The 231,570-nt window shown below is 40.6% G+C and overlaps 3 protein-coding genes, 1 non-coding gene and 2 pseudogenes across 25 annotated transcripts; 4 read left to right on the top strand and 2 right to left on the bottom strand.

Moving 5' to 3' along the window:
* The first annotated feature begins 32,063 nt into the window (after positions 1–32,063).
* PRXL2C (peroxiredoxin like 2C) lies at positions 32,064–42,130 on the top strand. The gene is made up of 6 exons (XM_025984232.2): positions 32,064–32,362; positions 32,692–32,760; positions 33,833–33,886; positions 34,046–34,151; positions 38,118–38,249; positions 40,943–42,130. Exons 1-6 carry the CDS (start codon positions 32,165–32,167, stop codon positions 41,068–41,070), a joined length of 687 nt encoding a protein of 228 aa, XP_025840017.1. The 5' UTR covers positions 32,064–32,164; the 3' UTR covers positions 41,071–42,130.
* A 17,398-nt stretch (positions 42,131–59,528) lies between these two features.
* On the top strand, positions 59,529–160,227 carry CDC14B (cell division cycle 14B). Of its 21 annotated transcripts, none has more exons than XR_012002633.1 (16): positions 60,368–60,660; positions 68,791–68,817; positions 106,564–106,654; positions 107,230–107,305; positions 109,768–109,860; positions 124,312–124,388; positions 130,231–130,297; positions 133,070–133,132; positions 135,935–136,022; positions 136,321–136,551; positions 140,677–140,815; positions 141,192–141,351; positions 142,057–142,154; positions 146,908–147,053; positions 151,673–151,789; positions 156,511–160,227. XR_012002633.1 is itself a non-coding variant. In XM_072764008.1 (16 exons), exons 1-16 carry the CDS (start codon positions 60,501–60,503, stop codon positions 156,545–156,547), a joined length of 1,590 nt encoding a protein of 529 aa, XP_072620109.1. In that variant the 5' UTR covers positions 60,370–60,500; the 3' UTR covers positions 156,548–160,227. The 21 variants fall into 21 exon arrangements, 17 of the variants coding, with proteins under 17 accessions (XP_025840051.1, XP_072620100.1, XP_072620150.1 ...); XR_012002634.1 differs by lacking the exon at positions 156,511–160,227 and adding an exon at positions 156,157–156,222; XM_072764008.1 differs by lacking the exon at positions 146,908–147,053 and adding an exon at positions 156,157–156,222 and having other exon boundaries at positions 60,370–60,660.
* A 7,000-nt stretch (positions 160,228–167,227) lies between these two features.
* HABP4 (hyaluronan binding protein 4) lies at positions 167,228–209,201 on the bottom strand. 2 transcript variants are annotated; one of them, XM_025984221.2, is made up of 8 exons: positions 208,698–209,201; positions 203,820–203,985; positions 196,488–196,628; positions 196,209–196,277; positions 185,947–186,030; positions 172,992–173,163; positions 170,091–170,276; positions 167,228–168,643 (listed from the first exon to the last, which is right to left on the bottom strand). In XM_025984221.2, the coding sequence occupies exons 1-8, from the start codon at positions 209,053–209,055 to the stop codon at positions 168,587–168,589; spliced, it is 1,233 nt and encodes a 410-aa protein (XP_025840006.1). In that variant the 5' UTR covers positions 209,056–209,201; the 3' UTR covers positions 167,228–168,586. The 2 variants fall into 2 exon arrangements, with proteins under 2 accessions (XP_025840006.1, XP_025840007.1); XM_025984222.2 differs by having other exon boundaries at positions 203,820–203,982.
* A 1,528-nt stretch (positions 209,202–210,729) lies between these two features.
* On the top strand, positions 210,730–212,584 carry LOC140595480 (ATP synthase subunit ATP5MPL, mitochondrial-like; annotated as a pseudogene).
* A 7,862-nt stretch (positions 212,585–220,446) lies between these two features.
* LOC112908725 (histone H3.3C-like) lies at positions 220,447–225,291 on the top strand (annotated as a pseudogene).
* Positions 225,292–226,336: 1,045 nt separating this feature from the next.
* On the bottom strand, positions 226,337–226,443 carry LOC112908743 (U6 spliceosomal RNA). Its single transcript, XR_003232977.1, has one exon. It is a non-coding gene; the product is annotated as a U6 spliceosomal RNA (small nuclear RNA).
* Between the last annotated feature and the right edge of the window lie 5,127 nt (positions 226,444–231,570).

Raw genomic sequence — 231,570 nt, 5'->3', positions numbered from 1 at the left:
TAGAAGCAGTCATCAAAAACCTCCCAAGACACAAGAGTCCAGGGCCAGATGGCTTCCCAGGGGAATTCTATCAAACGTTTAAAGAAGAAATCATACCTATTCTACTAAAGCTGTTTGGAAAGATAGAAAGAGATGGAGTACTTCCAAATTCGTTCTATGAGGCCAGCATCACCTTAATTCCGAAACCAGACAAAGACCCCACCAAAAAGGAGATTACAGACCAATATCCCTGATGAACATGGATGTAAAAATTCTCAACAAGATACTAGCCAATAGGATCCAACAACACATTAAGAAAATTATTCACCATGACCAAGTAGGATTCATCCCCGGGACACAAGGCTGGTTCAACACTCGTAAAACCATCAATGTGATTCACCATATCAGCAAGAGAAAAACCAAGAACCATATGATCCTCTCATTAGATGCAGAGAAAGCATTTGACAAAATACAGCATCCATTCCTGATCAAAACCCTTCAGAGTGTTGGGATAGAGGGAACTTTCCTCGACATCTTAAAAGCCATTTACGAAAAGCCCACAGCAAATATCATTCTCAATGGGGAAGCACTGGGGCCTTTCCCCTAAGATCAGGAACAAGACAGGGATGTCCACTCTCACCACTGCTATTCAACATAGTACTGGAAGTCCTAGCCTCAGCAATCAGACAACAAAAAGACATTAAAGGCATTCAAATTGGCAAAGAAGAAGTCAAACTCTCCCTCTTCGCCGATGACATGATACTCTACATAGAAAACCCAAAAGCCTCCACCCCAAGATGGCTAGAACTCATACAGCAATTTGGTAGCGTGGCAGGATACAAAATCAATGCCCAGAAATCAATGGCATTTCTATACACTAACGATGAGACTGAAGAAAGAGAAATTAAGGAGTCAATCCCATTTACAATTGCACCCAAAAGCATAAGATACCTAGGAATAAACCTAAAGAAAGAGGTAAAAGATCTATACCCTAAAAACTATAGAACACTTCTGAAAGAAATTGAGGAAGACACAAAGAGATGGAAAAATATTCCATGCTCATGGATTGGCAGAATTAATATTGTGAAAATGTCAATGTTACCCAGGGCAATTTACACGTTTAATGCAATCCCTATCAAAATACCATGGACTTTCTTCAGAGAGTTAGAACAAATTATTTTAAGATTTGTGTGGAATCAGAAAAGACCCCGAATAGCCAGGGGAATTTTAAAAAAGAAAACCATAGCCGGGGGCATCACAATGCCAGATTTCAGGTTGTACTACAAAGCTGTGGTCATCAAGACAGTGTGGTACTGGCACAAAAACAGACACATAGATCAATGGAACAGAATAGAGAACCCAGAAGTGGACCCTGAAATGTACGGTCATCTAATATTCGATAAAGGAGGAAAGACTATCCATTGGAAGAAAGACAGTCTCTTCAATAAATGGTGCTGGGAAAATTGGACATCCACATGCAGAAGAATGAAACTGGACCACTCTCTTTCACCATACACAAAGATAAACTCAAAATGGATGAGAGATCTAAATGTGAGACAAGAGTCCATCAAAATCATAGAAGAGAACACAGGCAACACCCTTTTTGGACTTGGCCACAGTAACTTCTTGCAAGATACATCCACAAAGGCATAAGAAACAAAAGCAAAAATGAACTATTGGGACTTCATCAAGATAAGAAGCTTTTGCACAGCAAAGGATACAGTCAACAAAACTAAAAGACAACCTGCAGAATGGGAGAAGATATTTGCAAATGACATATCAGATAAAGGGCTAGTTTCCAAAATCTATAAAGAACTTATTAAACTCAACACCAAAGAAACAAACAATCCAATCATGAAATGGGCAAAAGACATGAAGAGAAATCTCACCGAGGAAGCATGGACATGGCCAACATGCACATGAGAAAATGCTCTGCATCACTTGCCATCAGGGAAATACAAATCAAAACCACAATGAGATACCACCTCACACCAGTGAGAATGGGGAAAATTAACAAGGCAGGAAACAACAAATGTTGGAGAGGATGTGGAGAAAAGGGAACCCTCTTACACTGTTGGTGGGAATGTGAACTGGTGCAGCCACTCTGGAAAACTGTGTGGAGGTTCCTCAAAGAGTTAAAATTAGACCTGCCCTACGACCCAGCAATTGCACTTTTGGGGATTTACCCCAAAGATTCAGATGCAATGAAACGTCGGGACACCTGCACCCCGATGTTTCTATCAGCAATGGCCACAATAGCCAAACTGTGGAAGGAGCCTCGGTGTCCATCGAAAGATGAATGGATAAAGAAGATGTGGTCTATGTATACAATGGAACATTACTCAGCCATTAGAAACGACAAATACCCACCATTTGCTTCAATGTGGATGGAACTGGAGGGTATTATGCTGAGTGAAATAAGTCAATCGGAGAAGGACAAACAGTGTATGTTCTCATTCATTTGGGGAATATAAATAATAGTGAAAGGGAATATAAAGGAAGGGAAAAGAAATGTTGGGAAATATCAGGAAGGGAGACAGAACATAAAGACTCCTAACTCGGGGAAACGAACTAGGGGTGGTGGAAGGGGAGGAGGGCGGGTGTTGGAGGGGAATGGGTGACGGGCACTGAGGTGGACACTTGACGGGATGAGCACTGGGTGTTTTTCTGTATGTTGGTAAATTGAACACCAATAAAAATTAATTTAAAAAAAAGAAAAAGAAAAGAAAAGGAAATAAATGTCTAAAGTATTGCAACCCAATTAATCTGACTTATATGTTAATTTTCTCATCTTCAGTGCACACTTTACCAGGGGGGAGACCTCTCGTTCTAGTTCTGGGACAGCCCTCACAAAAGGGATAATATTTAGCCCCCTCACCTACAAACTTTTTGCTGGACATCTCGACCCCTAATGTCCAGGCCCAAGAAAAAGTAGCAGAAAGAGTGTCCCTTGTCTGAGCTAGTGCTAGGAAGAAAGAATTTCCAAGACTGTAAGACTCTCTTTCAGTCTCAGTAATAATACCAGTAGTCACCCTTTCTGAAGGTTCTTCCATGCCTGGCAAGACCTCACTCTTCTAAGTGTGGTCTTCACAGTCTCAAAAGTCCCCAAAATTCCAGGAAACACCTCCCCAGTCAGAGTGTAATCAGTAAGCAGAGGCCAATCCTGTGGGGAGTCCAATGTGGGACTCGATACTGTCATAGGACAGGATATGTCCCTGGGGCCCAGTACTTCCTATTTCTGTCTTCTCACCTCTCCTTGTTGAGAGGATTTCCAGTCAGGAGCATGCATTCCAGGAGCATGTTATGGCATATGAAAAGGACCGTTGGTGGTTCAGCATGGTGAGCCACTATTCTGAGCAAATATGGTTTACAAGAGGTATGCAAGTCTATCAGTAATGTTTATAACTAGAATCTGGCCTGGAATGGCTGAGTCCCACATGATACTATCTGAATCATGATGTCTAGGAATGACAACAGACTGTTAGGCACTATCAAATATGGGGGGGGGGGGACTAGTAACAGATTGGAGTGCCTGGAGTGGCTTAGTTGATAAAGGATGCAACTCTTGATCTCAGGATGGTCAGTTTGAGCCCCACATTGGGTATAGAAATTACTTTTAAAAAAAAACTGGTAACATCATTTTGCTACCAGGTCTGAGTGAAGATTTAGACATATATATTTTCCAAGATAAGAATAATTAACAGAACCAAGGAAGTAGGTCTTCTCAAGAGTGCACTTTTGAATTTCCTTCTACCAAAAACAAAATGCAACTGAATCTGAATTGTCTTTCTGTTTACAATATACACAAGCAAACAGTGCCACCCAGGCACACTATTCTTGAGATTTCATCCAATAAAATTCTTTGCAAAATATTTATTTGCCAGTTTTAGTAGATCAAAGTTGATTCTTTAGCATATATGCTTTTTATCTTCTTGTTTAATGAACCAACTGATATATGAAACATAAGAATTTTAACTCATTGGGAAATATCAGAAAGGGAGACAGAACATGAGAGACTCCTAACTCTGGGAAACGAACTAGGGGTGGTGGAAGGGGAGGTGGGAGGTGGGCGGGGGGTGGGGGGTGACTGGGTGACAGGCACTGAGGGGGGCACTTGATGGGATGAGCACTGGGTGTTATTCTGTATGTTGGCAAATTGAACACCAATAAAAAATAAATTTATAAAATATATATATTAAATTTGTTATTTCTGCAATAATAATAAAAGCATTTGTTGAACACACACACAAAAAAAGAATTTTAACTCATTTTTTCTAATCTGACAGAATAATTCAGATAAATTCACGAAAACTTAGGTTTGATTTTACTTTTGAGCTATTTCCATTCTATGTTTTCAACAGCAAGCAAAAGAGATGGTGACTTGTAACTTCACTTTGTCTTAACATATGTCAGCTATCTGCAGAAAGAAAAATTCAGTTATAGGTGCTGGGGTTACAGAGAACAATATATATGAACTAAATCTTCTAGAGAATTCGTTCTCGACAACCAAAATCACCATCATTCATAGGGTCAGTAGAATTTCTACAGTGAGTTGCAATAGTTTTAGTTACAAGTTGGAAAACAGTATAGAATCAGCTTAAGTCACAGAGATATTTGTTATCAGGATTGAAGGTGACTCACAGAACCTAGGACTGAGATGCAGCCCATGCTTCAGTAATGAACTGAAGCCAAAGATTCATTTGTGCCAGCAAATTTTTATCTTTCACACAGTCTGTCTGCATGAGTGCTCTGCTCTCTTTCTCAGCACACTGGACTTCTATACAACTTAGGCAACAGAGCAGAACATGTCTTTTCAAAGGTACACATTCACATATGTCCTGTTTGAGAGACCAGCCAGACTAAAATTGGAAGGAGTGGAAAGACTGGGGAACCAGACCATGAGCTCAGGTTTCCTACAACTAGCATTTTAGAGAAAATTTAGTCTAAGAGTCTCTCTCTCTCTCTCTCTCTCTCTCTCTCTCTCTCTCAGTTTTTAAGTATTACACAGACATACTCTTGTGGTCATTCACACCATACGTAAGCATACACAGGAAAACACCAAAATCTCCTCATAACTCCAATTCTCCTTTCTGCATCAAAGATAACCACTGTTCACGGTTAAATATTGCTTCCAGTTTGCTACCCATATCTGTACCTATATCTGTATCTGTATCTCTATCAACTCAATACACTTAGAATAAAGCAGAGTATCCTCTATAATATGATATATGCCTCATCTAATCAACTGAGGCTCTTAACAATGTCAGGTTTCTTGAGGAGGAAGCAATTCTGCGTCAAGATTGCAGCATACGGGATGCCTGGGTGGTTCAGCGGTTGAGCGTCTTGGTTCAGGGCGTGATCCTGGGTCCTGGGATCGAGTCCCACATTGGGCTCCCCACAGGGAGCCTGCTTCTCCCTCTGCCTGTCTCTGCCTCTCTCTCTCATGAATAAATAAATAAAAACCTTTAAGAAAAAAAAAGATTACAATATAAAAACCCTGCTTGAGTTTCTAGCCTGCATATCTCAGACTCAAGACTGCAACACCAATTCATCCCTGAATTTTCAGCCTGCTGGCATGCTATATAGATTTCAAACCTGCCAACCCCCATATCCTATTGGTTTTACTTCTCTAGAGAACACCAAATAATACAAATTTTGGTACTGAGAATGGTTTTAGAGGAACACAATCTCAAAGTTGAGCTTCTTGAATTGATTCTGGGGTTTCTGGAATTGGTTCTCTTAATCTAATTACATTTAAAGGCACTAATAACTCCATTTTCAGTAGGAAAGAGAACACTGATGGTCCATACCATGATGTGGTAATAGAGATAAATATTACCACTGAATATTCCTAATCAATATTAATAAGACGAATGGTCCTGGGTGACCATGTATTTGATACCTCAGAACATTTTGTCAAACTAACAAATATACAAAGATTGGCTGGTTACTCCAAATTGCACTGGACAGAGTGAGGAAAGATAAGAAGAGCTCAGCAATTTGAAGTCCCAGATGAGTGCAGAACAAATTACTTGAAGTTTTCTTTTTTTAAAATATTTTTATTTATTCATGAGAGACACACAGAGAGAAGCAGAGAGAGAGGCAGAGACACAGGTAAAGGGAGAAGGAGGCTCCCTGCAGGGAGCCCGATGCTAGACTTGATCCCAGGACCCTAGGATCATGACCTGAGCCAAAGGCAGATGCTCAACCACTGAGCCACCCAGGTGCCCTACTTAAAGTTTTATACGTCCTGAAGATTCCTTATCTCCTGTAGCTGCAGAGCTGAGATGGCTGAAAAACAAACCTAGAGTTTTGTTCTGAAATAACTGAATCACAACACAAATGGAATTCTCAATCTCACAGGATATCTACTGTTAAAATGAAGCATTGATTGGAAAAAATGGGATCCTGAAAATTGGAATGGAGACATATAGGAAGATCCTGATGGGATGGAATATAACACCTAAATTTTGAGGAGTCTTCTTTGCCAGTAGAAACACCACTCAACCCATATCTGAGATCAATCCTGCATTTGCTGAGGAACTCATAATGACTTCCTTTAAGGTAGTCACCTTGCAAGACAATGCTGATTCTCCTCAAGACCAACACTTACTACCTGTCTTTGCCTCTAGACCTATAACTAGACTCAATTTCCACCAAGCCCCTATAGGTGAGCTGTGAAGTGTGACTCATGAGGTGGTGTTACCTTCCAAAAGAATTACATTATTTTTCCAGTGTAAACAGGCAGAAATCCAGGGTATCCTAACAGAAATTAAGAGTATGAGATAATGGTGGAAGATTAGATCAGCTAAATTTATGGATATGTGCCCTCATAGCAAAGATTCCAGATTTAATGCTGCAGCTCAAGGGGTTAAAATGATCTCTAATATGTTTGGTTGTTTGCACCAAAAATGTGGCCTAAACTAAAAGATTGAAATGCCAGAACTTCCTTGGAATACTTAGAGAAAGATAGCCAAAGGCCTAAGGCAATTGGGGTGTTAGAGTACATTTATCATTTAAGTCCTGCTCAACAACCCTACGAGCATACAGAAGATACGCCACCTTTCAATATGAGAAATAAATTTGTGAGAGGGAGCCCCCAGCATCCTTGAAGAGCTCTGCGCTCACTTTTCTCTGTAGGTTAGCAATCACAGTGGGAACTGTTGCCACTAAATTGGGAAACCCAAAAGCAATGGGAGTATTGATTGGGTCTCAAGGGGCAGGGTCAAGTGGTGGCCCTTAATCACCAAAAGCAAGGTAGTCATTGTTGCTGTCTTCAGAGACTTATGGCATTAACTCGTTGATCATGGTGTCACCCACACATGAAATAGATGGGCAATCTATTAAACTTTTACTTGATCTGTGTAAGTGGAAGCCTTCTCGGTCAAATGAACAAAAGCCTAGCTTGTACAGAGTCATGATCCCTCAACCAATTCCCCAGATTTGAGCCTGTTTCAGTCTCAAAATCCCTTCAATGAAGAAGAGGCTAGGTCCCCTTGACCCTAGTATATTGACAAAAATTTATACTGTTAATCTTTTCCCCCACTTTCCCCAAAGAGCCCAATGGCCTAGAATCAGGGTGACTAAATTAGGAAAAAGGAAATAATCAGACTTCTTGTGGACTACTGGACACCAGCTCTAACTTAAAATGATTCCAAGGGACCCAAAATGTCACTGTGGTCTACTCGCCACAGTAGGAGCTAATGGAGGTCAAGTGATTATTTTTTTAAGTTTTTGTTTTAATTCCAGTTAGTAAACATACAGTATTATATAAGTTTCAGGTCTATGATGTAGTGACTCAACATTGCCATACATCACCTGGTGCTCTTCAGGACAAATGCACCCCTTCATCCCCATCTCCTATTTCTCCCATCCACCCAACCACCTCCTCTCTGGTAACCATCGGTTTGTTCTCTACAGTTAAGAGTCTGTTTCTTGGTTTGTCTCTCTCTCTCTCTCTATTTGCTTGTTTGTTTTGTTTTTTAAATTCCACATATAAACAAAATCATATGGTATTTGTCTTTCTCTGACTGGCTTATTTTACTTAGCATTATATTCTCTAGCTCCATCCATGTTGTTGAAAATGGCAAGATGTCACTCGTTTTATGGTACCACATCTTCTTTATCCATTCATTAGGCAATGGGCACTTGAGTTGCTTCCATATCTTGGCTATTATAAGTAATGCTGCTACAAATATGAGGATGCATGTATCCCTTTAAATTAGTGTTTTTGTATTCTTTGGGTAATTATCCAGTCACGTAATTACTAGACCTTTAGGTAGTTCTAATTTAACTTTGAGGAACCTCCATACTGTTTTCCATGGTGGATGTATTAGCAACAGTGCAAGAAGTTTCCTTCTTTCCTTTTTCTCCACATCCTCATCAACACCTGTTATTTCTTGTGGGAGGTCAGGTGATTAATGATGTTTTAGCTCAGCTTCATCCAACAGTGTGGAACACCAAAACCATGTTGGGTTATTTTCCCATGTCCTGAATTCCAATTGGAACAGACCCATTCAGTGACTAGCAGAATTCCCACCCTGGGTCCCAGACCTGTGGAATGAGGGCCAGTATGGGAGGAAAGGAAAGTGGAAACCACAAGAACTGTCTTTACCTAGCAAAATGAAAACCAAAAGCAATGTTGCATTCCTAAAAGTACTGCAGAAATTTGTGCCATGATTAAGGACAAGGAGCAAACAAGGGTGGTGATTCTCCCCATTCAACTTGCCCATGCACAATACATATGGATCTTGGATAACAAAGTGGATTATCACAAACTTAACCAAAACATGACTCCAGTTGCAACTGCTGTACCAGATAGGATTTCATTGCTGCTGCAAATTGATAAGTACATCCCTGTTGCCTGGTATGCAGCTATTGATCTGGTAAATGCTTTTTTTTCTCAACATCTATTAGAAAAGACCACCAGAAGCAGTTTGCTTTCATCTGGCAAAGCCAACAATATAACTTCAATGTCTTACCTCAGGGATATGATAACTATCCAGCCCTATGTCATAATAGTCCACGTGAAACATGATTGCCTTTCCCTTCCGCAAGACCAAGTGATCCATTACATTGACATTAGGTTGACTAGACCTAGGGGTGAGAAGGAGTAACTACCCTAGACATTTGCATGTCAGAGGGTAGGAAAAATATCCAAAATTTGGGGGCCTTCTACCTCAGTAAAATTTCTTAGGGGTTCAGTAGCATGGGGCATGTCATGGTATCTCTTCCAAAGTGGAGAATAAGTTTTTGCATCTGGTCCCTCTTACAACCTAAAAAGAGGCACAACACCTGTAGGACTCTTTTTGGATTTCAGACACATACCCATTTGGGTCATTTGGGACCCATTTAAAGAGTAACTTAAAATCTACTATTTTTGAGTGGGGCCTAGACAAGAAAAGGGTTTGCAATAGATCCAGGCTGCTGTGCCAGCTGCTATGCCACTTAGACCATGTGATCCAGGAGATCCAGTGTGCTTGAGGTGTCCGTGGCTGATAGAGATGCTGTTTGAAGCCTTTGGCAGCCTTTATAGGTGAATCACAGTGCAGAATCTTAGGATTTTAAAGCAAAGCCGCTCCTTCCACTGAGGACAGGTTCTCATTTTGAGAAACAGCTTTTGGCCTGAACTAGGCCTTAGTAGAAACTGAACACCTAATCATGGGCCACCAAGTTAGCATGCACGTGATATTATCTGACCCATCAAGCCAGAAAGTTAGACACTCCATCAGGAGATTTCTTAGGGCATCTAAAAGGAAAACTATTTATTTCTCTATATGTACTTCTGACACCAAATGTATGGATTTTCCACACAAAGCAATTCTGACACTAACTACCCACGGTGCAGACCCCGCAGGTTAAAGCTCAGTCACCCAAGACCTTCTCCCCTCCACTTCAGATGCCAGTTTTAAGTCTCAGGTTATCCTCTGTAATTTTGACCAACTGAATATAAGTCAAGGATTCCCAAAACACCTTCCTCCGCTTTGATAATTTGCTAGATAATTTGCTCACAAAAGTTTTTTTTTTTAAGATTTTATTTATTTATTCATGAGAGACAGAGAGAGAGAGAGAGACACACACAGGCAGAGGGAGAAGCAGGCTCCATGCAGGGAGCCCGACATGGGCCGCCATCCCGGGTCCCCAGGATTAGCCCTGGGCTGAAGGGGGTGCTAAACCACTGAGCCACCCGGGCCTGCCCTGCTCACAAAAGTTAAGAAAACAAGTCACTTACCATTGCTGGTTTAGTATAAGGGAAACAATTCTGAAACAGTCCAATGGAAGAGATGCGTAGGGCAAGGTGTGGATGCAGGGCTGGGGAGTGCACTACCTCCCCAGTATCTCAATGTATTCATCTACCCAGAAGCTCTCCAAACTCTATTGTGTAAGGTTTTTTGGAGTGCCCATTATATTGGCATTATTAGGTCATTGGCCATCAGTGATTATCTCAATCTCAATCCCCCCCTTCCCAAAGGTTGAGGGGTAGTGCCCAAACTTCTAACTCTCTAATCACACGGTTGGTTCCTCTGGTAACCAGCCCCCATTCTCCAGGAGTCACATGTCCTTAGCATAACTGAGTATGCTCATGTTATGCTGAATTATAAACTGTTTCAAAGGGGCTTATTATGAACAAAAAAGATGCTCCTCTCTTATCACTCAGGAAATTACAAAGGTCTTAGTATCTCTGTATCAGGAATCAGAAATAAAACCCAAAACATATATTTCTTATTATTTCACAGTATCACAGTGTCTCTAAGTCTTACCAATCCCTGTGACTGAGTGAATGGAAAACTGTAACATCCCAATTCAGATGAGACTACTAACGGCCCAAACCCTTCAGAAATGACCATTTCATTTATCCACCTGATAAAGAGCTACAACAAGCTGCTGAGGGTAAAAGCATAGGGAACATGTTGCAGAAGTTAGTTATAAATGCCAGCTATAATCAGTAACAAGTTGCAGAAATATATCTTCTTTATTTTGTTATCAACGTTTGTGTGTAGGTATATAGGAGTGTATACGTGTATGTGTACGTATATCTATCTTTGTTTTCTTCTCTCTCTTATGCCCTTAGCATGCAACATAAGATACATTAATTTTACATAATAGTGTTTAAGTTATAGATATCAAAGAAGAGAGTGAATATCACCCAGGGATGTTGCATTCTTTTCTGGGAAAAGGGTAGTTTATTTTCGGTTATAGATAGAATAGTTGTATGGTGTTTGGCAGAAGCTTGACTTTGAGACATGAGTGTGCAGGAGTGGCAACAGGGCTGGGCAGCCCCAGTGGCTTAGCGGTTTAGCGCCGCCTTCAGCCCAGAGTGTGATCCTAGAGATCTGGGATCGAGTCCCACGTCGGGCTCCCTGCATGGAGCCTGCTTCTCCCTGTATCTCTGTCTCTGTCTCTCTCTCTCTCTCTCTCTCTCTCTCTCTCTCTCTCATTCTCTGTGTCTCTAATAAATAAATAAAATCTTAAAAAAAAAAAAAAAAGGAGTGGCCAGGGCTGCAGGGAGGCCATGTGCAGGCCTGCAGAGAAGTGGCTAGACAGGAGCTCCCTGTCGTACAGGTGAGGAATTGGGCCACTGGTGAAGGCAGGAGGGCTTCTGGCAGTTTCCACATCAAGCAAGGTGCAGGAAGATTAACAGTGGATCAGGCCATGAATGCAAGATTGCTGAAGAAATGCACAGCCTGGGCACCTGACTGGGCAGAGATCCACCCAGTGTCTTCGTTGACCCAACATGCAGCAGCTGGAAACAGCATGAGAACCCCTTCTTCCTGCAGCCACACATGTCCACCCCCACCCACTCCGCCATGCCCTCTACTGAAAATGCTTAACATTGTGTTTACTGTAAATGAGAGAGATGCTTGAAGGCAATCCATCCAGGATCACTGAAGGATTTATTCAGAGCTGGGAGGTAATATATTTGGAACTGTCACAGGAGTTTTATGCCTCAGAGTCTCATTCATTCACTCATGTTCTGATGCTCCCTCCACAAGCCTTTCTAATTTCTGCATTTGTGCCTGGTTACTATCCCTACTATCCTCACTACAAAATTATTTTGTAATGATGCCTGAGTTCATTGCGCTGCTAAAATAACAATGACTGGGGCAGCCCCGGTGGCGCAGCGGTTTGGCGCAGCGGTTTAGCGCCGCCTGCAGCCCGGGGTGTGATCCTGCAGACCCGGAATTGAGTCCCACGTCGGGCCTCCTGCATGGAGCCTGCTTCTCCCTCTGCCTGTGTCTCTGCCGCTCTCTCTGAATAAATAAATAAATCTTTAAAAAAAAAAAAATAACAATGACTAAATCCTATGTCTCTTTATATTTGAAAATAAATTGTCGGAGGCAGCCCCGGTGGCTCAACGGTTTAACGCCACCTTCAGCCCAGGGCCTGATCCTGGAGACCCAGGATAGAGTCCCACGTCAGACTTCCTGCATGGAGCCCGCTTCTCCCTCTGCCTGTATCTCTGCCTCTCTCTCTCTCTCTCTCCCTCTGTGTGTGTGTGTGTGTGTGTGTCTCATGAATAAATAAATAAAATCTTTAAAAAATAGTCTAATCCATAATCCTTATTTCACATGAAATAGAACCATAAGAGCAATAATGTCAAAGAAAATTTTAAATCTATTGATATTAGTAATTAATTAGAGCTGTCAAAACAGGAGCAACCGTTTTTAGTATTTACAAACCTACGTCTGCTTGCAGAACTCTGCTAGTAATAAATGCAGTCACATCTTTCTCTGGCAACTTGCCTATTGTCAGTGTTGTCCATCTGCCTTTTACTCTCCTCCAGTCATACATTCATTACCAGAAAGTCAAGAAGCTCCCTCTCTATAGGCCAGAAGCTTTTGGTACTGAATTGCCCCTGGCTAGAGGTCTTTAATGTAAACACATGTTCTCTTTCCTTGATGTCTCAAATTGATGATTCCCAAACAAGAAAGAGGATGGAGATATCAATTTTAAATCCCACATAAACCCTACAGGGAATTAGAAGTTTAGAAATAACCTCACTCTTCGCAAACATTTTAAATTATCTTAATTAATTCGCTAATACTCAGTGCTGGAAAGAGGATGGGGAAGTAGGGATGCTGGAGATCACCTCTGCCATGATAAACTTGGCAATAACCTTCATGTAAAATGAATACATCTTCTCATTCAGAAATTCCACTTCTAGCAATTTATCCTAGGCATATACTCTCCCAATTTAAAACTGGTATTTGCAAAAGGATGTGACTCAAATGTTATTTCTAATAGTCAAAAGAAAAAAGAAAGAAAGAAATTTTCTACATCTGTATCACTAGGAAACCAGCTAACTATACTTCTTATCAGCCTGAGGACAAACTATGCAGCAATATTTTAAAATATTATATTTTTATATTTTAAAACGATTTATTGATTTGTTATAGAGAGAGTGAGAGTACATTCAGAGGGACAGAAGCAGACTCACTACTGAGCATGTAGCCCAACTCCACATGATCTCACAATCCTGAGATCATGACCTGAGCCCAAATCAAGAGTTGGGCATTTACCCATCTAAGCCACCCAGGCAACCCCATATTTCAATTTAATATGAAAAATCTCAACTATACGAAATAGAAGAAAGAATAGTATAATGAATCTTCATTGAACCATCATGCACCTTCAAAAAGTATCATTGGACCATGTAATGAACCAACGTGAGTTCGCTTCTGGGGGAGTCAGAAAGTGCAGCAGGTGGAGTTGTTGCACAAAGAAAACTTTATTTGCAGCATATGAGGAGATGATGGGGAATAACTTTGAAAGCCATGACTCCCCAAGCAAGGGTAATGGGCAGCTTTTGTTTATGGTTAGGATGAATATTTAGGCAGGAAAGCCTTGTCATCACATGTACAGGTGGACAAAAGGTCACACATACACCTTAAGGAAACAGGCCTACACACACTGCATGTTAAGTACGTGAAGATTGTGCTCCTCCTTGGGCTCAGATTTTGGTATTATAATGAGGTGAAGGTAGCTGTGGGTGACTCCATGGCCTAACTGCCCAGAAGCAGGTCATGGATAAGCTCAAACTGGTCTGGGTGGTCTGGGCTGCCTGGAGGTCTTATCAGGGCTGCTGCTATCTCTCCGGGTGGTTTCAGTTCCCAGCTGCCAGTGCTCGCTTCGACAGCACATATACTAAAATCAGTTCCCACCTGCCTGAGATAAGAGATAAACTGGGAAGAAAAGCTGAAGTGAAAACGTAGGACAAGGTTTGGTGAGCACCAGCAGGCAGGCAGTAAAGATCAGGTCTTGGGGTCTAGCCGGTGTCGGCTAACCATGTTTCATCTATTCTTCTTTCATCTTTTCTGTTTTTGGTGGGAGCCTGGAATAATTTGAAGCAAATAGCAAATTACACCTTTATATTGTTTTACCTATGAAAAGTATGTATCGCTAACAGAGAAGGACCTTTAAAAATACATAATAACATTGACATGATCACATCTAACAAAAGTTATGATAGTTCCTTATTATCACCTAAAACCCAATTTATGGTTTCCAGTTATCTAAAAAGTGTGGGGTTTTTAAGTATATTTGACTATAACATTGTGTAAATTGAAGGTGTACAACATGTTGATTTGATACATTTATTATTGCATTATGATTGCCAATGTAGTGTTAGGTAGCACATCTATCACCTCACATAATTATCATTTCTTCTCTGTGGTAATTGGAATAATTAAGATCTAGTCTCTTAGCAAATTTGATGTTTATAACACAATATTGTCATCTATAATCACCAAACTGTGCATTAGATCTCAAAGACTTATTTATCAGGTTTATATCCTTAAATAATTTCTCCTATCTCCACCCTCCAGACCTTGGTAACTGATGGAATAGGCAGTTAGCTAGATAAGAACAGGGAACAAATGCTTTCAGACTAATAAAAAGGGCAGAAACCAAGTTCCAAACAGCCAGGAAAGACCCTGGAGAATATGCATGCATTTTCCATATAACAGGCTGCCCTACAGTAACCTATAGCCTCATGATAATACATTCCCATTGCCGTTTTGATCTCCACCTCTTGGGGGAAGGCTGCCATGACATTACCAATAAGGACCAAATAGGGCCAGAAGCTCCGCCTTCCAACCAGTGGGCAGCAGTCCCTTACATATTTGGAGTGAACCTCAGTTCTAGACCACCTTCCCTATGATCAATAACTCATGCAAGCATAAAAAACAAGATAGCCTTGACCCCCAGCAGAGTGACCACCTCTGGGCCTGCCTGTTCTCCCATCTTGAGAATATTTTTTCTCCTTAAAAAAATTTTAAGGGACCCCTGGGTGGCTCAGCAGTTGAGTATCTGCCTTCAGCTCAGGGGTTGATCCTGGTGACCCGGGATCAAGTCCCACATTGGGCTCCTTGCAGGGAGCCGCTTCTCCCTTTGCCTGTGTCTCTGCCTCTTCTTCTTATGTCTATCATGAATAAATAAATTAATTAAATATTTTAAAAGATTTTTTTAAGATTAATTTTAGAGAGAGAAAGTGCATGTGCAAGAGTGGAGGTGGGGTAGAAGGAGAGAAAGGGAATCTCAGAGTCCATGCTAAACACGGAGCCCAGCGTGGGGCTCCATTCTCACCACCCTGAGATCGTGACCTGAGCTGAAACCAAGAGTTAGATGCCCAATCAACTGAGCCATGCAAGTGCTCCAAGAGTATTCTTTCTCTTTAACGGCTATTAAACTCTTCCTTACTTGAGACTTTGGCCCTGAATTCTTTCTTGGCTGAACTCAATAACTGAGGTTGGTGCAGAGGCAGGAAAGGGAACTGCAGATGACAGTAACCACCATTTTACTGTTTCTACAAGTTTAGTATTTTTTAGGTTCCCCTATAAGTGCTATCAACATAGAATTTGTCTTTCTCTGGCTTACTTCACTTAGCATAATATCCTCTAGGTCCATCCACTTTGTCACAATGGCAGCATTTCCTTCTTTCTCATGGCTGAATAATATTTCATTATATATATAATATATTAAATATATATAATATATAATACATAATATAAATATATATTTAATATAATATATATGACACCCTATTTTTGTTCATTCATCCATTGATGGACATTTAAGTTGTTTCCATATTTTGGCAAACGCAAATACTGCTACAATAAACATGGAAGTACATATATATTGTTTCAATATCCTGTTTTCATTTTTTTTGGTTATATACCAGAAGTGGAGTTGCTGGATCATATGGTTGTTTTAATTTTTTGAGGAACCTCCATTAATGCTCTTTACAGTGGCTGTGCATTCCCACCAACAGTGATTAGGGGTTCCTTTTTCTCCACATCCTCACCAACAGCTGTTATTTCTTGTCTTCCTGATGATAGCCATTCTAACAGATGTGAGGTGATAGCTACTTGTGGCTTTGATTTGCATTTGGCTAGTGATGGTTAGTGATGTTGAGCATCTTTGCTTGTACCCAGTGGCCATTTGGATGTCTTCTTTGGAAAACTGTCCATTTAGTTCCTCTGCCTATTTTTTAAAGTTGGATTGTTTTTGTTCATGAGTTCTGAGTTCTTTATATATTTCAGATAGGTACCCCTTATCCAATATATTATTTGCAAATATTTTCTCCCCTTCTGTAGATTGCCTTTTCATTTTGTTGTTTCTATTGCTTTGCAGAGACTTAAATTTGATGGAGTCCCACATACTAATTTTTGCTTTTGTTGTTTGAATCAAGGTTTTCTTTTACTTGAAACCAAAAGCAAAAAAAAAAAAAACAAACAAACAAACAAAAAGAAACCAAAAGCATTGTAACTGATATGTTCTCGCTATACTTATTCATATTTCTCCTGTACTATCTATTGCTTTTCATCACAACTATTTATTTAGAGCTTATCTTCCCAACTAGACTATTAGCTCATCTCCTTAGGTTTGTCTTATTTATCTTAATCTTTCTAGTTTCAAACAATGCCTGACACAGGGAAGTAGATGTTTGTTGACTGTGTGACTAGTTCTGCCTGTTATATATCCTGAGTGCAGGAATTAAGGGCCTTCTGTGAAACACAGTTTAGAGGCACCTGGGTGGTTTAGTTGGTTAATCATCTGCCTTTGGCTCAGGTCACAATTCTGAGGTCCTAGGATCGAGCCCTGCTTTGGGTCCCCTGCTCAATGGAGAGCCTGCTTTTCCCTCTGCATTTGCCCACGTCCTCACTCATGCTCTCTCTCTCTCTAATAAATAAATACAATCTTTAAAAAAACCCACAGTTTGTATCCTTAAAATATGAAGGAAACTACATTGTTGTAGTTAATACTCTGAAAAAAATACATTTGAGAATAAGACATATTCTGTGGTGATCATTTGTGGCTATGCCCATGCTTTTTTCCTGATCACTTAGACTCTAGACCATTTTAAAAAACTTTTTGTTTTGATCTAATTTTAGGTGTATGGATGAATTTCAAAACAGTGCAGAGCTCCTATTTTCCTTTACTCACCTCTGTTAAAATCTTACATGACTATGATACATTTGCCAAACTAAAATATTAACATTGGTACAATCCAACTCATTAAAGTACAGACTTTATTTGGATTTCCCCAGTTTTTCCACTAATGTTCTCTTTCTGTTCCAGAATCCAATTCAAGATACCATTTTGTCTTTAGTTGTCATGATTCCTTATCTCTCATCTGTGATGGTTTCTTGATTTTTGACTTATATGAATATTAACATATAAGAGTTTGGCCAGGTATTTATAGAATGTCCCCCAATTTTTGTTTATCTAGAGATTTTTTTCACTTCCCCATTTATTCTTGATTTTTAAAGCTTTCCAGAAATTATTATTTTTTATTTTTTTAAGTAAACTCTACCCCCAACATGGGGCTTGAACTCATCACCCCAAGATCAAGAATCACATTTCTCTACTGACTAAGCCAGCCAGCACCATCTAGAATTCTTCTGTAGTAATAATAATGCCTTACAAGTGTATTACATTATATGGTTTACAAACCAACATCAGTACATTCCTTTGGTGATTCTCACCTCCACCTGTAGAAGTGACTCAGAAAGAATGTTTCTCCAGATATACAAGAAGGCCTTCATGGAAGGAGCAGCACTATTAGCACCTGCTGGAATGAAGCTTGGACACACGGTCAGTGAACTGGAGCAGGCAGGCCCAAAAGGAACTGGCTTGAACTTGTGAGGTACCCCCACAGGGTCAGATTCCTGACCTCCCTGGGTCCACATGGTTCCTCAAATCTTCCATTAGCTGTGTATTTTATTTACCTCACTAATATTGCACTGTATTCACACTAAGACTTAACAGCTAATTACAAAGCCCAAAAATTGCCTTTCAGAGATAGCTTTTTTAAAAAAAGATTTATTTATTTTAGAGAGTGACAGAGTGTGTATAAGCACATGAATGGGGGAGGGGCAGAGGGAAAGGGAGAGGGAAAGAATCTCAAGCAGACTCCCCTCTGTGCACAGAGCCCAACATGGGGCTTGATGTCATGACCCTGAGATCATGACCTGAGCTGAAATCAAGAGTTAGTTATGCTTAACCAACTGAGTCACCCAGGAGCCCCTCAAAGATACCTTCTTTTTACTACACTTTTCTCTTTCTTAGGAGCATATAGACAAAGGCAGCAAAACGAAGCCCTTTACGTTTGCCTTTCTCTGGGCAAGGTCCTCTTCAAAAGGCTGATGGAGCATATTGGCACCAACTTGTCCCTTCAGCCTAAGTGACTTCTTTTTTCTTTTCTTAAAGTTCTGTTTTTTGTTTTGTTTGTTTTTTGGGTGGGTTTTTTTTTTTTTTTTTGGTAATCTCTACACCCATCGTGGGGCTCGAAACCATGACCCCAAGATCAAAAGTTGCATGCTCCTCCAACTGAGCCAGCCAGGTGCCCCCTGCCTAAGTTACCCCTTGATAAATTAATCTTTTGAGGGCTACATTCCTTGCTTCAGGAAAACCGAGGTGCATTAGTGACAGCAGCAGAGAAGAATAAACCAGTAATGCACTATTTTCAGACCAAGGTACAGTTACAGCACTCAGCCAGATATGTTTGGGGAGAAGGGAGAGGAGAGGCTGAGGGAGGTAGGTAGAAGGAGACATAAGTACAAGAGGAAAGCTTAAGGACAAGCAAAAGAAGTTCACCCATTCATGAATATTTAATGGGTATTTTTTATGTATCCGGCTCTGTGATAGATTTTGGAGATAGAATAAGGGAGACATGGACTTCGTTTTTAGGGAGTTTATAGTCCACCTAAGAAATGGACAACAAACAAAGCATTGTTTAATCATAATTGCAACAAATGCTTAAAAATAATAAGGTGTGCGGTGCACCAAACAGCCAGAAGGTATCAGGACAGGGTTCTGCAGCTGGGCTAGAATGGTTGATGAATTATAACAGATACCTGGGTTTGAACCAGGCAGTTTTGGGGAGTTTTGACTAGCTGTTGGGAGACTGGTGTGAAAATTGTTGTTAGGGTCAGTGGTTAGAGACAAAGCCAAGGAAATCTGAATATCTACAGTCAGGTGAGGCTCGTCTGAATGGAATAGTCTGAATGGAGCAGAACCGTCTGGGTGTTAGGTTGGCTGGCTTCTGTGGACTAGGCTTCTGTGGATGGGCCTCTGTTTCAACCAGTGGAAATGGCAGTCCTGCTCCTATTCATACTCTATCCACACTGGCGGGTGACAGCTGTCCTTGTACCAGCATTCCTCACGTATCCCATGCATGCGGCAAGCCTCACTGTCTGTGAAGACAGTACAATGCTGCACAAGGCTAGGAGCTTACCATCTCATTTAGAGCTTACCAAACATTCTTGGTTCACAGCACCCTTAGGCCAAAAGAAATTCCTATCAGTTCCCTTTGTTTAGAAAAACTTAATAGCTATTTATATCTGAACAGCTTAATACCTGCTTGAAGATATGCCTATAAAGTAAAAGAAAATGCAATATTAAAAAAAAGAAAATGCAATATTTTTATTTCAGTCTAGGATGTATGTGCCTGTCGGGCACTACAGAAGTTCTCAAACCTTGAAATCAGATTGGACACCACCCCTCATTTCCTGTTCCACAGTGACTTTTGTGTGGTTCTAGCTTTTTACCAAACTGTTGAAACCCAGCTTTGCAAAGATATGTAGAAGAAAGAAATGTCAAATCTTGAACTATCCCTATGTACAGGCAAGATGTCAGACAGATACCTCTGTTTCCTCAAATATTTAAAATATCTTGCTGTAAATATCCTATAAAGGCACCATGGCACCTCAATACCTATATCCTGATTTAGCAATAGATCTGTGCTTTAAAATGCCTAAACCCACCACAGGGCTTCTCACACTGAGAGCACTTAAATATGTGTCCAATAATGTACACATCTTTACACAGATTAAAGCCAAGGGGCTTCAGAATCAGTTTCTTCTGCACCTTGTGGCAGACATTGCCATATATACCTCACCAGCACTCTGCCCTCCATATGAGTGATTCTAAAGGGCTTCAACTAGACAAATACAACAGAGGATCGTATTTTCTGAACTGCAAATCCAGATACAAAGGTGGGTGAACTTATAAAGATGAAGATTGTTATATGGCCCTGCCCTAGGAGTTCTGGACTCTGGACACATGGTCACCACATAAGAAAGCCCAGTCCAGAGCCAGCTCTGTCTCCTAGAGGCTGCAGGAATTCCTAGTATCCCCTCTGCCTGTCTGCCTTCCCGCAGCCTGCCTTAGGAGAAATTAAGGTAGAACTGAAAGCATGCCTCAAAGACTACCTGACCTCACCCTCCAAAATAAAACAACCAGTCATTTTACCAGCAAAATGAGCTTCCTTGGCAATAGCAGAGGAACTGCAATTTGGAACAAACTATGGAAAACCACAGTCAAGCCTAAGGAAACAAAGGGAAGTTCAGCTCTTATTAGGTTTTAGGGGAAATCTGGGAGGTTTGTTTTAAACAAAAGTTCACGGGCAGCCCCGGTGAGGCAGCGGTTTAGCGCCGCCTACAGCCCAGGGCGTGATCCTGGAGACCCTGGATTGAGTCCCATGTTGGGCTCTCTGCATGGTGCCAGCTTGTTTCTGCCTCTCTCTCTGTGTGTGTCTCTATGAATAAATAAAGTCTTAAAAAAAAAAAAAAGTTCACTGGAGAGGAGTCCGAGGTTGTCGGGGTTTCTCATTTGCTGCGAGCAGTGGTTAGGACATTGCAGTGGTTAGGACATTCCTAGGGCGGAGAGAGATCTTCCTTTCTCTTACAAGAGATAAACTCCTTTGTGCCTCTCTTTTCAAGAGGATTCTTATTTTTCTTCTTCCCACTTGTTATACAGGCTGCAAGGAGTGCTACCTGCATGAAAGCTTTACCTTCAGGTCTTCTGGACTTCATTTTAAATGAGGTGCACATTTTCACACTGGTAGAGACTTCTCCAAAATTGATGCTGAGCCATCTAACTCCATTGTCCCTCCCAGCCCACCTTTTACACACACACAGATGGGTTATCTCACCTGAAGAGTGTGGCAAATAGCTTTAGTTAAAAAACATCTAGGGGGAATAAAAGACTATTGAAACACTCTAGTACATTTCTAAAATAGGTTTATTTATTTATTTATTTTAAGTAGACTCCATGCCCAATATGGAGCCCAGTGTGGGGCTTGAACTTACAATCCTGAGATCAAGACCTGAGCTAGGATCAAGAGTCAGATGTTCAATTGACTGAGCCACCCAGGTGCTCCTAAAATAGCTTTATTATACTGACTCTTGAAAAGTGGACCGAGCAGTTAAGTGTTCAACTCTTGATTTCAGTCAGGTCTTGAGAAATCATGAGACCGAGGCCTGCATTGGGGGGGGTGGGGGGGTGGTCCATACTCAGCAGGGATTCTGCTTGAGATTCTCTCTCCATTCCCCCTTTCCCCTCCCTCCTAGAAAATTAATCTTTAAAAAAACAGAAGAGGAAACTGAGGATAGAAGCAATTTAAGAGTTTATTGATAGGCAAATGGATAAGGAAGATGTGGTGTACACACACACACACACGGGAATACTATCTAGCCATAAAAAAGGACACGATCATGCCATTTGTGACAACATGGATGGATCTAAAGAGTATTATGCTAAATGAAATAAGTCAGACTGAGAAAGAAAAATACCATACAATTTCATTCATATGTGGACTCTAAATAATAAAACAAATAGGCATATAAAAAAGCAGAATCAGACCCATAAACACAGAGAAAAAACTTATGGTTACCAGAGGGGTAGGGAGTAGGTAAGCAAAATGGGTGAAGTGGGAGATACTGGTTTCCAGCTATAAAAGTGAATTAAGTCACGGGAATAAAAGGCACAACATAAGGAATATAGTCAATGATGGGATGCCTGGGTGGCTCAGCAGTTGAGTGTCTGCCTTCGGCCCAGGGCGTGATCCTGAAGTCCCGGAATCGAGTCCCACATCAGGCTCCCTGTATGGAGCCTGCTTCTGCCTCTGCCTGTGTCTCTGCCTCTCTCTCTGTCTCTCATGAATAAATAAAATCTTAAAAAAGAAAAGGAATACAGTCTGATATTATAATAGTGTTGTATGGTAACAGATGGTAGCTACACTTGTGGTGAGCAGAGCATGTTTAAACATGTTGAATCACTAGGTTGTACACCTGAAATGAATGTAACATTGTATGTCAATACAACACTCAAATACAAAATTAATTAATCAGTTGTCTTGCTCAAAGAGGTTGAAATTATGCTTCTTAGCTTTTTGTTGTCTGTGATACTTGCATCAACTTCTGCAATCCTACTTTGTTGCAAGACTTATACAAAAATATTTAAAACACTGTCTCTCTCTTTCTCTTTCTCTCTCTCTCTCACACACACACACACACAGAGTCGAACTAAATAAGTTTTCTCCAGTGTTGTAAATGTCCCATATTTTCATAGGGGTGTGAACAACAGAGGTGTACAATCAGGAAAAACTCATTCAACTGTAGAGAAATGCATAGAAAAATGACAGAGTGAAAATTATCAGTAAAAACTAAATGGCCAATACAGAGTTCTCACATGTTTTAAAATGTCTATGACACATACACCTGAAACTAGTATAACACTGTATGTTAACTATACTGGAATTAAAATTGAAAACTTGATAAAGGGATCCCTGGGTGGCGCAGCGGTTTGGCGCCTGCCTTTGGCCCAGGGCACGATCCTGGAGACCCGGGATCGAATCCCACGTCGGGCTCCCGGTGCATGGAGCCTGCTTCTCCCTCTGCCTGTGTCTCTGCCTCTCTCTATCTCTCTGCGACTATCATAAAAAAATAAAAATAAAAAACCATTTTGAAAACTTGATAAAAAATAAAAATGAAAAATAAAAACTCCTTGCTTTATCAAGATAAAAAACGCACATCCAGTGGCCCATTCACTATTGTCCTGAGTATATACTCAACAGAAATGAATAAACATAAATCAGGAGACATGTATTTTAAATCTTACAGTGGCATCACTCATACTGAGCAGAATTCTATTGGCAAAATGAGTAATATTTATTCACAGGTACAAGAATTGGAGGTAAAGTGTGTTGATGTCCTTAAGAAACAAATATCATAGATAATTTTGCTTTTTATGTTTAATAATTGTACATCAAGTTATGTAATGACTTATGTTTTGATCATTTCCCAATTCAGGAGGAAAGAACATTTTTAAACAAAAAATAAAAATTAAATGAAAATTTAAAAGTAAAGAATAAAAAATAAAAAAAATAAAGAAGTGAAATGTCCATGATAAAATGTCAGAAAATTTTTAATTAAAAAATAAATATTTATTTTATTTTTAAAGATTTTACTTTGAGGAGGGGCAAGATGGCGAAAGAGTAGGGTCCCCAAGTCACATGTCCCCACCAAATTACCTAGATAACCTTCAAATCATCCTGAAAATCTACGAATTCGGCCTGAGATTTAAAGAGAGAACAGCTGGAATGCTACAGTGAGAAGGGTTCCCGCTTCTATCAAGGTAGGAAGACGGGGAAAAAGAAATAAAGAAACAAAAGGCCTCCAAGGGGGAGGGGCCCCGCGAGGAGCCGGGCTGAGGCCGGGGCTAGTGTCCCCAGGGCAGGAGAGCCCCGTCCCGGAGAAGCAGGAGCTGCACCATCTTCCCGGTCAGAAAGGGGCTTGCAGGGAGTTAGAGCAGGACCCAGGAGGGCGGGGATGCCCTCGGGCTCCCTGGGACACTAACAGAGACCTGCCCCCGGGGGAGAGTGCAACGAGCTCCCTAAGGGCTGCAGCGCGCACGGCGGGACCCGGAGCAGCTCAGAGGGGCTCGGGCGGCGGCTCCGCGGAGGGGGCTGCGGGGCGGGAGCGCGAATCCAACAGCGCAGGCCCCGGAGCACAGGGCGCCGGGACACAGCCCAGGATCAGGCCTCCCCCCGGGACAGGCAGAGGCCGGGAGGGCCCAGGACCGCAAGGACGCTCCTGCCCCGAGCTGAGCAGATCAGCGGCCCCGCCCTGGAGCCTCCAGGCCCTGCGGACAAAGAGCTCCGGAGTTACTGCAGGAGCGGACTCCAAGGCTCTAGACCTGGCCCCACCACTGTGGTTGTTCCTCCTGGGGCCTCACGGGGTAAACATGATAAACAACTTTCACAGAGCCCTGCACCAGGCAGGAGGTGGAGTAGCTCCCCCAAGTGCTAACACCTGAAAATCAGCACAGCAGCCCCCTCCCGCAGAAGACCAGCTAGACAGACAGGGAAAAAACAAATTATTGACCAAGCAGCACTGGAAAGTTCCAGGTGAAGTGAATGGACTTACAGTATACAGAATCATAGGATACTCCCCTGTGTTTGTTTGTTTGTTTTTTCTGGTTTGTTTTTTGTTTTGTTCTTTGTTTGTTTTTGCTTTTTGATTTCTGTTTGCTTCCCCTACCCCCTTTTTTCCCTTTCTTTCTCTTTTTCCTCTTTTTCTCTTTTTTCTTCCTTTTTTTTTCTTTTTCTCTTTTCTTTCCTTCTTTCTCTCCTTTTCCCAATACAACTTGTTTTTGGCCACTCTGCACTGAGCAAAATGACAAGAAGGAAAACCTCACCTTAAAAGAAAGAATCAGAAACAGTCCTCTCTCCCACAGAGTTACAAAATTTGGATTACAATTCAATGTCAGAAAGCCAATTCAGAAGCACTATTATAAAGCTACTGGCGGCTCTAGAGAAAAGCATAAAGGACTCAAGAGACTTCATGACTGCAGAATTTAAATCTAATCAGGCAGAAATTAAAAATCAATTAAATGAGATGCAATGTAAACTAGAGGTCCTAACGAGGAGGGTTAACGAGGTGGAAGAACCAGGGAGTGACATAGAAGACAAGTTGATGGCAAAGAGGGAAACTGAGGAAAAAAGAGACAAACCATTAAAAGACCATGAGATTACATTAAGGGAAATAAATGAAAGCCTCAGGAAGAAAAACCTACGTTTAATTGGGGTTCTCGAGGGCGCCGAAAAGGACAGAGGGCCAGAATATGTATTTGAACAAATCATACCTGAAAACGTTCCTAATCTGGGAAGGGAAACAGGCATTCAGATCCAGGAAATAGAGAGATCCCCCCCCTAAAATCAATAAAAAACGTTCAACCCCTCGACATTTAATAGTTAAGCTTGCAAATTCCAAAGATAAAGAGAAGATCCTTAAAACAGCAGGAGACAAGAAATCCCTGACTTTTTTTTTTAATTTTTTTTAATTTTATTTATAATAGTCACATAGAGAGCGAGAGAGAGAGAGAGGCAGAGACACAGGCAGAGGGAGAAGCAGGCTCCATGCACCGGGAGCCCGATGTGGGATTCGATCCCAGGTCTCCAGGATCGCGCCCCGGGCCAAAGGCAGGCGCCAAACTGCTGCGCCACCCAGGGATCCCGAAATCCCTGACTTTTATGGGGAGGAGAATTAGGATAACAGCAGACCTCTCCACAGAGACCTGGCAGGCCAGAAAGGGCTGGCAGGATATATTCAGGACACTAAATGAGAAAAACATGCAACCAAGAATACTTTATCCAGCAAGGCTCTCATTCAGAATGGAAGGAGAGATAAAGAGCTTCCAAGACAGGCAGGAACTGAAAGAATATGTGACCTCCAAACCAGCTCTGCAAGAAATTTTAAGGGGGACTCTTAAAATTCCCCTTTAAGAAGAAGTCCAATGGAACAATCCACAAAAACAGGGACTGAATAGTTATCATGATGACACTAAACTCATATCTTTCAATAGTAATTCTGAACGTGAACGGGTTTAATGACCCCATCAAAAGGTGCAGGGTGTCAGACTGGATAAAAAAGCAGGACCCATCTATTTGCTGTCTACAAGAGACTCATTTTAGACAGAAGGACACCAGCAGCCTGAAAATAAAACGTTGGAGAACCATTTACCATTCAAATGGTCCTCAAAAGAAAGCAGGGGTAGCCATCCTTATATCAGATAAACTAAAATTTACCCCGAAGACTGTAGTGACAGATGAAGAGGGACACTATATCATACTTAAAGGATCTATCCAACAAGAGGACTTAACAATCCTCAATATATACGCCCCGAATGTGGGAGCTGCCAAATATATCAATCAATTAATAACCAAAATTAAGACATACTTAGATAATGATACACTTATACTTGGTGACTTCAATCTAGCACTTTCTACACTCAATAGGTCTTCTAAACACAACATCTCCAAAGAAACGTGAGCTTTAAATGATACACTGGACCAGATGGATTCCGCAAAATTTACATCCAAACTCAACTGAATACACATTCTTCTCAAGTGCACATGGAACTTTCTCCAGAATAGACCACATACTGGGTCACAAATCAGGTCTTAACCAATACCAAAATATTGGGATCGTCCCCTGCATATTCTCAGACCATAATGCCTTGAAATTAGAACTAAATCACAATAAGAAGTTTGGAAGGACTTCAAACACATGGAGGTTAAGGACCATCTTGCTAAAAGATGAAAGGGTCAACCAGGAAATTAAGGAAGAATTAAAAAGATTCATGGAAACTAATGAGAATGAAGACACAACTGTTCAAAATCTTTGGGATACAGCAAAAGCAGTCCTGAGGGGGAAATACATCTCAATACAAGCATCCATCCAAAAAATGGAAAGAACTCAAACACAAAAGCTAACCTTACACCTAAAGGAGCTAGAGAAAAAAAGCAAATAGATCCTACACCCAGCAGAAGAAGAGAGTTAATAAAGATTCGAGCAGATCAATGAATTCGAGACCAGAAGAACTGTGGAACAGATCAACAAAACCAGGAGGTTCTTTGGTTCTTTGAATGAATTAATAAGATAGATAAACCATTATCCAGCCTTATTAAAAAGAAGAGAGAGAAGACTCAAATTAATAAAATCATGAACGAGAAAGGAGAGATCACTACCAACACCAAGGAAATACAAACGATTTTAAAAACATATTATGATCAGCTATACGCCAATAAATTAGGCAATCTAGAAGAAATGGACGCATTCCTGGAAAGCCACAAACTACCAAAGCTGGAACAGGAAGAAATAGAAAACCTGAACAGGCCAATAACCAGGGAGGAAATTGAAGCCGTCATCAAAAACCTTCCAAGACACAAAAGTCCAGGGCCAGATGGCTTCCCTGGGGGAATTCTATCAAACGTTTAAAGAAGAAACCATACCTATTCTACTAAAGCTGTTTGGAAAGATAGAAAGAGATGGAGTACTTCCAAACTCGTTCTATGAGGCCAGCATCACCTTAATTCCAAAACCAGACAAAGATCACACAAAAAGGAGAATTACAGACCAATATCCCTGATGAACATGGATGCAAAAATTCTCAACAAGATACTAGCCAATAGGATCCAACAGTACATTCAGATAATTATTCACCATGACCAAGTAGGATTTATCCCCGGGACACAAGGCTGTTTCAACACTCATAAAACAATCAATGTGATTCATCATATCAGCAAGAGAAAAACCAAGAACCATATGATCCTCTCATTAGATGCAGAGAAAGCATTTGACAAAATACAGCATCCATTCCTGATCAAAACTCTACAGAGTGTAGGGTTAGAGGGAACATTCCTCAACATCTTAAAAGCCATCTATGAAAAACCCACAGCAAATATAATTCTCAATGGGGAAGCACTGGGAGCCTTTCCCCTAAGATCAGGAACAAGACAGGGATGTCCACTCTCACCACTGCTATTCAACACAATAATCAAAGTCCTAGCCTCAGCAATCAGACAACAAAAAGACATTAAAGGCATTCAAATTGGCAAAGAAGAAGTCAAACTCTCCCTCTTCACAGATGACATGATACTCTACATAGAAAACCCAAAAGAATCCACCCCAAGATTGCTAGAACTCATACAGCAATTTGGCATTGTAGCAGGATACAAAATCAATGCCCAGAAGTCAGTGGCATTTCTATACACTAACAATGAGACTGAAGAAAGAGAAATTAAGGAGTCAATCCCATTTACAATTGCACCCAAAAGCATAAGATACCAAGGAATAAACCTAACTCAAGAGGTAAAGGATCTATACCCTAAAAACTATAGAACACTTCTGAACGAAACTGAGGAAGACACAAAGAGATGGAAAAATATTCCCTGCTCATGGATTGGAAGAATTAATATTGTGAAAATGTCAATGTTACCCAGGGCAATTTACACGTTTAATGCAATCCCTATCAAAATACCATGGACTTTCTTCAGAGAGTTAGAACAAATTATTTTAAGATTTGTGTGAAATCAGAAAAGACCCCGAATAGCCAGGGGAATATTAAAAAAGAAAACCATAGCTGGGGGCATCACAATGCCAGATTTCAGGTTGTACTACAAAGCTGTGGTCATCAAGACAGTGTGGTACAGGCACAAAAACAGACACATAGATCAATGGAACAGAATAGAGAACCCAGAAGTGGACCCTCAACTTTATGGTCAACTAATATTTGATAAAGGAGGAAAGACTATCCACTGGAAGAAAGACAGTCTCTTCAATAAATGGTGCTGGGAAAATTGGACATCCACATGCAGAAGAATGAAACTAGACCACTCTCTTTCACCATACACAAAGATAAACTCAAAATGGATGAGAGATCTAAATGTGAGACAAGATTCCATAAAAATCCTAGAGGAGAACACAGGCAACACCCTTTTTGAACTCGGTCACAGTAACTTCTTGCAAGATACATCCACGAAGGCAAAAGAAAAAAAGCAAAAATGAACTATTGGGATTTCATCCAGATAAGAAGCTTTTGCACAGCAAAGGATACAGTCAACAAAACTAAAAGACAACCTACAGAATGGGAGAAGATATTTGCAAATGACCTATCAGATAAAAGGCTAGTATCCAAGATCTATAAAGAACTTATTAAACTCAACAGCAAAGAAACAAACAATCCAATCATGAAATGGGCAAAAGACATGAACAGAAATCTCACAGAGGAAGACATAGACATGGCCAACACTCACATGAGAAAATGTTCTGCATCACTTGCCATCAGGGAAATACAAATCAAAACTACAATGAGATACCAACTCACACCAGTGAGAATGGGGAAAATTATCAAAGCGGTAAACCACAAATGTTGGAGAGGATGTGGAAAAACGGGAACCCTCTTGCACTGTTGGTGGGAATGTGAAATGGTGCAGCCACTCTGGAAAACTGTGTGGAGGTTCCTCAGAGAGTTAAAAATAGACCTGCCCTACGACCCAGCAATTGCACTGTTGGGGATTTACCCCAAAAATGCAGATGCAATGAAATCTGGGACACCTGCACCCCGATGTTTCTAGCAGCAATGTCCACAATAGCCAAACTGTGGAAGGAGACTCGGTGTCCATCGAAAGATGAATGGATAAAGAAGATGTGGTTTATATATACAATGGAATATTACTCAGCTTTAGAAATGACAAATACTCACCATTTGCTTCGTCATGGATGGAACTGGAGGGTATTATCCTGAGTGAAATAAGTCAATCGGAGAAGGACAAACATTATATGGTCTCATTCATTTGGGGAATATAAATAATACTGAAAGGGAATAGAAAGGAAGGAAGGAGAAATGGTTAGGAAATATCAGAAAGGGAGACAGAACATGAGAGACTCCTAACTCTGGGAAACGAACTAGGATGGTGGAAAGGGAAGAGGATGGGGGCGTGGGGGTGAATGGGTGACAGGCACTTAGGGGGGCACTTGATGGGATGAGCACTGGGTGTTATTCAGTATGTTGGCAAATTGAACACCAATAAAAAAATAATAAATTCATTATTAAAAAAGATTTTACTTATTTATTCATGAGAGACACAGGGAGAGAGAGGCAGAGACACAGGCAGAGGGAGAAGCAGGCACAACGCAGCGAGCCTGATGTGGGACTCCAAGATAATGCCCTGAACTGAAGGCAGACACTCAACCACTGAACCACTCAGGCGTCCCTAAAGTTTTATTTTAAAAATAAATTTAACTTGGAGCACCTGGGTGGTTCAACCAATTAAGCCTCTGAATATTTTATTTATTTTATTTTATTTATTTTATTTTATTTTATTTTATTTTATTTTTTTATTTATTTTATTTTATTTTATTTTATTTTATGTTATTTTATTTTATTTTATTTTATTATTTATTTATTAATGAGAGCTACAGAGAGAGAGAGAGGCAGAGACACATGCAGGGTCCATGCAGGGAGCCGGACATCAGGCCCTGGGCCAAAGACGGCGCTAAACCACTGAGCTACCAGGGCTGCCAGAGCCTTTGACTCTTGATCTCAGCTCAGGTCTTCCTCTGTAGTTGGTGAGTTCAAGCCCTGCATGGGAGTGAAGTATACTTCTAAACAAAAAGTGTTTTTTTTTTTTTTTTTTAAGATTTTATTTATTTGAGAGAGGGTTGGGGGAGAGCACTGAGGGAGAGTGAGAGGAAGAAGCAGTCTCCAGTGAGCAGAGAGCCCTAAATGGGGCTCCATCCCAGGACCCTGAGATCATGACCTTAACAGAAGGCACACACTTAACCCTCTGAGCTATCCAGGCGCCCCCAAATAAGTGTTTCTTTTTTAAAAAGATTTTATTTATTTATTCATGAGAGACAGACAGAGAGAGAGAGAGGCAGAGATACAGGCAGAGGGAGAAGCAGGCTCCATGCAGGGAACCCGACGTGGGACTCGATCCCCCATCTCCAGGATCACGCCCTGGGCCAAAGGCAGGCGCTCAACCGCTGAGCCATCAGGGCTGCCCTAAATAAGTGTTTCTTTACTTAAATTATTATTTATTTGAAAGAGCGAGAAAGCACACACGCTCCCGGGGGGACAGGGGCAGAGAGACAGTCCTAAGCAGACGCTGGGTTCAGGGGGAGCTGAGGTGGGGCTCAATCTCAGGACCCTGAGATCAAGACAGGAGCGAAAACGAAGAGTCCCACTGTGTTTAACCCATTTTGTCACCCAGAAGCTCTCCCGCAAAAATCCTTTAGAAATAAAATAAAAAGAAATAAAATTTAATTCTACACCTAAGATGTGTTCGCTACATGGTATATTAATGATACCTTAAAACAAAAACAAAACACCAGAAGAACTAAGGAGGGGATGGGTTAAAAACGGAATAGAAGTAAAATAGAACAAATCTGTTGGTTCATTGATTTGGCTGTTCTGAGTAGAAAATTCTTTAAGTTGGTAACTGCTTCTGCAGGAGAGCTGAGAACACTCCAGCCCAGGCAGCTACGGAAGGAGGAGCCTGCTTCCTTCCTCAACTACCTTTTCTCGCCTCGGAGGCGGAGTCAGAAAACGCGCAGGAGGTTTAAACCTCACTTGTTGGGCAGCCCGGGTGGCTCAGTGGTTTAGCGCCGCCTGCAGCCCGGGGCGTGATCCTGGAGACCGTGGATCGAGTCCCACGTCGGGCTCTGTGCATGGAGCCTGCTTCGCCCTCTGCCTGTGTCTCTGCCTCTCTCTCTCGGTCTGTCATGAATGAATACATAAAATCTTAAAAAAAAAAAAAAAAAAAAAAAAAAACGCACTTTCCTGCGCATCTCGACCCCCGGAGCCTAACCTTCGGGCGGCGGGGGCGCCCCGCGCAGCCCCCGCACCGCCTGCACGGCCGGCACCGCCCCGAAGTGTGCCCCGCGCCTGCCGGGACCCCAGCTCCGCCCTCGGCGTCCCGCCCCGCCCCTGGCCCTGCGGCCTTCCCGGTCCTCCCGCCACGCCCGGTGCGCCCAGCTCGGCCGCCACCCGACTCTCCTCGCGGCTGTATCCGCCCAGGCCCGGTGGCGCGAGCCCGGCGGGTCAGGTGCAGGGCGCCATGGCCGAGCCCGCCCCCGGCCCGGTCACGCAGCAGGTCAGCGGCCGCGCCGTCCCAGCCGCGGCCCCGAGCGGTCCCGAGCGCGGGCAGCCCCTGTCCGCCGCGGTGGCCGAGCTACCGGTGCTGGACGCCTCCGGGAGGCGGGTGCCGTTCGGCGCGCTGTTCCGGGAGCGTCGGGCGGTGGTGGTGTTCGTGCGGGTGAGCGCAGGGCCGGGCCGAGGCTGCCCTCCAGCCGGGGCGGGGGGCCGTCGGGGCCTGCGGGAGCCGGGGCCGGGCGCCCCCCTGCGGCTTCCTGGGGCTCCCGGGCGATCTGCGGCTGCGCTCGCGAGCTCCCGGGGGCCTGCGAGCCGTGCGCAGCCGAGGCCTCGCCCCGCAGCGGAGGCCCGGGGGAGTGGCCGCGCCCCGGTTCTGAGGCGCTCGGGCGCCCTCCACACTTCCCGACCAGCCGGGAGGGGCGTTCGTCCGCGTCACGCCGAATCGAGGGCTCGGGTCGCTAACTTGTCCTTTGTGCCGTGTTGGGATTTCAGCATTTCCTGTGTTACATTTGCAAGGAATACGTAGAAGATCTGGCCAAAATCCCCAAGAGTTTTTTACAGGTAAGTTTCCTGAGAGCCGCAGCGCGCCCAGCTTCAAAGTCGTCTTACAAGAAGCGCGGTGGGGTGGGGTGAGGTGCAGGCTACGACCCCTCCCCGCCGCGGGCCCTCACACCCTCCCGCGCATCTCTCCAACACCTTCAGGAAAGAGAGGGAGACCTTCGAGGTCTTTTCTCTCCTCCTTTATTAGCTACTACCTGCTTCTTAACATACCAACCATAAAAATTTTGATGTTAGTAACCTATTTGCAAATGTTGAATGATAATAACCAAAAACGCAAGTGCTAGAAATTATTGATATTTTATTCCCTTTATTTATTTTTAAATAAGAGCACTCCAAATAGGGGCGCCTGGGTGGCTCAGTGGGTTGAGTCCACCGTCCGCCCAGGTCCTGATCCCAGGGTCCTGGGGTCCAGGCAAATCGGGCTCCTTGCTCAGTGGGGGAGCCTGTTTCCCAGCTAGTTCGCTCTGGGTCTCTCTCTCTCTCTCTCTCTCTCTCTCTAGCTCACTCTCTCAAATAAATAAAACCTTTAAAAATAAACCCACTCGCAATAGTTGTTTAGGAAAATACTAAAATATCTTAAAGGTTAAAATTTGTATTTGTTAGGATGTGCCTTCCACATTCCTGTGACAACCACATATATATGTTATTTCTGAGGCACATATACATTTGTCCCCAGATGAGCTTTTGAGTGAAAGAATTGGACAACCGTGGTAAAACTAAGATCTGTTGTCATCAGGCCCTACTAATTGGGATGTGAAAATATAAAACCTGTCTGATTAAGCCTACTTCAATAATTTTTATTCTTTTTTAGTGTATGCCTTTGGGTGGAGCATTGAGATTTTTTTTTGGAGATATTGACTATAATATCTTGAAGTTCTTAACAAGAGATCGACTGAATGAACATTTTGGCAGACATTGCTTTGCTTTGACTCGCACAATTTTGCTGTTTATTCCATTCTTCTAGAAGCCTATAGGTGGCATTCGAATGGAACAGAAGAGTTGGATAAGGGGAGGTTTTATAAAATATATATAATTTCTGGTAATATGTACCTGCCCCTTTTTTCTCCTAAAGGAAGCAGATATCACCCTTATAGTAATTGGACAGTCATCCTACCATCATATTGAGGTAAATATATCAGAAATTGAAAAACTAACAAATCTGTTTCAGACATTAAAATTATTTTATTTGAACCGCTAACTGTAGATTGCATTGCTAAAATAAAGATAGGTTATCATTACTTTTCTCTCACTTTTATTTATACAAATTCCAAACATCTTTTTTTAGCCTTTCTGCAAACTGACTGGGTATTCTCATGAAATCTATGTTGATCCTGAGAGAGAAATTTATAAAAGATTGGGAATGAAAAGAGGTGAAGGAATTGCCTCCTCAGGTAAGACATGAAACATCTCATCAGAAAACATTGATGGTGCATTTTCACACTTGTGCACAGGAAAACAAATGGTAAATTCACAAATCAGGCTGCTTTTTATGATTCTAGTAAGTGGGCCCGATACACCGGAGTCTCAAAGATTCGTTTCCTGGGTATAATGACATAGACAGCTGTTTGTGAAGTACTAAATGAGTGAAGAAAGCAAGTTGGAGAACAGTGTTTTCAGTATGATTCAATTTTTGTGGAAATAAAAAACTTTATTTTCATAAAGATGGAGAGTACATATGTGTGTATGTGTCATGAGAAAGGTTTTAAAAGATACTGCCATGCTTACCCCAAAATATGGAAGTTAGAAAAGTGGCTTTTGTATTTTTAACAACAAGTACATTTTACTTCTGCCATTAAATGAAAAGTAATGTTGATTGAGTTGTTATATTTTCTTAACACCGTGGCTTTTAAAGCTGCATGTTTTGTAACTGATGAAATCTTAGTTTTCATTTGAAGCCCACCTCCAAGCCGAAGCTGTTTCCCTCATTGAACTTGAATAGCACCTTGTACTGTGTCATATGCCCTATTAATGCACTTTAAGGTGGCCAGATAGTAGAGTTAGTCGAAGTTTGAGATTTTGTCTTCACAAGGTCCACATTCCCTGCCTTTAACGCAGTTCTTTGTAATTAACAGAGCTTCATCAGCCTTAGGTGAACTATTTCTGTGTGTATTAGGTAGAAAGAATGGCTTCTGAAATGCCAGTTGAGAGAACTCAGACTCAAATTCTTCCTCAGCAAATATTGTTGAGCTTTTGTCCTTAATCTCCACCTTGTGGAAGCTCCCAGGAGGACAGTGATAAACAGACCCTACCATCCTGAAACTCATACTCTCTTCTGGGAGACAGAGGCAAACAGCTGATTACAATTTAAGGGTTTGTAATAGAGAACATGTACTGGGAATACCGATGCCAGAAATATGAGGGGAGAGAAGAATCTGGGAAGGCTTCTCAGAGGAGGTGTCATCTAAGCCCTCTCTTAAAGGAGTTAGCTGGGTGAAGTGAGACTGGGGAAGGGTGTTGCTGGCGGAAAGTAGCACATGCAAAGGCAGATAGGGATGAAAAACTGACTCTTGGAGAAGTGGGGGTCCCTACGTCAGGCCAGAATTTAGGAGCCAGTTTGGGAATTGGTGTGAGCCAAGGGACAGGTTGTGGCTAATTCAGGCCGAGTCTGGGGTGACCTGCCAAGGAGCTTGGATTTGTTCTGGAGGCAGTGGGGGCACCATCAGGCATTTGAGGTGGAGAAGTGATAGTTCTGTGTCCACTGTGGATGAGTAGTTGGAACTTGCCAGATCAGAGCGAGTAGTAGGGGGTAGTAATAGGCTGGAAAGAAATGACAGGGCAGGAAGTAGAGATGGAGAGGAGGGGATGGGTTGGGAACTGTCACGTCATAGAGTTGACATGATGCCTTTACTGATGTTTTTGAGAAAAGCAACCTAAACTTTATTAAAACTAACGATGAACTAGCATACACGTAGAGTGTACCAAGAGTGTTTCTCCTCAGTGTAGGAAATGGCAATGTATAGATTGAGAGCCTTACTTACCGGCAGACTGTTTTCTGTGTTCTAACAGTCCCAGCGTAAGTTATCATTTAGCACTCCAGATCTAAACTGTGAGTTTCACCTTAGTAACACCACACCATTCATTGACACAATAAAAATACAGAATTGTAAAAATGGATTCTAAACAAAATATATGCTTATAATTATTAGAGAAGTTATATTCACATCTTTTAAAGTCCTGTGACCTGTGTTAAAGTGCTATATTTCCAACCAGGAAATAGTATTCTCTCATAAAATCATCTTTTAGGGGATCCCTGGGTGGCTTAGCAGTTTGGTGCCTGCCTTTGGCCCAGGATTGAGTCCCGCATCAGTCCCCTTGCATGGAGCCTGCTTCTCCCTCTGCCTGTGTCTCTGCCTCTCTCTAAGTGTCTATCATGAATAAATAAATAAAATCATTTAAAAAATAATCTCTTAAAGTTTCTCTCTGAATAAGCAGAAATCTCAGAATCAATCTGAGAATAGTCCTACTTGAAGATTAAGGAACTAAAGTATATAATAACTTTAAATTAATGGAAATTTTATAAAGACAAAGAATAAGAAAATAAAACCCTTAAATACCAGGGAGTAATGGGTTTGTAGAAGACTGGAAAACAGGAGTTTTGTACATAAGGACTAAATTTAACTGGGCAAAATTAGATTGTGTTTGAAGCAAAGACTGTTAAACTTTAGGTCATGGAATCTCCTTCAATTGAATTTCTAATATTTTGGAAATATTAAATGACCCCTTCTTAGGATATTTGGATTTTTAAATGTTTTAGATATAAAATCCTAGGGAACAGGAAAATTTAGTCTTTTACTCAGGTCTCTAAGCTACTGGGCCGTATTTGTTTCTTGGTAAGATGACTGTGCATCATCATGGAAATAGAAGACTCAGAGAGAGGAAAGAAAAGGATAGATATCTGGAAGTACTTAAGGATTCAGGCAGGTCAAAGGCAGCATAACCATCAAAACAAAAAGCCAAAAAAAAAAAAAAAGTATGACATAAAAGGCAGGGATAGGAGAAAGATAAATTATAAGAAAGGTAAAGAGACTGGTTCCCTTTGCTCAGAGGAAGAGAAAGTGCAGTATTAGTCACTGTGGGAAAGGAGTTAGAAAAGTTGACAGCCATGGGAAGATGGAGAGGCAGCTGGACTATCTGTCGTTACAGACAACTCCCGAGGTCTTGGTAGCCCAGCCTGGGAGAGGCCATTTCCTTCTCTGTTCATTTCAAGACGGGTGTATCTATTGAGATGCCTTTCCTCCAAGCAGCCGGGACACAGGGAGAAGGACCTGGGCCTCTCTCATCTCGTGGCTCTGGCATTTTCAACCCAAGGCCTCCAAGAATGTAGAAGGAACATGAAAGTTTTGAGGAGCTGACCAGGAAAAGACCCACATCATTTTACCCATGAGTTAGAACATAGTCACCTGGCTGCACCAAACTGCCAGGAAGACTGGAAATGCAGTTTAGCTGTGGGCCCCGAAAGAGCAAGTGGGTTTTGATGAGCCTATACCAGTCTGTGCCACAGTGTCTCTTGAAAAGGAGTGTAGACACATAGTAGTAGGTGAGAGATTAAACAGATAAGAAATGGGGTATGAAAAGGGAAAGCATTAAGGGCACCTGGCTGTTTCAGTCAGTAGAGCATGGGACTCTTGATCTTGGGGTTGAGAGTTTGAGCCCCATGGTAGGCATGGAGATTACTTAAAATTTGTATAAAAGAAAAAGTAGGGGGAAGCACTGCCAGTTTGAGGAGCCTACAGCTGACATTTTTCTGTGGCAGATGACTGGGATATCTCATCACTTCTTCCTTCAACATAGTAGTTCTCAACCAAGGGGACATTTGGTGTTATCTGCAGACATTTGTAGTTTGTCAGAACTTCAGTGAATGGTACTGTGGCGTCTAGTGGATACACAGGCAGTGATGCTGCTCAGCAGCCTACATGGCACTGGACAAAGACGTGGTCAAGAATGTCAACAGTGAAAGGCTGAGAAACCTTTCTTTGAAGGAAGAAGACAAGTTGAAAGTAAGATAACACAAAAAAGAGAATATTTCAAGGGGATGGGCAAAAATGGGTGAAGGAGGGGGAGGTACAGGCTTCCAGTGATGGAATGAAGAAATCATGGGGATGAAAGGTACAGCATAGGGAATGTAGTCAGTGGTATTGTACCAGTGTTGTGTGGTGACATATGGCAGCTACACTTGTGGGGAGCCTCACCCAACCATAGAGCTGTGCAATCACTACATCGTATGCTCAAAACTAATGTCCATTCTGTGTCAACTGTGCTTCAAAACAAGAATGTTTTACAGGAGCACTACCATTATCTTCTGATATCTGATTGAATATAAAATGATAAGTATCTAAAGACACTTCCCAATATTTCAGGAAAGAGCCCTCACATAAAATCAAATATACTCTCAGGAAGCATTCGGAGCCTGTGCAGGGCAGTGACTGGCCCTCTGTTTGATTTTCAAGGAGACCCTGCTCAGCAAGGTGGAACCCTCATCCTAGGTCCAGGTAAGCAGCAAAGTCCAAAGCCAGCACTCTTTTTGTGCATTTCTTCATAAAATAGATACTATGTAAAAATAGCAATTTGACATTGTAACAGTCATGATTCTGTGCTTGTAGGGGTCACCTCTGTTTTCAAAGGCATCTGTGTATTTTTACTGGTTGTAATGTGCCTATCGTTCTGTGCCTGAATGATCTCAGGTATTTGGGGTAGAAAAATCCGTAGTGGTTTGGTGAATTATATATGTCTGTAAAACTATTTAAACAGTTCATGGATGGGGGCAGCCCTGGTGGCTCAGCGGTTTAGCCCCGCCTGCAGCCCGAGGTGTGATCCTGGAGACCCAGGATCGAGTCCCACGTCCGGCTCCCTGCATGGAGCCTGCTTCTCCCTCTGTCTGTGTCTCTGCCTCTCTCTCTCTCACTCTATATGTGTCTCTATGAATAAATACATAAAATCTTTAAAAAAACCAAACAGTTCATGAAAGTGGGGTGCCTGGGGGGCTCAGTAGGTTAGGCATCAGATAATTGATTTCAGCTCAGGTCATGATTTCAAGGTTGTGGGATCAAGCCCTGCATGAGCTGTAATCAGCGGGGACCGCGCTCGAGATTTTCTCTTTCTCTACCTCCCCCACTTCTCTACACTCGCATGCTTTGTCTCTAAAATAAATAAATCTTCAGATGCCTAGATGGCTCAGGGGTTGAGCATCTGCCTTTGGCTCAGGTCGTGATCCTGGGGTCCTGGGATCGAGTTCCACATCAGGCTCTGCACAGGGAGCTTGCTTCTCCCTCTGCCTGTGTCTCTGCCTCTCTCTCTCTCTCTCTTTCTCTCTCTGTCTCTCATGAATAAATAAATAAAATCTTTAAAAAAATTAATCTTAAAAAAAGTTCATGGAAGTTAACATTTTCACAGAGAGTAAACCATCAAGCCTTTCTTCTTCTTCTTCTTCTTTTTTTTTTTTTTCTCTTTTTTTTGCTCAATAGCAGAAATCAGTCCAGTTACTTCTATCTAACAAGATTCCAGAACTTGCTCAGTGTCAGGGAACTCTGCTCCAGGGACAGCTCATTTGGTAACAATTACTATAAGCCACATAGTTTTAGTAGCCTTTTGATCACTTTGGACCACCTGGAATTTCTTTGGCTACATGGTTGAGTGTTGGATCTCTACCATGATCAAGTATTGTAGTCAGGGACAGGCACTCACATATAACAGTGTGAATCACTAAATTGTGAATACATTTTTCTGTTGTTCTTCTTCTTTAAAATTGTCCACATTAGTGAATGTAGCTTCTAGAAGTTAAAAAATTAACATTTACTTTAATAAACTCCACATGTCTGAAGTCTTTAGAAGGAGGCTTTTGACCACACATTATGGCTTTTGGGCTTTCTGCAGCTGGAGCACTGTGGCTAGCTAAAACCTATAATTTTATCTATCCTTCTCTTGTGGATTTATACCAGTTAGACTAGAAAAGAAAAAGAGGCCCTGTTTTATGAGAATAAGTCCTCTAGATTAGCCCTGAATGATATTGAGCCATATTTTTGGATGGCTTGTTTCCATCTTCAGACCTATTTTGAGTCCCTAATCTCCATGTCTCAGCATCATTTAACCACATGTTCAGGTGTGTAAGTGACGAGCACACAGAGACCATCATTTGTGTGCCAAGTTGGGAACATAATAAGGAGAATATCTTGATACTGCCTGCTGGAAGAAATGTAGTTCCTCTAAGTAAAGAGCTGGGTATACATATTTATACAAACTTTTCATGGTTAAACCTATATTTCATTTTGCCTTATTTGATAATCAGCCAATTTATGATATTAAATTTATAGTGATTACTATAAATACCACAGGTAAGTACAATGCAGAAAACATACCTCTTATGATATTTACTTAATTGTATGTTTTACATTAAAATTGTAGTCTTGAGTCCAAAAATTAAAGTAAAAAAGACCCTAGACCTATAAATTATGAATTTGTTATTTAAACGGATAAAAGGATTGTGGACATCTAAGTGTATTATAACTGACTTTGTCAATGTCCTGATTTTTCAGCCTCTTTTGGTCTATGGTTGTAATGCAGATAGCCTATTAAATCAGTGTTTGGGAGTGAATTTTTTTTTGAAGTGAGTGATTTATTCCATTATTACATTTGAGAAACAGATGTGATTTTCCAGCTTGATATCTATATTAGTTCCATATTCTGCCTGTTTGACAGGACATTTTATTTAATTACATCTAATAAAACCTAACAGAGGTTATAATTTAAGAATCTTTCCCCTTGGATCTCATAAAACATTAAGTATCACTCATTTAAACCATAATCCTTGTTATGCTTTATTACCTTAATTAAAAATTATTAGGGCATTATATAGAGAATATTATGAACTTCAGGCAATTAATTTTTCCCTTTAGACTAATTAAAAGTTGAAAGGCTTCCTTGATTCTAATAAGCAATAAATATAATGAATAATACTATATGCTGGGACGCCTGGTTGGCTCAGTGGTTGAGCGTCTGCCTTTGGCTCAGGTTGTGATCTTGGGGTCCTGGGATTGAGTGGCGCATCTGTCTCCCCACAGGGAGCCTGCTTTCCCTCTGCTTATGCCTCTGCCTCTCTCTCTGTGTCTCTCATGAGTAAATAAGTAAAATCTAAAAAAAAGAATAATACTATATGTCAACTTCTGCCTTTTATTCTATTCTCTTTTAGGTAACAACATCCATTTTATACACCGTGATAGAAATAGAATGGATCACAAACCCATCAACTCTGTTTTACAGCTTGTAGGAGTTCAGCACGTGGACTTCACAAGCAGACCTTCAATTATCCATGTGTGATGGTATAGACACTTGTCACTTTCAAACGGACCCTTGAGATATGACCTGAAATGTTCAGAGCGTGGTATCCTTGAGCAGTGTCTAACTTGTTGGCTTTTGCCAGCCTTTAAGGAGTTATGAAAACATGAAGAGACCATGTACTATTTATTGCATTCTGGGAGGCATTAGTTGTCAAAAATGTGACATATATTTATAATTCTATAGCTTTTAAAATTTTACATAAAAATTTTATTTATATAAAATTAAAGCTATAAAATTAGAAATACCATTCTTTATTTTATATTATGGTATATCCATTCAATGAAAGTTTCTATTGGCCATTAAAAAAATAAATTCTTGGGGATCCCTGGGTGGCGCAGTGGTTTGGCGCTTGCCTTTGGCCCAGGGCGCGATCCTGGAGACCTGGGATCGAATCCCACATCAGGCTCCCGGTGCATGGAGCCTGCTTCTCCCTCTGCCTATGTCTCTGCCTCTCTCTCTCTCTGTCTCTCTGTGACTATCATAAATAAATAAAAATTAAAAAAAATTTAAAAAAATAAAAAATAAAAAAAAAATAAATTCTTTCAAAGAACATATAAAGGGAAAGGTAAGCAACTCACTACCATTTTACCCAGTGGAAAAAGCAGGATATTTAATTCTGTAAATAATACAATATGTTTATATTTTTGTTTGCTTAGGGAAAAAAATATGGGAAATCAACACACCAGAATATTGTCAGTAGGTACCTCTATGTGGTAGAGGTGTCTTTATTTTCTTTTCCATACTTTTATCTCTGAACTGTCCTATAATGAGCATGATTCATTTTTTTGGCTAGGAGAAGTTCTTTAAAAATTATATGAAGAATATATTACTACATAGCAAGCTCCACAAAGTTGCACTTATGTAGGTTGCTGTCCACATGTTTCTATCTTCATTGCTTTACTCAGAGGAAATAGAGCAAACCAGACCTTCTGCATAGCCTGTGTTCAAAGCACCTTGTACCAGCACACTCACTATCCATTTCTCTAGGATTTTTGCAAGGAGCAGTAAAAGGAGAAAAAAAGTCTTATATATTTTAAAATATGGTTCAGTATATTTTCTGAAAGGATTTTAAGAATTGTTTAAACTAAAAAAAAAATTTGTAATTTAAATGTATACTGCTTTGATTGCCAGATGGCTTTTATTTAGTGTATTGTTGTCCTCTTTAATTTCTCTAGTAGGTTTAGTTGGGAAGTTTCTGAGAAATTCTTTTTTTTTTAATTTATTTTTTATTGGTGTTCAATTTGCCGACATATAGAGTAACACCCAGTGCTCATCCCATCAAGTGCCCCCCTCAGTGCCCATCACCCAGTCACCCCCACCCCCACCACCTCCCTTTCTACCACCCCTAGTTTGTTTCCCAGAGTTAGGAGTCTCTCATGTTCTGTCTCCCTTTCTGATATTTCCCACTCATTTTTTTTCCTTTCCCCTTTATTCCCTTTCACTATTTTTTATATTCCCCAAATGAATGAGACCATATAATGTTTGTCCTTCTCTGATTGACTTACTTCATTCAGCATAATACCCTCCAGTTCCATCCATGTCGAAGCAAATGGTGGGTATTTGTCATTTCTAATGGCTGAGTAATATTCCATTGTATACATAGACCACCTCTTCTTTATCTATTCATCTTTCGATGGACACCGAGGCTCCTTCCACAGTTTGGCTATTGTGGACATTGCTGCTAGAAATATCGGGGTAGGGGGATCCCTGGGAGGCTTAGTGGTTTAGAGCATGCCTTTGGCCCAGGGCATGATCCTGGAGACTAGGGATCAAGTCCCACATCAGGCTCCCTGCATGGAACCGGTTTCTCCTTCTGCCTGTGTCTCTGCCTCTCTCTCTCTCTCTCTCTCTCTCTCTCTGTGTGTGTGTGTGTATGTATGTGTGTGTGTGTCAGGAATAAATAAATAAAATCTTAAAAATAAAAAAAAAAACAAAATCTTTAAAAAATAAATAAATAAAAAGTAAACATCGGGGTGCAGGTGTCCCGGTGTTTCACTGCATCTGAATCTTTGGGGTAAATCCCCAGCAGTGCAATTGCTGGTTCGTAGGGCAGATCTATTTTTAACTCTTTGAGGAACCTCCACCAGTTTTCCAGAGTGGCTGCACCAATTTACATTCCCACCAACAGTGCAAGAGGGTTCCCTTTTCTCCGCATCCTCTCCAACATTTGTTGTTTCCTGCCTTGTTAATTTTCCCCATTCTCACTGGTGTGAGGTGGTATCTCATTGTGGTTTTGATTTGTATTTCCCTGATGGCAAGTGATGCGGAGCATTTTCTTTCTGAGAAATTCTGACGAAAATACAGTAAGATCAAACTCTTGGTAATTATTAGCAAGTGTATACTGCTTTGAATTTTTATAAGCTTTTATATCAAGCATATGAGGTCACATGCAAAAAATATATTTTAAGTTTCCAAATATTTTAATGTATGTTTGTGTATATACACATAGACAATCATGTTTTTAATCAATAAAAATGAAATTTCTCATGAAATTTAAAATTAAGCAGTTTTGTGCTATTTTTTATACTGAGGAAACACTGGTGACCCAGATCCCTCTGCTGATTTTAGTCTTAACACTGCTGAATCATAGCTTACACAAAACTTTATATGTTTGTAAACGTATAGCACATTTCCCTAAGATACATAAATGTTCTTTGTGTGGCTTCAGGGAGATAGTTATACAAACACGGTGCAGTGGTTTGCTGACCCAAACAAACATATTTAGTACCAAAATATTTTTTTTAAAGATTTTATTTTTTTGAGGGTGAGGAGGAGCAGAGGGAGAGGTACAAGAGCAAATTCTGTGCTGAGCACAGAGCCCAAAGCAGGGCTCAGTCCCACAACCCAGGGATCATGACCTGAGCAGAGACCAAAGTTGGACACCTAACCAGCTGAGCCACCCAGGCATTCCAAAACAAAAATTTCTCATAGGTACTGTGAAATCTATAAACATGCTCTGTACCCAATAATGTACTAGACTCAAAATTTTGAAAAACCTTCCTAAAGTGAATACAAAGAAATACTAGTAGAAGAATATGATCTAGCACTTTTATGCTAATTATTTATCAAGTAGTATGCCAAGTGTTCTACATACATTAGCTCTATAGAATTGGCATCATCATCATGCCCGTTTCACAGAGAAGAAACATTTTTTTTTTTAAACTGCTTTTAATAAGAAAGTGAGGAAATGGAAATCACCAGGGCCAAAAGCAGAAGCAGAAACAAGGCTGATGACCATGCCCTGAAGCCGTGGCCTGCTCTGGAGTTTGTGCTCATCCCAGGAATGTTTCTTTGCCAACTCAAAGGCCTTGTGCAGTACAGAGTTAAAACCAAGACTAGTGCATAAACTGTGGCCTGAGACCTATGCCTGAGACCTGGGGCTTCTAAGGGCTACAACTCTATAGACAAAGAGGCCAGTGAGGAAGTGTTGTAAGACTTCTACAATGAATCACTAAGGCAACAAAAATTTTAATAAGATGAAAGTGCATGTTTAATTTAAAAAGCAAATATTTTTCAAGAAGATTGATAATAAGCTAGTAACCTGCATAAAATGCTTATTTATGTTACCATCTACCACTGGGGCCAGAGTGATAACATGGACCATGTGAAACTGAGAGACAGACTTTGTAAAGAAGCAACATCATCTACTCCAAAGTTCCTAGTTACTTTAAGAAGAGTGTTCCAGAAAATTAAAGGTGTGTAGTTGCAGAAGGTACATTTACACATCATTATGTGAAAAATTGGTTTTCATTTATTTATTTAAATAGGCTCCATGCCCAACATAGGGCTTGAACTCATGACCCTGAGATCCAGAGACACGCTCTACTGACTGAGCCAGCCAGGTGCTCCTAGTTTTCATTTAGAACAGAGTTCTTTTAAATTAATTTCGCTCATTTTCTTGTACCCAATAAAAAGTAGAGTGGCAGCTATTCATATATACTGGCTCTACTAGCAGAAAACTTTGAAAATAGTTACAAGATGTCAGTTTTATATCAGCATTACATAAATTTGAATGATTACCTATTGTGATAAAAATAATATACTAAATTAAGAAACCTACGGAGCAGAATATACTTGGTATTTGTTTTGATATACATATAATTTGTAATTGTGTCTAAGCTGTCAGTCAAAATAGATATTATAGTTGTTAAAATTTAACAAATTTTTAAAACTTTTTATAGTGGTAAAATATACATAAGATAAAAATTTACCATTTTTAAGTGTCCCCGGTTCAGTGACATTAGGTATATTCACAGTATCATGCAACCATCACCACTACCCACCTCCAGAATTTTGTCATATCTTACTGAAACTCTGTACCCATTAAATAATACCTCTCATTGCTCCCTCCCCCTAGCCCCTGCTAATGACAATTCTAAATTTCTGCCTTTATAAATTTGATGACCCCAGGAACCTCATATAAGTGGAGTCATACAATATTTATCCTTTTATGTCTGTGTTGATTTCACTTAGCATAAAGTCCTCAAGTTTTATCAGTGGTGTAGAGCATGCCTTCATTCCTTTTTAAGGCTAAATTATATTTCATTGTATGTATGTACACATTTTATTCATCCATCCATCCCTCAATATTGAATGTACACCCTGATAAACAACTATCTGTTTGATTCCCTGCCCAGGAGTGGAATTGCTGGATAATATACGCATTTTGTGTTTAAGGAACCACTATACTATTTGTTTTCCACAGCAGCAGCCAGACATACATTTTATGTTCCTCTCAGCAGTGTACAAGGGTTCCAATTTCTCTATATCCTCACCAACACTTGTTTCTATTTTTTTAGATATTGATTGATTGTAATCTCTATATCCAGGGTGAGGCTTGCACTCACAACCCTGAAATCAAGAGTCACATGCTCTACTGAGCCAGCAGGTGCCCCCTTTTTTTTCATAGCAGCCATTCTAATGGGTCTGAAGTGATATCTTATTGCAGTTTTGACAAAATTTACCGATTTATAAACATGTATACACAATAACCCCCCAAAACATTATCTATGAGCAGGTGATGTTGAATAATTATTTTTTATTTTTAAGCCACATGTCTGGCATGGAGCTGCATCACAGAATACTGAGATTGAGACCTGAACCGAGATCAAGACTCTGATGTTTAACTGACTAGCCACACAGGCGTCCTCAAATAATTTTTTTAAAGATTTTATTCATTTATTCATAAAAGACACACACACACACACACACACACACACACACACACACAGAGAGAGACAGAGACACAGGCAGAGGGAGAAGCAGGCTCCAAGCAGGGAGCCCAGCGTGGGACTTGATCCCAGGTCTCCAGGATCACGCCCTGGGCTGAAGGTGGCGCTAAACCACTGAGCCACCCAGGCTACCCAATAATATATTTTTTTAAAAAAAAAAGAAACATGGTACCCTGAACTTTGTTGCCCACTGTTAAGCAGACATTAAAAATGTCTGAAGTAGGGGATCCCTGGGTGGCGCAGCGGTTTGGCGCCTGCCTTTGGCCCAGGGCGCGATCCTGGAGACCTGGGATCAAGTCCCACGCTGGGCTCCCTGCTTGGAGCCTGCTTCTCCCTCTGCCTATGTCTCTGCCTCTCTCTCTCTCTCTCTCTCTCTCTCTGTATGACTACATTAAAAAAAAAAAAAAAATGTCTGAAGTATTAAAGAGCAGCTTTTGTAAATCAACCTGCGTTGTCCCCATTGGTAGTGAACATGTTTTTTATTTTTTATTTATTTATTTATTTTAACTTACTGTTTTTTTTTTTTTTTAAATTTTTATTTATTTATGATAGTCACAGAGAGAGAGAGAGAGGCAGAGACACAGGCAGAGGGAGAAGCAGGCTCTATGCACCGGGAGCCTGACGTGGGATTCGATCCCAGGTCTCCAGGATCGTGCCCCGGGCCAAAGGCAGGCGCCAAACCGCTGCGCCACCCAGGGATCCCTGAACATGTTTTTTAAATGGGTCCTATATGTTTTGATTTCTTTAAGTTGGAAATCTTTAATGATTTTAATGAATGGTGTGCCAAAAAAACTCTCATTTTGAAACTTTTAGCAAATAACAAGCCTTACAAACAGGAAAACATGGAAATCTGACTTTTAATAAGAAGGAAGCTAAACAGGATAAATAATTGAAAGCTCAAATAGGATAAAATATTTAATTTTGAAATTCTGTAATTTTGCTTTACAGTTTATGATGGAGCTCCTATTTTTAATTGGGTAAATAAATGTGAATTCTGTATCAGAAAATAATGAAATGGGGGTACCTGGGTGGCTCAGTAGTTGAGAGTCTGACTTGTGATTTCACAGCATGTCATGATCTCAGGGTCATGAAATCAAGCTCTGCACCCCATGCTCATGGGGAGTCTGCTTCTCTCTTTCTTTCTCCCCTGACTTGCATGTGAGCTTTCTCTAAAATAAATAAATAATTCCTTAAAAAAATGAAATGGAAGGGCACCTGGCTGGCTCACTTGGTAGAGCACACCACTCTTGATCTCAGGATTGTGGGTTTAAGCCCCACATTGGGGGTAGAAATTACTTAAAAAAAAAAAATGAGGGATCCCTGGGTGGCGCAGCAGTTTAGCGCCTGCCTTTGGCCCAGGGCGCGATCCTGGAGACCCGGGATTGAATCCCACATCGGGCTCCCGGTGCATGGAGCCTGCTTCTCCCTCTGCCTATGTCTCTGCCTCTCTCTCTCTCTCTCTCTCTCTCTCTGTGACTATCATAAATAAATAAAAATAAAAATAAAATGAGCCTTTCACGAAGGTGGAGAAGGAAGCCCCTGCCCCTACCAAAGCTGAAGCCAAAGCAAAGGCTTTGAAAGCTAAGAAAGCAGTGCTGAAAGGTGTGCACAGTCACACACACACACAAAAAGATACGCATGTCACCTAGTTCCGATGACCCAAGACCCTGCGTCTCCGAAGGCAGCCCAAATATCCACGAAAGAACGCCCCCAGAAGAAAAAAAGCTTGATCACTATGTCATCATCAAGTTCCCCTGACTACTGAGTCAGCCATAAAGAAAATAGAAGACAACAACACACTCCTGTTCACTGTGGATGTCAAGGCCAATACGCACCAGACCAAACAGGCTGTGAAGAAGCTCTATGACATTGATGTGGCCAAGGTCAACACCTTGATCAGGACTGATGGAGAGAAGAAAGCATATGTTCGACTGGCTCCTGACTATGATGCTCGGGATGTTGCCAACAAAACTGGGATCATCTAAACTGAGTCTAGCCGGCTATAAATCTAAATATAAACTTTTTCATCAAAAAAAAAAAAAAAAAAGAAATGGGAAAAAGGGGAACAAAATTGCCTGTGATTATGTAGCATCAAAATTTGGTGAAATATTGAAGAGAATTATAAGTGGAGAATTTATATGATGAATTTTATCTTGTAAAAGTTATGTATTGAAGAAAAGTGGAAGCAAGAAAGTGGAGACAAAAGACAGTATTTGAAAATGTTAGGGCTAGGACACCTGTGGCTCAGCGGTTGAGCGGTTGAGTGTCTGCCTTTGGCTCAGGTCCTGATCCTGGGGTCCTGGGATCGAGTTCCACATGGGGCTCCCCATAGGAGCCTGCTTCTCCCTCTGCCTGTGTCTCTGCCTCTCTCTCTCTGTGTCTGTCATGAATAAATAAATAAAATCTTAAAAAAAAACACCTTAGGCAATCTAGGAATTAAAGGAAATTATTTCCTTTATCTGATAAAACCTGTCTGCCAAAAAACCTTCAACATTTATCATATTTAATCGAAAAAATGTTACATTTATTTCTTTGAAAAAAGGAAAATGATAAGTGCCCATTAATACTGCTAGTTTTTGACATTATGAGTCCTAGCCAGCACAAAACCACAACAAAACAAATAACAGGTATAAGATTTAGAAGGAAGAAGAACTAAAACCCTCATTGATAAATGATATATAATATATGCTATGGGGGGAATCCCTGGGTGGCTCAGCAGTTTAATGCCCGCCTTCGGTTCAGGGAGTGATCCTGGAGACCCAGAATCGAGTCCCATGTCAGGCTCCTTGCGTGGAGCCTGCTTCTGCCTCTGCCTGTGTCTCTACCTCTCTCTCTCTCTCTCTCTCTCTCTCTCTCTGTGTCTCTTATGAATAAATAAATAAATCTTTAAAAAATAATAATATATGCCATGACTGTCTACATAGAAAACCAAAAAGAATCTAAAGACAAATTCTTAGAATTAATAAAATAAGTAGCTGGATATATCAATATTCAAAATTAGTTTGCATTGCCACAAACCCTTGGTAAACAGGAAATTTGATTTTAAAATCATTTATAAGAGCAATAAAGCTGATAAGGGACCCACAAATAAATCTAACATATTAAGCCTTTATAAGAAAATTACATATCTTTATTAAAGAAATGTTTAAAAGATTTGATAAACGCAGAGATAACATATTTATGAAGAAGAATTCTCATTATCCTAAAAATGTTAGCTGTTCCCAAATTGGTCTACAGATTCCTAATAATCCTTACCAAGTTTTTCATGGAACTTGTACTTCTTTCTAAAATTTATGTAGAAGAGCAAAAACTAAGACATTCCTGAAGAGGCAAGAGGTAGATGGTTCTGTGAGAAATCAAAATGCAGAATAGGGGCACCTGGGTGGCTCAGTCAGCTAAGCATATGCCTTCAGCTCGGGTCATGATCCCAGGATCCTGGGATGGGGCCCCACATCAGGCTCCTGGCTCAGCAGGGAGCCTGCTTCTCCATCTCCCTCTCAAATAAATAAAAATAAATCTTTAAAAAATTGCAGAATAAAGTCATAGCAATTAAGATGGTGTGAAACTGTCAGGACATATGTATAGAGAGGGAGACAAATGGAATAGAATACAAAGCTCAGAAACAGAAAAACACATCTATAGACACTTGACATGCTGCAGATAACTGGAGAAAGGATAGAGTATTAATAAGTGGTGCTGGGATGTTATCTACAGGAAAAGATAAATATATCAGTGCAATATTTGTAAACCACTATTTTTCAAATCACAATATCATCTGGCATGACCTCAGGCAAAGCCACTCTTATCTGCCACTCTTATCAGGAAAGACATTCCAAGGGTTTAGAGATTTATCTCTAAGCAGCTAAGGGCAAAGGCCAGACAGACCTCTTTTGAGGGTACACCACATTTGTTAGTACACAACTACAAATTCATCGGGAAAAATCTCATAAATGGCTAATAAACATGAAAAAAATATCCAACTTCAGGGCAGCCTGGGTGGCTCAGCAGTTTAGTGCTGCCTTCGGCCCAGGGTGTGGTCCTGGATGCCAGGGATCGAGTGCCACATCAGGCTCCCTGCATGGAGCCTGCATCTCCCTCTGCCTGTGTCTCTGCCTCTCGCTCTCTCCTCTCAGTGTTTCTCATGAATAAGTAAATAAAATCTTAAAAAAAAAGAAAAGAAAAAATATCCTACTTCAGTAATAATTTAAGGACTTGCAAATTAAGTCCACAATGACATACTATTTTATATTTAGGAATTTAGCAAGAAATAAAAAGTATGACAAGTTTTGAGGATTGAGCCATGGGTATTCTCACACAATGTAAACTGGAAAATAATTTGCAGAGCAATTTAGTAATACTCAGTAAAATGGAAAATGTGTCTATTACACCAATCTTCTTACATGCCATTTTAAAAAATAGGTAAGCACTCAAAGTATTTTTAAGGTTTCTTTAAAAATCATTTCAGCTCTGTTATTTTAACTTTACTCTGACAGCAGCCTGTAATCACTAACATTTCCAGACTTCCACTCCTAAGGATTTAAAATGCCATATGTGAATGTATTTACTAACTTGGTGTAAATAAAGAATAGCTTCATAATTCTAAGAACATGCATACATCTTTCATAAACACAACATTCATCATTCTTTCTTCTTAAACCAGTACACTTCCTGTTTTTCTAGACTGAAAGCTCACATTTTGGTATTTTGTTGCTCATGTCCGTTTTGGCAAGTATTAGGGCCTCCTGTGAATTAATGCTTTAAAAAATGTTTTGGGAGGATTAACAATTCAGGAAACAATAGATGTTGGCAAGGATGCAGAGAAAGGGGAGCCCTCTTTCACTGTTGGGAATGCAAACTGATGCAGCCACTCTTGAAAACAGTGTAGAGTTACTCAAAACATTAAAAATAGAACTACCCTACAACGAGCAATTGCACTCATTTATCTAAAGGATACAAAAATGGTGATTTGAAGGGGCACCTACACTTCTATGTTTATAGCAGCATTGTCCACAATAACCAAACTGGAAAGAGCCCAGATGTCCATTGATTGATGAATGAATAAAGAGGTGTGTGTGTGTGTCTGTATATATATATAATGTTATGTCAATTATAACTCAATAAAAAAACCATACTGGAAACAATGATCCATGTTTAGTTACAGAAGACTCAACTAAAAATGCAGTACAACACGGAATTTCCTTAGCCTCATTGCTTCATAATGCCAGTTCTTGTGTTCTCTTGAACAGTATTATTTTCTATTTCCCAAACAGAAAGCAATATGCTTACCTTGGTAACCGGCCAAATGTAAATTAAAACAATGAGATGGGTGGAGTGTGTGACTCTTGATCTCAGGGTTGTGAGTTTGAACTCTCACATTGGGTGTAGAGATTACTTAAAAAAAAAAAAAAAAAAAGCTATTTAAAAACAAAACAGGGATGCCTGGGTGGCTCAGCGGTCAAGCGGCTGCCTTCAGCTCAGGGCGTGATCCCAGCATCACTGGATCAAGTCCCACATCGGGCTCCACACAGGGAGCCTGCTTCTGCCTCTGCCTCTGCCTCTCTCTCTGTGTCTCTCATGAATAAATAAATAAAATCTTTAAAAATAAATAAATAAATAAATAATAAAAACAAAACAAAACAAAAAACAACAATGAGATGCTATTTTCCTATGGAGAGAGGATTACAGAGTTAGTGCTGCCAGGAGCACAGGTCACAGGTGGGATTCTAAAGTGGTCAGAGAAAACTACGCATCTGTTAAAACCTGAATGTGGTGACAAAGAGTAAGAATTAGCCACACAAAGAGTGCCTGGGTGGCTCAGTCCGTTAAATGTCTGTCTTGGGCTCAGGTCATGATCCCAGGGTCCTGGGATCAAGCCTCGCATCTGGCTCTGTGCCCCGTGGGGAGCCTGCTTCTCCCTCCCCCTCTGTCTGCACTCCCCTGTGTGCTCTTTCTCTCTCTGTCAAATAAATAAATAAAATCTTAAAAAAAAAAAAAAAAGAATTGGCCACACAGAAAAGTGGCGGTAAGAGCCTCTAGAAAGAGGCCCCAGCATGGACAAGTGCAGGAGGCTAGAGGAGCATGGCACTTGGGGGACATGAGAGGATATGTGAGTGAGCAAAGGAGGCAGCAAAGGAATCACATCAGGAGTAGATGAGGCCAGGATCAGGTCTCAAGAGCCTTGGATACTTTTTAAACACCATGACCTAGTGAAGAGAAGTGGACCTTCCTGAAGGAATAACTGGTTCCCGGGCAGGGGCAGGGAGAGCACAAGGTAAACATGGAACATCTTGTGCCAGAAAGAAAGAAAGCACTAAAACATTGATGGGGACACATCGAAAGGACATGGAAGCTAATATGAAGTGACACCCACTAATCAGATCTGGGACACTTTGAGCATCAAAATATATAGTGACACTCGGATTATAACCCAATATACAAAACAAGAAATGAATAATCCATAATCCACCATCCATCCATCCATCTGCATACATAGATACAAAGAAGAGAAAAGAAAGCCCCTCTTTCTAAAGAATGCCAATTAATAAATGTAGAACATAATTTGAAAATCACCAGTCTATACCATTATAGTAACACCTGATTCAGAATCACCAATGTGTACTAAGTCACTGGGTAGAAGTTCGTGATCTTAAAGTATCTCCCCACAAATTATTAACTATAAAGGGAAAAGTTAGACCTTCATAGTGGAAAAAACTGGCAGGTAGCACCTTAAATGAAGCCAGTGATCAAAGTTCATATTTACCCAGAATACGGCAAACTGTCATCCTGGACCTCCTAACCTGATACATGGAGAATGCACCATCAGGGCAGAGAACTCCTCAAAAATGTTCATCCTCAGGCTGTTAAGGACTGCTTCCTGGGTCAGGGGGGAAAAAAAGGCTATAAAGAATATTGTTAGGACAATTGGCAAATTGTAAAGATGGACTAAATATTTGATAATTGTAGGAATGTTAAGCTTCCTGAATTTGACAATGACATTATGGTTAGGTAGGAAAACATCACTGCCCTGAGGAGATAGAGGTCATGCTGTCTGTAACATTCTCTCAAATGGTTCAAATATTAAACTTTTCCCCCCTAAATTAGCATAGGTTTGAAATTTTTTAACTAAACTAATAATAAACATGACTCTCAGAAATATGTAGGATAGTCCAGGGGCGTCTGGGTGGCTCAGTGGGTTAGTGTCTGCCTTCAGCTTGGGTTGTTATCCGGGTCCTGGGATCCAGCCCTGTGTCAGGCTCCCTGCTTAGTGGGGAGTCTGCTTGTCCCCCTGCCACTCCCCCTGCTGGTGCACACTGTCTCTCTCTCACACATGAATAAATAAAATCTTTGGAGAAAATAAATAAATAACATGTTCCTGACTTAAATCTAGCTCCCAAAATAATGTTACAACGTATTTAGAAGTGAAGAATTTGTGATCAAACTTGTCCTTTGGGCAGCACGTCCATTTCCTGGACCATGTCCCACCCACTCCATAGTAAACTTTCAAAATAGCAAATCTAATCATATAATTTTATCAACTAAAATGTGCTAACAGCACCCTGCCCCATCTAAAGAGTCTTAAATTTATCTTCCAGACCATCCTACATATCTCATTTTTTAAAGATTTTATTTATTTATTCATGAGAGACACATAGAGAGAGGGAGAGACACAGGCAGAGGGAGAAGCAGGCTCCCTGCAGGGAGCCCTATGTGGGACTCGATCCCAGGACCCCGGGATCACACTCTGAGCCAAAGGCAGACGCCTAACTGCTGAGCCACCCAGGTGCCCCCATATTCTTTTTTATATAATGTTTAGTAGTGCATAAACTAAAAGAATTAAGTTAATATATTAAATGTGGAAACATAATTGCTTTTCTTTCCACAAGTATTATTAAATGATAATTCACTGTTATGGACAATATCTAGAAGCTGACTGCCTATATTATGGGTCTTTTTAGTTTTCTGTTTTTGTCTTTTGCACAGCCCCTAACTTTGGATAAAACAATTGTCTGCTCACTCGAATCTGCAATTAAAAATGAAATTAGGGCATCTGGGTGGTAGACTCCTTGTTTCAGCTCAGGTCTGATCTTAGGGTTCTGATCTCAGGGTTGTGCTGCTCAGAGTTGGCTTGAGGCTCTCTCTTCCTTTCCCAATGCCCCTCTCCCCCCCACTTTCTCTCAAATAAATAAATAGATCTGAAAAAAGTGAAATAGAGAACCCAACTTAATCTGCCATTGGTGCTCTGGTATCATTGAAGAGGGAAAAAAAAAGTAGTGGAACCCCCCACCAAGTAAGAATATGTATTTTACTTTTTCCTGTCCTCCCTATTCCTATGGAGAACAGCGGGTGAGAGGGAGAACCAACACTGGGCTAGGATCTCCTCATAGACAAGAAATTTTGTAACAAAAAGACAGAAAAATCATTCAATATATTGGAATCGGTGGCTAGTTCTCTTCTAAAGTCTTTGCAGGGAATATTCTCCCAGCCACAACAGGAGATAAAGAATAAATTGCTTTTACACTTCTATAGCTACAGAAGTGACTTGAAATTGATGCCTTTAGTTTACTTCTGTGTGGATAAGGGCAGAGTCAGACAAGGGATGTCTTTCTTGTCCTGCAACAATTGGAAAGACAAATGTGTGTAGTGAAGGTGAAGGAGGCTATTAGCTACATTACATTACCTGATTATCTCTGCTGATTACCACTTGTAGCATGCTCAGTTCTACTACTACCTAGCACTGATGGGGGAGGTCTGGTGGCAGGTAGGGCCAAATGCAGGAACTTGGGTCTGCAGCAATTTTGTAGCTCAGTGCTATCTGAGGAAGAGGACCAAGATCCCAGCCAGGAGAGCCTGGCCCATTCAGTCAAGGGTGAGTGGGAGGGAAGGTTTAGAAGCTGAGGTGCAGTGCCAAAGGGGTGTCAGAAGTGAGAAGAAGATGGGATACCTGGGTGGCTCAGCGGTTGAGTGTCTGCCTTTAGCCCAGGGCATGATCCTGAAGACCCAGGATTGAGTCCCACATCTGGTTCCCTGTATGGAGCCTGCCTCTCTCTCTCTGTGTCTCTCATGAATAAATAAATACAAACTTTTTTTTTTTTTTTTTAAAGTGAGATGGAGAGCAGCAAGCAGGGACAATGTAAGGGTGGCAGATAGACTGGAATAGCAAGGGGGAAGGTCTGGACATAGGCTTGGCACAGGGAATCATGCTCATGTCTACATGGATGGTATTTCTGTAAGGACCACTGATTCTGTATTTTTTATTTTTGGGTGGTGGTTACAGAGGTGTATATAACTATACAAGTCACTGAATTAACATCCAGATCTTTGCTTTTATTGCTTGTTAAGTATGTCTCAACTTTTAAAAAGTTCATTGAAAGTAAAAACAGCAGGAAATTACTGTAGCTGAAATCATAATCTTATGGTGCCCCCAGAGCTTACTGTGAATATGAGGTTAACAAATCCTTGCAAAAGCCTCCTTGTTACTTACAAAAAATGAGGTGATAAGAGACCGTGCTGCCCAAAACTCCATACTAAAATAAAGAAAAGAATTTAAGTTCAAAGTTCTGTTGGGCCTTGGTGTAAATTTAAGTGTCCCAGATGTAGTGGATTCTGCTTTGGTTATATAGTAATAGGTATAATTTTTTTTGCCCCGGTAGGCCTCTGGGCCTTGTAGGAAGCCAGGAGGAGGAACTGAAATTAATCTGGACAGTAAAATAATATCTCCTTTGTGAACAAAAAAAGCTGAGAAGCCTATGTTTAATGAATAATGTTTGTAAGAAGGCTGTACCTTCTAGTAACAGTGGTAGGATTGAAGAACAATACACAAAATCATGCTTATAATAAACCTATGGTAGTTTACTTACTGAAGTCAGAAAGGACTGAAATTTAAAGGTGAACCTTTTCCTTTAATTAAAGAAAATCAATATTTTAAGAAATTACTGTGAAAGAAATTCAATATTGTAAATATGTCAATTTTCTTCAAGTTAATCTAGAAATTGAATACTACCCTAGGCAAAATCAAGGAAAGAATTTATTTATTTATTTATTTTTAAAAGATTTTATTTATCTATTCATGAGAGACACACAGAGAGAGAGGCAGAGCCAGAGGGAGAAGCAGGCTCCATGCAGGGAGCCTGACGTGGGACTCCATCCCGGGTCTCCAGGATCATGCCCTAGGCTGAAGGTGGCACTAAACTGCTGAGCCACCTGGGCTGCCCAAGAATTTAAAAATATATAAGAATATAGAGGCACCTGCCTGGCTCAGTCAGTGGAGCATGTGATTCTTGATCTTAGAGTTGTAGGTTTGATCATGGGGTTCAAACCTACATGTGCAGAGATTACTTAAAAATAAAGTCTTTAAAATATGTAAGAATATAGAGAAAAATTGACTTTATGAAAATTTTCAAACATAAAAAAGTAGGAAGAATGAAAAAATAACCATTAGCTGTATTCAACAATTTTTTTCCCTGAATTCAACAATTCTTAATACTCTGCTATCGTTGTTTCATAGGTAGATAGATAGGTAAATAGGTAGATAGAACAAGATAGAGAATATGTTTATTGAGCCATTTTTAAGTGTTACACTCTAATACTTTATCCATAAATTCTTTAGTATGAATTTTTATAGATATTATCACTTGTCTTGGGCTGCTATAACAAAGTATCATAGACTGCATGGTTTTGTTTTGTTTTGTTTTAATTTTTTTAATTTTTATTTATTTATGATAGTCACAGAGAGATAGAGAGAGAGGCAGAGACACAGGCAGAGGGAGAAGCAGGCTCCATGCACCGGGAGCCCGACGTGGGATTCAATCCCGGGTCTCTAGGATTGCGCCCTGGGCCAAAGGCAGGCGCCAAACCGCTGGGCCACCCAGGGATCCCTTTGTTTTGTTTTTAAAGATATTTATTTATTTATTTATTTATTTATTTATTTATTTATTTATTTATTTATTTATTTATTTTAGATTTATTTATTTATTTATGAAAGACACACACACACACAGAGGCAAAGACACAGGCAGAGGGAGAAGCAGGCTCCCTGCAAGGAGCCCAACGCGGGATACAATCCCGTGTCTCCAGAATCCACCCTGGGCTGAAGGCAGCGCTAAATCGCTGAGCCACCTAGGCTGCCCAACATTTTAGTTTTAAGTAATCTCTACACCCAACATGGGGCTCAAACTTAAAACTGTGAGATCAAGAGTTGCATGCTCTACACACTGAGCTGGGCTAGTTCTCCATCATTTGAAATTTTAACAATGTATCTATGGATCAGTTTATACTAATTTTAGGGTAAGATTTCAAATTTTCAGAGTATGACTTGTCTGAAATACACATATCAGAAAATGTTCCCCCCCCAAAATAAAAGTAAAGGTTGCATAATCATATTCTTTTCTGGGTGAATTTACCTAGGAGAGAGGAATATTTTAGAGAACTCCTTCCCTCCTTTCTTGCTTTTCACTGTGCTGCTCATAATATTGAGGATCACAACCAGACGCATCTGTTCTCTAAGCTCAGACAGGCCAGGGAAAGCCAGAGTCCTGAAGAGTATTTAGGTTCTTACTCCAGCCCTGCGCCTGTCGCTTCTGTGGATCCCCTTGTCTTCACTGTTTAAGCCTTGGATTAAATATCGTGTAGTGTTTTCAAGCTCTAAAATTTTATGATCAATGGTCAAACAGTAGACAAGAAACTAACCAATCAACCAAGCAAACTAAACTACATTTCCTATGGCCAATTTCTCATAGCCTAGGAATCAGCTTATTGAACAACAGGAAAAGCCAAATTACTCAAGTGCAACACACAAAAAACAAATATCACTAAGAAATAGTGCAACACACAAAAAACAAATATCACTAACAAATATCATTACCTAAACATGACCTAAAAACAAAATATAAATGGAGTTTAAAATTTCGATATGTGTACTTAGCATACGGACTTCCTACTCTCAAGAATGTGAGACATTTCTGCAAAATTACAAGTATAATTATGTATTTTCTCTCTTAATGATGTTATACTAACAAAACCTTAATTCTCTGTTTCTAAAATGTGAAAATGCTCAAACAATATAATTATCTGTGCTTATTTTTATTACACTTTTTTTCTTTTATTGGAATCATAGGTGTTTTGTTAGAATTTCCAGCCTCAATAATAAGTTTGAAGGAGAAAATGTTAAGTATGTAAGTGCAATTTCTGGCACTTCAATCTTAGTTTGACACTTACATAAGGGATCCTTAAATAAACAGTATATGGAGGTATTTGCATTTCTTTCATTCTAGAGATCCAAGACGACAATTCCATGTAATACCTACTCAAAACAAGACCTACTTGGATGTTAACTAGACTGGCTGTGGTGATTATTTTGCAACATGTTGTACACCTGAACCTAATATAACGTTTCATGTCAATTATACCTCAATAAACGAAACAAACGACTTGCTTTTGCAAAATCCCAGATAGTCTGGGCAAAGGTGGCCTTTCCCCTGCTGAGCCCCTAAGGCCAGCAAGGCCTCCTACTTCCGGTTAAAGCGGAGGACGTGGGAGGATAGGTTTCTGCAGAGTTTGCATAGCATTACTCAAGCTCCGAGTTCTTTCCCTTCGTTGCTGCCCCTGCAGACAAACAGGTAGGCCATTTTTATATTTAAGGCCTTCACTGATTTCCTTAGGGGAAAACGGGATGAAAGGACATGATTACTAAGCTTCTGGTCTAAGTGGCTGATCGTAGTTCCAGGCTGTTCAGCTGAGTCAGAATCTTCTTTCCCCAACCCCCTTTCCTTCCTTAATTAGCAGTGCTAAAGGATAAAGGCCTTCAACAATATAAGTCAAATAGTCCCCCGCCCCAGGTACTCCATCAAAATTTGCATTTCTGAGACGCTTCAATGGGGACTGACTCGAATTTACCTTTCTCTTCCAGAGGCTGGCAGTCATTGCGGAACTGCAGGATAAGACGTTAAAATGCTGGTGAAAAATTAGGAATAGACTGCAAGATGTCAAATTCGGGGCTCTGAGGCCTAAAGATTACACTCCAATCTATTCACCTTCTTAGGTGCCACCATGAACATTTGTTTAAAGTGTCTCCAAAATGACAGTTTTGGGTATGTTCCAGAGATACCCAGAAGAAATAAGATAGGAAGCCAGATTGCAAGACTAAAGTTCAAGGATTAAATCCCCTACTTGCTTCCATACTTAAATAATTGGATCTGTCGATACTTTTAAGAAAAATTCAGCAACTGGTGTACACAATTACGGAGTGAAATGCGGGCCCTGGCTTCCAAGGGGAAGGAGGTGGATCGTGTTTGCACGGCGGGCTGACCGACCTCTTAGTCCCCGTTTCGTCCCCGTGAGTGCCGGGCACACCCAGGTCGGGAAGGGGTGGGGGTCAGTTGTGACATCACCTTCACCTTAAGTCTACGAACAGTTTAATCGGTCACTACTCTTTCCCAAGCCAGCAGCCGTGGCACGAACCCTTTCACTGGGCGCGCTTACAAGGAAAGCCCAGAAATATTCTTACAAACGTACACGCCGAAGCCCTGGAGGTCAGTCCCAGGTGGGCTGGAGGGGGCTCCGCGGACGCCCCGAAGGCAGCGCGACCCGGGGTCTCGGCGCTGCAGGAGCACCGGCAGACAAAAGTTGGGGGCAGGCGGTGGGGGGAGGGGGCCCGAGCACACGTTTATATCTGATTGGTGGAACCGCGCAGACTTTTCTTTATGGCGTCACCGGGCACCTGCCTGTAGAAAGGCCCCGTCGGCGTGGCGTCACGTCGCACCGGCCAATGAAAAGCCCAGGTCTGAGGGCCCCGAGGAGGGTTGTGGGCCCTTTTTTGTGAATGAAGCTGCACGGAGCAGCCCTCCTGGGGTCCCCGGGAGCCGCGGCCCGCTGTGCTGCGGCGCCTCGGCAGCAGCGTCCGCGGCCGCAGTGGGCGCGCGCGGTGACCCCGGGCAGCCCCCCCGCCGCAGGCAGCAGCGTCGCCTCGGCCGCGCCGGCGGGCTGCAGACACCTGGGGCCGGGCTGGGGGCGCTGGCGGCGGCGGGAGGGCGCGGGGCAGGCGCGCTGGGCCCGGCCCCTCCTCCGGCTGCACCGCCGCCCGCCGTCCCCGGGCACCCACGCGGGGGGCTGGCGGGGGCCGCGGCGGGCGAGCGGGCGCGCTGGGCCATGGTCGTGGCCCCCTGAAGGGCCGCGGCCGCCTCCATGAAGCGGAAGAGCGAGCGGCGGCCGAACTGGGCCGCCGCGCCCCCCTGCTCGCGGCGCTGCTCGGCGTCCTCGCCCGGAGTGAAGAAGAGTCGCAGCTCCACGTCGCAGGAACGGCACCGCCTGGACCTGCAGGATGACCTGTACCTGGACATCACCGGTGAGCCGGAGAGCGGGCGCGGGCCGGGGCGCCCAGACACGCGGCCCCCCGCGCGGGGCCCGGGGCCCGGGGCCCGAGCCCCTCCTCCGCAGTGCAGGCGCCCCTCGGGGCCGACCCGCACGCCTCCGCCCCCGCCCCCCTCGGAGCCCCACCCGCCACGCCCCTTCCGCGGCCGGGCTCCCCGGGTGCCTCCCCCGACTCTCCCTCCGGGTGTGCCGCAAGCTGTAACTTTATCCGTTTTGCACGCTGCTACCCCAGCAAAAGGCACCGAGGGTCACCTTTCTAAATTGCTGGCGTCAGCTCGGCGCCTCGGGCTCTTCCTAAGTCGGGGTGATCGCGCCTCCCGGGGCTGCAGGCTCCGTGGGCCCACGGAGGGGTCGGAAGCCCTGAATCACCCCGGAGGGTTCCCGAGCCCGCGGAATGCGCAGGCACCGGAGCAGCGGCCGGCTTCACCCGGCGTCCGCCCGGCCTCGGCGGCGTTCCCGCGTCCCCGCTCCGGGCCGCACCGCCCCCGGCCCGCCCCCAGCGCGCGGCACCTGCGGCCCCCGGGGCCACCTCCCCGCCCTCCCCGACCCGGGCCAGCCCCTCCCCCTCCAGGCTAGCGGCCCCCGGGGCCTGCCCCCCGTCCGGGGCCACGTCGTCGCCCCGACAGGCCAGCTCCTCCCCGGGGGCCAGCGCCCCTCCCGCGCTTCCACCAGGCAGGTGTGACACTGACGGCTCCTGAGCCGCGGTGCGTGCCCAGAGCCTGGGGGGGTCCCTTTGGAGAAATCGCAGCCAGCCTGGGCTGGAGAAGAGCAGCCCTTTGGTAGCCGTTTGATTCTCAGTGCTGCTTCTACAGTTCTTGAAGACCAGTAAATCCAGTGTGGCAGCTGTTGGGTTTGCCAGGATTGACACTGAAGTGTGTGAAGGTATTACATGTCACGATGTATGTGGAAACGCTTTGTAAACAGCAGAGCTGGCTACGATTTTGAGGGGATGTGCAGTGTTTTCTGTGGCGCGGAACGGTGTACGCTTTGGCGTGTGGGACTTTCATAAACTGTTTCCCACCCGTCGCCTTTGATAAGCCGGGTGAGCTGGAGTGGTCAGAATATGAATTTGGAAAGTGTCCAGGCAAACGCATATTTAATAGAAATTGTTTCCCAGGTTGATGGACAGTTGGAAAGTTAAGGTCGACTTTAACGAAGCTGTGAGTGGAGGGGAAGGTTTCTGGGCGCGGGGTGGATGCCCCCTGGGAACCGTTCAGGGAGGGAGGGGTCACCTGACGGGCGGGTCCCCGCTGGCACGTGCCCGGCCCCACCGCAGCACGTGGCACTGATGCCGGTGACCTGCTTGGCCGAAGCTGAGAGCGGGTCCCACCCCCCTGGCCTGGCCCAGGAGACCGCCTGGACGACCCCACACATTACTTACGTCTTTGTTATTCATATCTCTTCAAAGGAACTTTGCTACGTAGCATTTAATTTTTAGGGCAAGTAGGGCACTCTTCCTTCGGAAGGTCCACAGGAGTTTATAGTGAAAAGTTGGTGGCACTACCGAGTGTCCTTCCCCAGAGGCAACTGAAGTTCCTAGTTTCCAGTGAACCCTTCCAGAAGGAAACTTGTGTGTGCATACACCTATATGTTATCTGTCCTACTCAAGCATGGTAGCATACATGTTGTTTTGTACATTGTTTTTTCTTCACAGTGTTCTCTCTTAGCAGAAGGATTAGTACATGTGAACCTGCTTTATTTGACTTTGATTACTGCATAGGCCAAAGTAGATATGGTTTTAGAAAATAAAACCATAAAGTACATGTGTATTTAAATATATATGTTTTTTAAGATTTTGTTTTTTTTTAAGTAATCTCTACATTCAATGTGGGGCTGGAATTCACACCCCCAAGATCAAGAGTCTGACGTACTCTCTGCTGAGCCAGCCAGGTGCCCCTAAATACACATATGTTTTATAATTTCTTTAGACAGCTTCCTATTGATGAACATTTAGATTGTCTCCATCAAAAAGAAAGTTTTTGACAGTAAAGTCATTGGGCTAGATCTTCCTCCTTTATGGCTGGCTTTCCTGAACACAATGATTTAACTTCAGAAAATATTGCTAAGCCGAATATTGAGGAAAGAACTGGTGCATTATATAAAATCAGAATTCTGGGGGGCGCCTGGGTGGCTCAGTGGTTGGGCATCTGCCTTTAGCTCAGGTTGTGATTCCGGGGTCCTGGGATCAAGTCCCCTATCATAAAATCTTTTTTTTTTTTTTTTTTAGCCGTTTTGGTATTTGTGTTTATTTCCAACGTTTATCTCTCTCTTCCGGTCACTGATTTATTTAATATAAAAAGCTGTATTTTGAAGAGCTTTATGCATTGAACAGTAAACAAAGCAACCCAAGAAAACATACCACTGTTCAGATTTTATAAATGAGAAAAATCAAGATACAGAGAGGCCAAGGAATTGGAGAACAGATATATTCATTGGTTCTTTCTTGGCCTCTATTTCCATTTAGACCACAAAACTTGACATTTCTAGGTTTGCCAGGCATCTCCTATAGCCTCAAGTACCGAAAAACAAAGTATTTTAATTAAACTCTTCAGCTTGAAATTAAAAGCTTTGAGAGATTTGTTGTATTCAAAAAATCTTTAAAAACAAGTAAAAGCCAGCCTTAGTGCAGTATTTCCCCTTTGAATGTTTAGGTGGTCTACCTCCAAAGCCAGACGCTTCATTGGAAAGTGATGCATTCTTATAAACTGTTCTACCTCAGAGTCCCCAGAAAATGGGAGAAGACACATCTGACCTTGAAATCCCCGACCACCTTCTTAGTCCCTTGGAAGAATTATTCTCCCTCTGCCTGTATCTCTGCCTCTCTCTGTGGTTCTCATGAATAAATAAAATCTTTAAATTAGTTAATTAAAAATGAACTTAAAAAATAAAATCAAAATTCTGTTATTTAGATTACAAACCCAGATTATGAAAAAAAAAAACAAAACAAAACCCAGATTATGGAAAGGTCCAGCCTCAGTGTGTGTGTGTGGGAAATCTAAGGGAGTCAACTTTGCCTGGAATTTGTCCAGGTATCTCTTAGTGACCGTCTTAGTTTCCTAGAAAAATGGTACTGAATTAGTCTGTTTTAGAGTGCAGATTACTTTTTATTGGGCTTGAACCTCAGCAAGTGACAGCCTGGTCCCATCCTCCCCAACTTGTTTTTTTCCTCGGTTTGTTTCCTTAATGTTTTCTAAGTTGAGCATTACCAAAGGAGATATATAAATGTAGTTAATCTCCCCAGTAATATTTTCTTTCCTTTTTCTATGCATGTTTAAGTTTATACAGATTTTGCCATATCAGCAAGAAGAGTCCTTTAAAAAAAAAAAAAGATTTTATTTATTCATGAGAGACACAGAGCCCAATTGGGGACTAGCTCCTAGGACCCCAGGATCACACCCTGAGCCCAAGGCAGATGCCCAACCACTGAGCTACCAGGTGCCCCACGAAGAGTCCTCTTTTGATGGCTGTACGGTATTGCATTATGTGGCTGAATTATGATTTATATAATGGTAATAAATAAATGGTTATGTGGGGGTTTTCAGTCCCTGCAGATGGCAGCTACTGCATCAGTGTATCTACCTACCTACATGTATGATTGTATCTGTAAAGTAGAAGTGAAGAGGCCTGGCCAAAATATATATAGGTTTATCCATTCATTGGTGGACTTTTTTGGCGATTATGAATAATGCTGCTATGAGCATTCATGTACAGGTTTTTGCGTAGAGATGTTTTCTGTTTTGCATATATGCACCTAGGAGGGGAATTGCAGAGTTGCATGGTAAGGCCGTGTTTAACCTGCAGCCTTTTTTCCAAAGCTGCTGTACTACCAGCATTTCCCCCCAGCAATTCATTCCACTTCCTCACTTGCTAACAGGATTGCAGACTTACCAGTGGCGTTGGTTTGTAAAGATTAATGCACATTATCACTTCTGCCCACTCTGCCCTGAAATACACGGATTTTTTTTTTTTAGTCCCTTGTTATTTTTTATTTTTTATTTTTTTTAGTCCCTTGTTATTTTTATTGCAACCTATTTTAATCTGTTAAGTCAAATTTCATTCCCATAGATTGCAAGGTATTTCATGGTTCACATTTTAAAAAAAAGATTTATTTATTTTAGAGAATAAGAGAGTGCTGGTACCTTCGAGGGGTGGGGAAGGACAGAGGGAGTGGGAGAGAGAATCTCAAGCTGACTCCCCACTGAGCAGGCAGCCCACTGGGGCTCCATCCCAGGGCCCCAAGATGTGACCTGAGCCACAATGGAGCCTAGCTCCTGACTCACAGAACCACTGGGGCGCCCCCGTGTATATATTAATGTAAGATGCTGAATGCCTATTTTTGTTTCCTGTAGTCCTTTGTTATGTGGCCACTATTTTCTTAGTGTCTAGCCAGCCCCCTGGCTGCACTGGGCATTTACCAGGAGCTTACCTATGTCTTATTCCCATGTGGTCCCCATCCCCTCTCCTTGATTGTTCACTCAGTTCTTGCCATGTGCAATGACATGAATTTTTACCTAAGCTATATTCATCATGCAGTTCCAGTGCATCATGTTAAAAAAAGATAATGAAAACTATAAACTGTATACATTAATGTGAAAGAGATACTGAGTAAAGACATAATCAGAATGAGTTGTTATCAGTCAGAGAAGCTGGGGAAGAAAGGAAGAGAGGAGGGTTTTTGATTGGCTTTGGAATTAAGTATCATCATTTACAGGTGGGAGAAATACCAAAGGAAAAATGTTGGACGCAGGTTTTTGATTTTCCTATGAACCTCCTTGCAGTCAGAAGTCTGACTCTTTTGATCTCTATATTCCTATCCCTTAAAGAGGGCCATAAATGATAGTGCACATTCTCCTTTCCTCTTTATTAATAAAGGAAAAAAAATTAAGGAGTATGAAATTACTGTATTATCCCTATGCTTGACAATTTGTAGGATTAATAGCTGGTACAGAACTTCAATTTATTTTACTTTTTTATTTTTTAAACTTCTGACTAGTAAAAATAATTGGTAATTATTGGTTAAAAAAGATTTTTTGGGAAAAAAGATTCTTGGTGGTTTGTCTTAAAAATTTTTTTCAGTGTCTGCTATGATAGTTTAAGGCTGTCTATATTATAATGGTAAATAATCTTTTTGGAGAATCTCTAGTTGAGGTCAGGATTGTCATTTAAAAGCACTGATTAATGGTATATCAGATACTCACCAGATTAAACAGATATAGCACTGCCTCCAGCCTCCTTTTCTTTTTAGGATTTAAAAAATTCACACTAGACATGGAAAATTTATTCATTAATTCAAAAAGTATTTATTGAATGCTTAGTATGTAAAATAGTCTTGCATATTCATTGTTTGCAGTGATAGAAGCATTTTTTTTTTTCTTTTTGATAAAAAAGGAATATGGTTACCTGGGCACTGATTCAGGGAGGAAATAAATTCATTTTTCTTCAAGACTTTCATGTAGCAGATTATTGAGTTTCAATAATTGAAGCTCAAAAAAAAATAATTGAAGCTCATCAAAGCATGTAGTGTTCGTTTTCCTTCTTGCTTATGACCTCTTTCTAATTTACTTTCTTGATTTATATGCTTAATTCTTCAACGTCTTTACTTATGATGGTGTCGTGTTAGTTACCTGTTTTAGGTCTAATTCCTTAGGCACTGGGGCACCACACACAAAAAGTTAACATTGTTGGCATTGTTACTGTTTCACTGGACAGAGTGGTTGGGCATGGGGATGAAGGGAAAGTGGAATAACTGGATGACAGAGATGGTACTAATGCTAGGAGTTACCAGTCAGTGCAAACTATAATTTCTCTGTGCCTTGAATGGGAATGAATTGAACCACATTGTAGATTTTTAGAATGGAAGGATGGCATTGGATACATATCAATGACATCTCTTGGAAGTTTCTGCGATGGTCTCTGGGCACCTATGAATTGACAGGACAAGTGTGTCATTACTAAACAGAATTTCAAGAGATCATCTTGAAATACCACAACCATCCACTTTTCCCTCAGAAGCTAAGGCTAGAGAGAAGTAATTTTGGCCAAATTGATGCACTTTCTTTTTGGGAAAACCATATTACCTGGCTTTTATTATTATTTTTTTTTACAACAGATAAAGCTATTTTAGCAGAGTTACAGATAATGATTTGTTGGACGTGTACTATTTAGTCTTGTGCTTACATAGGCTTATAGGTGATGTCCTACTAGATGCTCCATAAGTGGTATCTGCAAAGTTAAATTTAGATAATTACCTAGTGAATTTGGAAATATGAGCAAACTATATACACAATTCACGTCCTCCTGTGCTCATGCTGTTTTCCAAATTGGCTGTCATCACAGCCCAGGTTTTCTGGATATTTCATTCATTCAACCACATGTATAATGAATAACTACTCTGCCAGGTTTTGTTTTGTTTTGTTTTTTCCTTCCTTAGGTGGTAAAAATAGGTCACTGCTGGAGATAATCCCTGGTCTCATAGAGTTTGTCTTGTGTTGAGAAAATGAAACTTGGAGAGTCTGAAGAATAACTAGCATACAGAGAAGCCACCTCATGGTTGAAATCTTTGGGGAAGAAAAACTTTGTTCAGAGGGTATTCAAAGAGTTAGTTCTAGTGGTTAGGTATGAGGACAGCAGAGACACAGCTAGTGTCTGCCCTTAAGCGGATTGAACACAGCTGGATTATTAACCTTTCGGAGCCTCTGTTCTCTCCTCTGTTTGAAAGTAAAAAGTGCACAGTGTTGTTGGGAGGAAGAAGTGATGCAGATGCATGCGAAGTGCCTGGCTTGGTGCCTCCTTGACAGCCAGGGCTCCATAAACGGTTTCTAAGTATGAGAAGTATGCCAGGACTGGGCCTGGATTGCAAAGGCAGACTGAGACAGTCATCTCGGTTGGAAAGACTTCAAGCTCAGAAGCAAACATTTCCCCCATACGTGTAAATACTCCAAAGGTCCAGTGAATCAGCACAGTGAAAATGCAGTGTGTTCCTTTCTCTGCTTCTAAGAGTGATCTTCAGGGCAGAAGAGCTCCAGATGAGGCTGGCTTGGTATTTGTCAGAGCAGTGGAAGAGATTTGGCACTGCCTTGACAATCTTTTCTGCCTTGGGAAAAATGTTACCATTTCTCTTTAAAGATTCCTTGTAAGAGGAAGAATAAAGCAAAGCTATTTCTTCTTTTTGAGGCTGTTATGTATTTTTATTACACTGAAGAGATTGTATATTGCCTTATAAATTGCAGCTAACCTTTGTGGGGAGGGTCTTTGTAAAGATGAAGAGGCCTCATGGGAGAGCTTCAGGTAGAGAGTTATAGAAAATAAAACAAATACATTAAATTCTTTACTGAGAGAATATAAACTTTTCAGAATGGTTAATTTAAAGCATGACTGTGCCCTAGAACATCGTTTTAAAAGTATTTCACAGAGCGGTGTCTATATTATAGACAGACAGGACATTTTTCTGTTGTTATTTTGAATAAAACAAAATTGCCCTTCAGTGGGCCTTTCAGGGGGCATGGAGACCCAATGTATTTGGCAAAGGTGGTAGTTAGATTTGATAAGAAATTATATCTTTAAATCTTTTCCTGTAATTAAACTGAAAACAAAATTCTAGTAGCCAGTATTTTATTTTCCTTCCCATACTAGCCACAGAGTATTATTTTTAATCTTAGTAAATCCTTTAAGGTCCTTCACATTAGAGTTACTTTTACATAATTATCTGTAAGTTGGGTGAAAAGCCTGGATAGACTGATTTCAAACACTTCAGAGCTGTCCCTCGCTTAGGACAGGCACCTTTCTGAGTGAGGTAAGTGGGTGCGGGGGTGCTGGGCAAAGCGCACAGATGGAGACAGAGATGCAGAGGCTGTGTCGGTAGGAGCCAACTGACCTTCAAGTATCATTTCTTTACGTTATTTGGGTTTTAGCTTCTGAGGTTAGTCCCTTTCTAGAAGTGCTGACCACTGTATTAGGGATTACCTTAGAAAACATTTTCTAAAATAAAATTAATTTTAATTTCCTAAATACAAGGGTATTTAACTGGAATGTGTGCGTTTCATCTGGATTCTCTAGTTTATATGAAAGTTTTACGCCCTTCTCTCTCTTTCTCTTTTTTCTATAGCTTTTCATGGATACTGCTCCAACAAAGGTATTCAGACCATTGACTCTACTTTGCAGTGCTTTCTGATGATTTTAAAACTGTAGATTTAATGTTAGTTGTCATTCTTGGTTCCGTCCCTTCCTGTTTGCTTGTCTTAAACTTAGTCTTGGGTAGCAGATTCAGTTTTCTATAACTGTAGAGTATCCTTTGTATGTTTATGACTTAAGTTGAAATTTGTCTTTATATGAACAGTTTTGTTGGTTTCTGTGTATAGATAATGCTGACAGTAGTTTCTGTGATACTTTATTGGTTAATTATTAATGTTATGTTTTCGATAGCAGATATTTTTGGTAATACGAAACTTTTTCTGTTATAATTGAATCTCACTTTTGTAGATTCTTGCTGAAAGGATGCTTAGAATGAGTTGTTATAACAAAACAACTATTCTTGACTTTTTAATTATCTTTTGTGAGGGCCCTTAGTTCTTTCTAGGCATTTCTTTGCTTAATGGACAGACTTATATCTTATTTATTATTTTTGGCAAGAGGCAAATCTCATGAAATGCCAACTTAAACTATGGGAATGGGGAAGCTCTCTCATATTCTATTAAAAATTAAAAGTATTCTGATTCCATTTCATTTTCAAGTACCTCAAATAAGGCCAGTTATGAAAAGAACAAATCCAAATGGCTCCATATGTATAATATTTCTAATTTAAAAAATTTCTGCCTTTATCCTCTTGGTCTTTTATTCAGCTCCTTTAATTCCTAGTATCATTTACATTCTAGAGGAGCAGTTCTCATAGAATTCACCAGTCAGTTCAAAGATTTGGTCCCATTGTCTTTGAGTCTGAAAAGCGACGGAAACTAGGCTGGGTAAATTCATTCTAATTGTGTAATATCATACATTACTTCATTTCTCAGGTAGTTCACTTTTATACTATTACAATTTGGGCAGCAGTGTACTTTTCACAAAAGAAAAACATCTTGTTCCCAATGTGGATGGTATTTGTTGTTCCTTCAAGTTCTAATTTGAAAGTAAAATTACTTTCTTGGCACTGCAGTTTCTGACATTGATCTTTTTATACCCAATCCATAATGCTATAGTATCATTACAGATTCTGAATTCTGCAAAGCCCTTAATTTTAGGATCATCTCAGCTGAATCATTCTCTGCATTTTGCTCATTTATGCTCATTTGTAGTTGTATGAATTGTGTTATGGAATTAATTAGTGTATCCATGTAACAAATATTTATTGAGCAACTACGTTGAACAAGGGATTGAGCCAGGTATTATTGAGGAAGGGAGGAGGAGATATGAAGATTTATAGCAATAACTCTGAAAGAATGAGACTATTAAATCGTCATCTCAGTGAAGACAGGTAATGAAGGAATCAGTCATTATGTAGTTTTGCTCTCTTCATTTACACAATGTCAGTTTGAGAGAATTCTTTGATGGAAATGTCACTCCATAATTCCTACACAAAGTGAATTATTTTTTCCAGTGTGTGATGAAAACGATCTGTCTTAAGGTGTCTTTCTCATGGGACTGGGGGGTGTGGGTGTAGGTTTGTGTTTTAAGCCTTAAAAAGAAGAGGGGAAAAAGCTTAATTGTGGTATATAATGAATCATATCCAATTATGAATGCACTGTATATATGAATACTATATATATACTATATATAAATGCCTATGGTTAATAATATACGTATTTCTATTAAAACACAGCTCAGGGCAGCCCGGGTGGCTCAGCGGTTTAGCGCCGCCTCCAGCCCAGGGCATGATCCTGGAGACCCTGCGAGTCCCACGTCAGGCTCCCTGCATGGAGCCTGCTTCTCTCTCTGCCTGTGTCTCTGCCTCTCTCTCTCTGTGTATTTCTCATGAATAAATAAATAAAATCTTAAAAAAAAATAAAAATAAGACACAGCTCAAGTAAAAGGTCTCCATTCTAGTTAATTCTGTATCTCTAATTTGAATCTCAGGAGCATCCCAGACAATAGAATTTAAAATGAGATACCCTGTTTGTTTATTATTTATTTTTAAAATTTTTAAAAAAGATTTTACTTATTCACTCATGAAAGACACAGAGAGGCAGAGACACAAGCAGAGGGAGACACAGGTGTGTCATGGGGAGCCCGATGTAGGACTTGATCCCAGGACCTCAGGGTCATGCCCTGAGCTGAAGGCAGACTCTCAACCGCTGAGCCACCCAGACATCCCACCCTGTTTATTTTTAAAAATACATTATTTATTGGTAAGAAGTAATTACAGAGCACCTTTTAAGCTGAGTATTGTTTCTTGAATTGAAGGCACTAAAGACGAAAATTGCCAAGTATTTTAAGAACTAGATTTGGTGTGTGTGACTTGAACTAAGAACTGGAAAAACATTCTGACTTTCACATTCTTTTATAGGTGCTGAGGAAGAACTGCTTTGACGTGAATGTATAACAGAATTAATGTTACGGTTTTTACATTTTTCGGAGCTGTTCTCAATCTGCTCTTGGAATTTTTTTATTGTAATACTGTCATTAGATAGCTTGTTGGGTGCACTTTATACATGAAACTGAATCATCTTAACATGCATTTATTTCCTTTTTGACAATAAACTGTCAAATAAGAGCTTAGGATTTAGCTAGCAAATACAATCGAGGTTGGGATTTTAACAACTATTAATATATTCTAATTTTAAAATGTGACTGAAAGAGCTTGAAGCACAAATTTACTGAGGATATATTTGAGTGCATTTTATGGTGTCATCCATGCAGTGGCTGCTGCAAGAGCTGTAACAGATTTCACACTTGACCCAGATCTCTGGGAAGTGTTGGAGCCTGTAGAACAGGGTAATACATCTCTTAAATCTGTCGCATTGAGGGGCTTATCAGTGAATGTTACTGATGCTCCAACAGGGATGTCTCTGAATGAATGTGAAAGGAGCCTTGAGGTTTGTTTTAAAAGATTCCCTTCTCCCCCTCTAGAACCAGCAGGAACCATTCTTGATCACGGTGACACCAGTTTGCTTTTTCTTTCCTGCTGACAGCACCATTGACCCTACTGTGGTGGCAGTTGTCAGGGGTTGGTGATTGCTGGGTTTGGGGGTAGAGTCTACCCCCTGGATATCTTGGGTATATCCTTTTTGTATCCCCTGGACTTGTCTCCCAGCGCTCTTACATTCTGCCAGTAACGAGAATCAAGACATGGTAGTTAACCTAAATTGAATAATAACTCTGCTCCAAAATGAAAAAATACTTTAACGTAATCTCCAGGAAAAGGAACATAAACCTTGAAGAAAGCATCCTTTATCTATTAGAACCTATTCAGATTATTTTGGTCAAATCAATGTTTAGGGGTTAAATGTATAGATTCAGAAGACAACCATTTCTAGGTACAACGGCAAAGGAATGTTTTTCTTTTTCTTTTTAATTTTTTCTTTCTTTTTTACTTGAAGTATAGTTGACCCACAATGTTACATCTGTTTGATGTGCAGGACACATGCAGTGATTCAACAGTTCTCTACCTTGTGCTATACTCCCCACAAGGGTTGCCACCATCTGTCATCATACGAGGCTGTACAGTACCATTGATTGTATTCCCTGTGACGTACCTTTCATCCCTGTGACTTGTTTATTGTTCTGGAACCTGTATTTCACACTCACCTTCACACATTTTGCCCATCCACCTACCTCCCTCCCCATTTCCCTTCTGGCAACCATCACAGTTGTTCTCAGTATTTACAGGTCTAATTCTGCTTTGTGTTTGTTTATTCATTTTGTTTTTCAGATTCCACTTATGAGTGAAATCATATAGTATTCGTCTTTCTCAGTCTGACTTGTTTCACTTAGCATAGTGCCCTCTAGGTCCATCAACATTGTACCAAATGGCACTCTCATTTCTTTTATTTTTATTATTTTTTAAAGATTTTATTTATTCATGAGAGACGGGGTGGGGGGCAGAGGGAGAAGCAGGCTCCATGCAGGGAGCCTGATGCGGGACTCGATCCCAGGATTCCAGGATCACGCCCTGGGCCGAAGGCAGGCACTAAACTGCTGAGCCACCCAGGGATCCCCTCTCTTTTTTATGGCTGTGTAATATTCCACTGTATGTACATGCATATATTTTTACACACACACCCACACCACATCTTCCTTATTTCTTTGTCTATGGATGATGGATGTGCAGGTTGCTTCCGTATCTTTGCTATTGTAAATAATGCTACAGTAAACATAGAGGTGCATATATCTTTTCAAACTCATATTTTCATTTTCTTTGGGTACATATCCAGTATTGGAATTGCTGGATCATATATTCTATTTTTTTTTTTTTTATTTATGATAGTCATACAGAGAGAGAGAGAGAGAGGCAGAGACACAGGCAGAGGGAGAAGCAGGCTCCATGCACCGGGAGCCCGACGTGGGATTCGGTCCCGGGTCTCCAGGATCGCGCCCTGGGCCAAAGGCAGGCGCCAAACCGCTGCGCCACCCAGGGATCCCATATATTCTATTTTTTTTAAAAATATTTTATTTATTTATGAGAGACGCAGAAAGAGTTAGAGGCAGAGACACAGGCAGAGGGAGAAGCAGGCTCCATGCAGGGAGCCTGATGCGGGACCCGATCCCGGGACTTCAGAATCATGCCGTGGGCCAAAAGCAGGCGCCAAACCGCTGAGCCACCCAGGGATCCCCTATTTTTAATTTTTTGAGGAACGTCCATACTGTTTTCTGCAGGGGCTATGCCAATTTACATTCCCACCAGCAATGGGAATTTCCTCCAAAAGAGGAGGAGCCTTTTTTCTTTTGGTAATGTGATACTTTTAGGAATTTCCAAAATAACAGTGTTGGGGTTTTTTGAAGGCTAAGCAATAAGCATTTTTTTCCCCAAATCAAAGCTTTGGATTAAGGGCTTTATTTTATTTTATTTATTTTATTTTTATCTTTTAAAGATTTTACTTATTTATTTTTGAGAGACAGAGAGAGACAGAGGCAGAGACACAGGCAGAGGGAGAAGCAGGCTCCATTTAGGGAGACTGATGTGGGACCCCAGGATCATGCCCCAGGCCGAAGGCAGGCACCAAACTACTGAGCCACCCAGGGATCCCAAGGGCTTTATTTTAAAATGGTCAGAAAACAAATGTTATTCTTATTATATTTATGAATAGGATTACTAAGTTTTGTTGTTTTATGCTCCAAAAGCAATTTTTAAATAATGTCAATTTTTTGTGTACCTATTACACACCTCATTTAACATAACCCTGTGCAATGCTGCTTTTTTGTAATTAGATTGTTTTCAGAATAATTTTACTAAATATATAGGCATATATAAAACTGTGGCCGTTGTCTTGTTTTGGCTTCCCCAGCACAGACTGAATCAAGGATTCCAACGAAGTCCTTTCTTTGGGATAGGATCCCAGAAAACTCTCCAAGGGGAGTGGGACGTGAGAGGGTTATGAGTGAGAAAGGATGCTGATTATGAGGCAGATTACTTCTGTGCTAACTGGAGTTTGATCCCATAGGGGAAATCTGACAGCAGTACATATAGAACAAATGAGGGTTGAGGGGGCTTGGGATATTTTTTAATCAGGAACTCAGGGCTGAGTGAGTGATAGTTTTGAAGTGCTGTGAGGATGGCCAAAATAGGGCCTGTTGTCTAGAGAAAGCCCTCAAAGAGATGTTGGTGCAATTGGAAAGTGCTGCTGGTCAGAAATCTTACAGTGTGCCTCCGAGGCAGTTAGGGTGTTGTTAATTTTTTTCTGTGTGCTCCTTGTGCTATTTTTTTTAAGTTCTTGGCTAGTTAGTGCTCACCTATTATCCTGAGTTGAGTACATTATTGTCACTCTGTTGTGTCTTGGTGGGATATGGGGTATTTTTGATATCAAATGTTGAGAAACCATATGCATGGGACAGGGTGAGTTTGTTAGAAGCAGTGGGAGAGCTGGATGTTTAAAATGTAGCTTAGAGACCTTTGGAAGGAATTGTTTAAGGAAACTAGGTAAAGATCAGCCCGCAGGTAAGGATGATTGGAAGTTGTGACTTTTTTTTTTTTTTTTTTTTTTTTTACGAAAGGCTTTACAAACACTGTAGTTTGGATGTTTGACTAACAACTGTGTGATTAGCACCTAGAAGAATTATGGCCAGAGACAGTTCTGACTTCAGTGAATGTGAAGTAGCTGGAAGAGCTTAGCCGTTGCCAATGTAGAATGCCAGGACTGAATCTCCATGGAGACTCTGCAGTTTCTGTGCAGTTCTGCTTCCAGAAACTCCTCATCCCCAGCTAAATGAAGTTTGTGCAAAAATGTGGAGTCAACTACCTTATGTCATTTGTTTTTTTTTTTTTAAAGTTTCCATTTATTTAAGTAATGTCTACACCTAACTTGGGGCTTGAACTCATGACCCCAACCAAGATCAAGAGTCACATGCTCTTCCAGCTGAGCCAGCAGGTGCCCCTATGTCATTTATTTCTAATAAGGCCAGATAATAAGTATTAGGTTCTTTTGGGAATTTCAAGATGAATAAGTATATACTAATTTAATTGTTCAAGAGTTGGTAACTTGTGTATCATGTGTACAAAATATTACACAGATATAAATTAGAGAAATCACAGTTTACTATATATGGTGTAAGTGTTCTTTTCCTACCTTTTGAGATTCTTTCCCCATTTTTATTTATTTACTAATTAAAGTAATATATGTATGGGAAGTTTATTGTGGTCTTTTTTTTTCCTTGAGAGAAAGAGAGAAATTGAGAGAGGGGCACACAAGCAGGGACGGCGAGAATATTAAGCAGGCTCCATGCCACCCAGGTGATGCTGTCTACAGACCCTGAGGTCGTGACCTGAGCAGAAATCAAGTTGCTTAACAGACTGAGCCATCCAGGCGTTCACTTTTCCCATATTATTAAAGCTTTGTTCAGTACCTTTTGATTTTTCTTTGGAAACAACAATTCAGTCTGTTTTTTTTTTTTTTTTAAGATTTTATTTATTTATTCATGATAGACATACGGGGGCTGGGGGGAGACAGAGACACAGAGGGAGAAGCAGGCTCCATGCCGGGAGCCCGACTCCAGGACGGCGCCCTGGGCCAAAGGCAGGCGCTAAACTCCTGGCCACCCAGGGATCCCCCAGTCTGTTGTTCTTAATGGAGGAGAAAAAATAAGTCATATTGCTAACAATGCTGAAGCTTTCAAATGGGATCGAGATTCAGTAATAAAAGCCTTGAAGCAGTGGAAATAATTTTTCTTCATTTTCTTGAATATCAGTTGGCAGCTCCTAGAACTTATTTGAGAAAGTAGTGCTCGTCATCTTTCTTGCCCTTTAATCATGTTCCGTGCTATTGAGGTGCTTTATGATTCTGGATTCATGATGCATTCATCATTGGTCCATGCGAGCCGCTTTAGTAGGCTTTCTATATTTTTGAAATATGACCCACTAAATAACACTATCTCTTCACTTAGAGTTGCTTGTGTTTTTCTTAAAGCTTTTCTTTTATCTGTTTTTTAAATAGATAGTGCATGCGCATAATTCAGAACTTAAAGTTATAAAAGAGGGGTACCTGGCTGACTCAGTGGAACATGTGACTCGATTGCAGGGTCATGAGTTTGAGCCCCACATGGGCTATAGAGATTACTTAAAAATAAAATACTTAAAAAAATAAAGATACAGGGATACCGGGGTGGCTTAGTGGTTGAGCATCTGCCTTTGGCTCAAGTCGTGATCCTGGGGTCCTGGGATCGAGTCCCACATCGGGCTCCCTGCAGGGAATGTGCTTATGCTTCTCCCTCTGCCTCTGTCTCTGCCTCTCTCTCTGTGTCTCTCATGAATAAATAAATAAAATCTTAAAAAAATAAAAGAATAAATGGCACAGAGTAAGCTCTCACTTTGTCACCTACTTATCTTCTCTTTTCAGAATGAATGGACATAACCTTTTCTAGGTCTTACAGAGATTTTCTGTGTATTCGCAAACATATATATGTGTGTACAGATATATGCATGTTTGTATCCTCTCATGCAAAATACAGCAGTTTATTCTCATGATCTGTTCTTTTTTCACTACTGTTAGATTGCTCAGTGAGCATGGAATGAAACAAAGCTGAAGGATCCTAATGAGGATGCTTTCAGCTTGCTCTAGATTGAGATATGATGATAATAATCTCTGAGTAGTCAGTGTCTGCTTGATGCTCTGGCCCATGCTAAGACCTGTGTCTCTCCTCTATCCCAAAATAAAGTTTCTAAGATACAAGTGCTCATTATTTTTATTATTTTTATTTATTTTTTTAAGATTTTATTTATTTATTCATGAGAGACAGAGAGAGAGGCAGAGACACAGGCAGAGGGAGAAGCAGGCTTCATGCAGGGAGCCCGACGTGGGACTCGATCCTGGGTCTCCAGAATCACGCCCTTGGCTGAAGGCATCGCTAAACCGCTGAGCCACCCAGGCTGCCCTATTTTTATTTTTTTAAAAAAGATTTATGTATTTATTTTAGAGAGAGAGGGAGAGAGCACACATGACCAGGAGTGGGTAGGGGGAGGGGCAGAAGGAGAGGTTGAGAGAGAGACTCCTAAGCAGGATAACCCACTAAGCACAGAGCCCTGCTTGGGGCTCTATCCCAGGACCCTGAGACCGTGACCTGAGGGGAAATCAGTGTTAGAGTTCTGAGGTGCTGGTTATTTTTTAAAAAGATGACACAGAAAATCGTCAGAGATCCTACTTGCAAGGATGTTTTCTCTTTATCAGTTAGTTTAGACTTGGTTTTACTATAATGACAACCCTCCCTCCCCCTCCTTAATCACAGCAGGTTAAAACAAAAATTTAAATCTCTTTCAAATCCACTGTGGGTCAGCAGGGACTTCTGCTTATTGTAAATGCTTGGGGACTTAGGCCTATGAGCAACAATCATCTCTGATATTGTTGGTGCCTATGTTAGAGGAAAAAGTGCCTGTGGAGGGTCTTGAATCCATAATTAATGCTTGTTTCCACTCATAACTCTGTGGCCAGAGTTAATCACAAGTTCCCACCCAACCACAGAGGAGCAGGAATGTGTCTGTTAGGCAGCAAGCCAGAAATATTTGGTGAGGAACAGCATTAATGGTTACCACATTTAGCCTTTTAGATTGTTCAGTGCATATTTATATACATAGACATCTCTATAAAGAGATGTTTTTACATTAACAAAATAAACACTATAAATACTTTTCGTTACTTTTTTCTACTTGATATAGTATACTGGAATCTTTCATTGTCATAAATATGTGTCTAAATGTATATTAAGAGATATATATGGATGCATATTATTCTAGTGTACGGATGGATATATGTCCCTCTACTGAGGAAAATGTCCATGAATTCATTTACATAAAATTGGGTGGAGAATTTTAGATTGTAGACCTTCCACAGCCAAGTCATGGATTCTTGTCATGGCCCCTAGGTTGTAAATATAAGCTCTATTTAGAATAACCTCTTTATCCCCTCTGCCCCTCATATAGTACCTTCTTATGGTTTTTATTTTATTTTAATTTTTTTATTTTTCAGATTTTAATTATTGAGAGAGAGAGAGTGAGCATGCATGCACAAGGAGGCAGAGGGGCAGGGGACAGAGAGAAGCAGACTCCCCACTGAGTAAGGAGCCTGACTCAGGACTGGATCCCAGGACCCTGGGCTCATGACCTGAGCCAAAGGCAGATGCTTAACCCACTGAGCCACCCAGGCACCCTATAGTTTTTATTTTTATTTTTTTCTTGTCGCTGTTACTTTATTAAAATCCGGTAAATACATTTTATGTATTTTTAAAAATTTTAATTTCAGTAGAGTTAACATGCAGTGTTCTACTAGTTTCAGGTGTACAATACAGTGATTGAACAGTTTCATATATTACTCAGGGCTGTACTCTTGGGGTGCTTGGCTGGCTCAGTGGGTAGAACACGCAGCGTTAGATTGTGTGGTTGTGAGTTCAAGGCCATTGTTGGGTGTGTAGCCTAATGAAAAAAATGTTTAAAAAAACCTAAAAACATAAGTATACTCTCAACCTCCTTCACCTATTTTGCCCCCTTCTCTGCACCCCCGCCATCTCCCCTCTGGTAACCACCTGTTTGTTCTCTATAGTTAAGAGTCAGTTTCTTGGTTTGTATCTTTTTTTCTCTTTGTTTGTTTGGTTTCCTAAATTCCACATATGAGTAAAATATGGTGTTTTGTTTTTCTCTGACTTATTTTGCTTAGCCTTATACTCTAGATCCATCCATGTTGTTGCAAATGGCAAGATTTCATTCTTTTTTGTGGCTGAGTAATATTATTCCATCATTCACATATCATATATTCTTTTTCTGTTCATCAGTCAGTGGACACTGAGGCTGCTTCCATCATTTGGCTGTTGTAGATTTTGCTGCAGTAAACACAGGGGTGCATATATCCCTTTGACTTAGTGTTTTATATTCTTTAGGTAGATAGCCAGTAATGTGGTACTTCTGTTTTCAAAAAAATTTTTTTTTAGATTTTATTTATTTATCTGAGAGAGGGGGAGAGAGAGAGGGAAGGAGAGAGAAAGAGTCAGTACACACATGCACAAGAGCAGAAGGAGGGAGAAGCAGACTCCCCACTGAGCTGGGAGCCTGATGTCCACCTGATTCCAGGACCCTGGGATCACGACCTGAGCTGAAGGCAGATGCTTAACCCACTGAACCACCCAGGTGCCCCTTACAATTTTTAAACTTGATACTTGGATAGGTAAATACAGTTACATGGTTCTGACACAAGTATAAAGTGAGCAGTCTTCCACTGGCCCCTCTCTGTGGCTCCTCTCTCTCGGTCTATATTTGTTTACTTCTCACCCTGCCTTTCCCCAGAGGTTTTAGTTTGTTAAGTTTGCCTTGAGTTTTTAAAAATGCAAAAAAATAGATCCCTTTAAAAATTACTATTTCAACAGACTTTTTAAAAAATTTTTTTATTTATTTATGATAGTCACACAGAGTGAGAGAGAGAGAGAGAGAGAGAGAGAGAGAGGCAGAGACATAGGCAGAGGGAGAAGCAGACTCCATGCACCGGGAGCCGGACGTGGGATTCTATCCCGGGTCTCCAGGATCGTGCCCTGGGCCAAAGGCAGGCGCTAAACCGCTGCGCCACCCAGGGATCCCAACAAACTTTTTATGGTGGAATAATTTAAGATTTTAGAAGGCTCCTGTATATGCCTTCCCCATTTCCCTGATGCTACTTTACATTACCCCAGGACATTTGTCAACACCAAGAAATCACCATTGATGTGAACTATTCACTAAACTCCAGACTTTATTTGGATTTCCCCACATAAACATCTTTTTTTTTTTTCTTCTGTTCCAGGCTATAAGCCAGAATACTATATTGCATTTAATAGATTGTTTTTGAACTAAAAGCATATTCTACACATGGTTCTGCACCTTGCTGTTCTCTACTGACACCACATGTCAGTGATTCTAAGACACAAGAGAATATATTAAGTACTTCAAAGAAAGGAGACATGCTGCCAATTATAACCTAAGTCACAGATCTTAAGCTACAGAATAATTTCAGAGATTTTCAAATGTGAAAAAATATACATCTTAGAATTGATGGAATGTGATATATCTTGGAGATCTTTCAATTTTATTTCGTAGAGACTTTCTCATTCATATTTATAGCTGCACAGATTTTCACTTTATAATGCACATAAGGTCTTTAAGCCCTTATTCATACTCATTAGGATTGCTTTCAGTCTTTAGCAATAAAAAATAATGCTGTTTTGAATAACCTGTTACATATGTCATATGAACAGATGTGTATAGAAAGGACTTTTCAAAAGTGAATTGCTGAGTTAGAGGTATATCCATTTGTAATTTTGGTAGAAGCTATACCCATTTATAATCCCACCTTCAGTGTATAAGAGAACTTGTTTAAAAGTTCACCAACAGAGTGGGTTACCAAATTTTTGGATTTTGCCACTCTGAGAGGTGGAAAATTATAGTCTCAATGTAGTTTTTCATTAATGAGCACAGGCTGAATTTCCAAAAACTGGGCATAAATATTCTTCATCCATTTATTTATTGGCTGTTTGCTATTTCCAATTTATATGCATTGCTTTAGGCTCTTTAAACATTAGGGAAGTTATTATGTGTTAGGATTTACAAATGAATTTTCTATTTGTCATTTACTTTTTAATTTCCTTACAGTTGTGGTGATATGTGCTTACCATGCTAAGTTTATAGGTGAACCTGATGCTCTTTTCTCTTAAGGCTTCTGGGTTTTCAGTCATAGCTGGACTCAACAAAGTTATGAAGAAATTCTTATGTGTTTCTATTTCTCCTGTCTTGGCCCTTAAGCTATTGTTCTCGTGCATTCTGCCTGAAGGATTTTTTTTTTTTTTTTGGTAACATTATTTAGTGCAGGTCTGCTAGTGATGAACTCTTTCATCTTTTGAATATCTAAAAATATCTTCATTATGTCTTCATTTTTGATAGATTTTTGCTTAGTATAGATTTCAAGGTCGGCATTTTCTTTTTAATTTCAGTACTTTGAAGATGTTGCTGTCTTGTGTTATCATTTTGTGTGTGTGTGTTATCATTTAAATTGGTTCCAACAAGAAATCTGATATCCTTTTCTTTGTTTCTCTGAGTATTATGTACTTTTTTCTTTGGCTGCTTCAAGATTTTCTCCTTATCACTGCTTTTGGGCAATTTGCTTACAGTGTGGCTTTTTGTTTTTTGTGCTTAGGATTCATTGAATTTGGATCTGTGGGTTTATAGAGTTCATTGATTTAAAAAGTTTTCAGCCATTATTTTTTAAAATATTTTTTCTGCCTGGGCAGTCCGGGTGGCTCAGCAGTTTAGTGCCGCCTTCAGCCCAGGGTGTGATCCTGGAGACCCGGGATCAAGTCCCATATCAGGCTCCCTGCATGAAGCTTGCTTCTCCTTCTGCCTGTGTCTCTGCCTCTCTCTCTGTGTCTCTCATGAATAAATAAGTAAAATCTTTAAAAAAAATTTTTTTTTCTGCCTGCCCCACTTCCATAATATATAATTACTTGTATATTAGGCCATTTACACTGTCCATAGCTCACTGATCTCTTTTTGTTTGGGAGGAATTTTTTTTTCTGTTTCTTTGGGATAGGTTCACTAATGTGCCTTACAATTCACTAATGTTTTCTTCTATTATTTCCCATTAATCCCATCCAGTGTGTTCCTCATTTTATATTGAGGAATATTATAGTCTTTGTCTTCAGAAAAGCTTGAATTGGGCCTTTTTTTCTTTTTTAAGATTTTATTTATTCATGAGAGACACAGAGAAAGGTAGAAACACAAGCAGAGGGTGAAGCAGGCTCCCTGTAGGGAGCCTGATGTGGGACTCGATCCCAAAATCCTGGGATCATGCCCTGAGCCAAAGGCAGATGCTCAACCACTGCAGAGACATGGGCAGAGGGAGAAGCAGGCTCCCTGCAGGGAGCCCAGTGTGGGACTCAATTCCAGGACCCCAGGAGCACAACCTGAGCCAAAGGCAGATGTTCAACCACTGAGCCACCCGGGCATCCCTCTTTTTTTCATTTAAAGATTTTATTTATTTTTTGAGAGAGAGAGAGAGAGGATGAGCACAAACGGGTGGGGGAGAAAGGAGCAGAGGGAGAGGGAGAAGCAGACCTCCTGCTGAGCAGGGAGCCTGACTCAGGGCTCAATCCCTGGACTCCCGGATCATGACCTGAGCCAAAGGCAGACACTTAACCCACTGAGCCACCCAGGTGCCCCAGGAATTGATTGTTCTGATCATGTTGGTATTTTATCTTATAGCTCTTGTAAATGAGACTATTATTAGCCTTACTGACTACCTTTTTTGAACTCTGTTGAGTAAGTTAGTATAACTAATGATGACCATAGATTTCTTTGTTTGATAAATGAATAGGAATTTGCTTGAGAAACAAAATGGCCTTTTAAAAACTTAGTTTTACACTGCTGTAAGAAATTAAAGACACAAAATAAGTGGAAAGACATTCCGTGCTTGTGGATTGGAAGACTTAATATTGTTAAGATGTCCATACTACCCAGAGTGATCTACAGATTTTATACAATGTCTATCAAAATCCCAATGGCATATTTAGCAGAAATAGAAGAAAATTCTAAGATTCCTGTGGAATCTCAAAGGATCTCCATAAAACAATCTTGAGAAAGATGTAGGTTGGAGGCCTCACACTTCTGATTTCAAAACATATTACAAAGCTACAAAACAGTATGGTACTGTCATAAAGAAAGACATACACCAATGGAATAGACTAGAGCTCAACAGACTAAACCCTTATGTATACAGTCAAATGATCTTTGACAAAAGTGCCAGGGCTACAGTATGGTGAAAGGAGAGGCTCTTCAATTAATGATGTTGGGAAAACTATATCCACATGCAAAAGAATGAAGTTGGATTCTTACATTACATCATGTACAAAAATTAACCCAAAATGGATTAAAGATTAAATGTAAAACCAGAAAAGAAAACTCTTAGAGGAAAATACAGGGGAAAAATTTCAAGATACTAGATTTGGCAGTGATTTCATGGATATGGCACCAAAAGCACAGCCAAAAAAAGCAAGAGTAGACAAATGGGAGTATATTAGACATAAAAAATTTTGCACATCAAAGGACTGAAACCTGTGGAATGAGAAAAATGTATGCAAGCCATGTATCTGATAAATTAAGGAGTTGTTTATCTACAGTATATAAAGAACTTCTGTAAAGAATACAATTCAACAATAACAACAAAAAAATCCAGAAAAAAAAATCCAACTAAAATATGGGCAAAAGACTTGCACAGACATTTCTCCAAAGAAGACAAAGAGCCAATAAGCTATATTAGAAAAAGGCCTTTCGGGTTTCCCTCCTGTGTGTTCTTTATATTCTTACGCAGAACATGTTACTTCTGATACTTCTGGTTACCAAGTATGCGGGGATTTCCCCCACACCAAGCAATTCTGTGACACTAGCTGGATGTCCTATAATTTAATTCTTTTTTTTTTTTTTAAGATTTTATTTATTCATTCATGAGAGATACCGAGAGAGAGTGAGAGAGAGGCAGAGACACAGGCAGAAGGAGAAGCAGGCTCCTTGCAGGGAGCCCAATTTGGGACTTGATCCCGGGACTCCAGGATCATGGCCTGGGCCGAAGGCAGGTGCTAAACCCCTGAGTCACCCAGGGATCCCATAATTTAACTTAATTCTGACTCTCTCAACCTGGAGATAGCATCAAATCTCACAGATGAAGGGCTCAGCCCCACATGACTGCCCTCCCCGACTTCAGATACTAATCACAAATCCAAGTTGTTACTTGTACTTTTGATTGATTGTCTGTAAATCAGGTTCTCATGACTCCTGTTCAGGTATGATTACTCGCTAGAAAGGCTTATAGAATTTAGGTAAACAGCTTACTTACTGTTTACCAGTTTATTGTAAAAAAGAATATGATAGGATACAGATGAATATCCAGATGGAAAAAATAGAGCAAGGTATGTGGGATGGGATGGAGCTTCCATGCCTGCTCTGGACCCACTATTCTCCTAGTACCTCTATTTGTTCACCAACCTAGAATCTCCCCAAAACCCATACTACTGAGATTTTTATGCAGGCTTCCTCACGTAGGCATGATCAATTTATCAACTCCCATTTCTAGCTCCTTTCCTCTAGAGAATTCAGGGCAGAGCTGAAAATTCTAAGCTTGTAATATAGCTTGCTCTTTCTGGTGACCAGCCCTGATCCAGGGGCCCACCAGCATCATCTCATAGAACGAAAGACACTCCTATCACCCAGGAAATTTCTAGAAATTCAGAATCAGACCAAATATTAGAACAAAGATATTTCAAGTGTTCCTAGAACTTAGGAAATTACAAAGGTTTTAGGATTCAGGAACTGGGGGCAGAGACCAATATATATATTTTCTGTCATCTCACACAAGCATATGAGAAAATGCTTAACGTCACTAATATTAAAGAAATGTAAATCAAAACCACAATAAGTTGCTACTTTATACCTGCTAGGTTGGGCACTATAAAAAAACAACAACAAAATAAGTGTTGGTGAGACTTGGAGAAATTAGAATCTTTTTTTAAAGAAAAATATTTATTTATTCATGAGAGACCCAGTCAGGGGGAGAAGCAGCATCCACCCCACCCCCACTGCCGCCCTGGGGAGCGCCATGTGGAACTCAATCCCAGGACATGTGATCATGTGGATCATGACCTGAACCAAAGACAGACCCTCAACCGCTGAGCCACCAGGTGTCCCAGAAATTAGAATCTTCTGTGTCTTTTTTTTTTTTTAAGTACGCTTTTTGAGGTCCTCAAAATTTTTTAATGATGAAAATGTTGGTAATGCCCCACCATCCTTTTTCTCTCATAGATGTTTGGTATTTGTTTGCTTTTTAAATGTAGACTCTACACAGGCACGGAGCCCAATGAAGGGCTTGAACTCATGATTCTCAGATCAGCTGAAATCAAGAGTCAGATGTTTAACCAACTGAGCCACCCAGGAATCCCTAGAACCTTTGTGCATCGTTCATGGGAATGTAAAATGCTGCAGCCACTATGAAAAACTATATGACGGCCTTTAAAAAGTGAAATTAGAACTACTATGTGATTGTGTCAGCAATGTCACTTTTGAGTATATATTTAAAAGAACTGAAAACAAGATCTCAAAGAGCTAACATACCTACGTTCACTGCATTTTTCATAGTAGCCATGAGGTGAAAGCAACCTAAGTGTCCGTAACAAGTGAATGGATAAAGAAAATGTGGTGTATACGTAAAGTGGGATATTATTCAGTCTTAAAGGCAATCCAAAAATATTGATGAACTTTGAGGACATTATGCCTAAGTAAAATGAAGCAATCACAAAATGAAAAATATTGTATGATTCTACATAGTATCTAAAGCAGTCAAACTCTTGGAAACAGTAAGTAAATGGTGGTTGCCCTCTGGGGAGGTGGAAGAAGGCAGTTGCTGTTCTAGTAGATACAGAGTTTCAGTTTTTCAAGATGAAAAACTTCTCCAGATCTGTTTTCACCACAATGTATAAATAGGCAACATCACACCTAAAAATGGTTAAGATGGTAAATTTTATGTTGCTTTTTAAAATATATATATTTGATCGATTACAAATATTAATGAGGTCATTTTCAAAATTGTTTAGTTTTAGTAATCTCTACACCCAGTATGGGGATCAAACTCACAACCCTGAGGGCAAGAGACGCATGCTCTTCTGACTGAGCTGGCCAGTGCCCCTAAGTTAAGCTGTTTTTGATCACACACACACACACACACACACACACACACACACACACGGTTCATATCTTTTTGTTGACTGAACTTAATATTATTATTTGTGTGTGTAGTCCTCTGGAATATATTAGGCTCTTGCAGATCAAGAGTACAGATTTCAGAAAATGTTTTACTTGTATCTTAAGCAAATAAGTCCATCTGATAAATATAAGGATTACTTTTAGGCATGGAACAGAATATTTGAAATTAGAATTGTTGAGGAAAATTGAGAATGTGTGATTAAGCATTAACAGAATACACGTATCTATTCAACAAATAAAAAAGATAAAAAATATACCTACCAGGTATAAATTTTATTAACATCTTTATACTTTATGGTTTTTTTTCAACAGGAAATTTCACTTCTGCCTTCAGGCAGTATTTTTCAATTACAAGTATTTAAGTAATATTGTAAAACATAAAGCTGCTTCATAGTTAACAATCTCACATTTTGGAGGCACATGGGTGGCTTAGTTGTTAAGCCACTAACTCTTGTTTTTGGCTTAGGTCCTGATCTCAGGGTTGTGGCCTGCATTATGGCTATTGCTCCATGAGGATTCTGCTTGAGTTTCTCTCCCTCTGCCCCACCTCCTGCTTGCTCTTTCTCTCTCAAATAAATCTTAACAAACAAACAAAAAAAATCACATTGTTGTAAAGCAGATAATAATTATAATTCAGTGTTAACATTAAATTCCTGGATATTTAATGACTTCTAAAACTTCCTTTAAAAAATAAAAGCTTTAAGAACATAGAGAAAACCACCTCAAAATTATGTTAAACTTAGCAAGAGCTATTTCCTCCTCAAATTCAAAGTATAAACAAATTTCTCTTAAAATCTCTGGGTTTACTGTTTCATGTAGGGCTGTTACAGAGAGCTAAATGTTACTGTTGTGAAAATCTGTTGTGTCAAAAAACGACCTGTAAGCAAGATAGAATGCTCTTTTGCTGAATAACATTTTGTGGCTGGGTTAATAGAGGGCTTTCAGTGAACATCCCACATCTCTTTCTTAGATTTCCACAAAGCTGTGCTGCTTCGAGAGCTCCTTCTGGACCCCCCAGTGTGTGTGTTCTGGTGTCATAGCTCCCCTGAAAGAAACAAGCTTTGAAGGGAATTGAGCCTGGAAAAGCTCAAATAAAGTATCTCTATATGATGCAGATTTCAGGGTTTTTGGTCCTTCTTTACTTTTGAGAAAAATATTAAAATACTAAAATTAGAAAGATATCATATAAAATGAGCAGTTTTGGAAGTCATCTACTTGAGCCACTTAATTATTTTTCCATAGACGGAAGCCAGACTGCAATATAATAATGAGAAATAGGAGGTGTTTAAAATAATGCTTATGGCAATTACTGATATATATGTTACTTTATTTTATTTTTTAAAAAGGTTTCATTATTTGACAGAGAGCTAGAGAAAGCTAGAGAGCACAAGCAAAGGGAATGGCTGAAGGAGAAGAAGCAGGGAGCTGGGTGCAGGGCTTGATCCCAGGACCTGAGTCAACGGCAGACGCTTAACTGACTGAGCCACCCAGGCAACCCTGTATGCTACTTTATATATGAATTAAATGGTTATGTTTGTTAAAAGCTTTATTTTACCCCCACTGTCATGAGCTCTGCAAGTTACTTATTCTTCCTAGCACTGGAAGGAAGTGCAAAATGTAAAATGGGGATGACAATCTGTAAAATGGGGATGACAATACCTGTATCATGGACTATGGTGAAAAATAAAGTGAGATAATATGTATAAAGTATGTAGCCAGGATGTAATCAATAAATGACTTTGCTTTGGCCCTGTCTGATCTTCCATTTATTAAATTGGTTTCTTAAACAGGCATTGACTAAGCACAGTGGTAGGCACTGTCCTACTAGGTAGGGTGTGTTTCTGACTGCAGGTGCTCATATTCTCTCCAAACCCCTGAGAAAATCAGAGTTGTGCCCTGAGGATTGGTGTTCAGATGAGGACTCTTGGAAGCAAAGGTCCTAAAAGCAGAAGGAAAGCCATACTTTCCTTGCTTTTGTGGAGGCCTTTTGTTTCTCAGTATCCACTTGTCAGAATGTATAGATTAGAAACTGATGGACTAATTTCCTCTAAGTCTGTGTTATAGTAACCACTAACCATGTTTGTAAATGCCACATGTTTCCATCATTGCAGAAAGTTCTGTTGGGCAGCAATGTTGTAGGTGGTGTAGGAGTGTTGGATCGTTACTGTTCTCCGTATTTTCAATCCAGAGTACTTTAGTAAATAATGTGTTTGATGGAATGTAAAGAATGGCAGATATTCTTTCTATTAAAAGAGAGGCCCTCGGCAGCCCCAGTGGCCCAGCGGTTTAGCGCCACCTTTAGCCCAGGGTGTGATCCTGGAGATCTGGGATGGAGTCCCACGTCAGGCTCCCTGCATGGAGCCTGCTTCTCCCTCTGCCTATGTCTCTGCTTCTCTCTATATATGTCTGTCATGAATAAATAAATAAAATCTTAAAAAAAAAGAGGCCCTGTATCTGTGAATTAGGAAATATAGATTTATAGGAATTATAGATTTTGGGACCTGAGGAACTGCTTAAAATTTTTTTTTTTAATAAAGTCTTTTACAGATTGAGGAAGAATAAAAATATTTACATTTCAACAATCTTTCTACTGGTCACATTATCTTTTCTGGTAGGTTTTTTTTTTTTTTTTTTGCATTGTAATTTGTTATTCATGGTCTAGGCTATACACTTAATTAGGTCAAGGTAATTCTTAATTGTATTCTATACAAAATACTTATTCTGTAATCTTTTCATGAATGTGTACCAGTTAAGATTCTTTTTGCTTCCCCAGTATAACTTATATACGGTAGACTGCACAGACTTATGTGTACAATTTGAAGTTTAACAACTATATACCCCTGTGCACCACTGTTCTCTCTGGGCCCCATTCTAGTCAACTCCCTATTAGCCCAAGTACCCACTGTTCTGGTTTCTGTCAGTGACATTAGTTTCTCTCTGCTCTTGGAATTTACATATCTGGAATCCTGTAGTGTGAACTGTTGTGTCTGTCTTCTTTTGCTCAGCATAGTGCTTCGGAGACACATCCATTTTATTTTGTGTATCAACACTTCATTCTTTTGTTTTTACTGAGTAGCGTTCAGTTGCATGAATATACAGCAATCTGTATATGTGAGTGTTTATCCACTCACCTGTTGGTGGACATTTCTCATTGTTCCAGTTTGGGCCTCTTGTAAAGCTGCTACAGATAATTCCTGTAGTCTTTTTGTAGACACACTGTACTTCTCTTGAATATATGCTTAGAAGTAGGTTGGCTGGGTCATAGGGTAAGTATATGTCCTTTGTCTTACCACCATTTAAAATTCCCATTAGCAGTGTTGGAGAGTTCTAACTGCTCTGTATCTTCCACAGCAATTGGTGTTGTCATCTTTTTTTTTTTTTGACATTTTAGTTTATCTCTACACCCATTGGGGAGCTTGAACTCACAACCCTTATTTTTTTTTTTAAGATTTTATTTATTCATAAGAGACACAGAGGGGTAGAGGCAGAGACACAGGCAAAGGGAGAAGCAGGCCCTATGCAGGGAGCCTGATGTGGGATTTGATCCCAGGACTCCACAACCACGCCCTGGACTAAAGACGGGCAATAAACCGCTGAGCCACTCAGGGATCCCCCTTAGATCAAGATTTGCAGGCTCTACAAATTGAGCCAACCAGGTGCCCCTGGTGGTGCTATTTTAATTGTAGGCATTCTAGTGGGTGTAGGTATTTCAGTATAGTTTCAGTTTGCATTTCCCATATTTGAATGCCTTTTTCATGAGCTTATAGGCCATTCCTGTAACTTCTTTCATAAAATGCCTTCAAATTTTCCTTAAAAAAAATTAATGTGTACTCAGAATCCTCTCTACACCATTTTCATAAAAACCATAGCCAAATTGGCATAAGTTTTAAAGACCTTCCTTTGATGTTTTTCTACAGAAAGAAAAAATTACTTGTTGGTAGGACTAGTGGCCTAGAATTGTGATTTGTCCCAAATATTGTTAGGAGGGTCTTGAAATACTGTTGTAGATAATGAGTATTATGAATAAGAATTTGCTTCTGATAAGATAATTATATTAAAAATACTCATTAAAGTAAGTCTTTTACATTCACTGCCAAGAAATTTGAGATGAGACGGGCTATGGCCGTCTCCCCTCCCCCCTTTGAAATACTTATTTAGGTAAATAAATTAGAATTTATCTATCAGAGTTCTTAGCTGAGGATCCTAGAAAAATATCTGTCTGCTGAAGTTGACTGCTTTATTTCAGTGTGACTCCCTTTCTCTGGCTTGTGTCTTACTTCCATAACTACGATCCAAATGTTTTAGGACACATTAGTGATGCCAGATCTAATCTAACTTTTTTATTGCACTGATGAAAACTGAGCCAGTTTGGTCATGCACAGCTCTTAGGACTTTTTCATATAGAACAATAACTGCAGGAAAACTTGAGGTAGATGGGGTTATAATGAAAGCTAGTTTCAGATAACAATAATTCTACACAACAGTCATTTACTAAGTATTCTTAGCAAGCAGGCATAAATCATGATATACCTTTTCCTATGGGCTTAGCTCCTGAATTTTTAGGTATTCTGAGCCCTGATTTTATGACTGGTTCACTTGAGTCAAATAGGACAATATTCCGGGTATAGGATTCTGTTAACCTTATAGTTGGCACCAGTCAACCAGAAATTCTCACAGCTAGTAGCTGGACATGGGCCACTTTAGACATGTGGATCTTAGTCTTAAGAACTACCCCTAAATAAGAGTCACATTTGATTCTTATAAACTGTCTAAAATATTTTTTTAAAGATTTTATTTATTTATTTTAGAGATAGCGCTAGCAAGGGGAGGAGCAGAGGGAAGAGGGACCTGCAGACTCCCGTGCTGAGCACAGAGAGCCATGGAGATCCATCCCACAACCTCAAGATCATGTCCTGAGCTGAAACAAAGAGTTGGACACTTATGGAGCTACCCAGGTGCCCTGTTTGTCTAAAATATTTTATAGACAGATTATGCAATCTACATATATGGACAGCCATTCATTTAACCAGTGAGAGTCCTTTCTAACAGCTGTGATTTTGATAAGCAAGCTACTGATTTTACCAATAAAAACCACTTGGCATTCAGTATTTTAATTATAAATTCTCCAGATATACGGATAATAGAAAAGCTGTATCATCTCTGGAATGTGATTTTCCTGCTTTAAAGGTGTCCATCTTTGGAGTGTGAGTTTCTTTTTTTTTTTTTTTTTTTAAATTTTTATTTATTTATGATAGTCACACACAGAGAGAGAGAGAGGCAGAGACATAGGCAGAGGGAGAAGCAGGCTCCATGCACTGGGAGCCTGATGTGGGACTCGATCCTGGGTCTCCAGGATCGTGCCCTGGGCCAAAGGCAGGCGCCAAACCGCTGCGCCACCCAGGGATCCCGAGTGTGAGTTTCTGATTGGAGCAATTGCCCCCAGATTAACTGATTGTCCCACAGTGTAGCTTAAACCAAATTGTATACATTTTGACCTTGTCTGTGCAGTTTGAAAGCAAATTTAACATTATTCCAGTGCCATTATAGAAGACAAGAAAAGAATTCATCTGTGTAATGCACCTTCTGATAAATTTAGTAAATACATTAGAAGTGTCATATAAGAGTAATTACACAACATTCAAAGACAAAACTAGTCTAGAACTATTTTGCTTTTTGTCGCATAGCCAGAGAACACATGAGACAGAGGGCTAAAGCTATTCCCCTTCACCTACTCCCTGTCCCCACTCCCAGTGATTTAAATTTCAAGACCAGAGAGAGAGCTGTCTTATCTTTGCCACCCCTTAGTGGTCCCCATAAAGTGCACAGAGAGTCAAACAGTTGTGAATCTCTAGCCCAAGGACAAAGGATAGACTAAGATAAAAAGAGGACAGTGAAAGGCAGCTGGCAGGAGTTATTAACTCTTTCTTCTAGTTAAGAGTGCTAGTTACTAATGCTTTATTTAAACTGATGTCGGCCCTGGGACAGTAGATCTTGTCATGGCTGAAAATAGCTGTTGTTTCATGGCACTTACTACCGGGGAATTAGGCCACACCGGTTGAGAGGAAGGTGATCTGGAAAGATGATGAAAGGTCCCTCCCTCGTCCCTTCCATACTCCCCAGAATACTACATTTTCTTTTTTTTAAAAGATTTATTTATTTATTTATGATAGAGAGAGAGAGGCAGAGACACAGGCAGAGGGAGAAAACAGCTCTGCAGGAAGCCCAACGTGGGACTTGATCCCAGGACCCCAGGATCATACCCCGGGCAGAAGGCAGGTGCTAAACTGCTGAGCCACCCAGGGATCGCCAGTTGCTTTTTTTAAAAATAACTTTTTAGATTTACAGAAACATTGCAAAGATAGTAACAGAGAGTTCCTCTATACTCTTTAGTAGTTTCTGTTTCCTTTAGTGTTACCCTTAGCATTTGTCACCTCAGGCTGCCAAAATAAATACACAGATTGGGTGGTTTGAACAAGAATGTATTTTCTTACAGTTTTGGATGTTGGAAGTTCCAAGATTAAGGTGCCACTAGGATTGTTTTGGGTGAAGCCTCTCCTCCTGGCTTGGTATGACCTCAGGTGGCTTTTACTCTGTGTGTGCACAGGGAGAAAAAAGATCTGGTATTTCTTCCACTTCTCTTTTCTTTTCTTTTCTTTTCTTTTCTTTTCTTTTCTTTTCTTTCTTTTCTTTCTTTTTCTTTCTTTTCTTTCTTTCTTTTTTTTTCTTTTCTTTTCTTTTCCTTTCTTTTCCTTTCTTTTCCTTTCTTTTCCTTTCTTTTCTTTCTTTTCTTTCTGATTTTATTTGAGAGAGAGAGTTGGGAGAGGGGAGGGTGAGAGGGACAATCAGACTTTGCACTGAGCACAGAACCCAACTCTGGGCTCAGTCTCACTACCCTGAGATCATGACCTGAGCTGAAACCAAGAGTCTGATGCTTAACTGATTGAGCCATCCAGGTGCCCCTCTTCTACTTCTTATAAGGACATGAGTTTTATTGCTCATCTCCTTAAAGGCTCTATCCAGTATAGTCAGACCTGTTGGGGGTTAGGGCTTCAAGATACGTCTTTTAGGGGGACACGGTTTAGTCACTATGTCATCCTGAATTACTGTGGTGCAGTAAGACACCAGCACTGGTATATTGCTATTAAGTATACTCTAAACTTGATTCAGGTATCCACAGATTTTCCATTTTCTATTTTAGGATTCATTCTAGGATACCACATTGGTTTTGGTGTCATCCTCTTAGTCATCTAAGGTCGTGGACAGTTTCCTTGACCGTTTTGGGGAATCCTGGCCAGGGATTTAATAGAATGTTTTTAAGTTGTGTTTGATATTTTCTCATGACTAGACTGGGTTTTGGAAATGAATACCACAGTGAAGTGCCCTTCTTATCATATCGGGGGCATATGAAATCCATATGACACCACTGGTTATTCATGACCACTTGGCTTGCAGTAGTGTTGGCCGGGTTTCTCCCCTATAAAGTTGCCATACTGTATTCTTTAGAAGCAAGTCACCAAGTTCAGCACACAGTCAAAGAGGGGAGAGGTTAAGCTCCACCTCTCAGAGGGACGTATCTACATATTTATTTTAAAGGATTTATTTATTTGAGGGGGAGAGCAGAGAGCAAGAGCAGGGACAGGGAGAAGCAGACTCCCCGCCAGGCACAGAGCCCACCAGGCACAGAGCCCGCCGCAGGGCTTGGGTCCAGGATGCTGGGGTCATGACCCCACAGCCAAGGCAGATGCTTAACTGACTGAGCCACCCAGGCGCCCCCTACGTATTTTATTTGGAATTCTTCTGTAAGGAAGGTTTGTCTCTTCTGCGTTTGTTTATTTAATCGCTTATATCAGTATTTGTGCATATTTTATATGCAGGGTGATAATCCAATATTATATACTTAGTTTGTTGAGAGTTTTTTCAGGTTGGCTGTAGTATTCTTCTGTCCCTCTACTCCATTTCTAAAAAATACTGTTAAGGTGTCTTTTTTAAATTTATCAAGTCCTTTCTCTTTATAGCTTTTGCATTTTGTGTTTTAGTTAAACCCTTTCTTACACATCTGAAGATAAGTATCATGATAGGCTAGGTTATGTTGTGATTACAACTCCAAAAATCTTAGTGGAGTGTAACAAGCAAAGGTATATTTTGTGTTCATGACACATAGCCATCACTGGTGAGGTAAAACCTGTTCTAAATCTCCTTGCTCTTGTGACCCAGGCTGGTGGACCACAGTTACTACATTATCACTTTTTATTGAGTATAACATAACTAAACTTATTTAATCATATATACATATTCATGTTATGTATACATATATATGTATATAGTAATACACAGAAACGTGCACAAAATGAATAACTTATAGCTTGTGTACATCATGGGTAAGTAACTAGAACATGGACTGAGAAACAGAACATCACCACACCCTAGAGACTACCCCTTTGTGCCCTTTCCTAATCACTAACCCTTCCAAGGATAAACATCCTAATTTTTTATTGCCAAAGATTTGTCTGGTTTTAAAATCTATATAAATGGAATCATACTATATGTACTCTTTGGTGTCTGACTCCTTTCAGTAAACAGTATGTTTGTGAGGGTCATCTGTGATAATTGTACATGGTCATAGTTCATTCATTCTTATTGCTATTTAATATGCCATTGTGAGCAAGTATCAGTGTTTCTAGTATTTCTGAACATTGGTTTGTTTTCAGTTTTTGGTTTTGGTCATTATTTTCAAATGATTCTATGAACTCTTTTTGGATATTTCTTAGTGAATGTATATGTTTCTGTTATATATATCTAGAAGTGGAAGTACTAAATCATAAAATGTGTGGTGTTCATTTTTTATGGATACTGCCAGTTTTTTTTTTAAGAATTTATTTATCCATTTTAGAGAGAGAGTGCGGGGGAGGGCAGAGGGAAAGAATTTCAAGGACACTCCCTGCAGAGTGTGGAGCCCGATGTGGGGCTCCATCTTAAAACCCTGAGATCTGACCTGAGTGGAAATAAAGACTTAGTTGCTTAATGACTGAGCCACCTAGGTGCCCCATTTTTCTTTTCTTTTTTTGTAAGATTTATTTATTTTGAGAGAAAGAGAGAGAGAGAGAGAGAGAGTGCGGGTAAGAGGGAGAGGGAGGGGAAAGAATCCCAAGCAGACTCCCTACCAAGTGCAGAGCCTGAACATGGGACTCTATCCCGTATGACCCCATGACCACCACCAAGCTGAAACCAAGAGTTGCGGACACCCAACTGACTGAGCCACCCAGGTGCTCCTAGACACTGCCAGTTTTCTAAAATGGTTTGTATTTTTTTAAAAAGATTGTGTTTATTTATTCATGAAAGACACACAGAGTGAGGCAGAAACATAGGCAGAGGGAGAAGCAGGCTCCATGCAGGGAGCCCAATGTGGGACTTGATCCCTGGGCCCTGAGATCATGCCCTGAGCTGAAGGCAGACACCCAAACGCTGAGTCACCCAGGGTCCCTAAAATGGTTTGTATTATGGCTATAATCTTGAATACTTGGAATTTTATTTAACCATATTCCACAGATTTTATTTTTATTTTTTTATTTTTTTAAATTTTTATTTATTTATGATAGTCACAGAGAGAGAGAGAGAGAGAGAGAGAGGCAGAGACACAGGCAGAGGGAGAAGCAGGCTCCACGCACCAGGAGCCCGATGTGGGATTCGATCCGGGTCTCCAGGATCGCGCCCTGGGCCAAAGGCAGGCGCTAAACTGCTGCGCCACCCAGGGATCCCCTTCCACAGATTTTAGTATGAATTCTTACATTAATTTTAAAGTACTTGTGTTGAATTCTGCATTAATTTCTCTATGTTGCAAGTTATTTAGAAATAGATTTTTTTGTGTTATCCTTTCACCAAGAAGTTTCAAATATTATTGTATTCTGGTCATTGTATGGTCTGCATATATGGTTCTTCTTTCCAGAATTTCTTGTGATTTCCTTTTGAGCTTAATATATGATGACTTCAGTGTATATCCTATTTGAAAAGTTTATATTCTCTGTTGAAACAGTATTCTGTATTTACTAGATCAAACTTCTGATTCCTTATTTTATTTTTTGGAGGTATGTTAGTGTTTTATGATTATGGATTTATTCTCCTATTTTCACTAGTTTTGCTTTATAGATTTTATATCTATTTTCATAAGATGTGTGATCATTGTAATCTCTTGGTAGGTTATATCTTTAATCATGAAACATGTTCATCTTTTTATTGCTTTTTGCTATGAATTCTACAAGCATACCACAGACATGTTTGGAGGTATGTTTAGGTTCAGTTCCAGACCACTGCAACCCAGTGAATATCACAATAAAGCAAATCAAATGAACCTTTTGGTTTCCTGTGCATATAAATGTTATGTTAGCACTATAGTCTAGTCTCTTAAATGTACAATATCATTACGTCTAAAAATCCCGATGTGCATACTTTTTTTATTATTTATTTATTTATTTATTTATTTATTTATTTATTTATTTATTTATTTATTTATTTATGATAGTCACAGAGAGAGAGAGAGAGAAGAGAGAGAGAGAGAGAGGCAGAGACACAAGCAGAGGGAGAAGCAGGCTCATGCACCGGGAGCCCGACGTGGGATTCGATCCCGGGTCTCCAGGATCACACCCTGGGCCAAAGGCAGGCGCCAAACCGCTGCACCACCCAGGGATCCCTCGATGTGCATACCTTAATTAAAAAATACTTTATTGCGGGATCCCTGGGTGGCGCAGCGGTTTGGCGCCTGCCTTTGGCCCAGGGCGCGATCCTGGAGACCTGGGATCGAGTCCCACGTCGGGCTCCCGCTGCGTGGAGCCTGCTTCTCCCTCTGCTTGTGTCTCCGCCCCTCTCTCTCTCACTGTGTGCCTATCATAAATAAAAAAAATAAAAATAAATACTTTATTGCTAAAAAATACTATCATCTGAGATTTAAGTGACCCAAAATCTTTTTGATTGTGGAGAATCTTGCCTTAGTGAGGATGGCTGCTGGCTGATGAGGGTGGTGGTTGTGAATGTTGGGTGGCTGGGGCAATTTCTTAAAATAGGACAACAATGAAGTTAATGAATGTTAATGAATGTTAATGATTCTTTCCATGAGTCATAAATGTTCTTAATGGCATCTATAAAGTGAATCCTTCCCAGAAGGTTTTTGACTTACCTTGTCCAAATCCATCAGAGGAACCACTATCTATGGCGGCTATAGTCTTATAAAATGTATTTCTTAATGGATGTTTTGTTACCGGATGTGAACATGTTTATCTCCTTGTACATCTCCACCAGAGGTCTTGAGTGACCCAGAACATTGTCAATGAACAGTAATATTTTTTTTAAAGATTTTTATTTATTTATTCATGAGAGACAGAGAGAGAGGCAGAGACACAGACAGAGGGAGAAGCAGGCTCTTCGCAGGGAGCCTGATGTGGGACTCGATCCCGTGACCGGGATCATGCCCTGAGCCAAAGACAGACACTCGCAGGTGTCCCAATGAGCAGTAATATTTTGAAAGGATCTTTTTTCTGAGCAGTAGGTTTCAAGAGTGGGCTTAAAATATTCAGTAAACCATACTGTAAACATGTGCTGCCATCCGGGCTCTATTGTTCCATTTGTAGAGCACAGAGTAGATTTAGTATATTTCTTAAGGGCCCTTGGATTTTCAGAAAGGTAAAGGAACAGTGGCTTCAACTGAAAATTACCAGCCATGTTAGCCCCTAAGAAGAGAGTCAGCCTGGCCTTTGAAGCCAGGCATTGGCTTTTTCACCAGCTATGAAAGTCCTAAATGACATCCTCCAGTTGAAGGCTATTTCATTTGCATTGAAAGTCTGTTGTTGAGTATAGCCATCTTCATGAATTACCTTAGTTAGATTTCCTGGATCACTTGCTGCTTCACCTTGGACTTGTATGTATGTCATGGAGATGGCTTCTTTCTGTAAACTTTATAAAACAACCTCTGCTAGCTTCAGGAGTTTCTGCTGCAACCTCCTCATCTCTTTCAGCCTTCACAGAATTGGAGAGATAGGGCCTTGCTATGGCTTAGGTGTTGGTCTAAGGGAATGTTATGACTGGTGTGATCTTCTACGGAGTACCACACATACTTTCCCCAAATCCATAATAAGGCTGTCTCACTTTTATTGTCATTAATGTGTTCGGTGGAATAGTGCTTTATATTTTCTTCAAGAACTTTTTCTTTGCATTCACAACTCTGTTGTTTGGTGCAAGAGGCCTAGATTTCAGCCTACCTTAGCTTTTGACATGCCTTCCTCACTAAGCTTAGTAATTTCTACCTTTTGATTTAAAGTAAGGGATGTGTTATTCTTCCTTCCACTTGAACACTTAGAGGCCATTGTGGGGTTATTAATTGGCCTCATTTCAGTATCGTTGTGTCTCAGGCAATAAGGAGGCCTGAGAGAGGTGAGGAGATGGCTAGTTGGTGGAGTAGACAATACACACATTTATTGACTAGGTTCACTGTCTTAGATGGATGTGGTTTGTGGCATCCCGAAACAATTACAGTAGTAACATCAAAGATCACAGATCACCATATCAAATAATAATGAAAATGTTTGAAATAATTGAATACCAAGTTGTGACACTCACACACAAAGTGAGAAAATGCTGTTAGAAAAAATGGCACCAAGAGATTGCTTAAAGCAGCGTTGCCACAAAACTTCAATTTGCAAAAATCATAGTATCTGTCAAGTGCAGTAAAGCAAAGTGTAATAAGATAAGGTACTATATTCTATCCTTTCGTTTAAATTTTTTCTGTAAGGCTTTTAGTAGTCTTTATTAAACATATATTTTTAAACTCAACTGGAAAATCTTAGAGATGAATATAAGTAGTTTACATTTTATTATTAGTAGTAGTACATTTGGACTTACTTCTACCATCTCATTCTGTTTTCTGTTTGCCATGTTTTTCCAAGTTGTTTGGTGCCTTGATTACATTTTCTTAGTTACATTGTCTCTGGCTCTAGTGATTTGGAAGGTGTGAAAACCTTTATAGTTCTTCTAATGGCTTCCCTTAAAAAAATTCACTTATAAAATATTTCAGAAATAATAGGTATGGAGATTAACGTAACATTGGGGGAGGATGTTTGGATCTCTTTAGATAAGATTACTCTTTTCCTTACCTTAGTTCCAGACCAACTGATAGAGGAACACAGGAGTTAAACAGATAAAAAAAATGTAGGCATTATTACTGATAAATTTGTGGGAGTTGATTTATATCTGTTTGCATTTAGGTCTGCAGGCAACTGGAGTTACTTGTGTAAGCAGTCACTGGCACATCAGACAACCAACCACGGGTAAATTCCAGATGGTGAATCTGCTGACTGAATCCTGAATCCTTGCATGAGTCTGTAGAATACAGCCTCTTTCACCCTCCTACTGATGATGGACATGTAGCACCAAGAAGAAATAAGCTTTTGTCGTAGTGAACTAAATCATTAAGATCTCAGGGTTAGTTGTTGCCATAGTTTTTCCTGAACAATTAGCGCACTTCATCACAAGGCATAGCATAGACTAAAACCATCCTCATACTCATACGTCCTAAAAAGAAGATCAGAAAAGGACAGTTTTGTTTCTTCTTTTGTGAATTTCTTACTCTCATCTTCTGCCCATTTATTTATTTGGGTGTTAGCTTTTTTCTCTTTCACTTATATTTGGTTGTAAATTTTAATACTAATCCCTTTTGCTTTTGTGCATTGTACTTGCCTTCTCCTAGTGTGAATTATCTTTTTAAATTTTATTTATGGGGTCTTGTATTGAAGGGACACATTAAATCTTAATGTGACCAAATTTCTTAAATTTTTGCTTTATAGTTGGTACCTTTTATGTCTTGTTTCTTTTTTTTTTTTTATGTCTTGTTTCTTAAAGAAACTCATCCCTTCACTGTTATACTTTTCTATATTCTAAAACTTTTAAAGCTTTCTTTTTGTATCTAGGCTTGTAATCCACCCGAGATTTTTTTCTTTTTGGGGGACTGGTGGCATATGATGCGAGATCAGGATCCGTCTTCTCCTACCATCCCTGGCAATATGCACATCCATTTATCCCCATACTGTGTATTGAGTATTCTTTTTCTAATGATCTGTAATTCCATCTCCACCATATGTGAAGTTTCCATGCATACGTGGCCTCTTACTGGGCCAGTACTGCAGTACCTAAAATTCAGTTTTACTATTTGATAGGGCAAGGACCTCCTTCCTTTTCATTTTCAAAGTGGTTTCAGTTCTTCTTGGCCCTGTGGTCTTCTAGATTAATATTAGGATCAGCTCTATTGAGATTTTAGTAAGAATTGCCTTTAGTTTGAGGGTAATCACCATCTTTGTGATAGTGAGTTTTTTTCAATTATAAACCTGCTTTACCTTTCCATAGGAGATGCACATGGTTTTTTAAATTATATTTCATAATTGGTTATTACAGGTATATAGAAAAACTCTTGGTTTTTGTATGTTAACCATGTATACCTAGAAACTTTGCAAAAGTTTATTAGGTTATTTAGTAGTTTGTCTACAGATTCTCTTGTATTTTGGGGGAAAGATAATCATTGTCTATATATAAGGACAGTTGGTTCCTTTCCAATTCGTCTCTCTCATTTCTTTTTCTTATCTTGGCATCAGCCAGAACTTCCAGTTATTGTAATGATAGGAGTGATTGCTGTGCTAAAATCATATTGTTTTAATTATTCTTGCTTGATATTAGGACTGGGCTCTGAGTCAGGGATTTTAAAAATCTTAGGTTTCAGTCTACTAGTCTGTCCTAATTCTGCTACTTTACTACAGGTTTTGTGACCTTGCTTTTAGGTTAGGCACTTGGCCTCTTTAAGGTTAGGTTTCCTTTCCTGGAACATACACTGTTGGTAGCAGTAGTGTATCTACCACATAGGTTGTAAAGAGCTTATTATTAATGCAGTCTGTGACACTAAATTCTCTATGCTCGCTGTCATTATTTTCTTTATAAACATTTTTAAAAAATATTCCATTTTTAGAGAGCATGAGCAGGAAAGAATGAGAGAGCACGAGCAGGGGGAGGGGGAGAAGTGAACAGGGAGCCCAGTGTGGCTCCATTCCAAGACCCCGGGATCATGACCCCAGCCAAAGGCTGATGGTTCACTGGCTGAGCCACCCAGATGCCTGTTTTCTTTTTTTAAATCAGTACTTTCATGAACATTTCTTCCCCTGCTCCCCTTGGTTACTCCTTCCCTTTATTTATTTAAAAAAAAAAATTTTTTTTTAATTTTTATTTATTTATGATAGTCACAGAGAGAGAGAGAGAGGCAGAGACATAGGCAGAGGGAGAAGCAGGCTCCATTCACCGGGAGCCTGATGTGGGATTTGATCCCGGGTCTCCAGGATCGCGCCCTGGGCCAAAGGCAAGCGCCAAACCACTGCGCCACCCAGGGATCCCATACTCCTTCCCTTTAAAGTTGTGTAACTATCATAATACAGATGAGAGTTTGATGTCTGCTGGTCCTCTCTCAAGGACAATCAGTGTTTAGGTGGAGGCTGTTTGTTTTGTTTTGTTTTGTTTTGTTTTTACCTGTTCTCTTTTGTTGCGTAGGTATATGAATCCTCCTTTCTGCTTGTCTTGTAGGTGAGCTCCCTTATGCTGTAGGAAAGCTGTTCATGTCTCTAGCTGCTCTGCCAGGATCTGTGAAGTGTCAGTACCAGCGGTAAATAGTAGGAAGAGAAATAGTAGGAAGTCCATAGTGTCTATGAGGTCCAAGTAGAAATTGTCATCTTTTCTGTTAAAAAGTGGTATATACCATATTATCAATGCCACCTGACTCCTCCATATACTTCTCACTTGGTTTAGAACATACCCCTCTGTTTGATTAATTATTCCCAAATATCTACAATTTTTTTTAAAGATTTTATTTATTTATTCATGAGAGACACACAGAGAGAGGTAGAGACATAGGGAGAGGGAGAAGCAGGCTCCCTGTGGGGAGCCTGATGTGGGACTCATCCTACCTACAACCCAGGGATCATGACCTGAGCCAGAGGCAGATGCTCAACTGCTGAGCCACCCAGGCGTCCCCAAATATCTACAGCTGTTATGCAGGAAAACGTTTTTTCATTTATTTAACATAGTTATTAAAGGAAGAAGTAGCAAACTGGAGGCTGAAAAGCCAAATCAAGAACGACAACTTTGGCACAAGGATATTGAATGTTTCTGTTAACATTTCCTTCTTTTCTCAGAGAAGCAAGAGAGGCAACATTATGTGACAGATATGTATAATGTATAGACAAGAAGGTTTATTACTTTAAAACTTTAGTTTTCTGTTTTTGACAACAGAGACATTAAATGGAAGATACATGGGTTTACAGTAGGTTTATAAGTTTAATCATGAACCTTTAAGCAAAACTTTGTAAAGATCCCTGTTTCTAGCTCCAGGTTTCGAATAAATAGCTCTCATCATAGCACTCTAGTCTCTGTAGCAGTTAATTACAATATTATTCTAACAATAGAATATTGAGAATATACTCTACAAGGACAATTGCATATCAAAAATCAGCGATTCTTTTTTTCTTCCCTGTAATATATAAAAACCTCTTCCCCACTTCCTTCTAGGTATTCCCAGTTTTATTTGGGTTTGTTAAAAGAAACTGGATTTCAAGATACATATAGGTACAAATCAAAAGAAGTTACTAAACTATTTCTGTTTTTAAAATGTGTGCAAAGTGCTATGCTTACAGTATGCTTTGTATCATGATGAAGAGTTGGCTTTGGAAAAACATTGTCAGCCTGCACGTTCACTTTTCAAAAGCTTCTTAATTTTGAATAGGTAATATATGGTACAAAACCTGTAAGTTCTAAAAGGCATAAATCTCACTTGCCCTTTTGTGTTTCTGGACACCCAGTTTCCCCCTATAAAAGGCATCCACTGCTACCAGTTTCTTGTATATCCTTCCAGAGATTTGCTATGCAGGGTTTCATACACAGTCACACGAATGTGTATATATTCACTCAGATAAACAGTAGAAATGGTAGTATTTAAATAGTAGTCTATCTTGGCACTCTTTTTTAAGGATTTTATTTATTTACCTGAGAGAGCCGAGCCTGCTCACAGGTGCACAAGGCGGAGGGGGGTGGCGGGATGGGACAGAGGCATCCGCAGGCTCCCCACTGAGCAGGAAGCTGGTAATGTGACCCTGAGGTCTGAGCTCCTGACCTGAGCTGAATCAGACAGCCTCTTGCTCTGCTGAGCCACCCAAGTGCGCCCTACCTTGCCAGTCTTCAGTCTTGAAAATTTCTGCCAAGTTGCCCTTCCTTACCCTTCAGGTAAGTTGTCCCAGTTTATATTCGTACCCACAGGAAACGTGAGAGAAAGTGCCTGTTTCTCCACAGACTCACCAACACAATGTCTTATCAAATTCTTTTGATTTTTGCCAGTCTGAAGGTAAACTAGTATCTTGTAGTTTCAGTTTGTATTTTTTAATTTTATTTTGAAGTTCAGTATCAACTTGAGATGAATTTAAAAATATTTTTCCAGGGGACCCTGGGTGGCTCAAGGGGTAAGCATCTGCTAGGTCATGGTCTCAGGGTCCTGGGATAGAGCCCCGAATCTGTGCCGTCCCCTTGATCAACAAGAGCCTGCTTCTTCTGCCTTTGCCTCTCCTCTCAGCTCATGTTCTCTTTCTCTCTTGCAAAGAAAGAAATATTAAAAAAAAGTTTTTTTTTCCATTGTGTCTCTTGATTTATTTGCCATGAAGACCATTTTAAAAATGTGCATTAATAGTCGATTTTCTTATGGCTTTTATATTTTGTTTCATTGAGAAAGGCCAAGTTGAAGAGTACAGAAATAATTCATTTTGTTTTTCACATTTAAAATCTTTGATCCTGGGATCCCTGGGTGGCGCAGCGGTTTGGCGCCTGCCTTTGGCCCAGGGCGCGATCCTGGAGACCCGGGATCGAATCCCACATCAGGCTCCCGGTGCATGGAGCCTGCTTCTCCCTCCGCCTGTGTCTCTGCCTCTCTCTCTCTCTGTGACTATCATAAAAAAAAAAAAAAAAAAAAATTAAAAAAAAAATTTAAAATCTTTGATCCATCTGGAAATTTTAGAATAAGGTTAGGAGGTATGCAGGCTTACTTCTGATAAAAAGATGCATATCCTGTGATATAATGTGCATGTTGTATGGAGATTATAAGTGATTTGGGGGAAAGAGTTGTTACTGTATTGCCTTTCTCTGTAAGGGAGAGTCATTGCAAGTTTTTTGATGGATAAAGAAAGCGACACTTTTCCGTAGGGCAAATGTAAAACACCCACGGCCTCAGCACCAGTATATATAACAAAATCGGGACATTAAGTTTTTTCACTTGAGATTAACACAGTAACACAGACTTAGAAAATACTTTAAATAGATGCTTAGTATTGTGTCCGAGTTTTTGTTTGCGAAATCTAAGGCTTTAGATTTAGAACGCCTGGTCTGTTTGTAGGTTTACCTTTGCGTCCTGAACGGTTTTCGGGAGCCGATTTGAGACGGGACAGAGCTCCCCGAGCGGGCGCCCAGGGGGGTCTGCACCCGGAGGCCCGAGCTGCAGAGCTGCCGAGCTGCCGACTCCTCCCCCCCGCCCCCGCCCGTCCCGTCCCGGCCCGGCCCGGCCTGGCCGTGGTGCCCCCTGGCGGCCGCGGAGCGCGTGGCTGCGGGAGGCCCCCCGCGCCCCCCGCGCCCCCCGCGCCCCAGGCAGGTCCTCGCCCAGTCCCTCTCCGCTGAGAGTCCTCTTAATGGCGGCTGGAGCCCGTCGCCGACGAGGCTGCAGCCCGACCTCGAGACCAGAGCGGCGGGGCCCCACGGCGGCCAAGGCTCAGCCCCAGCCCGGCCCGGCCCGCGCCCCGCCCTGTGCCCTCCGTGTGGTGCCGTCCGAGAGGATCCCTCCGAGGCGGCGGGGTGGGCTGGCCCGAGGAGGGCCCGAGGAGGGCCGGGGCTGTCGCTGTGCTCGCTCTTGGGCGCCGCCCTTCCAACTTTCTGTTTGTTTCACTCCGCGGGTGCGGTCACGGCTGCGCCTCCCCTCCGGGCGGGCGGTCCCGGGTCCTGGGTCGCCGCCCGGGCCTTCCCTCCGCCCCGCCTTCCCCTTCCCGATGCCGCGGAGTCATGAGCCGGGCGGGCGCGGGGATCCCGCTGGTGGTGGAGGTGATCAGAGGTGAGTGCTGGGGCGCGGGGGCGCGACACCCGCACTCCGGCGTTTGGGGGGACGGCTTCGGGGTCTCGACCTGCCCGGGACGCGGCGCGGGGGCGGGGGCGGGGCGGGGCGGCTCCTGCTGCTGCCGTGGGCCCCCACGCCCACCCTCGGGCCAGCCGGTGCTGCCCTCCCAGGACCCCGCCCGGGGAACCCTCCCGGACGTGCGGGGGGCACCCGGTTGTCCTCCTCCGTGGCTGCCACAAAACTGGCCTCTGCTCCCTTGGGGTCAGATCCCAGGTCACTCTGTGCGCGGGGACCAAGGGTCATTCGTGGTGGGGAAGAAGTAAGCTCCGTCAGCTGCTTGAGTGTCTGGTTGCAAGACGTTTCAGTTGAGGAGTTTGCAAGGAAATAAAGACAGCGACGGTGAGAGTTGAATTGCAGACACAAATTGTGTAAATTACCATTTGGGGAAAGGATGCCAGCTGGCATTCTTTGTTCTTTACTATGTTGAAGGCTGCCCTTGACTTTGCTACAATCCGAGTGTGAGTGCTCTGCTAACACACGTATGACCACCACTAGGTACTACAGGTGGGTGACTGCTCCACCTAGGATCTCCAGGCAGCACCTTGGGGTGAGGTGGGGGAAGGGTGCAGCCTCAGAGCACTCTTGCTAAACTCCATGGAGCCCAGCTGCGTTTACGCAACACAAGTCCATCTCTCACTCATCTTGGAGACACCTCTCATTGCTTAGTTCGTAATGGTAATTTGTCTAATTGTAGAAATCACACACACAAAAATAATAATGATTCTGAATTAAGAAGTAGGGACCCCTAAGAACAGTTGAATAAACATATGGTTTGTTTCATTTGTGTTCTATAGCCATAAACATTAATTTTACAGCGATTTTGATAGCGTTCTTTAGCTTCTATTTTAAAAAGCAGAATTTCTTACTGAAGACTTCTTAGGATGACTTGAAAACCTAGCAAAACATACCGCGAGTAATCTAGGTTGATGCCGAACTACCAAATGCATGCTGCCCTTTGCTGAAATTCCTTAGCCCAGGGGAACTAGACTTTTGTAATGAGAGGTTCCTCTAGAAGTTTAGCCATGTTGCTATGTGAAAAATTACTTATTGCTATTGACATTTCTGGTTAAAAACAATTTCTCCCTTAAAAAAAAAATGTTGCTTATGTTACCTACCAAAATAGCAGAACATTTTGAAATTACCCATTGGCACCCTTACTATGCATGGAAAAAACTTAAAAATTGACTTAATCTGAAAAGAGTTGCATCATGATATGTGAAACGTTTTTTTAATAACCTGAAGGAAGGAACATTGCAATTTTTCCATTGCAGATCGCCTTTGTTTTGCCATTCTCTACAGCAGACCAAAGAGTTCATCAAATGTACATTATTTCAGCATAGATAATGAACTTGAATATGAGAAGTAAGTATTGCTTTTTAAAAGATTGTTACTAACTTTTTTATTTTGAAGAATCTAAAGGTATGTTTGTAAATAGAATAGCCTTGGAAAATTAAAAATTTGTTGATGGATAATTGCAGAATGCTTTTTTTTCTTGGTAGTATAGCCCTTGGTAATAGAGTACATCCTTAGGGAAAATATCAAAATGAAGGAACGTCCTAAATTTAACAACTTGTATTTGAAATCCTAACAGTTTAAAGTATAATGAGATATAAACTAGTATATTAATAAGTAAGATGTGGTGTTTTTACCATTGGAAAAACAGCTTCTTCATTCAGATGTTATTGAGGCTAGACTTCAGCATTGTAGCACTTGTCATATTTTTTTTGTCATATTTTTTAATAGGAGTTATTTACCAGAATAGCACTAGTAGTTTGCCTACTAGTTTGCCACTAGTAGGGCAGTATCATTAAGTTGTATGACCAATAACAATTTGGTGTATGCTTTCTTGTCTTAGTTGGATCTTGTAGTTCCAAAAAGACGTTTATATTTAGAGGATCTAGAATGTATATGTATGTTTTTGTTTTTCATTTTTAAAGCTTCTACGCAGATTTTGGACCACTCAATCTGGCAATGGTTTACAGATATTGTTGCAAGATAAATAAGAAATTAAAGGTAAAATCTTTTTTACTTAAGATTTGACTTAGGTAATCATTATTAGCTTGATTCTGATGAGGGAAAATAAAGGAAAATATACCTCTATTTTTTTTTTTATTAAAAAACCAATAACACATAAAACACCTTATTTCTTACTACAGTGGTTTTGGGACATACATGTGATTTTTGTTATATATAGTCATAGTATTTATGTTTGTTTTCCACAGTTTTGGCTGAGTGGTTTAAGATTGATTGGGTCATTTGGTTCTGATTTGGATTGATGATGCTCAGATACTTGAAAAGCCAAAGTAGAAATTGGTTAATGAAATAAAACCTCTTGCTCTCTGATCTAATTGGGACTGAACCCTTGCTTTGGTCATTGTTCTTTCTGCTTCACTTGGACAGAGTGCTAGCAAATTAATAAAAGATACTGGCTCATCTCACTTCCATTCTTTTTTTTTAAAAGATTTTATTTATTTATTTGGGAGAGAATTATGAACCTGCGCTCAAGTAGGAGACAAAGACAGAGGAAGGGTGGGGAGGGGGGCGAGGAGGAGGGGGGAAGAAGGGGGAAAGAAGGGGTAGCGGGAGCGCGCACAACATGGGGCTCAATCCCAGAATCCTGACCTGAGCCGAAGGCAAGCACTTAACCAACTGAGCCACCCAGGTGCCCCAACTTCCATTCTGTCTTTAATCTGTCATGGTATTGTACTACTCGTGACTCTTCACCCCACCTTCCCCTCACCTTCCCCTCACCTTCCCCTCACCAGGGAAGCAGGGGCAAACTGTTTTTTTAAGACCATGTATGAGAGTTGCAAAAGTGTATTTCTATTAGTTTGAATTTAGACACCATTCTTCTATCTTAAAAACTTGTAAGTTATGGTGACATCAATAAAAAGTGTTTATGTGTTTCTAGCAATTCCAAACTTGTCACTGTAAATTCTCAAATAGAAAATTCTGGAAACATTACCCAATTGATTACCTACCATACTAATGATATACAGAAGAAATAATATTTATTTTCAATTAAAAATTAAATCATATTAAAAATTTATGAGTAAGGCAGATTTTTTTCCCTTGAGCCTCAAACCTAAAATTCCCCATTATAAATGTTAGAAGCACTTGTCAAAGGAGTTACTGATCTGCAGAATGGAAGTAGTAGGATTGCCTTTTCTTTTTTGTATTCCATATGTTTGCCCTACAGATTTATGTAGAGATGGAGACTCTTCTTTCTGGACTTTATTTTTCTCTTGAATAAGAGTGTAAGCATTTATAGCTTTGTATATTTATGTCCACACCCTCCTCCTCTTTTCTGGTTGCTAATGGCAGATCTTTTGTTCATACAGGGCTGGGAAGCTAAAAATACCCCCTCCCCCAACTTGTGTTTCTTTGCTTAATTTTGAAAGACTTTATCACCCCTATACTCCACGTTTTATCCTTTGACTGCAACAAGAATGTACTGGTATATTGGCCTTTTTTTTTTTTTTTTTTAACTTTCTATAATTTAGCAAAACAACTTCCAGGGTGTTGACCACCCAGCCTGATGAAATACTACTGCCTGTTTAATTAGTGACAAAAGTGTGCTGAGAGTTTGAATTAAAGTTGTCTTGTACTTGTGTTACTCTATGGCTGGTTGGGTTTGGGTTTTGTTTTTTAAAATCAACTTGATTTCTTACACTGTGTAAACAACTAAAGGAAAATATGTACACGTTCATCATTAAATCACAGAAGCCAAGCAATATGTGCTTTTTGAACTGAATATATCCTTTTCCTTATGCCTACCTGAATCTGTTTCTGCTCACGTTAGTGAAATACAGGTGAGGAGGTGCTAACTAATCATATGCTTTTTTGGTTTTTAAATTCCATATCCTTTTTATTTAACTTTTTATTGAAGTACAATGTATGTAACAGCAATAGGTACAGATCTTGAGTGCACAACTCAATGAATTTTCACAAAGTGAATATAGGTTACCATCCTGGTCATCAAATCAAGAACAGAACATTAACAATGCCACACAAGAGCCCACTTATGCTGTTGTCTTTGCTCCACCCTCACGCTGTCCTCCTACCCCATTCATCATCTTGATTTCTAACAGAATGAATTATTTTTGCCTGTTTTAATATACCCTTTTAATTATAAAGGTTTGGGGAATGTACTTAAGAACAAAAACAGAAAAAGCCTCCCCTATCACTGCCTTTTCCAGCATCTTATGTATTCTTTCAGAGCTTATGCTCCAAGCATATATCTCTTCATGTCCCCTCCCTAACCCCTTAACTGTACTTTCATCCCAGTCCAAGAACATGTCTTTTTTGGGAAAGTACGTGGTATTTTGGGCTATCAAAGTCAATCATTTTCAAGATCTTGCTAAGATGAATGCTTATACATTGTAAGGTTTGGAATTTATCTTCATCACAAAATGAAGTTTTAGAAGACTCAAAATTAAAAGAGAGAATACTAACAGCTGTTTATCTTTATATAGTCCATCACAATGATGAGGAAGAAAATTATTCATTTTACTGGCTCTGATCAGAGAAAACAAGCAAATGCTGCTTTCCTTATTGGATGTTATATGGTGAGTATTTAATGGATTTCCTAACATATTGCATAGTGAACATGCATCCAATGGTGCTACTTCAAAGCAATTGAAATTTTGAAATTACTTTTTCTAAGATAGTATCTTGATTTCTTTCCAGAAGGAACGTGTTTTGCTTTTAAAGATTTGACCAACAGGGAAGCCTGTGCATTTTGGGGGGGATGGGGTGTATGGGAAATTTCTGTACTTTTTACTCAGTTTGCTGTTCTGAACCTAAAACCGCTCTTTAAAAAGTCTATTTTCTAAGAAATTGACCAACTCCCAGGAAGACCTTTGTATATGTTATGGCACTTAAGGTTAGAAAAAACAGCCCCCAAAGCTTTGTTTTATAAACCCATGATCATTTAGTGAGGTTGTGAAAGTAGAACCAGGACCAGTAAATTTTTTCCTAGAGAAACATCAAAGTGCAGCACATGAGGTAAGAGTGCTTTATAATTTGAATATAAGTGATTTTTTCCTAACTAAGATGTGACTCTTAGGTGTATTCTTACAGATTCTTTCCATTTTCATCAATACATCTAGCATGAAGATATGGTGAGTCCGTATTACAGGAAAAAGGGTACATGCTACATAGGCTACACAGGACATCAAGAGGTCTAGTTGAATCATTGGAAAATATGCTTTGGAATAGCCAATATTTATACAAGAGTCATAAACTTCATTTATTTTAAGCATCACAAAATATCTTTGTTTCTTTAGAGTCACATTTTATTACTGCCTAGTACTTTCATCTATGGGAATACTTTAGCAACAGTTTTTCCAGAGTAGGCTGAGAGCTCGTCCAGAATAGTGCCCCTTATCTGTTTGTTGGTGTGGAACCTGGCTGCCCTATTGATGGAAGAAGAATAGCTAGTGGATGTGTCTTCTACTCCCACTCACCATTAGGGGATTGTTTTTGAAATTCTTTAGATAAGTTTTTTTTCTTCCCCAACTTGCTACTTGCTTCTGTCATGCTTTCCTTCCTTTGAAAATTATTTTCTGGTACATAGTTTAATGATTTGGAATATATAGTGATTAAACCATAGGTTGATGGTACTAGCTGAAATTGCACCTAAGCATTTACTAATTTCCTTTCTGTGTTTAAGGTAAATCGTTAACAAATGTAATTAGGGCCTTTTTGCTTTTAACTTCCTCTTCGAGTACTTACAGAAGTATTTGATAGAAATATTTCTGGTCTTTTTAAAAAAAAAAAAAAAGGGCAGCTCTGGCACAGCGGTTTAGCACCACTGCAGCCTGGGGTGTGATCCTGGAGACCCGGGATCGAGTCCCACATCGGGCTCCCGGTGCATGGAGCCTGCTTCTCCCTCCGCCTGTGTCTCTGCCTCTCTCTTTGCTCTCTCTGAATGAATGAATAAATAAATCTTTAAAAAAAAGAAAAAAAAAGAAATATTTCTGGGATACTTCTAAGTTTTCTTATCATCTCTAAATGTGTGAAACACAGGTTTGTAGATTAGGCCTACTAAAATTTGACTTCTTAAGCATACCCAGATGTGGTGCTTTTGTTTGTGTTTTTCCCATCTCTCCTGCTGTGTATTGTGCTTAGGAAAAATTCTTAGGGGTAAAAAGCCTAGACTAGTTCTTAAGAAAAAGAGTATGGAGAGGTGGCTCTTTGAATAACTGGAGCATGTGGTCCCATTACTTAGCCCATCACTGGGAAGAGGACCCCATGGATTAGAATCAACGATGACAGCTTTACAGAAAAAGGGATGCAGCCAGAATTCTTGGGGTTTGTAAAATATTAAAGGGAACCCTGGAGAAATGGCCCTTAGTGTGACAGTGAAAATATTTACCCATCCAGGAGAAAATAGAGGAAGACACTCTGTTTAAGAGAACGTGCTCCTGAGTAGAACACACACAGCTCTATTTGCACTGCTCTTGGCTCAGTCATTCATCCCTGGTCCATGACCTGTTCCCAAGATGGGGCACGGGGAGAAGGCTACAGGGAGCCAGACATGGGGACGTCAGTGAAGAACCCTCAGAGGGTTGTTGCAAGCATGGTGGGAAACAAGGATTTTGTTAAAAACAGTGCTTAATAATTTTATAAATAAGAAATCTCTTTTTAAAAATCTTGTTGCTGTTGGAAAAAAACAATGACCCCTTGGCATATTTACTGAAAATTTGTTGTCATATTTGTTCTAAGTTTGCTGTTGGTCTTTTGACTTTGTTTATGTTTGCATTTTGGCATGTAAAAGTTTATTTTTCTATATTTAACATATTTAGAGTTAGAAATCCTTTCGGGATTTTATACTCTCAGATTGGCACTGATTTGATTGGTTAAGAAAGTGCCAGGTAAGTAATTTGGACATTCACTTGAGTTCATTCCTCTGCTTAGTTAAAAAGCCAGCTTGGCAGGAGGATTACAGCTCTTGGCTGTAGCAAAAGTCTTTGCAGCCATGACTGGCTGGCTAAAGTAGGGGCTTGGAGTTGAAATGATGGTAGGTGGGAAGACAGGAGAAAAACTTCCAAGAAAAGGAAATTTATTTATTTTTAAAGATTTTGTTTCTTTATTAGATAGTGTGTGAAAGAGAGCACGAGCGGGAATTGTAGGGGAGAGGGAGAAGCAGGCTCCCTGCTGAGCAGGGACACCCCCCTCTCCCGACTCTGGGCTGGATCCCAGGACCCTGGGATCATGACCTGAGCCAAAGGCAAGATGGCTTAGCTAACTGAGCCACCCAGGAGCCCTGAGAAAGGAAACTGATCAGTAGCAGAGGAGTGTCAAGATATAATATAGATACCTCAAAACAAATATCAAAGTAAGTAAGTGAAAATTTGATCTGGTTGAAGTCTGTTGAATCCTCTGATTAAAGATTTTTAGAAAGAGTGAAAGTTCCCTAAAATTGATCTGCAGCCTTCATAACCATTTTTTGGGGTTGTTGAGGAATTTGGAGATAGTAGTGATTTTTAGTGATTAACGTGGAAGATGGTGTGGTAATGTTAGAACAAAAAATCTGGAGGAAGAACTGTCAGTAAGAAAGTATTCCCAATAAGCTGACTCTCTATCCATCTTTTTATACTCTGGGCCTCTGAAACGAATGTCTTCTTCATCTTCATGTATTCCAAAGGACCTAATACGGAGTGTGGAGCAGGCTTGTTTTTTTTTTTTTTTTTTTTGTTTTTTTTGTCTTAAAAGCAGAGGAGGTTAAGTTTTGCAAATACTCAACTATTAAAACAGGATTGATACGCTCATCCTTTGTTAGTCCCTTTTGTCAGTTGGTCAGGTGCCACCTGTGGCAGAAGAAGTGAGATTATTGGCTTAACTATTCATTTGTCTTTGTGTATTTCCAAGTATTGCATGTTATGTGGCCTGGTAAATGGTTTTACCAACTATCTGGAATGGTAGGAGCTTTGGTAACAAATTGTGGTGAAGGTAAAATTCTTTTATATAGTTGAAGAATAACAAAGATAACTGAATTTTTCTTCTTACAGAAAGATAAATATCACATCATTTTATGAAGTCATCAGTTTACCCTGTTGTGATAACTCAGTGGTTATTATCTAGCCAGATTTTGGGGGTGGTGGCATTTAAGCTGTCATTTGAAGGAAAGGTGAATTTTTAAAAAAAGATTATATGTATTTATTTGAGGGGGAGGGAGAGGGAGAAGCAGGCTCCCCGCTGAGCAGGGAGCCCAGTGTGGGTCTCGATGTGAGGCTCGATCCCAGGACCCTGGGATTATGATCTGAACCGAAGGCAGATAGATGTTTAACAGACTGAGCCACCCAGGTGCCCCTGAAGTAAAGGTGAAATTTTTTTTTAATTAATTTTTTTTTTATTTATTTATGATAGTCACAGAGAGAGAGAGAGAGAGAGAGAGAGGCAGAGACACAGGCAGAGGGAGAAGCAGGCTCCATGCACCAGGAGCCCAATGTGGGATTTGATCCCGGGTCTCCAGGATCGCGCCCTGGGCCAAAGGCAAGCGCCAAACCACTGCGCCACCCAGGGATCCCCTAAAGGTGAAATTTTAAGTGGAAAAGCAAGTGCGGGGATCCCTGGGTGGCGCAGCGGTTTAGCGCCTGCCTTTGGCCCAGGGCGCGATCCTGGAGACCTGGGATCGAGTCCCACGTCGGGCTCCCGGTGCATGGAGCCTGCTTCTCCCTCTGCCTATGTCTCTGCCTCTCTCTCTCACTGTGTGCCTATCATAAATAAATTAAAAAAAAAATAAAGTTGTTTAAAAAAAAAAAAAAGGAAAAGCAAGTGCCCTTCAAAACAAATTCATGATAGTGAAGAGAGTATTCTGAAAGTAAAAGTTTGAAACTTTGTTTTGTCATTTTGTTGTGAAAATGTCATGTACATTTATACCTTTGAAAATTTAGAAAATTTTCCTTAAAAAGAAACCTTTTATATTTATATAAGTAGGATATGTGTATATGTGTGTGTACTATAACCATATGTTTTATGTTCACCAGTATAGTTTTATCACCTGTTTTTTTTCAGTCAGTGGTCTGTCCTTCCACTTTAGCACATACTCCACCATCTCTGTACCTGGATTATATTCATATTTCCTCCATTGATCTAAAATGTCCAGAGCAATATCTAATCCAGGACCGTGTATTGTGTGTGACTATTGTGCCCTTAATCTCTTTCACACATGCATGGTCCCTTTTTGCTAACACTGATTTATGAGACCAGACCTCTTATGGACTGTTCCACTTTTTGAATTTCTCTGTTTTTTTCCTTGTGGTATTTTTTAACTTGTTTCTCCATTCTCTGTATGTCTTGTGAACCGGAAGTTAAATCTATAGCCTCATGCATTAATAGTATATGTTGCATCGTATCTGAAAACAAATGATACCTAAATTACCGTTATGGATGCTAAAAATGACCACTGGATTTGGTGCTATCAAATTCCTTTAATGTATGGTTTTCTCCTTTATAACTTAGTGGGTTCTGTATGGTATCATTTTGGAACTATTTGTATGTTCAGTACCCTGTCAACTATGAATCTAGTGTTTTATTTTTTTTAAAGGTTTTATTTATTTATTCATGAGAGATACAGAGAGAGAGAGAGAGGCAGAGACATAGGCAAAGAGAGAAGCAGGCTTCCGGGACTCCAGGATCACACCCTGAGCTGAAGGCAGGTGCTTAACTGCTGAGCCACCCAGGCAGCCCAATATTTAGTGTTTTAAAACAACAGTTAATAGTACTTGCCTCAAACATTAAGTATATTTGAGTTTCAGTAAAACCATAATTTCTAATGATTTTATTCATCCTTCACTTATTAGCTGACTTTCTTTTATGGGAATTGAACTTCCCCTCTTCCAGCCGAGGCTCTGGTTATCCTGAAACCAATTTCCTACTAAAAAGGCAGAATGAATGGTCTTCTCCCTTTAAGTGCAGTTTTCAGTCAAGGGTTATATTAATAGCCACAAAAGAAAATGTTATAACCTCTCTTAAAATCATCTAAATGAAGTTTCAGTGGATCTTATACTTATTTGCTAAACATCTAAAAAATGTACAGCACTTTCCCCATTAGTTTTTAACAACATCTGATTAGCATTTAGGAAATTGGGAATTTACTAACCAAATGTCCATCATTGCTAGAGGGAATGAAAGAAAATGAGTGTAATCATTCCCATATTTGCATTTACTTATCATAGTAAAGTTTCTTTTTTAGTCACAGCACCCATTTAAATCAAGAATTGAAACAGCTGTACATGATTTTGTTTATATGAAGCTCTTGGAAAGATGTGTTTGTTCCATAGTGACAGTAAGCATATCAGTGGTTGCCTCAGACTTGTGGGGAAGGGGGAAACATTTGGGATTAACTGAGAAGATCCACAGGAGAGCTTTTGAGGTGATGGACATTTCCTACTTGGATTGTTGTGGTCATATAGCTGTGGACAGTTGAAATCTATTGACCTATATACATTTAAAATGTATGTTTTCGTTGATTGTAAGTTACACTTCCATAAGTTTTGTTTTTTTTTTTTTCCCCCCAAGCAACCAAAAAGAAAGCAAGCAAGGGAGCTGAACTTACAACAAGGCTTTTAAATCAAGATACTTAAAAAATGAAGCATTAACTGTTAAATTTATTAATATTTTATTTTATTTTAAAGCACAATCACTAATCATTTAAGAAATGATTGTCACTTTCTGTTACTATTTATTTTTTTATGTGTATACTTTGTAATAGAAGTGGTGGTGTGTTATTATACTAGTGGGTATAAATGTTAATTTTTATTTTTTTAAAGATTTTATTTATTCATGAGAGACACACAGAGAGAGAGGCAGAGACACAGGCAGAGGGAGAAGTAGGCTCCATACAGGGAGCCTGATATGGGATTCGATCCCTGGTCTACAGGATCAGGCCCTGGGCTGAAGGCGGCGCTAAAACGCTGAGCCACCCGGGCTGCCCTAAATGTTAATTTTTAGTTGCAAAACAGTTTTTTTTTTTAAGTTTTTATTTATTTATTCATGAGAGACACAGGCAGAGAGGCAGAGACACAGGCAGAGGGAGAAGTAGGCTCCATGCAGGGAGCCCGACACAGGACTTGATCCTGGGTCTCCAGGATCACACCCCAGGCCGAAGGCAGCGCTAAACCACTGAGCCACCCGGGCTGCCCGCAAAGCAGTTTTTTGGAAGAGGCCACTGAGCTGGCTTTTAATTTCAATTTATGTAGAGTATCTGGCACCAATTAATAAGCATTCATTAAATGTCTTTCTCTTTCTATTTCCTGTTTCTTTTGACTATTATCATACCTTAAATATTCTTTTTATATTAAAAAACAAGAAAGTTGCCATATTATCTTACTGGTCATCAACTTTGGATAGATCTTATTGACCAGCAGTTATATTTTTCTGCAGATATATAGTATTCAGCTCTTCCACAAGTTAAATGTATTTGAGGGCTAATCTGGGAAATTAACCCTTTTTTCTAACATATTTGTGGCTGTGTTCTGAGTATAAAATAAATGATGCAAGCAAACTCTTGGTACATAGCTTGCAAATTTGCTTTCCTTAATGTTTTAAGAGATTACTTTGGGAGAGCTAATTGTGCTAACATGTAGATTCCTTGTTCAAAATTTATCACTCTGTAAGTAGTATTTTTTATTTCTAAGCAATTTTTGTAACCTTTAGAATGGCTTACCTTATAAACATTTGCATTGAAAATTGTACTCATTAAATCCTAAGAATTTATTAATTCAGCAGTCTGTGAATAGAATCCTAATTGTGTCAGATTTGAGATTATTTCAACAGTCATGATAAGAGCTCAGAGACTTAATTTGTTAGTTAATGATGGTCTTTTGAATCTCTGGTCTACTTCTTAAGGATTTGATGATTTTCAACCCAGAGTAGTCAGTGCTAGGTGAAGGTGGCTACCTGTTGAAGGGATCATGTAAGAAGCTAAGACAAAGGGAGCAGAAAGGATCTGAACGCCACAGGTAAGAATCCAGTTCAGGAAATAGTCTAGCTGGGGCAGCAAAGACTACAGGACCAAGGGGGTGGGAGGGACAGCTCAAGGTTTTTTTTTTTTTTTTTTTTTTAAATTTATTTATTTATTTATGACAGTCTCACACACACACACACACACACACACACACACACACACAGAGAGAGACAGAGACACAAGCAGAGGGAGAAGCAGGCTCCATGCCGGGAGCCCGACGTGCGATTCGATCCTGGGTCTCCAGGATTGCACCCTGGGCCAAAGGCAGGCGCCAAACCGCTGTGCCACCCAGGGATCCCAACAGCTCAAGTTTTTATAAGTACTCATCCTTGGGCAGATACCGTGGTGTCGGTGACAGGCAGGGCAACAGCAACAGGCTGCTGTGAATAGCAACCAGAAGGCAGGTTAGTGTGAGGTGTGCCCAGAAGGGGACAAGGCCATGTGGTGGAGGTAGCTGTGGGTATCCCTGCTGATGTCAGCCTTGCTTCCTTTCTCGCCCTAGTGAGCCTGACCGCAGCTATTAGAGCCACCTGGGACACAATTTGGGGAAAGAGTGAAGATAAATGGCTCTCTCTGTTATAAGCTTTGATTGTAGATCTTTTAAGCTCTCTGGAATGTTGGAATCCTGTCCCTGTTTCAGTACTTGTTTTAGATAGTATGGTTTCTTGTCTATAAATAAGGTCTGAGCAGTAGGCTTTCTCCATCCAGTAACAAGCAGTGTGATTTTGGGTGACCAGCAAATATCACAGGTTGGAAAGTAGTGACCTACTAGATTTATGTAACTATTTATAAATAGTAGTTTGTTTTTGCTAATGTTTAAAAATTAGGTTTCATGCAAAAAGAAAAATTAAGATTTTTGCTTTGTTTTGAAAAAATATCCCTACTGCCCACATAGTATAGCCATGTGCACTAAGACCGAGAGCCCAGTTTCCTCACGTTTATTAGATGTCTGGTCTTGGTAGATATATGATTGCTATGCCAAACTTGCAGTTTCCCTTTATCTAAATTGAGGATCATTATACCAACCTACTATATTTATAAATAACTGAAAAGTTAAAACTACTGAAATATAAGGCCATCTGATTTTTTTTAAGTGATAGAATTTTTTTTTATATTAGTGCAGGAGCTGTGAAAGTGATTTTACCTTGTTTACTTATTTTATCATATAAAATTGTATATTGTATATAGTCTTGTCCCTGCTCATCATTTTTATTCAGCAGTTGGATCTTGAAGCTTATTTCCAACGTGTGCTGGTTCATGAACATTCTGTGTTAGTCTGGAGAGTGATTTTTTTTTTTTTTTAAAGATCATTCAAGTGTTGGCATAAGAAAGACTATGTCATCTGGTTGAAGTGAAAATAGTTAATACTGGAAACATTGTGATATTTCTCCATGAAAAATATTTGAAAATGGCTATGGGTTTATCAGGCTGCCACATTCGTTGTAGAATTTAAACACCCTTTGTTATTCTTCATTCTCATGATGATTGTGTAATATTTTAGTTTTTAAAACTGTACCAAAGGTTCTCTGAGTACATAGCTTAAGCTTCTAAACGTTGTATGTGGGGATCCCTGGGTGGTTAAGTGGTTTAGCGTCTGCCTTCGGCCCAGGGCATGATCCTGGAGTTCCGGGATGAGTCCCACATCAGGCTCCCTGCATGGAGCCTACTTCTCCCTCTGCCTGTGTCTCTGCCTCTCTCTGTGTGTCTCTTGTGAATAAATAAATAAAATCTTTAAAAAACCCAAAATGTTGTATGTAAGAATAAGAAGCATGTGTTAAAATGATTGGGCTTTATTATTTGGGGCCTGAATTGTCAGGATTGAAACCAAATGATCAGGCTGTAATTCTTTTCTTTCAATCCACTGATTTCATTCATCACTGGTCGAGCCCTTCCCAGGTTTCAAAACATATGTCTGTAGTCTAAGGTTCAGAGTCTTTACATGGACTGGGGCATGCAGATGGTAATTTAAAAATACGGACATGGAAGTCCTAGAAATGACTATGGTACTACTCAGCAAAGAAGATCTTTGCACTGTGACTTCAAAAAGCACTACCGACTTATCAGATATTTGTCCCACAATATTTTATTCATCCTGTGAGATTGCCATTTGCTTCTTCAGAGAGATTACTTACCTCAGAGAGAGAGATGACAGCATGCTCCCCCTTCTGATGCTTTCTAAGCCATGGGGCTTGCTTGCGTTTACCTCTGCACTTGTCACCTATTTGCTTATTTATCCTCTCTTAACTGAAGTGACTATTTCCTTACTCACTGTTTATCATGCTACTCTATTACCTATTGCTGCCTGACGAATTACCCCACTGGGCTGCAGTCATCTGAAGGCTTGTCAGTTAACACTGGTTATTGGCATGGGGCTTCTCTTCTTGCCACATGGGCTGCCCGAGTACCCTCACTTAATGACACCTTGAGGTACCCAGAGTGAGAAATCCCAGACAGAAGCCACAGTGTCATTTATGAGTTAGCCTCAGAAGCCACACACTGCCATTTGTGCATTGTTTACACATGGGTGCCCTATTCATTGTGGGAGGGGGCTCCGCAAGGTGAGAATGCCAGGAGGTGAGCATCATGAGGGCTGTTTTGGAAGCTAGCTACCGCAGCTGTTTAATCTCTCTCTTGTTCCTCATTTGTTGCTTCCTATTTTTGGACAGCAATGTGGAATTAGAATGACCATTCTATATTTGTACATAGCTTCTCATGAAAATATACCAAAGGAATTTGAAAAGGACCTAGCTTCCAAATTGCTAGGAACACTGACGGTTCGTAAAATTACACTGATTTAGAGTTTACTAATTTGAGGATTTGTGTTAATATAGGAGCCATTTATAGGGTTTTTCTTATATTTAGAATAATTTCATATGGCAAGGCCTTTTGACTAGGGAAGATGCGTGGGTATACAATTAGAAATGATACTAGCTGCAAATATTTACTTAATAGTTGTGTGTCTTGGTCCTTTTGGGTAGGTATAACAAACTACCAGAGCCTGGGAGGCTTATAAACACACAGAAATTTATTTCTCTTATGGAGGCTGGGAGTTCCAAGATCAGGGTGTGTCAGCAACCTGGTGAGGGCTGTCACATGGCAGAAGGGAGCTAAGGATCTCTGGAGCCTCTTTTATAAGGCACCCCCTCCCATCCATGATGGTTCCACCCTTATGGCTAACTATCTCAGAGCTCCCATCTAATAATACCATCACCTCTTAGGGGTTAGGATTTTAACATAGGAATTTGCAAGGCGGGACACACATTCAGACTATAGCATTATATAAATAGACTCATTCTGAGTCTATAAATTTCCTTTAACTTATCTCATTATACCCAGTATCTATTTATGTACATTATGTACAGTCATTCCACAACTGGGTTTAAAATAATGTTTTTGAAAAGTTTACTACTAGGGATTTAGTTTTTATTCCCCTAAAGGATCGGGCTCCCTATAGGAAGCCTGCTTCTCCTTCTGCCTGTGTCTCTGCCTTTGTCTCTGTGTCTCTCATGAATAAATAAATAAATAAATCTTGTAAAAAATAAAAAATAAATAAAAATTACAAAGGATGCCTCGGTGGCTCAGCAGTTGAATCTCTGCCTTTGGCTCAGGGCATGATAGGGCATCTGGGATCGAGTCCCACATCAGGCTCAGGGAGCCTGCTACTCCCTCTGCCTGTGTCTCTGCCTCTCTCTTTCTGAGTCTCTCATGAATAAATAAATAAATAAATCTTTAAAACAATAATAAAAAATAAATATTCCCCCAAAGGAGAAAATGTTACATTGCCCTTGTGTTCTTTGAATTAAACTTGTGTTCCAAGGCTGACCAACAATTATTTAATGTATGAAGAGGCATTTAGTGTATAAAGAGGAATTATCTTTTTCTTGAGGAAAAATTTATATAATTTTAGAGACAGTCTTGCTAGAAATAGGGAAACCTGAAAGAGGTCTCGATTTCATTTAATTTAAATTCTGTGTACATACACATACATGCATAAATACAAATGAATCAAATCTTGTTCTCCCTCTCATTGGCTTCAAGGTGTTTTTTTATTTGGTTTTTGTTTGTTTTGGTTTCAGGGTGGTCTTTGGAGGGGAGTCTTTATCTACTAGTAAGTCCCAAAATAGAAGAAAGAGAAGAAAAGACTTTTCTGATGCTGTACAGTAAACCTTAGAAGAGAAAAGAAAGATGTTGGAGCCTAACAAAGAATGAGGAAATTTGCAAAGGAGGGGGTTGGATTTAAAATTATTTTTAATGTTTCCTAAAAGAATTATCATGCTGTTTTTCCAAATGAATAATAATAAAATAGAAAGTCATGTGATAAGTTGAAGCCTAAAAGAGAAGTAATGTATAGACAACTAAGACGAGTAAGATTACAAATGATTATGTGTGCTTTAGTTCATGATAAATTGCAATCTTATATGAGTTACGAATACTTTTTTTAAAAGATTTTATTTATTTATTCATGAGAGACACAAGGAGAGAGAGAGAGAGGCAGAGACACAGGCAGGGAGAAGCAGGCTCCATGCAGGGAGCCCGATGTGGGACTCGATCCCGGGCCTCCAGGATCACGGCCTGGGCTGAAGGCAGTGCTAAACCCCTGAGCCTCCTGGGCTGCCCATGAGTTATGAATATTATACTTGAAAATTTGTACTAGGTTCTAGGTAACAAAATATTTATTCTTGGAATTGATGTTTTTTTCTTGTACCTTTTTTGTGGACTTGTATGCTGCCCTAGATAAACGCTACAAGATTCTGTATAGTTAATTGAAGTTTTGTAATTTTTTTTTTAGAGTAAATGGGGTGAAACCATATTGAGAAACAGTGTAGGGGCACCTGGGTGGCTCAGTCAGTTAGGCAGCTGCCTTGGCTCAGTTCATGATCCCAGGGTCCTGAGATCAAGCCCTACATCAGGCTTCCTGCTCCCTGGGGAGTCTGCTTCTCCCTCTGCCCCTCTCCCTCCTTGTGTGTGTGTGCACATTCTCTCTTTCAAATAAATAAAGAAAAGAAAAGAAACAGCATAGACACTGGGAAAAGATTCCATTTATGATTCTTAAAACAGAAAATTGGTAGAATGCCCTTTGGAAGGTGACTCAGCTGTTACGACTAGTTTTGGGATATGTCCTTCTCAGAGTTTTAAAGATCCTTGTTGGATCTGTGATTGTATGATTTCTCTTAATCCAATGATTTTTTAAAATTTACTATTCTAAGTAGATTTAGATTAGTGAATTAAAAATTCAGTAAGAGTCCATGTATAGTATATGAACCAGGAGTTTGAAATGAAGCCTAAGAGATGGGTCCTCACTTCATAGGGCTCACAATTAGGTTGAGGAAACAGCTCATATACGTAAGTGATGGAGATTAGAGGTTTACAATTTTTTTTAGTGATTTAAAAATATATTTATTTATCTGTTTTTTATTTATTTTTATTTATTTATTTTTTCAATGTATTTATTTTAGAGAGAGAGAGCATGCATGAGAGAGACAGAGGGAGAGAATCCTCAAGCAGAATCTCTGCTGATCATGGAGCTCAGCATGGTTCCCGAACCCATAACCCTGAGATCATGACGACCTAAGCTGAAATCAAGAGTCAGACACTTAACCAACTGAGCCATGCAGGGACTTCTTTAGTGATTTCTTTTTACTAGTAAAAAAAAAAATTTTTAGAGGTTTTATTTATTCCTGAGGGACAAAGAGAGAGGCAGACATAGGCAGAGGGAGAAGCAACCTCCCTGTGGGGAGCCTGATGTGGGACTCGATCCCGGATCAGCCCTGAGTTGAAGGCAGATGCTCAACCATTGAGCCACCCAGGTGCCCTACTACTCAAAATTTCAAGTATATTATCCCAAAATAAGCCTTAGCGGGGATCCCTGGGTGGCGTAGCAGTTTGGCGCCTGCCTTTGGCCCAGGGCGCGATCCTGGAGACCCGGGATCGAATCCCACGTCGGGCTTCCGGTGCATGGAGCCTGCTTCTCCCTCTGCCTGTGTCTCTGCCTCTCTCTCTCTCAATCTCTCTGTGACTATCATAAATAAATAAAAATTAAAAAAAAAATAAGCCTTAGCATGGAATCTAATTTATGTAAAAATATATGTGCCAAATCGGATGCTGGTGGCCACCTCTCCTTCCACCATGTATGAGCTGAAAATGTCCTGCCTTATGGGAAGATTCTGAGTTGGAAAAAGACTTGTGCCTTCAGATTGAATGGGGGTCAGGAAGTCTCAGGCAAACTAAATTGGAGATTGAAGATGACTCACTTAGAGGGAGGCCAGTGAAATTCTCAAACTCCAAATTTGTGAAACAGGTTCTTATAAGAGGAAGAGAGGATGAGGCTAGTAAAATATTTCTGCAACACTAGAACTGAGAAGACAGTGGAACAACATGTATGAATTATTGAGAGAAAGGAACTGTCCACCAAAAATCATATGCATAGTAAATGTCAGGGCAGAAAACAAGAAGCTTTTGGACCCGAAATGCTAAAGAATCTACTTGAAGTAATTCTGCCAGATAAGGTGAAAGCCTAATGTAGTTCTGAGGATAAAAGAAGCCAATGAAAATAAGAAGCAAATGCAGTTTTATAGGAAACCTGTTCAGTACTTTTAAGTAGTTAAATTTAAATGGATGGAATTAATCAAACTCTTGCTCTGCCTTATGTCCTCGTCCTCATTCTCAGTCTACCTCCTAGCTCCATCCCCCACACACTTCTTTATAGTCATTTCAGTGGATTTTCAGGAAAGGGATGAGGCTAAAAGCATGTGCTCAGTCTAATATCTTGATTTAGAAAATCTGTTTTTAAAATGCTCTACTTGTTACCACAAAAGGTTGTTGGGGAGTTGTTCAGCGCTCTTAGTGCAAGCAACAGAAAATAGCTACAGCAGATTCCAGCTAAAAAGGAATTGGCTGATAGGGTCCTGGGTGACTCCCAAGGTCCTTGGGAAGGCTGGAGAATCAGGCTCAGTTAATCAGAGAGAAATTATACAAACTTTTGCAGTGACAGCACTGTATCTTCATTTAGAAATAAATTGCTTTTTTCTTCTCTTTTCAAATATAGGTTATATATTTGGGGAGAGCTCCAGAAGAAGCATATAGAATATTAATGTGTGGAGCTACATCCTACATTCCTTTCAGGTAACTATAAGAATGATATGGTAGATTCATTCAATCAGGTACTTGCCAGAAATATCTTACTATAGTTGTTTCTGAAAAAAAGAAGACCTGGTAAATAGTCTTGTTAGAGTGGGTACAAATAACACCATAGATCTGGGCAGCTCAACTACTGACATTTTGTCGTGGGGGCTGTCCTACGTATTGTAGGATGTTTAACAGCATCCCCAGCTTCTGCCTCCTCGTTGTCAGTAACACCTCCACCTCCGTGAAATTAATTGTGGAAAGCAAAATGTCTCTAGACATTGCCAGATGTCCCTCGTGGCAGTGAATCACTTCTATGTGAGAACCTCTGCCACTTATGGAAACTATGCCTTGTAATCAGATGACAGTCCTGGAATTATGGTACTCAGAGCCACCCCTGAGAAATTTGGGTCCTGAAGAGTTAAGAAATAAGTTTTCCGATAAATAGTAGTTAATTTCAGTGGCATAAAGGAATCTCTTTGTCCTAGCGATACGCCCGCAGAGATGGTGGCTGGGTGAGGTTGCCAAGTGTGCTCCACTACTGGAAAAACCAAATGGCTGTGTCATAGAAGTGGTATATAAGTAAAGTCTGTATGTAAATGGGTAACAGCCTCATCCTCATCTCACAACTTACCAGGTGATTGTGTTGAAGATATTTTGAAAAAAACTTGTGTTCTTAAGTTCTAAAAGTTTCTCAAAATCCTTGACGTGGGTACATAATCAAGATATTGTATGGCACTTAAGATGTAATAAACATGAAATAATTTAACTGATTGCATACTGTGTTGATAATTTCAAGTACTGCATTTTCTTCCACTCATAAGTTAGTAATTTTAGTATTGTTGCATATGCCTTGGATGCCTGATTTTGAAGGTATGTCCTTGCTTTTAAAATGTAAGGTTGTGAATTTGACTTCATTGTGGACAGGTTGGGTCTCCCACTGACCTTAGCAGAATCTTCTTCAGTAACTGTAGGACTGTCCATGGACTTACTCCATGAAATAGATAGTTGTTTCATTTCTATATTACCTTAAGACTGTACTAAGTGATTTAGCAAATTAGGAGAATTGCTTTGAACCCAGTACCATCACCTTTCTTTCTAGTGCAAGGATTGTGTTAAGTCTTCTGTTATTTGAGGTGGGTAGGAAGAGATGAAGGTTATTTTCTAAACTGGAGAGTGCTCTATTTCTCAACTTGAAATATAACAGCAGCCATAAATTCCTTGAGAAGAAATGCTTGTATCTGTGGTCTGTGAGTCACAAGAACGTTGGTATACAGTGATAATTTTGTTGTTAGCTTCTTTATATCAGTATTCCTTTATAATAGTGCCATTCTTAAAGTTTATAACTTAAGGTCCTGAAATAGAATAAGCACACACATTTCATATCACCCAGGTAAAGGTCCATGGAAAACTGTTGATGTAAAAGAGAATTTGCATTAATTTAAATGCAAAGGCCAAAATAGAATAAATTTTGCTTTTTTTTGCCATTACCTGTGTTTAAAATTACTGAAGTTTGGCACTGAGAAATGAAGTTTGGCACTCCTGGTCCCAGGAGCAAAGTGAGTAATTCTCTAAAAAATAGGACTTGGCTAGAAGCAGCTCAAGTTTGTAAAATTTGAATCTTTGTAGTCCTAGATGCCAAATATTTGATATATCTAAAGTATTGTTTCTCCAGATATGGTCTGTAAATTAGTGTCAATCTGCGAACTTTTTGTTACCAGCTGTGATGAGAATAAGAATTGCAAGTAGAGGGGATCCCTGGGTGGCTCAGCGGTTTAGTGCCTGCCTTTGGCCCAGGGTGTGATCCTGGAATCCCGGGATCGAGTCCCAGCAGGCTCCCTGCGTGGACCCTGCTTCTCCCTCTACCTGTGTCTCTGCCTCTCTCTCTCTCTCTCTCTCTCTCTCTCTCTCTCTCTCCCTCTCCCCCTCCCACTCTGCGTCTCTAATGAATAAATAAATAAAATCTTAAAAAAAAAAAAAAAAAGAATTGCGAGTAGGATTTTAGAGACTTTTATAATAATTCAATAGAGTATTTTAATGTCTGTGGAATCAAATATTAAGAATTTGGGCTTGTATTTAATGTGTTTTTTCTTTTGCTCTTCTAGTAATTCATTTTTATTTATAAGTAAAACATAAAATACATATGTATTTTTTAGATAGAAAGTTTTGTTTTTTTTTTTAGAAAGTATTTTTTACATGTAGAAATTATAATGTTATTTGGGGTATGTAATAATACAATACTATTGTATTTCACACTTACTGAATTTTACGAAAGTATCAGCAGAGCAGAATAAAAAAACCTGTACTTCACATTTTAGTGTTCTGTTTAACTTACTAATTAGAGAGTAGGTCAATCAGAATTAATAAAGCTTGATATATTTTTTAAGCTTGAATATTTTGAAAGAAATTGCATTATAGTCTTTCATCCTTGCCACTTTAAGTATGTAGAATAAATATATGCACTTTTTAAAAAAATATATGCACTTTAAGTGCACAGTATAAATATAGCTGTAAACAAGAATAGCATTAATTTGCAGTTAAACATTTTATGCTCCATAGCAATATTTAATTAGATTTAATTCAACTAAGATATAATTCTTTAACCACTGAATTTACATATGTTTATATATACATATATATGATTTCTTAATGGATCATATCACGATTTTTCTGCCATTTAAATGAAAATATAGTATAAAATGTAGTTCAGTGTTTTCTTGATACTTTAGGATTATTGTCAGCAATAGCATATACTGCCGTTCTTTGGTATTACCCTTAATACACCTTTGCTTCTTAAATGATTGGGGAAGGGGGTGCTCTGCTTTCTGTTTTCTTCGGAGATAGTGTTGTATAGTTTACTATTGACATCAGACCGAGGAGAGTTTGACTCTTAACTTCTGCCACTTTGGTTCTTTACAAATGTGAGCCTTGGTCTCCTAGTTCATAAATGGGAATGACAGTAGGATCGCTTTAATGGGGTATGAGGATTAAACACCATGATGTATATCTTACTACAGTTAAAACCCCCCACTAGTCTCTCGCGTATATGTAACTACCATCCAGTTCAAGGCACAGAACACTGCCAGCACTCCTGAAGATTCCCTTCACCCCCCCCCCCCCCCCACCTAATATCTCTGTGACTTCCACCACATGTTTTTCATGCCTTTGAACTTGATATGAATGAAGTCATATAGTAGGCATTTTAGAGAGTTGGGACCAAACTTTTTAAATACATAATGCCTGTGAGATTTATCCATGTTGTGGCAGGTATCAGTAGGTATCATGCTTTATCTTTTTACTGCTTTTGTAGCATTCCACTCAGTGTACACATCACAGTTTATTTGTTCTTTGTCCTTTTGATGAATTCTTGGATTATTTGCAGTTTTTGGCTACCAAGCTGCTGCAAAAGCTGTTATTTTAAAACTAGTATTTGACATTGTTTTGCAGTTTCTCAGCAGTACGCTTTCATTGATTCTCATCTGCCTTATTTATCTAAAAGATTTTATTTTTAAGTAATCTCCCTCCACACTCAACTTGGGGCTTGAATCCTGAGACTGAGAGTCACACACTCCACCAACTGAGCCAGCCAGGTGCCCCCTCATTGCTTTTCTAAGTTTGTTGAACGATCTTAGTGACACATCCCTGCCCCAGCCTTATATACAGATTCATAGCTACTTTTCTCCTGTTTGGAATAAGCCTGATTGCTTGGGTAGAAGGAATAATGTGTGGGTGTGTTTAAAGTTGGAGGTATTAAGAAATAAACATGAATGAGTAAAGAAAGATTTTTGTTGTCTAATCAGGTAGTGTGATATGTGAGGCAGAACTTCAGCTAAGCCCAGATTAAAGTTTGTGGAATCCTCATTGACTAAAGCAGGGCTTGGCTTGTAGTAGGTTCTCAAAAATATCCATTGAATAAATGCATCAAGTTATCACAAAGATTGAATCAACATGCCTTTGACTTGGGAAGAATTCTCAGTAGATAAAGAAGATAATAAAAGTAACTGTGGAGACAGGGTTAAAAACATGAGGATGCAACACCATATATCCAGTCATAATTTTTAAAAAGGATTTATTTGAGAGAGAGAGAGAGAGAGAGAGAGAATGTAAGCAGGGGGAGAGGTAGAGGGAGAGAGAAAATCCTTAAGCTGTCTCCCTAGGACCCTGAGATAATGACCTGAGCTGAAATGAAGAGTCAGCCACTTAACCAACTGAGCCAACCAGGCGCCCACCCTTCCACTGATAATTTTTATTTGGGTTTAGATTAAATTACTTCATTTCCCTATCCTAGGTTCTCTATCTAAAATGTTCTTTATTCCATGAAAAAAATTATTCCTACAAAACATATGTTTTGTGTTGATTCTTTAGGTCACTGATTCTTAAACTTGAACATACATCACAATCACCCAGAGGACCTGTAAGAGCAAAAATTCCCTGGCCCACCCATAGAACTTCTGACTCAGTAGGTTTGGGGGGGAGCCTGGGAATTGACATTTCCAACAGGGTTGAGTGATGCTGCTTGACCAGGGACCACACTGCAAACTGCTGTGGGCCGTATTATTTTTCTACTTCCTGAAGATTGCCAATAAACTGTTGGTAAAATCGTTTCCTAGGCTTTGTAGAGAACTTTTCTAGGTTTTAGAAGAGCAGCTTTTTAAATTAAGAGGCCTACAGGACAAAAATGGCCTGTTGTAAGACTGTGTGCAATCCTCTGACGGCTAACATAGAATTTACTTCAGGAATCCGAGCCAGTTCAGACAGTAATGTCAAACTATTCTCAGTGAAAAAGATGTCCTTTTCCACCTTGTTCATGTTGCTATAAGGTTTGTGTAAGTTGAAATTTTTCAGTGTGCAGTTTGAGTTTTCAGCTAAGTGACATTACAGTGTGAAAACCCAACCAAGGCAGGCAGGTAATGATGGCTTCGGCAGCAGTCTGGTTCCAACGAAAGTCCAGATAAGAACCATTTGAGAATCCTAGCTGTTCAGCATTTCTAGAATGATCAAACTTAATGTTGCCTAATTCTGAATGTTTTCATTTCGTAATGGCTCAGGGTAGCTGGAAAGGAGAAGCCAGTGGGAGTAGAGGGTGGCCTTATTTTTCTGGACAAACTCTTAACTGACATTAAGAGATCTGTGGTAAGATTAGTGATAGATGTTGCTGTGGTGTTGGGCGGAGTTGTCTGTAAACTAATTTAAACACCTCCCCAAGAGCACTGTGGTTTTCTAGGTACTCTAATCTTCTAAAAATCAGAAAGAAGTTATTCAGTTCATTTGTTAAAGATTGTGAATGCATAATGAGAAGAGCAGACTGCTTTTTAGCTCACATGTAGTATTACATATTACTGTGATTTCCCATTATCTTTTTTCTATGTGGATGGACACATACTTATATTGCACACATATATGTACGTAAATATGGAGTCAAAAGTAAATCTTTCCTGGTAACAATTTCATGTGGTATCTTCCAGTTTGAAGAAAAAATGCAATGCTTTGCCTTTTTGTGTGTGTGTGTGTGGGGGTACATATTAGATTAGAGCTCAAGAAGATACTTTTGAAGTCTAGCCATCACGGCCAGAAATGATCTTGGGAGATCATTTGAAATTCAGATAGTGGTCATTGATTCACACCTATAAAACAGTATCTACCAGAATAGGTAGAAACTGCAGTGAAATTTATAACAGTGACTTATCCCTGATTAAAACCCAAAAGGCAAGATTTTTTTTTCAAATCCTTGTCCTGAGTTTGTGGTTTGATTTTAAATTCTAGGCAACTTTTTCTTGAGGCAAGCGTACTACAGAAAATTAAATTAACTAAGCTATGTATTTCAATACTTTTGGGATTTCAGAGATGCTGCCTATGGAAGTTGCAATTTCTACATTACACTTCTCGACTGTTTTCATGCAGTAAAGAAGGTAAGTGATTCATAGGATGAGCCCAGTGTTAAATTGGAAAGTTACAGTCCAAGGAAACCTGGTCCTTCTTCCACAAAGATTTTCCAAGATGTGTATGATGTCAGAGATACCCCATTTTCTCCACTAATGTTAGAATGATGTCAAACCAGAAAAGTTTTTCTGAAGCTGAGTGTTTCTCTGAATGAGTTGATAGAAAAGCTACTTGAACAACAGAGGATGATAAGAGAATAGTTACATACTTAGGTGCTAAATCCAGACTTGCTTTGAGTATGTTGTGATTTCAAAGAAAAATAAAAAGTAAATAGATTACTGGTTTCCAAATTCTCTTTGATTTATGTATTTTATGGGTCTAATATCCACCAATCCTATTTACAACGGACATTTCTAGAACACAGTAACTGAAATAAACACTTCATTTTTGTATCTTAAAGTATTCAGTTTTTAGTTCAACAGAAGAATTTGTATAGCCCATTAGTTTGTTACTAGGTTTTATATAAGACTAAGTAGGTCACCACTGCTTTGTCAAAGCTATTTAAAAATAACTCTTGTGTTTTATAACCAGGGCTGCCTGCTGTCTTTGACTCCCAGGGATATTTTTCATATCACATTCTAAATGAATGGGGTTCCCTGGAGTTATGTGACGCAGCAGACTCTGGTTATAACATTCCCTCCCTCAGGTATGTGTCTTGAATGTCAGGGCAGCACAAGAAACAAAGACTATAAATCAGCTGTCCACGCGTCAAATAAGTCTTCAACAACATCTCAACTTTTGTATGACTTGTATTTTCAGAGGCAAAAGGAACCGGGTTTACTTTCTTATGTAATGAAACATGGTGGCTTTCTGAGAATTGTGAGGACTAATTAGTATACAAATTCAGAGATTAATTAGTATGCTTTTTTTCCGGTATTAGGCAACAAAGTATGGAACTTAATGGTTTTTTTTGGGGTTTGAGTCTGTGGACTATGATGGAACTGGTTGAGTTTGTTGCTGTAGGCTTTGAGGCAGCTCCATCAGGTCTCCGATTAGGTAGGTCATAGGCAGAGGGAGTGATCAAGAGATGGAGAGACAGCAGGTATAAATGACCCCTTCCAACTGCAGTTACAGTTCCTGCCAGATGGACCCCTGGGAACTTCTGATGTAGGCAGGCAAACTTGTCTTGATCCTAGAGCTCCCTTCTCTCCTTTAAAAGGAGAAACTTAGCCCTGGAAATGGTCTACTGCAACATTTTTATAGCAGTTTCTGTTGTTATTTCTCAGCTTAGTTTTTTTTTTTTAATCAGCTATTACATCCAAAGTCTCATTAATTAGCAGGAACTATAGGCTAAGATTGCTTTTCTCACTCTTTATTTATTTTTTTCTGATTTTCAATTTAAACTTTTTTATTGGTATCTGATTTGAAATATTACTGCATGTATAAAACATTTATAAATATAATTGTGACTTAATTTTAATGCAACTTCTAATAGGCTCTCCTTATGAATAGAAATTGCCTATAATCTACATTTTACTGTATGTTTCTGTTAGAAATGTCTAGTTCAAATAGTATGATATATATTGAGTATCTTGAATTCAAAGAAATATATGGTGTTGGAATTAGTATTAAATGGCTATATATATATATTTTTTAAATGGCTATATTTTTTAAAACAGGGACTTTTTGTTTGATATTATAGCCTTGTTTTTCATTTGTATTTCAGTAGTTTACATTTTGAAAGCTGAGTTTACAGAGTCACCCCTTTTAAACCAAGAATATCTTGCTGATCAAGAAACTTGCTTATGGGATGCCTGGGTGGCTCAGTGGTTGAACGTCTGCCTTTGGCTCAGGGTGTAATCCCAGGGTTCTGGGATCGAGTCCTGCCTCTGGCTCCCTGCAGGGAGCCTGCTTTTCCCTCTGCCTGTGTCTCTGCTTCCCTGTGTCTTTCATGAATAAATAAAATCTTAAAAAAAAAAATTCTTACTTACAGATGAAAAGTATAGTGTAGAGAATGTAGTCAGTAATAGTATCATAACATTGTCTGGTGACTGCACTTATTGTGGTGAGCGCTGAGTAATGTATAAAATTGTCAAATCATTATGTTAGACACCTGAAACTAGTAAAACATTGTGTGTCAACTGTACTTTAATTAAAAAAAATTCCTGCTTACATACTGCTTGGCTCATGGATTAGTGAGCAGGGACAACACTTCTCAGAGGCCACCAGCATGTCTTTGTCTCAGAAATGAGAAAACTGCTTATTTTGCTTACCATGATCTGCCCACTGCAACTCAGAGTGAGGCCACAGAGCAGAACTTTTTTTATTGAAAGAATTTTCTCAAAATTTTGATTTTTTTCGTTTCAGGGACATTAATCTTTTAATTCAAATTCAGAAGAATGTGAAAGTGAAGATATTTATGACGTGGTGGGATTTACTTAGGATAAGTTAACCTAGGTTTTTTTCTTTTTTCTTTCTTATTTAGGGTTGATCTAATAAGTTGGTAGGATTACTTTGAAGACATGGTTTTTCAGCTCTGCATGGATAGGTTGATTGATGAAGGAAAATTTTAAAAAAAAAGCAAATCTTATTAAAATAAATACTGTTATAACTGATTTTCCATATAATGGAAGCATTGAAAACACATAGTCTACCTTCCTTGAAAACTATTGAGTGGAACAAAATCTAAATATAATAATGTTCTTATGGGGTACCTCTTGATATTTTTAATTAGGAAATTGGATTAGAAATTGTTTTCTTACTTACATCTTTATTCTTAAAAGCTTTCCTTTGGATTTTAGGCAATGCAGTATGACCTCCTTAATTTCAACTCATTTAACCTTGATGAATATGAACACTATGAAGTAAGTTTTCAAGGATATTGCTTTAACTAACTCCCTTATTCATGTTTTACTTACAGAGGTAATATTCTTGGTTTTTAAAGAAGTGAACAATTTAGATGTGTATAGAGTAAAAAAAGAAATTCAAGTATTTATCTTCTCATCCCCAGTTCTACAGTCCAGTTTCTTAGTGGTGATTTCTGCATTTAATACATCTTTCCAGAGTGCATGAATGTGCTTATGGGCATTTTAAATTAGTATTTAATCTTTTTTTTAGTATTGATGATTTTCATATAGTGATTAAATGAGATCATAAAACCCTTAGCATAGGATCTGATGAGATGAATAAAAGTCATTGTATATCTGATTACCTCTAGAAAATATGTTTTTATCATAACTGTTTGTATGAAGTCAAGACACTATTGGTTGCAAGTTACAAAAAGTAAATACAAGTGGCTTAAATAAAAAAGGAAAATTAATTGACTTATATAAATAAAGAGTCCAGGAACTGGTGTGACTTCATGCATGACGAGATTAATGTACTCCAGTACTTACCAGAAATTGGGCTAGAGCTAGTTTTGTTCTTAGGCCAGCCCTCCCCAGTAGTGATGAAGATGGAGACCAGCAGCTTTGATTTACTCACTGGGCAAATCATCAGAAAAGACCCACAAGTTCTTCATTGGCCTTAGATCATGTCCCTGGGCCTGAACCAGACTGTGTTCTTGGTGAGGGTGGTTGTCGGATGGGCCATCTCAGTAGTTGTAGTAGAGTGCTGGGATTGGCTCCATCAAACAGCGCAGACAGAAGGACAGAAGGAAGTCCAGAAAGGCAAAGCAATACTTGTCCTCTACATTTTTTAATGTAGTGTTATTATTTTTTTAAGAATAAGTAATTTAATTCTACCATTCTAACCTTTTAAATAGGTAGTAAGATGCTGTGCTAAAGGTTTCTTTCACCAAGAATACTTGTGGAATCTGGTCTTTTTATCGTATGTGGTTATCTTGAGTGGACATTCTCACTCATAATGGAGTGATTCCACAGGCAGTACTTTATGCAACAGTATATGGAATCCTCGGATAACTGTCCTTTCACAATCATATTCTAGAGTAACTATTATTTTAATCTGTTCAATGTAACTGAACTGTTTTAATAGTTACAATTAGTCATACTGCGTTGTACAAAGATCTAAAATATATTTCGTTATTGATTCGTTCAGGCCAATCTTGTCTTTCCTTCTCTGTAACAGTGGTACCTTTCTGAAATACAATATATATTTAATTTGCATCTTAAACTAGTAAATGTGATTTACCATTATTTTCATGCTTGTCCTCATAAAATTAAACATTTAAAACATAAAATTTAACATTTCTCTTTTTAGGCATGTAAAACTACTCTGAATGCCATTTGGGGTTCTTCAGTGGAGCAGAGTGATGTCTTTGTGTGTTACTAAGAAGTAATATATAGGTGCTAATTAGTTCCCCTCTCACTAACGCAGACATTGTAGTGTTGGGGGAGTAGCAGGGTTGCACACAAATGCTATTTACTTTCAATGAAACTGCATTGAAATAAGAGGAATTGTTGAGGTAGCTACAGACCATGGGTAGTTTTGCTTTGTCTGTACAGTGTATTTAGAAATTTTGGATTAGTGTCTTTCATTGATTCCATGATGACCATTTTGTTCTCATTTTAACTTCTCTGAAGTCAGAATGCATTGTATAATCTGTAATTTCTGCAATTCAGTGAAATCTAATCATAGGTTTCTCATTAAGAATTACAGATTTCTGATGAAACAAAACTCCAGATTTCTGGTTTCATTTCAAAATTGTAGCATCTGGACACATTCTCATTCCTGCTTAGGCCTTTTAGTATGGAACATGGGCTCACTAATTCCCCTCACTGATAATTAAGTAAATTGGATGTGGGTTGCCTGTCTTGTAGAAATATTCAAGCAACTCCCAGTTTACTTCTTACTTGTTCTTAGGTGCACATATGTATACTGCAATTGCAAAGCTAATTGATCTTTTTATCGCTAGTTCTCTCTTCCTCCACTATTAAGTGTCTTCTAATTCCTGCTTAAGTCTTTTTGTATCCATTTCTATTGTTAAAGTTGAGCTATATTATGACAATTGTTATGGTAGCTTAGTTGAAAGGACTTAATAACTAAAAGTAAAGTGTTTTAAATTTCTGTTCATATTCATGTTTTCTTTCTAGAGATACACTGTGACCTTAGTGTACTTGTAATTTCAAATTTTCTGCTGGGTTTAGTGCAGATTCTCATTGACCTCCTTACTAAATAGCTAACAAAATGATGGAAGTGTATCCATCATACAGGTGTAAATATCAAGAAGTCAAAAATTTTGGTTTTTTCCCTTTCCTAAAGGAGTCAAGATTGTTCATATTAGAAGCCAATTTGTCATTTAGGAAAATAGGGAAGTTTCTAGTCCCTCATAGTAAAAAGAAAAAAAATGCTTTTTTTTTTTTTTACTGAGTAGCAGCGACTACATGAGAATTTACCTGGATAAAAAAAAAAAAACAAAATATTTTGGTATAAATTGGATGGCAATCAACTCTATTTTCCAAAGGCTGACTATCCTAGGAAAGAAACACTGTTTTAAGAAAAGTGATTAGGATCAGCAAAAGTTAACTGACTATTCCCTGGGAATATTCGTAGCAGGCTAAATTTTAGTTTCCTGTCTCCTGATCACTTGTAAATAGTTTTTGTGCTAAAACAAATGGATTTGAAGTCCTTTAGACACTCGGTATTGAAAAAGGATGTAGACAGGAAATCAGGTCTAAAAATGAATTGTACTGGTCTTCCCTTTGCAGAAAGCGGAAAATGGAGATTTAAACTGGATAATACCAGACCGATTTATTGCCTTCTGTGGACCTCATTCAAGAACCAGACTTGAAAGCGGTATGCGAAAATAGGGGACCTAGAGTATTGTTTTGTTATTAAAAGAAGTATCTATCCTGTGTTTTCCTTTGAAAGAGGTCAAACAGTTAAACCACATTTGTCTAAATTATTTAAATATACTAGGTCATGATAGTACATCATTTTGCCTGGCTTTTAACTTCTTAAATTAGTGCTTTTACAGTTATAATCAAATTGGTATTCAGTCCCTAGTCAAGATACTCTTTCCACCCAATTATAGGTAAAATTGTTATCCATTTTCTTTCTGCATTTGACAACATCTGGTGAATTTCTTTATTAGGTTACCACCAACACTCTCCTGAGGCTTATATTCCGTATTTTAAGAATCACAACGTTTCTACCATCATTCGTCTGAATAAAAGGATGTATGATGCCAAACGCTTTACGAATGCTGGTTTCGATCACTATGATCTTTTCTTTGCGGATGGCAGCACCCCTACTGATGCCATTGTCAAAGAATTTCTGGATATTTGTGAAAATGCAGAGGGTGCCATTGCAGTACATTGTAAAGGTATGTTTCCAGGGTTGGGTAAAGAATGGTAGACATGCATGCATGTATGTATGCTTTAGAAGCACATCATGCCCATTTAGATTATATGCAAGGACACATGAACTGACTTTGTTGTTGTTTGTAAGTTGCTTTTTTCTTAAAACCGCTTTATTGAGTGATGATTGACATTATAAAGCTGTGCATATACAGAAGGCTTTTAAAGCCCTAATTTCATATGAACAGTATTAAATTAAATTATATTCATAAGTAACCCTACAAAACCTTAGCACATTGAAATGTATTCATTTAGGGGCGCTAGGGTGGCTCAGTTGGTTAAGAACCCGACTCTTGGTTTTGGCACAGGTCCTGATCTCAAGGTTGTGAGATCGAATTCCGCTCACACTCAGCAGGGAGTCTGCTTGAGATTCTCTCTCCTTCTCCCTTTGCCCTTCCCCTTGCTCTCACACATGCACATATCCGCTATCTCTATTTCTCAAAAAATAAAATCTTAAAAAAAGAAATACATTCATTTATTCCTCAAATACCTATTCAGTGTCTTCTGTTTGATATGTTCTAGAATATGTCAGTGAACAGAGCAGACTCCAAGGGCTTGTCTTTGTGGAGCTTATATCTATTAAGTTGCTATGTTTTCAGCAACTAAAGCAGTGCCTTGGCACTTAATAAGTATTTATTGAATGAATGCCTGTGTAATAATACACTGTATGATATACTAAGGTTTATTCAACTTCTCTCACTTTTAATAATGGAAAAAAAACAACCAGATAGAGGATCAGTAAGGAAATTGAACAACACAGTAAACCAACAGAAATAACAGACACACTGAGAACACTGCTCCCCAAAAAAGGAATACACATTTGTCTCAGGTACACAGAGGACATAGTAGTAATGGTTGCACAGCAGCGTGTTGGTTAATGCCACTGAAATGTACACTTAAAAATGAAATGACTAAAACCATCTCCAGACACCAGCCCTAAAGAAACCTAGATCTCTGAGTTACTGGACAAAGAATTTAAAACGACTGTTTTCACAAAGTGGTGGGAGGATGCTACAATTCTTTAGACCAGTGATGCTCGTAAATAGCCCTCAGTGTGCAGGACAGCATCCACACCGGCCCCACATGTCATTAGTGCTGAGGTTGAGAGACCCTGAAGTCAGCTGGTGACCATTTAAAAACCTGAAGAGGATTTGATAGGATTGGATCTTTGTTTTGGCAAGAAAATTGATGACGATGGAAAGTTTGGATTATTAATTGGAAAGTGAGATCCATTAGGGAATGTATTAAGTTGCTTGGGGGACCACAGTAGAGTACCACAAACTGTGTGGATTACACAAAAAGTATTTTTTCACAGTTTCAGAAGCTAGAAACCTAAGGTTGATTTCTGATGAGGTGTCTTCCTGGCTTGCAGACAGCTCTTTTCTTTTCTTTTTTCTTTAAGGTTTTATTTATTTATTCATGAGAGACACAGAGAGAGGCAGACATAGGCAGAGGGAGAAGCAGGCTCTCTGTGGGGAGCCTGATAGCTGTTTTCTTTTTGTCCTCTGTGTACACTCAACTCCTGGTGTCCCTTCCTCTTCTTCTAAGGACACCAGTCCTATGAGATTTGTGGGGCCTTCCCCACATGACCTTACTTAACCTTATTTACCTCCATATAGGGCTTTTTCCCAGAGATAGACACATTGGGAATACAAGTTGAACGTGGATTTTTGGGGAGGCAGGGAGTGGGAGATACAATTCAGTCCATAACATTGTGTTCTCCGGTTGATCAGTATTTTTGTCCTCTCAGGGCAGCTTATCCCAGCAGTCTCCAAAGACGTAATCCATTCCAAAATCAGTTCAGGTCCAAAGTCTCTTCTAAATATCCTCTAAGACAGATAATGGGTGACACCAGGTACAGTTCATCCTGATGCAGAACTCTTCCCCAGCTGTGAACCTGTGGACCCTGACACACGTTAAGTGTGTCTAAAATACAGTAGTGGGACATGCCTAGGGTAGGCATTCCCATTCCAAATGAAATCAGGAGGAGGAAAGGGTTCAAGGGATACCTGGGTGGCTCAGCAGTTTGGCACCTGCCTTTGGCCCAGGGCGTGATCCTGGAGTCCCGGGATCCGGCTCCCTGCATGGAACCTGCTTCTCCCTCTGCCTATGTCTCTGCCTCTCTCTCTGTGTTTCTCATGAAAAAAGAAAAGAAAAGAAAAGAAAGAAGAAAAGAGAGAGAGAGAGAGAGAGAGAGAAAGAAAGAAAGAAAGAAAGAAAGAAAGAGAAGAAAAGAAAGAAAAAAGAAAAAAGAAAAGAAAAAAGGGTTTACGGGGTCCTAGTAAGTCTAAAACCTAGCAAGGCAAATGCTGTGAGATCCTCTGGCCCAGAAGTAATGCTCTGATCCATTCCCTGTTCCACAGACCCACTTGGGCAGCAGCCCTGCCCCTGAGATGGTGGGCAGGGACAGCTTGGCCCCCTGACCACAGAGCTGGCCCTACCCCCTAAAACCCAGGAGTAGGTAGCCTTGCCCCTGGACTTATTAGGGCAGTGGCAGCCTTGTTGGTCCTTTGGGGTTATACTTCTCTCTTCTTGAAGGACAAGGAGTGTTTTCATTTAGATAATTCTGTTAGTCCTATTAAAACCCCAGAAATCTGGAAGCCTTCCTTCATTTCATCTTGTGTATGTCCCTTTTAGTTCAGACTGGCACTGTGTCTGCTTGGTATAATCAATCCCATCCCTGTTTTTGGCTTCTGCTGAGATGACTGATTAGATCCCTAGGTAATCTCTTTATGCCAGTGGATCATTGACCACACCTTTGGGGTTCTCTCCAGAAAAAACGTTCTCTCTGTTTGCAGTATAGACAGGCCTAGAATTTTCTAAATGTTTGTTTTGCTTTAACAGTCCCTTCTTCAGTTCATCTGTCTTCTCTGATGTTTTACTTTAATGAGGAGAAACGAGGCTGTACTTTCTATACTTTGCTTATAAATCTCCTTTGCTAAATAAGTTCTACCTTCCAAAAATCACTAAAACAATTTAGCCAGGCTGGTGTTTTTCTCCCACTTTCTAACAAGGATTGTCTTTCTTTTGGTTCCCAGTAACCTGTTCCTCATTCCCATCTGAGTCAGAACCAGAATTACCAACACCCATATTCCTACCAACAGACCCTTCAGAGTGGTCTAAGTTTTTTTTTTTAACATTGTGCCTTAAAACTCCCAGGCTTTTACAATTCTGACTCCAGAGGTCGTTCCCGTTTTTACATATGTTACAGTAGTACACCATATCACAGTACCAAAATCTGTATAAGTGAGGGGTTTCCAGTGGAATAGAACCAATGGAACGTATGTAGAGAGGAAGATATAAAGAATTGGCTCATGTAAATACAGAGGCAGATAAGTACAAAATCTGTCATGTGAGTAGGCAGGCTGGAGACCCAGGAGAGCCAATAGTGCAGCTTCAGTCTGAAGGCAGGCTGTTGGAAAATTCTCTCAACCTTGGGGATGCCAGTCTTTTTCTTCTGTCCAGATCATCAACTGATTAGATGAGGCCCACCCACATTACGGAGGGGCAGGTAATCTGCTATTGACAGTCCACCAATCTAAATGTCAGTTCCTCCAAATACACCTACTAGGCTGACATACAAAATTAATCACTCTAAGAGGTAATGATGGTAGTCTAGATGAGAGTAAAGGGGGACAGCAGAAATACAATTTATAAAGGAAATCCATGTGAAAATGGAAATAAAAGTATAGTAGAAAAAACTGTTGGATGAGGGGAAAAAATGTGAGAGTTTAAGCCCATGTGTTTGGAGAGACGATAGTACCATTAACAGAAAACCCATAGTGGAAAACAATGCACTTAAACAACTTAGAATCATCACTTTAGAAAGTGATTTTCACTGTTGACTTCATAGAACCATCTGGGGGATGTTAGCAATCTCCGTGTCCAGGCTGCATCACATACCAGTTAACTTGGAATTCTGGAGATGAGACCCAGTATTTCTGACACTCTTCAGGTGATTGCTGTGCATATCCAAACTTGAGAGGCACTGTTTAGGGAAGTAGATTCATGGGAAGCCTAAAAAATTCTACCTGCCCAACAAAATTCTGAAGTACGTGAGACTAGGACCCTTTGATTTGTTTCTTTTCTAGCTGGCCTTGGACGAACAGGCACTCTGATAGCCTGTTACCTCATGAAGCATTACAGGATGACAGCAGCCGAGACCATTGCTTGGGTCAGAATCTGCAGACCTGGCTCAGTAATTGGACCGCAGCAGCAATTTTTGGTGATGTAAGTAACGGAGAACTTTTGTCATTCCTCAGGGAACCATGGGTCTGGAAAATGATGGGAAGTAGGATTTTTCTTAGTCTCCAGTAACAATAGATCATCTGGGGGATCCCTGGGTGGCTCAATGGTTTAGCGCCTGCCTTTGGGCCCAGGGCATGATCCTGAAGTCCTGGGATTGAGTCCACATCGGGCTCCCTGCATGGAGCCTGCTTCTCCCTCTGCCTGTGTCTCTGCCTCTCTCTGTGTGTGTGTCTCTCATGAATAAATAAATAAAATCTTAAAAAAAGAAAAAACAACAATAGATCATCTGTAGGAGAGCATCGTTTGCACGTGTCTTTCTGGAAAGCTGTATTTTGATGATGTTATTTAAATGCTCTAGGAAACAGGCAAGCCTCTGGTTGGAAGGTGACTATTTTCGTCAAAAGTTAAGGGGTCAGGAGAATGGAAAACACAGAGCAGCTGTCTCAAAACTCCTCTTGGCTGTTGACGACATTTCAATCAATGGGGTCGAGAATCAAGACAAGCAAGAACCTGAACTGGTAATCGAACCATCCCTATCACGCTGTTGTCATTGTTTTCAGTGCTGTTGAGGACCTTATAGGGCATGGGGAAAATTGTAGATAAAAATAATAAAGCACATTTTGAGGGATTATCGTCACACAATTTTTTTATACTTACAGCCCCCTCTAGGAACTTTTTACTCAAAATAGTTAAAATAAAATCATATGTCCATAAAACTAAAATTGTTTGTTTACTCACTAGATACTGTAAAAAAGAGCTACATGAAGTAAGCTCTTTAGAGGAACCTAGTGACGCTTCCCCTTATGTTCCCCCTGCCCCCTGTCCCTGCCTTTTTCCCATTTCGTGACAATTGATTTACGGAACTAATTTTTCTCAAGTGGAAAGCTTTAACGAATCAAGAGTTTGGGGGCTAGTGATACTATATTGAGTGGTGGTACTATATTAAGTGGATTGTGAAATTTCAAAAAGAATGTTATTCTTGAAAACCCATTATGCCTCTTCACAGTATGTTTTATAACAAGAGTACTGTTGAGATCTTTGTCTGTGAAAGTCAACTTTTGGTTATCTTGAAATATGAGCCATAGCTTTATTTTGAAAGCAGAATATTTTAGAGTTGATCTGTTTTTTTGTATGTGTCTATATGGATAAACGTAACTGCTATGCTTTACTGCCTTTGTAAGTGCAACTTAAGTCACTAGCTCAGTGTTTCTTTACTTATACAGTACAGTGATGATGATGAAATCCATGGAGTGACACAAGGGGATAGACTTCGGGCCCTGAAAAGCAGAAGACAGTCAAAAACAAATGCTATTCCCCTCACGTGAGTCTGGTTTCCTTTGTGTGGTTGATATGATTTAATATGTATATAAGGTCCTTCCTGAGCATTTTTTCCTCTGTGTTTTTCTCCATAGTTGCATGTCCATTATGCCACTTTGAAATGGTTATATGCATTATTTAAAATTTAGGGTGTTACCCAAGAAGTTCCTGACTGTACTTTATGTCCATTGTCTAGCCTGTGTACACGGGACAGCAGTATTGGGAATGCTCTTTCTTCTCAGGAGAGTGGCAGCAGATGTAAATCGCAGAATAACAGACTTGTCCAGTTACTGAAACTGAATTTCCTTAAATTCACTACCATGTTATAGACAGTTTGTGTGAATAAGGTAAACTTTAATCAGTGATGACACTGTGGCTTAATGCCCTATAATTTTAGGGCAATAATGAACTAGATTAAATAATAATTTTGTATGAATTTTTTGTTTGAGAAGCTATTTCAAGTTCCAAAAGAAGGTTTAATATGGGGTTAGGAAATTTTACAGTTAGTGTGTGTGTATGCCCATCTGTACTTGGTTGTGTGCTAGTTGGGATTCGATCTCATGGCACATCCAGGATTGTTAGAAAAAATACGTAGAATTTAAAAACTTGGCCATTACACTTTTTTCTAGGATATTTTTTAGTATATGCTTTCATTTACCTGTTAGGATTCCTTCCTTGTAGTAACCTTCCTTTTCATTATGGGTTACCACATTTCCAGTTATTTTATTTGGGGGGGGGTGAGGCAGAAAGAGGGAGAGAGAATCTTTTTTTTTTAAGATTTTATTTATTTATTCATGAGAGAGAGAGAGAGAGAGGCAGAGGCAGACACAGGCAGAGAGAGAAGCAGGCTCCATGCAGGGAGCCCGACATGGAACTCAATCCCAGGTCTCCAGGATCAGGCCCTGGGCCCGAAGGCAGGCGCTAAACTGCTGAGCCACCTGGGCTGCCCAGGAGAGAGAATCTTAAGCAGGCTCCATGCCCAGGTAGAGCCCAGTGCAGGCCTCAATCTCACAACCCTGAGATCATGACCTGAGCCAAAATCAAGTGTCAGATGCCTAGCCGACTGAGCCACACAGGCACCCCTCCAGTTCTGTTTTTTGAGGTTGGCTGGTTTTTTTTTGTTTGTTTTTTTTTTTGGTGTTGGAGACTGGTCATTTTGTTCGGTAATCATCTTATAATATGGTGAGGACCTAATGACATAAGTGTTCATGCAGAGAAGAACAAGCCTTCTTTTTATTTTTAATTTTATTTTTAATTTTATTTTTTTTCAGGCCTTCTTTTTTATTTTTTATTTTATTTTTTTTTCAGGCCTTCTTTTTTAATTAAAAGAACAGTGGTTCTTCACTGGCACTTCCTCATTATCTAAAGTTCTAAAGTAGAATTATGCAGAAAACATGTATGCTCAGGGGCAACTGCCTTGGGACGTTCTTAAAAGACCCACAGGGAAGAACAAAGTTACAAGGGCGTTGGAATAGGTTGTAGACAGTCACAGCCTTCTCTGAGGTGTGGGGGTGTGGCACATAACTGAGAAAGCTTTGACAAGGGTGCATTTTATATCATTTATTTAATCCAAATGCCATGTTGATTTTAATTCAGTAAGTCTTCATCTGAGGCTCTAATGTTCTTTTTATTTGGAAATATTGTAGTCCCTCCAGATAACCCTTCTGAGGCGGGAGGGGACGTGATAGGCATAGGCAGTTCCCTAGAGCGATACTCAAACTTCACCATTTGAGTCTCCTGGGAGCTTTGCAGAATGCACATTATGGTTGTGGGGCCTGGGCTATGAGCTGTGACTGCACATCTAGCAAGCTTCCAGGTGCTGCCCGCAATGCTGGCATGGGGACCTATTTGACTCACAAGCCCTAGAAAATGGGTGGTTTGTGGGTTGCTTTTAATCATGCCCTGGTTTTTTGTTTTGTTTTTATGAATCTGCAGCATCAGTTCATTTCTCAAAAGCTTCTGATGAAAAGTCAGGTTGGGAGTCGGGATGGGAATTCTGCTTAGTCAAAAGTTCCTGTTAAATAGGACTTATAAGAAATTTCCTTCAGTAACTGAGCCTGCTGCCCTGTGAGTATATGTTCCAGAGATTCACAGGACTTGCTGCTCTTTCCTACAGATGAGACAATAAAAGTCTCTTTCATAGCTGATAGATTTGTGATAATATAAGAGAAAACACTGAATGAAGCCTAAAATTCTAAATACTGTTGGAACCCAGAGACGACGCTAGATATGGGTGAGTGTGTGAGGTATCCTGGGGTGAAGGAGTCCGTGAGGGCTGAAGAAGAGACCAGCCTCCGAGATCACTTGTTCTGGACTTACACCCCACCCTACCCCCTGAAGGACACTGGCCCTTTTCTCTGAGGCATTTGGCATAAGTTATAAACCAAGGAAAATGGTAAAAGTTAAAAAAAAAAAAAGGCCACTAGTTCAGGATTTCTTTAATTATCATTGTAATCCTAAAAACAGTAGAAAAGTCCCCACGCCATCTCCCTCTCTACTTTTATTTTTTATTTTTATTTTTTTAAAGTTTTTATTTATTTATTCATGAGAGACAGAGAGAGAGAGGCAGAGGGAGAAGCAGGCTCCATGCAAGGAGCCCGATGTGGGACTTGATCCTGGATCTCCAGGATCACACCCCAGGCTGCAGGCGGTGCTAAACCGCTGCGCCACTGGGGCTGCCCTCCCTCTCTACTTTTAAAGGAAAAAACAAAATACTAAGATCCTTTTAAGCTCATAAGTATAAAAACCCTGGGGAAGTCTAGATTACTCTGGGAGGATTTCCCTTCCTCCTCTTGTACGTTTCACTTATCCTTCCTCTGCTTTTAAGACCCTCCTTGCTGTTGGAATCCTCTCTCTTTTGCTCTTACATGTAATTCTTCTGGCCCTAGAAGAAGAGGTCAGTTGGGGATTTCCTTTCCCTCCAAAGTTGTGTTGTTGTCTTAGAAACAAAAGAGAGAGTTTTCAACAGCAGCCTGAGGTGAGAAATCTAACTTCAGCCCCTGTCTCCAGATTGGGACACCTCTGTCTCCGCAGGTAACCTCAGTCACTTTGCTACGGATATTTAGTGGAATAAAAATACTTCTAAGAAGGAAAGTTAGGGAAAAATATAGAAGTACTGGTGATTCTTAAGAGCAAGCTTGTAATACACAAAACAGCATTCCAATTACTGTTTTCTATTTTACAAACAGTATTTGGGGGAGAGTTAAAGTTGTTAGATATTGTCAAGTGGTCCTTATCTCAGAGAATCAGTCTGATCCCGACTATCATGAAGACAATAAATCACATAGTACCATGACCTTGATGTGATCTGCAGGACGTGAAGGCAAGTATATTACTGTCTGCACTAAAATAGATTTGGTAGATTTTATAACGTCATCCATGCTGCCTGTCTTTGTGCATACTCATCATTCTGCTAGGTCTGTTAGGGTTAAATGAAACGGTGCGTCAAGAGTCAGGTGTACCCTACCTGGGAATAAGGTGAGAATATAGACCTAATTTGCTTTAAATCTCCCTTAACAGCACACTATGGATGAGTATGCTTTCATCATTGGAAAAAAACTCTGAGGCCATGAGCTTTCATAGAGGACCGAAGAAAAATCTGTGGTGTAGACACTTGGATGTAGACCGTTTTGCCTTTAAGATCACTGTTAAATCAGTAATTGCAAATGAAATTTGGGGTGGATAGACAGTTCTTCAGTGTTCCTAGGCCATTTTATTCCATCCTGTCTAGATATTGTAATTAGTAGGTTTGTGTTTTTGTGGAAGGAGTAAATAAGGTGGTGCCAGGTGTCGTTTGCAGGGTGAGGTTAGATTTGATTTCAGGTCCATCCTTAATATAATCCCTTGTCGCTAGATAGCAGAGGGTACCTATTTAGTGATCAAGATGACAAGGATGCCGAGAAAGAGCACACAGTAAGCCAGACCAGTGATTTATGACTTCATCCAGCCCAGTAGTCCCACAAAGCAAATGCTCAGTGGAGCCTTTTCTATTTAATCACAGATGTAGTGACCAGTTGGAAGTAGCTGGAAGGAGTCACCACTCTTCAAACTGTGAGGTTCCCTTTGTCATCATCCTAGATGACTAGGACTACTAGATTAAGAAATACTGAGCTGAAAGCCAAGTTTGGCCACAAGAGGAAAATGAATGAGGAAAACAACTAAGGAAATACATACAATGTTCCTATGTAGGCTAAATTTTCCTCATTTTGTGTTGCCCAGGGTTGGGCATGCTTCCTTAGTCCTTATTGTCAGAATATGCAGTTTGCCTCAACTCCTGGATGACCAGTGCATGACAGCATGGAAATTACATTAGTTCTGCTGTGCTGTGTTCATGTACTATTGTGCCTCCCGTGAATCATTGTTAACTATCAGTCCAGGGCTGCTGTTTGTGATTTGGTTGGTTTTGTCTCCTTTTTCTCTGGTTTGGTATGGTTTTCTGTGTGTGCATATCTTTTGCTTTTTGAAGAATTTCAATCATGTAACTACAACTCTGATTTCTGTATCATACAGTTAAATTAACATGGGGCGGTTAATCAGCTAGAGATTGGGTCTCATCTTTTGTTACCAAATATCAAATCAATTTAAAACTGAAGATAGCATTTTCTCCCCAGCATAAAATAGCAAAAATCCATCCTTGTTTCCCACCCCTTTGTATCTATCACAGGGTGTCTAAAATTCACATGTGGCTTTATTTATTATTTTATTTATTTTGGCTTCCCAATTTGAACATCTGTTCTTTCCCCTTCACCCCCTTCCAGATGTTCCCTAGCTGTGCTGACCTCTGCACTGTGTAGTGTTGTCATCTGGTGGATTGTTTGTGACTACATTCTTCCCATCCTGCTATTCTGTCTTGATGGTTTCAGAACACAGTAGCCGTCGGGACCCTTTGGCAAATAGCTGCTGTGTAAGTGTCCCATTCCATTTCTCTATGTGGTTACCTCTGGTGGCCAGTGTGTTTCTCATGGTGCATGTTTTTCTCTCAGCTCTCCTAGCTTTGTTGGTTTGCTCCTTTTCAAAGGTTCTTCTTCTGAAACTTGTCATTTAATGGGATGGTGGTAGGGGGAAGCCCTTGCCTGATCCTTTCATATAGGGATATTAAAAATAACAGATTTTGTTTTTAAATTGTGCTTACTCTTAACACATTTTTTGAAATAGCAATTTTTATAGTCACTGAAATAGTTTATTTTCCCTGTCAAAAATATTTAGTGAGTTTGGGATAATGGGGTGGTTTTCTTTCAATTTCCTCTCATTTTCCAGAGTAAATATCTTCAGCATATCTCCTTCAATCTAACAAAAAAGAACTTACCCACTGTTTTTCTGCTGCTCAGAAAGATTTGATTTTGCAGGTAGTGAGTGTCACATCATGTTTCATCTCCAACTGCCATTGTACACAGTGCTCTTAGCTTGCAGCTACTTCCTGCTAAGTCTCTGTCTTGAGTAAGCAGACTCTTCTCCTCTGCTGCATTTCACATCCTCCCCTTTAGGGAATATAGTTAGTACAGTTTTCAAAAATGATGTTAAATGGGAATAGGACAGCAGAGAAGACTGGAGTCCCTTGTTCAGTCTCATGTTTCTGCATGATGGTCACTCCGCTTTCATCCTCACACTTTCCTTTCCCAGAAGTAATCAAAACGCCCTTATTAGGCTAATACTGCAGAATTTGTATTCTCTTGATATCTTTCACCCTTCAGTGAGTATCTTCACAGTGAAGAGACTTCTGTTCTGCAGTAGAATGTGGCAGGAAGCTTCCCCAGGGAACACCATGCCGTTGAGACCAAGAGAACAGGAAGGAGGGTGTGTGCTGTAAGGTGTGGTTTACCACTACCCCGTTATGTATATCTATGCTGCATTCTTTTTTCGCTAAAACTCTTCCTTTCGCTCATATTTTAAGAATTTATTCTGTTGCTCCAACTTGGACTTGGGAGTTGTAAAGGAATATGGAAGTTCCTTCTGGGATCTCCAGAGTGGAGTTCCGTTGCAACAACTCTCATACTTTGTGGCTTAATGGAGTGTCTTCAGATGGCTAGGATTTCAAAATCCAGCAGAGACCATTCTTTTCAAAATTAAGGAAAGGCTGCTTAACATGTTCCTATTTATGACATTTTCTTGTATATCAATACAAGTTTATTATTGCATAGACAGATACGTTATATTCCTGATATAGATGATCTTTTTTGTTTTTTTGGGTTTTTTTCCTTTATTCCATTTCTCTTAGTAAGGTTAGATTTCTGCATATTCTGACTCAGGAGCATAATGCACTACATAGATTTATTCTCAAACTATTCTAAGTAGGAAAGGTATTTTGAATAGATGAGTTCTAAGCAGGTGGAGTCATTGCTAATAATAGTTAGGCACTTTGTGGTTGTATTACTTTTCCCAGGGTAAGTTTAAAAATGGTTTCTCTTAGACACCTTTCTTTTCAATACCCTATATAAGATAGAATCTTTTTTATTGCCATTGCATTTGTAGACTGAAATCGGAGTATTCAGTTTAGCTTCCCTGATTAATTTGGAATTTACAGACACAAAAACTTCCAGTAGTAACAATGATGTAAAGAGGTAGAATCCTCGGAGTTATCTTTTGAGGGTACTCCTTATAGGCACCGGGGTTGGTATTCACCTCTGTTGGCTAGTGACGTGGCGTGGCCTGATACGTTGTCACCCGGCGTGCCTGGGAGGTCAGGCTGTCCCGACACCTCACGGCTGTGTCAGACCCTGAGGCGGGGGCTGGTGTCTCTGAGGGTGCAGGCCCACCATTTTGGAAGCTCATTTTGTGTGGATGATAACCAAGTGTACACCATGCATAGTCGCACTAGTGGATTTCTTTTTCTGGAATCGAGCATTTATGTTCAAAGTGTTTTATATTTTATAGTTGGAGAGGTAAGAGAGCTGGCTTGTCAGTTACTAGCTTTGCTGTGTGCCTTAAGGTGCAAGTGTCAGTCTGGGAAGAGCGGGCCTCAGCAGAGGCCACAGAGAGGGTGAACTCCCAGGAGGGCAAGACATAGAGCAGGACTGTGGGTTCTGTCGGGGAAGGGCTGACAGGAGAAAATACACCAGGAGGCTTTTGCTCCACAAAGCCCTGTGACTGCCTGGATTGCACAAGGTGAGAGGTGCTGGGCTCCCCCATACCCTATGGCAGAGTGAAGGTGCCACATGTGCCAGCTTTATCCCACCTTGTGGTATTGTGAGTTTATCACGGGTCGTCTCTAAGTGTGTTTGCCGGGGGGTTTCCAGTTTATTGACACATAACCTACAGATAAAGTAACTGCTCTGTTGTTAATGCAAATAACTAGTGACCTGAATCTCTTCTGGTGTCATTAATGCATTCCAAATTTCTGTCATGCTCTTACTTTAAAAAATCCACATAAATTATTTATAGTAATTTTATAGAGAAATAAGTACTTTTTAAAAGATGTGACCTGTCAACCTAAATTTGGATTTAACAGCGATTTCTTTTTTGAAATAGTACACATTTCAAAAAATTTTTGAGATAGTTAATTTAAGAAATCAAGTTAGTAGTTAATTTAAGAAATCAAGATTTAAATGTCCTAAGCAAGTAATACATTGGCTCTTGGTTTTGTTTTCACATTAATGATTTTACAGTGTGATGATTGTCCATTCTTCTGGCCGTAAGTGGCCTCAATTCTTCAACAAGTTGGTGTGGTATTTCCAAAAAGCCAACAGGAGTCTTACTTTCTCTACTTGTATAAATGGTGGTAAAACCCAGGAGCCTGGAGCAGGTGCAAGGCTTCAGGACCACAGTGGCAGCACCACACCCTGAGCCTTGGCTTCAGAAATAGCAGTGGAAGTTCTGTTGTTGTTTTTTTAAAATATTTTTATTTATTTATGAGAGAGAGAGAGAGAGGTAGAGACACAGGCAGAGGGAGAAGCAGGCGCCACGCGGGGAGCCTGATGTGGGACTTGATCCTGGGACTCCGGGATCACGCCCTGGGCGAAGACAGGTGCTAAACCGCTGAGCCACCCAGGCGTCCCATGTTGTTTTCTTTTTCTTTATGAAAAAATCCTATATTCAAATCCTGTTAACAGAGACCGTTAAATATTCTACTGTCCCTCCCCTGCATTTGATATGATCAGAAAGATATTTAAATAGATGCTTCATTGATTAAACAACTATGTCTGCATATACCTTTTCTGTTTTGTTAGAATGATAAAACTGTGAAAAATCCTGAGTCAAGCATTGGCTCATTTACTCAGGATCAGTTTCCCTTTGAATGCCTGTTTTATACGCTTTGAGAAATACTATGGGGATAAGGCAAAACGGCTGAGAGAGCAATACTCCGCCCTCACCCCCTCCCCCAAACAGCTTGAAAACCACTGGCCTCTTGGCTTCTGCCCTGGGACACTGATACCTGCTATTTTTTTAGTGATGAGAAGTTAAGCATTTTACTAAGTGCTGAATATGCTGTGGTTTGGCTAATACCAGGAATTTACTGCTGTATTTCAAGGACCCGGCTTCAGTTACTGATTAACATGGCAGCAATACAAAGGAGGGAGGACCATGAGTTGTAAGGGTTCCTTCTACTCTCATGAGCTGGGTCCTCCTAAGTTGTTAGCGGCTCTCACCTCTATTTGGACATGAGAGGAGGAAGCTTATTTTTAAAGCAGTGTTTTCAATTATAGATACATAGAAGTTGAGTATATATAAATGTGTGTGTATGGGGTTCAGCATTTTGGTTATCTGTTGAAGAAAAGATTTACATATAAAATCTTTTGATGTTTTCTGCTGTGACCATTCAGTGAGGAATTATAAAACACCCTCTACTTTGAGCAAGGTACTCTATCTGGGCTTCATCTGAGGGTTGTTCTTCTGACTCATGAATTTGCCTCCTGGGAAACCTTCACCCATTGGCATTGGTTCCTTGAGATTATTTTAGAGTTTAATTAAATCAAATTTCACAAAATTTCAAGTTTTGCTCTCATGTTAATGGTACTTAGTGATTTAGTAAGTAGTTGCAATCCAGACAAAATTCAAATAAAAAAAAAACAAAATTCAAATTTTGCTTGAAAATTCAAAATTCAAATTTTTAAAATTTGAAATGTTATATAAAATTAATATTGATTTGGGGCTTACTACCCATACTTTCATTTCTGAAGAGTCTATTTTATAGATTTTCATATTCATATTCCTTAGAATTCAGAGCTTTTAAATGATTTCTTGTCTTTATGATTAGAATTCTGAGAATCTACTTTTACTTTGGGGCACAAAAATTTGTTTTACTGATTGATTTTTTTTTGGTGCGGGAATTGCTTTAAAATGCCAGGTCATTTGTTTTCTAAAAGCAAAGTATGTTCTTTTTATAAGCTTCATGGGGAAATGAGATGCTTCATTTCGAAAGACTGATGTGAAAATGTGTTTCAGATTTTTCTGGCAAATGTATTAATGGAAAATCCTATCAATTCTCAATAAACTAATTTGCACTAAATTGCAAAGATGCTTTCCTCTGTCAAGTATTTGAAAATTGTTTCAGTGAATATAATCTTATTTTTTTCCAACTGTTTTCAGAGTAATTCTTCAGTCCAGTGTTCAGAGCTGTAAAACATCTGAACCTAACATTTCTGGCAGTGCAGGCATTACTAAAAGAACCACCAGATCTGCTTCAAGAAAAAGCAGTTTTAAAAGGTGAGAAAAGAATCCTACTCTTCTGAAAAGTTCCATACATTGGTTTTCCAATTTAATCTTCTGGAGATAGAAATGAAGAGAGGAAGAGAGGAGAAAGCAGAGTCCCTGTGATGGGAAATTAATCAAATGTGTTCGACTTATTCACCATCTCAGAAACTCTGGGTCACTGTTAATGTAGGATTTATTTTGTTTTGTTTTTCAGAGGTGGTTCTCAACACTGAAAATGTGGTTGGGGTCAGGTTATGGGGAAGTTGAGAGGGTTGTACTTACAGGTTTTTGAATTTCCAAAGCTCTCTGTCAGGACTCGGAGGAAATTTTTCTATATATCAGATACAGCATAATTGTTGGAGAATTAGCTGCAAATAAGTGCGATGGTGGAAATGAGAACTCCAGTGAGTCTGGGATCCTTCTTTACATAGGGCCTGGTCTCTTGGCCACAGTCCACACCCAGGAGCCTCATACTTTCCCCCCAGAGCCCAGCATCTTCCTTTCCTTCATTCTTACAGGCTATGACAAGAAAATGCACACAATCCATGACCAAATCCATTACTCACTATTGTTTTTGGATGTTTATCATGAACTGAAGGCAGATATTTCTAGAATCTAACATATCCTAGAAGCAGTTCCCCTTTGAGGGAAGAACAGATAACCTACATACTGTTATCTCAGGAGTAGAAGGCAGGCACCCTTTTTGTGTTTGTGTATCTTTGCCTGGTGTTGACAACATGTGCAGTCCTGTGCTCATGGCCCAGCACCTCTCTTAGACCACAAGCGGCCTGAAGAAATTCTGAACCAGACTCCAAAGCATCTTTCCCAATTTTCTTTGCTTCTTTTTAACTTCCTGTCCTCATATCTTTGAGGCTATGGAACAGCTGAGTTAATCTCTGGGACAGGTCCCAGCAGCCTGTGTCCTGAGGGACTTGGTACAAACCGAAGAGCTGTGTGTGTGTGTGTGTGTGTTGGGGGGGGGTTGTTGTTTTAAGGGATTGTTCAGTTCTGCCATTTCCCCCTCTTTGCTGATTCATATAATTTCATTACATACGTTTACTTACATGAGAATGTGATCATGCCTTAGTACAAGGCTTTGAGGGCACCAACTCATAATTTGGGGATTTTGGATTTTTCATAGAAAGCTATCAAATATTTATAATTTTGTTTACTCTCTAGTTCAACTTGAAGAATATTAGAGAAATACTGACAGAAAGTCAAGGATTCAGGTACTTTATTACATATCAGAAGGGTATGTATAACCCTGAGGAAGAGGAAATGGCCTAAAGATTGTTGAATTATACCAAGTGAATCAAGAGCCATGTTTTTAAAGAAAATTTAATGACCTCGATAAATGCTCATGAACCAATAAGTGAAAAGAGCTACACATAAAAATTATGAAGTATTAACTATAATTTTATAAATGTACAATATACTTTATGTATAGAAATGCATACAACTACATGTTTATAGATATATTTATGTGTAATATGTAAGCTTGTATGTATTACACCTATATTTAAATATATATACATACATTTCTATGCATGTATGGAAATAAGGTAACAGAAAAATATGCCATGATGTTAACAGTTCTTCTAGTTGGTAGGACAGTTACGGATTGTATCATTTTGTTTCTCTCCCAACTTTTTAACAAGAAGTAGAGGGAAATGGGAGCAGTTTAACTTTGACATATTTAGGTGAATTAAACTATTAAAAATTCAAATAAAAAGCCTGCTGTTAGATATTTTGAATGAACATATTCCTTTTAGGTTAATTACTCAGGCTTCCATTACAGTTGAATATGTCTTGCACATTTAATTCTGCTTTCTGCTTTTCTGGATTGTGCTCTTCAGGCTACAGGGGAATAGAGTCCAGGAGCCAGGACCACGCATGCCCAGTCACACCATGTGCCCCTGGGGGCCGTGGCCCTGCGGCAGTTTTTCCATCTAGGTCTTGTCTAGTGATCTAAACATGTGCTTCTCAGAAGTGGTTTCTGATTGCAGAGAGCATCTGCCTGAGGTCCCTGGACTGGATGCTTTGAGGGGTTGAAAGTAGAGTTCAGACTGAATACACTTGACTGAATTTTGAAATGGCCCAAAGCAGTTTCCAGGCATTTGGGATAGTGTTGATAACCAAAAGGCTTCTTTTTAAATTCTTGGAATGGATTTTCAGAGATTGGGAGAGGTGAAGAAATAAATCAGTGAGAGAGAATTGGGTTTCAAGTGTGTTTACCCACCTCCCTTCACGCAGGGTCGTCTTGGCCTCTTTTGGGTTTTTGGCCTGTGTTCGCATCACCTTAACCATGAGCTCAGGAAACGGAGGCAAATACATTAGTTCCAGGTGGGAGCTGATGTAGCCCAGCTGTATAGCCTCAGACTTTTATCCTACTGAATGGCATTCATTTTTGGTTGGAGGGTAATGAGGGAATTAACACATTTGTGCATAATCTGATTCAAGACAAAAGAATATAAAATTGTTGAGTAATTGTAAAGTATTGAATAGAAAACTTTGCTTTAGACAGCAATATGAGGAAATGAAGTAGTATACCTTTCAGTATAAAATAAATGCCTCCAAGGTGCCAGGGTTGCCAGTCCACTGTTACCCCCTCCCCCTGCCATGAGGCCTTCTCTTTGCAGGTTGATGTTCACTCATCATCGTCATTGTCATACCTGTCCTGCCATAGGAACTTGACCATTTATTCCCGTTTTCTATTCTCTTAGAGGCTTCCAGGATGAAGACCTCACCTAAGCTCACTTTCCACTGATTTGGCTCTTTTGATTTTTGACAGTTTACTGAGACACTCTACAATCTGGGACAGCTTTTCCACAAACATTAAAAGAGCAATTATTTGGAGGCTGCAAAACTATGTGTTGTCATAAATCTTTGTTGCTGGGAAGAAATACCACCATGTTCTCTCATGGTAGATGATCATTCCCTCATGTAACCATTGAACACAAGCCACATCTAACCTTAACTCCTGGGTGCCAGGCTCTACTCTGGCACAGTTGTGTAGTTCAGGCCCAGAGCACTGGAGGGTTTGGTTTGGTGGTGGCTGACAGGGTTCTGTGTAGCACCTTCCTCATCCCCTTTGTCAAGTCTGAAGAAGTAAATCAGTAGACTTCCACCCCTCCCGATTCCTGTGAAAGCTGTACATCATTCTATTGTTTCTTTCTTAAGAATTGCTAAATTCAGTGGAGAATTGGCCTGTTCTCAGTATTCTCTCTTAACTCTCTGACGAACTGTCTTAAAGTCTTAAAAATTCCACCATTATGCCTCTGACTGAAGACCTGCAGCCACCTCGTAATACCATGCAGTTCAGTTTATGTGTTGATACAACTTACCATCGAGTGCATGTTTCTGTAAGCTTGTGCGATTTCTCCATCTTTCCTTTTTTTTTCTCTCTCTCTCTTTCTTTCTTTCTTTCTTTTTAATTATAACTTCATTTTCTAGAAAAGTGGTCGTGGACAAGTGATTTTTTTTTTTTTTTTAATTCCAAGTTACCATCCAGGAACCATCACTTTCTGTTCCACCTGTCAAACCAACCTAATGTTTGTGACTTTTGGGGGTGTTTTGTACCCAATTTTTGATACTATGAGGAAAGAGAAACACTCAGGGTGCCTTCCTTGGCCTCTGAAAATGTGTCTTCATGAGCCCTTCTGTTGGGAGTACTATATTTAGGACTTCTTTGACTTTTTAAGCCTTCTCATTTATGACTTTTATCATCATCATGTCTGCCCACTCCTTCCAGGCTCAGATCTCAGTGTCCATTCTACCACCTCTGGGCTCCCAACTTCTAGTTACTACCATTATCTCTGAAAAAACATCAGTCTAGAAGCTCCAGAATGTGGTTGCTAAATATCCTTTTTGAAAACAATGCTGGTTTCCTCTAATCCTCTAAATTACTGATTTCCCTTTGTAATTCCAGACATTTTCCCACTCGGCTGCACTGGCTGACCTGGACCTCTGTACTCCGTATTCTGTTGGGTCTCCCAACAACTGAGTGAGCGATTCAGATGTGCTCCTCTGAGTGAGCGCCAGTGTCAGGCAGTGAGGGATGTCTCTAGATGATACTGGCTTCTCTGGCTCTTGTCTTTGCTTACTTTTCTCCTCTGCTAGTTGCTGTCTGGATGAAAGTTGACATAATAAATTGGGGAAGGACAGAAGGGAGATAGGGTAAGAATCAGTGTGGGCTAATTTCATACAGAGATGGGTCCGTGGTGCAGCCCAAGGATGGCGGGCAGTGGGTGCCTTCCCTGTGCAGCTGCCCCCCTGGAAACTGCTTGAGGTGCCAGAGCTTTTTCTGTGACCAAATTCTGGCTTTGGAAATAACCAAGTAACACTTCTTTATCTTTTCATTCTTTCCACCTTTCCCACAGCCTGGTTCCTCAGAGGGAAGGAAGGAAAAGGAATGCTTTGCAACAAATGCCTTTAATGGCATTATGGTACTCGCATTGCTCTGCTGCTTCTGCCCACCCTTCTCGTTTTGTTTTTATCATTATTTTTTGCAGAACCGAACCTCTTTCTGTTCTGCCTTTCTCTCCCGTTTGTCTTTACTTTATGGTTGATACTGTACTATCTCTTTCAAAATATTTGTCATTAAAGAATTATACAAAGTGTATACCTCTTAGCATGTCACCACTTTTATTATGTTGCCTTCCTTGTCTTGGGTAACTCTGTACGGGACACTTGGAAACCTTCATGGTAAAATCCTTTTTTTTCTCCCCCTGTAGTCCCTCCATTTCAAGGACTAAAACAGTCTTGCGTTAAATAAAAACCTGTGACCAGAACTGAAGGAAGACTCTAGGAACAGAGAACTACAGCAAGACTTAGCACAATTTCTTTGGAAACAAAGCAAAATTGCAAAGGCCTTAGCTGCTTTCCACCTAAGAAGTTTATTCAATGAAGACAATGTCCACGGGAGTTTAAATAACTACTTGAGTCTGGGCACAAGCAGTGACTTGAAGAAGACCCAGCTCTCTTTTGGTAGAAACGTCTCAAGTTAAACGACAAAGCTGTTATAAATTCCGTCTCAGGTGTAAATATCAAAGCCCTCTGCTGTCAGGAAAGCTGACCAGTCTGTGTGCTGCCCGTGTGTCCCTGTGATGGCAATCATTTTAGCTGCTGGCCTTCAGAAGTGACGATCTGATGGAGGTTTTTTACGTATTTATTTTCTGTTCACCCTGTGTCAAAATTTATAAAGAGAAAACAGGCATTACTGAAGTGGTACTTTCTGTAATTTGATACTATTTGGTTTAACCATCCTCACTTTAGTATTTGTACTGTTGTTGTACTGGTAACTCCATTAAGTACCCAAGCTGTTTGTCTTCCACCGAAGAGTGCTTTATTAACAAGAACCTGTGAAAACCGTGTTTGTAGACTGTTGGATGTTCTGATACAAAGTGGGACTTTGGCAACCTAAACTGGAAGAGACTATGAGGGTAGTGTTAGAGGAATTGGGAGGGCAACCAGTCACAGAGCTGGAAGGTGATGGCGAGGTCATTCCTGTGTGTGGGCGAGGGACTGCAGGATGGACGCCACGGCTGCCCGCTGAGCAGCTGCCGGGTCATAGAAATCAAAGCCCTAGTTCCTTCCATGCATGATAAAAAAAAACACAACAAACTTTTGGTGTTTCTCCTTGGAAATAGCCATCCCAAATGGCTTTAAAAAGGGGGAAAAAAAAGGTACTGCTTTATTAGGGTCTGTCTCTGTAGCATTGTGGATTTCTGTTTTTATGTGATCAGCCAAAGGCCTTTCACGCCCCCTTTGATTTCAGTGCGAGTTATTTGCATCCGGATTTCAGTTGTTTGTAAATAAGAGACTCACCGTTGCCTTTGGTTAGGGACTACAACTAACTCTTTGCAGAGTGCCTTCACCCCCCACCCCCCACCCCCACCACAGAAACACAGCAGAGTCTGTGTTATAAAGCAATCACAAAAACAATTTATTTGCTGCTAAAACAAAACAGTGGAGCCCCAAATAGAATTTTTTGCCTGTCCTGGTTTGAAGAACAGGGGATACAACATGGAAAGGGTATAGAAGGCACATGTCTTCACATTGCAAGATGAATGAACCAGGTGAGCAGGCAATTCCATTTTTAAAAGCTGCCTTTTTAACAAAACTAAGAACAGTAAGAAGCAGTTGGAATAAACAGATCAACGTCTGTTAATGCAAAAAGTTACAGGAAGGCATGGCTCCATTTTGATATTTCCTCTCTTGTGGAGTAAATGATAAGGTTGACTGGCTTCGAGGGGAGATGGCACATGCCCATCATCTTGGTCAGACAAGGGGCTCTTCCCTGCCAGGTGTAATGGGTGTAATGCCAGTTTTTAAACCCCAGAGACTAGATCTCAGAGGAAAGGTGGGTTCCTATCCCTGGAAGTGAACGAGGTACAAAGACCCATGTACCAAATGGGAGACAGGAAGACCCCTCATGGGTAAGCTTTGGATGGGAAGAGAAACATTCCACTTGCTGTCTTGTGCTAGGAGACAATACTAAGTGTTCAGACTGTGTGCCCTTGCATAAAACATTGGCTTCTCAGGGCAATTCTTCTTACTTCGACAGTTTTAAAGGCCATCTCCTGTTTAAATAATCCAGGTAGTTCTGAAAATCAAACTTCCCTCTGAACTGCCCTTGGTTTGGCTTTTTATTCCATCAGAACAAGCTCAGTGTGCTGTCTCCTTCACAGGGAATAAGCCATTTTGTGTCCTGGCCAAGAGTGAAAAATCTGGGCTTCAGTGTTAACCACAGTACTTCTTATTTTACAAATTGCCTTTTTGTGTTGGCTGCTCAAGTTACCAGCTAAAATTGCTATCACTGTGGCTCTTTCTAAAAAATCTTTGTATTTAACTGTCTCATTGAAACGAGTCCTAGGAAACTAGTGATTTGATCAAGAAGTGTTCCCTGGATCACACCAAGACTAGGGTGTGCTTCAGGGGATTTCATAGCTCACTGTTCAACTTACTGAGGGCGGATCTGGAAACCAGGAAGCCTCTGGGTCTCACTGATGGAACGTTCTTCCTGCTATGAATAAGAGCGGACTCTTTTTTTTCCCCAACAGAAACTGAAACACACCCTGAATCTTCTGAAATTCTAACTTCAAGTCCTTGTCATGGAAAGACTGTTGCTATGGAATATGAAATAGGGAGAGTCAGAGAGAATCCTTTAAACTTAAGAGCCTTAAATAACTTTCAAAGTACACCAAGACAGTTTCCATTGGAATTAAAATTAGAAATGAATATTTTTAGGTGTCCTTGAAGCTCTTGGGGAACTTGTGTCCAAAGTCAGAGACAGTCCAAAGGAAGGGTGTCTGTAAAACTGGGTATCTAGAAGTATAGACAGACTTCTATTTTGTAATGCTAAAGAAAAACTAAAAATCTCTTAGTTGTCCACGAAGAGGGGTAAATCCTGAGCAGCGTCTCACCAAAGCAAGTAGCCTTCTTTGTCCACTTTGCCACTTCTGGGTGGCACGCTGCTCTTCTAGTCTCCAGCATTCTTCTGGTCCAAACTTAGCCCCATTAGCCTGTCACTCACCCACTTCATCCTCTTCTCTCCTCTCCTCTCACAGGGGTGATTTCTACTCTTTTCTTGGGCCCAGACAATTTTTAGAGGAGTTCCCCAGTGTTCTCATGAGGCAACTGCATTTGGAGCCTCATGGCCGGTTGTGTGCACCATGCGGGCCTCCAGGCCTTGGGGTGTGTGGTGCCAAGAGCTCCTGGAGGCTTTCCTTTGCTTGAATCACCACCATTCATGGCAAATGAGCAATGCTGTCTTTCGATGTTGGTTCTAAAAGTAGCTTGTTTCTCTTTGTACATTTTTAAAAGTAATTATTGCAGCTTGGAAGGCAGTGCTCATCAAAGACAACTTTAAAAACATTTTAATTCTTTACCAGTTACCTCCTGCTAAAGCTGTTCTGGTAAGGCTGGCTCCTGCTCTTCCATTTCTCTAAATCTGAGTACTCATGTCGCCAAGTGGAAATACTACAGATGACTTTAAAAAACTGGACAATTCACGTATACTGTGTAGGACATTACCTCCTTAATTGCCCAGTAGAATTAACTGTCAGCAGATGTGTCCATCTGATTATAGTATTGCAGTTTTATATTAATAATTTGCAGAGTTTTATCTAACCTGCACTCGTGTACAGATTATTAAAAGTTTTAAAATGTAACTGATGAATCAGTATTTGATCAATCACTGTCTTGATTTTTTTATTAAAATGTATATTTCTAATCATATTTTATAAAGCCTAGAGAACTGGTTGAATGTTTATTTTCCTGAAGGTATTTTTAAGATAAAGCTTCATAATGGCCTGTAAACTTTGCATATCTATGTAGTTTGATATATATTGTTGAGTTTGAAAATCTTGTGTATTGTACTGGTTTTATACAAAATATTGAATAGTGAAAGTTGTATAATTATAATCATATAATTAAAAGTATTAACCAAACAGCCTTTCAGTTTATTGTATTCACTTACCATCCTCAATCATGGTAGGCAGTGGTCAAAATACAAAGTGGATATAAGCTTCTGTATTAGTTTGCTACTAGACTGGGTAGCTTGCAATGATTCATTTTCTCCCAGTCCTGAGGCTGGAAATCCAGGCTCACGCTCTCGGTAGGGTGGGTGTCTTCTGATGCCTCTGCTCTTGGGCTTCTTCATGCACCCCAGTCCCTGGGTCCAGTCTGTCCTCCTCTCCTGACACTATCATGTCATGAGGAGAAGGGTCCATCCTAATGCCTCACTGTAACTAATTCCCTCTTAAAAAGCCTGTTTCCAAACATAGTCACCCTCTGAGGCATGGGGGTTTAGGGCTTCAGCTTGAGAATGTCGGGGATATAGTTCTGTCCACAACACCTCCCTTAAGATAGTGAGCTAGGGGCTGTTAGGAAGTCATTCTGTAAATACCACCACTAGCTCAACTTCTGCCAGGGTTTGCCTTTGGAGAAATTACTGAGTATATGATACAGAGTCAGGCCCTCCAAGTCATTTTTTTTTTTAAGATTTTATTTATTCATGAGACACAGGCAGAGGGAGACACGGGCTCCCCGTAAGAAGCCCGATGTGGGACTCAATCCCAGGCCCCTGGGGTCACGCCCTGAGCCAAAGGTGGACGCTCAACCGCGGAGCCACCTGGGTGTATCAGGCCCTCGGAGTCTTGGGGGTTGTAGACTGTACCCCCTCATGGTGCCTGCCAAGATCAGGGCTCAAGAGCTGGGCGAGGGGCAGGACCAGCGCTAAGGCACCCGCAGTCTGATGTCCAACCCAGGATGCCACCACCGTGCCGCCTCTCCGCCGCCCCTCTGCCCCTCTCCTGCGGCCTGCGCCCTACAAACTAACACAGAGGTGGCGTCTGTGATGGAGGAGCTAGTTCTGTGAGGAGTGCCGTGCTGTTCCTGAAGAAACTCCACTCTGATTCATGCCAGGATACAGGGTTTCAAAGTACAAAGCATGGGGACCCGCCTTCTCCCTGCATCCACACCCCTAGGGCACTGCCACTCACGGAGTGTGGCCCACAGGCCAACCCACAGGCGGCCAGGGGGGCCCCCACCCCGAGTGTGAGTGCTGGGTAGGGGTCACGCACGGTGCCCGGAAGGCCCCGGGGGGGCCAGCGCACAAGGCTGCGGAGTGTGGGCAGCGAGCCGGGAGCCCAGCCCCGGAGATTGTCGCCGTCCCCCGTGGCGACCAGCCCAGCTCGCGCTGCCTACCGCACACGCTTGCTGGAGACGCCTCTGCTTTTCGTTTAAGTAGAATAAGAAAAGGAATTCCGATCTTAATGATTAGTATCAGAGTTAAAGGAGATAATCCATGCAAAGTGCTTAAAACAGTGCTGGCACGGAGCTTTCCATTAATTTTTTCATACATTTAAGATAACTTTTCTGTAGATAATTAGGAAACAAAAGATTATGATGGATCCCAATCCCTCCATTTCTGGTACCAGTGGGGTGTTATCTGGGGTGCTGGTGCCAGCACCGGCGTCCTGCCCACCTCCCGGGGTTGGAGTACTGTGGTGCTGGGGGGGGGGGGGGGGCCAGGGAGGGGACTCGTCCCCAGGGACGCGGTGCGGAGGCGGGATGGGGACCAGGAGACCAGGACTTGGACCGTAGAGGCCCAGGGGGTCGGGGTCCCCGCCAGCCATGCACTGGAGCAGCGCTCCGTGGGGTTCTTCCTGGGCAGGGCCGGTTATTAGGAGAAAGTCTTACAAAAGGCGTTTGTGCTGCACAGGAACATGCCGAAAGGTGCAGAAACGTAAAGCCTCGGTGCAGGTGTGCTCTGCCGGGAGCAGCTCGGTGTAACTGGAGCAGGGATTCTGGAAGCGGGCTGGGTGCGAACTGCTGCTGAATAGCTATGTCACCTGGGCCAGGATGATGGTTGTATGAGGATTAAGTGACTTAATCCGTTCATTAGAACAAGCGGCTGGCCGTACCAAGAGCCTCACTGCCCTCTTGCTCTCCTACAGGCCCCTGTGTGCCCCCCTCAGAACAGTGGCAGGGCCCTGCCACCACGGACACAGTATGTCCCTATCATAGGCTCAATTTCTGAGCTTACTGGGAGAACAAATGCACTCCGGGCACAGCCTTCTGAGCGCCCCCCGCCCAAGACACCCCTGCCTTCTGCCCTGGGGGTGCTGGCCCAGCCCCTATAGGAATGGCTGCCCTCCCCTGCTGCCTGGCCTTGGTCTCTAACTGTGTCTCATCTCTTTGCTAGCAAGTCTGCATGGCTTTGACATGCTTCTGGATCACAGGTGCTCCATCCCCACTGGCATGCCCAGGTAAGGAGGCCTCTCGCCGGATGGATCCCACGTGGGCCGGCCATCACCAGGGCCTGGCTATGGCCCCTTGGATGCCTGTACTACTGGCTGAATGTCATGTGTTTAACCCGGGAGAGGCTTTGGGAGGGAAAAGAAAGAGAGGAGGAGGTAGCATGATTTGTGCATTCTTTTCATCGGAGAAAACAATGGTTTCTTCTCTGGGTTGTTTCTTCATATGAAAGCAGATGACGGTTCTTCCTTGTGTAGGACTCTGCAGAGAATGGCATCCCCACCCACCACATTCCAGTCACAGCTCCAGCCATGGGGTAATGCAGACACCCTCGTGCACACTTTGGGCCACCTCAGGAGGCAACCCTGCCCCCCCCCCCCCCCCCCCCCCCGCTGGGGACTGGGGAGCAGTGTCGTGGGGCAGAGTCATGGGAGCAGGCTTGGCTGCTCTGAGGACCTCCCCAAGTGAATCCTGCTGCCTGTTTTGCTCTGGCCTGAGGCCCAGCAGGCAGAGGGGCTGCAAGGAAGGTTTCATGGGCCAAGGAAGCAGTGGGGGACTCGGGCCTCAGGAATGGGGCTCCTGTTTGTGGGACTAGGGGGTCCTGACGCAGTGAGCCGCCTTCCTGCCTGGCCCGGGCTTATCTGCCCCCGCAGGCCGCCACGCAGAGACTGTCTCCTCCCCGAGCGAGGGCTGCGTGGTTGCCAGCGGTGGCCGGCAGTTTCTCAGGGCAGGACGGGCAGAGGGGGTCTTGCTTGCCGCCCCGGGCCGCTCCCACTGTTGGAAGCACCTCTGCTCCAGCTCCTGGCTTGTCTAGGGACGCTTGAAGCTAGGCCTGGCCCTGCCCAGCAACCCCTCAGACAGCTTCTGGCATCACAAATACAATGCTGTCCTTCTCCCTTTTGCAGCGATAATTGGCTGTCTCGAGCCGTAACCTTTCTAGACCGGCTTTTAATCTGGCTTGGGATCCACAAGGACTAGTGCTCCCAGGAGGACCTGCCGGTCGGCAGCACCCAACAGCAGAGATGCTGCCCAGGTGCACGTCTAAGCCTGTGCCTCAGCCTCAGCAAGACCGTGTGTCGTCGTCTTCCTCTGGGCATTGAAGTTTCAGCCGAGGCAAGAGCTGGGCTTACCCGTGGGCGACCTGCTGGGATGACTGGGATGCACAGGGTCCCAGCTGGCACCCTCCTGGGGGGCCGTTCCCTCCCAAGCCCCCAGTAAAGTGTTTCTTGGAACTTTCTGATATCAGGGGCCCCTATGACTTCTCCGATGGAAGCTGGTCTCTCTCTTTCCCCAGAACGGTTCAGGCTGAATTTTTTGGTGAGTTCATAGGCCGTGTGTGGCCTCCCTGGCTGTGCACCATCCACCCCCAGGGGTGTTGCTCAGACAGATGCAGTGCGAAGGGCAGCCCCTCGGGTACCTTCAGGGACCCTATTCACCAGGCTTCCCAGGGCCCCACTCTGGGCACCTGCAAGGTGGGTGAAAATCCCTGTGGGCTGTCTTCCTACCGTAGGGTTAGCTCCCTGGGTTCCGGGGCAGGGGAACCAGGGTTGGGGTCACCACTTCACTCGCCAGGCCAGGCGGCCCCCACATTTTTCCCACCTTCTATCTTGCTGAGAACTGCTCCAACCACCCTGCTCCCTCTCTCCCCGCCGCCCTCACCACGAGACACCCACTGAGGGCTGACACCCACTGGGTGTTGACCGCCAGGTGTTGCAGGGATCGCAGGACTCACATCAGGTATCTCGTCCTCTGTGGTGCTTGGGGGTGGCGGGGTCGTGCAGGTGAGCCCCCTGGCGGGGTGGCTGCTCCCACCTTGCTGTCCAAGAACACTGGGGAGCCCTGCAAGCTCCGGGGAGACGGCTATGCACCTGGACGCTGCTCTGACCCTGTAGGATGGGCACCTAGGCCAGGCACTTCTCCCAGGCCGGCCCCTGCCATGGGGCCAGAGTCTTGCATGGTCGTGGTGCTCACAGGGCGAGGTGGTTGGAGTGCAGGAGTCCTCTCAGCCACAGGGCCAGGCCAAGGGCTGGCTCCCGGGAGCCGTGCTCTGGTTCATCTCGACCCGCAGCCTCTCGGGCGTCACTACCTCTGATGCCCCGGAGGCCTGAAAACGCCAAGAGCACTCCTCACCCCATCATGTTTTCAGGACCGTGTCAAGGGACTCCCTTGTGCCAAGTGTGGTCGCTGCCTTGCTGCCCCGGCAGGGCCTGGCCGAGGCCGCGCTACCCGGCCCCTGGCCTCCCCTTTCCCTCCCCGGCAGCTGTGCCCTGGAGCCTGGTTACACACGTGGGAGTCTGAGGCGTGTGGAAGGAATGCCGGGCTCGAGGACCAAGTCCCGTGCCTTCCTCACGTCCTGCCTCTGTCTGCCCAGGGGACTGGTCAGGGGCCGAGACGTTCTTGCCCTACTCCCTGCCTCGGAGTGTGCCACCCACAGGACAGCATGGAGCCGCCCTCCTGCACCCTGTCTCCCCACGTCATAGGTTCCCCGGGCAGGGCGGGAAGGGGCCCCTGCACACTGCTAAGACACCCAAGTGAAGCACAGAGCCTTAATGCTCAGGGTGACCCTCAGGACTCAGTTGGGCTGGTGACTCTGTTCAGAGGGAGGGGAGGCGGCAATTGGCGCAGGCACATGAACAGGCTCCTGGGGAAATGAGGTTCTTGGCTTAGGTGGTGTTTACAAGGAAGTTTTGTGCATTTATCCATATTGTTTTGCAATTAAGTGTTTTTTTTCTCTAATATTTTAAGTAATCTCCACACTGACGTGGGGCTCAAACTCACAACCCCAAGATAGTCACATGCTGTACCGACTGAGCTCACCAGGTGCCCCTACAGTAAAGGTTTTTTAAAATACCTTTTTTTCCTTCCTCGTTCCCTTTACCATGTAAACACAGACCCATCCAGGATGTGCCAGGCAAAGCCTCACATATGTGGGGCGTGTCACGGGCAGTGGTGCCAGCTGCCCCAGGGCCTTCAGGTTGGTGTTGGAGGATCAAGAGAGGAGGGCAGACCCCTGGTGGCTGCTTCTACAGACCATGACCCTCGTAGAGGCTAAGGGAGAGACAGCAGCAGTGAAGGAAACGGGCAGACCTCCTCTCTCGGGGAAACTATCCAGCGGGGTGATGCCGTGTTGGGCAGGGCAGCCCCACCTGCTCTTGGCAGTGTGGCTCTTTCCTGAATAGCCCAGAAGAGGTCAGTTCCTGTTTCTGACGGCTGATCTTTCCCAGCTTCTGAGACCCAGGTCCCATAGCTCCACAGGTCTTTCCTACACCACAATGTGTGGTTTCAAAATGCCTTCACCTCTAAAGTAGCTGTGTGCAGGATGGCCTGGAGAGGCCAGTTAACAGAGGAAAAGCCCTGACCCAGTGACCCAGTAGCAGGGGCGTGGCCCTTACGGCCCTTCGGGCTCTGGAGGGGCCTGCCTTGCATGGGACGAAAACATTACACACTTAGCAGCCACATTAGGCGAAAGATATGCTACTTCTGAAAGCAGCCTGGCCACATGTTAAAATCATCCAGTGCAGGATGTCAACCTTCCTGAGGCAATTCCCAGGCAGCGGCTTCCAGCGAGCCTGCCTCTTCCCAGACCTTGTCAGAGAAGCATCCTGGGTTTTCATCTGGTCAGGGCTGGGAGCAGCCCCCTCCCTTCGAGGGTGATGGCTCTGTGAAGCTCTCCCAGCTCCAGACTACTCTTCCCACCTTCATCCAACTGTGAGCTCCTCCGGCTGAGCACACCTGACTTTGCAATTCAAACGTACTTGGCCTCTGCCTTCCGGGAGTCTTGAGCCTGACTAGTTTTCTTTTGTGGGGTTGATTTGCTCAGTGTTAAGTTGCCAGCTAGAAACATGCCTTGCCTCATGGCCTGTCTACACCCACACATCTGAGTGTGGTAGGGGAACTTTGATCAGGAAGGCCTTCTCTTGTGTATGGGTCTGAACATAATCTTCCTGTCAACTCGGATTTTTCCCTAACATGCTGTTAGGGATTTCCTCTGCTCTGTGCTTCTGCCCGGTCTTCTCTGGTGCACTGGACTGTAAACCACCACATGACCAAAACCTGCCATCCATCTGCCCTACCAGTTGGTAAGAGGTAATCCTGGTGAGCAACCAAGTCTTATACAGGCTCAGGAAGTGTATGCCATACCCTTAAACTGTTTCCGACCACAGGACCCAAGACTGCTCCGTGGTACAGAGATCTCCAGTATGTTGGGAAGGATGTGGTGTTTGCAAATACAGTATTAAATCCAGCTCTATGGGCTTTCCAAGCATTATCTACAATACTAGGGAACTTTCTTGAAAGGGATCTCGGTTTTGCCAACCTTCAAAGCAAAGGCAGGCAGAGTGACTTCATGTGACAGCATCAAGCCTGCTGAGGAACGAAAGCCTCACGCTGTACTAGCTGATCATTGTGGCTGAACCTGACATTCATTCTCCTGAGACTTGACTTGGGTCAGGACACTCCCACTCATCGTGTCCTTTCCAGGGAGAGGGAATACAGCAATCACTTAATAGATCTTAGTGCTTAGATATTAATTTAATAATGAGCCCAAGGGTAGGCAGTCCCCCACAGCAAAGGTCCTTAACTGGTTATCACATGGTGAGGAGGGGTACAGCTGATTCCTCCTGCTGGGTCTCTTTCCACGTTTTCTCTTGACCTGGGAGTGACCAAAAGGATTCAGCTTTCTATACACAGTCAGGAGGGAATACCAACCTTTATTTACACTTGGATTCAAGGTCAGAGCCATCTTAAACAGCATAGCAAAGTGGGGGAAAAGCACAGATCTTGGGACCGGGTTCAGGTCCAGCACAAGCATAGTAACTGTGTAACAACAGGCAAATGTTATCTTGAGTTTCTGCAGCAAAGTGGGGAGAGCCTCACCGGAGCTGCCCACAGCTGCTCCAGCTGCCTTGGCCCTAGGCCCTGCCCTGAAGCGCTCAGCCCGCTGGCGCTGGCGTGGGCTCTTCAAGCGGGCTCTTCAGGGCTTGCTCTGTTGGGCAGGGCAGGACTCAGTGACTTACTAAGTGACTTACTGAACCTCCAAGGTGTCCCCTAACCCCAAACGCTCGCCAAAGGCAAGAAAGAGGAACTCAAACTGGTATAAGGGCTGAGTGAGAAAAACTGCACACGGCGTTCAATAAATACTATTTACAAATCTTGCCAGGACAAGGACAGAGGACATCTGTACATGGGCGTTGAGTTCAAATACTAGTTTTGAGGGAGAAAAGGATACGGTGGTAAGTTATAATACTCTTGCCTGGATCCCCCTCTCACTTCATTGATGGGTTAAATAACATGATTTTAAAAATCGTATGCTTGATACTCATCCTAAAAACCACCCAAACCCTAAATATGCACATTTATACTAAGCATGTGTGTATGTGTGTGTACATACACACACGGAAACCACGAGGTAGTTTAAATCACCATTAAAAAAATTAATACTTTTCCTAGTTCTCTGTCATAGAGTGGAAGCCAGTAGCCGCGCACTAGCTGCTTAAAAGTATTGGTTACATGAAAACCAGAACTCAAAAAATTTCCAGGAGAGTATAACATTTACAAGTAAACAGTCAGTACATTTATATTTTAATTCCCCTGTCTCTGAAAAGTAGGCTGTGACCTCGCTATGTGTGTTTCCTCTGGCATTAAAGAACATGGCCCTCTGGCCTGTACAGTTCACAGAGCCGGCTCAGTAGATTCTATTTTACATCTTTACTCTCCTGGTTTCCGTGGAGGATTCAATACAATCTCTATATATACATTTTAAATATTATTTCTGAACTTCATTTGGGATTCCTTCAATAAAAAAATAATCACCATTCTCCACCCTCTTGGGTAAGTGCCAGACTAACCCCCTGGCTGGAACTGCTGCTCTTGTGTCTGGAGAAATCCCGATCCCACAGCCCCCAGGCCAAAAAAGTGCAACAAATTCACACTACACGGGGGAAAAAGCAACATCTATTGTTCTTAGAGTCTGACTCTTCCTCACAGCAAGAAAAGTCTCTTCATAGGTACGCGGACACGGTGTCAGGTTGCTAGGGAAACAGGGCTCTCTCAAGCCAGAGCAGGAAAATCCTCAGGGTCATCTGGGTTGGGAGCAACATCTTGTGTCTAAAGAAGAAAAGAAGAGTCTTGAAACCCAGTCACCTGAAGCACTCCCACTTGGGCAGAGCCCTCTGAGAAACACCTGCCTGCGCTTTCAAGGGGCGGGGGGCACAAACGGCGGCTGTGGCTCAAACACCCCGGGAGAGGAGGCCCCACTGCAAATAGGACATGCAGAAAGGGGGATGAGGAAGGGTGCCTCTCCCGCTCAGACTTGCTCCTGGCCCCTGCAAGATGGCCAGCAGTGCCTGCCTGCCTCCCTGCCTCCCACAAAACCTTACCGAGTGCCTCTTTCTTGTATCTGGCACTTCCCTCATTCAGTAAACATCATACAGAATGTTTACTACGTGCAGACACAAGGTTGATTAGAGACAGTTCTTGCCTGCCCTGGGGGCCCCTGGGCTGAGGGGGTAAGTCCTGAAGAAGTCACAGTGTGGTAGTTTCAGCCAACAGCTGGCCCGTGAACAGCCCACAGAAGGGGTGCCCACAGCAGTCTGGTGGCGGAAGGCACGTCACGGTCCGGTAGGGTTTTCTACCAGAGAAGGTTCTTCCAGAGATAAGCCTCAGCGAAGGAGCAAAGAGAATACAGATCCCGAAATGGAGCAACTGGACAGTTGAAGGGATGGGGGCCCAAGGGCAGTTCTGAGCTGGAAAATGCAGAGATTTGTTCACAAAACACTTATGAATCGCCTACTATACCCATCCATTGTGCTGGGGGAACTAAAAATGAGCAAAAGCAGACATGTTTCTGTCACCTATGGTAGAGACGGCAGGTGCTGATCAATAATCACACCATTGTAGTTGTGAGAATACAACTACAAATGAAAATGACACTTCAAAGAAAAATAAAATTCTTTGCTCAAGGACTCTGACCCGGTCTGGAAGGAAATGTGACCAAAGAAGATTCCTGTGAGGAAGCAAGGTCAGAGGATATTATTCTAGGTGAGCAAGCAAAGGGGGTAGAAGGACCATCAGGTGCAAAGCCCCTGTGGGGTCAGGAACATGCTTGTCTAAAGAACTAGAGCTAGAGCAGTGTTGGCTGAGGAGAGAAAGGATGGTGTGAGGTGAGAAGGTGAGCCTGGGGAGGTCCCAAGGAGGCCCTGAAGCCTTAGGAAAGATTCTATCTGCCTGGAAAGCACCGGAAGGGCACAGGGCATACGACCACCAGGTGGTCTGACTGCATCCCGAGCTGGGAATCCTGTGTGATGCAGATGAATGAGCTTATCTCTGGTTCTGAGTGTGCACTCACAGCAGACTGTGGACCCCCCTGGTGACCATGGGCCACCGGATGGTCTGTGCCCAACTACGACCATGCTGCTGATATAACTGTTCCAAACTAGCAGAGGAATGGACAGCAGACCCTGGTGGCCCTCCCAACTGCACAGCCCAGGGTATCCTCCTCATCCTCTCACTTCCTGCAGAAGAACCATCCAGGACACAGAACACCAGCACTCACCACCACTTCCACTCTGGGTCCATAGTTCTCTGCCCTTCTGATCCTTCCCCGGCCTCCCCGTGGGCCACCTCTGGCTCCACGCCCGGGACGAGGGAGGTTACCGAAATTAATCTCCAGCTGGGATGTGATGTCATTGGCTGCTTTCCGGAAAACATGGGCATCGTCTTCATAGTCATCCTTTACCATCTGGAACACAGTTACAGCATCTCAGCATCACACACACAGCCATCTCCATGGACACTTACTCCATTTAACGTCCCAGAGCTACACTGCCCGGGAGCCACTGTGACATCTGGCAGGACAGTGCCCCCCACCCCTGCTGCCCCACGGCAAGACAGAGGTGGCGCCCCTGTTGCTCTGGGCTCAGCGCACAGGGGATCTGCCATTTCCCAGCCACACGTTCTCATACTCACGGTCTTCATCCAAACATCTGTGAACTTACTATTATATTAATTTGAATTAATGAGACCAAGTTGCTATGAGCTTGGCAGGCTAATAACCTGTAAGATTTGACATGCCTAACAGTAATTGATATAAATGTTTAATGTCGAAATGCATTCTGCTCAGATGAAAAAGTTTTAATTTCTGCCTTTTTTATTTGTTCACAAATGCTAGTTTGATAAATAAGGAAATATTACCTTCCTAGGATAGAACTTGATGGAAAAAATTCCTCTCAATGTGGGTGCTGACTGTACAAATACCATATGTTAAAAACTGCATGATTTACAATAAACAATTCTGACTCAAAATATAGGGGAATAGTAAAATAACAGAGTATGGTTATCTAAGGATTGTTCCCAATGCTGCAGAAAGAACTCAAGCTGCTTTTTATGAACTATTTTGGTCAAAATACTTTGAGAAATTACATTTTAAGAGGTCAAATAAGTTCTGTGTCTTGTTAAAGGAAAACTGTATTAAATATATCTTGCTCCAAATTTGATTTGGCTTCGATTCCTAAGAACAGATAAAACAAACCTCTCACTTATGAGTAAAATATAAATCTACAAGAAATATGCCAATGGTCTTCAAGGAGAATCTCCAAAGTGCTTTAATGCTGAACATTCCTACAACTTGTCTAGGAAATGGAATCAGGTTTCCCCAAACATATTAGTCCCTTCTGGCCATGTGTTTGGTACAGAGTTCATGTTTAACATGTGTGCTGCCTTCCAAGCTGCACATGAAAATAAAGCAGAGACCTTAGGTAAATGGAAGAAAGGACAATTTGGGCGCACTGGCACCATGGTAAAAAGGTAGACCTAGAAACAGCCCACTGCATCCTAGCGGACAGTGGGCTCCTGGCGCAGAGCTGAGTGTGCTTTCCAGGGCCCAGCTCACTTTGGGGGCTCCCGTTGCTCTGGACTTTGCAAACATGAGATCCCACCACAGTGATTGGTCTCTTAGGGTGCCCAGGACAAAGCACATTAGTCACCCGAGATTTGGCTTCTGTTGCTTTCAGAACGATTCCTGGCTGAAACCTCCAATGGCATCAGATTAACAAGGACCCGTGTGCTTTACTGAGACAAACTGGATGAGTCAGCTAACCCACTTGCTTCAGATATTGCAGCAGACCTCTTTCTGGAGCCTCTCTCTTCAGGGAGGATGAATCTGGTGTGGATGCAGGAAAAACAGCTTCTATTTTTACCTAACATGTCAGCTGTATATTTCACATCCTAACAGCACATTTGTTTTAGGCAAAGCTTTATTTACAATGCCCCAGAACAAAAAAGAACAAAATGAATAGGAAAAGAGCCAACCCAGCCAGCTGATGGACTTGTAGAAATACCTCACAGAGATTTCCAAGAAAATAAGGCTCTTGCCTCCATGCTGCTGGAAAAAAAAAAAAAAAAAAAAAAAAAGCCACTTCTAGTCGAACAGCTCAAAACTCACTAGTAAGGCCTCTAAGAGACTGGACTCATCAGAACAGGAGGTGGGAGGGGATCCTGTATCATAAGTGACCCTCTAATTAAAGTATCCATTCAAAGACTAGCACTAATCAAAGTATAAATGGAAACACAGACAAATCTACAGTACAAAATCCCTGAGTTTCAAATGGAAAACCAATTAATGATACCCAGAAGAAAGGGTTTGTTCACTCCCATCATCAACATAGAAATATGTATCAAGATAAATGGCCACGACTGAATGATGTGAATTCTAAATTTTAAAATTTTAAAATGAGAATGCTTCAGGATACCTTTAAGTTCAGGAACACAAACAGAATGTGATTAAATGACACGCTGACCATCCCACACAACATAGGCTGGGAGATCTTTCCAAAGCAGAGGCCTCCAAAAAAGGACTGAACCCAAACTATGAGAATAAGGCCCTCACAAGTGAGAAGGACACTGTGAATGATCATACGGCTGACTGGCTCTCAGGGGCTCCTCCTCTGGGGGCCTGTCTTTGGAGTCTCCGCAGTTAGGCAGAGGAAGCAGAGCTGCTGCAATTAACAGAGTACAGAACTCCAGGTTGTTTAAAATGATCAAGTACTCCCAGTTAAATGCTCTTCTAAAGAGCTTGAGCTGAACCTAATCTAATCATGAAATGCAGAGCAGTTATCCTGTGAAATGGCATTGCTCAGGAAACACTGTACCTCTCTTTTGAGATAAAAATGAAATGCCATTAACATTCAGTATTTGCACAAAGCACAGCTCTGGGTTGAGCAGAAGATGCACTGTCACCACAACTGCTTTGTATGAAGTGTCAATAGGTCAAGTTTCAACTCGTTTTATGAACAATACTAATAAAATTAGGCACACATCACATCTGATTACTCTTAGGTAGAAAGCAGAACGCCAACTATTAATGTCCCATTTGCACCTCAGAAGTGGAGAGGGTCCATCCAGTTCCTAGTCAGTTAATCCAGAAGATCACCTCTAGAGAAGAAAACATCATGCTTACATCATCTCTATACTTGGACTTGTGTATCACCACTGCTTTGGAAGGGACAGTGGACTCAGGTTTTCGGATGTTAAACTCAGGCTTTGGTCTGGTCTGTTCTTGAAGATTTTTCCACTCATCGAGGGTCATCTCTTGAACTTGAGTTTCTTCTTCTAACTCCAACTCAGGAACTCTATAAAGAAGCAGAAGTTTTTGATGGTTCTAAAATGCCTGTGTTCTCAAACGCAGTCATTACTCTTAGTTTAGCCACTTTCATGGTCCCACATCTCTAATTTACATAAGGTAAAATCTCTGAACCACAAGCTTCCCTACTTTAATCATTTTATGGTATCACTGCTAACTAAAGATACTTCTTGTCTGTCTTTCCTTTTTTTAAAGTAATCTCTGTGCTCACTGTGGGGCTCACACTCACAAGCCCAAGATCGGGAGGCAGGCACATGCTTCCCCGACTGAGCCAGCTAGACCCCCCACTTCCCATCTGTTTGTTTCAAAGCTGTCTTTGAAATATGGGAATATCACCATCCCATTGACATTACACTTCACCTCCAGGCATTCCCTTCCCAGATGGCATTACACACAAAATGAGATAACTGCAAAAGAAAAGGAAGAAGCTATTGAGTCAAAACAAATATAGGCAACCATGAACAGAATCATAAAATGGTGGGTTACACATACATACTTTTGTAAATATCCTCTTTGAATTCATGAGATTTTAAAAGAAAAGAGAAGACAGATATATGAGAAATAAGGCCCTCACAAATGGAAAGGACACCATGAGTGATCCTGCAAATTCAATGGACTAGAATTCAGAGCACAAAAATAAATCCTTATATTTACAATAATTTTTTTCAAGCAGGTGCCAATGATAATTTAAAGGAGAAAAAATAGTCTTTTCAACAAATGGTGCTAGGAAAACAGGATACCCACATGCAAAAGAAGGAAGCTGGATCCCTACCTCACACCAGAAATATGAGTTAGAAATACAAACCCCTTAGAAGATGATACAGGCATCAATCTCCATGATTTAACATTAAGCAGTGCTGACACCAAAAGTGTAAGTAACAAAAGATAAAGTAGACAAACTGGACATCACTAAAACTTTTGTGATGCAAAGGACACCATTAAGAAGTAAAAAAAACAACTCATGAAATGGTAGAAAATATTGCAAATCATGTATCTGATAAAGGACTTACATCTTACATCTTGACTCTTACAACTCAATGAAAAGAAATAACCCAAATGGAAAATAGGCTAGATTCTGAATAGATATTTTTTCCAAAGATGATCTCAAATAACCAATAAGATGCTCAATATCATTAGCCATCAGGGAAATGCAAATCAGAACTGCAATGACACTCCACACTCAGTAGGATGATTAGAATAAAAAAGACATTTAACAAGTGCTGGTGAGGATGTGGAGAAATTGGACTCTCATACATTGCTGATGGGAATATGAAATTGTGTGGCCACTTTGAATTACAGTCTGGCAAACCCTCAAAAATTTAAAGAGAGTTACCATCTGACCTAGCAATATCACTCTTACATATATACCTATGAGAAATGACAACATATGTCCATGTGAAAACACACAGCACCACAAATGGAAATTCAATAATGCTGTTTATTCATAATGCAGCATTATTCCTAATAGCCAAAAAGTAGAAACAGCATGAATGTCCATCAACTGATGCAAAGATAAACAAAATATGGTTTATCTGGGATGCCTGGGTGACTCAGCAGTTGAACATCTGCCTTTGGCTCAGGGTGTGATCCTGGAGTTCTGGGATTGAGTCCCACATCGGTCTCCTGTGGGGAGCCTGCTTCTCCCTCTGCCTGTGTCTCTGCCTATCTCTCTCTGTGTCTCTCATGAATAAATAAATAAAATCTAAAAAAAAAAAATGTTCTGGAACCAGTAACAGTGATGGCTGCATAACACTGTGAATGTAGTAAATGTCAGTTGTACACTTTAATATGGTTAAGCCTGTAAATTTTATTTATATGTATTTACCACCAAAAAGAAAGTATACATACATCCTATGGCATGGATGAACCCCAAAACATAATGTTAAGTGAAATAAGCCTGACCCAAAAGGACAAGTATTATATTCCACTTATATGAGGTACCTAGAATTGGCAAATTCATAGAGATCTAGAAGAATAGAGGTTATTAGGGTAAAGGGGATGGAGAAATGGGGATTTATTATTTCATGGATACAGCATTTCTCTTTGTGATGATGAAAATGTTCTGGAGATGAATGGTGGTAATGGCTGCACATGAAGTTACAGGTTCATGATATGAAAACTATTAGTGAAATCAGAAGAGAAACCTAATCATAGAGCATCCAAAACAGGCATATTTATAAAGCGCCTTTAAAATATCAAGCAAATGGTAGAAAAAAAAAATCAAAGCAGTGGTTGTCTCTGAAGGAAGGAGCATAAGGGAACTTTCTGGCATGATGGTAATATTCTACATCTTGATGGAGGAGTTTGGGTTCCACAAGCATACGCATTTGTTAAAAAATGAATGTACACTTATTTTTTAACTTTACAATGAACTAATTTTACATCAGTTTAGGTGATGGATTAAGTGTTTACTATAAGATTCTTTAAACTTTGCGTGTTTGAAAATTTTCATAATATAATGTTAGAAAAATGCTAATATTAAAACATCCCAAATTTTATATATATATATATATATATATATATATATATATATATATATATATATATATATATGCAAAAAAAAAGAAAAGACATTAAAAATATGTAGTAGCAAAATACTGGAAATAACCCGAACTCATCTAAGGAGAAATTTGGTAGAAAAATTATGGATATTAAACATGAATTTTAAAAAGCTTAAAAAAGGAATGAGTACTATCTCTATATATTGCTATGGAGCATTTGCTGATTTGTTCATGGAAAAGCAAAGTGGAATGTACATTACCATTCACCGAAGAAGTAGTGAGACATATAAATATATCACTAATTCCCACTTTCTAGAAGTTCACATGAAGCTTTTATAAAAAGCCTACATCAGTACCAGTTTCTGCAAACTAAAGAAATCAGAAGAGGACTTTTGCTGAAAAGTGTTCAGCTTTGATTTTGCAGTGAGGCAGTGTATCCTGAGCAGCAAGAGCAGCCTCACCAAGCTTCTTTCCCAGGAACTACACTCGGTACATTTCAGCATCAAGCTGATAGCTTTGAAATGTCTGTGAGCATCTGTGCTTTATCTCAATTTATTTTGTGCATCTGGAGCAAGATGTGTCCTAAAGTATCAGAAAAGCCTAAGCAGTTAATTTATGACTCTAGGAATGCTCAAAAAATTTTTAATATAAATTAATGGTAATAAACTTACCATTAATTTCCTAGAGTTAGCCTATGTTTCAAAGGAACACCCTACTTTCAGATAGCAGGGGAAACCTGTATACATATAGGTTTTAAAAAATTATAATATAGGCCAGAGAAATAACACAGAAGCTGGTTGGAAAGTATACTGTTTAATCAGATGGAACTTTGGAAACACAAATGTTTTATATAACTATAAAACAGATCTAAATTAAAATTCAATCCCTAAAATTTGAAAGCAAAATTAATCAAATTAACCTAATGTTTATCGAGTTGGTGACACAACCATCAGGAGAAACTAAAGGATCTTTAAGACAACTTTGATTACTCATTTCTCATTGTAACTTTTTAGTAATCATATTATTGGACACAATGTTGGTAATGTTTGTTATCTGTGTGTGTAGCCAATGAGTGATGTTACTGACAACTGGGATTTTCAGCATGGAAGTAAAAGAGAAACAAATGTAAGAAAGTTTTGCTAAAAATTCATAGTCTTAAATTTCAAATGGAAATAATAAACTCCTATTTTACCTAAAAAGTGTATGTGTATATTTCTCAGTTGTGTCTACTTAAAATGTCCTAGAGACAACTAAGAACTTAGTAGCAGTGAGCACCCCTACTGCTCAGACTGTGGTCTCTAACTACCATATTCTATTAAAAGAAAATTGCTCTCTTTGGAAAAATGGCTTGATATGAGGTATTTTGTATTGGGTAGGAAGTATAGATGATGAGCTCAGAACACATCATACCAAAATGCAAGAAAGCCATCAAAGATGACTAGTGTGTGTGTAAAGGACCAAGATCAACTTGAAGAAATTCCCTCTAGCTAAAAACTGGGTCAGTTTAAGAACCCATAAGAATAAAAAAGTCAGTGAATTGAAATAATGTTTAAATCTCTAAATTCATAATGACACTTAAAAGTCACTTGCACCTCTGAAGTATGATAGGGAACCAAATCAACTCACTATTCTAAAAATAGATAAAAAGTACTTCTTATCCTTTTATTCATCCTACATTTCTTAAACTTCTACCTCACATAATCAACTAGTTCTAGGCAAGCTTTTCCTTACAGATCACGCCAGATAATAAGGGGAGAAAGAATGAGATTATTACACTTATCATCAATATGCAGCCTTAATAAAATAATGTATACAGGCAATGATGGCCTTTTAAAACCTATGAAATAATCTTGCAAAAAGCTGAACCTGAATTTGATCAAACCTCTGACGTTCAGTATTAATTTTCAGGGAATACAGAAAATACAGGAGACAGAGAACATGTTTGACTACTCTACGAGCAATGTTATGTTACAACTGGCTTGCACCAGTTTGAACTGGCTTATAGCCAGCTCAACTGTTACATTTTCATGAGTTTTGTGAGCTGGCTATTAATGACTATTAAAAATTAAATTATATAAACTTATAAGTAACTATAACAAAGATAATTTAAAAATCACAATTCACTATTCCCTAATTCACTCTATTTTACCTTTATCTATGCTCTTGAGATGAATTATATCTAATGTATGTGAATACTGTAAATGCTACATAATAGTGTGCTATTGCCCATCTCTTCCTAGCTCTGTGTTCAGATGACACATTGGTAGTTTTAAATCAGCCATGATGGGAATGTTTACACCACAGAAAACAGCAAGTGCCAATGGACCCAGGCTTTTTCATCCTAGAGAGTCAGATGTTGATTATCTACCAGCATACCATTGCTCACAGGGAGGCACTCAGTAAAATTCTGACTCTGGACATATGACCCAGTTTTTTTGACAAGTGTATTACAAGGGAAATAAAAAACATGCAGAGTTAGAGTGACTTAAGAATAATCAAAACAGGGACACCTCGGTGGCTCAGCAGTTTAGTGCCTGCCTTCAGCCCAGGGCATGATCCTGGAGTCCCCGGATCGAGTCCTGCATCAGGCTCCCTGTATGGAGCCTCCTTGTCCCTCTGCCTGTGTCTCTGCCTCTCTCTGTGTCTCTCATGAATAAAAAATAAATAAAAAATAAAACAAAAAACAAAAGAATTATCAAAACAGTATAATATTAGTATAAAATAAACCAATGGAACACTGAGCATAGAAAGAGGCCTTCACATAAATGGAAAACTGATTTTTATCATTGTTTCATCTGCTGTAATAACTGAATACACATGCTAAAAAAAAAAGGGGGAACTTTGATCCCCACCTCACACTGTATATAAAAATCAACTCAAAATGGATCACAGACCTAAATATAAAAACTCAAACTGTTAAACTTATAAGAAAGTTTAAAGAAAACTTTTGTGATATTAAATTGGGCAAAGACTTCTTAGTTTTGAGACCAAAAGCCAGATCAATAAAAGAAAAAAATAATAAAGCAGACTTCATCAAAATTAAAAACTGCTGCTGTTCAAAAGGCATGAGAAATTGAAAAGACAGATAATTATTCGATTAAGAAAATATCTGCAAATCATTTATCTGACAGAGGACTTAAATCCAGAATATATGAAGAACTCTCAAAACACAGTAATAAGAAAGCAGTTATAAATGAGCAATTTCAACACTCTTTATTAAAGAAGCTATATAAACGGCAAATAACCCATTAAAAAGTTGCTTTAATATCATCAGTCAATAGGGAAATGCAAATTAAAACCACAATGAGATATAAACCTATTATAATGGCCAGAAATTATAAAAACTGGAACAACCACTTTAGAAAAGAGTTTAAGTTTCTTAAAAAGTTATTTATACACCTGTCATATAGTCCAACCATTCCATTCTTAGGTGTTTACATAGGAGAAATTAAAATGTATATCCCAGAAAGAGTTGTACACAAAAATGTTCATAGCAGCTTCATTTGTAAGAACAAGAACTGGAAACAACCCAAATGACCACCAGGTAGACGGGCAAAGAAATTGCTGTCTATCTGTACAGTGGAATACTGCTTGAGAATAAAAAGGAATGAACTATTGGTAAATACAGCAACATGGATGAATCTCAAAAGTATACTCAGTGAAAGAATACAGGCAAAAAAAAAGAATACATGATGGATGATTTCATTAATAGAAAACTATAGTAACTGCAAACTAATCTTTAGTGACAAAAAGTAGATCACTGGTTACCTGGGGAGAAGGGGCAGGAGGGAGGGATGACAAAAGGATAAAGGGAAACTTTATGGGTTGATGGACATACTCATTGTTTTCATTGTGTGGTTTCAATGGTTTTTACAAGCATATACGGATGTCAAAGCTTGTGAGACTGTACATTCTAAATATATGCCACTCACTGGATATGAACTGTATTTCAATAGTACTGTTTTAAAAAGAGATAAGAGACACACCAATTAAGATGTATATTTAAATATTAATTCAAATAAATAAGTTGTTTTAAAAAGATTTTGAGACAGGGAAACTGACAAACTGCCCAGATATTTAAGGAATTGTTAAAAACTTTAGAGAGGATAACACTAGTCTAGTTAAAAAGAGTAGACTTGTAGGGGCACCTGGGTGGCACAGAGTCAGTTAAGCATCTGACTCTTGGTTTTGGCTCAGGTAGTCATTTCAGAGTCGTAGATGGAGCCCTTGCATTGGGCTCCCTGCTCAGCAGGGAGTCTGCTTGAGACTCTCTCTTACCCTCTCTCTGTCTGCCCCTGCCCCCACACTCATTCTCTTTCTCTCTCAAATAAATGAATCTTTTTTTTAAGTAGACTTAAAACATTTTTTTTAAGTAGACTTTTAGGTATAGCATTCTGAAACATTTATGAATGATATAGAATATCCTAAGGGCAAGAGGAAATGGGTAGACACATATGAAACATATGAAACAGGAATGGCGAAGACTGGATAAAAGTTTAAGCTGAATACCTTAGGTGGAGGTTCACTGTACTATTTTTCATATATATCTTTCTATAACAATCTTCTAATACACCACTAAAAATAAAAGAAATATTAAGGATTTATAAAGGTTCTTAGGCTACTTGTGACAGAATCAGGAAATCAGTGATTTCTTACAGACTATAATCTAGTTCTGATTTCTAGAACTTACACTGTGAATTTGAGGACTCTTTCATAATTCAGATTACTTAATAGAAGTTAATGATTTCCAAAAATTTTAGTAAGAACAGATCTTGTATTAAAACCACAAAAGAAGTACTTTTTCTGTTTGCTTGTCTTAAAGAACATCATATCCAAACATGAAGGTAATACCAAGAAGTGTAAGGCAGATAAAAAGTGCAGTCTTTAAGTGACACACACACACATACCCAAAGTGAAGAAAACAGAGGTCTCAAAGGAGAGCATTTACTGCAAGTGATTCCCTCCTTGAAAGTGATCGCCCTGACCCCATGCACACTGGGGCATACCATTCATGAGTGTATGTGTAGATGTTCCTGATGCATCCTTTACCATCTGTCACTGCAACAAGCCATGTTGGGAGCAGTGTAAAACCACCAAGCAAGGCTCCTTCACCTTAATCTCTACTGACTACAAATTCTTACAAAAAACACATTCTATACAAGTTCTGTGAGGCAGATCCCATTTCCTATTTGAAATGGCACCAAATGCAGTTTTTACTGGCAGTTTCAGCAGACTGGATTTTCAACAGGAAGAGATGTATAATTAATCCCTCATTTCCAGAAGGGACGAAAGTGGTTATATTTCTAGCAGTTATAAAAGCACTATAATTGCTATCACTCTAATTTAACAACCCCTCCACCATTTGACTAATTCAAAGACCTTCACGGTTCTTGGTATATTATCAAACATCTTGGAAGATGACTTTATATCAGAGCTGCTTAGAGATAATAGGTGGTCTAATTTATGATTTGTATTATAAAGAATACTATATACAAATTTGATAGTTATAGATTTGTTTTGAAATGGGTGGAATTACAGAAGAAAATGATTTTAACAACTGTTAATTTAAAAATAAATGGGGCAATAATGCTAACATTTACTGTTTGCTTATTAGGTGCCAATGCTATTCAAAATGCTTTACATTAATTTGGTCATGTTAATTATCCCATGAATTAGATCCAATCAATAGCTACATTTTACAAGTAAGAAAACTGAGGCAGAGGTCATATCATTAATAAATGAAAGAGCCATGTTTCATATCCATTCATTCTAACTCCAAAGCCCAGACTCAACCCCTTTAGGGTATAAGAAGGCAAAGAAATACACTCAGATAGAATACAGTTAAGATGTGGACAGAGAAAACATACACAATGCCAGATGTCCAAATATCCATTCAGGCAATACCTTTTCACCTCAATATATGAAAGAGTGCAGGGAACCAAAAAAAGAGTTCTAGAAATAAAATTTTATTACGGCCTACTTAACCAGGGCAAGTGGATTTAACCTACCATGTAAATGATACCTCTTCCTTCCTTCCTTCCCAAATACTGAAAGGGAAGTGAATTTGATGCTAAACTTGTGAACTCCCCCAGAAATTTGCCATATACATTCTAAAGAGGTGTTTTCTAAATAAATAAATAAACAAACAAACAAATAAATAAATAAAATAAAAATAAAAATAAAAATAAATAAAATAAGGAGGTGTTTTCTGGTTTTAAGAAAATTCAGTACATAACAATCTTCACTAAGCAAAAAATACTTGGAAACACATTACAATGAAAAATATTTCATTGCAGATATTTTGTAATGATGCTTCCTCAACACTCTCTCTTCATGAGGACTTTTTGAATTTTAAGGGAGGGAGGGAGCATTTGTTCCATATCCCTGACCAGGGAAGCCCTTAGCCACCCCAGCAGCCCCTTCTCTGCTCACAGAACGAACTTCGTCCCTTTCGGTTCTTCATAGCAAACTGGTGCAAATGGACCTTTCAACCATTCATGCCATCCACTACAGGGAGGACTACAAATGTCTGTCCAACAACATCTGGTTTAAAGTCCAGTTCTGCACCTCTCAGCAAGCCCTTTAACCTCTATGTCTCCAGGTGAGGTAACTGTCTGCTCCTTCACCAAAGGGCAGCAAAGGGTCCAGGAGTTAAGACATGGAAGCATTTAGAACAGTTCCTGGCACACAACAAATGCTCTATAAATGTTAGATTTATTCTTATAGTCTTGTAGCAAAATACTCCCAAGAAACTGTCACAAGCATCCTGAGAGATGAAAACACCATGTGATCAGGACCACATAATACTTCTGTAATGAAAGGGGGAAGGAGGGAAGGCAGGATGGGCATAGCACATTTAGTTGTCAAGAAAATGTGTCCAATTTTTAAAAAATATTTTATTTATTCATGAGAAACAAGAGAGAGAGAGAAAGAGAGAGAGAGGTGCAGAGACACCGGCAGAGGAAGAAGCAGGGAGCCCAATGTGGGACTTGATCCTGGAACCCCAGGATCACGCCCTGGGCCAAAGGCAGGCGGCTCAACTGCTGAGCCACCCGGGATCCCAAAAATGTGTCCAATTTAAGGAAAATATATGTTCTTTGCAGTGTATGTTTGAACATAAGTGAGGGTACATTAAATCAATCTATCAGGAAGTTCTAACCCAAGAGGCGCACTGAATATACATTTTGGCTGGGTGCTGAAAGCTTGAGTGTTAGATCAGCATTCAGATAAAGCTGAGGTCAGAGAGCATCACCATCATCGGATGTACATCTCAAATACAAACCTAATTTTGAAATTATCAAAAAATTGTACCTGTTTTATTAGGAATTTTAGTGATAACTTTACAGTTTGACAGGGCAGTGCAGAAGCAAGAATTTCATAGCACAGTCAGACACCAGACTGCCATGCAGCTGCTCAAGGGTGCGCAGGTCCTGCAACTCCTACTAGATGCTCACTGTCCACTATAGTCAGCAGAGAGGAGAGAGGGGGTTTGTCAGCTAGCTCTGCTAGGATACTGCAGACAAGGAGACTGCCACAAAATCATTAAATAGTATTCTGTCTTTTAGAGTTACTGACTGAATTATTTTGTCTAATATTATGAAAGCTAGAGTACCTTAATCAATTCCACAGATAAGAGTTATGCTATAATTTACTCCTTATTATTCTGCCTTACATAGTCTGAATTTGCATAAATGTTTTATTGGCTCAAAAAAGATACAATTTTTCCTGAAGGTATCTAGTTAATTCATTTTCTCAACATTCATATAAACTATGAATCTACTTCCTTAGGTAACTATCTAAATACTCATATTGTTTATTTCTTTAATTCTATTTATTTGTTGTTCTGAATAGTAAATGAACACCTTTCATAATCAATCAATGCAGCATTTTACTCTTGCAATAAGGAAAATAATAATAGTAGATATTTATTTAGCATTAACTACATGCCAGGTACTCCATGTGACACACACACACACACACACACACAATCCTTATAGCAACACTAAGATGTAGGTACTATTCTTATTTCCATTTGCCCAAACTAGCAAGTGGCAGAGCTGGGGATGTGAACCCACATGCTGGCCAGGGGTCCATGCTCTTAACCACTAGACACCTTGCTTCATTGCAGGTAAATGAATAAGAGTTAAATGGGAGAAGGGGGTTTGGAAGAAAGGTATGGAAAAAAAAAAGGTAACGGCACTTGCAGAAGCACTCAGACATGTGTCGAAGAGGGTTTGAGAAAGGTGCTTGAGAACACCAGATAGGGCCACGTGCTGAACCCACAGAAGGCAACGAGCGGCTGCAGTTGAGGGTTCTGAGGGGGACAGGCCATGTAGGACCGTGCAGGTCTGATCAAGGGACAGGAAAAGAACAGCAAGCCACTGGGGTCTTGCACCAGGGACGAGGACATGACAACAAGAATGCTAGTGTGAAAGCCACTGTGGTATGGAAATGGCTGGCTGAAAGTGACAAAGCAGGAAACCCCGTCAGGAGGTACAGTGACAGATTGGATAAAAGGACGATTATGAGTGGAGATGAGAGGAGATGAGAAGGTACCTATCATCAGGGCAAAGTGACAGACAAAGTGACAGGATTTGGGGGAAGAAGGAAGTCTCCAGAAGGAAGTCTCAGGGATGACTCCTAGGTTTCTGATTTGTGCAACTCGATGGATGAGAATGGGTTGTTCCACAAAATGGAAACACCTAATAAGGACTGAAGTTTCTGGACTTCTCCTGGACATGTGGAGCAGGAGCAGCATTTGCGATACCCACAGGGAGCTGCCCACAGTAGGCAGCTAGATATACACACCCAAAGCCCACAATGAAGGTGGGAGCCAGAGGTGTACAGTCTGGAGTCCTCATATAAATGATGATTCAAGCTGCAGAGGTGCATGAAATCGTATAAAAGACACTAAAAAAGAGGGCCTATGGCAGAGCCCTGAGGGTTTGATATTTTAAAAGACCAGAAAGACAAGGATGAGTCTGCAAAGGAGGAACTGAGAGGCAGAAGGAAAACAAGAAGAGTACAGATATCACCGAAACCAAGGATGATGAGCTTAAGAAAATAAAGCCAAATGCTCTGACAGGTCAAGCAAGATGCTGACGGAAACATCTATTAGATCTGGAGACATGTGGTGACTGTTTCCAAAGGGCAGTGGGGACAGGGCCAGACCTGGAGTGAAGTAAGGCTTAAGTGAGAGGACAGGAAATGAAAAAAGAGTATATACAACCCTGAAAAAGGTAGCAGAGTGAGAATGTAGGGCAAGAGCAGCAGATTTAAACTAGGAGACGCTGAACATGTTTAAACTGGTGATGAAGACCAAAGGTGGAAGGAAGGTGAATATATCTCAAAAGGAAGGAGCTGCCAGGGTGAGGTTTCTGCACAGGAACAGGATGCAAAGCCTGACCAAGTGGCAGGAGAGACGGTGCCTCTATATTACCACAGGGGAGGAAGGTTCAGAGGCATGCAGGTGCAGGCCGGTTTGTACCTTTAAGACTGGGAGGGTGATAAAGTTCCCATCTGATGGCTCCCAATTTGTGTGTGACATGGGAGGCAAAGCTGTATCCAGAAAATGAAAGAGGAGATGTGGTATGGGAAGGACGGGGGAAGGGGAAAGTGAAGCAGTGTTGGCGCTTTGAGGAAACACAAAGGATGGAACTGATGATTGTAGATGCTGGGAGACTGAGTGAACCCAAGAATAGAGGAATGCTGGGCAGTGCTGAAGGCTCGTTTCAGAATGCAGGGAATCAAGAATTTATAGGGGTTCCTGTGGGCTCTACTGAGTGAGGCACGGTGCTTGGCCTGTGAATGCAGGCAGAGAGAAAGCCATTGTTAGCAGTCATCCAGGAGGCGGGTTTTACTAGCAAGGCACGACAAAAGATCCAAGGGCAAGGGAGTTAAAGGACTGGGAGAGGATGCTAGAGGTGGACCAGAGACCTAAGCTCTGTGAAGAAAAGAGGGAGGATGGACTCAGAGAGAATAAAAAGATAAGAGATAAGGGCACTGATAAGAGGAAGGCTAATTATAGTACAAACTGCTGACAGAAAAGATGTGGGCATTGGTGGAATATCTAAATTTAACTCATTAATTATCATTAATAATCATTCATTAGATTATTTGAATTCTTAATGAGTTCAGTTATCCATTAACACATTAAGGTCAACCTTCTGTGACATAATTAAAGGTTGAGTTTCCTGCTCCATGAAGGACTCTCTGAAATTATTAAGAAGAAGGCCACCAACAACCCATGGAGAAATTAATAAAGTACCCACTTGTCTGGAGATTCCTCCTCCAGGGGGCCTGGGGACTCTTCTACCGCTGTGATCTCTTCCATTGGTGCAGTCTGCTCCATGTCACTGAAAAGCAGTGAGAATCGTTCTGATCACACAAATATGTTCACATTAGTCCTCTTACATATTTGAGATAGAAAAAATACATTTCAATATCCTTTTGCTTAAGTAAATATCATTCAAGGAATTATACACACATACAGGTAATCCACATCAAAATGAAAATGAGAAAACTGCTAATCCTTTGAAATTACTTGAAAAATGTGATAAGTACTCTTAGAAATAGAAGTTTCTATGAATGGCCTAAAAATAAAAACAGATTATAAATGACCAGAATAATTATTTAAAACTTACTGTCCTAGAAAATTCCAAGTATCAACAGGAGCCATAAAATTTCTCAACATGTGCTTTTAGAATATGTTCAAATATAAGCAACCATCGATAACACAGACACTGCTAAATACATAGGATGTTATATATGAACCTGACAGTTACCACAAACCAAAAACTTATAATAGATACATAAAAAATAAAGAGAAAAGAACCCAAACATAATATTAAGAAAGTCATCAAATCACAAGGGAAGAAAGCAAAAGAAATTTAAAAAAACCCCAGAAAATGATTAATAAAATGGCAGTAATGCATACCTATCAATAATTACTTTAAATGTAAGTGGACTAAATGCTCCAATAAAGGATATAAGGTGACTGAATGGATAAAAAAACAAGACCTATCTATATGCTGTCTATAAGAGACTCACTCAGACCTAAAGACATACACAGGCTGAAAGTGAAGAGATGGAAAAAACATTTGCCATGTAAATAGAAGCAAAAAATAAAATAGATCAGATAAAATAGACTTTAAAACAAAAACTGTAACAAGAGGGAAAGGGTATTACATAATGATAAAGAGATCAATCTAAGAAAAGAATGATTATAAATATGTATGCACTCAACACAGGAGCACCTAAACATATAAAGTAAACGTTAACAGACATTAAAGGAGAACTCAACAGTGATACAATAATAGTACAAGACTTCAACCTCCGACTTACATTAATGGATAGATCATCCAGACAGAAAATCAATCAGTGGCTTTGAAAGACACATTAGACCAGATGGAATTAACAGATATAGAACAAACCATCCCAAACAGCAGACTATACATTATTTTCAAGTATACATGAAACATTCTCCAGGATAAATCACATTAGGCCACAAAATAGGTCATGAATTTAAAAGACTGAAATCATATCAAGCATCTTTTTCTCATGACAACATAAAACCAAAAATCAATTACCATAATAAGACTGGAAAAAACACAAACATGTGGATGCTAAGCAATAAGCTACTAAAAAAATCAATGGGTCAACAAAGAAATCAAAGAGGAAATAAAAAATACCTTGAGACTAATGAAATGAAAACACAATGGTCCAGGGGCACCTGGGGGACTCAGTCGGTTAAGCGCCTGTCCTGGGCTCAGGTCATAATCCTAGGGTCCTGGCACTGAGATCCTGAGTTGGGCTCCCTGCTCTTGGGGAGCCTGCTTCTTCATCTCCCTCTGCCCCTCCCCACACACATGTACATGCTCTCATGCTCACTCTCTCTCCCTTTCTCTAATAAATAAAATCTTTAAAAACAGCAACAACAAAAAAAACCCTCACAACTGTCCAAAATCTTTGGGACACACCAAAAGCGGTTCTAAGAAGGAAGTTTATGATGATACAGGCCCACCTCAAAAAAACAAGAAAAATCTCAATTTAACTCTACACCTAAAGGAACTAGAAAAAGAGGAACAAAGCCCAAAGGAGTAAAAGAAAAGAAATAATAAAGATGAGAACAGAAATAAATGAAATAGAGACAAAAAGCACAATGGAAAGATCCATGAAACCAAGAGCTGGTTCTTTGAAAAGATAAATAAAATTGATAAACCTTTAGCCAGATTCATCAAGAGGGGCGGGGGGAGGACCCAAATAAATAAATCACAAATGTAAGAGAAGTTACAACTGATACCACAGAAATATAAAGAGTCATAAGAGAGTACTACAAAAAAATTAAACACCAACAAATTGGACAACTAGAAGAAAGGGATAAATTCCTAGAAACATACAATCATCCAAGCTGAATCAGGAAGAAATAAAAAATCTGTAACTGGCCAATTATTGGTAATGAAATTGAGTTAGTAATAAAAAAAACTCTAGGAGTAGAGGCTTCACAGGTAAATTCTATTAAATAATTATTTTTCAAAATATTTTATTTATTTGAGAGAGGGAGAGAGAGCATGAATAGGGGCAGGTGCAGAGGGAGAAGCAGACTGCTGGCTGAGCAGAGAGCCCCTACCTGAGGATTGATCTCAGGACCACAGGACCATGACCTGAGCCCAAGGCAGACACTTAACCAACTGAGCGACCTAGGTGCCCCTCTGTCAAATATTTAAAGAAGAGATAATATCTATCCTTCTCAAACTATTCCAAAAAATAGAAGAGGAAGAAATGCTTCAAATTCATTCTATGAAGACATGGCCAACAAGCACCTGGGAAAATGCTCCACATCACTTGCCATCAGGGAAATACAAATCAAAACCACAATGAGATACCACCTCACACCAGTGAGAATGGGGAAAATTAACAAGATGGGAAACAACAAATGTTGGAGAGGATGTGGAGAAAGGGGAACCCTCTTGCACTGTTGGTGGGAATGTGAATTGGTGCAGCCACTCTGGAAAACTGTGTGGAGGTTCCTCAAAGAGTTAAAAATAGATCTTCCCTACGACCCAGAAAAGGTCTGGGTCTTTATCCCAAAGATACAGATGCAGTGAAATGCTGGGACACCTGCACCCCGATGTTTATAGCAGCAATGTCCACAATAGCCAAACTGTGGAAGGAGCCTCGGAGTCCATCGAAAGATGAATGGATAAAGAAGATGTGGTTTATGTATATAATGGAATATTACTCAGCCATTAGAAATAACAAATACCCACCATTTGCTTCAACATGGATGGAACTGGAGGGTATTATGCTGAGTGAAATAAGTCAATCAGAGAAGGATAAACATTATATGGTCTCATTCATTTGGGGAATATAAAAAGCAGTGAAAGGGAATAAAGGGGAAAGGAGAGAAAATAAGTGGGAAATATCGGAGAGGGAGACAGAACATGAGAGACTCCTAACTCTGGGAAACGAACAAGGGGTGGAAAGGGAAATGGGCGGGGGGTTGGGGTGACTGGGTGATGGGCACTGAGGGGGGGCACTTGCTGAGATGAGCACTGGGTGTTATTCTATATGTTGGCAAATTGAATTCCAATAAAAAGAAATTTAAAAAAAAAACTAAAAAAAAATTCATTCTATGAGGCCAATACTACCCTTATACTAAAATCAAAACAAAGACACCACAGAAAGAATTACAGGCCAATATCCCTGATGAGCATAGATGTAAAAATCCTTAACAAAATGTAAACAAACAGCATTCAACAATACATTAAAAGGATCATTTACCACCATCACACTGGATTTATTCCAAGTGCACAAGGATGATTTAATACCTACGGATCAATCAACATGATACATTAACATGAAGATGCAAATATCTCAAAAGTATTTCACAGAATTCAACAACCATTTATGATTAAAACTCTTAACAAAATGGGTAGAGAAGGAACATACCTCAACATAATAAAGGCCATATACGAAAAACTCACAGCTAACATCATACTCAACAGTGAAAAACTAAAAACATTTCCTCTAACTTCAGAAACAAGACAAGGATGTCCATTCTCACCACTTTTATTCAACATAGTACGGAAAGTCCTAGCTATACCAATCAGACAAGAAAAGGAAATAAAAGGCATCCAAATAGGTAAGAAATAAAACTGTCACTATTTGCAGATGACATGATACTGTATATAGGAAACCCTACATTACCCACGAAAAAAATATTAGAATAAATGATATCAGTAAAGTTGTAGGATACAAAATGAACATACAGAAATCTGTTGCATTCATATATATATATACATATATTATACATATGATATATTATACATATGATATATGTATAATATATATACTTTAAAGAATATATAATATACATATTTTTTTAAGATTTTATTTATTCATGAGAGACACAGAGAGAGAGGCAGAGACATAGGCAGAGGGAGAAGCAGTCTCCTTGCAGGGAGCCCGATGTGGGATTTGATCCCCGGACCCTGGGATCACAATCTGAGCCAAAGGCAGATGCTCAACCACTAAGCCACTTAGGTACCCCTGAATTCCTATATATTATAATGAATTAGCAGAGACATTACAAAAACAATCCCATTTACAATTGCATTAAAAGGAATAAAATGCCTATGAATAAACTGAACCAAGAAGGTGAAAAACCTGTACTCTGAAAATTATAAGACACCGACAAAAGAAATTGAAGACAACACAAATAAATGAAATACTCTATTCTCATGGATTGGAAGAATAGTTAGAATGTCAACTCTATCCAAAGCAAACTACAGATTCAATGCAATCCCTATCAAAATGTCAATGGTATTTTTAACAAAACTAAAATAACCCTAAACAAGTATGGAACAATGAAAGACCCCGAACAGACAAAGCACTCCTTTTTTTTTTTTTTTTAAGATTTTATTTATTTATTTGAGAGAGAAAGAGTGCAGGAGATGGGGGGGGGGAGGGGCAGAGGGAGAGTAAGAAACAGACCCCCAGTGAGCAGGGAGTCTGATACAGGGCTGGATCCCAACACCTGGAGATCATGACCTGAGTTGAAGGCAGATGCTTAACCAACCAAGCCACCCAGGTGCCCCTGACAAAGCACTTTTGAGAAAGAAACACAGAGCTACAATCTCAGATTTCAAACTATACTACAAAGCTATAATAACAAAACAGTATATAGCATTGGCACACAAATAAAGATACAGATCAATGTAACAGAAAAGAGCCCAAAACTAAACTCATGCATATACAGTCAATTAGTCTATGACAAAGGAGGCAAGAATATACAATGGGGAAAAGATGGCCTCTTCAACAAACTGTGTTGGGAAAACTGGACAGCTACATGCAAAAGGATGAAACTGGACCACTTTCTTACATCATACAGAAAAATAAAATCAAAATGGATTAAAGACCTGAATGTAAAAACTCAAACCATAAAATTTCAGAGAGAGAGAGAGAGAGAGAGAGAGAGAGAGAAACCATATGCAGTAAACTCTGAGACATCTGTTTAGCAATATTTTCCTGTGTCTCTCTCCTCAGCCAAGGGAAACAAAAGCAAAAATAGACCATTGGGTCTACATTGAACTAAATAAAAAGCTTTTGCACAGTGAAAGAAAACATTAAGAAAATGTAAAGGCAACCTACTGAATGGGAGAAGATCTTTGAAAATGATATACCCAAAAGTGGGTCAATATCCAAAATATATAAAGAACTTATACAACTCAACACCAAAAAAACCAACAGTCAATTTAAAAACAGGCAGAGGAGTTGACTAGACGTTCTCCAAAGAAGACATTCAGATGACCAACAGACACATGAAAAGATGCTCAACACCACTCATCATCAGGGAAATGCAGAAATTAAAACCACAATGAGATATAATCTCACACAGTTGGAATAGGTAGTATCAAAAAGACATGAAACAACAGTTGTTGCTGAGGATGTGGAGAAAGGGAATCCTTGTGCATTGCTGGTGAGAATGTAAATTTGTGCAGCCACTATGGCAAATAATATAGAGGTTCCTCAAACAATGAAAATAAAATTACAATATGATCTAGCAACGCCACTTTGGATATTTACCACCCGTAAATGGAAAGATGAATTTATTTATTTTAAAGATTTGAGAGAGTGCACATGCATGCATGAGTGCAAGCAGAGGGAGGGGCAGAGGGAGAGAGACAGGATCCCAAGCAGACTCCCTGCCAAGTGTGGAGCTTGATGCAGGGCTTTATCCCATGACTGATAAGACCATAACCTGAGTCAAAATCACAAATCAGACACTTAACTAACTGAGCCACTCAGGTGCCCCAAAAGATTAAATTTAAAAGATATATGCACCCCTATGTTTATTGCAACATTGTCTACAATAGTCAAAATATGGAAGAAACCTGGGGATCCCTGGGTGGCGCGAAACCTAAGTGCCCACTGATAGATGATTGGATAAAGAAGATGTACTGTATACACACAGTGGGATATTACTCAGCCATAAAGTATAAAATCTTGCCATTCGTGACCTGAAAGTATTATGCTAAGTGAAATAAGTCAGAGAAAGACAAATACATATGATGTCACTCATGTGTGTCATCTAAAACACAAAACAAATGAAGACTCATAAAAACAGAGAACTGGTGGTTCCTACAGGGGCAAAGGGGTGGAGGAGGATGGGTGAAATAAATGAAGGGGATTAAGAGGTATAAAATCCAGTTGTAAAATAACAAGGTCATGGAGATGAAAAGTACAGCATAGGGAATATAAATAATAATACTGTTATACCTTTTATGGTGGTGACAGATGAGAACTCCACTTAGCATGGTTTGCATTTCATAATGTATCTAATTGGTAAATCACTGTTATGTACCTCAAGTTAATACAATGTTGTATGTCAACAATAATAATTTTTTAAAAAAATTCTCAACCTACAAGTGTTAAATGACTCACAATACACAAGAATACGCCATATCAAACTTTTAAAAAATGATAAATACATTCCACAAAAATGAGTGTACAGAATACACACAGGCTGGTGATAGCTGCACCAGAAAAGTCAGTCTCTGAAACATCAATTTATATACTGTCACATCTAAATACAATCTATAAATTGGAAATGACAGAACAGTGAGACACAATTTGAATTCTAATACACATGATCTTAATTTTTCCTTTTTATGTTAATGTTAATCCTATCTGAATATTACTTTAGAAAAAAGCAGTCTCAGCAAAAGAAATTTCATTTTCAGGAAAATGCTAAAAATTAGTCAATATAAGTATATTCATTAGAAACATTTCATACTCTACATGCAGAATCCAGCACTTTTCCATCTTCCGTTATGAAAAAATATCACAACATAAGCTATTCTTTAAAAGAAAGATAAACTGTAATAACAGGGTTGACTTTTTTACATTTAAACTTCTTATTCACAATGCAAAGCTATTGTATTGAACTTTAAAATGAATTTTTCAAAACAGAATTTGAATATTTAATTTTATTTTTTTTAGTAATCTCTACACCCAACATGGGGCTTGAACTCATGACCCCAAGATGAAGAGTTGCATGCTCATCTGACTGAGCCATCCAGGCACCCCAAATAATTAATTTTTACTTTAAAAAACGTCCTAAATCAAATGTACTCTGAGTTTGGAAGGATGCAGCTGCTGCTCTGGCTGGCAGGCTGCCTCTGCACATCAGCCTGACCCCAGCAGGGTCACGGAGTCTGGGTACCCAGGAGCCCTCAAGTCTAGCAGCAGAAGCAGCAGCAATTACTCCAACTTTCTCTTTATTCCCTTTGCAACATAATAAACCAAGGGGATAAAAACCATAGGTTTATTGACAGTTTGTAGCTTTCAAAAATTACAAATCATAAAAGGGCTGACTATATGAACACCAGCATTTCTAAAACTTGAGCAGCCGATTTAAACAAAGAGAAAAAAATCACAGATCTCCCTCCTGTGTTAACCTAAATTATTTAATGAGAAAACAAAAAACTAATGTGCTTATAGCTCTTATAAAACCGCGTGACCAAAACTATAGAACAATGGGACTTCAAAATTAGCGACAATTTACATTAGTAGATTCTGTTATTTTGTTGAAAGTAGAAAACCAATGTTGGATTTACAGAAGAAAGATAAGCATCAGGGGCCATGTGTATATTTTGATTTCACTTATATGAATGCAGAAAATGCCTGTTTGCACAGGTACATTGCATCAAGTGATGTTAAATACCTCAAGGCTTTGTTATCTAGTTCAAATTCAATCAGAATTCACACTTACCCAAATCTACGACAGTGAACAGATTTTAACTGAATGTTACTTGATTATTACATAAGACCATCTTGCCCTTTGAAATAAAATTTGGAAGGCACCATTACTGAAAAGTGTTTTTATAGGTGTGTTTCAACCAGTAACAAGAAAATATCTGAGATCTGATATTACATTTTTTTAATTACCACAGATGGAGAAAATTCTACTTTCAGCATAAGCACCCACTGTCAAACTGTTGAAGAAAACCAATAACGTTGGAAATGGCTCTGTATGATTTTGAAAACATCTTATCCATAACTTTAGTTAGCACTGCCAATGCCTTCAACGAGGAATACTAACCACAGCAAAATCCTTAAACCTTTAGTTTTTTTAAGGATTTATTTATTTTAGAGATGGAGACGGAGGGGCAGAGGGACAGAACCTCAAGCAGGCTCCCCACTACCTGAGCTGAATCCAAAAGTTGGACACTCAACAACTAAGCCAGCCAGGTGCCCCAAAACCCCCAAAACTTTCAACACAGTGTTTGGCCTTGCCAGCCATGAACAGCCTTATTACATTAGGCTCACCTCTGCTCTTTTCTCATTAATCAAAGGCAGCATATAACCCGAGTGTACTATACTGTTTTCATGATCAAAATCCATATCTTCATTTGTTAAATAAGAAATCCAAGTCTTGGGGCAGTTGGGTGGCTCAGTCGGTCAAGTACCTGCCATCTGCTCAGGTCATGATCTCCAGGTCCTGGGATCGAGCCCCTGTTGGGCTTCCCACTCAGCACGGAATCTGCTTCTCTCTCTCTCCTTCCACCCCTCCCCACGGCTCATTCTCTCTCTCAAATAATAAATAAAATCTTAAAATAAAAAAAAAAGAAATCCAAGTCTTATTCTCCAAAAATCTTTAAATTACAAATTATTGCCGCCTCAGAGGTTTGACTTAATAACTCACAGACAATTCAAAATAACATGTGATGTGAGTCATTTTAGCATTGGGACATGCCAGTCCACCAGAGGCACCCCGGCACCTGGTTACCTCTTCATGTGATAAGACCAATGCTGACCCCGTAGGGAACATAATCACTTTCAGCCAAAATTATTTTTAAGTTCCAATGCAAACTGAAATGGAGTGGTACTATTTTAATTAATTTTTTTTGACAGAGATTGAGGGAAAGCACAAGCAGGAGGGGTGGGGGTAGGGGGTAGGGAAGGTCAGAGGAAGAAGGAGAGAACCCACAAGCAGACTCTGCTGAGCACAGAGCCAGACACAGGACTCCACGCCAGGAACCTGAGATCACAACCTGACCTGAAACCAAGAGTCAGGCGTTTAACTGGCTGACCCACCCAGGTGCCCCTGGAGTGGCTCAGGTGACTCAGAAGTATTACTTTATAAGATATATACTTTCAAAGTAAAATAAAACAAAATTAAAAGATTCATAATCAAGATCCTATGAAGCCCTATACTGAGAAACATTCAGCAAGTTTCTTCTTCCTTTCAAGAACACAGAAACGCAGTGGTAGCACATGCAATATTACATTTGGTATTGTTTTGTATACTATTGACTTTAAGGACAGGTTTCAGGAAAATCAGTTTATGTAAAAAGCTTATGTTCTTCAGAAGAAGAAAAGCAGAAGCCTGGATTCCCTCAAGCCTTCAAACTTGTAGAAAGCCTGCCCTACAACATAGGCAGGGCCCTGAAGTACTTGCTGCCTATTCTATGCAGACACAGGAAGGCATTGTCCCTGCGGCTATGAAATGACAGAAACAACAGAACCAAGTAGCTCCTCTAAGTAGCAAAACTGGCACAGATCTGAGACACCAAGAAGCCTCAGAAAAATGTCAAATTTGAACCTTTGGCGAAACTTGTCATTGAGCTTGAGCCTGCAAATGATTTCATAAAATCAAGATGCAATGTATATAAGAACTTGGGAAGGTCACAGGAAAATACAGAATATTCAGTAATTTAGAAAGCATTCTGAGGCCTATGCAAATGTACAGTGCCATGTACTGGGGCGTGAGCAAATACAAATTTGTCTGGCTAAAATATGATAAAAGAACTTTAAAAAGTAGTTTTCAAATCTAATTGCAACATAACAACCATGCTTTAAACAAGTCATCTCACTAAACAAAAGCCTAAAGTGAATCTCTATCTAATGGCACGCAAGCACAAAGATGCTGCAAGCACAACAGAGGAATACTTTTCAAGAAAAGGAAAATAAAGATCCAGAGATTTCCACTTAGCTATAGGTTCACAGAAGGCACACATTTGCACCATACCTGGTATCTTTACCTGATCCCCAGGTTCGAACTCCACATCCACCCATGTTGTCTTCAGTTCTGATTGCTCTAGAGAAAGAAAGAATATTCCCTTAAACTGGAAGGTAGTTCCAAATCAGAGAAGTTGGTCAAAAAAGCTGTCCCAGGATCAGCTCCCTCAGGAATAAGAGTACCATGAATATTAACACATAGCAAACAGATTCATACCATGTATTATCAAGATCATGAAGCAAAAATGGCAGTTACAGAGGAACTGACATTTTCTCATTCCCACCATACCTCTCGAAATCTCGTTTTCCTCTCTGGTCAAAACCGTCAAAAGCTCTGTTCCCGGGGCCACCTCTGCCTCGGCTTCGCATGGCCCCTCTGGGGCCTCCACGGCCTCTCAGTGGTCTGTCCCGATCAAACCTGTCAATGGGTCTAGGAAGAGAGGGGCATAATCAAAAGCGGTGAACTGGATTAAGGGCTAAGGCTTTTTTTCAGAAAAAAAATTCTAGAAAGACATGATGGCTGTAATACATTGGAAAGAATGGTGGCTGGAGTAATAAAGTAACTGTTAACTTTCACTGAATGATAGTACCTGAGGCACTGTTCTGAGTAGTCCACGTACAGGAATTAATTCTCATAAACAGAACTATAGCATACAACTACTGTCCACAGATAAGGAAACTGAGGCACAAAGGAGGATAATTTGCCCACAGTCGTACAGCTGCGAGGTGAGGGAGCCAGACCAGAGAAGCAAGTCCTGGGCAGGTCTCACACTAACCTGTGGAAAGACATCCCTTTTTCCCTCTGGATCTGGTTTCCTCACTTATAAAATGAGGAGGTTAGATAAACTCTAAGATTCATTCCAGCCCTAATACTCAGTATTTAAGTTAAATTTGGAATGTTTTGTACAACAGAAATAATTAAACTTCAAGTTACACCCCCTCCCAAATCTCCCTCTCCCAAACAACCCATCAGTGACACAGGGGCTGAAAACATGAACCTGTAAACCACCTCAACGCTAACAACCATGCTGCCCTACAGGACCTTCCAAGGACAGCTGAAGCGCTTTGTTAAGGCCAACAGCAACTTTTGTCTTTATGTCATTTGACCCCATTCATCATTTGAAACCAGTGACCATTCATCTTCCTCTGACCTCTCTGGCTTCTCCTTCCCTGCCTGTCCTTAAAAAGTATTTTTGTAACAGGCCATACTGAAACAGAGTACACATTCACAAGCTACGTCCCTTGCTCCCTAGCTACCCAATTCTACTCCCAAGAGGTAGTAGGCACCTCCAGATTCACATGAAAGGACCAGTTCCGTATCTTGCCTCTTTCATTTAACTCGTCTCCATATGCTTCACACACAGCTGCCTCCCTCGTTCTTCTGGATACCGGATTGTCCTTACATGACCCTGCATGCCTGACTCCCCATTCTAGGCACACATTGTCCTTCATCTCTATGCTATTGCTATGTGACCTTACATCTCTCATCGTAGTCTCTGATCCTAGGCCACAAAGCCAGTTACTTCCTGGACATACCCTCTGTCTATGCCCTGGCCCTGCAGATACATGACCAATGCTGACCCCCTGCTCCTCTTATGGTCCCTAACTTACAGCATGAAAAAGTACCTAAGCCAAGAACCAAGTGTCTTCTACACTCTTCCCTTCTTCCTCTGCCACATTCACTGGTGCCAAGGCCTGACTGCCCACCCTCTTCTCACACCTCTTCTTGGCTCTGTCTCTGGCCACTGTTAATTTTTATGAGGGTCAGCCTTTCCTCCATTAGGCTTGAAGCTACTGCAGGAAGGATCCCATCTTTTTCATCATTACAATATTACTTTAATAAGATAAAATTTATTTTTTAGGGACGCCTGGGTAGCTCAGTGGTTGAGTGTCTGCCTATGGCTCAGGGAGTGATCCTGGGGCCCAGGATCAAGTCCCACATCAGACTCCCTGCAGGGAGTCTGCTTCTCCCTCTGCCTATGTCTCTGCCTCTCTTTCTCCGTGTGTCTCATGAATAAAATCTTTTTTTAAAATTGTATTTTTTAATTTGTCAAGGCTTTAAAAATATTTAAAATCATGAAGAATTACTCATTGAACTCTAGTGGCATTAGTGGTTCAAACACCAAAACCAGAGGTATGTTCCTGTCTACTGCTATGGCTGAAAATGTTACATTAAAAAGCTACTATATGATGTGGGGAAAAAGATACAAAACTCATTCTCCTATTGGAAAAGAAAAAAAATACAGAAGCACCACTTATTAACTTTATGCAAGTCTCTTACTAGAAACATCATCCTAAATACATTCTCCAAGTTGGCTTTTCTGTCTCCAACCTCCCTCCACCCCTGAGCAAAACAAAATTTCTATTCCTTTTTTTTTTTAAGGTTTATGTATTTGAGAGAGAGAGAGAGAGAGAGAGAATATGTGTGCGTGAACATGTGCACTTAGCAGGGAAGGGCAGAGGGAGAGGCAGAGAATCTCAAGCAGACTTCCCACTGACTGTGGAGCCCACTCAGGGCTTGATCTCATCATCCTAAAATCATGACCTGATATGAAATCAAGAGTCAAGACACTTAACCAACTGAGCCACCCAGGCACCCCAAAACAAAAATTTTAAATAGAGATTGTTGTAAAATCCATTACACATATGATAAATATCTGAAGGAGAGTTCTAAAACAATGACACAAAAAAAATAAAAAAAATAAAAAATAAAAAAAAAATAAAACAATGACACAATTCAAGTAAACAATACATTCTTTAACAAGGAAGTTGAACAGGGCCATAAAAGAAAAAAAATCTAAATATTGAGGGGAAGTGAAACACCAAACACACGTGAAAAGAATGCCAACAGTCAGAATAGGTCTAAGTTTACATGTAATCTAGATCAGATACCAGAAAAATACAAAGTCATTTGAAATATAACAGTGATTGAAACTGACCCTGAAATAGCCCTGTGTGGTATTTTAATCCCTTAAACTACCTTATTCTTTATTCTACAGGTTACACACACCCCACCCTCAATTAAATATATTCTCAGTTGCTTCTTTATATTCCTTTGGTTATAAAATATATCCTTTTTGTGCTCATGTTGGCAGCATATATACTAAAAATTGGAACATTAAAACATGTCTTTTTTTTTTTTTTTTAAACAGGTTAGTGAGCGTGGAGAAATCCTGTACTCTGCTTAAGGAAGCTTTGTGATGTACTCACAAGTAAAAGCAAGGAAAATAACATTTCAGTGAAGAATCCTGTTGTACATCCCTGTAAGCCACTCTCTGGTGGCAACCCTAGCAAGTAGACATGAGTACCTGTTTTACAGGTAAAGGAACTGAAGTTCATGGAAGAGAGAAGGAGGGTTAGCATTTAATGGGTACGGTTTCACTTTGGGAAGATAAAAATGTTCTGAGATGGATTGTGGTAATGGTTGCACAACAATGTGAATGTACTTAATGCCACTGCACTATCGTACATTTATAAGTGGTTAAAATGGTAAATTTTATGTTATGTATATCTTACCCCAATTTTTAAAAATGTTTCCCTTATGAGGAGGAAAAAAAATTAAACATCTGAGTAAGTGATTCTCTCAGAACTGGAACTGACTTTGAATGACCAGCAGTAAACTTTCAGGAAAAGCCAGAGAGTCAAAAGATACCCAGACAGAGGTAGACTAATTTCCTAATAGCCCATGTTCAAAGATTCACTTAAATTCATTATTTGGAGCCTAAAGAAAAATTCCTACTGCATTAAAAACAGTAATTGCGCTCCCAGACTATGCGCAAGTGATGTGGCTAAACTCTGCACCTGAACCACATGGAAGCTACTCTCGGCACCATTTATGACACTGCTTCTATGTGAACACATGTGTTTTGCCTTAGTGGAATAAAAAAATCCATGTGAGCTGGCTGTGACCAGAGTACTTATCACGGCAACTCTGGGTCTTTGTTCCCTTATTCATAAACATGAAGAGGACTGAATTAGATACTCTGTTAAGATTATCAAGATTCTAGGGGCACCTGGGTGGCTCAGCCATTTAAGCATCCAACTCTTGATTTCAGCTCAGGTCATGATCTCAGGATTGTGAGACTAAGCCCTGTGACCGGCTCTGTGCTGGATGTGTGATGTGCTCAGTAGTTGGGTGTCTGCCTCCGGCTTAGGGCATAATCCCAGGGTTCTGGGGTCAAGTCCCACATTGGGCTCCCTTCGGTGAGCCTGTTTCTCCCTCTGCTTGTGTCTCTGCCTATCTCTTATGAATAAATAAAAAAATTTAAAAAAAAAAGATTCTCTCCCTTTGTCCCTCCCATCCATGCATGCATGCTCTTAAAAAAAAAAAAAAAAAGATTTTCAAGATGCTATAATTCTAACATGTATATGTATCATAGAAAATGCAAGGTGACACAATTTCTCACTATTAAATAAGCAAAGATGAAAGTTCAATCTATCATATTCAAATCTGAAGAAAGAGTTATGAGAAATGCTTTCATAGGGGTGCCTGGGTGGCTCAGTCAGTTAAGCATCTGCCTTTGGCTCAGGGCCCTAGGATCAAGCCCGCATCGGGCTCCCTGCTCAGTGGGGGGAGTCTCCTTCTCTCTTTCTGCCCTTCCCCTTGCTCATGTTTTCTCTCAGTATCTCTCTGTCTCAAATAAATAAATAAAATCTTTAAAAAAATAAAGAAATATATAAAAAAAGAAATTCTCATATAGATTATTACTGACAGAGTAAACGGACAGGTTACTAGGACAGGGATTGGTCATTATGTATCAAAAGATCCCCCCCTTATTCAAATTTGTTTTCACATTACATGTATCCATCAAAACTTTCACTGTAACAACTGCATCCTAGAATACATGATGCCCAAACTGGATCCTAGGATACAGGATGCCCAGCTGAGAACCACTGGTTCATGGCCCTAACTGAAGTTCCCACTTCTAGAACTCACATCTAGTAAAGGTCCAATACTAAGGGAATGATTACACTGTACTGCATCCAGACAACAAAAGAGAACCATAAAAAATGTTTACAAAACATTGTTAAGGACATGGAAAACACTCTGCCCTGTCAAGCAGAATTGAAAGAATATGAAGGACTCAGTACATGTGTATTATCAACTTAAATTTAGTAGATCTATGTATAAGAAAAAAAGGAAAAAATTAGGCCAAGTGTCAAGAGTAATTATCTTAGATGGGAAGATAAGTAGTTTTAATTTTCTTTATAATTGTATGTATTTTCTAAACTGCCCAAATTGTTTTATTGATCTTTATTAATAGAAGAGTACTTTTTAAGAAATTAAGGAAAATATCTTTTCCTTTTTTAAGATTTTATTTATTCATGAGAGAGAGGCAGAGACACAAGCAGAGGGAGAAGCAAGCTCCCTGTGCGGAGCCCGATGTGGGACTCTATCCCAGAACCCTGTTTCTCTCTCTGCCTGTGTGTCTCTGCCTCTCTCTGTGTCTCTCTCATGAATAAGTAAAATCTTTTTTAAAAATAATAATTTCCTTGAAGGTAATAATTCCCTACATATACCTAACGTAATACACTGAGGACACAAGACATCACTTCTGTGGTATTCCTGCCAAAGTGAATATCATTCCATGAAGAAACACCAGACGAACTCAAATTCTGGGCTGTTCTACAAAATAACTGGCCCACACTCTTCCAAAATGTCAAAGTCATAAAAGATAAAGGAAGACTAAAGAGCTGGTCTACGCTGAAGACGACTAAATGCAGTGCACATTCCTGGACTTCATTCTGAACCCACTTTTTTTTTTTTTTTCTTTTGCTAAAAGGGATGGGACAATTGGTGAAATGTGGAGTACTCTGTAGATTACACGATTTAGATAATTAGGTAACAGTACTGTATCACTGTTAATGAGTTTGATAACTGTACCATGTTTTTCGGAAATACATTTAAAGTATTTAGAAATAAAGAGATATTTCCGCACCTTACTCCTAAATGTCAAAAAGGGTATATGTGTGTGTGTGTGTGTGTGTGTGTGTGTGTGTGTAAGGGAAGGGAAAGAGACAGAAAGAGAAAGGGAGAGTAGGATAAAGCAAATGTTAACATTTAGGGAATCTGGATGAGGGTATATGGGAATTCTTTGTATAATTCTTGCAACTTTCTGTAAATCTGAAATTATTTTTAAAGGAAAAAGAAAAACCCCTCCATAATCCCATATCCCACCCTACCTCTGCATACATGTGTGATTTCACTTAATAGGTATCATTTTGTGTTCATATATACTCATCCTTTTTAAAGACTCACAGTTTTGCTACTATAAAAAGCTGGAAACATGAAAAAAAAAATACACATAGGTTTCCCCAAATAAATTGCTCTGATCCAAAAACCTTTTTTGTAAGCCAGCAGACCATGGCCATTACACAGCAAAATTGAAGAAATCACCAAAAATTGCAGAATTAAGCCTTTCTCTTCCCTTACCCTCTGACATGGTGGCAGATACACCATCTTCATGTTCTGAATATGTGACTTCTAGGGACTAGACCTGTGAAAGTCACCACCTGCCTCAGCCCTCCCAGACTGAGCTATTTATTCTCTGCTGGATTTTTTTTTCTTTTCTTTTTATTTTTTATTTTTTATTTATGATAGAGAGAGAGAGAGAGAGAGGCAGAGACACAGGCAGAGGGAGAAGCAGGCTCCATGCACCGGGAGCCCGACGTGGGATTCGATCCCGGGTCTCCAGGATCGCGCCCTGGGCCAAAGGCAGGCGCCAAACCGCTGCGCCACCCAGGGATCCCCCCTGCTGGATTTTTGTACTTTTTTTGTGGTAAGGCAGTTTAATGGTAGGGCATGGTTTTACAAAGCCATATCCTTTGGATAAAACTTGTAGCCAGGATCCTAAATGGAATGAGTAGTCAAGAAGTTGAAAGACTTTGGGAATAATGGCTCCCTTGACATGAAACTGTTGACAGCTGATAGAGTCCACATACACGGTTCTAGTCTCCCTAGACTTTTTTTTTTTTTACCTACTTTGCTTTAAATGAGATTCACAAGTTGCTTGCTTAATCTAAATTCAGTGTCGTGCAGGTCGAATAATTAAAAACTTCAGGCAGCAAGCCCCTGCCATGGTAGTACCAAGCATAAGACCTCGAGGACTGCTCTGCGGGTACAGGTAGGCACACACAGCCTGCATGCAGCCCCATCACTCAGGAGTCCAGCTCCACATGACGGCACCACCTGCCAGGTTACAGCACTTTCTAGAGGAAGGTAGGGGAGCCAAGAATTGGTGTCACACACTGTATCAGTTTTTCTTAAAATGTCTGTCATCATGAGAGCCAACTGACCTAACCAACCATAGGGCCAGAAACTTGTTTACATTTTTAGTAGTCTAAATCAGTAATGTTAAATCAAAACCATAATTATATCCCTAGCCTACACTGCAAAACAAAATGTAACCAGTTTCCCAGACTCCTGTGCAGTTTTTTAGGGAGTCTTTGCTCAGTTACCAATAAATAATTTTTTTTTTCACCATACGACCATTTCCTTCCATGTCACATAAACTCCCAACTAAAATTGGCAAAATATTCCCAGGACTGGCATCATGAAGAGGTTGCAAATGCTAGCAGTTCTCTGAAAACCCTCTGGCTCCCCACTCCCTGCAGTACGTACTTTTCATCTGTGAACTTCTCAGGTGTCAAGTCGGCCTGTCTCTCAGTCTCATAGGGTCGATATTCCCTGTAGGATCTCCGCTCTGCTCTGTCAAGCGTCACCTCTGTCCCCCGGCTGTCATTCCATCCCTGTTGCTCCCCTCTTCTGGGAGCTCGCTTCTGGCCTGCTGGCGACAAATCAGAAGGGAGAGCTGGGACACCGGGTCCATGACGGTACATTTACTGTCCAGAGAGAGTTTTAAATTCTACTTTTCTAGAAGTTGAAGTCATAGGAAAATCTGGGAAGTTTGAAAACATTCAGAGAAGAAGTTGTAGATGCTGTCACGGCCCAAAGCAACTACAGTTGAGCCTTGAACAACATTGTGATTGAGGCGTGCAGGCCATGTGTACATGGATTTTTTGAGATACAGTACAGTAGTGTAAATGTATTTTGTCTTCTCTAGCTTATCTGCTGTTAAGAATACAATACACAACACATTCACAAAATACATGTTAATTGACTGTTATCCATAGGCTTTCACTCAACAGTAGGGTATTAGGTAAATTCTGAGGAAGTCAAAAGTTATGTGGATTTTTGCCTGCACAGGAGGGTGGTGTCCCTAATTTCCACATTGCTCAAGGGTCAACTGTACTTCCTAATAAAACTTTTAAGATACTTATATTCTCTTTCTCTTCTGTCCTAGGCAATATAAATTATACCAACTAACATACAGGTATCTCACAATAAGTGACAGTTCATGTTTGCTAAATTGTTTTTGACAGAAACTTTAGTAAAATGTCGTAGTTAAGCTCCATACAGAAAAGTTAAAGGACAGACACTATATTGCAGATTGTTCTTTAAATGAACTATGATTCATCATTGGCTATTAAGGTTTTAGTTTCTAAATAGTCTATACTACTATCATCTTTTTTGTTTGAAAACAGATTTTCCTGCTCTCCTGCTCTTTGATGGGTTTTATACATTTATTTACTTATTTTTTGTTTGTTTCATACATTTAGGATCATACTTCTCAATAGGAGGCCAAACTGCTATTTGCCAACTCATACGAGGGCCAGTCAGCACTCGAAGGGGTATCTCATCTTTGCAGAAGCCAGCACTCAGCTGGGGCCACTACAGGCTTCAGTCTCTTTTTCTCTCTTGACTCTTCTCTGCTTTTGACTTTAAAATTTTTAAGTAGATACTATTTCTGAGGGCAGCCAATACTCGATAAATTCAGTAATGAACAACTTTGTCACTTCTTAATTTTTTTTTTTTAATTTATTTATGATAGTCACAGAGAGACAGAGAGGCAGAGACATAGGCAGAGGGAGAAGCAGGCTCCATGCACCGGGAGCCCGACGTGGGATTCGACCCCAGGTCTCCAGGATCGCGCCCTGGGCCAAAGGCAGGCGCCAAACCGCTGCGCCACCCAGGGATCCCCTTAACTTTGTCACTTCTTAAATCATCTTCCAAAAATGTGTTTATTTTTCTCTATATACATTTAAAAGGTCTCCATCTCAGACAGGACACATTATTTTTATTATAGTAACTTCAATTTTCCTTGGTATAACTTACCCTTCACATTCGTTGTATGGCTATAAAAATATTAAATGTATTTGAATTAATGGGTATTTTTTAAATTCCTGGATTCCTTTCTTACTTAGATAACACATGACTCTTAAGGAATATATGTTTATACATATTTTTCTGTTTTTCCTACCAAATATTTCCTATCTGAACTTTTTACTGGGCACAGGTAAGTATTAACATAGTTCCAATACCTTACCGGTCCCATTTTAAAGCAAAAATCAAGTCTGTGACACCACTAACATAAAATTGTGCAACTTATTACTTGTTAACAAACTATTTTTTTCAAATGTGAAAAGTTATACAATAAATCTAAGTTCAATCTTAAGTCATTGTCCCACAACCTAGAAATGCTTAAGTCCAATTTGGATCCTGTACTGATGTCACAATTTGAGCTAATGACATGTTGGGGATATGGGAAAGATGCTGTCATAAACAGATCATCCTGCCCCTCTCACAGAAGCAAAAAAAGAGATTGACACTTATCCCAGGAGTCTGCAATGCCAAATCTGAGGGCACGTACATTACCAAAAGAGATCAAATTTGAAATGTTAGGTAGAAAATGTTATTATGAAAGTTAATTATCTAACAAGTTGAAAACAGACTATGACAATAGTCTAAACTCTACTTTTCAATACTTTCCCCTCAATGTAAAAAGTTATTTTAATGCTGCTTCAAAGTTCTTAATTATAACTTATTTTTAAAAATCTTAATATTTCCACTCAACTACAGAATTACTTAAGAGCTTATCCCACCCTATTTGCTTCCTCAAGGTTATTTTTTTAATTCAATTAAATTTGGAATTCACCATTCAAAATTTAAAATGACATTTAGTGCATACTTTGTACTAAAACTTCTTCCCAAGTTTTGGTACATAAATTAAAAACCATTAAGTATAACTGGCTACTTATTAGAATAGTTATAAGTACACTGTGAACATTTCATTCTCTCCCCACCACCCAAAGATTAAAAGGGGTCCAGTTTTTTCCCCACAATCTAGTGCTAAGAGATCAAGACTGCAACTGAACCGAGTGTTTCTGTGCTGGGTCAGCAGCACCAAGTGGATAATGCAAACACTGAATTTCTCTAGCTCTTTCCAATAAAAGGCTGGCACATGTTGTCTAAGCACTGATCTATACCCAAGCCCATATGAAGGAACAGAGTATAATAAAATTTACAGTGAGATGTCCTACAAAATAAAGTTGAGCTTTGACTCAAGGACAGTAGTTCTGAAAGGTTAGGAAGAGCAAAGTTTAAATAGCCTCTATGAATTTCAAGAATGAATTTATCGAACAAGGCTTGGGTACGGTCTATATATGTTGTTCAATAGTGAAGGACGTTAAAAACCTGTTTATATGGGAAAATCTTATGCTTTCCACATCCATATCCAAAAATGTTTCCAATATATGTCAAATATGTTTTGACTTTGATTCCTGTCCATACTGAGCATTCACTTATAAGACTCTAAATTAAAAATTTTGAATGTTAGAAAAGCACAATCCATATCAATTAGGGCTACAAAACCTTGAGAGAGTAGCTCTCTAAAAATTTAGTACAGTAACTACATGAATGTAAATTAATGAACTGAACACAGGCCTGAAAAAGAATTGACAAATGACAAAATTTCCATTTTAACTACAAAATTAACTAAAGATCTTTAATATGGATCTCAAAAGCCAGATCATCTGGATCATGAACAACTGACAGAAAAGTTAGTAAACCCAGATTACAATGCTAAGGGAAAGCAGATTGCAACTCAGCTCATATATCATTTAAATTAGAAAAAAAGAAATAGTTCTGTATGTACATAAATGCAAAGTGTTAACAAGTAAGAAAAACAGGATATTTTTACTTTACTCCATACATTTAGGGAACCGTTCAAAATTCTTATAATAATGATTTTCAACATTAAAAAGGTTAAAAAGCAATGTATTAACAGCACTAAATGGAGTTTCACACTATTCTAAAGGATAAAATACATCGTTTTCAGTTGTTAAAAAGGGAGAGGAAAAGCTTAGCCTTCCTCAGTTTTTTTCATTACTATGTTTATCTAAATAGATGTATGAGAAAAATGAGAACACAAAATGTACAATGTATCTCAAGCTTCATTCACCTTAAATAGGCCCATAAACGTACTGGCCCTACCAGCATGGGGGTCTTGAGATATCCAGAAGCATTTAAAATAGTTTCCAACATCTTTATTGCAGTGAATTTTCTGATTCGCAAGTGATACTGTTGGACTGAAGTTTTACAGGTAAATACTACCTAGCTAGCCCGAGTCAAAGACCCAACCCTTAAGTCAGGAGTTGTAATCTCAGCTGGGAGCACAGCTGTCATGAGCAAGGAACGAGCCAGAGAAGCGAGTTGAATACACTGCCCAACAACGGCTGAGCGGTCGGACGACACATCTTAACCTTAATACTTTCAGCAAGCAAGCAAGCCTCACTCAGCATCACTGCCTCATTTTAGGAATACAGATGGCACACAGGTGGCGTCCTGCAGACTATGGGCTGATGCAGTTCAGGTGATAAGCGAGTCCTGAGCACCCCCCCTGATAGATGCGGACCGCGGTCTCTGGTACACGCGGTGTGGGGAACTTTGTTCTTGTTGAAAAGGTGAAAGGTTACAAACGCTTTTCTTGAAGCAGCCCGAGTTAAGGACATGTCACATATCCCAAGGACACTACATGCTGCACTGGACAACGACCGGCCGGGTGCGGGAGGGTGCCGGGATGGGGTGCAGGCGCGGCGCCCGCACGCAGCCGGGGACCCCGCGGCCGTCCCCGCCGCACTCCGCTCTTGGCCCTGACGTCACAGCCCTTCCCCGCGGTCACCTAGGCCTCGGCTCCAGCACCCCGCGGCCGGGTGCGCCCTCCTTCCTTCCCCTCCCCACCACGCTTCCCTCGCGGCCTCCCGACTGGCATCTTGCAGACAGAGGTCCGGCTGGAGGATGGAGTCGGGCTCCGCAAGCTCCACCTCTGAGCTCCCCGGGGTCACCTCCGCCACACGCACCGCCCGAGCAGTGTGACTCAACTTTGCCCAACTTGTAAGGGCTCAGCTCCAGAACGCCGAGACCCTCGCTCCACGCCCGCTCCCTCCACCCCCACGAGGGGCGTGACGCCCCCTCCCGTCCTCTTCTCCTACCTTCCAACGCCACAAGGCCCCTTCCCTCTGGACCAGGACCCCCAGGCCCCGGTCTCGCAGCGGAGGTCGGGAGGCGGCCAAGAACGATGACCTCCGTGACCCCCCTGTCCTGCCCCCCGACCCCCGCGCCTATCCGGGGGCGCCCAGGTGCCGGGCGGGGCGCGCGTACCAGGGGGCGGCGGGCCGACCCCGGGGCTGTCCGGCTGCGGCGCGCCGGGGCCCGGGAGGCTCTTGCGCTCCTTCTGGGACTCCCTCCGGCCGCCACCCGCGCCAGGTCTGTGGCCCGAGGCCCCGGCCGGGCTCCTGCCGCCGCGGTTGCCGGCCCCGGCAGCCGCCGCCGCCTCGTCGCGCCTCTTGCGCTGCAGCTGTTGCTGGCGCCTGTGCTCGGCCTCACGCAGGATGTCGAACGGGTCCGACTCGTCGTCCAGCAGCTGGTGGAAGCGGTTGGCCACGACGCAGCCGAAACTCTCCTGCATCGCGGCGCCGGCGGCGGCCGCGGCCACGGGACTTCCCAGAACGCCCTTCATGCCCCGCGGCCACTGCGGCCAGCGGCTGGCAGCGCCCGCGAGCGAGTCTCAGCAAAGCCGGCGGCGAGGACCCATCCCGCCCGCAGCTGCCGCCCTCCCTGCCCTGCGGGGTCCCGTCCCCTCGGCACCTGCCCCCGCGCCGCCGCCGCCGCCGCCGCCGCGCCGCCGCCACCGCCCACCCCGGCGCCGCCCGGCAGCCAATCAGCACAGGAGGACACGCCCCCTCCCCTAGCCGGCGTCCCTGGAAGCCCAATCAACGGCGGGCTGCTGTCACGTCACGCGACCTCTATGCCCCTCCCCCAGACTCAGCAGAGAGGGGCGGGGCGCAGGGGCGGGGCGCAGGGGCGGGGCTACCGGGAGGAGCCGCGGGGCTGCGAGTGCGGACTGCCGGGCTGTGCGGGCTACCGGGCTGCGCGGGCGCGCTCCGGCTGTTACCCGTACTCTTTCCGGGACACGGGACGCAGTCCTTGCGGGCCACTCCTGGACGTGTGTATATTCCTCCAGCCGTTCAGCTACGCAGTGGTGTTGTAAGGGGTTGTGCTGTAAGGGATGCGAGCTCCGCGTTCTCATCAATCTTAGTCTACAGACAGAAAAGCGCCCTAAACGGAAGGCACGGACTTTTTTACGCGCCCGAAGCAGAGGGACCTGACCTAATTAGGAGGCCTGGAAAGGCTTTCCCTCGAAGTGACGGTTAAACTGAGACACGAGGAATGGCGGGGGCAGGAGCATCCTCAAGTGCAGAGGTCTTGAGGTGGGATGGAGCACAAGCCATTAACGCTCAAAGGAAACCGTTGTAACTGAATTGCAAAGAGCTGGCGGAGACCCTTACCTTGGTCTTTATTCTAAGAGTAGCGGGAAGCAAATTTTAAGCTTAAGCATGTATTTTAAAATGCCACAGCTGCAACGTGAAGGGCTGGATAGGAGGCAGGTCGGAGTAAATGCAAGGAGACCAAGCAAAAGATTGTCGCAGAGCTCCAGGGAAGAGTTGATGCATGTGACTTGAATTAGAATGGTGGCAGTGGAGGGGAAGGGATCAGTAGATTCAAGAGCTATTCAGGAGGTTGTATCAACAGGACTTGGTGACGCAATAGGTACGGGTGTTGAGGAAAAAGAAGAGGGTATGATGACTCCTATATTTCTGGCTTGTGCAGCTGCCAAGGTGGTGCATTCCAAGGAAATAGAGCACTGTAAGAGACCATTTTGATGAGAATCATGAAATCAGTTCTGGACATGTTGAGGTTTTGTTTCATTTGTTTGTTTTCATTTAAGGCCTGGAGCTCAGAGAACTCTGAACTGGACAGTCCTCCAGGAAGTTTTGCCTGGCACCCAGCTGCTTGTCTCATAGCCCTTCCTTTTCCTCTTACATTTTCCCCCAGAACCCCTGTGTTTTATGGTATCAGGTGCCTGTATGGGCCAGGGGAAGCTGGGCCCCCTTCTAGCCTCAAATCTTGATTAATCTTAAATCATGCACTGTAATTCCATTCTCCTGCCAATGATTAGTGTAGGAATAGGCTCTTGGTGCAGATCTTCCCTGAGGGAAGTATTCTGGAGGACTCCTGGGAACATTTTTCTTATATCTAAAAAGGGATATCTAAAAAGGGAGCCGCGGGGCTGCGAGTGCAGACTGCCGGGCTGTGCGGGCTACCGGGCTGCGTGTTCTCATCTCATCTCATCTCTCAATCCCTCTAAAAAGGGATTGAGAAGGGATCTGCCATTTCCCACCTCTGTTCTTTGCTCTTTGTTATATGTGAAAAGGACATAATGCCTAGACCTGCTGTCTCTTATTGTGACTATGAGCCTGGCAGAGCAGAAGGATGGAGAAAACCTAACTCCTTGGTGTTGTTGAGCTGCTGACCTGTCCCACTGGGGAAACTCCCTACCTCAGACTTATTATAGAAAATGATAAATAACATAGCTTAATCTACTCTTAGTTATATTTGTTGATTCAAAAGCATCCCATTAGAGCATCTTGCTCAGCTGTGTTATCACCAGCTTTTGTTTTCCTTTAATAGCAAATGGGAAAGGAACCCGTAAGCCTGACTGCTGCCAGATTCATGTTTTACTCAATTTTCTGTCATTCCCAAGGAGGACAGGCATGATACCTGTCATTCACCTCATTCTTATTCATTGCAATTTATATTCCCAGTATTGGCATTCTAGGTAGTGATGTGGTAGATTCTCAGTTTTTGTTGAATGACTGAAAATTTTAAGATATTTGGTCATCTCCTTTTTGGAATCAGCAGAGGTTTATAATCAAAAGCCTATTCTTTTTACACAAAAGAATTGAGACCAGGTGTTCAAATGAAAACTTACACATGGATGTTCATAGCAACACTACTCACAATAGCCAAAAGGTGGAAACCACCCAAATGTACATCAATTTATGGGTAAACAAAATGTGGTACAGTGGATTGATATTTGGCTATAAAAGGGAATGAGGTACTATTACCTCTTACAACATGAATGAACCTTGAAAACATTATGCCTACTGAAAGAAGCCAAACACAAAAAGCCACATATAATATGAATCCATTTATATAAAATGTCCAGCATAGGCAAATCCATAGAGATAGAAAGCACATTAGTGGTTCCCAGGAGTTCAGGGGAGAAGGGACAGGAAGTGACCATGTAATGGGCATGAGGTTGCCTTCTGGAGTGATGAAAATTTTCTGGAATTTGTAGTGGTGATGGTTGTACAAAATGTGAATGTACTAAATGTCACTTTAAAATGGCCATACTAGTGCGCTCGGTGGACTTTGGGAGTCATTGGCCCTGTGGGTGGGGGCTGCCTGAGCCAGGGATCCTGTGCTGAGATGCTTCAAAGCTTTGTTAAAAATGTTTGGGTCCTCATGAAGCCCTACTATACCCAAATTCATCAGGATATTTGGGTAAGAATGAGGTTGATGAGTTTATAAAATCAGGAGTGCTGATAAAGGAAGGAAAGCTTTGAAAGCAAGTCCTGCGCCTGCTCATAGTCCTCATAAACCTGCTTTACTTGGGAGTACACATCAGATAGAATGTTGGTCTGGCTGTAAATTTCAGCAAGTTCAGTTACATGGGAACATGAGCATGCCTGTACACATGGAGACGTGTTCTTTCCTTTGTGGAATGAATGAATGTAAAAAAAGGCTACAATGGTAAATGTTATATGTATCTTACCACAATTTTTAATTTTTTATTATTTATTTATTTATGATAGTCACAGAGAGAGAGAGAGAGAGAGGCAGAGACAGAGGCAGAGAAACAGGCTCCATGCACCAGGAGCCCGATGCTAAACCGCTGCGCCACCCAGGGATCCCCTCTTATCACAATTTTTAAAGCATATATTTTGGAGTTAGATCATGATGTGAATCTTGGCTCTACCACTAATTAACTTTGTGATTTTGGACATGTTCCTTATTTCTGTGCCTCAGTTTTCTCATCTGTAAATTGGAGAAAAAATAGTGATACTTACTTCAGGGGGTTATTGTGAAGACTGGGTCAGATAATGCATAGAAGCATTTGGCACCATGCTTGGCACAAACTAAGTCCTCAATAAAAGTCATTATCATCATTATTAGTATATTGTCATCATTTTGAATCAGACTTAAGACCAGGTAGAGTCCTATGAGACCTCATTATGAGGTGGATGAAATTTCCAAAGATTCTTCACGCAACAGAATCACCACATGCGCCAGAGATCATACTGTGAGAAGCCCTGCTTCAAGCCAGAGTTGTCTTTGGCATCTTTAAGCTGCCCATCATCAAGAACAATACCAAAGAGCTGTTACCACTTGAGAGAGGACCTGTCATCTTTCTACTGGACATCTGGAAACAGCCCACTCCCCCATTTCCTTCCTATTTCTGCTATAGCCAACTACAGCAAGTTCTTAAGGCATGCCCTGTGAGCACTGCATCCTAATTTCCAAATCATAGCTGCCTAAAACATGTAAGTCAACCAATCCTAGTTGCTTTAGGTTTAGAACCACTGAAATAGACATGAGTAGCCTCTGGCTGGCCTTAGCTGGCCATGGGCTTCCTTTGGGACTTTTGATTCCCATAGAATTTACTGATGGTAACTTATTAAGCAACCTCACAATTTTCTCTATTTTTCTGCGGGGAGACTGCATCCTTAAATGCACTCCTGAAATTTAGGCTACCATATTAGCCTGAGTTATTTGTAACATTGCATTTAATGTCAATTTAGTAGACTGATATTTTTAATCATCCAAGATTTAAAAACCATCTTTAGTAATTATAATAACAGAAATCACACACCCCCATATAACTTAGAAAACAAAGCATACCAAAAAAGCAATGGGATGTGGAAAATGTATAATACTACCAGCCCTTCCGTAGCAGTTATCTATTGACACTAGTGGAAATGCAGTGAAATATAACTACTTACAAAATGCTAATTACTTTGAGTTACTTAATATACAAATTGCACTAGGAACAGCAAAATAAAATACACTAAAATCTCCCAGATTGACTTGAAATTCACAGAAAGCTCAGTCCAGAGTTTAAAAATGCCTAGCTGTATTACTTTCAGTTACATGCAGGGAACGATGCTTAGGTGAGGACCAGGGCACAGGGGCCAGTCAAGCTGTAAAGAGTTTGAGTTTTTGTGAATCACCAATGAGTTGCCTTCTATATACTTTGTTTTGCTAATGGATTACCACTACTGCTTTGTCTGCTTTCTCCTCAATAAAATTAGGATGATTCTAATCAGCACTGTGTTCCTCATATGGTTGATGGGAAGATAAAAGCAAAGAAGTAAATTGAAAAGGATAAAAAAAATTATGTTATCTTACAATTGTTTCTACTTATATAAAAACAAAAATATTTTTCTTAATTCTAAGAGGATCTCATATTTTTATGTAGTTGAGTCAATTGTAATAAGATCAATAAAGTTCCTGATCTAGTTGTTAAAAGACTGATTAGTGAATTTAAATTCAGTTTCCCACAGGAAATGAATAAAGTGAATATATAGTCTCAAAATTAGTGGTTGTAGAACTATAAAGCATTAACAATAAGGATGCAACAGAACATTGTGCAAGCCAAAATCCATTCATGATGACCAAATACAGAATATTTAAATCCAGAAAGGACCTGTACTCAACCTACTAATATTTGTAGCCTTGGTATCACTGAGGTTCTCTCTAGCTTTTTTTCTTATGGCAGGATGGGACTGGCTAGCAGAGTTGTTTATATCCTCACTGTGCTAATAGAACAGAATTTTATTCTAAGTTCTTACCTTTAAAAGCTCATTCTTGGTTGAAACTTTAGCCAAAGCTAAATAAAACAATTTGGAATTTAGACCTTTTTAGCTCCACATTTATTCAGGAATACCAGAATTGAATTGCTGGCCTATCTTTGGTCATGTGTACACCTTTGAACCAGTTGCTATAGTGAAGGGCATTTAATTCTCTGATCGGCCAGGCCTGGGTCACAAGGCTGTGCTGGGGTCTAATTGTAGTCAGCTCCCTGAATGCTGGGACAGACTGAAAGGGGGGTGGTTCCCCCAGGAAAATATGGTTTCTAATACTTGCATATAGGAATAGATGCTGGGCAGGAAACACACAGAATCCTCCCCAGTGATGACTAGCAAGAACATATTATTGCTGTGCCTCTTGTAGCATTGGACTCTTGCACCCTGAATTGTAAATTTTTCTTCTTATTTCTCTCCCTTCAGGCCAGAAGTTGTATTTAGCTCATTTCTGTATCCCTTCTTTCCTCTTCCTGGCCTCATCTTCAGTGCCTGCAGAGGTGCCCTTCATTCAGGAAATATTTGTTGTGTGAATGAATGAGTTTCTTGTTTGCATCCATGTGCTCCTGACAAATAATTTTGCACATGTTAAAAATAAAAATGCAACACATTAATTAACGTGTGAAAATTAACTGATACATTCTACATGAGCAAATGGATGTGATACTATTTCTGAAAGATTCATTATTCTACACATTCACTAATAATCACAGCCAAATTGTTTCATAATGCTTGCTAGGCACTAGCCATCATTCTAATTCTGTTCATTTAATCCTTAAAACAACCTGAGGGGGTAGATGCTTCTACTACCCCCATCTTATAGTAAGAGAAGTACCTCAGTAAGTGGACATGAGTTGGGACATGAACACAGGCAGACTAGCACTTCGAACCATTATGCTTCCCTCTAAGTGGTGAACTAAAAGCTGAGATATGAGCAGGACATGGCTTCTCTTTTTAAAAAGCTATATTAGGGGCACCTGGGTGGCTCAGTTGGTTAACTGTCTGCCTTTGGCTCAGGTCATGGTCCCAGGGTCCTGGGATCAAGCCCTACATCGGGCTCCCTGCTCAGTGGGTAGCCTGCTTCTCCCTCTCCACCACTTGTGTGTGCATATGTTCTCTCTCTCTCTCTCAATCTCTCTAAACAAACAAACAAAACAATATGAGCAGAGGGCAGACATTATGTGCAGGTGAGGCCCTAAAGAGGAGTTGAGTGGAGGTCCATAATTTTATCACCAATAGAAAAATGCCTTACTAAGACCGTCTCCCCTCATATCAGTTTGTGGGGTGAAAGCTGTATTGTGTCCATGCTAAGGTGGAGTTGACTAAGATGTTGAAATAGGGCTGCTTTTCTTTTTTTTTTTTTAATTAATTTTTATTGGTGTTCAATTTACCAACATACAGAAAAACACCCAGTGCTTATCCCGTCAAGTGTCCACCTCAGTGCCCGTCACCCATTCCCCTCCAACACCTGCCCTCCTCCCCTTCCACCACCCCTAGTTCATTTCCCCGAGTTAGGAGTCTTTATATTCTGTCTCCCTTCCTGATATTTCCCAACATTTCTTTTCCCTTCCTTTATATTCCCCTTCACTATTATTTATATTCCCCAAATGAATGAGAACATACACTGTTTGTCCTTCTCCGATTGACTTATTTCACTCAGCATAATACCCTCCAGTTCCATCCACATTGAAGCAAATGGTGGGTATTTGTCGTTTCTAATTGCTGAGTAATATTCCATTGTATACATAAACCACATCTTCTTTATCCATTGATCTTTCGATGGACACTGAGGCTCCTTCCACAGTTTGGCTATTGTGGCCATTGCTGATAGAAACATCAGGGTGCAGGTGTCCCGACGTTTCATTGCATCTGAATCTTTGGGGTAAATCCCCAACAGTGCAATTGCTGTGTCGTAGGGCAGGTCTATTTTTAACTCTTTGAGGAACCTCCACACAGTTTTCCAGAGTGGCTGCACCAGTTCACATTCCCACCAACAGTGTAAGAGGGTTCCCTTTTCTCCTCATCCTCTCCAACATTTGTTGTTTCCTGCCTTGTTAATTTTCCCCATTCTCACTGGTGTGAGGTGGTATCTCATTGTGGTTTTGATTTGTATTTCCCTGATGGCAAGTGATGCAGAGCATTTTCTCATGTGCATGTTGGCCATGTCCATGTCTTCCTCTGTGAGATTTCTCTTCATGTCTTTTGCCCATTTCATGATTGGATTGTTTGTTTCTTTGGTGTTGAGTTTAATAAGTTCTTTATAGATTTTGGAAACTAGCCCTTTATCTGATATGTCATTTGCAAATATCTTCTCCCATTCTGTAGGTTGTCTTTTAGTTTTGTTGACTGTATCCTTTGCTGTGCAAAAGCTTCTTATCTTGATGAAGTCCCAATAGTTCATTTTTGCTTTTGTTTCTTTTGCCTTTGTGGATGTATCTTGCAAGAAGTTACTGTGGCCGAGTTCAAAAAGGGTGTTGCCTGTGTTCTCTTCTATGATTTTGATGGACTCTTGTCTCACATTTAGATCTCTCATCCATTTTGAGTTTATCTTTGTGTATGGTGAAAGAGAGTGGTCCAGTTTCATTCTTCTGCATGTGGATGTCCAATTTTCCCAGCACCATTTATTGAAGAGACTGTCTTTCTTCCAATGGATAGTCTTTCCTCCTTTATCGAATATTAGATGACCGTACATTTCAGGGTCCACTTCTGGGTTCTCTATTCTGTTCCATTGATCTATGTGTCTGTTTTTGTGCCAGTACCACACTGTCTTGATGACCACAGCTTTGTAGTACAACCTGAAATCTGGCATTGTGATGCCCCCAGCTATGGTTTTCTTTTTTAAAATTCCCCTGGCTATTCGGGGTCTTTTCTGATTCCACACAAATCTTAAAATAATTTGTTCTAACTCTCTGAAGAAAGTCCATGGTATTTTGATAGGGATTCCATTAAACGTGTAAATTGTAGGGCTGCTTTTCTACTTAGATTATATTTCAATAATGTATTTAAAAATAAGCTAATATTTTATTGTCTAAGGATGCACATCCCTCAGGAATTTGTTAGAAATGCATGATCTTGGGCCTACCTCCGAGCTACTGAATCAGAACCTGCACTTTACAACAACCCTGAAGGATGTCTGTGCACAGTAAAATTTGAGAAGCACTGAGCTGAAGTACAAATACAAAGCCAGCAATTGGATCTGTCAGTATCATCTGCTGGAAACCTGCTTGTCCTTTGTCGCTGAGACAGTTCAGTCTTATTTAGAAGCTGGTATGTTCAGGGTGCTCAGAAGCTTATGAAAAAGAGCCGACACCCCCCCCAAAAGAAGGACAGAGATTCTGCACCTGCAGAGTCTCAGACCACCTCTCCCACTGAAAGGTCCTTAGCCATATAACCCTTGATGAATTTAATACCCTAACACAAGGATAAGGGGAATGAATTGGAAAAGATCCCAAAAAGGAGAGAGTTTTAGGCCAGGTTTGATGAATGATTGACCTTCAGATTAATTTGAATTTCGGTGTAGAATGACAGAATATGGGGCTATACCAATAAAGAGGGGTGAGACCTTGAATTACTTCATAAACTGTGGTAGGGAGTTTGGACTTTACCTTTTTAAAACCAAAGGTGTCACCAGTGCAATATTGTGATGTATAAAAAAATATTTGGCCATTTAGATGACCAAAATACATTTCTCATGTATATTTGGTCCTTGTTCACAACTCCTGGCTCACAGCTCCCAGATCCTCAGAATTTGGTAGCTAGGTTGGTTGGCAATGGAGCCATCCATGTGATTTAAGAGTTGGAACTTGGATTCCCACCCCTGACCTCTGGGAGAGCAGGGGAACTGGAAGTTGAATCAATCACCAGTGGCCAATGATTTAATCAATCATGCCTATGTAATAAAGCCTCCACAAACACCCAAAAGGATGAAATTGAGAGAGCCTCCGAATTGATGAACATGTGGAGCTTTGGGGAGACTGGTGTGCCTAGACAGGGCATGGAAGCTCTCCTTTGCCTGTACCTTGGCCTATCCATCTCTAATACCTGGCTGTTCCTGAATTGTATCCTTTTATAATAAACCAGAAATCTGGTAAGTAATATATTTCTCTGAGTCCTGTGCTTCTCTAGCAAATTAATTGAACCTGAGGAAGGTTCTGATTTATAGCCAGAAGCATAGATGACAACTAGCACTTGTGACTGGCATCTGGAGCAGAAAACAGTCTTATAGGACTGAAACCTTAACCTGTGGAATATATGCTATTTCTGGGGAATCAGAAGCTGTTCCTGGGTAGATAGTGACAGAATTCAGTTGAGTTCTCAGACACTCTGTTGGCATCTGGAGAAAAGCTAGGTTCTGTGTGGGACTCCTACACGCATTGGAATTGGTGCCAGAACCAAAAGAGCCAGGGCATGTATTCTGAGTTTTTTGAGGGTTAGAAGGAATTAACTTTATTGCTTTTAGTGAAATTATACACATTCATGGGAAGAAAATAAACTAAGAACAGTACAAAGACAGTAAAATTCATAAAATCTCATTACCTGGAAATATCCACTGACAGTTTCTGACACCCTTCTAGACTTCATGCACGTATACACACATAATTTTATGTCTCTACTTTTCTTACTCAGCAATGTCACAGACACAGTTCTGTATCAATAAATATATCTACAAGGACACCTGGGTGGATCAGCAGTTGGGCGTCTGCCTTTGGCTCAGAGTGTGATCCCGGGGTCCTGGGATCAAGTCCCACCTTAGGCTCCCTGAATGGAGCCTGCTTCTCTCTCTGCCTCTCTCTCTGTGTCTCTCATGAATAAACAAATAACATCTTTAAAAAATATATATCTACATCATTATTTTAATGGCCACAATATATTATGTTGTGTGTGAATGCTTTACATATGTCTGAGTCCAATAAGAAAACAGGAATACACAGTAATATAAATGGGAGACTTAATATAGAGAATTATTAAGCTGTGATAGGAGAGTAACTATAAAGATAGGAAAATACAAAGAATGAGACTTTGCCATTTGTAAAAACATGGATGGACCTAAAGGGCATTATGCTAAATGAAATAAGTCAGAGAAAGACAAATACCATATGATTTGACTTATATGTGGAATCTAAAAAAACCAAAACAAATGAATAAGAAACAGGCCTGTAATACACAGAATAAACTGATGGTTGCCAGAGGGGAGGGATGGGGAAAATGGGTAAAGGAGAGTGGAAGGTACAGACTTCCTTTTTTTTTTTTTTTTTTTTTTAGATTTATTTATTTATTTATTTATTTATTCTTGAGAGATAGAAGGAGAGAGAGAGCCAGCGACACAGGCAGAGGGAGAAGCAGGCTCCATGCACCGGGAGCCCGACGTGGGATTCGATCCCGGGTCTCCAGGATCGCGCCCTGGGCCAAAGGCAGGCGCCAAACTGCTGCGCCACCCAGGGATCCCCAAAGGTACAGACTTCCTGTCAGGAAATGTCAGAGGGATAAAAGGTACAGCATAGGGAACAGTAGTCAGTGGTACTGTAGCAGTGTTGTGTGGTGACAGACAGCAGCTACACTCATGGGGAGCCTACACAATGTATAAACTTGTTGAATCACTATGTCATACACAAGAAACTAATATTCTCAACTATACTTTGATAAAAATAGAAGAAAGAAAAGAAATTCTGAAAAGGGTACTTTAGGGGGCACCTGGGTGGCTCAGCCAGTTAAGCATCTGCCTTCAGCTTAGGTCATGATCCCGGGGTTGTGGGATTGAGCCCTGTAATGGGCTCCATGCTCAGTGGGGAGTCTGCTTGTCCTCCTCCCCATGCCTTTCCCTTGTAAATAAATAAAATATTTATTTATTTGAGAGTAAGAGAGAGAGCACAAGCAGCGGGAGAAGCAGGCTCCCTGCTAAAGCACAGAGCCTGATGTGGGGCTCCATCTCAGGACCCCAGGATCATGACCTAATCTGAAGTCAGACACTTAACTGACTGAGTCACCCAGGAGCCCCTAAATAAAATCTTCAAAAAAAAATACTTTAGGGCTAGGGGTGGGTACCTAAGAAAGGACAAAGTTGGAAAGGTATTCAGACTTCCTTGAGGAAGGTGTGGTCAGAGTGAACTGAATGGTGGAGAAGTTCGCTGAGTTGTCAGGCTGGAATGGCCTACATTTACTGGGAAGGGAGGAGCAGCACTCCAGGCCTCAGAAGAGTCCAGGCTGACACGGAAAGGAGTGTACCAGGCAAGTCAGGTGCCATTGTTGAGTTGCTTTGCAGGAATGGAGCATACTTCTACGTGCAGCTCTGGGAGGTGGGGTGACGGGAGTCTCCAGGACACTGCCTGCAACAAAATTGGCTTGGCTGGCACATGATATGGCCAGTTGCACAGGCCCTGGTGTGTGCACAGAAGGGGCAGAGAAGAGGATAACAAAAGCAGGCACCTGGGTGGACACAGATGCATGCATTCTGGGCTTCTAGCTATCCTGCCATTGCCCCTGGAGAGCTGGAAAAAAAAAACAGAGGCCTAGCATATAGTAGAGAAAACACCACTTGGAGTCTGGCACTGGAGAAAAAGCATACTCTGCCTGAGTCTGGTGATAATCTACCTGAGACCTAGGAAGAGAAAAACTCTTTTTCTTTCAATGTCCTTCCAGCACTCTCTGTTAATGGAGCCTAACATTTTATGTTGGCAAAGAAAAGCTATTTACGGGCCCAGATCCATTATTGAAGAGAAGGCAATAAAGGGTGTACCTGGGCCATGTGGCATTAAGTCAATACCTGCACACTACCGCATACTTGACCAGCTTTCTACTAATGAATGTTTTGTATTTACCATGTCTTGCCATCCCAAATAATGCTGGTATGCATGACTCTAGACATAGATTTGAACACTTGAGTGATTAGTAGAAGAAGGTATTAAAATGAGGAGGTGGACATGAGATTTACATCCATTCTTGGATTAATCAATCAAAGCTACAGTTGGCTTGGGGAAATGCTATGGAAGTCAGCAGCTGCCTGGATCACTCAGAGGTGGCTAAAAGTTTCCTTTACTGTTGGCCACAGCTGCTTTTCTAAGAATCACTATAACTACCAGAGAGAACTTCTATTTAAGAAATTTTCCTACACCTAGGCCTCATCTCCCACCTCCGAATGGTCATCAAAACCCAAGCCCTCAGCCATTCAGTCCTGTCCCAGTGTAACAGACCTCTGCCCTGACACCTCCAGGACCACTAGGGCTTTTCAGCTTCTTCTTTACTTGACACCTCAGGAGTCTATTTTTATCCCCTTGAGAGATTCTCTTATTCTCCTTGGGAATATTTTAAAATTTGTATTGTTATATTAGATTCCACATTTATGGACATTGGAAAACAGAACAAAAGGCCCCAGAGGTCCTGTCTATTGCATGGAAGGCTTGTTTTGTCCTGCCTTTCTTCCGCTTTTTATACCTCTCAGTTCCTACCTGGAAATCCCTCAAATTCACCCTAGTGCTGTTCGTTTCTTGCAGACAGACCTCTATCCCTTAATCAGCAGAGTACACACATTATGCCAGGGACCCCTTAGGAAATGATACTGAAAAAGCCTGAATGGTTTTTCCAAGTCACAGAAGCAGTGAGTAATAAAACTGGAATTAGAAACCAGACCCCAAGTCCAAGTCCAAGCTGCTATCACATTTCAGAAAGAATACAATTAACAAGAGAAAAGCCCCAATAGGCTTGCTGTCTCCTGTATTGGCTCAAAATCCTCATCATGCCCAGTGGTCTCTCAGGGCCCCGACAGAGGTTCCTGCCCTGCCAGTTCCAGGCCTGCTGGCCCCCCTTTGAGGACCATTCTGGTAGATATCTGAATACCTCTCTCCTCTCTCAGGAACAAAGACCTGCAAGTCCCCATTATGTCCTTTGAAGTAATTAGTCCCAATCAGGGGTCGTTGGCAAATGGGCAATGGTTGGTTTGGAGGGGATGGAGCCTTGGGCCCTGGGCATCTCTTGGAGGTGGTATGCTGGCTGAGACCATTAACAAGCACTTGAAGATCATGTCAACTTCTATTGAGCATCAGCTGTGTATTAGGCCTCATGAGACAGAAATATGGAGTGTGGATTCTGCCATCTTTGTTTTTTTTATTATTCATCCCAAAGGAGTCAGCCATCCTTTACTTTTGTTTTCTTATATATTTGTTTCTGATTATACATTTACAACACAAAAAAAATTAAGAAACTCAATCACAAAAATATGTAATGGAAAAATCCTCATAATTTGTCCCTTAATCCCTCCCCACCCCAAATAATTACAATTTGGCTTTTTTGTGTATTTTAAATGTTTTAAATTTTATTTTTAAGCAACTTTAGATTCATAGCAAAATTGAACAAAAAGTACCAAGATTTCCCATATTCCTCCCTGCCCCTCAGTAAACAAAACCCCTCCCACTGTCAGCAACTTCCACCAGAGTGATATGCTTGTTACACTGCAAATGTAGTGTGCAAAATATAGTCTATAAATTAGTGAATCCACATTGATGTGTCATTATCACCCAAACTCCATTGTTTACATTAAGGTTCTTGGTGTTGCACATTTTATGGTTTTTGACAAATGTTTAATGACATGTATCCACCATTATAGCATCATACAGGTTCATACAGGTTTTACTGCTCTAAAATCCTAAAAATCCTTTGTACTCCCATCTATTCCTTCCTTCCCACAATCTTTGACAACTACTGATCTTTTTAATGTCTCCATAGTTTTGCCTTTTCCAGAATGTCGTATAGTTGGAATTGTACAGTATACAGCCTTTTCAGATGGCATATTGTTTAGATTGTTTTCTTCAAGTACACAATATTATTGCTTATTAATTAATTAAATAAATAGGGATAATATAAAATATGTTATTTCTTTAGGTAATACTGTATCTTGAATATATTTTCTTACCAGTGTATTTATTTATTTATTTATTTATTATTTTTTAAGATTTTATGTATTTGAGAGAGAATGAGCATGAGTGTGGGGGGGAGGCAAAGGAGAGAGTGGGGGAAGCAGACTCCCCACCAAGCAGGGACATGGGGATCCATCCCAGGACCCTGAGATCATGACCTGAGCTGGAGGCAGACACCCAACCAACTGAGCCACCCAGGCATCCCTTATCAGTATATTTAAAAGATAATGGTAGTAATATAATAGCTAAATTCATTGACTATTTACTATGTATCATATACTGCTCTTCTATAAATGCTTTTCATGTCTGTTATGGGCTGAAATGTATCCCATCCCCCCAGTTCACATGTTGAAGTCCTCTTCTTCAGTACATTAGAATGTAACTGTATTTGGAGAGAAGGTCTTTAAAGAGATAATTAATTAAAATGAGGTCACTAGGGTGGACCCTAGTCCGATGTGGCTGGTGTCCTAAGAAGAAGAGATTAGGACACAGATGTGCACAAAGGGAAGATCACATGAAGGAATGGAGAAGACAGGCATGTACAAAAGCCAAGGAAAAAGGCCATGAGGAAACCAATCCTGCTCACACTTGGATTCTGGCTTTCAACTTCCAGAACTGTGGAAAAAAAATGTCTGCCGAGTTCGTCTGTGGTACTTTGTTACGGAAGCCCTAGCAAAGTAATATAATGTGTAAGTCACTTATTCTCAGCATAACCCTAAGAGGGATGTACTATTCTTCCTTTTCTATAGGCAAAGAAACTAAGGGGATCCCTGGGTGGCTCAGCGGTTTAGCACCTGCCTTTGGCCCAGGGCGTGATCCTGGAGTCCTGGGATGGAGTCCTGCATCGGGCTCCCTGCATGGAGCCTGCTTCTCCCTATGCCTGTCTCTGCCTCTCTCTCTCTCTATATATATATATGTCTATCATAAATAAATAAAATATTTTTTAAAAAGAAAGAAACTAAGACACAGGGAAACCAAATAACTTGTTTAAGACCACCTACAGTATAATGCCAAGATAGACTAAGATATATGCAGTAACAATCCCTATGTCATTCACACTGCAAGTTCATTGAGGACTAGGGCAGAGCACAAGCTCTTCATGATTACTCATGGGCCCAGGCTCATGGAGCCTCCATCTCAGTCCATGTTCTTTGGTGCCTCAGGTGGGGAAAGAATATGTGATGAATCTCTTATTGACTTCTTTTTTAAATTTAAAAAAATTTTAATTTTAATTCCACTTAGTTAACATACAGTGTTATATTAGTCTCAGGAGTACAATGTGGTGATTGGGTGTTCGCAGCCGCCTCCAGCTCGCCGAGCTCCAGCCGAAGGAGAAGGGGGTAAGTAAGGAGGTCTCTGCACCCTGGCTGGTACAAAGCAGACTGCCCGCAAGTCGACCGGTGGTAAAGCACCGAGGAAGCAACTGGCTACAAAAGCCACTCGCAAGAGTGCGCCCTCTACTGGAGGGGTGAAGAAACCTCATCGTTACAGGCCTGGTACTGTGGCACTCCGTGATATTTATTAGACGTTATCAGAAGTCCACTGAACTTCTGATCCTCACACTTTCTTCCCAGCGTCTGGTGCGAGAAACTGCTCAGGACTTCAAAACAGATCTGCGCTTCCAGAGTGCAGCTGTTGGTGCTTTGCAGGAGGCAAGTGAGGCCTATCTGGTGGGCCTCTTTGAAGACACCAACCTGTGTGCTATCCACGCCAAACGTGTCACAATTATGCCAAAAGACATCCAGCTAGCACGCCGCATACGTGGAGAACGTGCTTAAGAATCCACTATGATGGAAAACATTTCATTCTTTAAAAAAAATTTTTTTTCTCTTTTTCCTGTTATTGGTAGTTCCCTGAACGTTAGATATTTTTTTTCCCATGGGGTCATATACCTAGTATATGATTGCAAGTGGAAAAATAGGGGACAGAAATCAGGTATTGGCAGTTTTTCCATTTTCATTTGTGTGAAAATTTTTAATATAAATGCGGGGACATAAAGCATTAATGCAAGTCCAAATGTTTCAGTGAACACGTTTCAGCAGTTCAACTTTATAACAATTATAAATAAACCTGTTAAATTTTTCTGGACAATACCAGCATTTGGATTTTTTTTAAAACAAGTAAATTTCTTATTGATGGCAACTAAATGGTGTTTGTAGCATTTTTATCATACAGTAGATTCCATCCATTCACTATACTTTTCTGAGTTGTCCTACATGCAAGTACATGTTTTTAATGTTGTCTGTCTTCTGTGCTGTTGCTGTAAGTTTGCTATTAAAATACATTAAACTAAAAAAAAAACAAAAACAATGTGGTGATTCAACAATGGCAGACAGCACCCTGTGTTCATCTTTTCAAGTCCACTTCTTAATCTCCACTACCTATTTAACCCATCTCCCCAGCCTCTTCCCGTCTGGTAGCCATCAGATTGTTCTATTAAGAGTCTGTTTCTTGCTTTCACCTGCTCTCTTACATTTTCTCTTTCTTGTTTAACTCCACATGAGTGAAATCACATGGTGCATGTCTTTCTCTGACTTATTTTGCTTAGCATAATACACTCTAGCTCCATCCATGTCATGGCAAATGGCAAGATTTTATTCTTTTTTATGGCTGAATAGTATATACACATGTATATATACACAACACATCTTCTTTATCCATTCATTAATGGATGGACACTTGGGATGCTTCCATTCCTTAGCTACTGCAAATAATGTTGCTCTAAACATAGGTGTACATGTATCCCTTTGAATTCGTGTTCTTGTATTCTTTGGGTAAATACACAGTAGTGTGATTACTGGATTGTAAGGTAGCTCTATTCTTAACTTCTTGAGGAATCTCCATAATGTTTTCCACAGTGGCTGTACCAGTTTGCATTCCCACCAACAATGCACAAGTGTTCCTTGACCTGTTGTTTCTTGTGTTCTTGATTTTAGCCATTCTGACAGATGTGAGATGGTATCTCATTGTAGTTTTGATTTGCGTTTCCTTGATGGTAATGTTGAGCATCTTCTCTTGTGTTTATTGGCCATCTGGACATCTTCTTTGGAGAAATATCAGTTTGTATATTCTGCCCATTTTTAAATTGGATTATTTGTTTTTTGGATGTTGAGTTTTATAAGTTCTTAAAAATATAGAATGCTTTACAAACTTGCATGACATTTTTGTGTAGGAGCCATGTTAATTTTCTCTGTATTGTTCCAATTTTCATATATGTGCTGCTGAAGAGAGCACACTCTTTCATAGACTTCTAAATCTTCTGCGTGCTCAGCACTTCTACTTACATGTCTTCAACTAAGCAAGTCTTAAGGCTATCCCTATCTTCAAAGGGATTAAGGGAGCACAATCCCCTGTACTCAGGAGAGGAGAATGAGGATATTTATAAATTAGTGTCATGGCAACCACCTGGGCCGGGCCAGCCCAGGCAAGCAAAAGCCTACACTCTCAATGTGTATTCCAAAATACAGGTAGATGGTGTGTATTGAGGAATTAACTTTACCCAAAGGGGTTCTAGCTTTTCTTTCAGCTAGTGGAAGTACTCTCTAAGCCCCTGGAATATCCTGCCTTGATCAAACCCTAGCTATCCTCTTTATTTTTTCCCACCATCTCCCCCTCCCCTTCACATGTTCCTAAGTCCTCTGCTCCCCAAATATTACTGGCTCCTTTATGCTTCAGCAAGCTCATACACGCTATTTTCTCTGCTTCATCTACCCTACTTGAGCTGCCCAGGGAGACAATCCATCATTCAAGATTTGGCTTGAAATATCCTTTCCTTCAAAGACATTTCTTTTCCCTGCCAGAAAGTGTTGTTCATTCCTTTCTCTGTGTTTGCATAATATTTTTTATCAGCATGTGTTGTAGACTTTCTATTTGGTTATAAACAAAAGTAAACGCACCTAACAATGATGCAGGATGAGAAAAGGCTATAACTGGTCTCCAAAGATGGATCTCAGTGCACTGCAATTCTTTGCTACTCATGTACTTGTGCAGTCCTCTCCCTCATTGACTCTGGACTGGCCATGATTCTGTTAATAGAATGAAATGGAGATGATGCTGTGCCAATTCTGGCCCCATCCTTTAGAAGGAAACGCAGCTTCCATTACCTTCTAGAACTTAGCTGCCATGCTGTGAGGAAGCCCAAGCAGCCAAGTGGAAAACCCAAATAGAGAGGAGAAGCCCAACACTACTTGGGGGAAGGAGGAAGACTCAGCCATTCCTGCATCACTGGCAAACTTCCACATGACAATAACCTCCCCTACCATGTGATGCACCTGGCTGGGAAACACCAAGAGGGCCAGCAGAATTGCCCCGTTGAGTTAGGTCAACCCATAGAATTATAAGGTAATGATATGGCTGCTGTTTTAAGTCACTGAGTATTGGGTTTGGAGGTCATTAGACTGTGAGGATAACAGTAACACAAAACATTAAGTATCCTGGATATTTCCCTTGCATAAAGGAAGAAGATAAAGAAACATTCTAAGCAAGAAGTATGATTTCTGAAACACAAAGGGCAGTTCAGCTCATCAAATGCCTGGCTAATAGTGCATCTCTCCTGATTGTTTTCCCTATTAACTAAAGTTTCCAAGAGTCCCATGCTATGTAGCTTTAGTCCTTTAGGGAAAAATTCAATTTATTATAAAAAGAGACAAAAGACAGGGTCTATGTGGTGAAGATATGAAGGTAAAAATAAATGAATAAATAAAACGTTCAGTATTTCTTTTTTTAAAAAAAGATTTTGTTTGAGTGAGCAAGAGAGAGCAAGAGAGCCATTTCTTCCTCCATAGCATTTTCCATAGTGTATATTTATTTTTGTTTGTTATCTGTCTCCCTCCACTAGAGTGTGAGCTCTGAGAACACAGACTTTGCTTTGTCCACTGCTGTATCCTCAGTGCTGAAAAAAGTGATTGGCATGTACTTGGCACTCAATAAATATTTGTTGAATGGATGGGGGTGGAATGTCTCAAAACTCTACTTGCAGCTAAATAGAAATGCTAAGCAATAAAGTATACTTGATTCTTTTGCTTAGCATCACAGATAATTTTGCCATTATAGTAAGTTTTCTAAAGTGGCTGGGTTTCCTAAGTCATTACATAATTACCTCTTAAGGCTGAGTGAGCATTTAAAAGTGCAATTTCTAAATTGTTTTGCCTATATAACATCTCTGCTATTGACATTATCATTTAGCAAACATTGTGATTTTTTAAAACACGTCCTAGAAGAAATCAAGCTGCAATAGCACCATAGCATAAAAGGGAAGAGAAGTGGATTTAGTGACAGTTCTAACCCACCCCATGTCAGCCAGATGGCCTTGGTAAAGCCACGTAAGCTCTTTGAGATTTTTTCCTTCACCTGTAAAATGAAGATACCCTACCAAGTCTACCTAATTTGGTATTGTGAGGGTCAAATAAGTGTAGAAGTGTTTTGTAGAAGTGCTTTGAACACCTGAAAAGCATCATGAAAACATAAGGTGGTATAATTATGCCACAGTAATAATCAATCATCGACTTTTTTTTTTGAAGTAGGCTCCACAGCTACCATGAAGTCCAATACAGAGCTTGAACTTACGAACCTGAGATCAAGACCTGAGTTGAAATCAAGAGTCAGATGCTTAACTGACTGAGGGATTGATGACCCTCAGTCATCAACTTTTAAGCACCTGGTATAACTGGGGGACCATGCTAGAGCTGCAGGAGGAGTCTATATTTAAGCTGACAGAGAGGCTTTCCTTTTTGTTGGAGGGATGGGTGACAGCATGCCCCTTAAAAATTTGCTCATCTAACTAATAATGCAATCATCTCCAGAATATGTCTCAGATACAAATGTAATTTTTAAAAGAATCAACTGATTCAAATTGTATCTTGACATGTTAATTTATATCAAAGGGGGCTAATGAGCCATAGACCTCTTATTAGTTAGAGGCCACCCCTCAGTGTATGCATGTGTCTGTGTCCTTTTGGACTTTATTCTTCTGTTCATATTGCTTTTTAAAAATTATATAAGTAATAGGGTAATATTAAAATTATATAGGGTAAAATTTTATAAATAAATTATATTTAAATTTATTTTATTTAGGGGCATGTATCCCTTTAACACACAAACACACACACACACACACACACACGCACTCATGCTCCTAAAACTAATATCTTATTTAATGGTCAAAATTTATAAAATTTTATAAATTTATAAAATTAATAAATTATATATTTAAATTTAAATTTATAAATATTAAAATTATATAAAAATAGGGTAATAAATAATTATAAAACTGGCTTATTTGGTTGAGTGGCTGACTTGATTTTGGTTCAGGTCATGGTCTCAGGGTCCTGGGATCAAGCCCCTCATCGGGTTCCATGATCAGTATGAGTTTGCTTTCTCCCTCTCTCTCCCTCTCCCTCTGCCCTTCCTTGCCCTTCCCTCATGCTTCTCTTTCTCTGAAATAAATAAATAAAATATTTTAAAAATTATATAAGTACTACATGAATATTTCTACTGGGGAGAAATGTAATATAGAAGTGCACCAAGAAGGAAAAAGTCTTTCGTTCCTTTGCCCATCATATTGAGGTTTATTTGTTCGTTTATTTATTTATAAAAAGATTTTATTTACTTATTTATTTCAGAGAGGGGGAGCTCAAGTAGGCGGAGGGACAGAGGGAGAGAACCTGAAGCAGACTCTGTGCTGAGCACAGAGCCCAATGTGAGCTTGGTCCCATGACCCTGAAATCATGAAAAGAGCCAAAATCAAAAGTCACTTAACTGACTGAGCCACCCAGGCACCCCATATTTGGTTTCTTTTAAAATGCACTTTAAATGAATCTCAATAAGAGGAAATAACCATTGAGACAAGAAAAAACTTGAAATCATACATGACTTATAAACAAATAGTAGGGCAGCCCCGGTGGCACAGCAGTTTAGTACCGCCTGCAGCCTGGGGTGTGATCCTGGAGACCCAGGATCAAGTCCCAGGTCGGGCTCCCTGCATGGAGCCTATGGCTCTGCCTCTCTCTCTCTTGCTATGAATAAATAAAATCTTAAAAAAAATAAACAAATAGTAGAGACATTGGTAATTTCCTAGGGAAATTCATATTGGCAAAATTGAACTCGTTAGAATTAGAAAAATTTAAAAGATCAATTTCCATAGAAGATACAGAAAATTATTAAGTAACTACCCCCCAGAGAAAAGTACCAGACCCAGACAATTTCACAGAAAAATTCTACCAAAACATTAATATAGGACACTTAAAAGGAAGGAAAAATTTCTAATTTCTTTTTTTTTAAAAGATTTTATTTGAGAGAGAGAAAGAGAGCTAGAGAGAGAGGCACAAATGAGGTGAGGAGCAGAAAGAGAAGCAGATTCCCAGCTGAGCAGGGAGCTGCATGCAGGGCTTTATTCCAGGACTCTGGGATAATGACCTGAGCCAAAGGCAGTCACTGAACTGACTGAGCCACCCAGGTGCCCCTCTAATCTCTTTTATGAAGCAAACATAATACTGATATCTAAACTAGATACACTGCAGAGAAAGAAAACTATTGACCAACATAATGTTCATTGATATAAAAATTTTAAATAAAATATTAGCAAAAAGAATTCAATGCCACATTAAGAAAATAAAACATCAAAACCAAGTGGGATTTATTCCAGAAATGCAAACCTGGTTTAATATTTGTAAATTAATTAATTCATACCATAATAATAAATCAAAGGAAAAGATCATGTTATGTTTGTATAGAAGCTGAGAAAGCCTTTGAATGAATCAATACCCATTTATCATGAAAACACTCAGAAATATAGGAATTAAAGAATACCTTTTTAAAAAGTTTTTATTTAAATTCCAGTTAGTTAACATACAGTGTGATATTAATTTCAGATGTATAATATAGTGATTCAACATTTCCATACAATCTCCAGTGCTCATCACAAGTGCCCTCCTTAATCCCCATCATCCATTTAACCCATCCTCCCACCCATCTCCTTTCTGGTAACCATCAGTTCATTCTCTACACTTAAAGAATTTACTTCTTGGGGGATGCCTGGGTGGCTCAGTGGTTGAGAGTCTGCCTTTGACTTAGGGCATGATCCCGGAGTTTCGGGATCCAGTCCCGCATCGGGCTTCCTTCATGGAGTCTGCTTCTCCCTCTGCCTGTGTCTCTGCCTCTCTCTCTCTCTCTGTCTTTCATGAATAAATAAATAAAATATTTTTTAAAAGAGTTTATTTCTTATCTTGCCTCTCTCTTTTTTCCCCTTTGCTCATTTGTTTTGTCTTAAATTCCACATATGAGTAAAATCATATGGCATTTGTCTTTCTCTGATTTATTTCTTTTAGCATAAACTCTCTAGCTCCATCCATGTCATTGAAAATG

Source organism: Vulpes vulpes, chromosome 1 (genome assembly GCF_048418805.1).
Source record: "Vulpes vulpes isolate BD-2025 chromosome 1, VulVul3, whole genome shotgun sequence".
Taxonomy (NCBI): domain Eukaryota; kingdom Metazoa; phylum Chordata; class Mammalia; order Carnivora; family Canidae; genus Vulpes; species Vulpes vulpes.
Note: the sequence above shows the minus strand (reverse complement) of the source record. Positions and strands in the feature narration are given on the sequence as shown.

Bases quoted from the DNA above. Each gene is read 5' to 3' on its own strand.
- HABP4 (XM_025984221.2), bottom strand. From the start codon at position 209,055: ATGAAGGGCGTTCTGGGAAGTCCCGTGGCCGCGGCCGCCGCCGGCGCC. The intron at 203,986-208,697 runs GTACGCGCGCCC...ATTTGTCGCCAG, and splicing joins GGTCGGCCCGCCGCCCCCTG to CAGGCCAGAAGCGAGCTCCC. The intron at 170,277-172,991 runs GTAAGCATGATG...ACTGTGTTCCAG, and splicing joins AGTCCAAGTATAGAGATGAT to ATGGTAAAGGATGACTATGA.
- CDC14B (XM_072763987.1), top strand. From the start codon at position 60,501: ATGAAGCGGAAGAGCGAGCGGCGGCCGAACTGGGCCGCCGCGCCCCCC. The intron at 68,818-106,563 runs GTATTCAGACCA...TTTCCATTGCAG, and splicing joins TGGATACTGCTCCAACAAAG to ATCGCCTTTGTTTTGCCATT. The intron at 136,023-136,320 runs GTATGCGAAAAT...TTTCTTTATTAG, and splicing joins AAGAACCAGACTTGAAAGCG to GTTACCACCAACACTCTCCT.
- PRXL2C (XM_025984232.2), top strand. From the start codon at position 32,165: ATGGCCGAGCCCGCCCCCGGCCCGGTCACGCAGCAGGTCAGCGGCCGC. The intron at 32,363-32,691 runs GTGAGCGCAGGG...TTGGGATTTCAG, and splicing joins CGGTGGTGGTGTTCGTGCGG to CATTTCCTGTGTTACATTTG. The intron at 32,761-33,832 runs GTAAGTTTCCTG...TTTCTCCTAAAG, and splicing joins TCCCCAAGAGTTTTTTACAG to GAAGCAGATATCACCCTTAT.